The following is a 261,249-nucleotide window of genomic DNA, read 5'->3' on the forward strand; positions in this document are numbered from 1 at the left end:
GTGATTATCCACCATTTTGTTAACTGATGTGATTTTCCTATGTGTTGTAAATCCTATCTCTAAGATTTTAATGAGATGGGATTAGTGGCAGTTATGTTAATGAGGCAGGACTCAATCTACAAGATCAGATTGTGTCTTAAACCACTCTCTTTTGAGACATAAAAGAAAGAAGAGAGCAGAGAGATATAGGTGGGATCTCATACCACCAAGAAAGCAGTGCTGGGAACAGAGTATGTCCTTTGGACCTGAGTTCCTATGAGGAGAAGCTCCTAGACCAAGGGAAGACTGATAACAAGAACTTTCTCCAGAGCTACAGAGAGAGGAAGCCTTCTGTGGGAGCTGGTGTCCTGAATTCAGACTTCTAACCTCCTAGACTATGAGAGAATGAATTTGTTTTTGTTAAAGCCATCCACTTGTGGTATTTCTGTTATAGCAGCACTAGATAACCAAAACAAGGGCCTTTATATCTGCTGTCCCATCTTAATATTCATGTCCTCTTCTTTGAAGTCTTTTTGATTATTCACTTACAGTATTTCCACACCTTCCTCCCTAGACATCCTCTACCTCATTATACTGTTTTATTTTCTTTATAGCACTTACCCTCATCTAAAAGCACATCATTTATTTTTGTCTACTCATTTATTTTTCTCTTTCCCTTAGAAGCATAAGCTTCGTGGAAGCTGGAACTTTGTATTATTTGCTATGGGTTGCCAGCATGCACATAAAAAAGTGCCGATGTACAGTAGATGTTCAATAAATATTTGTTGAATCAATACACGAATAAAAATTACCACAGTGGAGAAGACACCATTTCCTGTTGATGCTTCTTTCTGTTCTATTTATCTATTACTTTATTAAAAAAACACTACAAAACTTAGTACCTTAAAAAAACAATCATTTTATTATGCTCACTCTACTGTGGGTCAGGTAATTTGGCAGGCCATGGTGGGGAAATTTTTCTGCTCAATATGGTGAGGCAGTTGTTTGAACAGAACGAGGGGATACTGCATGGTTTAAAGTCAGGAAAGGTGTGGATCAGGGTTGTATCCTTTCACCGTACTTATTCTATCTGTATGCTGACCAAATAATCCAAGAAACTGGACTATATGAAAAAGAATGGGGCATCAGGATTCCAGGAAGGCTCATTAACAACCTGTGTTCTGCAGATGACACAACCTTGCCTGCTGAAAGTGAAGATGACTTGAAGCTGATGAAGATCAAAGACCACAGCCTTCAATAATAAAATCTATTAAGAAAACATTCTGCATCCCACATTGGTGAGTGGCATCTGGGGGCTTAAACGCTAGCAAGAGGCCATCTAAGATGCATCAATTGGTCTCAACCCACTTGGAGCAAAGGAGAATGAACACCAAAGACACAAGTAATTATAAGCTCAAGATACAGAAAGGGCCACATAAATCAGAGACTACATCAGCCTGAGACCAGAAGAACTAGATGGTGCCCAGCTACAACCGATGACTGCCCTGACAGGGAACACAACAGAAAATCCCACATGGAACAGGAGAGCAGTGAGATGCAGACCTGAAATTCTCATAAAAAGACCAGACTTAATGGTCTGACTGAGACTCCAGACCTTCTGTTAGCCCAAGACTGGAACCATTACCAAAGCCAACTCTTCAGACAGGGATTGGACTGGACTATAAGATAGAAAATGATAGCAGTGAGGACTGAGCTTCTTGGCTCAAGTAGGCACACGAAACTATGTGGGCAGCTCCTGCCTGGAGGGGAGATGAGAAGGCAGAGGAGGACAGAGGTTGGCTGAATGGACACTGGAATACAGGGTGGAGAGAAAGGTGATGCTGTCTCATTAGGGGGAGAGCAACTAGGAGTATAAAGCAAGGTGTATATAAATTTTGTATGAGAGACTGACTTGATTTGTAAACTTTCACTTATAGCACAATTAAAAAAAAAAAAAGACTACAGCCTTCAGTATGGATTACACTTCTACATAAAGAAAACGAAAATCCTCACAAATGGACCAGTAAGCAACATCATGATAAAAGGAGAAAAGATTGAAGTAGTCAAGGATTTCATTTTACTTGGATCCAGAATCAGCACCCATGGCAGCAGCAGTCAAGAAATCAAATCACAGATTGCCCTGGACAGATCAGCTGCAAAAGACCTCTTCAAAGGGTTGAAAAGCTAAGATGTCACTTTAAGGACTAAGGTGCACCTGGCCCAAGCCTTGGTATTTTTAATCGCCTTATATGCATGTGAAAGCTGGATGATGAATAAGGAAGACTGAAAGATTGATGCCTTTGAATTGTGGTGCTGGCAAAGAATGTTGAATATACTGTGGACTACCAAAAAACAAACAAAAAAACAAACACATCTGTCTTGGAAGAAGTACACCCAGAATGCTCCTTAGAAACATGGATGGCAAGATTATATCTCATATATTTTGCAGCTTGACCTGGATTGAATTGGTGTCCCCCTAAAATATCTGTCAACTTGGCTAGGTCATGATTCCCTTGTATGATTGTATTATTGTCTACTATTTAAAAAAAAATTATTTTATTTTATTTTATCTTCTGATGTGATTTCTCTATGTGTTGTAAATTCTATCACTGTGATGTAACAAGATGGATTAGTAGCAATTATACTGATGAGGTCTACAAGATTAGGTAGTGTCTTAAGCCAAACTCTTGAGACATGAAAAAGACAAGTGAGCAGAGAGACATGGGAACCTCATACCACTAAGAATGCAGCATCGGGACCAGAGTATGTCCTTTGGACCTGAGGTTCCTGCTCTGAGATGCTCCCAGACCAAGGGAAGACTGATGACAAGGACCTTCCTCCAGAGTCAACAGAGAGAGAAAGCATTCTCCTGGAGGTGATGCCCTAAATTTGGACTTGTAGCCTACTAGACAGCGAGAGAACAAATTTCTCTTTGTTAATGCCATCCACTTGTGTTATTCCTGTTATAGCAGCACTAGATGACTAAGACAGACATGTTATCGGGAGGAATAAGTCCCTGGAGGAGGACATCATGCTTAGTAGAGGGTCAGCGAAAAAGGAGAACACCCTTAATGATATGGATTGACACAGTGGCTGAAACAATGGGCTCAAGCGTAGCAATGATCATGAGGATGACCAGGACCGAGCAGTGTTTCTGTGTTCTGTTGTACATAGGGGTTGCTATGAGTAGGAATCGACTCGATGGGACCTAACAACAACAATAACAACAACAGTATGGTGTTTACAGTACCTGGGTGGTGCAAATGGTCAACACACTTGGCTGCTAACGGAAGTTGGAGGTTCCGGTCTACCCAGAGGAAAAAAGGCCTGGTGATCTATTTCTAAAAAATCAGCGATTGAAAACCCTACGGAGCACAATTCTACTCTGACACACATGGGGTGGCCCAGGAGTAAAAGTTGACTTGATTGCAACTTTTTTTTTTTTTTAAATATGGTATTGACTGGGGTCACCTAATGGAATTCAGCCAGGTGCTAATCTGGACTGGAGGGTCCAAGATGGCTTCACTTACATGCCTAGCACCTGGAAGGGATGGTTACAAAGCTGGGCTCAGCTGGCCCTCTGCATGTAGTCTCAGGGCCTCTCCAGTTGGTCTCTACAGTAGGGTAATTGGACTGGCTTTCATGGTGGCTCAGGGCTCCAAGGCAGCACGGTGGAAGCTGCTAGTCCTCTTAAAGGTCTGGAACTGGCATAAGTGTCAATTCCACCATATTCTTTGGTCAAATTAATCCCAGCCAGCCCCGGTTCAAGGGAGGAGTATCGAAGCATATGCAGCTATTTAAATCGGCTGCATTTATGAAATTAAAAATTTCCAAGTATATGCTCCTAAGAGAAATAATCCAACAAATTCAGTTATTTTAACTGTCTTTCTGGAAGTTACAGATTTCTGACTTAAATCTCCCCTAAATTCAGGGTTGGGGTCCATGGTCTCAGGAAACATTCTGGTCAACTAGCATAACATAGTTCATAAAGAAAATGTTCTACATCTGACTTTGGTGAGTAGTGTCTGGGGTCTTAAAAGCTTGCGAGCGGCCACCTAACATACATCTTCTGGTCCCATCCAGTCTGGAGCAAAGGAGAATGAAGAAAACCAAAGAAACAGGGGAAAAGTTAGTCCAAAGGATTAATGGACCACAAGTACCGCAGCCTCCACCAGCTTGAACCTAGAACAACTAGCTGGTGCCTGGCTACCCCATCGACCACTTTGACAGCGATCACAACAGAGGGTCCTGGACAGAGTGGGAGGAAAATGTAGAATAAAATTTAAATTCACAAAAGAAGACCAGACTTACTGGTCTGACAGAGACTGGGGGAATCCTGAGACTATGGCTCCCAGACACCCTTTTAACTCAGAACTGAAGTCACTCCCAAAGTTGACCCTTTAGTAAAAGATGACACAGGTTTGTAAAACAAATAACACAGGTGAGGAATGTGCTTTTTAGCCCAATCATGTAAATGAGACCAAATGGGCAACACCTGCCCAAAAGCAAGGAGGAGAAGGTAGGAAAGGACAGGAAAATGGGAGGGAGGAATGGAAATGGGGAACCCGGGGTGGAGAAGGGGAGACCGCTGACACATCGCAGGGATTGCAAAGAGGCCCAGGATGACCTTGTGAAGACCAAGGAGGAGCCATACCTGGTGATGCCCCTGCCCCCTGTGTGCCAGCCGATGAATGACCATGTCCAGGACAAGCTGCAGGAGGAGGACGCTGAGTACACGGGCTAGAGCACCGAACTCCCCAGTGAGGGCATCAGGGACTACTGCAAGGAGAAGCAATGGATCACTGAGGCCAAGAAAAATGACGTACTGGGGCAGCTGCTGACTTTGACCAACAAGTTGTCCCAGGCCAGAGATGAGAATAAGAGGATCCACAACAACATCAGCCACAATGAGAACATGTGGCAAGATAGGAACAAGTGCAAGATGCTGTGGCAGATCCGGCAGGGCAACACCAAGCGGAGGATAGATGAGCTTGAGGCCGTGTAGATGCTCTGCGAGGAGGGCAGGACTGTGGGCGGGCAGGTTGGGTGTGATGGCTTCTGGGAGTCACTGTCAGACACCTAAAACAGTTTTTTTTTTAGTATTCTAAATGTAGAACCCCCCCATCATATTCCAGTTTCTTTAAAAAGTGAGTAGTTATTTCAGTTATTTCCATGTCACAAAACAATTTGTGTATACATTGAGTGAGAAACTAATTTGTTCTGTAAACTTTCACCTCAAGCACAATTAAAAAAAAGAAATCTCACCTAAATTCAAAGAATCTTCAAAATGCTAAAAAAAAGAAACACAAAGTTTAAAAATAATGTAAGAGAAACTAAAACTTATGAGAAAAAAAAATCTAGTTAAATGAAAGAGGAACTGCCCCATAGAGTTTCCAAGGAATGCCTGGTGGATTTGAACTGGCCAGCCTCTTGGGTAGCAGCCATGGCACTTAACCACTACACCACCAGGGCTTCCAAAATGAAAGGAGAGACTCTTTAAGAAAAGGGTATGGAATGGGCCCAATCAAATAAAAGAATGTTGAACGCTATCAGCTGGGCAAGTTCCAAAGCTGTGTGAGCAACCCTGTATATTCGCTCAGCAGTGTCTTACACATAGGTGTTCAATGAGTGTGCAGGGGATAACATAAAGTGCAGGCAACTTTGGGTATGGCAATGTTTGAACATAAGTTTCCAGTTGTTCTCTAATCACCTGCTTAGGATTCCAACTACTTTTCCATCTGGAGCATTTAAGATGAACTGGTTCCCAAATGTCCTGTTTCCTCCTACTCTACAGCTAGTTTATTACGAAGTTCCCAGGTTCCTGCAACCTCCTAGTCTTTAACATTTTCTTCTCTTTTATCATTTATTTATTTACAACTCAGAGAACATTGCTATTTGGTTTAAGTCCTCTGAAATTATAGGCAAAATTTTGTGTGATATTTCTACTATGTATACTTTTCTGGGGGTGGAGGTAGGCTCATGGTTTTTATGGGTTTCTCAAAGGATCTAACAAGGCCTCCCCCAATCAAGTATTTTGTTGAGCAAATTGTGGGCTAGGGAAGTCCATTTTTGGAACTATATCTCCCTCAGTAACACTAGCTAGCCTTGCATATGAACAGCTATAATAATAGCTGACTTAAAAATTATTATTATTATCTGCTTATGTGCCAAGAACAGTTCCATAACAGTCCTATAAGGTATTATTTCATTTTACAGATGAAGAAACTGAGGCACAGCAGTGGTGTCATTAGGGTTGGTGTTACCCAGAGTGGTAACTCATGGTGTCACTCCTCACCCCCATGGATTCCTCCTGTACCAGACCATACACAATCCTCAGTAATGTTTTTTGTACTAATGTTATTCATAAATCATAATTCCTGTAAATCGCTCCTTCTTTTCCTTTAATTACTACTTCATTCTCAAAAAAGTTCTTGATATAGGTTCACGAATACTAATTAGCACAATATTGTAGTTAAAACACCAGAAAATGTGGCAAGATCAGCAACTATAAAAGCGTCGGCAGTAAAGAAAACAACAGCGCATGCTTGATGAAACCACATGATTCCAAGCATCCTTGTGCTTGGGTGATAATGACAGCTCTGCCCAGAGTAGAAGGTTTGAAAAATAAATTAACATAGAGTTTTAGCTTTGTAGGTACATTGATACATGTAAGCTGGGCTTATGAAAAAACCTTTTTGTTTTGTTGTTATAACTACATGGATATTTTCAGTCATTTTGGTGTCATTCCCTCTGATAGTATCACCTGCACCCCCCACATGCCCCTAGTGACGCCGCTGATACACAGTAATTTGCCCATAGTCACACAGCTAGCATGAAAATCCCAGCATACTGGCTTCAGAGGGACCTATACAATGAGGCCCTGTTCATGAGTAAGTTTACTCCTTTGTAAACTGGGAATAATAATAGTAGCCAGTGTCAGTGTGAGGATTAAATGGACTAAGATAGGATAGTCCATAGCTGCATGCCTGGCACACATTACAATACACATTTTAAAAATACAAAATCTCAATTCTCAGCCTCTCTGTATTCCAGGAGGCTTTGCTATCTTTCACTGTAGAGATATCAGTGTCATAAAGTGCATGACTAGACAGGGGGTGGGTGGGAAAGCCTGAGATATTGGTCTCCACACTGTACTCGTTTCTTCAAAAGCTTTTGGGATCATTGTTTTTCTACAGCGATGGCGATGCATCTTTTTTGTGTTGGGGCTCCATACACACCACTGCTCTTCGAGGGGTTTAGACAGTAGTGCTGGGTTGGGAATTAGGAGGCCTAGATTCTGATACTGGTTTAGATTTGGAACAAAGCTGGATCCCTTAACTTGTTTAAGCCTCATGGTTCTCATTTATAAAATGAGGTTGATGGTGGTGACTAAAAGATTTTACCAAAGTTCTTTTGCACTGAATTATACAATATAAAAATTGTCCTTAAACCCTGAGTCTTGCAAGTGGTTAACACGCTTGGCTGCTAACTGAAAGGTTGGTGATTTGATCCACCCAGAGGGGCCTCGGAAGAAAGGCTTGACAAGATACTTTTGAAAAAATTAGCCACTGAAAACCCTGTGCGCCACAGTTCTGTTCTGACGCACATGGGGCTGCCATGCCTCACTGTCAACTTCAGGGCAACTGATACTGGTTTGTTGTTGTTAGCAGCCACGTGCCCACTATGGCTTGTGAGGACCCCATGCACAACGGAATGAACCACTACCTGATTCAGCTGCAGACAGGACCACTGTGATCCATAGGGTTGTCATTGGCTGATTGTCAGAAGTAGATCTCCTGGCCTTTCTTCCTAGTCTTAATCTGGAAGCTCCACTGAAGCCCGTTTAGCATCGTAGCAACACGCAAGTCTCCAGTGACAGATAGGTGGTGACTGCACATGTCCCTGAGTGCACTGGCCGAAATGGAACAGAGTCCCCACACGGAGGGTGAGAACTCTATCAGTGAACCATCAATGCCTCGCGGTACTGGTTTAGCCTGGTGATTCTCAAACTGTGGGTCTCCACTAAGATTACGGTAAATATTGATCGGTGAAATTCTTGTTTCAGGGTAGATATTTATACGTAACATCTGAAATGTACTGTATATCTAAAATGAAAGAAATATGTACCCTATTGCAAGTGGTAGCGTAGGGCAGTGCATCCTCCATACGTGTAAGCGGGAGGAGCCTGGGTACGGCCTTCCGAGGAAAGTAACCAATCTCTGAAACTCAATTTAAGCTCCCCGCCAAAATCCGAAGGCGCAAATCTGAGCTCATACCACGACCTCTTCTCTGCTGGCTGTGGCAGTGGCCCGGGGCCATCCGGGGCGGCACCTAGGCCAACAGCGTACCTCCCCCTCCTGTCCGGGTAGTAGGGTAGCTGCGCGCCTTCTGTCGTCATCACCGGGCGCCGCTGCCTCCGCCTCCTTCCACTTCGCGGGAGAAGTTGTTGGCGCGAATGGACCCCGAGCCCCGGTAACGGATTCCCCAACCTGCCGACCCACCTGCTGCCCGTCCGCGCTTCAGTCGTTGGGCTGCAATGGTGAGCCCTTGGGGGACGTTGTGCAGCTCCGGGGCTTGGACCTTGCAGGCTGGGTGTGGACGGGGCAATGCTGGCATGCAGGATGGGGGTTGGGGGCGGTGGGTGGCTCCGGAGGGGAGGGAAGGCATAGAAGGGGCCACACACCAGGCACCGGTCACACTGTTTTCCTGGTCGCGGACTCCAGCCCTCGGCTGCGGTCAGTGCGCAGGGCTTTTGGTCCTGCGCGAGTGTTTCACTTTTCCCACCCTTGGGGGAAGGGAGGAAGGAAGGAACGTGATTTGGGGGCGCACCGTGAAGTTGTTTTCCTGTTCCGTGTTGCACCGAACCTCAGTTTGAGTCCTGCCTGCAATTTTTATATCAAGTATGGGTCATGAGGGAGAAGAATGTAAAAAAACTTTCCTTTGCTGTGAATAAGTTGTCTCAAGCCTTCAACTTTAATCATTAACAGCTGCGCGAAACGCTCATCACATAGCCATTTTGAGACCGAGGGCATGGAGAGATGCTTTATTTTGTTTAGGTGGGTTCACAGAAGTCAAGGGATAACAAGGTTTACCAGGGGGAAAAGTACAACGGATAGAAATAGATGTAATACATTTGACAGCTGTCATCTCTTATCACCTGACTTTAAAAATAATCTAAAGCAAAATAAAGCAGGAAAAACTCAACGCGTAATTCCGTATAAACCATTTAAGTAAATAAAAAGTGCAATAATTATGCAGCCCGCAAAACAGACATCCATGATGGTATGGCAATGAATACAGGTATTTGTGTGAATTATTTTTAACTTAAAGGACAATTTAAGATGCGTCATTAAACCAGAAGATACTTAATACTCAGACATAATTTTGTTAATCATTCTTCAGCATATTTGTCAGAATGCCACCATTCTGGGGGGAGAAAGTTTTAGGCCAGGTTGGGAAACTTACAGCCTTTTCTGTTTCTCCTCAAAGAGGGTTAAAATAATAATGATGACAGCCATCCTGTACCAAGTGTCTGCTTCAGCCCGGTATGTAAGCTGTTTGTTTTACATACCATTTTTCATTTAAACATAACAGCAATCCAGTTTTACAAATGGTAGAGGAGGCCTTCAGAGTTTAAATGGGTTGTCATGCAACGAATATGATTGAACTAAAATTAGAACTCAAGTTTTTCAGACTACTTTGTTGTACTGCCTCTCCAAGATGGTCACCATTGCATTTTGGAGTTCAGACACCATGGTAGTGTGGAAAGTTGATGAGATTTGGAGTCTTGAAGCTGAGAGTGGGGTGATGTTTTAGTCTCATTCTGCTATTTAATAGTTACTGGTCTCAGGCAAATAAGTAGCTTAACTTTAACCCCTTTAAGCCTCTAATTTCTTACCTGTAAAAGAGGGTGGGGGCAAGGAAATATAATAATAGCTGCCTTATATAATTGTCTTGAGAACCAAACAAGATATATAAAGCTTCCATTCCAGTGTCTGGCTTGTAGTAGGTGTTACACAACTACCAGTGATCTATTTTTCTTTATAGAAAAGTGACATAGTGTTTAAGCGTATGCCTCCGATATTGTTGTAATGCTGAACAGCTGCTGATATAGTTAACTTTTGGTCATTCGAGTACTTTAATTTTGGTTCTTTCCTATTTCTTTGGTACTTCTGCTCACAGTGCAGGTGAAAAATTAAGTCTTTCTCAGGAAAGAAAAAGTCAAATTGGTGAGTTTTATTGTTTGTAATGGGAAAGGTTTTATAGAGTAGGTATATTTTGGATTTTATTGGTGTTTAGCAAAACCCTAGACTAACATTCTGTTCAACAAATGTTAATTGAACACCTGTGCACAAGTTTTATTATAGTTGTTGCTGTTAGTTACAGTAGAGTCGGCCTCTGATTCATGGCAACCCATGCACAGTGGAACAAAATGCTGTCTGATCTTAAACCATCCCCATAATCTCTTGTGGATGGATCATTGTGGTCCATAGGGTTTTGACTGGCAGATTTTGTGAAGTAGATTGCCAGGCCTGTCTTCCCAGTCTTAGTTTGGAAGCTCTGCTGAAATCTGTTCAGCATCGTAGCAACACGTAAGCGTCCATTGACAGATGGGTGGTAGCTGCACATGAGGTACATTGGCTGGGAATCAAACCCAGGTCTCCCACGCATCCCACCAACCAAAACGCATAGAAGGCAAGAATTTTATCACTGAACCACCAATGCCTCTATAGTTCCTAACCTTTGTTAGGGTCACAGTTCCCTTTGATAAATGTGGTGAATGGTATGCAAATTTTCTGCCCAGAGAAATGCACATACACACTATTTTAGAGAATTCACATATCTTCTGATACCCATTCATAGACGCAAGGTAACAGATCTTGCCCTGAGAGCTTCATTTTTCTCAAATATTTTCCAATTAAAAATTATCAGTAAAGGAATAAAATACCATATCCACACAGTGAAATATTATGTTGTTATTAGTTCTTGTTGAGTTGATTCTGACTCATGGTGACCCTACATATGCAGAGTAATGCTGCTCCATAGGGTTTCCAAGGCTGTGACCTTTTGGAAGCAGTCACTAGGCCTGTCTTCCAGGGGACCTGTGGATGGGTTCAAACCAACCTTTCAGTGAGTGGTCATGTTCTTAACTGTTTGACCCACTCAGGGACTCCACTATGCAGCCATTAAAAAATGAAGAAAGTTCATGTCCTGATATGAAAAAATTGCCAAGATGAATTAAATGGAAAAAGTAAGGTGCAGAATAGTGTGTAAAGTATGGTACCACTTAATGTAGTAAAATGGGAGAAAGAATACATACGTATTTGCTTGGAGATGCATAAACTATCTGGAAGGATACACAAGGAACTGAAAACATTTTTTGCCTCCAGGGATGGGAAGTATGGGCCTGAGAGGCAGGGTGCAAGGGAGAGTTTTACCCTTTGGAATTTTGAACCATGTGAATGCGCTATCTGTTAAAGAAATTGAAACAAAATTAAAAATAAAAAGGAATTAGAAAAAAGCCATATGGACTCCTATGAGGATTTAACTGTTTGCTCAAAATGTGAATAAAACTTGAGAGATGCCATTTTTAAGAAGTCAGCATATTTAATTCATTGGCTGATATGTTGTTGTTATAAAGTTGTTAGGTGCCATCAAATTGATTCTGACTCATAGCAATCCTATGTATAATAAAACAAAACACTGCCCGGTCCTGCACCGTCCTCACAATCGTTTTTATACTTGAGCACATTGATGCAGCCACTGTGTCAGTCCATCTTGTTGAGGGTCTTCCTTTTTTTTGCTGACCCTCTGTTTTACCAAGCATGATGTCCTTCTCCAGGGACTGATCCCCTCTGATAACATTCCCAAAGTATGTGAGATGTAGTCTAGTCATCCTTGCTTCCAAGGAACATCCTGGTCTTACTTCTTCCAAGACAGATTTGTTCATTCTTCTGGCAGTCCTTGATATAGTCAATATCATTCTCCAACACCACAATTCAAAGGTGTCAATTCTTCTTTGGTCTTCCTTATTCATCCTCCAGCTTTCACATGCATATGAGGCAATTGAAAACACCACTGCTTGGGTCAGGTGGTTGGGTCAGGCATACCTTAGTCTTCAAGGTGACATCTTTGTTTTTCAATGCTTTAAAGAGGTCTTTTGCAGCAGATTTGCCCAATGCAATGGCCTTTTGATTTCTTGACTTACTGCTTTCATGAGTGGAAATGCTGGTGATGTACTGGTAAAGAGCTACGGCTGCTAACCAAAAGGTCGGCAGTTCGAATCCACCAGGTGCTCCTTGGAAACTCTATGGGGCAGTTCTACTCTCTCCTGTAGGGTTGCTATGAGTTGGAACTGACTTGACGGCAACGGGTTGTTTTTCGGGTTTGCTTCCATGAGTGTTGATTGTGGATCCAAGTAAAATGTAATCCTTGACAGCTTCATTCTTTTCTCTGTTTATCATATGTTGCTTATTGGTCCAGTTATGAGGACTTTTGTTTTCTGCATGTTGAGGTGTAATCCATACTGAAGGCTGTGGTCTTTGATTTTTGTCAGTAAGTGCTTCAAGTCCTCTTCACTTTCAGCAAGCAAGGTTGTGTCATCTGTATGTTGCAGGTTGTTAATGGGTCTTCCACCAATCTAATGCCCCATTCTTCTGCATATAGTCCAGCTTCTCAGATTATTTGCTCATCATACAGATTGAATAGGTGTGGTAAAAATATACAGCCCTGATGCACATCTTTCCTGACTTTAAACCACACAGTATCCCTTGTTCTGTTCGAACGACTACCTCCATCTATGTACAGGTTTCTCATGAGCACGATTAACTGTTCTGGAATTCCCATTCTTTGCAGTATTATCCATAATTTGTTATGACCCGCACAGTCAGTGCCTTTGCGTAGTCAATAAAACACGGGTAAACATGTTTCTGGTATTCTCTGGTATAATTATTTTTTATTGAAAATATGCATAAGGTTGAACTACACATTTATTAATTTTAAGGAATAACCTTTTTGAAGAGCTGTCGAAACCTAAAAAATCAAATCCGTCGGCATCAAGTCGATTCCAACTCATAGTGACCTTCTAGGACAGAGTAGAACTGTCCCATAGCATCTCGAAGGAGCAGCTGGTGGATTTGAACTGCCGATCTTTTAGTTAGCACCCGAGCTCTTAACCACTGCACCACCAGAGCTCCAAGAACTGTCAAGTCAGTCTAAGTACATTGTAATCTGAGCTACTTGATTGCCCTACTCTGGTGTGTGTGAAATAGTCCTATTCCAGCAATGCTGTGACCCTATTACAATGTAGCTTTTGCCTGATGTTATTGTTTGGCCTTTAAGGCCTACATGGTCTGACCCCTACATAACTTTGATCTCATCTCTCTGTCTCTTGAACATGTTAAGCTGATTTTTCTCTTAGGGCTTTTGCTCTTACCATTTCCTCTCCTTGGAATGTTCTTCCTCTAATCCTTGCGTGTCTGCCTTTCCCCATCATTCAAGTCTCAATCATTACCTCCTCAGAGAGCCTTCCCCAGTTCTAGCTAAAGCTGCTGCTCTACTCTACAGTTCACCCTTACACGTTTTGTTCCCTAGCACTTGGCAACACCTGGAAATATATATATATATAAAATTCACCTATTTGAATTGTGTACTTCGGTAGTTTTCAGTATAGTCACCAAGTTCTGCAGCTGTCTCCACAATCAGTTTTAGAATTTTTATCACTCCAAAAAGAAAGCATGTACCCATTAGCAGTCATGCCCCATTTCCCTCTAATTCCTGTCCCCAATTCCTAGGCAACCACCAGTCTACCTTCTGTCTCTATGGGTTTGCTTAGTCTGTACATTTCATATGAATGGAGTAATACAATATGTATGGTCTTTTTTTTTTTTAACTGTGATTTAGGTGAAAGTTTACAGAGCAAGTTAGTTTCTCATTCAAACATTTATGCACAAATTGTTTCATGGCATTGGCTGCAATCCTGCATTGTGTCAGCACTCTCCCCCTTTCCCTTTCCACCCTGGGTTCACCGTGTTCATTCTTCTGGTTTTCCTGTCCCCTCACACCTTCTTGTCTTTGTTCCTGGGCAGGTGTTGCCTATTTGATTTTCTATACTTGATTGATCTAAGAAGCATGTTCCTCACGTGTGCTATTTGTCTTATAGATCTGCCTAATCTTTGGCTGAAAGGTGAACTTCGGGAGTGGTTTCAAGTCTGAGTTAGAAGGGTGTCCAGGGGCCATAGACTTGGGGGTTCTTGCAGTCTCAGTCAGACTAGTGATTCTGGTCTTTTTTTGTGAATTTGATCATTTGTTGTTTATTTTTCTCCCACTGTCTGGAATCCTTTTATTGTGATCCTAGCCAGAGTGGTCAGTACTGGTAGCTGGGCACCATCTAGTTCTTCTGGTCTCGGGGTTGTGTAGGCTGTGGTTCATGCGGTCCATTAGTCCTTTGGACTGATTGCTCCCTTGGGTCTTTAGTATTTTTCCTTCTCTGCTGCTCTGGATTAGAAGAGACCAACAGTTGTATTTTAGATGGCCGCTTGCAAGCTTTTAAGACTTCAGATGCTACTCACCAAAGTAGGATGTAGAAACATTGTGTTTAAGAATTAATTTGTGCCAATTGACGTAGATGTTCCCTGAGTCTGTGGTCCTTTGCCTTTGAGCCTGGGAACTTCATCCCGTGAAGTGTTTAGTTATGTCTAAGAAGTTTCCCTGACCATGCCACTTGTGTGCTCTGTTATGTGTATTAGTGTATGAGGAGCACCTACAGTCATACATTTAGAAATTTCTACCTTCGAACCTGCACCTGCCAGTGGGTGTGTTCCTTTACTTGCTCCTTCACCTCTTCATGTATTTATCTGTGTATCAATTTGTAGATCACTGCTATTTTTGCAGGATTGTCTATGCTATAGTAGTGACCACAGTTGTCCTTTATTCCTGCATTTCTCTCAGTGTGCTCTCTTGCCTTGTCGTGTTGTGCTGACTTCTCCCATATTGTGTATTACCTTTCCTGTCACCAATATTAACTCAAGTCTACTCTCTCTTTGGTAATTTTCCCTCTCTCCCCCTTCCATCCTTGGTAACCATCAAAGAGTCTTTTTTTTTTTTTCTTTCCATGTATGTAAACCTTTTGTTGTTAACCTTATAAAAGTGTTCTTATACAATACTTGTAATTTTTGTGATTGACTTATTTCACTCAGCATAATGCCCTCCAGAGTCATCCATGTTGTGAGAAGTTTCGTGGACTTGTCAGTATTCCATTGTGCATATGTTTCACAGTTTGTTTATTCATTCATCTGTCGATGGGCACTTAGGTTGTTTCCATCTTTTGCTGTTATTCATAATCATAATAATGCTGCAGTGAACGTGGATGTGCATACATCTATTTGTGTGATGACTCTTATTTCTCTAGGATATATTCCTAGGAGTGGGATTGCTGGATCGTATGATATTTCTGTTTCTAGCTTTTTAAGAAGGTACCATATTGTTTTCCATAGTGGTTGTACCATTTTACATTCCCTCCAGCAGTGAATAAGATTTCCAGTCTCTCCACATCCTTGCCAACATTTATTCTTTTCTGTTTTTTTGATTCATGCCGATAATGTCAGAGTGAGATGGTATCTCATTATAGTTTTGATTTGTGTCTCTGTAATTGCTAATGATTGTGAGCATTCATATTTTTGTTAGCAGCCTGAATGTCTTCCTTGGTGAAGTGTCTGTTCATTTCCTTTGCCCATTTTTTAAATTGGATTATTTGCCTTTTTTTTGTTGAGGGGTTGAAGTTTTCTATAAATTTTAGAGACTAGACCCTTGTCAGCCAAAATTTTTTCTCCCAATCTGTAGGTTCTCTTTTTATTCTTTTGGCAAAGTCCTTTGTTGAGCGTAAGTGTTTGATTTTTAGGAGGTCCCATGTATCTAGTTCATTTTCTTCTGTGTGTACATTTTTAGTAATGCTTGGTAATCTATTTATGTCATATATTAACCCTGGTGGCTGTAGTGGTTAAGTGTTATGGCTGCTAACCAAGAGGTTGGCAGTTCGAATCCGCCAGGTGCTCCTTGGAAACTCTGTGGGGCAGTTCTACTCTGTCCTGTAGGGTCGCTATGAGTCGGAATCGACTTGACGGCAGTGGGTTTGGGATCGTTGTCCCTAATTTTTCCTCCATGATCTTTATAGTTTTAGGTGTTATATTTAGGTCTGTGATGAATTTTCAGTTAGTTTTGTGTATGGTGTGAGTTATGAATCCTGTTTTATTTTTCTATAGATAGATATCCAATTTTTCCAGCACTATTCGTTGAAGAGACAGTCTCTTCCCCATTCAATAACCTTTGTTCCATTGTCGAAAATCAGCTGTCTATAGATGGATGGATTTACGTCTGGGTTCTTAATTCTGTTCTGTTGGTCTGTGTGTCTGTTGTTGTACCAGTACCAGGCTGTTTTGTCTACAGTGGCTGTATAGTAGGTTCTGAGATCAGGTAGGGGCAGGCCTCCTGCTTTGTTCTTTTTAAATATGGCTTTGCTTATTCAGAATCGTCTTGTGGTGGCGATTTTGGTTTTTTACTTATTCAGGGCCTCTTACTCTGTCCTACAGGGTTGCTATGAGTTGAAATCAGCTCAGCAGCAATAGGTTTTTTGGTTTTTCCCTTCCGTATAAAGCTAGTGACTAGTTTTTGTATCTCGGTGAAGAATGGTGTTGGGATTTGGATCAGGATTGTATTATATTTATATATCACTTTGGGTAATGTTGACATTTTCACAATGTTAAGTCTTCCTATCCAAGAACATGGTATGTTTTCCATTTATTTAGGTCTCTTTTGATTTCTTGCAGTAGTGTTTAGTAGTTTTTTTTTGTATAAGTCTTTTATATCCCTGGTTAGATTTATTCCTAAGTATTTTACCTTTGTGGGGTTTCTTGTAAATGGTATTGTTTTCTTGATTCCCTTTTCATTGTTCCCTTTGTTGATGTAGAGAAATCCAACTGATTTTTGTATGTTAATCTTGTATCCTGCCACTTTGCTGAAAGCTTCTATTAGTTCCAATAGCTTTCTTGTGGAGTCCTTTGGATTTTCATCGTTTGTGAATAGGGATAGTTTTACTTCTTTACCAGTGTGGATACCCTTTATTTCCTTTTCTTGCCTTTTTGCTCTTGCTAGGACTTAAAATACACTGTTGAATTAAAAAAAAAAAAAAAAAAAAAGCACACTGTTGAATAAGAGTGGTGATAAAGGGCATCCTTAGCTGGTTCCTGTTCTCAGGAGGAATACTTTTAGATTCTCTCCATTGAGGATAATATTGGCTGTTGGTTTTGTATAAATTCTCTTTATTATGTTGAGGAATTTCCCTTCTATTCCTATTTTGCTGAGAATTTTGATCAGGAATGGGGTTTGGACTTTATCACATGCCTTTTCTGCATTGATTGATATGCTCATGAGATCCTTTTCCTTTGTTTTATTTCTGTGATGGATTATGTTGATTAATTTTCTAATATTGAACCAATCTTGCATGCCCGATATGAATCCCACTTGGTCATGAGGTGTTATTTTTTTGATATGCTATTGTATTCTGTTGGCTAGGATTTTGTTGAGAATTTTTGCATCTATATTCATGATGGATATTGGTCTGTAGTTTTGTTTTTTAGTGGTGTCCTTGCCTGGCTTTGGTATTAGGGTTATGCTGGCTGCATAGAATGAGTTTGAGAGTATTCCTTCCTTTTCTATGTTCCAGAATAGTTTGAGTAGAATTGGTGTCAACTCTTTTCTGAATGTTTGGTAGAATTGTCCAGTGAAGCCGTTTGGACCAGGGTTTGTTGTTGTTGTTGTTGTTGGAAGTTGTTTTTATGACCGTTTCAGTTTCTTCTTTTGTTACGGGTTTGTTCAAATTTTCTACGTCAGTTTGTGTTAGGTAGGTGTTGTGTTTCTAGAAATTTGTACGTTTCCTCTAGATTTTCAAAATTATTGGAGCACAATTTTTTGTAATATTCTGTCATAATCCTTATTTCAGTTGCTTCTGTTGTAATGTCACCCATCTCATTTCTTACTCCAGTTATTTGCATTGTCTCCCGTTTTTCTTTTGTCAGTTTATCCAGTGGTTTGTCAATTTTATTAATTCTTTCAAAAGGGCGACTTTGTGTCTTGTTGATTCCTTCTGTTATTTTTCTCTTCTCTTTCATTTTCTGCCCTAATTTTTATTACTTCATTTCTTCTGGTGACTGTGGGCTTCTTTTACTGCTCTCTTTCTAATTGTTTGAATTGTAGGGTTAATGTTTTGTCCTTCCTTCTTTTTTGATGTGTGCATTTATCTCTATAAATAGATCTCCGAGCACAGCGTTTGCTGTGTCCCAAAGGTTTTGGTATGTTGTGTTTTCATTCTCATTTGATTCTAGTTTTTTAATTTCATCTTTGATTTCTTCTATTACCCATAGTTTTTAAACAGGGTGTTATTTAGTTTCCATGTATTAGGTTTTTTTTCTTTGCTCTTGCTGTTATTGATGTCTTGTTTTATAGCATTTTGGTCAGAGAAGATGCTTTGTATTATTTCAACATTTTTGAATTTGTTGAGGCTTGCTTTGTGGCCTGAAATGTGGTCTATTCTGGAGAATGACCTGTGACCATTGGAGAAGAGTGTGTACTTTGCCGCTGTTGGGTGATGTACTTTGCATATGTCTGTGAGGTCAGGTTGGTTGATTGTGGTGTTTAGATCTTCTGTGTCTTTGTTGAGTTCCTTTCTAGTTGTTCTGTCTGTCACCAAGAGTGGTGTGTTAAAATCTCCTAGTATTATTGTCAAAGGGTCTGTTTCTCTTTTCAGTGGTGTTAGAGTTTGTTTTATGTATTTTGGAGGTCTGTTGTTAGGTGTGTATATATTTGTTATAGTTTTGTCCTTTTTGGTGGATTGGCCCTTTAATCATTACATAATATCCTTTCTTGTCTTTTATAGTGAATTTTGCTTTAAAATCTATTTTATTAGAAATTAATGTTGTGACTCTTGTTCTTTTTGGTCATTATTTGCTTGATATATCTTTTCCCACCCTTTAAGTTTTAGTTTATTTATATCTTTGTGCCTAAGGTGTATCTCTTGCAGACAGCATATTAATGGGTCGTGTTTTTTAAAAATTCATTCTGCCTGTCTGTCTCTTTACTGGTGCATTTAGGCCATGTGTATTCAGTGTGATTATCAATAGGTATGAGTTTATTGCCATCATTTTCTTTTTTTTTTTTTGTGGTGTTGACAGTTTTTTCATCCACTTAATTTTTCTGTGCTGAGTTTTTTTTAAATTGTGGCTTGACTTTTTATTTCCTTCACTGTTTTTGGTTTTGTGTGTGCTGAATCTTTATGATTTTCTTCTTTTATATTTTGGTCAGTCTGTTTGTTGGCTTTCTTTGTGGGTACCCTGAATTTTACCTTTGTCTTTCTTGATAACATATTGACTTCCTCTCCGTATGGAAGTTCTAAACCTATTCCCTTTATTCCCCCTTTATGTTTTGAAGTGGTCGTCAGTTATAGGTGAATGTTTCTGGTTCCCTGTTTTCCATCTTTTAGCTTTATTTTATTTTTGAGAGTTCTTTATCTGGGTTGATATGTGTCTGATATTGTCGTGTGTTTTAATCTCAAGTTGTTGTCTGGTGTTTTATTCATTTTCTGTCCATAGGGGCTCCTTGTAATATTTCTTGTCAAGCTGGTCTGGTTTTACAAACTCCTTTAATTTCTGTTTATCTGTAAATGTCTTGATTTCACCATCATATTTGGGGGATAATTTTGCTGGATACGTAATTCTTGGTTGGCAGTTTTTTCTTTCAAGGTTTCATATATATAATCCCATTATCTTTTTGCCAGTGTGCTTTCTGCCAAGTGATCAGAACTTAGTCTTATTGGTGCCCCTTTGTAGGTGAACTTCCATTTTTCTGAGCTGCTTTCAGGATTCTTTCTTTGTCTTTGGTTTTGGGAAGTTTGATTATGATATGTCTTGATGTTCTTCTATTAGGGTATATCCTGTTTGGGGTTCGTTGTGCTTCTTGTATGGTTATCTTCTCATCTTTCATAATATTAAGGAAGATTTCTTATCTGCCACAGTGCTCTCTGTGCTTTTTGTTGACTCTTCCGCTTCCGAGATTCTGATCACAGGTAAGTTATTCCTCTTAATGGTGTCCCACGTAACTCTTAGGCTTTCTTCGTTATTTTTCTTGATTGTTCCTCAAACAGATTAGTGTCAAGGAATTGATCTTCTATTTTGGTAATCCTGTCTTCCATTGTTCCAATTCTACTCCTATGAATTTCCATTGAGTTGTCAATTTTTGCAATTTTATTGTTAAACTTCTGAATTTCTAGTTGCTGCTTCTGTATCGTTTCCAACTGTCTGTTTATTTTGTCATCTTGTTCTTGTATTGTTTTTCTGAATTCTTCTAGTGTTTTGTCTGTGTTCTCCATAGTTTTGTCTGTGTTTTCCTTAATTCCTTTGAGGACCATATAAACCAAAAAAACTAAACCCAGTGCCGTTCAGTTGATTCCGACTCATAGGGACCCTGTAGGACAGAGTAGAACTGCCCCATAGAGTTTTCAAGGAGTGCCTGGTGGATTCAAACTGCTGACCCTTTGGTTAGCAGCCATAGCACTTAACCACAATGCCACCAGGGTTTCCAAGGACCATATACATAAGCCTTTTGAATTCCTTATGAGAAAGCTCCAGTAACTTTTCTTCCTCAGGGAGGATTTCTGGTTCTTTATTATGATTACTTGCTTGGTCAATCTTGCCTTGCTTCTTTAGGTGGTGTCTTAGTTATCTAGTGCCGCCATAACAGAAATACCACAGTGGCTGGCTTTAACAAAGAGAAATTTATTTTCTCACAGTCCAGTAGGTTACAAGTCCAAATTCAGGGTGTTGGCCCCAGGGAAAGGCTTTCTTTCTCTGTTGGCTCTGGAAGAAGGTCCTTGTCCTCAATCTTCCCATGGTTGAGGAGCTTCTCAGGCGCAGGGACCCTGGGCCCAGAGGATGCTCTCTGCTCCTGGTGCTGCTTTCTTGGTGGTATGAGGTCCCCAACTCTCTGCTAGCTTCCCTGTCCTTTTATCTCTTGAGAGATTAAAGATGGTGCAGGCCACACTCCAGGGAAACTCCCTTTACATTGGATCTGAGTAAGGGTGGTGTTACTATCCCACCCTAATCCTCTCAACATACAATTACAATCACAAACTGGAGGACAACCACACAATACCGGGAATCATGGCCTAGCCAGGTTAATACACACATTTTGGGGGGGACATAATTCAGTCATGACAGGTGGTTTGCAATTGTCTCTTGTCTCCAGGACATTAAGGGATTATTGTATTTATTTTTTATTTGTATAATTGTTTGCTTGGTCCTGCTTTTTTTTTTTTCTTTTTGTGATTCCTGGAAGGTGTGGCTGGAGTGGTATTCTAGTCACTGGATTGGCCATGCTGGAGCCCTTCCTACCTGTCTTTGGATGGGTGGAGTGGTAGGTAGATGTGGGAACCTGGGTTTCTTGTTTACTGATCTTGTGGGACAGCTGAGGGTGGGTTGGTTTGACTTTGGCCTCTGTCCATATTCAGTTTGGTGGCTTAGGAGCAGGGATGATGCTCCATTCAGGCGGAGCTGCTGATGTGGCAGGCATGGTGGGCGAGTGGGGTCATGCTTGTATTATGGTCCCCCAGTCAGGCAGGGCAGTTGGGGTATGGGGCCCTCTGCCGCCTCTGATCAAGAGGATGGGTTCTGAGAGAATGTGTTCCTCTGGCTAGGATACACGGGTGCCAGGACACCTTGTGTCTGTTGTAGCCAGTGAGCAGGCCTTTCCTCTCTTGAGTCTGAGGAGCGAGGGCTGCCTGGGGACCAGTTGGGTGGGAGAGCTTTTGCTGACACTCTGAGTCCACTGCCTCATATGCACACTCGCCCTCTGAGGTCAAGAGCCACTGTTCCTGAGTATCTCCGGTTCTGGATCGGGCACCCTCCCTGTCTCTGCTTCTTTCTGTGTGTGTCTGTAGAGGTTCTCTATCCCTTTTGGGAAAGTCGTGAAGTTGCCTTGCTGTTTTCTTTACCCAAAGTTGCTGCTGACTTTGTCCTGAGTAAGCTGTGGTGGACCGGGACGGCTGGCTGAGCTCTGACATTCTGTTACTTCTTTTTCACTGCTTTTCTTATTACTTCCAATTGGTATTCGGTTCAGTCTTTAGACTTTCTTTTTTATATTCAGGGTTCCTGGATTGTTATCTGCTTCTGTTTCACTTGTTTTTTTTGGGTCTTTGGTGCAGGGGGACGTTCTGGTGCATGTGACTAAGCCGCCATCTTGGCTTCACCCTCAATACATGATGTTTTCTGATTGGCTTCTTTCACTTAGCATAATGTTTTCAAGGTTCATCCATGTAGTATGTGTCAGTGCTTCATTTTTTTTTTTTATTGCTGAATAATATTCTATTGTATGGATATACTGCATTTTATTTATCCATTCATCCAGTTGATGGAAATTTTGGTTGTTTCCACTTTATGATAATGCTCCTATGAACATTTGTATATAACTTTTTGTATGGACAAGTTTTCATATGTGGAATTACTGAGTCATGTGGTAACTGTATGTTTAACCTTTTGAGGAACTGCCAGATTGTTTTCCAAAGTGGCTCTACCATTTTACATTCCTACCAGCAATCTTTACCAATGCTTGTTATTTTCTGTTTTTTAAGTATAGCCATCTGAATGGACGTGAAGGGGTATCTCTGTGGTTTTTGTCGAGCTAAGGTCCAAGGTCACCAACAAAATACACAAACCACACACAGGCTGGGCTGGGTGGAACATCTTGCTCACGTAAAGAAGAGGCAAAGCAAGGTCAGCTTCACTAGTGGGCGCCAGTCCCCAGTGGCCAGCCCCCCTCGCTGGGTGGGTTAAGGGATGCAGTCATGCTCCCCATAGCAGATTCAAGGCTGATGTTGTGCATGTATCCTTATTATGCTGCAGCTGAGGGTCTTGTTCCATCCCTGCCAGGAACAGATGTAGAAATGGGGTTAGCCACCAAGGTTAAGAAGGGGAGAGTGTTGACATGTCATGGGGTTGGCAACCAATGTTACGAAACAATGTGTATATTAATTGTTTAATGAGAAAATAATTTGCTCTGTAAACCTTCATTGAAAGCACAATAGAAAAAAAAAAGAAATGGGGTTAGCCAGGTACCATATAATACACCTGTGCAGAATAGAGAGAAAATTTACTGTGTACCCAAAACAGGGAGACAGTTTCCCTGATAGGGAGAAGAAACTGGAAGAGAGAGAGAGAGAGAAGGTCAGTTACCGGCTTTCGTTATCAGGGAATGCTTCAACGCCAAGGCTTCTGATGAGACCGTCAGAAGGCTGTGCTGTCGACTGCTTTCCCATTTTCTCAACAGTTTTGGTTTGCCTTTTCCTGATTGCCAGTGATGTTGAACATCTTTTCATGTGCTTATTGGCCGTTTGTTTATCTTCTTTGGAGAACTGAATGTTCAGATCCTTTGCCCATTTTTCAATTGGGTTATTTGTCTTTTTATTGTTGAATTGTAAGTTATTTATATATTTTATATACAAGTCCCTTATTACATAGAATTGTAAAATTTTTCTCTCATTTTGTGGGCTGTCTGTTCAATTTTAATGGTATCCTTTGAGGCACAAAAGTTTTTAATTTTGATGAAGTCAGATTTATCTAGCTTTTTCTTTTGTTGCTTGTGCTTTTGGTGTCATATCCAAGACACCATTGCCTAATTCGAGGTCACAGAGATTTACTCCTTTGTTAATAGTTTCAGCTCCTGCATTTAGGTCTTTGATATATTTTGAGTTAATTTTTGTATGTGGTGTGAAGTAGATGTCCAGGTTCATTCTTGGAATGTGAAAACCCAGTTGTGGAAACCTAGCTGTGCCAGGAGTATATGTTGAAAAGACTTTTTCTCCCCCATTAAATTGTCTTGGCACCTTTGTCAAAAATCAATTGACTGTAAAAATGAGAGCTTTTTTTCTGGGCTCTCAATTCTATTTCATTGATCGATATGTATTCTTTTGCCAGTAACACACTGTCTTTGGTATTGTAGGTTTGTGGTAAGTTTTGAAATTGGGAAGCATGAGTCCTCCAACTTTGTTCTTGTTTTTTGGTATTATTTTGGCTATACTGGGTCCCTTGAATTACCATATGAATTTTAGAATCAGCAAAGAAGGCACCTGGGGTTTTGATAGGAACTGCTTTAATCTGTAGATCATTTGGCGAGTATTGCTACCTTAACACTAATAAATAGATCACCGGGTCCCTCTGAGTCTGGAAGCTCTGCTGAAATCTGTCCACCATGGGTGACCCTGCTGGTATTTGAAATACTGGTGGTATAGCTTCCATATCACAGCAACATGTAATCCATCATGCTACGACAAACTGATAGACTAGTGATGGAAAAAATTGGCCAGCGAAAACCTTATGAATAGCAGAACATTGTCTGATATAGTGCTGGAAGATCAACCTCTCAGGTTGGAACGCACTCAAAATACGACTGGGATAAAGCTGCTTCCTCAAAGTAGAGTTGACCTTAATGACGTGGGTGGAGTAAAGCTTTCAGGACCTTCACTTGTTGATATGGCAGGATACAAAATGATAAAAACAGCTGCAAACGTCCATTAGTAATCGGAATGTGGAATGTATGAAGTATGACTCAAGGAAAATTGGAAGTCATCAAAAATGAAATGAAATACTTGAAGATCAGTATCCTAGGTGTTAATGAGATGAAATGGATTGGTATTGGCCCTTTTGAATCAGACAATCATATGGTTTACTATGGTGGGAGTGACAAATTAAAGAGGAATGACATCACATTCGTCATCTAAAAGAACATTTTAGGGTCTGTCCTGAAATACGTGCTGTCAGTGATAGGATAATATCCATACGCCCACAATGAAGACCAGTTAATACGACCATTATTCAGATTTACCCACCAACCACTAATGCCAAAGATGAAGAAATTGAAGGTTTTTTACCAACTTCTGCAGTCTGAAATTGATCAGATGTGCAGTCAAGATGCATTGATAATTACTGGTGACTGGAATGCGAAAGTTGGAAAAAAAGAAGGATTGGTAGTTGGAAAATACAGCTTGGTGACAGAAATCATGCTAGATATTGCATGGTAGGATTTTGCAAGTCCAATGACTTGTTCCTTATAAATACCTTATTAAATATGGATGGAATATATAGGAATCAAATGGACTACATCTGTTGAAAGAGACAATGGAGAAGCTCAATATCATGAGTCAGAACAAGACCAGGGCCCAACTGTGGAAAACACCATCAGTTGCTCATGCAAATTCAAGTTGAAGCTGAAGAAAATTAGAACAAGTCCACAAGAGCCAAAGTACAACCTTGGGTATATCCCACCTGAATCTAGAGACCATCTCAAGATTAGATTAGACACATTGAATGCTAATGACTGAAGACCAGATGAGTTGTAGGATGACATCAAGGATGCCATAGATGAAGAAAGCAAAAGATCATTAAAAAGAAAGAAAAGACCAAGATAGATACCAAAAAAGACTCTGAAACCTGCTCTTGAAGGTAGATTAGCTAAAGTGAACAGAAGAAATGATGAAGTAAAAGAGCTGAACAGAAAATTTCAAAGGACGGCTTGAGAAGATAAAGTATTATAATGAAATATGTGAAGACCTGGCATTAGAAAAACAAGGGGGAAGAATACACTCACCATTTCTCAAGCTGAAAGAAATGAAGAAAAAATTGAAGCCTTGAGCCGTAATGTTGAAAGATTCTATGGGCAAAAAATCGAATGAGGCAGGAAGCATCAAAAGAAAATAGAAGGAATACACGGAGTCACCGTACCAAAAACAGTTGGTCCACGTTCAGCCATTTCAGGAGGTAGCATATGATCAGGAACCAACATTACTGAAGGAAGAAGTGCAAGCTGCACTGAAGGAATTGGTGAAAAACAGGGCTCCAGGAATTGACAAAATGCCGGTTGAGATGTTTCACCAAACGGATGCAGCGCTGGAAGTGCTCACTCATATATGCCAAGAAAATTGGAGGAGAACTACTTTGCCAACTGATGGGAGGAGATCCATGTTTGTGCCTACTCCAAAGGAAGGCGATCCAACGGAATGTGGATATAATTGAACGATATCATTAATATCACATGCAGGTAAAATTATGCTGAAGATAATTCAGAAGTGGTTGCAGCAGTACATTGACAGGGAACTTTGAGAAATTTAAGCCGGATTTGGAAAAGAATGTGGAACAAGGAATATCACTGCTGATGACAGGTGGATTTTGGCTGAGAAGAGAGAATACCAGACAGATGTTTACCTGGGTTTTATTGGCTATGCAAAGGCATTCGATTGTGTCGATCATAACAAATTATGGATAATATTGAGAAGAAGGGAATTTCCAGAACACTTAATTGTGCTCATGTGGAACCTGTAAATAGACCAAGAGGCAGTTGTTTGAACAGAACAAGAGGACACCTAGTGGTTTAAAATTAGGAAGGGTGTGCATCAGGATTGTATCCTTTCACCATACTTAGTCTGTATGCTGAGCAAATAATCCGAGAAGCTGGACTGTATGAAGAACTCAGCATCAGGATTGGAGGAAGACTCATTAAGAACCTGTGATATGCAGATGACACAACGTTGCTTGCTGAAAATGAAGAGAACTTGAAGCACTTACTGATGAAGAGCAAAGATTCCAGCCTTCAGTATAGATTACACCTCAACATAAAAAAAAAAATCCTCAAAAATGAAACAAGAAGCAACATCATGACAAAAGGAGAAAAGATTGAAGTTATCAAGGCTTTCGTTTTACTTGGATCCACAGTCGACACCCATGAAAGCAGCAGTTAAGTCAAATGATGTATTGCATTGGGCAAATCTGCTGCAAAAGACGCGTTTACAATGTTAAAAAGCAAAGATGTCGCCTTGAGGACTAAGGTGCGCCTGACTCAAGCCATGGTATTTTCAGTTGCCTCATGTGTGTGCAAAAGCTGGACAGCGAATAAGGAAAATGGTAGAAGAATGATGCCTTTGAATTATGGTGTTGGCGACGAATAATTGAATATACCATGGACTGCCAGAAGAATGAACAAATTTGTATTGGAAGTACAACCAGAATGCTCCTTAGAAGTGAGAATGGTGAGACTTTCTTGCTTACTTTGGATAAGTTATTAGGAGGGACCAGTCCCTGTAGAAGGATATCATGCTTGGTAGAGGGCCAGTGAAAGACAGGAAGACCCTCGACCAGATGGATTGACACAGTGGCTGTAACAATGGACTTAAACACGGCAAAGATTGTGAGAATGGTGCAGGACTGGGCAGTGTTTCATTCTGTTGTCCGTGGGGTCACTATGAGTTGGCACCAACTTGAAGGCATCCAGCAACAACAACGACAGTAAGTCGTCTGATCCATGAACGTGGGTATCTTTCCATTTGTTTAAATCCTCTTTAATTTCTTTAAACAGTGTTTTGTAGTTTTCAGAGTGTGGCTTTTACATTTCTTTTGTTAAAATTATTCCTAAGTATTTTGTTCTTTTTGATAATACTGTAAATGGAATTATTTTCTTAATTTCCTTTTTAAATTGCTCATTGAAATTGTATAAATACAATAGACTTTTGTATAGTGTTCTTGTATCCTGCAACCTTCCTGAACTCATGTTAGTTCCAGTAGTTTTTTAGTGATTTCTGTAGGATTTTTTTATATATATGATCATGTCATCAGGAAATAGGGATAGTTTTACTTATACTTTTCAAATCTAGATGCCTTTTATTTCATTTTCTTCCCTAATTGAGTGTATATCTTGTCTTTTTCCTGATCTTATGTCTTTCTAAGCTTACTCTTTGCTTTCAAAATATAAGACATTAATATAATTTTAAATACATTAAAATTATGTTATAATTTTTCTCTGCTGTCACTAGTTACATCATTGAATATTTTACCCAGACGTAATTTTACATTTTAGTGATTTTCAGGATAAAATATATTTGGATAAATTTTGTGAAATGTGTGGATGATAGTGAATTTCTGCTTGTCGATTTGGTGGACTATTTAAAAATATTAACCAGAAATATTTATATTTCTTTATTATCCTCAAAATAGAGAAGACAGCCAAAATATAACATTTTGGCGCCCACTCTCTATAGCACTGCAGTACTTAAAAAACTTATTTTACATAAAATCCTTTACTCTTCACAGATAAATGAACACAGTGACATAATTTGCTTTCTGTTCATATTTTTGGTAGGCAAATATAACTTGTTCGTTGGTCAAGCCCATCCGTAGAGGAAAAAAGTAGCTAGAGCTGTTTGGTTATACTTCAAGCTAAATATATATCAGCATTTGTACTTTGACCTTCTTAAGCTAAAGGCCATTATGATAGTTCACTACTCTGTGAGTTTCCTGAATAATAATTTTTTTTCTTCTCTAACTGTACTAATAGATTTATAACCAGCCAAATTGGAAACTTCTTGGTGCAGATAAATGACTAAAGAATGCATGATATTTTGAGTACTTGACAAAGTCTGGTACTTTGTCTTGCATGTGTATATTAAAATCACATTCGGGCTACCTGATAGGCAATGTTTCCCTGTGATAGTACTGTAGAAGTATTAGTTATACCTGAAGGTAGGAAATGCAAGGAGTCTTTTTTTTTTTAATTAACTTTTATTGAGCTTCAAGTGAACGTTTACAAATCAAGTCAGACTGTCACATATAAGTTTATATACACCTTACTCCGTTCTGCCACTTGCTTTCCCCCTAATGAGTCAGCCCTTCCAGTCTCTCCTTTCGTGACAATTTTACCAGCTTCCAACTCTCTCTATCCTCCCATCCCCCCTCCAGACAGGAGTGCCAACACAGTCCCAAGTGTCCACCTGCTATCATTAGCTCACTCTTCTTCAGCATCTCTCTCCTACCCACTGTCCAGTCCCTTTCATGTCTGCTGAGTTGTCTTCGGGAATGGTTCCTGTCCTGGGCCAACAGAAGGTTTGGGGACCATGACCTCTGGGATTCCTCTAGTCTTGGTCAGACCATTAAGTCTGGTCTTTTTGTGAGAATTTGGGGTCTGCATCCCACTGATCTGCTCCCTCAGGGGTTCTCTGTTGTGCTCCCTGCCAGGGCAGTCATCGGTTGTAGCCAGGCACCATGTAGTTCTTCTGGTCTCAGGATGATGTAAGTCTCTCGTTCATGTGGCCCTTTCTGTCTCTTGGGCTCTTAGTTATCGTGTAACCTTGGTGTTCTTCATTCTTCTTTGATCCAGGTGGGTTGAGACCCATTGATGCATCTTAGATGGCCGCTTGTTAGCATTTAAGACCCCAGATGCCACATTTCAAGGTATGCAGAATGTTTTCATAATAGAATTATTTTGCCAATTGACTTAGAAGTCCCCTTAAGCCATAGTCCCCAAACCCCCGCCCCTGCTCTGCTGACCTTTGAAGTATTCAGTTTATCCCGGAAACTTCTTTGCTTTTGGTCCAGTCCAGTCCAGTTGAGCTGACCTTCCATGTATTGAGTATTGTCCTTCCCTTCACCTAAAGCAGTTCTTATCTACTAATTAATCAGTAAAAAACCCTCTCCCACCCTCCCTCCCTCCCCACCTCGTAACCACAAAAGTATGTGTTCTTCTCAGTTTATACTATTTCTCAAGATCTTATAATAATAGTGGTCTTATACAATATTTGTCCTTTTGCCTCTGACTAATTTCACTCAGCCTAATGCCTTCCAGGTTCCTCCATGTTATGAAATGTTTCACAGATTCGTCACTGTTCTTTATCGATGCATAGTATTCCATTGTGTGAATATACCACAATTTATTTACCCATTCATCCGTTGATGGACACCTTGGTTGCTTCCAGCTTTTTGCTATTGTAAACAGCGCTGCAATAAACATGGGTGTGCATATATCTGTTTGTGTGAAGGCTTTTATTTCTCTAGAGTATATTCCGAGGAGTGGGATCTCTGGGTTGTATGGTAGTTCTATTTCTAACTGTTTAAGATAACGCCAGATGGATTTCCAAAGTGGTTGTACCATTTTACATTCCCACCAGCAGTGTATAAGAGTTCCAATCTCTCTGCAGCCTCTCCAACATTTATTATTTTGTGTTTTTTGGATTAATGCCAGCCTTGTTGGAGTGAGATGGAATCTCATCATAGTTTTAATTTGCATTTCTCTAATGGCTAATGATCGAGAGCATTTTCTTATGTATCTGTTGGCTGCCTGAATATCTTCTTTAGTGAAGTGTGTGTTCATATCCTTTGCCCACTTCTTGATTGGGTTGTTTGTCTTTTTGTGGTTGAGTTTTGACAGAATCATGTAGATTTTAGAGATCAGGCGCTGGTTGGAGATGTCATAGCTGAAAATTCTTTCCCAATCTGTAGGTGGTCTTTTTACTCTTTTGGTGAAGTCTTTAGATGAGCATAGGTGTTTGATTTTTAGAAGCTCCCAGTTATCTGGTTTCTCTTTGTCATTTTTGGTAATGTTTTGTATTCTGTTTATGCCTTGTATTAGGGCTCCTAAGGTTGTCCCTATTTTTTCTTCCATGATCTTTATCGTTTTAGTCTTTATGTTTAGGTCTTTGATCCCCTTGGAGTTAGTTTTTGTGCATGGCGTGAGGTATGGGTCCTGTTTCATTTTTTTTAAAATGGATATCCAGTTATGCCAGCACCATTTGTTAAAAAGACTATCTTTTCCCCAATTAACTGACACTGGGCCTTTGTCAAATATCAGCTGCTCATGTGTGGATGGATTTATATCTGGGTTCTCAATTCTGTTCCACTGGTCTATGTGTCTGTTGTTGTACCAGTACCAGGCTGTTTTGACTACTGTGGCTGTATAATAGGTTCTGAAATCAGGTAGAGTGAGGCCTCCCACTTTCTTCTTCTTTTTCAGTAATGCTTTGCTTATCTGGGGCTTCTTTCCCTTCCATATGAAGTTGGTGATTTGTTTCTCTATCACCTTAAAAAATGACATTGGAATTTGGAGCGGAAGTGCCTTGTATGTATAGATGGCTTTTGGTAGAATAGACATTTTTACTATGTTAGATCTTCCTATCCATGAGCAAGGTATGTTTTTCTACTTAAGTAGGTCCTTTTTAATTTCTTGTAGTAGTGCTTTGTAGTTTTCTTTGTATAGGTCTTTTACATCTTTGGTAAGATTTATTCCTAAGCATTTTATCTTCTTGGGGGCTACTGTGAATGGTATTGATTTGGTGATTTCCTCTTCGATGTTCTTTTTGTTGATGTAGAGGAATCCAAGTGATTTTTGTATGTTTGTCTTATAACCTGAGACTCTGCCAAACTCTTCTAGTAGTTTTCTGGAGGATTCCTCAGGGTTTTCTGTGTATAAGATCATGTCATCTGCAAATAGAGATAATTTTACTTCCTCCTTGCCAATCCGAATGCCCTTTATTTCTTTGTCTAGCCTAATTGCTCTGGCTAGGACTTCTAGCACAATGTTGAATAAGAGTGGTGATAAAGGGCATGCAAGGAGTCTTTTTTACATTTCAGAATTTTATTAGAGTATGTTTTGTTGGCATTCTCAATTTTTCTCATCTGTGAATTGGGGCTAACAATTTCATAGGCTTGTCATGTGGATTAAATAAATTAGTAATTTTAAAGTGTTTAAGTCAATGCCTGGTACAAGGAAAAAAAAAAAAACTTCTTGCTGTTGAGTCGGTTCCGACTCATAACAACCTTATAGGACAGAGTAGAACTGCCCCATGGGGTTTCCAAGGAGCACCTGGTGGATTTGAACTGCTGACCTTTTGGTTAGTGCCATAGCTCTTAACCACCATGCCACCAGGGTTTCTGCCTGGCACAGAGTAAGTGCTATATAAAGGTTTGTCTAGTAAGTAAATAAATGAAGCCCTGCCTAGGCAATGGCAATGAGAATAGAGGGGAGAGGACAGCAGTATTTTGGAGATAGATTAGCTGGGTTTATTTGGTGGAGGGTCAGAATGAGGACAGAAACAGTACCAGTGTGCACTGAGATACGGAACAGATAGAGAGAAGCAAGCTCTCAGAGGAAGATGAGCTCAGTTTTGGACATTATGAGTTGGAGGCATCTTTAGGGCATTTGGATGGAGATGTATCTGGTGGACTAGACTGTTAGCTACATGAATGTGGATCTCAGAGGAGGTTTGGAGTGAAGACACAAGATTTAGGATGCATCAGTGTATATACAGGTGGTACTGAAGTTGAAATGGGTATCGGTTAGCTCTCAATGTGAGTATGCGGATCAGAAAATTTTAAGTTGAGGCTCATGGGAATCTATTGATAGGCTTCAGGGAAAAATCCCTAAAATTACATTACAGCTTTTGTGTGTATGTGTATTTCTGTGAAAAATATTCATAGCTTTCATTAGATTCACAAAAGCCTTAAAAACTGCTGGTAGAGTTAGTGAAGAGACCACCTACTTTGTTCCCTTGGCACACATTTTGGCATGTTTTAATAAACGGGTAACCTGCAATTGACAGCTTCCTTCACTAGATTTAAACTCTGCAAAGATAGAGGCTACAGGATAGGGAGCTGCTGTATAGTGCCTTGCACATGGTACATTTTCAGTCAATATTTGATAAACGAGTAAGTACAAATGAACTTTGTATTTCTAATAAACGAGAAACCAGGTAAAGTGCAAAACTTACGCTGGTATAAAAACATTCCACTAACCCTTTCTACATGACCTTATTTCTAAGCTATTAAACATTTAATGACAATGAATAATGTAAGCTAGAGAAATACAGTATTTTTTACATTGTGGGTCTGTTTTCAGCTTGAACTTAATTTTCTGTATTCATTCAGGTAGTTTAAGTTAGATATTTTGGATCAGATGTCAGTTGTAAAAAGTTGACTTGTGGGTGAATAAAGATCATTATCAGTACATTAGGCCTAGTGAAAACATGAAAATGCTGAAATAAGCCATTAGATCAGGTACAAGCAGTTTTAAATGCTTCAGTTATCCCAGTTATGTAAGTATAAGGTGAACATTTTTTTTTAACCTAAATTAAATTATTTCTATTTTATGCTGAATGTTGCCAGTGTTTTTTTGTATTTTTGGGTCAGGAGCCTGAAAGCTTTCTGGGAAGTAGTCCAAGGCTCATATGATGTTAAATATTTATGACTTTAGAGTCTTACATATCCTCTTTGACACAACTAAGAATGGAAATGGGGCGGTTCACTGTCAATGGGAGCAGCCTGTCAGGTAGCCTGTGAATAAATTCCAGGGTGAGTAGGGGAAGCTGTATATGTTCCACAGTTCTGTTTCCCTGCTGTGCTTTTTTTTGTCTGCTCTGTTTTATTTTCTAATGACAGAAAGGTTGAGAGCAGAAAGTAGAATGAAAGCTCAGAACAGATTTTTGCCTGTTTATCCCAAGCACCAAGAATAGTTCTTGGCCCATTTAGAAGGCTTTTAGTAAATATTTGTTGAACGATTAAGTGAAGGAAGTTGATGCAGGCTCTTAAAATTCTTCCTATCGGAAACAGAACCCCACGTGCTGTATTCTTTACCTGGCTTCCTCTGCTACAGTGTAGTATTGCAAAATCGTTTCCTTTGCTGGGCTTCTGCCCCTCAGCTTTGCATTTGAATCCTGCTTTTGCTTGGAGGTTGTATGTCAACCCCATTGCGCCTGTATAGTATGATTAAGAACATTGCTGACGTAACTTGTATGAACTCTGTACTTACAATCCACTTTAAAAGTAACCTGCCTGCCTGCCCGCCCTTAGTGAGCAGTCTTGGCAGCAGTGAGCACTGACTGACTCCATTTCTTTCTACGGTGAAATAAAGGTGCCTGGGTCTCTTGTTTGTTGGCCAGTACGAGTCAAGCTGAGTAAGAACCTGGGGTTTCCACCCAGTAACATAGCTAGAGTCTGTTATTGTTCAAAGATTTTTTCAGACTATTTTTCTATTTCACTTGCCAATGCCTTGCTCAGAGAAGTTCTCAAGGCCTGTGCTGGAGACTTTGCTGTGTTAGTAACATTGATTATATGTAGAGGTATTTCTGGCTTCTAAAAAAGGTAATTTGTTTGGCTAAAAAAGAAGAGGAAGTATCCTACTAAAAGTGAAAGTTTTTTTTTGTAACTGCAATACTGAAATATGACGAGAGTACTATATTACAGGGGTCAGTTTCAGAATAATTTATCTCAGAAATAATTCCCACTGTTAATTTAATACCTGTCTTAGTTATCTGGTGTGGCTATAACAGAAATACCTCAAGTGGATGGCTTTAACAAATAGAAGTTTATTCTCTCACTACTTCAAAGGCTGAAAGGCCAAAATTTAGCTCCATGGGAAGTCTTTCTTTTGGCTCTAGGGAAAGGTCCTTGTATCAATCTTCCCCTGGTCTAGGAGCTTCTCAGTTCAGGGACCCCAAGTCCAGAGGACATGCTCCACTGCCAGTACTTCTTTCTTGGTGGCATGAGGTTCCCCTCCTCTCTGCTTGCTTCTCTCTTTTATATCTTAAAAGAGATTGACTCAAGATACAACCTAATCCTGTAGATTGAGTCCTGTCTATTAACATAAAAAAAAAAACATAGCTGCCTGTAATCCTCCCTGATTAACATCATAGAGGTAGGATTTATAACACGTAGAAAACTCATGTCAGATCACAGAATGGTGGACAACCACACAATACTGGGGATCATGGCCTAGCCAAGTTGACACATATTTTGGGGGACACAGTTCAGTCCATAACAATCTCCTCTTAAAATTTCTTAAATCAATAAAAAGCAGTAGGTAAAGTCATAGGAAAAATTAACCTCAAAAGATTCTTTTTATATACAGTCTTTAAAAACAAATCTACCATGAATTTTATTTTACATAATTAAGAACTCTTTCTGAGCCCAGGTGTGAAATCAGTGACCTTAGGAATAATTATTCATGTGTTCAATGAGTATTTATTAAGCACCTACTTTTCTGAGATGCTGGCCCTGCACTGGGGTTGTAGTGGTAAGACAGGCTTGCTTTATGGAGCTTATTCTTTTCAAATTTAAATTTCTGTAACTATAAAATGTATCTCCTACTAGTAATTAAGACCCAGTTCAGGTGTTGGTTCCTCTGGGAAGTCCTGGGACTCTCCGTGTGTTAGGTGTCCCCAGTGCTCTCAGGGCTGTGTGATTAGCTGTCTTAGCACTGTATTGTATTTAATTCTGGACATATTAGCCTGTCTCCCAGATAGCCAAATGAGGGCATTTTCCTCTATGTGTACTAGGTCCCTGGCACAATACCTTGTCTGTAAGCATTACAAGGATCAAATTTGTTAGGAATGATGGGTGAGAAGGGAAAGATTGCACTGCTAGTTGTGGGAGCATGGCTACTATTGATAGAACCTTAGAGTTACAGAAAAACTATGAGGGGGCAGTCACGATCAAGTGGAAAACTACGGAAGAAATTTGGAGTCAGAGGACCTAGTTTCATTCTGGAGGTTTTTGGTAGCCCAGTTCTAATCTCCATAGGAGGCAGCGTGAGGAAACTAAGGGACAGAGAAGTTAAGTAACTCATCTCAGTTACCAGCTAGGAAGTTGCAAAACTGGCGAAAGGCCTGTATTTATGTGACTCATCTGTAAAATGGGGAGGTATTGTTCTAATTATATTTGCCCTATTTTTTTTTATTTATACATTTACTCTATTGTTGTTAGCTGTCGTCAAGTCAGCTCTGACTCAAGGCCACCTTATGAATAACGGAATGAAACTGCCTGGTCCTGCGCCATCTCCACGATTTTTGATACATTTGAGCCCATCTTGTGGCTATTGTATCACTCCATCTCATTGAGGGTTTTTCCTTATTTTTGCTGACCCTATACTTTACCAAGGAAACCCTGGTGGCGTAGTGGTTAAGTGCTACAGCTGCTAACCAAGAGGTCGGCAGTTCAAATCCTCCAGGCACTCCTTGGGAACTCTATGGGGCAGTTCTGCTCTGTCCTCTAGGGTTGCTATGAGTCGGAATCGACTCAACGGCAGTGGGTTGGTTTGGCATACTTTACCAAACATGATGTCTTTTTCTAGCAATCGGTCTTTCCCGATGATGTGTCCAAAGTAAAGAAGACAAAGTCTTGCCATTCTTGCTTCTGAGGAGCCATTCCAGTTCTATTTTTTCTAAGACTGATTTGTTCATTCTTCTGGCAGTCCATGCTATATTCAGTATTCTTCACCAGCACCACAGTTCGTATGCATCAATTCTTTTTCTGTATTCTTTTTTCATTGTTCTGCTTGCACATGCATATGAGGTGATTGAAAAGACTATGGCTTGGGTGAAGCACACGTGACTCATCAAAGTGACGTCTTTACTTTTTAGAACTTTAAAGAGGCCTATTTTGGGGCCCTGGTGGTGCAGTGGTTAAGTGTTTGGCTGCTAACTGAAAAGTTGGCAGTTCGAATACACCAGCCACTCCTTGGAAACGCTATGGGGGCAGTTCTATTCCTTATACGGTCACTATGAGTTGAAAATGACTCTTTAGCAACAGGTTTGTTTTGGGTTTTGGTTATTATAGCACATTGCCCAGTATGTCATTTGGTTTAACTGCTGCTTCCATGGGTATTGATTATTGATCCAGTAGAGTGAAATCCTTGACAACTTTTTTTTTCTTTCACTTATCATGATGTCTGTTGGTCCAGTTGTCAGGATTTTCCTTTTCTATGTACCTTATAGGATCATCAAAAGAGATCAATCTATGTCTAGTAAACCATGAAAAACTCACCATTACTATCTATCTCTGCTAAAATTTGTTTTAACTTTTATGTGATCTTTGCCTTGCTTGAATTGACCTGTTTGTTCAGTTAATAACTGCTGAAGAAGAAAGTAAGAAGAGCTACTTTCTTTTGATTCCCCTGAAATTATTTCTTTTAGAAGTGGAATTACTGGGACAAAGGGTGTGCACATTTAAATTTTTGATATATCTTTTAAAAATAATATTTGAATTTTGGTGGAAATTTAAATAGCAAGTAAAATTTTGGTAAGTATTTTGATAAATATTACCAGATTGTCCTCCAGAAAGGCTGTACCAATTTTTACGTTTATCAGCAGGGTAGTATGTGAGCAACTGTTTCCCCATATCCTTGCCAAATCTATTATTGATCTTTTAAAACTTAGGGAAAGATAATCATGTTTTAGTTGATCTGTTTATTATTTGTGAAGTTGAGCATCTTTTATTATGTTTGTTGGTTATTTGCATTTACTTTATAACTTACCTATTAATAGCTTTTATCTCTTGAGTTATTTTTTATTGATTTGTAGGAAACCTTTTATATATTACATATGTTGTAGATATTTTCAAGTTAGTTGCTTGAGTGTTAACTTTGTTTATGACATCTTTTATTTTATTTTTATGCAGTCAAATCTTGTCTTTTTTATGGATGGTTTCTAGCCTCAGTGTTCTGCTTAGAAGGCCTTCTCCCTGCCAAGACTGCAAAAGTAGAATTTTAAATATGTTCTTTTACTCATAATTATCAGTAATTATTCAGTGCAGGTAAGGGAAGTGTTTGGATCCATTATTTGGGAGCATGATTAGCTGCTAGACTTGTTCTGTGTTTCATGGGATCTTTGAAGAACTGGAATACTAGATGAAGTCATACTCTATAAATTAAGGCCAACCTGGTGACCTGCCTTTTAGATACTTATACCCAAGATGACTGCTCACCCTGGAGATAGTCCTAAAAAGGTATGAGTAGAATGGCTTCTATTCTGATGAAAATTAATTTCCAGAAGTTTAGATTTTTTTTTTTTTTTTTTTTTGAGTTACACCTTAATTAGGATGGATTTGTGACGAATTTCTTTTAATGCTTTTGCTGTCATCAGAGTGTAAGGGCATGGGGAATGTGGGGCATTAGGGTGGAGAAGGAAGAGAAGAATAAAGGGAAAGGAAAAGAAAGGGGATGGGAATAGAAAGAATTACTTAGGAAGGAAAGGATGTAATGATGCTGCAGAGTAGCCTTATGGTACTAACAAAAGAGCTCAGCATTACCAACAAGCGCCATTTCTGGAATTACGTTTTGTCTTCTTTCTTTTTGCAGTTTAAACATTTGTGTTCCTAAAATAGATTGAGAACCACCACTTGTTTGAATCTGATCATTAACCTACAGTTTTGGTATTTCCATGGCCTTCTCTCTTTCTGTATAAACAATCACCACTGTTTGACTGAAGAATCACTTGTAATTTCAAAAGTGAAACACGTATGTGAAACTCTCATTTCCTCCAGAAGCAATAAAATAGTTGTCAGCCTCAAACTTGATTCTTTGCAAGCTATAAAGAAGAATGTGGCTTTCTTAATCGTCCATCTCCAGCACCTGCCACAAATGTCTCGGGTTCACTGCTGAGTGTCTATTTGATCAGTAGTATTTTTTAGACTTAATGAGGATGGATTTGTGATCTTTCTATATTAGGGTATTTACAAAAAAGGGTATAAAACCAGGGAAGTCTTTAATTTTTTTTTAACATGTCTGTTTATTCATTTATCTGCTTTGTTTGTTGGCTTAGTCATAAGCTGTGTGTGTATGTGTTTACACAACACACTTGTTTTGGATTTTTGGCATAGTAGGAGTGAGAATGAAAGTTCTTGCCAGGATCTAGGAAATATTTGGAAACTTTTCTTAATACTTTACAGATTACTTTTACTGGGATTTTCCTCAGTACCATAAAGAGGTAGGTTGGAGCAGGTAGAAAGGATTGAAAACTCAGGATCATAACCATCAAGGATAGGGAGAGGGAAAGTGGTACAGTTGGCTCTTGAATTGAGTTCTTTGGAATTCAGATCCTCAATATTTCTTATTGTTCTGTGCTCTTCATACCCTTTTCTGTGAGCGGAGATAATTGTAAAGAAGATATTTCAGTGATATGAAGGGACAATAGTTCAGAAATGAGGGAAAGGCAAGCCTTACCGACCCAGAATTATGACAGATGCATAATTAGTTCTCATGAGGTGTGGATGTTTTTAGTCCCACTTTACCAGTGAGAAAGGAGATGCAGATGAATTACCTGCCGAAGGTTACACAGGAAACCCTGGTGGCATAGTGGTTAAGAGCTACGGCTGCTAATCAAAAGGTCGGCAGTTCAAATCCACCAGGTGCTCTTTGGAAACCCTATGGGGTAGTTCTGCTCTGTCCTGTAGGGTTGCTATGAGTCAGAATTGACTTCACTGCAGTGGGTTTTAAGGCCACACAGGTGGAAAGCACTAGAGCAGACCTTCAAGCCAAGGCTCTCTTCTCTTAGTTTCTTCCCTTCCCTCTATACCATGGTTTCTTCAAAACCAAGTTCTAAAAGGATAGAGGAGAATATGAAAAGTGACGGTTGTAATTGCAGAGTTACAGTGTAAATGTTTCAGTTTGATTAATTTGAATTCCTAGTTTAACAGGGGGAGAGGTAGAGCAATTGAAGAGAATATTATAATAAGCATAAAATTTTTTTCTTCAGAATTTGGAAAAATTATATAAAGAAAAACAATTTTGAAGTTATTAAGGCCTTAAATGGTTAGGTAGTGAGTTATTCTCTCAAATTTCTCTCATTGGCAAGGATTATATTCTTCAACTCTGCATTCTCCCCCACTGTGCCTCAGATGATAGGGTGTGTATGTGCATGTATGATAAATAAATACCTGTTACTTGTTTCTCTCATTAACAAAATTTCATGTACTTCTGCCCAGAATTTTTGGCCAAATTCTCAGAATTAATATTACTTTTTACTTAGGCAAATTATTTTTAACCCAGGTAATTTTGTCGGTTACCTTTTGTGTATAAAGAGAATACTGCTTTAAAAATGCTGCTGCACACATGGAACTGTTTTGCTGTGGAGAAATTTCTCAGGGTAATGGAGGTAACTTGTGTGGATGTGAACGTTACCCTCTTTGCAGTTTGAAACTAGAATTTTGTGCAGTCAGTGTTTATTTATGGATTTTCTTTTTTGTTTTCAGGACATTCGGAAATTCTTTGGGGTTATACCAAGTGGAAAGAAACTTGTAAATGAAATAGTAAAGAAGAATGAGAAAACAAAGCCCGCTGAAGAGACTTTAAAAGCAAAGAAAGGAGTAAAGGAAATCAAGGTCAGTTTTCCAAACACAATTTTGAATTGTTTGAAAGGTTAAAAAAACTGAATTTCTAAATTTGATGTGTCAGGAGCCTCTAGTTAATACAGATTTCAGCTCACTTAGCACAGGGGGATAAAAAAGTAAAAAGTTACTACTGTTTCTCATTAATACAGCTTGCTACATTCATAGCTTGGTGTTTTCCTTTGTAGAGGTGGAATCCTTTTTAGTTGTTAAAACTTTGTATTTTAAGACTAAGGCTTGTTCATAGAGGCACAAGCTCCTAGCCTCAGGTAAATGGTGCTGGACTTCTTGTAAGGAGAGGGTAGGCTTTGGAAGAAAGCTTTATTCTTTTCCCTGTCCTCTTTGGGCCTCAGAGGGGTTAAGAAGTAATGTTACTATAGAAAGCAAGCAACGGAGACAGTAGTGTGTTTGAGTTAATATTGTTCTACTTCACGTAAACTGTATAGGTCCATATACCACCACCCCATCCTTTATGCTCCAGTTGTATCGCGTCTACATATGTTAATACTCCACACTTCAGTGTAATAGTTTGTGTTTTAAATAGACGTCTGTGTTTTAAAGAAATTAAGAAGAAAATGTAGTCATGTGTCGCTTAATGTCCATGATGTGTTCTGTGAAATAGAATGTTTTGTGATTTGGACTTTGTGTAAACACCTGGGTGTTGGAACACCAGAGTGTGGGGTTCCTGGGCACATGGGCCCAGGAACTGATATGCAATGTGTGACCCAGGCATCTCCTGCTGCGGACGCCGCAGGTGAGTGCGTGGCTGGGCCCTGCCCTGCGTGTGGCCAGGCCCTGCCCTGCGTGTGGCCGGCCCTGCCCTGCGTGTGGCCCTGTGGCCCCATGAAGGTCATGGCAGAGAGGCTTTAGGCACAGGCCGGGGCAGCAGGGGAGCAGTCTTGATGACCCTCTTCCTGGCTGGGCCCTACAATATTTGCCGACCATGGGTGCTCAGGAGAAGGATCAGGTGCCCACTCCTCTCAGTGGCAGGGGTACCAGTTCCTGTGGGTGGGAGGTAGTGGGGTGGGATTGCTACCAGGTTGAGTTGTGGGCATTCTCTGGGGAGTGCATGTGCTGGACCACAGATGTATATGCAGTTGGATGTTTCCTGAACAGACGTTATGAGGCGCATGACTATAGTGTGCTTTTATATTTACCTACATATTTGTCATTTTTGATGCTCTTCATTTCTTACTGAAGATCTGACTCCACCTAATATTTTCTTTCAACCTGAAGAACTTTCTTTAGCATTTCTTATACTGTAGATCTTTTGGTCATGAATATTGTTTATCTGTGGTATTGACGAAGAATATTGACCATACCGTGGACTGCCAAAAGAATGAACAAATCTGTCTTGTTCAGCCAGAACACTCCTTAGAAACAAGGATGGTGAGACTATGTCTTACATACTTTGGACGTGTTGTCAGGAGGGACCAGTCCCTGGAGAAGGACATCATGCTTGGTAAAGTAGAGGGTCAGCAAAAAAGAGGAAGACCCTCAATGAGATGGATTGACACAGTGGCTGCAACAATGTGCTCAAGCATAACAATGATTGTGAGAATGGCACAGGACCCAGCAGTGTTTCATTCTATTGTACATAGGGTCACTGTGAGTTGGAACCAACTTGACGGCACCTAACAACAACAGCAAAAAGTCTTTATTTTGTCTTCATTCTTAAAGGATATTCTTGCTGGATATGGAACTTTGGGTTGAGAGTTTTTATTTCAGCACTTTAAGAACGTTCCACTGTCTTTTGGCTTCCATCTTTCTGATGAGATGTTAGCAGTCATTTTTATTGTTTTCCCTTGTAATGGGTTTTTCTAATGCTGCTTAAAGATTTTCTCTGTATATTTGGTTTTCAGCAGTTTGTCTGTGGTGTGCTTGGGTGTGGTTTTCATTGTGTTCATCCTGTTTAAGGTTTCTGAGCTTATTGAATCTGAATTTACGTCATTCATCAAATTTGGAAATCTTTTGATATTACTTCTTCAAATATTTTTTACTGCCCCATTCTCTCTGTCCTCTCCTTCTGGGATTCCAGTTTACATATATGCTTGAATTTTGATCATGTCTCACAGATCACTGAAGCTCATTCATTTTCATTGATGTTTTTCTTTATACTTCAGATCGAATAATTTCTATTTTTCTATCTTCAAGTTCATTGACTTTTCTGTCATCTCTAGTTTGCTGTTAAGCCTATCTAGTGAATTTCTAAATTTCAGATATTGTATTTTTCAATTCTAAGATTTTCATTTGGTTCTCTTTCGTAATTTGTTTCCTTCATATACTTCAGCATAGCTGTAATAAAAACACACAAACAAATCCGTTGCCGTTGAGTTGATTCTGACTCATAGCGACCCTATAGGAGAGAGCAGAACTGCCCCATAGGGTTTCCGAGGAGCAGCTGGTAGATTGAAACTTGAAACCTTTTGGTTAGCAACCATAGCTCTTAAGCACTGTGCCATCAGGGCTCTGTAGTTAAAACAGCTGCTCTTATAACTATATATTATATGGGTAGTATTTTTTATATATATATATATACACACGCACATATATATAAAACCAAACCCAGTGCCATTGAGTTGATTCAACTCATAGCAGCACTATAGGACAGAGTAGAACTGCCCCGTAGAGTTTCCAAGGAGCGCTTGGTGGATTCAAACTGCCAACCCTTTGGTTAGCAGCCATAACACTTAACCACTATGCCATCAGGGTTTCTATATATATATAAATAGCTGCTTTAAAATTCTTGTGTGTGCTAATTATAATATCTGGGTTATATCAGGGTTCGTTTCCATTGAGTGCCTTTTCTCTTGAGTCTGCAGGCCACATTTTCACTTTGTACGTTTTATTTTGAGTTTATCTTGGACGTTGTGAATGATAAGTGGAGGGACTTTGGATTCTGTTATATACCACCAAAGAGCATTGATTCTTTTGGTTTGGCAGGCAGTTAACGTGGCTGAACTCAAATTCTAAATTCTTGATAGACAGTATTAAGAATTGAATTGTTTCCCAAAAAGATATGTTGAAATCCTAACCGCTGGCACCTGTGAATGTGACTATTTTTGGAAATAAGGTCTTTGATGATGTTCTCACTTAAGCTAACATGAGATCATATTGGACTAGGATGGGTGTAATTCAGTCTGAATGGTGTCCTTATAAAAGAGGAAAAAATACACAGAGACAGAGAAAAACAAAATATGATGCTGGAGTTATGCTGCAGCTCCAATCCAAGGCATACCTGAGGGTACCAGAAGCTAGGAGAGACAAGAAAAGATGTGTCCTAGAGCCTTTGGAGAGAGCATGGCCCTGCTGACAACCTGAATTCAGAATTCTAGCCTTCAGAACTGAGAGACAGTAAATTTCTGTTGTTTAAAGCCACCCATCTTGTGGCTGATTTAAACATAGCAACAATTGTAAGGATGGCTCAGGACTGGGCAGTGTTTTGTTCTGTTGTGCATAGGGTGCTATGAGTCGGAATCAACTCAGTCACACCTAACAATGACAATGCAGCACCTTGTGATACTTTGTTATGGCATTCCTGGAAACTAATACAGGCAGAAATTGAAATTTTGTTCAACTGTTTTAACATTAGTCAAACACTTAGAGTTATTTTGTGCCTACACAGATGTGACCAAAGTTTATACGTATAATTTGGGCCCCCCTGTGGCTCTCTCCCTTCTGGGATATCCTTTTCGCTTTTGAGTTGTTGTGGTTGTTCTAGGTCCCATTTTATTTTATTTTTTAAATAATTTATTTTCGTTTTGTTCAGAATATACACAGCAAAATGTACACCAATGCAACAGTTTTTGCATGTACATTTTAGTGACATTGATTACAGTATTTGAGTTATGTCATCATTTTCACCCTGCTTTTTTGAGTTGTTCTTCCCCTATTAATATAAACTCACTGTCTCCTAAGCTTCATATTTAATCTTTAGTGTTGCTGATCGGTTTGATCCCGTATAGATAGATGTAAAAAGCATAATGCTCAAGGCAGACATTGTTTACTAGTTAAGTTAAACTGTTGTTTGGCTATAAGAAGACTTTAGAGAATATATTTGGTTTAAGTTTTTAAAGATTATCTGAGGGCAGTAGTTTTGGGAGTTCTTGCAGCCTCCATGGCTCCAGAAGGTCAGGATTCCATGAGAATTTGAAATTCTGTTCTGCCCTTTCCCCTTTTTGATCAGGATTCTTTCATAGGATCTTTGATCAAAATATTCAGTAATGGTAGCTGGGTACCATCCAATTCTTCTGGTCTCATGGCAAAGGAAACAGGCTGTTCACGGAGGAGTTAGCCACACATTCCATTTCCTCCTATTCCTGACCTCCTTTCTTGGTTGCTAGAGGTGAATAGAGTTGCCCCATTTTCTTGCAAGCGAGTTGACTCTTATATTTTTAGAGTTTTACTGTAATGGATAGAGATATATTTCTGTATTGTAATTGATTACAATTGCCTTTTGGCTGTTTGATTTCTTGTTGCTTTTTGGGAAAGTTTGAATATGTTAAAAATGTGATGTATAACTAGGAGACATAAACAATACCTTTTTCCTTGGCTTTGTTTAGTTTTCCAATAGGTATGGCTAGTGATGGGCCCAAAACACCTTAGCTTTTATTTTTGTCTCTAATTCTCATTTTCAGGAAGCACTTGCCTTGTAGTATCTGACATTCTTTTACTCTTTGTTATACATAGGTCAGTGTTGAAAGTGGAGCTGAACAATAATATAGCTTTTTCTGTAATTCTTTCTTCTTCATTCTGATGTAATTATTGTCTAGCCTATTCTTAGCCTAATCAAGAAATTACTGACATTTTGGGCTAGATAATTCTTTGTCTTGGAGGACTGTCTTGTGCTTTGTAGGGTGTTTGGTATCATTCCTGGTCCCTAACCATTAGATGCCAGTAATATTTCCTTCCTCCCTGTAATTGTTACAACCAAAAATGTCTCTAGATATCGACAAATGTCTCCTGGGGTTCAAAATTGCCCCTGGTTGGAAACCACTGAGATAAGTCCAGTGAGGAATAATAGGGTAAGTTATATAGGCTTCTTGGTGTCCTAATTACACTGTGATATTTATAGGTAAATAGTTCTTGCAAAGATGATGACTTCAAACAGAAACCACCAAACAAGAAAAAGAGGATCATCTACGATTCAGGTAATATTTCCTCTGAGGAGCTTTAAAGTCGTAAAATTATTTTCTATTCCTTAGAACATTGTTTTCCAAACTATTGTGGATATGATGTTAATATGTGCTTTGAAAAAAAAACTTTATGCTGAAAGTTTAAAAAATTTTTATTTTACTACTGGAAACCCTGATGGTATAGTGGTTAAGTGCTATGGCTGCTAACCAAAGGGATGGCAGTTTGAATCCACCAGGCACTCCTTGGAAACTCTACGGGGCAGTTCTCCACTGTCCTATAGGGTCGCTATGAGTCAGAATCCACTCGACGGCACTGGGTTGGGTAGAACTTATCAGAGCCTAAAATACCTTAATGTATTAAAGATTTGTTTAGAGAGATAATGTAACATGTCTCAAACTTTTGAATATGTCGGATCTGTCTTTTAAAATATTCCTGCTAGGTTCTGTTCCAGCTATGTTTCTGGGAAAGTAAATTGAATAATGCCTTAGAATATTGCTTTTAAAACAGACATCTAAAGTTTTATTTTTGTGCTTGATTGAAAGATTTGGCTTTTTTTTTGTTGCATTTAAAAAGGTATTAACATAATTTAAAGACATTTTTGAATATATCTTTAAGATAGGCAACAACGGTTTTTGTTCATGTCTTTTAGGGCATGTTAAAATAATGGTAGAACTCAAAGTTTGAGTGTTTTTGTAGGGAGGATCCATCCGTTGTGAACTCTATGGATTGTCAAGATTTTGACAGTGATAGCAAAGGTTCTGATTCAATTTAAAAAGTATTTGAGTGTTTACTGTGTGCCTTTTATTGCTCTGTACTGTAAGGAATTTTAAAGAGGTACATGTCCTGCTTCCTAGAGTTTCCATCTTTCGAGAAACTATGGACATTTAATTTAGAACAGTATGAGACAGGATTTGTAAATGCATGTGCAGGGGAAGAGGAAGGGCGCTGAAGTTTATGGAACACCTATCTTGCACCAGGTACTATGCCAGGTGCTTACACTTTGTCCTGATATATATATAAGTGCTCTTGGCAATTAGGCTGTGGTGGGTAGAATAATGGCCCTCAAAGATGCCCCAATTCCTGGAACCAGTGACTATGTTAGGTTACATGGCAAAGAGGGATTAATGTTGCATGTGGAATTAAGGTCACTATGAGTCGGAATAGACTCAATGGCACTGGGTTTTCTGGGTTTAATCAGACCTTAAAATAGGGAAATAATCCTGGATTATCCGGATGGACCCAGTGTAATCACAGGAGTCCTTAAAAGTGAATGAGGGAGGCAGAAGAAAAGAGAATGAAAATGGGAGAAGGTGTGACAAAGCGGAGAGATGGCAGCATGAGAAACACTAGGCCTGATGTTGCTAGCTTTGAAGATGGAGAAAGGGGGCCATGAGCGACGGAATGCTGGCAACCTCTAGAAACTGGAAAAAGCAAGGAAATGGATTCTCCCGTAGAGTATCCAGAAAGGGCAGCCCTGCCGAAACCTTGACTTTAGCCTAGTGAGACCTGTGTCGGGCATCTAAAATAATACATCTGTGTTGTTTTAAGCGACTCAGTTTGAGGTGATTTGTTACAGCAGCAAAAGAAAACTAACACATAGGCTTCATAGTGAGTAGAAGTAACCTGCAAAATTCTTGAAAGAGGTGGGACTTGAAAAGGACCTTGAGGAATTGTTCACAAAGCCTACTTTAAAAACACACTATACTATAGTATTTCTTTTCAAAGTTTTGTCTTATTTTCGTCTCACATACAGATTCAGAATCAGAGGAGAGAGTGCAGGTTAAAAATGCCAAAAAGCAACCAGAAAAAATGACATTGTCTTCTAAACCTGGTAAAATTCTACGAAAGGATCCTGTTTCATACATTTCAGAAACAGGTAAGCATACTGAATATGTTTAGTTTTTTAAAGAGATGCAGTGTGTGTTACATTCTTGAATATCTCATTGTTGTCTACTTCCTTTTCTTTGAATTGAATTTTTATTGCCTTTTTTGCTTTGTTGAATTTGTCAGGGGAAGGCTGTAATCATCTTTGGGATTTTCTGTGGGTTAAACCCAAACCCATTGCCGTCGAGTCAATTCCTACTCATAGCGACCCTATAGGACAGTAGAACTGCCCCATAGAGTTTCTAAGGAGCACCTGGTGGATTCGAACTGCCGACCTTTTGGTTAACAGCTGTAGCTCTTAACCATTATGCCACCAGGTTTCCTTCTGTGGGTTAAGGGCCAGCTAATTACAGGGGAATTGGCCCTTGGAATTTTAAGTGTGGTGGTTCAAACCCGCTAGCTGCTCCATGGGAGAAAGATGTGGAGGTCTGCTTTCGTAAAGATTACAGCCTTGGAAACCCTATGAGGCAGTTCTGTAGTAGTGCTATGAGTTGAAATTGACTCGACAGCAATGAGTTTTTTTTGGTATTGGATCATATAAGTTGAAGTTCTACCTTCAATCATAGATTAAAATATTATTGGGTTGCTTTAGAACTTTAAAAAAAATTAATAGTCTATTTCTTAGAGCAGTTGTAGGTTTACAGGAAAACTGCACAAAGTGTAGAGTTCTGTTTTTACCCCCTCCTCCCATTTCTCCTATTTTACAGTAGTGTGGAAACCCTGGTGGTATAGTTGTTAAGTGCTATGGTTCCTAACCAAAGGGTCGGCAGTTTGAATCCCCCAGGTGCTCCTTGGAAACTCTATGGGGCAGTTCTACTCTGTCCTGTAGGGTCGCTATGAGTCAGAATTGACTCCATAGCACTGGGTTTGTTTTTTTGTTTTTTTATATTAGTGTTGTACATTTGTTATAATTGATGAAGCAATACTGATACATTTTTGTTAAAATTTTTTTTTTTTTTTTTTTTAAAGTCCATAGTTTACATTGGAGTTCATTCTTTGTGCTGTATGGTTCTGTGGACTTTGAGAAATGCGTAACGTCACGTATCTACCATTTCAATATCGTACAGAAGAGTTTAATTGCACTAAAAATCCCTCGTGCTCCCCCTATTCATCTTTCTCTCTCCCTCTGCACATCTGGCAACCACTGATCTTTTTATTGTCTCTCTTGTTTTGCCTTTTCCAGAATGTCATCTAGCTGGAGTCATACAGTATGTAGCTCTTTTAGACTGGTTTGCAGTATTTTTTAATTAGAATTTTTTTTCATGAGTAATCCATCATTGGTCTTATCCAACTTTAAAAATTTTGTCACTCTGGTCATTGTCAACTGCATAGGGCAATTATCCAAAACTTGAATTTCTTTCTTTTTTTTTTTTTTAAGCAAGAGCTTCTTTTGGTTTTTAATCCTGGCTGCTCATTGGAATCACCCAGGGAGCTTTTAAAATTCTAATGCAGCTGGGGTGGAAAACTCCCACACAAAGAGTAGGAAGGGATTTCATTTGTTCACTGAGCTTAAACTGCTGCTTATGCAAGTCTTTTGCTTCTTGTTAGTAATTGTTCCATAAAAATAAATAAATAAATAATAATTTTTTTTTTTTCCTTCTTAAAGTCTGTATTTTTTTTCTCTTGAATTTGATGGCATTCAGATTTTATCTTCTATTTGGTTTTGTTTCATTAAAGGCTTTATTTTTCCTTCCTAAAGTTTTGTTACAATTTGTAATCTTTCCATACAGCATTGATGTTCAATAGCTTTTTTTTTTTTTAATTTTTCTGTGGTGAAATGTATATAGCAAAACATTTGCCATTTCAACCATTTTTACATGTACAATTTAGTGATATTAATTATATAGGACTTTAATATGTAAGTTTTTTTTTTAATCTTGCATGCTAAAGTAATAATCTAAGTATATGATAATTCCTTATGTTTGTCACAGACGTAACCTGATTCTCTGTATTCTCTGGTGACACTGAAGATTTTAGCATTGGCTTTTTTAAAAAGATTTTTTGTTTGTTTGTTTCATTCAGCCATGCTATCTGTGGTCTCATGTATTTATCCATATTATTGTGGATAATTGGAGAGTTGATATTATTAGCATGCTTAAGATTTTTTCTTTTTAAATAATAGCTTTATTGAGATACAGTTCAGCTCTAATGAGGAGCCCTGGTGGTGCAGTGGTTAAAAGCTCAGTTGCTTACCAAAAGGTCGGCAGTTTAAATCCACCAGCCGCACCCTGGAAACCCTATGAGACAGTTCTGCTCTGTCCTATAGGGTTGCTATGAGTCGGAATCGACTCAGAGGGAATCGGTTTGGTTTAATGTTTTAATGTTATTTGCAGGTAAAGGCCAACGTTTCTGGAAATAGGAATAACAATAAAGTTTGCTTGCCTGTATGGGCTTTATTTGATGGTAAGAAGGCACCATGGTAGATAAAGTGGTCAGTCAGTAGGGAATGAAACAGGAAAGAAAGTCCTTGTAGAGGGAACCTGGAACTGGAAGATTCCCTGGCTGGAGGTGCATCATCATTTCTTAGCAGCTGTGTGACTTTGGGCTACAGCTCAGTAAGTCTGTCTCTTTTTCTATAAAGCAGGACTATTAATTGCATAGGCTTATTGGGAAGATGCATATGAAAGGACCAGACCCAGTGCCTAGCACAGAAATTAATAAGATGCTTATGAAAGGACCAGACCCAGTGCCTAGCACAGAAATTAATAGGCAGTCAAAAGGAAAACAAAACAAAACAAAAAAACCAAAAGAATCCCACAGGTGAGCTTTCTAGACGATGTTTATTTAATAAAGTTGTTCAAAATGAGAAGATCCAAAATATAAGTGACATAAACATATTTTCTGTAAAATTTGTGGGAAAGCTGAGATGTTTCTTTATTATGGCAGTTGGGAGGTGATTCTTTTAACCTTTTTGGTCGATTACTGAGTATCTTCTCAGACACATTGTACAAATGAACTTTTTCATTAAGAGGCCTCCCTCTTAGATCTGGGTGCCTTTGCAAAGTTTTGAATATGTGGGAGGGGTAGTAAAAAACAGTATGGTGATAGATTTGTAATATAACGAAAGGTGGTGTAATCAAACTTTCCAATGGAATAGAAAAAACAAACCCTGGAAACGTCCAAGTTAGTGTGCAGTCATATGGCCTTCAGCTGTGGGTCAAGGCCATTGTTATCTTGTGATTTTAGGTACACAGCAGGGTCAGACAGTTTAAGCTGTGGTCACAGATTTTCTTTAACATGGGACTGTTTACTTCAGATGAGGAATTTTTGAATGTTATTTTCTGAAGAGATGTCCAGCTTTTTATCTGAAAATTTTATGAACATTAGGCGGTGTTTGGGTCATGCTGCCGATGGTATGCACATGTGAAAGTGGACATTGTCACCTTGTTTTAGCGAAAAATCTGGAGATACAGTGTGCCCATCTAATACATGTTCAGTATGACACAGTATTCTATTTTTTCTTAGGATTGAATATAGGAAGGAAATGAGCTCTTTTCTTGCCTGTTTTATCTTTTCACATTCCTATAGTCTTTGAAATGATATTTTAAATAAGTTTGAGGAAGATAAATCTTTTTCCTTCCTTCTACAAAAAATAAACTGTTAAAAAAAAGTTTACAATAAAATCAACATAATAAAATCAGAAATAATAAAGAGTTTCAGAAAAAGAAAAGTATAACTTCTTTGAAATTAATACACTCACTGGAAAATACTTGACCTTAAAAATTTTTTTTTTATTACTCTACTTTTTTTTTTAAGCTAAAACTATAATTTTTGTATACAGGGCCATGAGTATTTTCTTTTTACAAATATAAGGTTAAAATATTTGTGGTAATAATACTTAATAAAAATCATAACCTAAAATTGTATCTTTTATTTGGAGATTGGGAGTGTCTTGGTAGAAAAGTATTGTATGACATGATTCAGTTTTAAAAACTTGTTAGTATCAAAAGAAACAATTTTGCTTCATTATTCCATATTTTATCATTTATTTTATGCTTATCTTCTGCATTTTGCTATAGAAAACCAGCCTTTGGTTTCTGTTGGTATTTTTGTTACAGTATAGCATTTATATTTTTAAGAGCCTGAACCTCTTGGGTCAGACTGCCTGAGTTAAATCTTTACTTACGTCTTTTGTGTCTTAATTTTCTCGTATGTAAAATGTGGGACTATTACTGGTATCTTCATTAGAGGGCATTGTGAGGATCAAGTGAGATAATGTTTGAAAAGCACTTAATATCGGGTCTGGCACATAGTAAATGTTCAGTAAGTATTAACTTATTGTATGCTTAGATCTGCTCTTAAAGACTATGCTAAAGACATTTTGCTTTTGCTCAAGTCCTTAGAGCTTTCTGTTGACTACTATGTAATTGTGCTACAGAAATTTAAAAATTGCATTTGACCCACTTATGTTATAGCTGTAAACCCCTGTTGCCAACAAGTTGATTCTGACTTATAGCGACCCTATAGGACAAAGTAGGAGCCCTGGTGGCTTAGTGGTTAACAACTCGGCTGCTAACCAAAAGGTCAGCAGTTCAAATCCACCAGCCACTCCTTGGAAACCCTGTGGGGCAGTTATCCTCTGCGCTATAGGGTTGCTGTGAGTCGGAACTCGACAGCACTTAACAACAACATTACAGCTGTACGCAGTCCAATATGGTAGCGACTAGCCACATGTGGTCATTGAGTGTTTGAAATGTAGATAACTGGAATGTATACTGTTGTAACTATACACAGGAAACCCCGGTGGCGTAGTGGTTAAGTGCCACGGCTGCTAACCAAAAAGTTGGCAGTTCAGATCCACCAGGTGCTCCTTGAAAACTCGATGGGGCAGTTCTACTCTTTCCTATAAGGTTGCTATGAGCCGGAATCAATTCAGTGGTAATGGGTTTGGTTTTTTTGTTTGAACTATATAGACTGAATTCTAATTATTCATACAAAAAAAGAATGTGAGCTATCTCATTAACAATTTTTTAATATTGATTATATGTTGAAATGATAATATTTTGGGTATATTACCTTAGATGAAATATATTGTTAAAATTAATTTAATCTGTTTCATTTTACTTTTTTTAATGTGGCTGCTAGAAAATGTGGCTCACATTTATTCTGTCGCACAGGGCTGTTACAGACAATGGGAAAAGGATTTAGGGAATAACCTAGGTTTCTACTATTTTATTTATATTTTTATATACATCTTTAGCTATATTATTATATAGTTCTTTAGACTTACCATTTAGCTCCATGACAACTATTTTTCATAAACGTTTTGTTTGATTAAATGTTTTATTAGTATTTATTGATTTTTAAGTAATCTAACCACATTAATCTCCCAATTTACAGGACAGGGAAAAAAATTGCTTTTAAATACCTGTATAGCTAACTATTGACTCTAGTAAAATGTTCCTGTAGGTTGGTAAAAACCCAAATACTTGCTGTACTGGGTAAACATATTTACTTTTAGCTGTTTAATGAAATGAGAGACCTTGAGTTTTGTTTGGCAAAGATGACCTTTTATTGTGCTGTTTCATCAGGGGCTGCTGTTTGATTGAAAATGGTGGGTGTTTTCCGTGTTTTGAGGATAGTTTATTGGTAATTTTAATCGAGCATGTAATTCCAGAAGCAGTTAATGCTCTTGAAGCTATGATTATGGGTATTCAATGGGGAAAAAATTGAAGGATGTTGTGTTCTTTAGGTTATCCTGTAATATCAGTGACTTGTGACCGGGGAAAATAGAAGCAAAAACCTTACTGGGAATGTATGTGTAACATTCTCTGTGTTGTGTCTTATAGAGACATAAAGTTTGTGTATCAGACAAATAGGAATGGATTCTGCATAGAGTAAAGAGCTTTTCTTAGACGTCTTTAGGGAAATGATTGAGGCATAAAATTTCTTTCAAGTGAGAGGCAACTAAGAATTGTGTATTATTTCTTTGATTATACTTTTTCAAAAATTTATATTGATTTGTACACTTAGAATGGAACAAATTAAACTTAGAATTTTAGGAGGAAGGGGGCAGTATTTAGATTAACACTATTTTAAATTACCTAAGTAACACATTGGAAACCCTGGTGGCGTAGTGGTTAAGTGCTACGGCTGCTAACCAAAGCTTGGCAGTTCGAATCCTCCCGTGGCTCCTTGGAAACTCTATGGGGCAGTTCTACTCTGTCCTGTAGGGTCGCTATGAGTCGGAATCTACTCGACGGCAGTGGGTTTGGTTTTGGTTTTTGGAAGTAACACATTAATACATTCTCACTGAAAAATAATTAAACAGTTCACATAAAAATGTCCCATTCCGTTATCCAATCCTTTTTTCCTTACGTAACTCTCTCTCTACGTATTTAAATAATATTGTAAATTTCTGCAACTTGCTTTTTAATAACAATGCCTTAGTTCACCCTTCTTTCCTCTTTTTCCTTCCCTCGCTTTCTTGTCACATAGAAATATCTCTAGCTTATCCTTTTAAACTTCTTTAAAAAATTAGTTTAATAATCTGGATTTAATTTTTCTCATTCTCTTTATTTTTAGATGTTGGATATCGGATTGTTTATACTTCATTGCAACATAATATATTTAACTGTCAGTAAATTGGTATTTCCCAATAAAGAATATGATCACATAAAAGGGAATAGTATTTCCTGAGATTAAGTGCCAGTCATTTTAAGAATATAGCTTATCTACTTCAGCTGCTGCCTCACAGCATACAGAAAAAGGAACTTAAGATGGATCACAGACCTAAACAAAAAAACAAACTACAAAGCTTTTAGAAAAATACAGAAACAAAGGTTTCCCTGGACAGCATATAAAATCAATAACCATAAAAAAAAAATTGATAAACTAGATTTCATAAAAAATTTTAAACTTTTGCTCATCAAAAGATGGTTGAGAGACTGAGAGAAAATATTTTTTTTTTTTTTTTTTACTTGTATTATGGAGAATGGAGTCCCTGGGTGGTGTAAACGGTTATTGTGCTTGGCTGTTAACCAAAAGGTTGACCGTTTGAATTTACCCAGAGGTGCCTTGGAATAAAGGCTTGGTGATCTACTTCCAAAAAATCATCGAAAACTCTACAGAGTATAGTTCTACTGTGACATGCGTGAGGTCACCAAGAGTTGGAATCGATGGCAGCTGGTTTGGTTTATTTATTATGGAGAAATAGAACGGGACACCCATCTCCTGCTTCTGGGCACAGTGCTTTTCCGAGGTGGTTTTTTTTTTTTTTTTTTTGGTTCCTTTAGTATTTACCTTTTTTAAGACTTTTTTTTTTTTTTAAAAAACATATGGTACTGTTAAGTCAGCTCTTTCTTTTCCAGTTCTCAGATGTGGAAAAGAGACTTTACCTTTACCCCTATTAAATTTCTTTCTGAAACAAACAACAAATCTCACTATTACGATTTTATCTAGTTAGGTTCCAGGTGGTCAAGATCTTTTGTTTCAGGATTCTGTCATCTGTTTATTTTTTTTTTTTAATTTAAATTTGAATACTTTTATTTAACAATGTTGCTTATTGGTCTAGTTGTGAGAATTATGACTGGAGAAATAACCAATGTCATGATAAATGGAATAAGAAGTGTTGTCAATTATTTCATTCTACTGGGATCATGGAAGCAGCAGACAAGAAACCAAATGATGTATCACATTGGGCAAGTCTGCTGCAAAAGACTTCTTTAAAATTTTAAAAACTAAAATGTTGCTTTGATGACTAAGGTGTGCCTGACCCAAGCCATGGTCTTATCAGTCACTTCATATGCTTGTGAAAGTTGAATAGGAAGGAAGAGAGAAGAAAAATTGATGTGTACAGACTATGGTGTCAGTGAAAAATATTGAAATATGCTCTGGACTGCCAAAAGAATGAATGAACAGTCTTAGAGGAAAAACAGTGAAATCTGTGAGAGCTGGAACTCAATGAGACTGCCTCATTTTTCCAGGTTTGGGAAGTTTTCTGCCTTTGACAAGGTGCAGTCTTACTACTTCTCTGTTCTATTAGTGGAAAATATTTGAGTTTTCCTTCTCTGACAGGTTTTCACCTTATACCAGTTCTAGCTTTTGCAGGTTTTGCTGTATAACTAAAATGTTCCTTAGAAGCAAGGATGGCTTACTTTAGACATGTCATCAGGAAAGACATTATACTTGGTAAAGTAGAAGGCCAATGAAAACAAGGGGATCAGTGAGATGGATTGACACAGTAGCTGAAACAATGGACTCAAACATAGCAACGATTGTGAAGATGGTACAGGCCCGGGCAAAGTTTTGTTCTGTTGTGCGTAAGGTTGCCATGAGTCGGAGTGGATTCCATGGCAACTAACAACAGTTTAAAATATTAAATCTCCACTAATGTATTTATTCAGCAAACATGGCAGTGTGTTTACTGTATTTGCATAACTGTATGGGGGGGATGGGACAATCAATGAAGTAGATAAAAGAATAAAGTTTAGTTCTGCTTTTAAGGGCTTAAATATTTGGAAGATAAGGCTTTTAAATAAAAAGTATAATGCAAGGAAAAAGTTAACATATCTTCTAAAGATAGGCATGGAAGAGGTAACTCTCATTTTGGAAGTTCTGGAAATAATTTCCTGGAGGAGATGGAAATATGAGATAAATGTGAAAAGTTTAGATAAGATTTTTTTTTTAATTATTTTATTATGTTTTAGATGAAAGTTTACACAGCACATTAGGTTCCCATTTAACAATTTTTATACAAGTTGTTCCCTGGTACTGGTTACAGTTCTTACAGTGTGTCACCGTAGCCATACTGTTTATTCTTTTTCCATTGATCTAGCTTCCCTTCCCCTCCTTGCCTTCTCATCTTTGCTTTAGGGTAAATGTTGACTCTCTGGTCTCATACAGTTGATTGTTTAACAGAGCGCACTGTTCACGGGTGATATTGTTTATTTTACAAGCCAATCAGTTATTTGGCTGAAAGGTGACTTACGGGGGTGGCTTCACTTCCACGTTAAAAGGGTATCTTGTCTTGAGGGTTCCTCTAGTCTATCGGTCTAGTAGGTCTGGCGTTTTTTAGGAATTTAAATTTTGTTCTGCATTTTCCTCCCATTTCGTCTGGGACCTTCGATTGTGTCCCTGGTTAGAACGCTTGCTAGCGGTAACCAGGTACCATGTAGTTCTTCTGGTTCTTCTGGTCTCATGTTAGAAGAGGCTGTGGTTTGTGTGGGTAACTTCTTCTTTGAGCGTTTGGTTTTCTTCATTCTCTTTTTATCGATATGAGTAGAGATCAATAGTTGTATCTTAGATGGCTGCCCTCTGGCTTCTAAGACCCCAGATGTTACTCTGTAAACTAAGATGTAGAACACTCTTTTTTTTTGCCTTAATTTATATTGTCGTTGAGGATATACACAGCAAGACATGCACCAAACAACAGTTTCAACATGTAAAGTTCAGTGACATTGACTACATTCTTCGAGTTGTGCAACAATTCTCACCCTCCTTTTCGCAGTTGTTCCTCCCTCATTAACATGAACTCACTACTACCTGAAGTTTAGAACATTATCTTTATGAATTGTGTTATGCTCATTGATTAAGTTCTCCCCCTAGACTATGGTCCTAAGCCATTTAACCCAGTAAACCAATCCTGCATTGTTTGGATATGTCTAGGAAGCCTCCATAACTGTTCCGCCATGTGCTGTCGAGTCAGTTCCGAGTCAGTCCCTATGCAACTTGGCGATGACAGAATGAAACACTGCCCAGCCTTGTGCCTTCCCCACAATTATCCTTATGCTTGAGCCCATTGATGCAGCCACTGTGTCAATCCATTTCATTGAGGATCTTATTCTTTTTCACTGACCCTCTACTTTACCAAGCATGATGTCTTTCTCTAGGGACTGATACGATCACTCTTGATAACATGTCCAAAGTATGTGAGATGTAGTCTCACCATCCTTGCTTCTAAGGAGCATTCTGGTTGTACTTCTTCCAAGACAGATTTATTTGTTCCTTTGGCAGTTCATGGTATATTCAGTATTCTTTGCCAGCACCACAATTCAAAGGTGTCAGTTCTTCTTCAGTCTGACTTATTCATTGCCTAGCTTTTGCATGCAAGTGAGATGGTTGAAAACATCATGACTTGGGTCAGGTGCACCTTAGTCTTCAAGGTGACGTCTTTGCTTTTCAATGCTTTAAAGAGGTCTTTTGCAGCCAATTTGCCCAGTGCAATGTATCTTTTGATTTCTTGCCTGTTGCTTCCATGGGCATTGATGATGGATCCAAGTAAAATGAAATCCTTGACAACCTCAGTCATTTCGCATTTATCATGATGTTGCTTATTGTGTTGTGAGGATTTTTGTTTTCTTAATATTGAGGTGTAATCCATACTGAAGGCTGTAGTCTTTGATCTTCATCAGTAAGTGCTTCAAGTCCTCTTCACTTTCAGCAAGCAAGATTGTGTCATATGTGTAACACAGGTTGTTAATGAATATTCCTCCAATCCTGATGCCACATTCTTCTTCATACAATCCAGCTGCTTGGGCTATTTGCCCAGCATACAGATTGAATAGGTATGGTGAAAGGATACAACCCTGATGCACACCTTTGCTGACTTTAAACCATACAGTGTCCCCTTGTTCTGTTTAAACGGCTGCCTCTTCATCTATGTACAGGTTCCTCATGAGCATAAATAAATATTCTGCAATTCTCATTCTTTGCAGTGTTATCCATAATTTGTTATGGTCCACACAGCTGAATGCCTTTGCATAGTCATTAAAACACAGGTGGACATCTTTCTGGCATTCTCTGCTTTCAACCAGGATCCATCTGACATCAGCAATGATATCCCTTGTTCCACATCCTCTTCTGAATCTGGCTTGAATTTCTGGCAGTTCCCTGTCGATGTACTGCTGCAGCCATTTTTGAATGATTCAGCAAAATTTTATTTGTGTATGATATTAATGATATTGTTCAATAATTTCTGCTTTTGGTTGGATCACCTTTCTTTGGAACAGACATAAATATGGATCCCCTCCAGTCGGTTGGCCAGGTAGCTGTCTGTGCGTGCCAGAGAGAATCAATAGAGAAGTTTGGAAATTGGTACTGTAATTTCATAGCCAATGCTTTATTCATTATTTTCTAACTTATTACAGAAAGAGAAAATCCACTTTAAAAGTTCGAGCTGTACATTTTTACAGATTTGCGTGAAACTCATACTACTTACTCTTTCACAAAGATGAGGGTAAGCAATAGTTTGTATTTTCTTAATAACAATATCTTCTGCATAAGAATCTTTTATTTGAAACTCTTATATCCAGAGAAAAAAGCAGGGAGAATTCTACTGTATTCATGTTAAAATAAATTTTATCATATATACATAATACTGTGTATATTTTTTCAAAATACTAATTACTGGCTTCATAGAATAAAATAGCGTATTTTCTGTCTGTCTGTCTCATTTGATCTTCACAACACCTAATATTAGGGCTGACTTATTTTAAGAAGACTTATTCTCAAAAAAGCAATTTTTTTATCCAGCGTTATACATAGTTTCACTGTGAAAGAATCCAGTGGGTCTTTGGATGTTCCCCTTTCTCTTATTTTTCATATCATCTGTATTTATGTCTCTTACAGATTTGGTAGACTCATCTTTTCTGTTTCTCTCTTAATCAGCAAAATTGTTTAGCATTATTAGCACCCTGAATATAGCAGTTCAATTACTTATAAATAGCTGTTTAATTACTCATGAATCTTACTAGTCACTCTTAGCTTGTGTTTCTCCATCTTGCCATTAAACCAGTGGCTCTCAGTCGAGCAGTTTTGCCTCCTAGTGGACATTTGGCAATATCTGGAATCATTTTTAGTTGTCACAACTGGGGGAGGGGTGTCCCATGGCTAAAGGCTGGGGATGCTGCTAAACATTCTACAGTGCATTGGAGAGCTCCCCACAACGTAGAATTATGTGGCCTAAAATGTCGGTAATGTGAAGGTTGAGAAACCCTGCCACAAGCGTGTCAGAGAAGGATTTGGTAGATATTTTGTTAAAGATTTGCAGTATTCATCTCATCTACCAGCCTGGTAACTCAGAGTAAATGAGGGCGTAGTCCGGCATCATTTATTCTCCATGAATACCTGCCAGCTTCTGTTGAATACCGTACACTCCTTTTGATCTGCTCACGATGTTATTGTACATCAGTGTCACTGAACTCTCCTGTTCTGTAGTTCTGTGGTTGGGGATCTGCCTTTCTCCTTTTGATAGTTAGGACTCTCTATCTCTTTTTTAGTCTTTAGGGACATCTGTTTTCTGTGATGTTTAGCAGTTTTATCTAAAAATCAACTTTGACTAAAACATCTTTATAAGAGTTAAATGCTTTCTTTTTCTTTTATAATTTAGTTTACTTTTTGTCGTTGAGAATATACACAGCAGAACATACATCAATTCAACAATTCCTACATGGACAATTCAGTGACATTGATTACATTCTTCAAGTTGTGCAGCCATTCTTACCCTCTCTTACCAAATTGTTCCTTACCTGTTAGCATAATCTCACTGCCCCCTAAGTTTCCTATCTAATCTTTTGAGTTGCTGTTGTCAATTTGATCCCAGATAGTTCTTAAAAGTGCACAGTCCTCAAGGCAGACATTCTTTACTAGTTAAGCTAAATTATTGTTCGGTTTTAAGGAGACTATAGAGGATATTTTTGGTTTAAGGTTTAAAGATTATCTCAGGGCAGTAGTCTCAGAGGTTCATCCAGCCTCCATGGCTCTAGAAATTATGGATTCCATGGAAATTTGATATTCTATTCTATATTTAATCCCTTTTGATCAGGATTCTTCTACAGAGTCTTTGATCAAAATGTTCACTAATGGTAGCTGGGCACCATCCAGTTCTTGTCTTATGGCAATGGAGGCAGTTGTTCATGGTGGGAATTAGCTACACATTTCTATTTCTTTTTCCTATTCGTGACTCTCCTTCTTCGTCTGTTGATCCAGGAGAATAGAGACCAATTATCATACCTTGGATGGCTGCTTGCAAGCTTTTGATACTCCGAGCACTAGGCAACAAACTAGGAGATACACTAGAGACACTAAACTTGTTACTAGGCCAATTACTAGGATGTCCCATGATACTGTGACCCTAAACTGCCAAACTAAGAAACCAAAACCCGTGAGGTGTTTGGTTGTACCTAAGCAGTTTCAGCAGCTGCTCTTTGGTTAGATGCTTTCGTATAACCTTTATTGTCTAGCTTGTTCCCTTTCATTAGTGCATATTATGAGAACTGAAAAAAATGAAGTGGTATGTGGAGAGGGAGGAGAATTGAAAAGAACACAGCAAATAATGAAGGTCTAATGATTGTTGAGGTTATGCAGCATCTTTGATAACAGACCAGACTGTTTGTTCTGGTGACATACTTTCCTGTGAGGCATTTGTGACCACATTTGAGAAGAATATGAGAATGAGAGACATAGGATTGTATTCCAGAATGTCAAGGAAGCAGGAGTATATTATGAAAATATCATTGAATACTAATAAAATAATATGCAAGTGATTCATAGATGGCTTTAATACTGAGGCCAGGATTGTTCTCTCAAGTATGAGGAAGAGGTATGTAAATAGGGATGGGAAGTTGCATTGCAGAATCACCCCGTTAGCTTTTGAAACCTGAAAACTGGACCATTCAGGCTTCCTTCTATTGCCTGTTTCATGTCTTAGAATTATAAGAAACCCTGGGTGATGTACCTGTGGTCAATTATCCAAGCTTTTTTTTTTTCCTTCTGTATTCTTTTTCTGTGAGATCTAGTGGAGATGGAGGAGGGAGGAGCATGAGTAGTAAAATGCTTAACTCTCTCCTGTGTATCTTTTCCCGGAAGTTGAAGGCAGCTATGACTTCTGACTTTTGTTAGGACTTACCTCCCCTTGAGTATGGACTTGGTACCTTTGATGGATAACATCACATGAGAAGCCAGTACTTTTTCTTTGCCTTTGTTATTATCTACTTCACTACCAAACCAGATGTTGCTGTTGAGTCAATTCCGAATAGACATACAAATTATAAAATAGATTTCTAACTATAACTTACTCCATTTTGATTCTAAGAGGATTCACTGGTACCGAATCTGTAGCCATCTAGTGATCTCTAGTTTCTTGAGTAATCTTGAAAGATGAGCAGTCTCAGAAGCTTTATTTGATTACATCGTGGTATATAGAATATCTGACTTACCACATAAGTGGGGCAAAGATGGTGTGAGTAGTTTCTCCTCCATTCGCTTAATTAACAAATATTTATTGAAGGCTTGGCACATGTGTGAACCTTTCTGTACTTCCAACATCAAAATAACAACTTGAGTTTTTGACCCAAGGTAGTATTGAAAAGGAACTTTATAGAAAAAGTCTATAAGTACCCAGATTCCCTTTTTAGTTTTTCACTTGTTATTGCTAAATACATTTTTTTTAATTTTTAATTTTTTTTATTGTACTTTAGATGAAGGTTTACAGACAAACTAGTTTCTCATCAAACAGTTAGTACGTACATTGTTCTATGACATTGGTTAACAACCCCATGACATGTCAGCACTGTCCATTCTCAACCCTGGGTTCCCTATCACCAGCTTTCCTGTTCCCTCCTGCCTTCCAGTCCCTGCACCAGGGCTGGTAAGCCCCTTTGGTCTTGTTTTGTCCCATGGGCCTGTTCAATCTTTGGCCGAAGGGTGAACCTCAGGAGTGACCTTATTACTGAGCTGAAGAGTGTTGGGGGCTATAGTCTCAGGGTTTCTCCCAGTCTCTATCAGGCCAGCAAGCCTGGTCTTTCTTTTTGAGTTAGAATTTTGTTCTACATTTTCCTCCAACTCTGACTGGGACCCTCTATTGTGATCCCTGTCACAGCAGTCATTGGTAGCTGGGTACCATCTCATTGTACTAGACTTAGTCTGGTGGAAGCCATGATAGATGTGGTCCATTAGTCCTTTAAATACATTGTTTTTAATCTTTGTAACCTGATCTCTCCAGCATATGCTCCACTGATTTGGTTTCTGTTTGTTTTAGACCAAAGGAAACAAAACCACAGAATTAGGATATTCAGTGATCCATTTGGAAAGGCCAAACTCTCAGCAGTATGAACTCCAGAATTAGATTTTTTTTTCTTCTTGGTTTGTAAATAGATTTTTACAGGAACCTGCACATTATTTTGTTTCTCATTTATTTGTTATTCTTCTAAATAAATGAACAAATAAAAATCAGAGTAGAAAAGCAATCTTCTCTCCCAGACAGTTCCTCTGCTGTGTGTTGGATAATGCTAGTTTATTTTGTTTTTACCATGTTTGTGGTTTTGTTGTATATAAATAAAAATAAATGGTATTTTTTATAAGGAGACAGATAACCCGGAGGGAAATTCTGAGTGTTCGGTTGCCCATGATTTTCAACTAGGTCTCAGAAATTTGACTTGGATCTGTTTTTCATTATTTTTATTACAAGTTTCTGGGGAGAAGAGAACACAGTTTGCCTTTGGCTTCTGACAGGGCAGAAACAAATTTAGGCTCAGTAGAAAATAAGAACAAATTTTTTTTTTAAACCACAACTTCATTTAGAATGTTTCATCTCTATGCTCTGTAGGATTGTAAAATATTTATTTTATGTGAGGATGGGCACATCAATACTTGCTAAATGCTTGTGCCTTTTGCATACAGCTAGTTCCATTTTTTTTTTTTTAGTTCCATCATTCCAACCTTTGGTCTTTTTTGTCTTCTTCCTCCATATTGGTACAACATTTGAAATATTAAAGGCTAAAGAGGCTTTAAGACAACTAGTTTGGAAATCATAGAATAGAGATAGTAGGACTTCTTCTGTCTTCAGGTTTTCCGGCAAGATGATGATGATATCGTCAAGGCAAGATGTCTGAATATTTTCAGATATGTCTATGACTTTATCAAATGGTGTCTGTATTTATATTCACCTTAACAAAATCCTCTATATTTATAAGAAATATCGTTATGCTTAGGATTATGAATTTTTTAAATTTTGTGTTAGTTGTTTGTGGTAGGTATTTATGTTAGTTACTCCTGTAGCTATGAGCAGTATGGGGAAAGTGTGTGCATCGGGGGCACCGAATAAATGTCAAAGCAAGTGAACATGAGAATATATCCATTTTTTCTCTTCATAACTGTATTTTACTAGAGTTGATTCTACTTTCTAAAGGGCCTGCGTAGCTGTTTATTTTGTGATCAAGTGAAAAAGGGGTCTTAGTGTGCAATTTTGCTTAGTACAATGAAAACTTCCTTGAAATTTTATCACAACACACGGTGCTTATATATTTCTTCTTTAAAGATGCGTGTGTAATTACATTGTTATTCAGAAATCATGAAAACATTCCAAAAATTATGTCTATGTTTAGGAATAGTAGATTTTTGGGATATATATCGTGAGGACATGGTCTACTATGCTGTACATGACAAAGAGGAATGGCATTGCATTCATTGTCAAAAAGAACATTTCAAGATCTATTCTGAAGTACAGCGCTGTCAGTGATAGGATAATATTTGTACGCCTACAAGGAAGACTGGTGAATACGAAGATTAGTCGAATTTATGCACCAACCACTAATGTCAAAGATGAAGAAATTGAAAATATTTACCAACTTCTGCAGTCCGAAATTGATCAAACATGCAATCGAGATGCATTGATAATTATTGGTGGTGACTGGAGTGCGAAAGTTGGAAACAGAAGGATCACTAGTTGGAAAATATGGCCATGGTGATAGAAATGACTCTAGAGAGCACATGATAGAATTTTGCGAGACCAATGACTTATTCATTGCAAATACTTTTTTTTTTAACAACATAAATGGCAACTATACACATGGGCCTCGGTGGATGGAGTACACAGCAATCAAATGGACTACATCTGTGGGAAGAGATGATGGAGAAGCTCAGTATCATCAGAACAAGGCCAGGGTCTGACTGTGGAAGAGACCATCAATTACTCCTATGCAAGCTCAAGTTGAAGCTGACAAAAATTAAAACAAGGCTCCGAGAACCGAAGAACAATCTTGAGTATATCTCACCTGAATTTAGAGACCATCTCAAGAATAGATTTGATGCCTTGAACACTAACAACTGAAGACTAGGTGAATTGTGGGATGACATCAAGGACATCATACATGAGGAAAGCAAAAGGTCATTAAAAAGTTAGAAAGAAAAAAAGACCAGAATGGATGTCAGAAGAGAGTCTGAAACTTGCTTTTGAGCATACAGCAGCTAAAGTGAACAGAGGAAATGATGACGTAAAAGAGCTGAACAGAAGATTTCAAAGGGCAGCTCGAAAAGCCAAAGTGTTATAATGAAATGTGTAAGACCTGAAGTTAGAAAATCAAAAGGGAAGAACATGCTCGACATTTCTCAAGCTGAAAGAACCGAAGAAAAAATTCAAGCCTCAAGTTGCAGTAGTGAAGGATTCTGTGGGCAAAACACTGAACAACTCAGGAAGCATCAAAAGAAGATGAAAAGAATTCAAAGAGGCACTGTATCAAAAAGAATTGGTCAACGTTCAGGAAGTAGCATATGATGAAGAACGATGGTACTGCAGGAAGAAGTCCTGCACTGAAGGCATTGATGAAAAACAAGGCTCTAGGAATTGATAGAATACCAATTGAGATGTTTTGACAAACGGATGTAGCAGTGGAGGTGCTCATTCATCTTTGCTAAGAAATTTGGAAGACAGCTGCCTGGCCGAATGACTGGGAGAAATCTGTATTTGTGCTCATTCCAAAGAAAGGTGATCCAACAGAATGCAGGAATTATTGAACAATATCATTAATATCACGTGGAAGTAAAATTATGCTGAAGATAATTCAAAAAGCAGTTGCAGCCAATACATTTACAGAATTGCCAGAAATTCCAGCTGGATTCAGAAGAGGATGTGGAACAAGGGATAATCATTGCTGATGTCAGATGGGTCTTGGCTGAGAGCAGAGAATAACAGAACGGTATTTGCCTGTGGTTTACTGACTATGCAGAGGCATTTGACTCTGTGGACCGTAACAAATTGTGGATAACATTACAAAGAATGGGAATTCCAGAACACATAATTGTGCTCTTGAGGAACCTGTTCATACCAAGAGGCCATCTTTTGAACAGGACGAGGGGATACTGTGTGGTTTGAAGTCAGAAAAGGTGTATGTCAGGATTGTATCCTTTCTCCATACTTATTCAATCTGTGTGCTGAGCAAATAATCCGAGCAGCTGGACTATGTGAAGAAGAACGAGGCATCAGGATTGGCAGAAGACTCATTAACAACCTGTGATTATGCTGATGACACAAGCTTGCTTACTGAAAGTGAAGACAACTTGAAGCGCTTACTGATGAAGATCAGAGACCACGGCCTTCAGTGTGGATTACACCTCAACATAAAGAAATAAAAAACCCTCACAACTGGACCAGTAAGCAACATAATGATAAATGGAGAAAAGATTGACATTGTCAAGGATTTCATTTTACTTGGATCCACAATCTATCCATGGAAGTAGCAACAAAGAAATCAAACAGTGTATTACATTGGGCAGATCTGCAAAAGACCTCTTTATAGTGTTAAAAAGCAAAGATGTCACTTTGAGGACTACGGTGTTCCTGACCCAAAGCATAATATTTTCAGTCACCCCATACACATGTGAAAGCTGGACGGTGAATAAGGAAGAAGAAGAATTGATACATTTGAAGTATGATGTTGGGGAAGAATATTGAATGTACCATGTTTTGCCGGTAGACTGAACAAATCTGTCTTGAAAGAAGTACAGCCAGAGTGCTGCTTAGAAGTGAGAATGGCTAGACTTTGTCTCATGTACTTTGGATGTGTTATCATGAGGGACCAGTCCCTGGAGAAGAGCATCATGCTTAGTAAATTAGAGGGCCTGTGAAAGAAGGGAAGACCCTCAGTGAGATCGATTGACATAGTGACTGCAGCAATGGGCTCAAACAGCAATGATTATGAAGATGGTGCAGGACCTGGTAGTGTCTCATTCTGTTGTACACAGAGTTGCTGTGAGTCAAAACCAACTCAATGGTACCTGACAACAAGCCAAAATTCAGAGATGGGCTCTATTCCTTCCTACTAATTATAGAGATAAAGAGATGGCTAGTAGAGAAGGCTCATGAAAAGAAATTCACCTTTTAGGGGTGGCATTTATACCTATATTGTTTGGGCTAGCCTAAAAGAACAAAGTGCTGCATTTGGGGTTTTTTTGCCAGCTTATTTTTGCTGATACCACTTTTTTTTTTTTGGAAAAAAAAAAAATTGCAAAGCTTTGTACTTTGGGATTCATTTTTAGTAGCTGCCTGTGTCCATTACATGACTAGACCACAATTTGTATAGCCTTCCCTTATTTTGAATATTATATACATACATGCATGTTTATACACATATGTATCATTAAACATACTGTATCACCTGCTTTTGTCACTTAATAAAGGTAGGAATATCTTTATGTCAGTAAATATGAATCCATCTACCCCTCACTTACCGACTGCCTCATTATCCGACATTTCACATTTACAACAATAGTGAAAAAATCTGCTGTCCAAGTATTGGGTGCGTTAACCTGGGTTTCTTCCCCGTGTCCAGCTCCCAGCCCACAGAGCCACTCACGTCTGTCAGGCTTGCAGCTGATGCAGCCAGCTCTTCAGAAGGTCTCTTGTGGGTCCCAGCCCACTGCCAGAGCCACCATTGCAGCTCTTCCTGCGAGAGAGGCGACCGAGGTGGATTCTGAGGGAGTCCTTCCTAGAAGGGCCCACGAGTGGCTGGAGGAGCCCATGAGGAGGCGGGACAGTGGGGGTGGGGCTAGGTTGCTTCTGCTGCTTTCCTCTACTCAAGCGCCTTGGAGGGACCAAGTCCTGCAGTGGGAAGGGTACTGGGGTAATTCGGGGCCTAGGGGCTGCAGGAGAAGCTAGCCTCACCCTCCTCCTTTGTGGTCTGGGCTGCTGAGCTCCTCTTCGGAGCAGCTGTTAGTCTCTGGGCTTTTGGCCTTAGATTCTAAGACCTCCAAGACCAGCAGGGTGTTGCTCATTTCCATGGGGTCCTTCCCAGCCTGTGGGCAGCAGCAGGTGGCTGGGGCAGCTTCAGGAGGGCATGGACACAGTCAGCAACCCCCACCAACTGTCTTGACCCCCGGCCCTGCTGGCTGTCCAAGCCCCAGAGCTGCCAACTTTGCCTCTAGTCCAGCCGCTGGGCCCCAGGTCCGCTCAAGCGCCACTCTGATGCAGGGCATTGGGGTCCAGAGTACAGCAGTACCAGGGGCACAGCAGTTCTGAGGGTCCGGGCTCCGTGCTGCCTCCAGGTCCTTTTCCTCCTCACATAATGCTGATTTTGTGTAATGACCTGGTCTTTGGAACCTAATTATGTCCATAAGTGAGTAGGGTGTCTACTTTATAATTTATTTGTACATAAAATTCTATTCCATGGTTCTGTGATGTGAAAAGGCCTTTAGGATTTGGCCCCTAGCTCTCTGACCTTAAATCTTTCAGCTTTCTCCCCTTATTGTGCTCTAGTCACATTGATTTCTAAGCACACTCACTTTAAAGCTTTTGGACTTGTAGTTTTTATGCCTAAGATGTTCTTGACTAAGGTGTCTTCATCTCAGGGCTCTGTTTAAGTGTTATTTATCAAAGAGGCTTTCCTTTGTAGATCACCCTCTCTACAAGAGCACTTTTCATCATACTTTGTTTCATCCTGTTTACTTTTTCTCTGTAGCACTTATAACTTGATTGTATTTATTTGTATGTGTTTTCTTTTATAGACTCTACTCTCTATGAGGGCAGGAATCTTGTCTTTTTTATTCTCTGCTGCATCATCACTGGTTGGATCAGTGCCGGGCATATAATGGGTGCTCAGTAAATATTTGTTGAATACATAAATGAATAAATGTGTACTCTGGATAGTAATTAGAGGGGGGTAGCGTATTACAGGCCTGGTACTGGTAAATGTGGAGCTGATTATTGGATTTGGTAGATAGGAAGAAAAAAATCATTAGAATCCCATGGTTCTTGTATACTTTTTATAAAGCTGGCAGAAGTGGTTCTGTTATATAATTAAAATTGATGTTTTCATTTAAGATGAAGAAGATGACCCTGTGTGTAAGAAGGCAGCCTTTAAATCAAAAGAGAATGGAGGATCTGCAGATAGTTATCTTGGAACATCAGACATGAAAAAGAATGAAAAAAACACTAAGACCAAGAATAAGCCTTTATCTCCGGTAAAACTTACACCCACATCAGTGCTTGACTATTTTGGAACTGGAAGTATCCAAAGATCAGATAAAAAGATGGTGGCAAGTAAAAGAAAAGAGGTGAGTGTTCTAGGTGCAGTAACAATGTTCAGACTTTGTACCTATTTCATTGTTATTAATAAGAGGAGAAATTTGGGCATTATAAATAGGTCAGCATGTTTTATTAATGAAAATAATTTTCCTATGATTATGGAAAAAATGTTTTGCCCTCATTTTAGAGGATGAGGAAGTTAGAATATTATACATATAATTTAAAAAAAATATTAGAGTAGGAAAAGATTATTTAAACCATAAGAAAAAATTCTAATTCTTAGAATTTAAATTAAATACTCAAAAGGCAAACTCATTTTACTATTGACCTCAGTTAGACAAAATTGGACAATAACTTTGTTCCCAAATGAGGTCATAAATACATCCCTTCTAAATAGGGCATACCTATGCTATACTTTTTTATCTTCTCTACTTTGATTAATATTGGAATCATCTTTTTCTGGACATTTAGAAAACAAACAGATAAATCATAGTGAAACTAGTCCCCTGAGTGAAAACTGGCCAAATGGTGTGCCATGTTTGTTGATTTCATTATTGCCTCCACAGGACAGTGTAATCATTCTCACATATTGGCTTGCCAATGTTCTGGACTTCTTAGGCCAAGACATTTGTCTACAAGGTTTTTTGGTACTTCTCTTGAACATGTCAATAGAATTAAGTGAGAACCATCTGTCTGTGGGATATTTACTCATTCGGAAATTGGATATGTTCGGGAAGTGACCATGAGCATGATTTTCAGGCCAATGTAGATTGCAACTATTCTATTACTCGTACACTTATAGGTTTAGTTAATCAGCTACAGTCAAGAAAAAGCACTTTAGTTTTTAACTTAAGGTTTATGCTGATCTCGCTTCATTTTCATTGAAATATAGCCTTCACAAAATACAAAGGATTCCAGATTAAATGATGAAGCTATCGCCAAGCAACTGCAACTTGATGAAGATGCAGAGGTATTGATGTTTTGTTTAGATAGCATTGAAAGCTTGATGTTGTGACTGCTAATTAGTCTAGCCAGGCAAACAACCAAGATTGTTGTGCTCTAGTTTTGGATTGAACCTCATTGGAAGAGTTATGTATAAAATAAGTTAAAATCTAATATATGAAAATCTAAATTTATTTAAAAGATAAATGATGAAAGCAGGGGATAATTGTTTACTTAAAGACTTACTACTAGAATTTTTTGAATGGAAGGCTCCTTTAGCATATTTATAATAATTTGATTTTCCTTTCACTTTTTACATACATTTTGGACTATGTCATCTACTTCTATGTATATGTTGATGACCCCTAAATCTGTCTCCAGTTCAGAGCTCTTTCTTGACCTGTAAGCCCATGTATTTATCTAACAAGTATTTATTGAGGACGTTTTGAGTGTCTGGCACTGTTCTGGGTTAGAGATACTGCAGTTAAAAAAAAAAAGAAATATCAGTTTGTTATAAGTGCCACCTAAAAAAAGTAAAAGAATCTAGAGTTTTGGGGTGATCAGTGGGGTTATGAGTGTTGTATTTTACGTAGAGAGGTTAGGAAAACCCCTCTGAAGAAGTGACATTGGGGCATAAAATACAGCAGCACAGTAAGCATAGGGTTGGCTGTCTGGAGGATTTCCTCTAAGCAGAGTAAACAGAAGGTGTATGTGTCCTGAGGTATGAGTGTGCTTTATGTGTTCAAGGAAACCAGTATGGCCGGAGAAGAGTAACAAAGATAGTGGAATGAGATGAGTTTGGAGAAATGGCCAGCATGAAATCCTGTAGGTCATGATAGGTCTTTGATACTGACCGAAAGACATTTGGATGGTAAGGGCTTTGGATTTAGTCTCAGTGAGATGGGAAGCCATTGGAGTTTTGAATAGAGAAGCGATATGACTTGAGGGATGTTTAAAAAAAAAGTCATTCTGGCTGCTTTGAGGGTAATAGACCAGTTTGGAGACTGTTATAGTTGGGTAGGTGAGAGAAGGTAATTGGCTTATACCAGGGTGGTAATGGAGAGGCAATGAAAAGTCATAATCTGTTTGTGTTTTGAAGGTACAGTCTTCAAGTTTTTGTTGATAGACTGTAAGGTGTGAGGGAAAGAGGATTCAGGGATGACTCTCAGGTGTTTTGGTCTGAGCAACTGGATACATGGGGGTACCATTTACTAAGACTGGAACAGGGGAGGCAGAACAGGTTTGGTATAGAGAAATCAAGAGTTGTGTTTTGGACATGTTAAGTTTGAGATGCCTAATAGACTTCCAAATGAAGGTGCTGAGTAGATGGTTGCATAGAGGAGTTTGGAACTCAGAGGAGAGATCTAGGCTGAAAATGTATATTTGGGAATCATTAGCATTTGATGGTATTTAAAACAAGTATAGATGTTAAGGCGGGGCCAAGATGGCAGACTAGGTGGATGCTACCGCGGATCCCTCTTGCAACAAAGACTCGGAAAAACAAGTGAATCGATCACATACATAACAATCTACGAACTCTGAACAACAAACACAGACTTAGAGATGGAAAACGAACAAATACGGGCAGATAGCGACTGTTTTCAGATCTAGGAGCCAGCGTACCAGGCAGGTGACCTTCGGAGCCCGATCTGGGGCAGAGCCCGGAGGGGCAGACGGCACAGACAAGGGGCCCAGCCCTACCCCCCCGAACCCAACCCGGGAGGAAGTCTAGCTGGTTGGCGCGGGCGGCGTAGCGGCGCAGTCGGTGGGAGAAGCATCCGGGAGGCAGTGACTGATCTTGGAGCGGGGAGAGCAGCGTCCCAGCCGGGGAGCCGTCCTGCCGGGAGTTTGGCGGGAAGTGGGCGTGGCGCGGGGGGGATCAGCTATATTTCCCTAAAGCAACCCCGGGGTGGGGCCCACACGTTCGTGCGGGGGATGCCCACCCAGTTCACACGTGCGGCGCGGCACACCGGAGGGAGAAGTCCCCGGGAGGAAGTGACTGGTCTTGGAGCGGGGAGAGCAGCGTCCCAGCCGGGGAGTCATCCCGCCCGGATTTTGGCTAAAGCGGGTGGGGTGTGAGCACGGGGATCAGTTATATTCCCCTGAATTGACCCAGGGGGCGGGCCCACCTGGTCGTGCGGGTGACGCCCACCCAGTTCGCGCGAGCGGTGCGGCACACTGGAGGGAGAAGTCCCCGGGAGAAAGTAACTGGTCTCGGAGCGGGGAGAGTAGTGTCCCAGCCAGGGAGGCGTCCCGCCGGGATTTTGGCGGACGGGGGCGGAGCGTGAACGCGGGGATCAGCTCTATATTCTGTGGTGCTACACTCCTAGCTCTCTGATCCCTCCCCCACCCTCCCCAGGCGGCTCCATTAACATCCGAATACCCTGAGCCAGAGGGAGAATTCAGATAGGGATGTGACTGCATTTTTTTTTAGCTGATTACCTGGAAAATCTAGTTTCCCAGTGATGGCTCGGAGACAGCAGTCCATATCAAACCACATAGAGAAACAGACCATGACAGCTTCTCCAACCCCCCAAACAAAAGAATCAAAATCTTTCCCAAATGAAGATACAATCCTGGAATTATCAGATACAGAATATAAAAAACTAATTTACAGAATGCTTAAAGATATCACAAATGAAATTAGGATAACTGCAGAAAAAGCCAAGGAGCACACTGATAAAACTGTTGAAGAACTCAAAAAGATTATTCAAGAAAATAGTGGAAAAATTAATAAGTTGCAAGAATCCATAGAGAGACAGCATGTAGAAGTCCAAAAGATTGACAATAAAATTACAGAATTAGACAACGCAATAGAAAGTCAGAGGAGCAGACTCGAGCAATTAGAATGTAGACTGGGACATCTGGAGGACCACGGAATCAACACCAACATAGCTGAAAAAAAATCAGATAAAAGAATTAAAAAAAAATGAAGAAACCCTAAGAATCATGTGGGACTCTATCAAGAAGGATAACTTGCGAGTGGTTGGAGTCCCAGAACAGGGAGGGGGGACAGAAAACACAGAGAAAATAGTTGAAGAACTCCTGACACAAAACTTCCCTGACATCATGAAAGACGAAAGGATATCTATCCAAGATGCTCATCGAACCCCATTTAAGATTGATCCAAAAAGAAAAACACCAAGACATATTATCATCAAACTTGCCAAAACCAAAGACAAAGAGAAAATTTTAAAAGCAGCCAGGGAGAAAAGAAAGGTTTCCTTCAAGGGAGAATCAATAAGAATAAGTTCAGACTACTCAGCAGAAACCATGCAGGCAAGAAGGGAATGGGACGACGTATACAGAGCACTGAAGGAGAAAAACTGCCAACGAAGGATCATATATCCAGCAAAACTCTCTCTGAAATATGAAGGAGAAATTAAGATATTTACAGATAAACACAAGTTTAGAGAATTTGCAAAAACTAAACCAAGACTGCAAGAAATGCTAAAGGAGATTGTTTGGCCTGATGACCAATAATATCAGGTACCAGCACAATACAAGCTCACAAAACAGAACATCCTGATATCAATGCAACTCAAATAGGGAAAGCACAAAAACAAACAAATTAAGATTAATTCTAAAAAATAAATAAATAAACAAAATAATACACATAACAGGAAATCATGGAAATCAATAGATAAACGATCACAATAATCAAAAAGAGGGACTAAATATAGGAGGCTTTGAACTGCCAGATGGAGAGTGATACAAGGCGATATAGAACGATACAAGTTAGGTTTTTACTTAGAGAAATAAGGGTTAATAATAAGGTAACCACAAAAAGGAATATCAACTCCATAACTCAAGAAAAAAGCCAAGAAAAACATAACGATTCAACAAACAAAGTTAAACATTATGAAAATGAGGATCTCACGTGCTACTAAGAAAAACGTCTCAACACAAAAAAGCATGTGGAAAAATGAAATGGCCAACAACACACATGAAAAGGCATCAAAATGACAGCACTAAAAACTTATTTATCTATAATTACGCTGAATGTAAATGGACTAAATGCACCAATAAAGAGACAGAGAGTCACGGACTGGATAAAGAAACACGATCCATCTATATGCTGCCTACAAGAGACACACCTTAGACTTAGAGACACAAACAAACTAAAACTCAAAGGATGGAAAAAAATATATCAAGCAAATAATAAGCAAAAAAGAAGAGTAGCAATATTAATTTCTGACAAAATAGACTTTAGACTTAAATCCGCCACAAAGGATAAAGAAGGACACTGTATAATGATAAAAGGGACAATTGATCAGGAAGACATAACCATATTAAATATTTATGCACCCAATGACAGGGCTGCAAGATACATAAATCAAATTTTAACAGAACTGAAAAGTGAGATAGACACCTCCACATTTATAGTAGGAGACTTCATCACACCACTTTCGGAGAAGGACAGGACATCCAGTAAGAAGCTCAATAGAGACACGGAAGACCTACTTAAAACAATCAACCAACTTGACCTCATTGACTTGTACAGAACTCTCCACCCAACTGCTGCAAAATATACTTTTTTTTCTAGTGCACATGGAACATTCTCTAGAATAGACCACATATTAGGTCATAAAACAAATCTTTGCAGAATCCAAAACATCGAAATATTACAAAACATCTTCTCAGACCACAAGGCAATGAAGCTAGAAATCAATAACAGAAAAACTAGGGAAAAGAAATCAAATACTTGGAAAATGAACAATACCCTCCTGAAAAAGGACTGGGTTATAGAAGACATCAAGGAGGGAATAAGGAAATTCTTAGAAAGCAACGAGAATGAAAATACTTGCTATCAAAACCTCTGGGACACAGCAAAAGCAGTGCTCAGAGGCCAATTTATATCGATAAATGCACACATACAAAAAGAAGAAAGAGCCAAAATCAAAGAACTGTCCCAACAACTTGAACAAATAGAAAGTGAGCAACAAAAGAACCCAGCAGGCACCAGAAGAAAACAAATAATAAAAATTAGAGCTGAACTAAATGAATTAGAGAACAGAAAAACAATTGAAAGAATTAACAAAGCCAAAAGCTGGTTCTTTGAAAAAATTAACAAAATTGATAAACCATTGGCTAGACTGACTAAAGAAATACAGGAAAGGAAACAAATAACCCGAATAAGAAACGAGAAGGGCCACATCACAACAGAACCAAATGAAATTAAAAGAATCATTTCAGATTACTACGTAAAATTGTACTCTAACAAATTTGAAAACCTAGAAGAAATGGATAAATTCTTGGAAAAATACTACCTACCTAAACTAACACATTCAGAAGTAGAACAACTAAATAGACCCATAACAAAAAAAGAGATTGAAACGGTAATCAAAAAACTTCCAACAAAAAAAACTCCTGGCCCAGACGGCTTCACTGCAGAGTTCTACCAAACCTTCAGAGAAGACTTAACACCATTACTACTGAAGGTATTTCAAAGCATAGAAAAAGACGGAATACTACCCAACTCATTCTATGAAGCTACCATCTCCCTGATACCAAAACCAGGTAAAGACATTACAAAAAAAGGAAATTTTAGACCTATATCCCTCATGAACATAGATGCAAAAATCCTCAACAAAATTCTAGCCAATAGAATCCAACAACACATCAAAAAAATAATTCACCCTGATCAAGTGGGATTTATACCAGGTATGCAAGGCTGGTTTAATATCAGAAGAACCATTAATGTAATCCATCACATAAATAAAACAAAAGATAAAAACCACATGATCTTATCAATAGATGCAGAAAAGGCATTTGACAAAGTTCAACACCCATTTATGATAAAAACTCTTACCAAAATAGGAATTGAAGGAAAATTCCTCAACATAATAAAGGGCATCTATGCAAAGCCAACAGCCAATATCACTCTAAATGGAGAGAACCTGAAAGCATTTCCCTTGAGTACAGGAACCAGACAAGGATGCCCTTTATCACCGCTCTTATTCAACATCGTACTTGAAGTCCTAGCCAGGGCAATTAGGCTAGACAAAGAAATAAAGGGTATCCAGATTGGCAAGGAGGAAGTAAAGCTATCACTATTTGCAGATGACATGATCGTATACGTGGAAAACCCTAAGGAATTCTCCAGAAAACTACTGAAACTAATAGAAGAGTTTGGCAGAGTCTCAGGTTATAAAGTAAACATACAAAAATCACTTGGATTCCTCTACATCAACAAAAAGAACACCGAAGAGGAAATAACCAAATCAATACCATTCACAGTAGCCCCCAAGAAGATAAAATACTTAGGAATAAATCTTACCAAGGATGTAAAAGACCTATAGAAAGAAAACTATAAAACTCTGCTACAAGAAATGTAAAAGGACATACTTAAGTGGAAAAACATACCCTGCTCATGGATAGGAAGACATAACATAGTAAAAATGTCTATTCTACCAAAAGCCATCTATACATATAACGCACTTCCAATCCGAATACCAATGTCATATTTTAAGGGGATAGAGAAACAAATCACTAATTTCATATGGAAGGGAAAGAACCCCCGGATAAGCAAAGCATTACTGAAAAAGAAGAAGAAAGTGGGAGGCCTCACTCTACCTGATTTCAGAACCTATTATACAGCTACAGTAGTCAAAACAGCCTGGTACTGGTACAACAACAGGCACATAGACCAATGGAACAGAATTGAGAACCCGGATATAAATCCATCCACGTATGAGCAGCTGATATTTGACAAAGGATCAGTGTCAGTCAATTGGGGAAATGATAGTCTTTTTAACAAATGGTGCTGGCATAACTGGATATCCATTTGCAAAAGAATGAAACAGGACCCATACCTCACACCATGCACAAAAACTAACTCCAAGTGGATCAAAGACCTAAACATAAAGACTAAAACGATAAAGATCATGGAAGAAAAAGTAGGGACAACCCTAGGAGCCCTAATACAAGGCATAAACAGAATACAAAACATTACCAAAAATGACGAAGAGAAACCAGATAACTGGGAGCTCCTAAAAATCAAACACCTATGCTCATCTAAAGACTTCACCAAAAGAGTAAAAAGACCACCTACAGACTGGGAAAGAATATTCAGCTATGACATCTCAGACTAGCGCCTGATCTCTAAAATCTACATGATTCTGTCAAAACTCAACCACAGAAAGACAAACAACCCAATCAAGAAGTGGGCAAAGGATATGAACACACATTTCACTAAAGAAGATATTCAGGCAGCCAACAGATACATGAGAAAATGCTCTCGATCATTAGCCATTAGAGAAATGCAAATTAAAACTACGATGAGATTCCATCTCACACCAACTAGACTGGCATTAATCCAAAAAACACAAAATAATAAATGTTGGAGAGGCTGTGGAGAGATTGGAACTCTTATACACTGCTGGTGGGAATGTAAAATGGTACAACCACTTTGGAAATCCATCTGGCGTTATCTTAAACAGTTAGAAATAGAACTACCATACAACGCAGAAATCCCACTCCTCGGAATATACCCTAGAGATACAAGAGCCTTCACACAAACAGATATATGCACACCCATGTTTATTGCAGCTCTGTTTACAATAGCAAAAAGCTGGAAGCAACCAAGATGTCCGTCAACGGATGAATGGGTAAATAAGTTGTGGTCTATTCACACAATGGAATACTACGCATCGATAAAGAACAGTGATGAATCTCTGAAACATTTCATAACATGGAGGAATCTGGAAGGCATTATGCTGAGCGAAATGAGTCAGAGGCAAAAGGACAAATATTGTATAAGACCACTATTATAAGATCTTGAGAAATAGAAAAAACTGAGAAGAACACATACTTTTGTGGTTACAAAGGGGGGAGGGAGGGAGGGAGGGAGAGGGCTTTTTATTGATCAATCAGTAGATAAGAACTGCTTTGGGTGAAGGGAAAGACAACACTCAATACAAGGAAGGTCAGCCTAATTGGACTGGACTAAAAGCAAAGATGTTTCCGGGATAAAATGAAAGCTTCAAAGGTCAGCAGAGCAGGGGCTGGGGTGTGGGGAACTTGGTTTGAGGGGACTTCTAAGTCAGTGGGCAAAATAATTCTATTATAAAAACATTCTGCATCCCACTTTGAATTGTGGCGCCTGGAGTCCTAAATGCCAACAAGCGGCCATCTAAGATACATCAATTGGTCTCAACCCACCTGGAGCAAAGGCAAAGGAAGAACACTAAGGTCACACGACAACTAAGAACTCAAGAGACAGAAAGGGCCACATGAACCAGAAACCTACATTATCCTGAGACCAGAAGAACTAGTTGGTACCCGGCCACAATCGATGTCTGCCCTGTCAGGGAGCACAACAGACAGCTCCTGAGGGAGCAGGAGACCAATGAGATACAGACCCCAAATTCTCATAAAAAGACCATACGTAATGGTATGACTGCGACTAGAGGAATCCCAGAGACAAGGCTCCCCAGAACTTCTGATGGCACAGGACAGGAACCATCCCCGAAGACAACTCATCAGGCATGAAAAGGACTGGTCAGTGGCGGGGAGAGAGATGCTGATGAAGAGTGAGCTAATTAAATCAGGTGGACACTGGAGAGTGTGTAGGCAACTCTTGACTGGAGGGGGGATGGGAAGATAGAGAGAGAGGGAAGATGGCAAAATTGGCACGAAACGAGAGACTGTAAGGGCTGACTCAATAGGGGGAGAGCAAGTGGGAGAAGGGAGTAAGATGTATGTAAACCTACATGTGACAGACTGATTGGAATGGTAAATGTTCACTTGAAGCTTAATAAAAATCAATTAAAAAAAAAAAGTATAGCTGGATGAGATCATGGGAAGAGAATGTAAACAGAAAAAAAGAGGTCTCAGGATTGAGCTCTGGGGCACTATTAACATTTAGAGGTCAGGAAGTGGAGGAGGATCCAGAAAAAGAAACTTGGAAAGTGTGGATAGTGAAGTAGGAGGAAAATCAGGAGAATTTGATATTTTATGAAAGCCAAGTGAAGCAAGTATTTCGAGGAAGAGTCCTCATCTCTGTCCGAGGCTCCACGCTTTGGTTCCTGCTGTCTGAACCCTTTCCTGCATATTAGTTTAAGTGTCACTTAACCCAGGATCCCCAAACTGTATTAGAAACCCCTCTTACATACTTTGTAGCACCTGATCATAGCTGTTATTACTTACTATAATTGCTATTTAAATGTCTTCCTACGTGTAGGCTCTAAACTCTACTAAAGCAGGGTCATTTATGTTAGTCAACCGTGGTGACCTCAGTGCTCATCTTAGTGCCTCGCACAGAACAGGCTCTTGATAAATACTGTTGTGAGAGAGCTCTATTCCATTATCCTGGAATACATCTGACTGTTCCCATTTTATTAATTTGACAGTTTATGGTGTGTGTTTTCACAATCCTTTTCTATCTTATCTGATCACAGTGAATTACATAATTACAAACAGGTCTCCACACCTTTCAAGGTAGCAGAGGTGATCTAGGTAAAACTGTGAGGTGATTTTTAGGGATCTAACTTTTCCTTTTTTTTTTTCTTAACTTTTCCTTATCTGTCCCAAGTCCTAGCAGTTCACTCAATCCTTTCCAAACCAGGTGTGGTACTTTGTATCAAAATCCTCCGTTTTCTCATTTCCATCACATTCTTTCAGAATCTTGTTTGGTAATTTATTAATCTGATGAAGGAATTTTAGGATATAGATGATTGGTGATGTATTACCTAATTACCCTTCTAGGGGATATTTTTCCCCCTTCTGTTCCCCCTCACTTTCACCTCTTCATTTACTCATTTAGTAAATGTGTGTCTAGTATCTAACGTGTAAGTCAGTATGTTAAACATCATCTGTTGTGCTGAGCAATGTATTAAAATACAGGACTCTTGATCACATGATCTTATAATCACCATAATGATTTTCTAATGGAAGCATCAATTGCTTTTGTTCTATCCTCTAAAACATCTAAAATCTTTTTTACCAGAAACATACTGTATAGCATGATATTTTGGGAAAGTGGTACAGAGCTCAAGCAGAAATCCTTCCATGGCCATTGTTGGTTCAGAGTTTGAAAGACCTTGCTTTGAGCAAGGTTTTTGTATTCTTTTTAGCAATTAGATGTATAGTTCAGTTTTGGTAAAGAAATGTTAGTCAACAGAGAGTGTATTTACTACATTTGTCTGGCTTGCTTGTAGTTCTGCATAGCTTGGGTTAGTTCATCTGACCAACAGGAGAGGTTACCGTGTTCTCAACAGGTTTATGCCAATTTCCAAGCCTTTTCTTTTGGAGTGAGTGTATTTTGAGGCTTTCTTTCTGTATGAATAATATAGGGAGGCTTTTGTTTGGTATTAAATCAGGCCCTTTTACAGAGGGTATAAAACTGTTCATAATGAGAACTGTTTTCACTGCCACGCTTTTTCTTCTGGGAGAACTCCATTTGGTTGAATGTGAAACTATTTGGAATAACAGCAGGGTAACTAGAATGTCTGCTTTGTGTGTTATATTAGCATGTTAGGAAAACTAACATCATCTAAATTTTCAAAAGTCAACAGAGACATTAGAATTAGTAAATGAAAATAGGAGTTTGATGGTTACATTTGTATGTATCTTGCTATCGTAATTTTCTAAACGTCTTAGATTCACTCTCTCTTTTGTGCCGTCCAGATGATTGTTTTCCATCAGATTGAGATTCCTTTCAGAGCTCTTTCTAGAGTTTAAAGTCAACAGAAATAAGGCATCTGTAAGTGTTGCATTAGGACCATTAAGAGAAAACTGTAGGCTTCGAATTTTATAAGAAATGTGGCTTTCAAAACATGCTCAATTTATTTATCATGCCTGGTAAGCTAGAAATAAGTGTTCTGAAATGTAACTTGGCTTAGGGCAACAAACCTGTGTTACTTGATTATTAATGTTAAGTGGAAAAATATCATAGTCGTTTTCTGGAAAATATTCTTCTAGTTTTTTTTGAAGTATATGAATCTAACATCATTTACAAAAAAGAAGAAAAGCAACTCATTTTGTTGATACTTTCCACAGTTGGAGAGGCAACTGCATGAGGATGAAGAGTTTGCCAGAACGTTGGCCATGTTGGATGACGAACCCAAGACCAAAAAGGTTGCTTTGTGTTGGGCTGTTTGCACTCTGAGTATCTGATAGTGTTCCTTTTCATACCTGTGTATTCTAGGCACTGGATATACACCCATGAGTATTTCTTCCGGAACACGACTACATTATTTTAATTTATAAAAATATTTTGGAGAAGCTCATTGAGAAACTTACTCTGTCTAAAAGAAGACTGGCAGAGCCAAAGCAAATCCGGACCTTTCTTCACAAAACAAGAAATTACACCTTTTCCTTATTCTCTATCATAAAGGACTCTTATGTACTTGGTCAGAGAATAATGCTTCTAAAAATTCCTATGGAACACAGGTTTCATGACTTTAGTATTAATTACCTCCTCAGGAAGCACACTTTTGCTGTTTCTAGTTGGCTAACTTCAAGATCTATATTAGGATAATCTCAAATAATAATTAGTATATTCTGGGGGGGGGAATCTTTATTTATTATGATTATTTTTTTATTGTACTTTAGATGAAGGTTTATGGAACAAACTAGTTTCCTGTTAAACAGTTAGTACGCATATTGTTCTCTGACACTGGTTAACAACCCCACGACGTGTTAACACTCTCCCTTCTCAACCTTGGGTTCTCTATTACCAGCTTTTGCGGGAGGGATCTTTGAAAGCGTGAAGATTTTTTTCATCACTTTGTCTCTAATAAACTATCCTTATTTCTAATGAATCACATTCAGTTGATATAATTGTCATTATCAATATCTGATAATTTAAAAAGACTTCACCTATTTTCTTTAAAGCAGGGATTTGCAAACTTAGATACTATCAGGGGCCAAGACTTAAGCAGACCTGTGTAGGACAGTAGGAAGTAGTGGGGACTTTGTCAGTTGAAAAGCCTTAGTCCATCTAAAGGCTTTTAAATTAAAAAAAAAAAAAAAAACTATCATAAATCCTCATTTGTAATAACTTCTTTGAAAAATGAAGTTTTGAGGGAGCGGTGGAGAGAATGGATATATGTATTTTTATTTTGAGAAGATGCTGTCTTCTTTTTCTTTTGGCTTGAGCTTTAGATTGATTTTATTTTAAAAGCCTTTTTGGTTTGGATTTTAGTTACTGGATAATACTAAGAAATTTGAGAGTTGAGATGAAAGAAGCAGAGATAAGGTTCCTGCTTCCCGATTTCCCAGATTGGGATGAACTAGGATAATTTTTCGGTTTCCTCACCCATAAAATGAAGTAATAAAACATGCTTTATTTGCCCCAGAAATTGTGTGGGTGAACGAAAGAAGGTTTATTGTAGTATCCTGCCAAGTTGGAAAGTGGCTTTAAACTTAGAATTAAAACTGTAATCAATTTTAATAACAGATTTTGTGGTAATAGTTTTCCTACTATTTGTCACTTTTTTAATTTGCTTAGACTCGAAAGAACCAAGAAGAGAAAGAAACGTCTTCATCTGTCCAAGCCAGTTTAAGTAAAACAGAAAAACATAAATATCCTCATAAAGGTAATACTAGCAGGAAAAAGTAGCTGGAATATTTGTCTTTATAGAAGAAAATTCATGGTAATCTTGTTTAAACATTCTGTTCAATAATTGCCTTGTGTTTTTACATAGACATTTCATAGGACTGTTGTTGTTGTTGTTAGGTGCCGTGAAGTTGGTTCCGACTCATAGCGACCCTATAGGACAGAGTAGAATTGCCCCATAGGGTTTCCAAGGAGCGGCTGGTGGATTCGAACTGCCAACCTTTTGGTTAGCAGCAGTAGCTCTTAACCATTGTGCCACCAGGGCTCCTTCATAGGACTAAAAATTACTTTCATGATTTTAAAAACTGTTTGAGACCCTTAATGCAATGTGTGTACTTAACTCTAGGAAGACAAAGAATTAGATGTTTAGAGCTTTTCATCTTAGAGATAGCCTCATAGAGCTGACTCATAGTTGTCCAGTCAGTTTCGTTTTTATTCTTTAGAGGCCCGGATAAGGAACATTCTGCTAGTACAGACTGTCTTAATCTTATAAGTAAACCTGTTTATTCAGTACCATTTTGGTCTTGAAAGCTCAGGATTTTGGGCTTTCAGGCTGTATTAAAAACATGGAATTTTTACGTGAAGTATTCTAGTCAGTAAGTTTTCTCTGTAAATTTCAGATAATTAAAGTTTATCTGTGGAGTGAATTCCATGTTCCTAGACGTAGATTACCATATTACTTTAAGAAATGAGTAGTTTACGTTAAAAAAGACAGACAGATCCCTTAACTTGAACTGGTTACATAGTGAAGAAGTAATCTATAAATTTCTAATTCTTAAAAAAATAATTGTGCTGTGTAATCTGTAGTACTGAGATCTTAATGTGGTCATGAAATCACCATATGATAGTGTTTGCTACTAAGATTACTCTGTTGAAAAGTGGAAAAAAAAAAGTTGATAATGGCTATCATTTTCTAAAAACAACAATCATAATTTTTTCTTTCTTCCTAGTAAAAACAGAACAATTTTCAGATGAAAGAAAGAACAGCAGTCCTAAGAAACAACCCAAATGTGAAAGTTCGAAAGAATCTGAGCCACATCCTAAGTCGTCAGCTCACAAAACAGGAGAACCCTCTCCTGGAAAGGCCAGTTCTAAGCTGGCACTTCTGAAAAAAAGAGAAAGGGGTTCCTATCGAGAAGTAGAGCCCATGGGCTCAAAAAGACAAGAAAATGCTGGTGAATTGAAAGGAGAAACAAAAACACCTAAGAAAACCAGAAGTTCTCCAACTAAAAAAGAGGTAGCAACTTTTTAAAATGAATATCATTTTGGAGCTGTGTGTTGATCTGGGTTTGATTGTTTTCTGTTTTATTTCTAACTTGTAGTACTTCTGGGGCCCTGGTGCTGTAGTAATTAAGTATTTGTCTGCTAACCAAAAGGTTGGCGGTTTGAATCCACCAGCTGCTCCTTGGAAACCCTGTGGGGCAGTTCTGCTCTGTCCTGTAGGGTCGATATGGGTTGGAATTGACTCTCGACAGCAGTGGATTTGCTTTTTTTTTTTTGGTAGTACTTCTAAGATGTTGTCTTATTCAGAAGCTGTTGCAGAGTATAGATTATTAATATGACTACATCTTTAATATGGTTTTTTAAATATGAATTATTAATATATCCAAATATTATAAATTAATATATCTGAATTGGCCAATATTTGAGTATTATTGTGTGTCAGATGTTATGCCAATACATTATATATGTAAATCTTCACAACAGCACGGTGGGTTATTGACTATTATTCAGCTTTCAAAGATGAAGAAACAGGCTGAAAGACCTTAAGTAACTTTCCCAAGATCACCCAGCTAGTAAGTAAGTGGCAGAGCCTGGTCCTCTGAGGCAAAAAAAAAACAAACCAAAAACCGGAATAAGACAGCGGCTCTAAGCATGGACCCTGGAGCCAATTTTGAATCATAGCCCTGCCATCGAGTAGATGTATGACTTTGGTCTAATTATTTACCCTCTTTCTGCTTCAGTTTCCTCATTTGTAAAATGGGGATTATAGTACCTAGTGAGTTAATAAATGAAGCCACTTAAAACCATACCTGGTACATAATAGGTGCTATATAAGTTTTGGCACTGGGGTTTGGGTATATAAGCTTTAGCTGTTATTAAAATAATTATTTGGATTTGTTCTGAATTTGCTCCTTTTTGCTTTTGTGTAACAATGTTGAGATACTGAAATCATTTTCAAAGGAAAAAATGGTAAAATACATAATGCCTTTCAAAAGTTTTCTTTGTTTTCAAATGTATTTGAGAAGCAAATGGTCTCTGAATATGGAACCACTTTATCTTCATAATGAAAAACCACTGTCTATTCCTTCATGCCTCTTGGGCACTTAGAATTAAAAGCAAAATGTTGTCTATTTTAGCTGCTCATAACCATGATTTTTTAGCGTAGCACGGTGAAAGGGTGGTGATTTTCAAAATACTTTTGTCTGGTTAATGTTCGTAAATATGCTTAGAGGAGCAATTAACTTTCTGGCCTCAGGTTTATCTTCACTAAATATTTATTTGGTAGATGAATATTTAGGCGCACTAGACATGTTCAGTTTATAGAGGCTTGTCTTTTTTTATTAAAGAAGAAGGAATCTTTACATGACATTGTTCCTCCTCACTGTATTTTTTAAGGTTGGAATAGAAATGACTCAGAGCTTTTGCTTAAGCAGTTTAGGAACATCAAAATCTATTTAATAAATTTAGTTTATCTTGGTCAAGTAACAAGTAATTCTGACCTCATAAATGGTACACTTCAAAAGTTATTTTATAAGTTGTTTAGAATTTTTTTTTCCCCATAGAATTAATGTTCTAAATGAATGGTTTTCTCATTTTGGTGTGCACTGGATTCTCCTGCAAAGCTTGATAAAAATATGGTTTCCCAGGGCATGCAGTCTGGGCAGCTGTGTTTTGTTTTGTTTTTTAATTTATATTTTTCTCCTCTTTTTTTTATATTGTACTTTAGATGAAGGTTTACAGAACAAACTAGTTTCTCATTAAACAGTGCACATGTCATTTTATGACATTGGTTAACAACTGCACGACATGTCACCAGTCTCCCTCTCAACTTTGGGTTCCCTATTACCAGGTTTCCTGTCCCCTCCTGCCTTCTAGTCCTTGCCCCAGAGCTGGTGTGCCCCTTTAGTCTCGTTTTGTTTTATGGGCACGTTCAATCTTTGGCTGAAGGGTGAGCCTCAGGAGTGACTTCGTTACTGAGCTGAAAGGATGTCCAGGGGCCATAGTCTCAGAGTTTCTCCAGTCTTTGTCAGGCCAGCAAGCCTGGTCTTTGTTTTTGAGTTAGAATTTTGTTCTACGTTTTTCTTCAGCTCTGTCCAGGGCCCTCTATTGTGATCTCTGTCAGAGCAGTAAGTGATGGTAGCTGGTCACCACCTAGTTGTACTGGACTTAATCTGGTGGAGGCAGTGGTAGGTGTGGTCCATTAGTCCTTTGGACTAACCTTTCCCTAGTATCTTTAGTTTTCTTCATTCTTCCTTGCTCCTGAAGGGATGAGACCAGTGGACTATCCTTGATTGCCGCTCACAGGCTTATAAGACCCCAGATGCTACTCACCAAAGCAGAACGTTGAACATTTTCTTTATAAATTATGTTATGCCAGTTCAGTTAGATGTTCCCTGAGACCATGGTCTCCACAGCCCTCAGCCCAGCAATTCGGTCCCTTAGGGAGTTGGGATGTGTCTGTGGAGCTTCTATGACCTTGCCTTGTACAGGTTGTGCTAGCTTCCCCAGTATTGTGTACTGTCTTACCCTTCACCTAAGTTACCGCTTATCTATTGTGTATTTAGTGTTTTTCCATCCCCACCCCTCCCATCCCTCATAACCATCAAAGGTTGTTTCTTTTTTGTGTAAACCTTTTCATGAGTTTTTACGTTAGTGGTCTGATGCAATATTTGTGCTTTTATGATTGATCTATTTCACTCAGCATAATCCCCTCCAGATTCATCCATGTTATGAGATGCTTCACAGATTCATTGTTGTTCTTTATCGTTGCACAATATTCCATTGTGTGTATGTACCATAGTTTGTTTACCCATTCATCTGTTGATGGGCATCTAGGTTGTTTCCATCTTTTTGCTATTGTGAACAATGCTGCAGTGAACATGGGTGTGCATATGTGTATTCATGTGATGACTCTTATTTCTCTAGGATATATTCCTAGGAGTGGGATTGCTGGATCACATGGCATTTCTATTTCTAGCTTTCTAAGGAAGCACCGTATTGTTTTCCAAAATGGTTGTGTCATTTTGGGCAGTGGGATATTTTAATAAGCCCCTCAGATAATTTGAATGCAAGCACACCAACCTTTGATAACCACTGTTAAAAATTAAAATTAGGTTCTAGAGCCATCCTAGAGTGGCTTATTTAACTCATATTATAACCAAACTAGAGCCCTGGTGGTGAAGTGGTTAAGAGCTCAGGTTGCTAACCAAAAGGTTGGCAATTCAGATCCACCACCTGCTTCTTAGAAACCCTCTGGGGCAATTCTACTCTGTCCTGTAGGGTCACTATGAGTTGGAGTTGACTCGACAGCACACAACAAGCAACATAACCAAACTAGCTTAGCTATTTTATCAAGTCACTTCTTTATATTACTACTCTCAGAGATTTGGGGTGACTTACAAGTTAAAAATAATGTAAAATAAAAAGATAAAAAACAGCAGCGACCATCTTGTAGTAGTTTTAAAATGAGAATTATCTAGGATGTTTTTCCCTCAAATACACATGTCCTAGCCATACCCTGTATCTCTGAATCAGAAACTGGAGGTAGGTCATGGGATATGTAGTTAAAAATTACCCCAGGATTTTCTGAGATATACCCATGGTAAGATCTCCTGAAAGAAATAGAATGGAAGAGATTAAATGTAGATGAAGAATAGTTGCATATAGAATGTGTCTGTTCTTTGGTGTAAACCTTGCTCCTTGTTTGAGCTGGCTGCTTATGTGAAGGCCTTGAGTCTCAGATTGGGGTGCTCATACCCCCAGGAGTATAGGACAGTGTGTTAAGGGTGTTCCGGCTCATAGGATAAACATAGCATATCTTCTTGGGTGATCAGGTTTACTTGGGGAAAATTTATTTTTACCTTAAAATAGATATGGACATATTATGGAATAGAATTTAAAATTTATGTGAATTTCTAAAATAAAACACATGCTTTCATTTTGTTTGCTTAGAGTTGGCAACTTGGCTAATACCTTTAGAGAAAGTAAAAGGTTTGAGAAGGGCTGATGCAGGGATCTTTCTAAGTTAGGCATCTGTAAGGTGGGGAGTCAGTACTTACATCACTAAAAATGTCACACTGAAGTGACGATATATTTACTTGTAGATATGAATTTTTAATTTTATATGAATTTTGCACGACTGTTCAGTTTCCTTTCCCTCTTCTCAAAGTCTACAAGTCCTGAAGATTCGGAAAAGAAACGCGCTAATTACCAAGCTTATCGAAGCTACCTAAGTCGAGAAGGTCCCAAAGCTCTGGGCTCCAAAGAAATACCAAAGGTAAGAGCACTGAGAGTCCATGCCATTCCGTAAAGGTCCCTGGCCTGTGAGTCCATGTATGTGTTCACTGAGAATTAATAATTGAAAATTAACAACAGAAAAGCCTCAGTCACTATCTTAGGGGGTTAGGGGTGTTTATTTTGAGTCACTGCTGGATACTCATAAGAATTTTCCTTTAAGTAACAAGTAGGCCTAGGAGGCAGTCAAAATATTTGTTTAAATAAAATTAAAAAAATGACATCTCTTCTCAGAAATATTTCTTAATGTGAAATTGCAGCATACTCATGTAGCAACTAAAGATCAGGTGCCAAATTACTATTTTCATAGGTTTAATTTTGTTTTTAAACCTAAAAATTATTTTAAAATGTCCTATTTTCTTAATGTGTATTTAAATTTCTAGTTGTACGTGAGACCAAGTCTCGCTATGCTCACTTCTAAGGAGCATTTTGGCTGTACTTCCTCCAAGACAGATTTGTTTGTTCTGGCTATCCATAGTATATTCAATATTCTTTGCCAACACCATGATTCAAAGGCATCAGTTTTTCTTTGGTCTTCCTTATCCAGTTTTCGCATGCATATGGGGTGATTGAAAATACCATGGATTGGGTCAGGCTCACCTTAGTCCTCAAAGTGACATCTTTGCTTTTTCACACTTTAAAGAGGTCTTCTGCAGGAGATTTGCCCAATGCAATACTTTGTTTGATTTCTTGACTGCTGCTTCTGGTCCAAGTAAGATTAAGTCCTTGACAGCTTCAGTATTTTCTCTATTTATCATGATGCTGCTTATTGGTCCAGTTGTGAGGATTTTTGTTTTCTTTATGTTGAGGTGTAGTCCATACCGAAGGCTGACAGACGGGTGGTGGACAAGGGTTGGATGATAATTAAAAGCGGGAAGTGTGAAAGAATGATTTCCAATTTACTGTCATAAGCAACTGGGTGGATGCTGGTGCCATTGGTGGCAAAGCAGTTTTGGGGAGATGGTGATGACTTTGTTGATGGACATAATATACTTTAGAGTATATGAGACAGACCCATGGAGATGCTGAGTAGACAAGTAGATACGGGAGTCTGGAGCTCAGGACACTCAAGGCTGGATGTAAAAACTTGGACATTATTGACATGTAAAAATATTTGAAGGGGCTGATATCGTCTGGCAAAATAGTGCAGGATGAGAAGAGGGCTTCAGCCCCAACTTCTTAAAGGAGCAGAGGAGAGGGCGAAACTCAAAAGGATACCGAAAAGAAGCAGCACAGTGAAGGAGGGACGCTTGATAAAGGTGGTGTCACAGAAGCGAAGGGAAGAGAGTATTTTTAAAATGAGTGAGTGCTTAAGTCTGTCATGTTGCTAAGATACCATTTAGGAGGAGACTAGAAATTCTTCATTGCATTTACTAACATGAATAGTCATTAGTGCAAGAGCAATTTCAACAGAATAATAGAGGCAGAGCCTCTTGAAAGTGGGTTGAAGGGTGAGTGGGAGTAGATAAAACAAACAGCATAAACAAGTAATATTTTTGAAAAGTTTGGTTATAATAGGGGAGGGGAGAGAGAGGACTTGTAGCTAGAAATGGGAGGCTGGGCTTAGGGAGAGAATGTAAACGTTTTTAAGGAAGGAGATACTTAAAGCTTTTTTTTTTTTTTCCCTGATGGGATAGATCTACCAGAAAGGGAGAGATTGAAGGTATACCAGCAAGAGAAGGGAGAATGATAATCCAATGTCTGAGATTTCTGAGAAGGTGGGAAGGGGAGGGTATCCTGACCACATATACCCAAAAAACCCATTGCCACCGAGTCGATTTCGACTCACAGCGACCCAGTAGAACAGAGTAGAACTGCCCCATAGAGTTTCCAGGGAGCACCTGGTGGATTCAAACTGCTCACCTTTTGGTTAGCAGCTGTAGCTCTTAACCACTATGCCACCAGGGTTTCCTGACCACATACGGAGATTAGTAATTCCCCTAATGAAGAGGGGGAGAGGATGGTATAACTGAGGGAGATGAGCCTCATGGATTCAGTGAGTTGTATAGGAGGCAAGAGGAAGGTGCCGGCTTTGTATCCTGTTCATGATGTATGAGAGACTAAACAAGCCTCTTTTTGAGAGGACTTCATGATTTTGGAGAAGAGGTCGAGGCTACTGGGTAGTTCGTTGGTGCCAGAGTAGGAGTTCTAAAATGAAAGAGTTTGGTAGAGAGGCTAGAATGTTGAGATTGGATAAGGTAAAAGATATACAGAGCCATGTGAGACGATAGTTCAAGAGATGGATAGATGATTAGGGTGTGGGATAGGGACTTGAATGGGTAGTTTTTGAGAGTACTAGATCATTTCAATTCTAGAACGATAGGGCTTGTTAGGGACCTTGAGATGCTGTTAGAGACTTTTTTCTCTAAACAGATTCATAGCTATTTCTTTTTTGCCTACTGAGAAAGATTTTTCATCTGAATAGTGTGGATTGAACTTATATTGGAGCAGTCTTTAAATTTTGTTTGGCTTTTTCAAGTCTTTTTAAAGCCTGTTGATCTCAATTCTCTTTTCAAAGAGTAATAAGTAACTTTGAATATCATAGAGTTTTCATTTTGCTTGGTTGTACCATTTTATTGAACCATTGGGTTGCAAAAATAAAAAGTGCTAAAACAATTTACTGTCTGAAAGTAGAGGGCTCCAATGAAACCCTTTGAAGCTGAAATAGGGTAAAGTGAAGAAGCAATTACCATTAATTTATATAGGAAAAATTTTGGGGCATTCCCAGACCCAAAATATAACCTAGCAGATAAGACATAAGACCTAAAATAACAACAACAACAAGAAAAAACCTAAAATAACACTAACATATAGTAAAAGCAGGAATGATATGGTAAATACACAGCCTATATAAAGGAGAAATAACATATGTACAGTGTAGTTTCATTTACCAGAATTGGGAAGACAGCTAGCACACTGGAGGCTGAGATGTAGTGGTGGTGGTGATGGTAGCCATGGTAGTCTAGCTGGCAATAGCACATAGGGTTGGGTTGAAGGGCTGGGGTTCAAATCCCACAGAAGAGCACGATTTATATTACACTAAGTATAACACCTTTCCAAGCACTCTTAGGTTTTTCTGATACCTTAGGACACATCTTGCTAATGGATGCACAGAGTAAATGGAGATAAGGCACAGATGCTCACAGACATAGTTCAAAACTATGGTGGCTTGGTGCTGAGATGCTTAGTCTCTGGGGAAGGAGCTTGGCAATACCACTGTCGCTGCTCAGGGTGCACACTGCATCTTTAATGGGTTGCCGCAAAACTAACACTTGAAAGCTGTTTTCACTTTTTACCTTTTTTTCATAAAAGTGAAAATCCTCTTCAGATTTCTTTTGGTTAGTGAAAACAGGTATTAACATAGGTCTTCCGTAAAAGCGAAGTGGTGTAAAGTGAACTTTCGAAAAGCAATGGATACCTATACAGTTGTAATTAAGATTAAATGCTTCTTCCATCCAGGTGTCTTTGTCCACGGTCTCTTGTATTATAAGTGTTATCTTTCCAATCAAGGAATGATAAAATGATCTTGCCTATAAGTTACTAGCAGGTTGTTAGATTTGCTATCACAAGGTGATCAGCAGAGAGAAGGGCAGGAGCTCAAACTTGTTAAGGTGATGCGAGCCAGTCTTAGAATTGAAACTTTCCCCTTTTAACAACAGCAAGAGTTGCTATAGGTGGTTTGTATGTGATTATTTACTTAAATTTATACAAGTTAACTAGTAGTTTAAATATAAAGCAAACATAATGGTAAATAGTATGAATGGTTAATTGTAATAGGCTTTGCTAACAGTATTGGATCCTCACAACTGGACCAATAAGCAACACCAAGATAAACGGAGAAAAGATTGAAGTTGTCAAGGATTTCATTTTACTCGGATCCACAATCAACATCCATGGAAGCAGCAGTCGAGAAATCAAATGACACATTGCGTTGGGCAAATCTGCTGCAAAAGACCTCTTTCAAGGGTTAAAAAATAAAGATGTCATCTTGAAGACTAAGGTACGCCTGACCCAAGCCATGGTGTTTTCAGTTGCCTCATATGCATGTGAAAGCTGGGCAGTGAGTAAGAAAGATGGAAGAAGAATTGATGCCTTTGAATTATGGTGTTGGCGAAGGATATTGACTGTACTGTGGACTGCCAAAAGAATAAACAAATCTGTCCTGGAAGAAGTGCGACCAAAACGCTCCTTAGAAGCAAGGATGATAAGACTTCGTCTCACATACTTTGGTCATGGAGAAGGACATCATGCTTGGTAAAGTAGAGGGTCAGTGAAAAAGAGGAAGACCCTTAACGAGATGAATTGATACAGCAGCTGCCACAATGGGCTCAAACATAACAATAATCATGCAGATGGCACAGGACCAGGCAGTGCTTTGTTCTGTTGTATATAGGTTCGCTGTGAGTCAGAACTGACTCACTGGCACCTAACGACAACAACAAACAGTATTGGATGTGTATTTCTCATTGGCGGTTTTATAACTTTATTAAATAGTAGCTTACCTAAGAATTTCTTAGGATTTAATTTGAAGCCCTACTTATTTGCTGTAAATTTTCAGCAAATTTTTCATGCTGTGGTTATTTATGAGGAACAATCAACTTCCTGCAGCTTTGATGTCAAATATTTCTTTGGAAAGCAACCATGTAATTTCCTCTCTGCTTGAACATTTTGGTTTTTAGGGAGCTGAAAATTGCTTGGAAGGCCTTATATTTGTAATCACGGGAGTGCTGGAGTCCATTGAACGAGATGAGGCCAAGTCTCTAATTGAGCGTTATGGGGGAAAAGTAACCGGAAATGTCAGCAAGAAAACAAACTACCTTGTCATGGGTCGGGATAGTGGACAGTGCAAGAGTGATAAGGTGGGTCCTGCTGCGTTCTCAACACAGCAAAACAGCTTGTGAACCTTGGCAGGTTCTGATATAACCTTTATACAGAGTTAAGTGAAGGGGAAAAAGACGGAAAAATAGTTTCTTGCCAGCAGTATTTTTTCTTCACAAAAGTGTTGTTGGCCTTGACCCCAGGATTTTGGCTTTCCAATTGAAGGCAGAGTTCCTGTTTACTTGACTTGCTTAGTTATGCTCAAGTTTAAGTCTTTTTTTGAAGATAGAAGCAAGTGAAATTTTCTTTTTTTTTTTTTTTTCTAGTTATAAGTATTGTATATATGACACTGTATACTCCATTTTAACTTTTTTTTATTGGAAGCTCATAGGGGAAGAATCAGGCCTGTTGGGTAGGTCTGTCAAGTAACAGAGTACCCAAGTAACTATGGTTTTAAAAAAAAACCGTTGCTTATTTTCCTCACGTAACAAGAATCCCTGAGGTAGGAAGTTGCTGGGGATGGTTCAGGAGGTCAGTCATATAATCAGATTATTTTCATCTTCAATGCTATTGTCTTTATTGTGTTAGCCTTAGTCTTTGTGCATGTTACCTTGTGGTTTTGAGGCAGCTACAGTTCTAGGCATTTCAAGTCTGCTTTTAAGACCGGAGAAAGGAAGAAGTGGCAAGGTGTCACAGTAGCCGTGACTATTCTCTTTTATTAGGAAAGCAGAAATTTTCCCAGAAACACCTGTAGATTTCCACTTAGGTCTCATTGGCCAGAGCTGGTCACATGACCAGAACTACAAGAGAGGCTGGAGGGGATCAGGACTCTCCTGACTGACTGCCTTAGACCAATTGTGATCTGTCACTGGGGGATGGGCACATAGGAGCTCTGTCAGCAAGTAGGAAGGTGGGAGAAAGTGTCTGCCATATGAGGCAAACATGAGAGAGAGCGTGAAGAACTGAACTTAGGTCCTAGTAGCTTTGTCCCCTTTTAGGGTAGAGGGAGTAGATAAAGTAATCCATAGAAGTAGTAATGTGACACCTTGAGTGCCAACCCACCACTCTAAGGAATGTGTCTGTCATGTTCTTTCTTGTTAATGGTACTTTTCTGATGAATATATTTTTTGTATTCCAGTGTTATTTAATTTGCAAGTGTTTTTTTTTTTTCACTTACTAATAGGCCCTAGTATCATATTTTTTACAGAAGGGATGCAATTAAAAAAAAATTTTTTTTATTGTGCTTTAAGTGAAAGTTTCCAAATCAAGTCAGACTCTCATACAAAAATTTATAAACACCTGGCTATATACTCCTAATTGCTCTCCCCCTAATGAGACCGCACACTCCTTCCCTCCACTTTCTTTTTTCGTGTCCATTCGGCCAGCTCCTTACCCCCTCTACCTTCTCCTCTACCCTTCAGGCATGAGATGCCAACATAGTCTCATTAGTCTGCTTGATCCAAGAAGCTCATGCTTCACCAGTATCATTATCTATCCCATAGTCCAGTCCAATCCCTGTCTGAAGAGTTGGCTTTGGGAATGGTTCCTGTTTTGGGCTAACAGAAGGTCTGGGGACCATGACCTCTGGGGTCCTTCTAGTCTCAGCCCATTAAGTCTGGTCTTTTTACAAGAATTTGGGGTCTGCATCCCACTGCTCCCCTGCTCCCTCAGGGGTTCTTTGTTGTGTTCCCTGTCAGGACAGTCGTCGGTTATAGCCAGGCACCATTTAGTTCTTCTGGTCTCAGGCTAATGTAGTCTCTCCTCTATGTGGCCCTTTCTGCCTCTTGGGCTCGTAATTACCTTGTGTCTTTGGAGTTCTTCATTCTCCATTGCTCCAGGGGGATTGAGACCAATTGATGAGAAAGGATGCAATTTTAATGACTTGAATTTTTAATCAATAGGCAGCAGCCTTGGGAACAAAAATTATTGATGAAGATGGCTTGTTGAATCTGATTCGAACTATGCCAGGCAAGAAATCCAAGTATGAAATAGCAGTTGAAGCTGAGGTTTGTATATAAAGAACTTGATTTATTTAAGTTGGAGTATTGTTTCATTTCTTGGGTGGATACAGGCCTGTTTACTAAAAGATGAACTTCCGCTTCTACCACAAATGAGGTTACGTTACTGCCTTTTGAGCTGGAGGACTCTGTTTCAGAGTGTCTTCTTTGGTGTATCTTCTTACCTTTCTCAAAGGATCATGAGAATAGAGGACAGTATTACACTTATCAGATCTACTTATTAAACTTTCTATATTTTCTGTTTTTGGGGGTTGACTTTTTGCAAAGATTGTTGCCTGAGAGTTCTTTAAAAGATATGTTATAGGTGTCAGCATGATAAATTCATTTTCAGTTAGAATTATATCAGGACTTTTTGCTGTGACGGACACTTAGCTTATATTAGCTTTAGCAAAAAGTGAGGAACATATTGGTGCATATAACTGAACTATGGCAGAGTGGGTCTGGTTTAAATGCTGCTGGACCAGAGACTATGAATGCTTTCAGGATGCTTTCAATATCTGTGTCTCTGCTTCTCCTAGTTTTAGCCTCATTCATTCCCACTGCACACAGGCCTTTTCCACATACAGGACACAGGGTGCCGGCAGCTCAAAGTTAATGTCTCTAGCTCTGTCACCCCAGAGGGGAGATGGTCTTCCAGTTTACTCCAGTTAGAAAAATCCTGGGGAAGGATTTGGGTTGGCCCTTTACCCAGCATCCTCTAATCTTAACAACTTAAACATAATCATAATACAATTATCAAAACTGGGAAATTAACACTGGCACAATACTGTTAAATGAACTACACACGTTACTAGAACTTCATGTTTTTCGCCTGATGTCCTTTCTCTGTTCCGATATCCAATCCAGGATCCCACACAACATTTAGTTGTTGTGTCTTCTTAGTTTCCTTAACTCTGTGACAGTTCCTCAGCCTTTCCTTGTCTTTTATGATCTTGACACTTTTGATGAGTAGTGGTCAATTTTGTGGAATGTATCTCAGTTTGGATTTGTTTGATATTTTCTCATGATTAGATTGAGGTTGTACATTTTTTTGGAAAAACTACCATGAAAGTGATATTGTATCCTAGAAATATATCATATTGGATGTACATGAAGTCAGTATGTCTTATTACCGGTGATGTTAAGCTTGATTACTTGGTTAAGATGTCTGCTGGCTTTCTCCACTATAAAGTGACTAGTTTTCTCTTTGTAATTGAAAGCAATCATGGGGGAGATACTTAAGACTATGCTACTACCTTTTTTCTCCTCCAGCTTTCACCCACTGATTTTAGCATCCACAGGCAAAGAGACACTAACTTTTTTTAAATTGAAATATTATGCACATTCTATAAATGTCATTCTTTTAAAGTATGTAATTCAGTGGTTTTTTATTATATTCACAAGGTTGTGCAACCATCACCACTGTCTAATTCCAGAACATTTTTATCGCCCCCGCCCCCAAAAAGCCTGTAGTGATTAGCAGTTACTCTTCATGCCCTCTTCTCCTGCTCTAGGCAACCACTAATCTAACTTCTGTCTTTGTGTATTTGCCTATTCTGGACTTTTCATATAAGTGGAATCAATAACAGGTGACATTTTGTGCCTGACTTATTTCACTTGACATAATGTTTCCAGAATTCACCCATGTTGTAGTATGTATCAGTATGTGACTTTTTTATGGCCGAATATTATTCCATTGTGTTGATCACATTTTGTTGGTATCATTTATTTGTCCATTCATCAGTTGATGGACATTTGCATTGTTTCCGCTCTTTAGCTATTATAATGCTGCTATGAACACTCATGTGCAAGTTTTTGTGGCGGCGTCAACTTTTAACCTGCCAGAGAACTTTGAAATAAAAATCTCTTACTTATTACTGCCATTTTTTTCAAACTGAAATTGGAATACTTATTTTTTAAAAAATGAGTAAGAAGCACCACTTCATAAACTAATTTGTTCTCACTTAAAAAATTATACTTGGTTGCATTTTGGTGTGTTTGTTGCTACATTTTTATGAAATTTGGGAGGTGGCAATTTCCACAAACAGTAGGGTCCAAAAGACTAGCTTACTTGGCTATCTCTGCTTGCCCTCTAGAGTAATTTAGCGGGATGGAAATTTTGTATGTCTCATCAGGTTTCTTTTTTCTCACTTTTCCAATTTTTAAGATGAAGAAAGAAAAGTCCAGATTGGAGAGAACACCCTCCAAAAATGACCAAGGAAAAAGAAAACTTAGTCCAAATAAGAAGGACTCAGAATCTAAAAAGAACAAACTGACTCCCAAAAGGGACAGCTCTTTAAACTCAATAAAAAAGGAAACAAGTGCGTTTCAGAAAAGCCTGGACTTTGAGGAGCAGGTGGCTGAGGAGACAAATGTTAACAGCGGGGCTAGGAATTTGGCTGATGACAGCAGTGGACACAAAGTGGAAAGTTTGCTCTGGGTGGATAAATATAAGCCAACCTCGCTCAAGGCCATAATTGGACAGCAGGGTGACCAGAGCTGTGCCAACAAACTCCTACGCTGGCTTCGAAACTGGCACAAGAGTCCATCTGAAGATAAAAAACACGGTGATTTTACAGCTTCACTCGTTTTTGTGTGTGTTTGTCAACATGTAATTGTTTATTTATACATATGCGAGGATGTCTAATAGTTGGTTCATTCACCTACCAGCAAACATTTATTAGAGCCTGCTCTGAGCCCAGGTGCTATACTAGGCTCTGTAGGTGCTGTGGTGAACAAAAGACAGTGTGGCCCCCTCAAGGAGCTCACGGTCACTGGGGGAGACGTGTAGAAACCAGCAGTTAAAATGTGTTGTGCTAAGTAGTGTGATAGGGGTAGGTACAGGGTGCTGTGGGGGTAGGGATGTGGCCAGGGAAATCTCTCTGGAGAAAGGGAGGTCTAAGCTAAGGCTTGAAAACCAAGTAGAAGATACCTAGATGAAGGTGGATGAGGTGGGCATTGAGTGGGAAAGAGTACTTATGCTGAGGTTTGAAGACATGTGAGAGCAAGGCTGCTGAAAGTGCAAGAGGACTGGGGTGAAAGATGCAAATAAAAAGCTGAGGCATGCTTACAGAGTCAAACCAAACCAAACCAACTCTGTTGCCGTGTAGTCGATTCCAACTCATAGCAACCCTACTGGACAGAGTAGAACTACTCCATAGGGTTTCCAAGAAGCAGCTGGTGGATTCGAACTGCCGACCTTTTGGTTAGCAGCTGGACACTTAACTGCTGCACCACCAGGCAGCCTAAAAATCCCAGTACCACGTAGGATTTGCTTCTGATGAGCCCAAGCTTCTGAGTTTCTGTGCTTGTTCACCACTTATTTGTCATGGAAAATGCAAAGCCACAGTATATATTTAATGTCCATAGTGTTATTGGCATCGAGGTCCCAGATCACAGATGTTAGTGGTGTTTCCTTAAGCTCCAGCCGCCTTTGGAGGAAGATCCCTTGGGAGGGGTATTGTGTGAGAAATAAGAAGGCAGAATTTAGTGTCACAATGAATTCCCAAAGCGTTGATGGCTTATTAATATCTAGGTGGTCACTTAGATGTTGGCCAATGATGCAGATTTACTTTAGTTGGATAATGTAATTGTAATGATACAGGGTTAAATACAAGTTGGATTCCTTTACCTTCCCAAAACCACGTAAAGTCTTTACACCTGGGGGATGAGTGCTTCATGTGGCTGGAGAAGACTTTCTGAGGCCACGGGTGAACCATAGCCCCTTTTCTCATGGCTGCTGGCAGTAGGTTTAGCCATCTCTCTCATTCATTGAGTATGTATGGAGCACCCTTTCTGTGCCAGGCACCCAGGTGGTGAGGGGAGAAAGGATGCTCTAGAGTTGAACTGTGCAAGATAATTCCAGGCACATCATCTTTAATTCTTTTTTTTTTGGATCACATAGCTGATTGTGCTTATTAACATTTATTGAGGCATGCCAGACTCTGTGCTCAGCACCTTCATCCTCACAACATCCTCACCAGGTACATCCTATTGTTTTCCTCATTTTACAAAGGAGAAAACAGACACTGGGAGGTTGAGCCACTTCTAAAGTACTCCCATCTGGCTTGTGAGCTTACGGTGGAGTTGGGCTCAGGATTGGGCAGTCTGCTCCATGGCCTGTGATTTGTTGGAAAGGAAACTCTTAAAAGTATTGTTTAAACTCAGAGTTTTAAAGTTAATTTTAGTTGAGTTTTTTTTTTTTCCTGTAGGGGTAAAGTAGGGTGTAGAATTTTACTAAATGCTGTAGAAACTGTTATTTATATTTGGAAAATACTCTGCAAATTTAGAACCAAACTAGAGGATTGTTCTCAATGCTAAGTTTATCACAACTATTCCTGCCATTCTTGAATTTCTATTAGGTAGTACTGGTTAACACTCTGAAACTTCTTTTTTTTCTAGCAGCAAAGTTTGGTAAATCTGCCGGCAAGGATGATGGCTCTAGTTTTAAGGCAGCACTGCTCTCAGGCCCTCCGGGAGTTGGCAAAACAACCACAGCCTCCCTGGTTTGTCAGGTGGGTGCGCTGCTGTAGTGCGCTTGGAAAGATTACCTAGGAGTAGGTGTGTGTGCAAGGTGTGTTTGTGTGTGTGTGTGCACAGGTCTAGTATCTATATTATATTTTAACCTGCTGTGTATATACTGGAAACCCAGGTGGTGTAGTGGTTGAGTGCAATGGCTGCTAACCAAAGGGTCGGCAGTTCAAATCCACCAGGTGCTCCTTGGAAACTCTATGGGGCAGTTTTACTCTGTCCTATAGTGTTGCTGTGAGTTGGAATCGACTTGACGGCACTGGGTTTGGTTTTGGTTTGGTGTATATACTTAAAAAAAAAAAATCAAACCTTTAGAATTTGCTTCAGTTGTGGCAATATTTGTCATTTTTATTGTTTTTTAATAAATAATTTTCAATTTATCTTTTTAAAATAATTTTAAATTAATATTAATTAATTTATAGTTAGCATTTACCTGTGTGCTGGGCAATGTGCTATGCACTTGGAATGTATCACAAATAACATAAATGTCGTAAGATCCTTGTATATAGATACAGATATTTTATAGACCCCTGTAGTATTTCTGGAAACCCTGGTGGTGTAGTGGTTAAGTGCTGGTGGCTGCTGACCAAAAGGTTGGCAGTTTGAATCCACCAGATACTCCTTGGAAACTCTGTTGGGTAGTTCTACTCTGTCCTACAGGGTTGCTCTGACTCGGAATCGACTTGACGGCAGCAGGCTTTTTTTAGTTTTTTGGTAGTATTTCTATGAGGCAAGATACTGTTTTCATCCTCATTTGACAAATGAAGCCGCTTAGGGAGGAGGCTGGAGGCCCAGTGTGAACGCAGGCAACCTGACTCAGCGTTTCTGCACTTTGCCACTGTGTAATACTGCCTCTCTTCTTGTTTCTATCACTTCCTATCTCTAGACAATGAGGGAACTTGATCTGCTTTGGCCCTAGAGCAAGTCAGAGCTCCCGTGTTGGGATCGAAGTGATAAAAGAAGGGATGGTGAATTTATTGCTGGTTTCCCTAACCCTCTGCCCTATGAGCTGGTGGTTTCTTTTGGTCTTTGTTACATGGACCAGAGCTTAAATTTTTAGCTGGTACAGCAAAACTTGTGGAAGCCAAAACCTATGTAAGGCGGAAACCTGTCAGATAAGGAAAACTCAGATATTTTCCATTAAAGCGGGGAATAGAAAAGTGGTAAGACTGCATGCACCCTGTCAAAGGCAGAAAACTTGTGAGACCTGGAAAAAAAGGCAGTCATGGCAAGTTCTGGCTCTCGTAGGTTTCATAGTATAAGACCAATATGTTTTCCATTGTATTTATAAACATTAAAAAAAGGGCAAATATATATATATATTTTCTTCCATAGCCCCTATAGTTGTGGACATGATTCTTTTCTCCCTTTATTTCTTTATTGTTATCATTACTTTTTTAGAAATAGAATTAGACATTTTATAAGCTGGTCAGTTTTGAGTATCAGAATGACTTGATCATGCTTTGTGAGGAAAATTGTGTGTTAAGTAGTTTGACAAAGAATGATTTAACTTTATATCTTAAGGAGGTAAAAATTGCCTTTTGGGATTATACAAAAGATTAATCCTATATCTGATATTGAAATCTTGGTGTGATCATGTTTAATTCTTTCTAGGATTTTTAGAACTAATCTTAATAAAATTGCTTTGTCAAATACACTGTTGTAACTATGGTTTTCAGACCAAACTTGTATGTGTTTATGTGTGTGTGTCGTATGTATGTACATGGTATTTGTTAAATCTGTCATTAGAGGCCTATGCACTTGGGATGTATTTTCTTGTAAATAACACAGATGTCTTCTAGGTCCTTATGTGTAGGTACAGATACTAAGTTAATCTCATTGTTGGTTAGTACCATACTTTCTCTTTAGTCTTTCAGCCCATGACTCTTTACGTGGTTTTTCTACTCCCTTTCTTCCCTAATGGCCTGGCTTTTGGGGGGAATTAATTTGCATTGTGATAGTAATGGTTTCCTGTATTTTGATTAGGAATTGGGGTATAGCTATGTGGAACTGAATGCAAGTGACACCCGGAGTAAGAACAGTTTGAAGGAGATTGTTTCTGAATCACTGAATAATACCAGCATCAAAGGCTTTTATTCAAGTATGTGGTTTTTTTGAACTGTTTTCTTTGGTTATGTCAGAAAAACAAGTTCATTTCAACATTCAGTAACAGATATTGAACACTACTATGTGCCAGGCATCGTGCTACATTCTGTGGCTAAAGAGAGGATAAGAAAGGCCTCTGATGTAACTCTTGCAGGGTAATAGTTCTTATCATGTTTTAGGTCTCACAGATTTCTGAGAATCTGATAGAAGTGCATACGTGCTGATATTTATACATTTTGCAGGTAATTAAAGAGGATTCACGGGTGAGTCAGACAGTGTGGTGAGTGAGATGATAAAGGTCCGTCATTCTGTTTGGGACATCAGGGAAGGCTCCCAGGGAGAGGTGATTTTAAAGAATGAGTCAGAAGAGCTTGAGTGTGAAAGGGGTCATTTCAGGCAGAGGTAGAGGAGAGGAGTAAAGACAGTGTGAATGTGTGCTGTGTTTCAGATTGTAGCTTATGGTTTTGTGTGGCCAGAGTTTATGGGGGAAAAGACAATGCCCAAATTAAGGGTTAAACCCCACATACTCAGAGCCTCCCATGTACACACGGCCTCCTGAATCCTGTCCTTTCAGTGGTAGAGAATCATTGTGAAAAAGAAGCTGCTCAGAAAACGGCACTTTTATACACAGCTGGTTGGAGTGGAAATGGTACAACCCTGTGGAGAGCAATCTGGCAGTATTTGCCAAAGTTAAAAGTACACATAGCCTTTAAGCCAGAAATTCTAACTCCTGGAATTTAGCTATTGTTATACTTGTGTATGTGCGAAATGATGTATGTACAAAGAGATTCATTTAGTATGGTTTATAATAGCAAAAGATTGGAAGCGTCCTAGGATGTCATCCCTAGATAGTGATTAAGAACACTATGGTATATGTGTAAATGGAATATTAAACAGTTTTTTTTAAAAAATGAGATGCTCTATATCCACTAATAAAGAACAGATTGCCAAGATGTATTAAAGGACATAAATCAAAGTGTATATTTTTATGCAGATATGTTTTTAACGTGTATAGAATACCTCTTACAAGAGGCTGATAACCACATTTGCCTCTGAGAAGGAAAAAGGGGCAGGAGTCGAGGGGGAATTTCCTTTCACTGCATACTCTTCTGTACCATGTGAATTTGGTAGCGGAGACCTGTATTTCCAGTTCAAAATGTTCTGTAATTTTATTTAAAGGAGTAGTTTTTGAACGATTATCCTTTTGTTCATTCCATTGCTTCTGTGCATGGCCCAGGTGGCGCCGTCCATTCACCAAGTGCCAAACACGCTCTCATCATGGATGAAGTGGACGGCATGGCAGGCAACGAGGACAGGGGAGGAATTCAGGTACAGGATGGCCGCATGTTTGCAGTTTTCCTGCTGAGTTTTAGATGTTTTTATTTATGTAAGGACATAATTATTGTGCACTGATATGACCGCTAAGGCATGTTGCTGAGGAGCTGTTTTAAATCTAGAATATGTTGTGTGGCATTTCATTGTTTTCTAAATATTTTTGTGTTGCACATTTGACTTTCAGGAGTTAATTGGCCTGATAAAACATACAAAAATTCCCATTATTTGTATGTGCAATGATAGAAGTCATCCCAAGGTTCGCTCTCTGGTTCATTATTGTTTTGATCTTCGTTTTCAAAGACCTCGGGTTGAACAGATTAAGGTAACGATGATTGGACTTTTTTCCCCTCTTCATCACACTATCGTATTTCTGTAAGGGTCAGTTTTTTAAAGTATCTGATAGGTATTTTTAAAGTATCTGGCTATATGAATTTTTAAAAAAATTATTAAAGATTCCTGTCATCATTTTCAGGGTGCTATGATGTCTGTTGCATTTAAAGAGGGTTTAAAGATTCCCCCTCCAGCTATGAATGAAATAATTTTGGGAGCTAATCAAGATATCAGACAGGTAAATTAATTATATCATCTATGACTTTTGGGCTGGGGTGACTTTAGTTGATTCTTTTGAATCGACGGCTTTTGCGGGGGGTGTTTTCCCATGATGACATTGTCTTAACTTATTTGCGATTCTTTCAGGTTTTGCACAATCTGAGTATGTGGTGTGCGCAGAGTAAGGCACTAACCTATGACCAGGCCAAGGTCGATTCTAATAGAGCCAAAAAGGACATCAAGCTGGTAAAATACATTTCCTTTTCTTAATTACTTTACCAAGCCAAAGCACTTCTTGTTTTGAAGGTGTTCATAGAAATGGTCTTTATAGCTCCTTGACACACCTGAGGAACTGATGGATAGTTATTACAAGAGCCATGGACACCTGTTAAAAGTGTTCCCAATTCAAGTTAATTTTTCTTCAAGTACTGTCAATGTATATTGTAAATGATGAGAAAGGTTTAAGTTTTATTTACATTCATGCTTCAGTTATCATAAAATGAATTTTCTAGGGTCTCTTATGGGTAGATTTCATCTTTTAAATGTTTGGAACTATTCAGAATATTATTTCAAATGGTCTAGTTTAATAACCTTTCTGAAACTAGAAGTCTGTATTAATTACCTCTGTGTTCCATTTCACGTAGTCATTAGTCAGAATTTATTACAGCCAGAGCAGTGATTAAGAAGTGTTTTTGTTTGTTTGTTTTACTGTTACTTTTTTAGGGCCCATTTGATGTTGCCCGGAAAGTATTTGCAGCTGGAGAGGAAACTGCCCATATGTCACTTATGGACAAATTGGATCTCTTTTTTCATGATTATTCAATAGCCCCCCTCTTTGTCCAGGAGAACTACGTACATGTGAAGCCTATAGCCGCAGAGTGAGTGTTCAGAGACGGTGAGGGGTAGAATTAGTATCTTTCCCAGCACTTCAAAGGCCAAACACTCAGGGAGGGGACGTCAGGGGTGGAGAGTAATGTAATCCACACTCGTTCTTTCCTGCAGGGGTGACGTGAAGAAGCACTTGATGCTGTTGAGCAGAGCAGCAGATAGCATATGCGACGGTGACCTAGTGGATCGTCAGATCCGGAGTAAGCAAAACTGGAGCCTCCTGCCCACACAGGTTAGCATAGTGCTCACCTTAAAGTGCAGACTCTGCTTTAGTGGAAGGGGAACCAAGTAGCTTTTAGATACTGAAAGCAGTACTGAAATAGCTTTTAGATATTTGAAACCCCAGGTAAACATTGTGGCTCTTGCGGCAAAAATACAATTTGTTATAGATGAAAACAGTGTGACCACTATTGTCTTTTTCTTAATCTACTCTTATTTTTCAATTGTTTCAAAAATATCTTTATGTGAATGAACACATGGAAATAGGAATGTTAGATTTTGGTCATAACTAAGATGTCAGTCAGAAGTTTCATGTGCTCTGTTTTACCTGAAGAATCCACATATTGTTTTTGTTTTGGCTTTCTCAGAGTTACTGTATAGCTTCCCCTTGAAGAAATGCAGGCAGGGCAGGGTGCCAGCTCTTTGTACGATATATGAGTTCTGATTTTCTTCTTTCTTGCTAAAGAGGCAGCTTTAGATCGGATACTGTATTTAGGTTGATATCTTTTACTCAAAACTGAGTTTGGCAAACATTCATATTTAAGAATATTCTTATTTGAGTTTTGAATGTTTATACAGGGGAGCTTTAGTGGTACAGTGGTTAAGAGCTCAGCTGCTAACCAAAAGGTAAGTAGTTGGAGTCTACCAGCCACTCCTTAGAAACCCTATGGGGCAGTTCTACTCTGTCCTATAGGGTTGTTATGAGTTGGAATTGATTCAACAGCAGTGGATTTTGTTGTACAGCATTGCTGGTCTAAATAATAAGCAAGGGACTCTCAGACCACCTACCTTTTTCCTAACTCTACCCACTCATTGTTTGAAAACAAAAAACAGAGATTCTTTCTGGATATAAGTTTTGTTTTAAAAGTATGTATTTTTTCTTTACCTAATAATTATACCTTTGAGAATTTACCCTAAAGAAATAATTTCAAATGAAGGAAAAGCTTAATGTATGAAAGTATTTCCTAAAGCATTAGTTCTGAGAACAAAACATTGGAGAAAATCTCCATGTCCAGTAACATAAGAATGACCAGTTACAGTAAATCCTCATGATGGAACATGATGTAGACTTGGAAATTATTTATAAAGATTATCTAACCTGAAAAAATGCTTGTGACAGAATATTCTTAGAATAAAACTGTATACAAAGTTATATGCATAGCACAATAAAACCTGTGAAAACTAGAACGTGTGTAAGGCAGAAACCTGTTAGAGAAGAAAAACTCCATATTTCCCACTAGAATGAGCGATTGGAAAGTGGTGAGACTGCACCGTGTCAAAGGCAGAAAGCTTTCAAGACCCGGGAAAACAAGGCAGTCGCGTCGAGTTCCTTTAAAAAAATGAAACAGTGGATACAGAAGATATCTAAGGATGCCCTCTTTTACTTTTCTCAAGTGCCAGTTTAATTGATTTTCTAATTGTTAGACCTCCCCTGCTTTGATGTTTACAGACAATTATATTCCTCTTAAACTAATTCTTTCCTGTGACATTGGCATCCCTGAAGTAACTGATGCATTGAGGTCAGTTGGTTGAGGAGGCTGAGGCGGCAGGAGGATCCCCCTGAGGCATTTACTGCAGTCTTCCGGGAGACGTTTCCCATACCCACCCATCAGATGAAGGGAAACGCCTGGCTTTCTGTCATCAGGCACCTGGCAGAATGTTGCTTTGTTTTCCATACGTTGATTGGAAGCTAGCAGCTGCTAAGGAAACAACTTTGTACTGAACATTGAATTCTGGATTTCACTTGCCTTTTTTCAGGCCATTTATGCCAGTGTTCTTCCTGGAGAGTTAATGAGGGGGTACATGACTCAGTTTCCCACCTTTCCAAGCTGGCTGGGGAAGTACTCTTCTATGGGCAGACATGATCGTGTTGTTCAGGACCTTGCATTGCATATGAGTCTCAGGTAAGTGGTGTTACTCCATTTCTGACATTTTATTGGTGTGGTGTTTTTTAGCCTTTATCCAAAAAGGATAGCATCTGTGTTTTAGTTTTGATGTAATGCTAACTAGATTTACTATCCTGGCTAAGTGCCTTTTATTTTTTCAGCCTTTGTTTTATCATCTGGAATCAGGATAATACTTGGGAATCACTTAGATTGTGAGGATGACACAGGACCAGGCACTTCTGTTCTGTGGCACATAGAATCGCTGTGAGTCGGAACTGACTCAGTGGTACTTAACCACAACAGCATCACTTAGCCAGATGGTAAATGTTTCATTACTTAAAAACTATATACATTTGAGGTGGTGTTATTATTTATTGCACTATTACAACACTCGACTGCTGACTGAAAACTGAAAAGTCAGTGGTTTCATCCCACCAATCGATCCATGGAGGAAGATGTGGCAGTCTGCTTCTGTAAAGATTTCGGCCTTGGAAACCCTACTTTGTCCTATAGGGTCGCTATGAGTCAGAATCGATTCGATGGTAACGGGTTTACTACTATGCCTCTTACTAGTAGGAGTAATTTCTCAGCTTCAGAGTGATTTCGTAGGAAAAAATGAACTAGATAAAAAAAGAAGCTAGTTTTTACCTATCCTAGCAGCTTTTTTTTTTTTTTCTTAGCAGCTTACTCATTTGGGATAGTTCATATAATTTAGGATATAACAAGAAGACACACAAAACCAATGTTCTTGTTGAAGTTTAATGAAGTTGAAAATACTTGTATTTGGCACAATATTGTTTAAGTTTAGAAACCTAGAAAATGTGCATGCACATAAATGCACTTTAGGGATTTATTTTTAACCATAAGAACTACTTAAGCTGCCTTCTTATTTCCCTTGTGGCCCATGGAAAGTATGTTAGTATTTGGTCCCCGGGTATACCCTTAGCTTTTGGTTAAAGGTGAACGACTGAGTTCATCTCTTCTGTTCCTGTAAAGTCCTATTTTCCACTATGTCTCCTCTTCCTAGGCTACGGCCTAAGTCTTTTTTGCCAACCTTGTATTAGTTTACTATTGCTGCTGTAACAAATTACCACAAACTTAAGTGGCTTAAAACAATACAGATTCCCAGCACAGCTAGATGGTGCCCAGCTACCACCACCGACTGTTCTGACAAGGGTCACAATAGAGGGTCCCAGACAGAGCTGGAGAAAAATGTAGAACAAATTTTAACTCACACACACACAAAAAAGACCAGACTTATTGGTCTGACAGAGACTGGAGAAGCCAACTCCATGAGTATAGGCCCCGGACACCCTTTTAACCCAGTACTGAAGTCACACCTCAGGTTCACCCTTCAGCCAAAGATTAGACGGGCCCATAAAACAAAATGAGACTAATTGGGCACATCGGCCTAGGGGCAAGGACGAGAAGGCAAGAGGGGGCAGCAAAGTTGGTAATGGGGAACACAAGGTCGAGAAGGAGAGAGTGTTGACATGTTGTGGGGGTGGCAGCCAGTGTCACAAAAAAAATGTGTGTTTGTTTAATGAGAAACTAATTTGCTCTGTAAACCTTCATCTAAAGTATACACACGAAAAAAAGAATTTACAGATTTATTCTCTTATAGCTCTACAGGCCAAAAGAATCACTGGACTAAAATCAAGGTGTTCGCAGGGCTGCATTCCTTCTGGAGGCTTTAGGGGAAAATCTGTTTTCTTTCCTTTTCCAGTTTCTAGAGGCCACCTGCATTCCTTGTTCAGGGCCCTGACGCCCATTTTCAAAGCCAGCAGCATACCATTGTCAAATCTCTCTCTGACTCTGATATACCTGCCCCCTTTCCTCTCTTTTATAAGGACCTTTGTAATTACCTTGGGCCCACCCAGATAATCCGTCAGGGATCATCTTCTCATCTCAAGACTTTTAACTTAATGATGGCTGCAAAGTCCTCTTTGTACTTTACAGTTAAGTTGTATGGAAACAGGGATTAGGATGTGGACATTTGGGGGAGGCTGTTCTGCGTACCACAATCCTCATCCTAGCTTTGCTTTTCCACCTCCTCTGTTAGTCTGTCTGAGCTAGGCCAGCAGCTCCTGACATCCCCTCTCTTGCTACCTAAGCCCACTCTTTTGGTCCTCCTCTGCTGCCCTTTGCTTACCTTTTGCATCCCTTATTTTAATTTACTATTAAATAATTGGAAACCCTGGTGGTGCAGCGGCTAAGAGCTATGGCTGTTAACCAGAAGGTCGGCAGTTTGAATCCACCAGGTGCTCCTTGGAAACTGTATAATTACTTTTATAACATTCAGGCTCTTTGGACTATTTTAATTTACTTGTTCTGTTCCTCACCACTCTTTGCATTGGTCAGGCTGAGGGCCTACCCGCTCGGGTCTTTTCCTGCTTCTTGCTTGCTGCTTTTTGAAGATCTGTCCTAGGCTGTCCCTCCTGATGTTCCCACTGTACTCCGCGGAGATTCCGAGCACTGGATTTCCATGTCGTTTCGTGGCTGTCGTTTGTATTCTGTCACCTTCACCCCTTAGACTGAATGTTTCTGGGGGTAGGAACTGAGGCTTTTTCATCTAGCACATAAAATTGCTCTATAAATGTTACTTGAATAAATCTGTCCAGGATGTTACTATCAGCAAGAACATCTGGTGGTTCTGTTTCACAATTTTTTCAGTAAATTAAGCCTTTCCTGTTTAACTTTCTAACCCTGGTCAAATCACGGGCTTCAGGTTCTCTTCACTTTAATAAATGAAAGTCTGATTTTATTATTGGTTCTTAAATCTTTTCGGGGTCATAGATACCTTTGAGATCTGAAGGCTTTGACCTTTATTCTCAGAAAAATGCACATATGCATAAACGATTTCAAGGAAATTATAGATTCCTGGGGTTAAGAACCCTTTAGATATATTAGGTGTTACCTTTAGGCTTTTCTAGATTTAATGTTCTATAGTAGGTAATAATTATGTAACAAAGTGCAAGGTAATATTTTTAGAAATAGTTTCATGATATTCTGAGCACTATGGCTGAGGAACTCATACCTTGCTTCAAGTATTAATATTTTTGATTATGGAAGACTAAATCTAAAGAAAATGGATGAAGTTGAAATAGGAGAGTTTTTTTTTTTTTTTAACTCTTTGCCTAGGTAGTAAAACGGTTGTGAGGGTAAGGTTATAGACTTCTGATCAGGAGACGAACCTCCTGGCTTCTGTGATTCAGACATTAGTTACATGAAGGCAGGAGCAGGACCCAGTAGGTAATTTTTTTAAAGGATTTTCATGTTTTAATGTATGTTCTGATATAAACAGCTTTTGAGGTCTTTTGTTTAAAGTATGCATACTATAATTGGTTTGAAGATGGAGGCAGCTGGGTTGGAAAGATTTAGAGTGGTGGCATCTGAAATACTGTTTTGTTCAGCTGTTTTCTGTCTTCTTTAAGAAGGAAGTGGCAGCATTTAAGAGAGAAAGAAAAACAGTTGTTTGCATGGTAACAATCTAGTTCTCAGCACGTCTCAGAGACTTAGCACATCCCTAGTCTTCCCCTGGCCAGTGTGGACCACCTTTGGATTTTGCAGGAACAGTCTCTGCAGTTTCATTATATTTGGGGAAGTTCCTGTTCCCAGAATCGAAGGTTTCAGAGTAACAATATTAGAAATGTGGGGGGAAAATTCTCGTAAAAAGACCAGACTTAATGGTCTGACTGAGGCTGGAGGGACCCCGGAGGTCATGGTCCCCAGCAGACCTTCTTTTAGCCCAAGATAGGAACCATTCCCAAAGCCAACTCTTCAGACAGGGATTGGACTGGACTATAAGACAGAAAATGATACTGGTGAGGAGTGAGACTCTTGGCTTAAGTAGACACATGAGACTATGTGGGCAGCTCCTGTCTGGAGGGGAGATGTGAAGTCCAAGGGGGACAGAAGCTGGCTGAATGGACATGGAAACACAGGGTGGCGAGAAGGAGTGTGCTGTCTCATTAGGGGGAGAGCAACTAGGAGTATATAGCAAGGTGTATATAAGGTTTTGTATGAAAGATTGACTTGATGTGTAAACTTTCACTTAAAGCACAATAAAAATATAAAAAGAAAAAGAAGTGTGAGGGGAAATACCCTCATATATACTTCTGTATGCTACAATCAGACACACGTAGCAAGCGGCAGTGGCACTTGAGGTAGAAAGTTTCACTGCCTATAGCTGATGCTTTTAATATTTTCAAATTTGGAATGAGTAATCTTACAGCTAAGTCTGAGCACAGGGACACACTGTTGTTCCCTGGGCTTTAAAAGTAGGAGGGAAGTAGAACCCACATCTGTGTTTTTCATTTGCTGATCCAGGTAAGTAGAAAACTTCCTTCGAGCACGTTGGTGTGTATCCATTGCTCTGACGACATAGCGCCAGGCTTTCGCTTCACAACTTGCTCCACAGTAGCCATTCCTTATAACCTGGCATTCATTGGCCAGTATTAAAATCAGATTGAACTCTGCCTGAGTACTTCAGTGTTGATATTGCATAGATGACTTGAGTTGTGATATTTTGCCGTTGACTGTCTACTTTGTTTTGGTTTAAGAACGTACTCCAGCAAAAGGACCATAAACATGGATTATCTGTCACACATGAGGGATGCACTTGTACAACCCTTGGCCTCACAAGGGGTAGAAGGAGTGCAGGCCGTTGTAGCACTTATGGACACATATTATTTGATGAAAGAAGACTTTGATAATATCATGGAACTTAGCAGCTGGGGAGGCAAACCTAGTCCTTTTTCCAAGCTGGATCCCAAGGTAAATTGTATAACCCTCTGGTTCTCCTTCACCTTGCAATTACCAGGATTCTGCTAGGAATACTTAGAGATGTTTTAGATGCTTTAAAAAGGTCTCATTTTTTTTCCTTACATGCTTGCTTCTTATGATCTGTGCTTTCCAAAGGTAGTCTTTGAATACAGTAATATAATAAGAATAGATTTTTGGATTTGACTTTACAATTTTTTTTTTTTTTAATCTTTGCTTTATGCTCAGTGTAAAAGCAAGAAGTGACATCTGAGGAACAAATATAAGTGTATTCCTCAGAGGGAGGAGGATGAGCCTTGGGAAGTAAAGCAAGCTGTAGTAATGGACTATTAAAATAAAGATGTTATATTAGCTGAGGAATTGTGTAATTTTTCTTTTTTTAGTCTGCCTAATCTGTCGATTCAGTATTTATTCCAGTTGGACAGTTTACTGTAATAACGTATCCCCTGCTTTCTCCTTGTAATAAGCATCAAAAAACTACAGTGATAAGACATGAATATGTAACATCTGATACCTTACTGCCTGTTGATTTGGGGCTGTTTTAGAAGGCATATTCTCCATGGCTTGCCTTCTCTAGAATTTGGCCTGACTTCATGGTTATCAGTAAACTCTCACAGCAGACATCCATTGTCAGAATTCATGAAGTAATTCCTAGGATTATGCTTAGAAGCTTTTATATGTTTGTGAAGCTTGAAGTTAAGGCTTAACAAATATTTAATATTTTGAAGTAACTATTAATTACTGTGGAGCCCTGGTGGCACAGTAGTTAAGAGCTTGGCTGCTAACCAAAATGTCGGCCATTTGAGTCCAGCAGATGCTCCTTGAAAACCCTATAGAGCAGTTCTACTCTGTTCTGTAGGGGTCGCTATGAGTCGGAATCAACTCCACTGCAACAGGTTTGGTTTAGGTGTTAACTACTATGGGAAAGCAATTTGTGTTTTGCGAGCTTTTTTAATTTATTGATTCACCTAACTTTATCACTTTGTAGAAATCTGGACAGCATTGAATAGTTAAAAATGATGACTTACAGTGCAGCCCTCCCTGCCTTTTTTTTGTGTGCCTAAAGTTCCCAAGGAAGCCCTGGTGGTGCAGTGGTTAAGAGCTACTACGTCTGCTAACCAAAAGGTTGGCAGTTTGAATCCACCAGGTGCCCCTTGGAAACTCTATGGGGCAGTTCTCTGTCCTATAGGGTTGCTATGAGTCAGAATCAATTCGATGGCAATCGGTTTGGTTTTTTGGTTTTTAAAGTTCCCAGATACTGATTCTTAACCTTTTTTGAATCATGGACCATACTGAGAATATCATGAAAAATTTGGAACTTTTCCGTATTATCATTACATACACTTAACGTATATATGCATAAATCTTTTGCAAACAGTTCCACAGGGCTTCCAGGCTCTTTCAGAGTCTTTAGGCTTACAGAGTTTAGAAGACTTGTTTGACATTTAGTTGTTTATTTTAATATGTTCCTTTCATGTAGGTCAAAGCAGCCTTCACGAGAGCTTACAATAAGGAAGCCCATCTTACTCCATATTCACTTCAGGCAATAAAGACGTCTAGACGCAGCATAGGTCCAGTGCTGGAGTCTGAATACAATGAAGAGTTAAATGAAGATGACTCTCAGTTTGATGAGAAAGACCAAGATGCAGTGGAAACGGATGCTATGATCAAGGTAGTGTTTTAAGCTATAGGTGGGAGAAGCTGCGGTACTCCCTTCAAAAGAATTTGCCTCCTCTTGCATATAACTTGCCTTCTGAATACTAGTGCTTCTTAGTAAGTAGCAGAGTAAGTTGAAAACACTTACCTTCTTTTTGTTCATTATAGTTTAGGGTGGAAATATATAGAGTTTGTTATTATATAAACAGCTTCTTATAGTAGTAAAAGAGCCAAGTAGCAAGAAAAAAGGTCACTGTATTGATGGTCACAAGCCCTTAGAAAATATATTATTTTTATTTGGCCGCTGAAGGATTCCTTCTTACCCACAGACACACATTTTCACAGCATAATCGAGAAACATTTTTAATGAAACCATTTCACCCTTCTGCTGTTTGTGTTTTGTTACAATCATCAAGATACCTGTAGAAGTTTCTCATAGCAAAACGTCCTTATCTTTTTTGTTAGGAAAGATTAAAATCCATTATGGTATCAGCTCACTGTTTACCACTGGCTGAGGCAAAGGAATCTGAGTCTGTGTCCTCCTCTATGCTGAGCTGTGCGTGTGGATCATTCTTGCCCCTTGTTGCTACTCTGTGTGTGCTGGGGTAGGCACAGTGGATCCCCTGCCAGTGTAGCTCCAGTCTCATGTAGATACAATAGGTTGACCCCTTCTTACCTCATCACAAACAAAGTGCTCAGATCTCTTACCTGAAACTTGAAAGGAAGTTCTTCACGTAAACATTGGCCTATTTTGTAAATCATCTCCTGCTTATTTTGCCTTTCCTAAGTACACCTATGTTCTATATCCAAGGAATTGCTTGCATAGTGAATGTAGTTTTGGTCTGGATTCTAAGTAGCTTTGTAGTTGTTACTGCTATCTTTTAAAGGCTCTAACTAGCCCAGTTAGACAACCACTGCTTGAAAGTAAACTCATCAGGGGTATCGGCAGTACAAGAGCTAGATGCGTGCAGCCTCTCTTTTCATTTAATTAAGGTAGAGGTAAAGATTAGACATACTGTAGAAGAACTTATTTCAATTACTCATAAATACATCTAATTAAGTATTTTTTGTGTATCCTTTTCCCCCTACAGAAAAAGGCAAAACCTTCCAAGCCTTCAAAGTCAGAAAAAGATAAGGAGTCCAAAAAAGGAAAAGGAAAAAGTTCGAAGAAATGAAACTGTTTTTCACTACTGACAGCCACTTTTTACTCACCCTGCTGACCAGTCTAGCTGGTCTTGAGAACACCTGATTATTCCAGAGGAACCATGTTTTGGCAGTAATGGGATGACCGCTGGTCCCATTAGGATATGATACAGCTAGAAGGATTAACCAGTAGGCTAACGTACACCTCTTATAGAGGTTGATAGGACTATCCCTTGTCAATCTAATCAGATTGGTGTGCTTCCAAATTACTGTGTATAATTAAAACTGGAAACTAAATGTGGGTTGTGGAGTTGGATTTTAGTTAACAATAACATGCCTTGGAACAGTGGTACTGAGGTGGGTTTTTTTAGGCTTAACAGTTTATCCTAGTGGACTTTTTAGGACCAAAACTGATTTTTTTTTTTAAAGGTAGTTAGTATTATGTGGTGAAATTTTGTAAATAAATCACAATACAAAACAGTCACCACTTAGAACTGGGTATTTGTACAAATACCTTGCAGAGTATGAATTAGGAATAAAATATGTTCCATACGATAGATACATGTACAAAATCTTAAGATTGTCATCTTGTACAGTAAAATATTATGTTGGTATATTACTTTTCTTGTCAATTTGCAAATGATCGGATAAAAAAAACTTACTATATTCCCTACTAGGCATTGTGTGAGACATAACTTTGGCAGCTGAAGAGTCCAAAAACCCAAAACCAAACCCATTGCCGTCAAGTCGATTCTGACTCATAGCAACGGCGTAGTGGTTAAGTGCTACAGCTGCTAACCAAAGGCTCAGCAGTTCAAACCTGCCAGGTGCTTCTTGGAAACTGTCCTATAGGGTCACTATGAGCTATGAGTTGAAGAGTCAGACTTCTTAATTACTGTTTTTGTTCCCTCTAGGAGTATCATTGCACAGCACAGTGTGCTAACCACATGGCTGCAGTTGAATGGAATGTCATTAGTCTTTGTTATACTACAGGGTGTGGGGGCTGCAAAAGCGTTGCGAGATATTCTTAATGCTTCCAGAGTCTCAGCCTGTCAGATTCAAACCAGTAAGGTGTAGCTGGATCAGATTCTTAGGCTCACTCTGATATGGGACAAGATGAACACTGGTTTTGTTTAGTTCTTCCTTCGGAGATCTGGTTCTGTCCTGTGCTGGATTCCATAGACCCTGCTGGAACTTTAGATTGTACCTATAACTATACTTATTGAGCAGCCCTGAGGCTGTGGAACTGGGCTGCAGTGTGGGGGCCCTGCTGTTTTTTAATCTTGTCAACAAATGTTCAGAGTAGCTCTGTGAAGTATATTCTAAAAGGGGTGTAAAACAAGGATACTGTTCCCTGCCTTTAAAGAACCCATAGTCTTGTTTGGGAGATGATGCATAAAGATTTTGAGACATTTAAAGTATATTTATCAGTGTGAAAAATGTCTTTCATGTAGACTAAATTCATTATGGGAAGAAAACATTGCCTAAGCCTTTGCCTGCTGGGCCATGTCCCTCTCTCAGTTAAAACCCAGCTTGAAAATCTTCTTCAGTAACGGTTTCCTCGACTGATGACTGCTTCACCCCACCAGTGGGGAAAGCATGGCCACCATATGCATATTCTTCCGTTCCTGTTACTTTTGGATATGGAAGTCATGTCTCCTTAGTTGCTCTGTACACCCTGGGAAAGGGGCTGTAATCTTGCAGCCAGGACAATGAATAGTGTCATTTACTAGTTCATTAGAGTGCCTATGGTTCTTATTTCTATTGCCTTATCCTTCCAGTAATAAGATACAGGAATAAGAAAGGAACTTAAGGGTAGGTTTTATGATAATAATTTGTATTGTACCACTTAGTAAGGCCATAGGCCTCTGGCCTATTCTCTGGCCAGCCACTGGAAAAGAAGAATGAGTCATAAAGCTGGAGGCATCATGTATGGGTGGGATACTTGGATGCTGTAAAACATTACTGGCACTTTGGGTCTTAGCCTAGATTTGTAGGTACTACTGTACATTAGGCTACAGGACTCATTTCTGTCAAGTGCTCAGACTTTGGTGACATTGGTCTTGCATGACAAGACAGCATATAGGCTGTAGGCAGCTGTTGCAGGAAAATTATGGGGTCCCTGGGAGGTGTGTGTGTGTGCATGCACTGGTTGAAGTCGGGGGGAGGATGAGGAGAGCCCTCCAACAGCCTTGGAAAAGATTCCAAATAATGTGCGTTTTAAGTAGAGGTCAAATGACTTAATTTTGTGACAGGAATTCTACAGTATGTAGTATACTGACTCACTAGGTAAAAGCTTATGGTTTCATTCATTTTTTCCAATATTGGCTTTATTGATTTTTAGTGTTTTGATTCTAGGACTAATTCTACTAAATAGCCTTGATTTGTATAAACTTACTTCAGACTTTTAATAGTGTTTACATGTGTGCTGCACAAACTTCAAGTGTGCTTCCTTTATCTCTTTTTTGTCTCTAAACCCAGGAAAACATTATAAATATCTAGTCAACAATTTTACTTTAAAGGAGATATTCCAGAATATAAAAGTTATCAAAAAGCTAAATATTTACAATTAGGTCATAGGTTACTATTAACAGTGCAGAGCATAGACTATGTAAGACTGTGAAGAGGAAATATACAAAGTGTAATAAACAAAGATTATGTATCACTAATTTTGCCAGTGTACAGAAGTTGAAAAGTGCTGATCTTGAAAGGTCGCCTTCGTTTATATTTTGGTGCCCAGGAAGGACCACCTCCAAATCCACTAGGGGTGGACACACAGTCATCCATGGAAAAATGCTGGTTTCTCAGAAACTTTATATCTAGAAAGGACAAACAAAAACACATGGTTTTAGAAGGGTCTCGCGTAACAACCAGCATTCAGTTGGCAAGAAAGCATAGTGTACTAAAAATTTTTTTGCTTATCTCCAGAATGTGGAGCAGGGACACTATATTCACGTTAGAAATCTCAAGTCTATAATCAGTGCTGGGTTCCATTCATGGCCGTGCAACTGACTAAAATTGTGTGGACAAGCTGTTGAGCCTTTAATTTTTTCAATTATAGAGGATGATGATAATCACCTCAGTAGGAAGAGTGAGAAAATGGAAGATAAGTGCTCAGCAATCTGTAGAGAAAAGTTTTTCCTGATGTTAAGCACTTGTTAAGAGTTCCCTGTCTAAAGAGAGTCTGTGACAATAGCTGCAGTCATTACCCACTATATAAGAAGACACTTATTGTAGTGATTTTTTAAAAGAGACAGTGCAAAAACGTAACTCTGCAAGGACCTGTGATAACCATGGTCTAGGTACTTAAAGTTTTCTAAGGCTCTATTTTAATGCAGGGGTAGTGTTTGGAGAGATTTTGTGGAGGATTATTAAAAATACAAGGCAAGTTTCCATTTTTGGTAGTGGCAGAGTTATAAATTAACTTTCCCACAGATCATACTTATTAATTCTGGACAAAATAAACTATTCAAAGGCAGTGGAAAGCAAACAAGCAGGCTGAAACCGAAAAGGTGTCAACCCTTGAACGGAGAGAACTCCACCGGGTAAAACTGGTACTTAAATGCTTTTCACCTGAGGGCAAGTTCATGAAGCATGGGATGGCTAGAACTTAAGCACCATTGTTGGAGTCTTCCTGGCTTGAGGAGTCTGAGAAGAGTCAATGGGTGCCACAGTTGCTGGAATGTGAGGGGGGGTTGCTGGAATGTGAGTTGCTGGAGAGGAGTTTGCTTTCAGATCTACATATAAACTCCACCCAAATCCTTAACTTCACATGCTTGTAAAAGACTCCAAGGAGCCAAGTTTAACTGCTTCTCAGAACCAAAATCAATACTTTATAAAGGAAAACAGAGAATCTATAATTTCTACAGCATCTCATCCACAATGTCCAGTATACAATATTACTAAATATGCAGGGAAAAAAGGACAGGTAAGAGAAAAAGCATTCTGTATAAAATGATCCGGAGATGACCCAGATGTTGAAATAACAAAGGACTTCAAGCAGCTATTTTAAATATGTTTAAGGATATAAAGGAAAATATGGTCACAAGGAATGCACAGATGGGGGAATCTCAGAGAAATGGAAACTAATTCTAGAACTGAAAAGTGTGAAATCTGAAATAAAAATTTTACTTAGAAGAAAGTGTCAGTGAACTTGAATATAAAGAAAATTACCCAGTGTGATGAAGAGGAAACATGAAAGTGAAAGAACCTTCATAACCTATGGCTACTGAGCAGTCAAATGTGCATGTAACAGGAGTCTCAGAATGAAAGGACAGAAAAAGTATTTGAAAGAATAATGGTCAAAATTTCCAAAATGAGAGAAAACAAAGATCCAAGAATTCTAGAACATACAAAGCAGAATAAATAAAAGGCCAAACCTAGGCATGGCATAGCCGAGCTGAAAACCAAAGTTCCAAGAGAAAATCCTGAATGCAGCCAGAGGAAAATATTACATACAGAAGAACAATGACATTTGATTGCTGACTTCTCATCACTAACACTAGAGATAGAAGACAATGAAATGATATTTTTAAAATGCTTCAAGAAAAAAGCTGTCAACCCAGAATTCCATATCCAGCGATAAGATCTTTCACAAATGAAGAAAAATAAAGACAGAAAAATCGGTGCAAGCAGTCCTGCACTGTAAGAAATGTTAAAGGACATTCTTCAGGTGGAAAGGAAATGACACCATATGGAAACCTGGAAGGAAACAGGAAAAACACAGGAAATGGTAAATACATGAATAAATGTAAAGCAACATATCTTCTAAGGAAAAATTATCACTGCATATAAGGTTCATAATATGTAGATATATGAATAGCACAGAGGAAAGGACAGGTGGGCTGAGGTAAATGGAACTGAACTTTTGCACAGTTCTTACATTTTATGTAAAGTGATATATTAACTCAGCAAACTGTGGTAAAGATATAAAGAATTATGCAAAGAGGTAAAGTAAAAGTCAATACAGGAATAAAAATGAAATACTAAAAAATATTTGATTGGCCCAAAAGAAAGCAGGACAGGAAGAACAGTATAAAAAGCCAATGAGGCAAATATGAAACAAAAAACAAAATGGTACTCCTAAATCCAACCTGAATAAAAACTTACACGAAAATTATAGAACAATATCCCTCATGAGCATAGAAGAAATTTCCCAATAAAATATTAGCAGATCAAATCCAGCAATACATAAAAAGATAATATATCATGACCCAGTGAGTTTATCCCCAGAATAAAAGTTGATTTTAACATTCAGACAGCAATGTAACTCATCATATTAACAGAATAAAGGAGAAAAATCATATACTCATCTAACTGAAACAGAAAAAGCATCTGACAATATTCAACACCCAGGAGACTTTCTCAATTTGATATTAGGTCTCTTCTGAAAAACCTATAGCTAGACATCGTACTTCATAGTGAAATACTGAAAGCTTTCTCCCAAAACTGGGAATAAGGCAAGGATGTCCACACTTCAACTACACAACGTTGTACTGCAGGGCCTAGCTAGTGCAATATGGTAAGAAAAAGCAGGAGGATTGGAAAGGAACAAGTACATTTGTAGGCATAACTGTCTACATAGAAAATCCTTAGGAATCTGCAAAATAACTCAGAAGTAATGTGAATTTAGCAAGGTTGTAGGATATAAAGTCACTAGTAAAAATTACATTTCTCTATACAAAATTGGAAAAATGAAAAAAGTTTTAATTCCATTTAAAGTACTTGTCAAAACCCAGAGTGACTTGGGAATAAATTTAACAAAAAACATGCAAGATTTCTGTATTGGGAATTAAAAATATCAAGGGGAACTGACCTAAAGAAATGTAGAATACACCATGTTCATGGATTGGCAGATTCTATATTGTCAAAATGCCAAAAGATCTACAGAATCAAAGTAATTATGGTAGGAAAATTCTAGGATGGCCCCCAAGATTCTCAATTTTGGTATTCTTCCCTTGTGTGATCATTTTTCCTTGAGTGGATGGGGTTTGTAAATATGATGGGATTTCACTCATGTGATTAGATTACATTATATAGCAAATATGAAGGGGGTTTTGCAGATGTAATTAAGGTCACTAATCAGTTGACTCTGAATTAAAAGACAGATTATCCTCTGTGGGCCTGGGCTAATCAGGTGAACCCTTTAAAAGAGGGCCCAGACTTTTCCTAAAGAGAGATTTGAAGTGAGAGACATGCTTTCCATGCTGGCCTTGAAGCACACTGCCACGGTGTGGGGAAGGCCTCGTATCAGGAAACTGCAGGCTGCCTGCAGGAGTTAAGGACCTCAGTCCTACAACTGTGAACAACTGAATTCTGCCAACAGTGAGCTTGGAAGGGGACTACAAGCCTCAGATGAGATTCCAGCCACAGGTGACGCCTTATATAGATACAAAAGATTAAGAGTAGTCAAAACAATCTTGGAAAAAAATAAAGATGGAGGATTCACATGACCTAACTTTAAGAATTTGTCGTTGTTGGGTACCACTGAGTCCATTCATAGTGACCCCATGACAGAGTAGAACCGCCCCATAGGCTGTAATCTTTACAGTAGCAGATTGCCAGGTCTTTCTCCTATGGAGCCGCTGGGTGGGTTTGAACCACCAACCTTTCAGTTAGCAGCTGAGCACTTAACTGTCTGTACCACCAGGGCTCCTTCTAAGCTATATAAAAAAAAAAAACCTAGTGCAAAGATATATTAGGCCACAGTAATTGAGACTGCAATATTAAAATAAGGGACAAACACATCAAAGGAACAGAACAGAAGGTCCAGAAATAGACTCATACTTAAACATCCAATTGATTTTCAACAAAGGCACCTAAGCAATTCAACGGGGAAAGGAAAGATATTTCAACAAATGGTGCTAGAAAAACACCATTAGAAAAAAATAGGCTCCTACCCCCACCTCACACTGTAAACAAAAATTATTTTGAGATGTATCACTCTTGGAGCTTCTGGAAGAAAACATAGAAAATATGTTCCTGACTTAGGAGCAGGCAACTTTTTTTTTTTTTTTTAACCAAAGGACACAGAAAGGAAGCAACAACCATAAAACAAAGCAAAATTGATAAATTTCATCAAAATAAAAATTCTGCCCATCAAAAGAAACCATTAAGAAAATCAAGAGGTAAGCCACAGAGAGGGAAAAATATTTGCAAAACATAATCTGACAAAAAACTTGTATCTAGAATATATAAAAAACTGTTGTGACTCACTAAAAGGATGAGAAATTGGTGCCAAGATCATTTAATGTGGGAAAAAATACTTTTTTCAACAAATGGTGCTAAGAAAACTGGATATCCACATTCAAAAGAATGAAGTTGGACCCCTATTCTACCATATACAAAAATTAACTCAAAATGGAACAAAGACCTAAATGTAAGAGCTAAAACTATTAAACTCTTAGAAGGAAACATAAGAGTAAATCTCTGTGACCTTGGATTAAGCAATGTTTTCTTAGATATGACACCAAAAACACAAGCAACCAAAGGGGCAGGAGGGAGGGGATAAGTTGAACGTCAACCAAAATTAACTTCTGTGTGCATCGAAGTACACTATCAAGAAAGTGAAAAGATAATCTACAGAATGGAAGAAACTTTTTGTAAATCATTTTTCTATATAAAGAACTCCTACAACTGAACAATAAAACTCAATTAAAAATTGAGCTGCTGTTGTTGTTACATGCCATCGAGTTGGTTCTGACTCAGCGACCCTATATACAACACCACAAGACACTGCCTGGTCCTGCACCATCTTCACAATCATGCTTGAGCCCACTGTTGCAGTCACTGTGTCAATCCATCTCATTGAGGGTATTCCTCTTTTCACTGACCCTCTACCAAGCATGATATCCTTCTCCAGGGACTGATCCCTCCTGATGATATGTCCAAAGTAGGTGAGATGTAGTAGTCTCGCCATCCTTGCTTGTAAGGAGCATTCTGGTTGTACTTCTTCCAAGACAGATTTGTTCTTTTTTTGGCAGTCCATGGTATATTCGATATTCTTCTCCAGCACCACAACTCAAAGGTGTCAATTCTTTGGTCTTCCTTATTCATTGTCCAGCTTTCGCGTGTTTAAGAGGCGACTGAAAACACCACGGCTTGGGTCAGGCACACCTGTCAGCATACAGACTGAATAAAAAATGGTGAAAAGATACAACCCTGACGCACACCTTTCCTGACTTTAAACCATGCAGTATCCCCTTGTTCTGTTTGAACGACTACCTCTTGATCTATGTACAGGTTTCTCAAGAGCACAATTAAGTGTTCTGGAATTCCCATTCTTCGTGATGTTACCCATAATTTGTTATGATCCACACAGTTGAATGCCTTTGCATAGTCAATAAAACACATGTAAACATCCTTCTGATATTCTCTGCTTTCAGCCAGGACGCATCCGACATCAGCAATCATATCCCTGGTTCCACGTCCTCTTCTGAATCCGGCTTGAATTTCTGGCAGTTCCTGTTGATACACTGCTACGGCTGCTTTTGATTGATTGATCTTCAGCGAAATTTTACTTGTGTGAGATATTAAGGACATTGTTCGATAATTTCCACATTTGGTTGGATCACCTTTCTTGGGACTAGGCATAAGTATGGATCTCTTCCAGTCGGTTGGCCAGGTAGCTCTCCAGCTCTTTGCACATGTCATTGTAATACTTTGTCTTCTCAAAAAACTGAGCAAAGGACTTGAATAGTGCTCTGAAGAAGATACGCAAATAGGCCAATAAGCACATCAGAAAGTGCTCAAATCATGGGCCATAAGGGAAATGCAAATCAGCCACAATGAAATGCCACTTCACACCCACTAGGATGACAACAATCAAAAAGACATGCAACACATTGCTGGTAGGAATGTAAAAAGGTGCAGCTATTGCGGCAGGGCTTTTGCTTCCCAACTAGAGACTGCGTCCCTTGCAGTCCGTGTTGCCACATAACTAAATTTATTTTTGTTGTTTTTGTTGAAAATATACGCAGCAGAACATACACCAATTCACAATTTCTACGTGTACAATTCAGTGACGCTGATTACATTTCTTCAAGTTGTGCAACCATTGTTACCCTCCTTTTTCAATTTGTTCCTCCTCCATTAATAAACTCACTGCCCCCTAAGCTTCCTATCTTTCAAGTTGCTGTTGTCACTTCGATGCCATATAGATAGGTCTTTTGTGTGTGGGTGTGTCCTGCTAAAATGCATGTTTTTTTAAAAAACAATATTGAGTTTTTGGTGAAAGTTTATACAGCAAGTTAGGTTCCCATCTGACAATTTCCACACAAATTTTCTGTGACATTAATTACATTTATCACAGTGTGTCAGCATTCTCTTTAATTGTGTTCTGTTTATTCCTTTTCCAGTACTCTAGTTTCCCTGCCCCCTTATCTTCTCATTTTTGCTTTGGAGTATTGTTGACCTTACATTCTCATACTGATGGCTTTTAAGTAAGGCACCGATCTTATGGGTAATATCCTTTATTTTGTGTGCCACTCTGCTATTTCACTAAAAGGTGACCGACCTCAGGGGATAGGCTCGGTTCTAGGTTTAAAGAATGTCTCAAGGCAGCAGTCTCAGGGAGTCCTCTGTTCTCTACTGTTCCAGTTTATCTTTTTTTTTTTTGGTAAGAATTTGAGTTCTGCTTCACATTTTTCTCTCATTATTGTGACCCTGGTCAGGACGGTCAGTAGTGGTAGCTGGGCACCATCTAGTTCTTCTAGTTTCAGGGTAGCTGAAGTTGTGGCTTGTGTAGGCTTGTTTCTTCTCTGCACTTTTGGTTGCCTTCTTATTGTTTTGCTCCTGGCAAGTAGAGACCTGTAGTTGTGTCTTAGATGGCTGCTCACAAGCTTTTAGGACCCCAGACGGTACTTACTTCACTAGGATGCAGATCATGAATTTTGTGAGCTGTGTTATGCCAATTGACTGAGTTGTCCCGTGAGACCCATATGATCTTAAAAGAGCACGATGCTTAAGGCAGACATTCTTTACTAGTTAAGCTAAACTGCTGTTTGGTTTTAAGAAGACTTCAGGGGGATGTTTTTGGTTTAAAGTTAAGGTTTAAAGATTATCTTAGGACAATAGGTTCAGTGGTTCATCCAGCCTCTATGGTTCCGAAAAGTCTGGATTCCATAAGAATTTGAGATTCTATTCCACACTTCCCCCCTTTTGATCAGTATTCTATAGAATCTTTGATCAGAATGTTCAGGAATGGTAGCTGGATACCAACCAGTTCTTCTGGTCTCATGGCAAAGGAGGTGGTTGTGCATGGTGGCAATTAGCCACACATTCCATTTCCTCTTCCTGTTCTGACCTTCCTTCTTCTGTTGTTCCAGGCGACCAACTGTTGTACACTGAATAGCCGCCTGTAAGCATTTAAGACCCCAGGCTTTACGCAACAAAGTAGGAAGTAGAACAGGAGCTCTGAATATGATATTAGGCCAATTAACTGGGATATCCCATGAAATCATGACCCTAAACCTGCAAACCAAGGAACCAGATTCCATTAGGTGTTTGGTTGTTCATAAGCAGCTGTGATGTGTGTCATCTTGGCTAGGCCATGATTCTCAGTGGTTTGGCAGTCATATGATGATGTGATCACTTCAGTGTTGGGATTTGATATAATGTGATCTCCTCCATGATGGGGGAAACCCTGGTGGTGTAGTGGTTAAGTGCTGTGGCTGCTAACCAAAAGGTCGGCAGTTTGAATCCACCAGTGCTCCTTGGAAACTCTATGGGACAGTTCTACTCTGTCCTAGAGGGTCACTCTGAGTCGGAGTTGACTCGACGGTAATGGGTTTGGTTTTTGGCTTCCCATGATGGGATCTACTGTGAGTAGCCAATCAGTTGAAAGGGAGTTTCCTGGGATGTGTGGCCTACATGGAATATAAGTGGGCATTCTGGCAAAACTTGTGGGCTTTTGCTTGCTCTGGCTCCTGTTCCTCTGACCTCTGGTTCTTGGGACTTGAGCTAGCAGCTTACCTGCTGTCTTGCCTGCCTATCTTGGGATTTGTCAATCTTTACAGCCTGTGAGGAACAGAGCTGTTCTCTGACCTGGCGATCCTGGGTTCGCCAGCCCCTGTGGCTATGTGAATCTGGAGAAGCCTCCAGCCTGATCCATGGAGTTGGGATATTTCAGTCTCTACAACTGCATGAGCCATTTCCTTGATATAAATCTCTCTCTCTATATGACAGCAATTACATTTATCAGCTGTGCAAACCTATACTTAATCAATGCAATTTTTCCATCATTGTAAACCAAAACTCAGTCACATGACCAGATTCTTGCCAATGAAATGAGGGTGGGAGGACTATATGTAGCTTCAATGTGATAAAAATGAGGATTGGAAAGAGAAATGGGGATTTTTCAAATCTCTGGAAGTCAAAATTTTCTCAGAATTACATCAGAGAACCTAAACAAAACTCATTTTTATTAACTGGGCTTTGGTTTTAATGGACTGATTAAACAGAAGTCCCTGTGGTCTGATAAAATATGTTCTAGTTTGGAATCCACGATTCTGCTTGGCCAAATAATCTGTCACTATGGAGAGTGTACTACCTGAATTATATTTTAATACCTCAAAGCTCTGTTGGCAGATTGCTCAGATCTGACAAGTTACATGATATACAAAAGGAGTCAATGCCAATACAAATTTTAAAGTTGCATGTGCTCTCATGTGGACCCTGTGCCCTGGCTTGGTGAGTGGGTGGTGTGGCACTTACCCGCACGTACTACTCATTGCTCCACCTCTGTTCGCAGGTACTGGGTAAAGTCTGACATTTTTTTCAGTTGAGCAAAGTTTAATCTTTCTGAACACATAGGACATGTGTTTTCAGTGTTCAGCATGCTGTTTGGGGGAGGGAAATACAGAGCACATTAAATCTTTACTATTCCATTAGCTTTGGGCTGCTCTACTGTGAAAAACAACTGTTTCCTGTCTGCACTTTTTTAACATGTCATCATGCAATTTAAGAGTCAGTTATATTCAGTCTCATGCAAGATGCCCTTTAAGGATAATGTTCTCAAAGGTCATAGAAGATTCTTTCAAGAAGCTGATTTAGGAATCTTTAGGAATATAAACAAATAGATTTAAAATAAAAGAGCGGCTGAATGCGAAGTCTATGTATTGATAAATCTGTGGGACTGAGTGAGATGATACACACTTACATCTTAAATTCTGAGTACAGAGCAGGGAAGTCACAATGTGGACACACTGTCCAGTCATCTTTCAACATATGTCGACCCTGGAAACAGTACATTTAAGAGTAAAATTCATCTTTATTTGTAAAACTCCCACCATTGTTCAATTATAATAATTAGACTACAGTTAAAAGCTGGACCTTTTAATTACAAAATTATTGATATTTCACATAGGTGGGTAATCAATTAGAGATGACATCAAGAGGGCGAAAGCCAGATTTTATCAGATTCGTCTATAAAGGAAGAATAATCTTATATTTTGTGATATCACTATCTGAATTTGTTTTCCTTTAAAACATATTAACTCATGAACTAACAAATAATCTGATATTTTAAGTTTTCTAATAATCCCACCCACCAACTGCCATCAAGTTGATTCCAATTCATAGTGACCCCATAGGGTTTCCATAGCTGTAAATCTATGGAAGCAGACTGCCACATCTTTCTCCCATGGAGCCACTAGTGGTTTCAAACCCCCAACCTTTTGGTTAGCAGTCAATCGCTTTAACCACTGTGCCGCCAGGGCTCCTTTTTCTAATAATAAGCCTTAATAATAAAATAACTACCACTTATTAAGGGCTACAGCATGCCAAGTACTATACTTGGGTTTCATACTTGTTATCAATCTATGTGTTATTTCAGTAAGATAAGAACTATTCTGCTCATTTTACAGATGAACCCAGGAAGCTAAGGCAAATTTCACCAGGGTATACAGCGAACGAGCGGCACAAAAGGATTTGCGCCCAGGACCATCTGATCCCCAAGCCTGCCCTGCAGTGCCTCCTTGATATTCATGTAGATTATTACCAGTTTTGAAGGTACTTTGCTGACCAAGAAGTTAGATGCTAAATGTTTCAGGAAACGTGAGGGTACGATTACTTCCGAAGTGAAGAAACAAGTATTTAAATGGCTTCTCTATATGCGTACAAAGAAAGGGATAATATCATAAAGGAACTTACTGTTGCAATGCAGTACGGGATGTTATTTTTACATCCAGGGCAGAGGAGTTCACACTCTGGGAGAAGAAACCCACAGAATGGGCACGGGGTGGTGGCCTCTTCTGTCTCGGATGTGTCAGGCCTCCTAGGAGGAGGGATCGCGTATCATTGAAAAACAATGACTTAATTTCATGTAACATGGAGAGCAGAGAGAAGGCGTGCTTTGAAAACCAGTAACATGTAACACACCAACTTCTTTACAACTAGACTCTGAGACTAGAGATACCAGCTTACCTGCAGCCCCTCCCCATCGGCTGCTCCAGCTCCAGGGAGGAGGAAGAGTAACTAGGATTGGGCGCTACATGGTCTGTGCTTGAGAGTTGGTGGAGTTCCAGGACGTTAAACGGCAGAAAACCTGGGTGGGTCTTACTGTCTCCTCTCTTCCTGTGCCACTGAAGTGGTGAGCTTGCCATTTCTGCTCTCTCTCCTTTTGTGTAACTGAAGTGCTAAGGGCTACCCAGTGCTGCTCAATAGGGTTTTCTGTGACAATGGAAACGTTCTCATTCTGTGCTGTCCAGTTCAGTACCTACTAGCCACATGCAGCTTCTGAGCACTTGAGATATGGTTAGTATCGAGGAACTGACTTTTAGTTCTTAAAAACCTTAATTCAAATTTAAATAGCCATGTGTGGCTGGCAGGTACTATATCAAACGGCACAGCTTTAGATCACTCTTGCATGGGGAGAGAATGCCTGACATCTCTTTCATGCCAGAAGCTAGGCCAGTGTGGCACTAAGCCATGGCGGCAAATGTGCTCTCTCATTTGCTAGTTACTTTCTCCCCACCTCCATGCTGGTGGGTGTGCTGAATCAGACTGATTTGGTCTGAAGTTACTTAGTCTTCTACACTTTATAAAAAAAGGGGAATGTTCCACGTAGCTCTGTTTAGCTTAGGGTTCCCCACCATGAGGTTGGCCCTATCCCCAGCTAATAATTCAGTGGTACTTGCTTCCATGTGTTATCACTGCTGGTGCATTCCCCTCCCTTGGTTGAGGTCTGGGTCAAGATTCAGGTTCACCTGGGTCCCCTGGTCATAATGACAGTTAATACTGTTGTTGTTGTTAGGTGCTGTTGAGTTAGTTCCGACTCATAGTGACCCTATGTACAACAGGATGAAACACTGCCCGGTCTTGTACCATCCTCATGTCTACTCTAGGAAGCAGCTCTTCCCCAGTTGTATTTTGAGTGCCTTCCAACCTGTAGAAATCCTGGTGGTATAGTGGTTAAGTGCTACAGCTGCTAACCAAAAGGTCAGCCTTTCGAATCCACCAGGTGCGCCTTGGAAACTCTATGGGGCAGTTCTACTCTGTCCTATACAGGCGCTATGAGTCGGAATCAACTGGACGGCAACGGGTTTTTCCAACCTGAGGGGCTCATGTTCCGACACTATATCAGACAATGTTTTGCTGCTATCCATAAGGTTTTCACTGGCCAATTTTTTTCCAAAGTAGATTGCCAGGTCCTTCTTCTTAGTCTCTCTTAGTCTGGAAGCTCTGCTGAAACCTGTCCACTATGGGTACCCTGCTGGTATTTGAAATACTGGTGGCATAGCTTCCAGCATCACAGCAACACACAAGCCACCAGAGTATGATAAACTGACAGGTAATTGGTAGATAACAATGAATAGGTACCTCAAATGCCATCGCCACTTTGAACAAGTGAGAGTTTAGAATTAATCCATGATGCAATTTTTCCTTTTGTAAACTCAAATGTACCTCTTCTTAATTTTCTTTGATAAAATCAGGTAAATGTAGGCCACTTACTGCTTCTGAAGTGAGGACATGCTTTATGTGCCCTTGGAGCTGCACAGGGTGTGGAAATGAACTCTCCATGTTGACATGACGTTTCTTACACTGAGAAATACTATGTTATTTATCTCTCTGTGGCAGGCCCTGTTTACTGCCTACCATTCTTTTCTTTTTCCTTACCAACAGAACTTTGTTTTTATGCAGCAACGTGCTTTGCAGCTAGAGACAGCCATGTGGCAGAGTACTGGCCAGTGAGGCCTAAGTGGAAGTCCTGGGCCTCGTGTCCTTCCCAAATAAAAAAGGAAAGACTTTTAACCTTTTCTTTTTCTACTTCTTCCTGCTTTGAATGGGGACATGATGCCTGGAGGTGACCAGATTTCTTGTAACCATGAGGAGGAAACCTACATGCTGTGGAAGGCAAAGCTGGAAGACAGAGGAATCTGTCCTGGTGGCATCAGGACACAGCTGCACTGGGCCTGGGCTGCAGTGCTCTGTTGTAGAAGCAAAGACATTCTGACCGTTTAAGCCATCGTTTGTTGGGCTTTCTGCTGCTTGTAGCTGAATACAGTCCTAATTGCTACCCCATATCCATTTTCTTACTGAGCCTGCACATAAGCAGTCACATTCTGCAGACACATTTGTGAAATGTGATTAGGTAGTGGAAACAGCTGTCACCGCCTACCTGACCATGGCCTCAATCTTCTTTTTGTATTTGGCATCTATTTTATTGCGGTACTCAGGCCTCATCAGCATAGCTGCAAAGCTGAAAGCCGAGTTCTTCAGGCCTGCTCTGTGACACTCGATCACAGTAGACGTCAGGATTGGCACAATGTCTGCAATACAAATCAAAGAGCAGAAAGAGCACCATGTCTCCTGTCTTCAGTGGTACTGGCCTGATGCTGTCCCTGGTTCAGTAAGTAAAGGCCAATCTCTCAACTTTGCCTGTTCTGGCAAAGAACCAGAAATGACCTGTTTAATGAGGGAAGGGAACAGTAGTAGAGTCAGGCCAATCATTCATCAAAATGTCTTTCCTTTGGTCATACCAAGTTCTGCCTTGAAGCAACCAAGGCTTGCACACCTTTGAGAGACATTTTGCATCTGACAGGACTGCTGATGCAAAGGGCAAGGGAGATGAGTAACTGCACTAACCTCTTTGCATGCATCCAATTACTTCTTCAGACAGATACCCGGAAGCTGAATTACTAGCTCACAGAACATGACCTTTTCTAAACCACTCTTATTACAAATAGCCAAATTGCTTTCTAGAAGCCATAACAACTTCCATCCCCACCAGTCATCACAAGCATGCTGTCATTGTTGCACCACACAATTATTTTAAAGACATTCTTATGTTAAAAAAAAAAAAAAGTATATTCACAGAACAGGGGTTAGTGAATAATGACCCACAGGTCAAATCCAGTCCTGAGGCTGTTTTTGTATGGCCCATGAGCCAAGAACGGTTTTCATATTTTTTAATGGTTAAAAAAAAAATCAAAACAAGCACAATATTTTATGATATCCAAAGATTATATGAAATTCAAATTTCAGTGTCCATAAATAAAGTTGTACTGGAACACAGCCACACTCATTTGTTTATGCATTGTTCACGCTACAACAGTAGAGTTGAGCAGCTGCGACGGAAACCATACAGCCTGCAAAGCCTGAGACATTTACCATCTGGCCTTTACAGAAGTTTGCTGACCTCTGTCATAAAATGTGGCTAAATCTATTTACTCAAGAATGTTACAATGATATGTTTTTTAAAATAATGGGACCTTTTCAGAGGCAATACCCTGTACTAGTTGAGAACACAGAGTCAGACTTACTAGCTGACTGTGATTTTGGGCAAGTATTACTTCACTTCTCTTGCCCCGTTTGCTTATCTAGAAAATAGGGACAATAAAAACAGTACCCATGTGAGCAGAAAAGAGTTAATATAGTAGGTCTGAGACATCTATCCTTAGAAAGACCTGCATACAAGGCTGGCCCTTGGCTGGTATCTGGGAACTCGGATTTTGGGAGGGTTCCCACCATCCCCAGAACTGATAGGAGTGGCTCACTGTGCCTATACGGTCTGTATTATGCTAAACACCTGCTTTCCTTCTGGGAGTCGGGAAACTTGATAGGTGCCAGGCAGAATGTGCCTACGTGACCAGTCCCCAAGAAAAACCCTGAGTGCTGAGTCTCTAATGAACTTCCCCGGTAGACAACATTTCACACAGGACGCCACAACTTACTGTGGGAGAAATGAAGTGTGTCCTGTGTGACTGCACTGGGAGAGGACCCTTGGAAGCTTGTGCCTGGTTTCTTCTAGACTTCACCCCATGTGCCTTTTCCCTTTACCAATTTTGCTTTGTACGTTTTCACTGTAATAAATCTTAGCCTCGAGTACAACTATATGCTGAGTCCTGTAAGTCCTCCTAGAGAATCACCGAACCTGTGGGTAGTCTTGGGGTCCCCAGACACACCACTTTATGAGGTTGTAAGGATTAGCTGGGTTAATATACGTAGAGAGCTTAGAATGATGGCCGAAAGAGTCAGTGAATACAGAGCTTATAATGTTATACTAATGCAGAAATGTGGATACTGACCTCTTCTCAGGCAGTACTTACGTGATGGAAATTTGCTAATGTTGTTGGCCACCCGAATAAGCATACGTGCCCCCTTCATATGATCTCCATTTTTTACATGAATCTGAAATAAATGATAGATTTTATTCATCTTAGAGACTGATTAACCCCAACTACTCATATATAAAAGAAGAACCCAATTCATGCTTTGCTTCCTCAAATAAATAACTCCTTGACATGACCAGAACTGGGTCATCATGAGACCCTCATAGCCTCTCTTGGCTTCTAACACTTGGAATTTCACCCATATTTTCCCTTCTTCCAGCAGCTGTACCCAGCACCACAGGCTCACTTCTACTCTACCCTTTTGTTTCACTTTTCCTTAGACTATCTGAGAAGTGTTAAAACCCTGGGCCATGTCTTACCAGCCATTACTGGGGGACTAACCATACCAAGTTGACCAAGCTGTCATGGGACCCGAAGGCTGAGTTAATCAGGAGTTATCAGGAAGAAAGAGAGAGAATGAGTGTTAAAGCAGTAGAGTACTGCCTGTTATAAGGCAAAAGAGCAATGGTGGGTGGAGGGGCCTGAGAATTGGCATGTATGACTGGGATCTGTGATGCAAGAAAAAGGCGCACTTTGGAAGAGATGAAGCTGGAGAGTCGGCAGGGGCCAGGCATGAGAGCTACTGCAGTCACCCGGGCGTGAAATGAGGTGGTGGACAAAGGTGGGGCAGTGGGGATGGTGAGAAGCAGACAGGTAAGGAGTTAGACTCAATGATTTGGTGAGTATAGAATAACTCTCAGGTTTCAAGCCTGAGCAGATGGATACTGGTATAATTTACTAGGCATGAAAACATAATTAAAAATATTAACTGAATCTGAAAGATGGGGAAGGCACTGACTCTCTGGGCCTCAGCACTGCCCAGCTCAGCTGTCCACACCCAAAGGTCCTAGGCTGTCCCTCAGCCAAAGTCACTGTCTCAGCTCTGGGGAGGAGGCATCCCCCAAAGCTAAGCCTGGATTTCCCCTGAAATGTGAATGAATCTTCAATCCTTTGTGTCAAAGATGCCCTTGACAGTCGTTCTTACTTGATAGGATCTGACAGTTCCCCTTTTGATATCACATTAAAAATCTTAGACAATCTTGAAAATGCTTGGTGCTTGCTTAAGAAATTACAGCAGAGTAAAACTCACAAGGGTGCTCTTCTGGAAGAGGGGAGAGGAACCTGGTCCAAAGAGAAGTGACAGGCCAGCCCCTGGGGCCAGAGGAAAAGAAAAGGACTCAAGAAGCATCCCTATGGCTTATGGTGGTAGAAAGCCCTGCTCGTTGAGGGCTTGGTACATGAATCTCTATTTTCTCTCCTCATCTTCCACCAACTTGTTTTTATCCCTCCCCCAACCTTAGAGGCTCTACTTTGCTGGGCTCTGGGCCCCAGGGCATTAGCATGACCACTCATATCTGAAGCTGAGAAAGACCTCCTCCCTCTTTCTCCCACTGAGAGGAGTGTAAGAGGAGTCCCCCTGCTGATCTGAAGGGACATGTGCTCCTGGGGATTCAAAGCTGGAATTCTAAGTCTATTTTCCCTTACAGTCAGTGTCGTAGACCCATGTGGCCATTTACATTTAAAAATTAAAATAATACAAAATTAAAATTTTAATTTCTCAGATCCACTAGCTAACTACATTTCAGGTGCTCCCCAGTGTGACTCCCATATTGGGAAGCATGGATATAGAACACTTCTATCATTGCAGAAGGTTCTATCGGACAGTGCTGATGTAGATGATAATTAGGATCTAAATAATTTATAACACGGCTACTCTATCTAGGTACCTTACAAGTTGAATAGGCTCTTATCGACTGGTCAGGGAAACAATTTAGTATCAATATGGGAAGATGTACTTTGACATAAATGAAATTTTGGAAAAATATGTAAGCTGGGTTGCACCTGTATCTTTACATAGATGTATGTGTGCGTGTATACATACACACACACACACATCCACATATATAATAAACCAAAACCAAACCTGTTGCCATCAAGTTGATTCCGACTGATAGCGACCCTATAGGACAGAGCAGAACTGCTCCATAGAGTTTCCAAGGAGTGCCTGGTGGATCTGAACTGCCAACTCTTCACTTAGCAGCCATAGCGCTTAACCACTATGCCACCAGGGTTTCCACATATATAATATGTATGTAAATTATACATACAAGTACTTGATATTTGTATGCTCTATTTTGTTTCTATTAAGAATTACTAATAAAAAAATCAAAGGGTACACACACACATGCATTTATAGACATATAGAAAATATATACACCATGATGTTAACAATTGTTACATCTGAGTGATGGACTTAAAAGATGAATTATTTTTTCATTATACTTTTCTATATTCTCTAAATTTTCTGTGCAAGTGTATTATATTCAGAAGAGAAACAAATAGTATTAAAAAGTGGATAGACTTTAATAAAATCCACTATCTTAGAAGTAACGAATTAACAAGCTTAGATAAGCAAAAATGTTTTAAGTAAATCTATTTTCTTGAACAGGCAGTACACTCATGTGGTTCAGAAATCAAAACCAGTACACGAAGATACACATGGAGATTTGCTCTCCCTCTTATCCGCTTCCACCCTCAGCTGGGGTTGGTCCCCTGCCTCTCCTGCCTGACCCCTTGTTCCCTTTAGGCAACCACTTTTTATTCAATTCTTGAGTATTTTTTCCAATGAATACTCATTCTTTTTGCTTTTGTTGTACACAAAAGGCAGCATATTGTATAATTGGTCCGCATCTTGCTTTTTTCACTTTACATAGAGATCTAGGACGTTTCTCTAATCCAGTGAAGAGGTACCCAGAGGCAATCCCAGCAGGTGACATGCACACCTGGCAGGTTATGTCCCGGGTCACACAGTGCCTCACCTTCACCAGTATGTAACTGTGTAGAATCATGAGGTTGGTGGCCATCTCAGAGGGAATTTTGATTTTCTGGGATTTAAGTTCTGCATACATGCTGAAGAGAACATCATGTGCATTCCGATAGTTTCCTTGGAAAAAAGGTGGTAAGACGACATCATTACAAAGCACAGAACCCAAGGACTTTCTCAGGACTTCCGTTTTACAAGTGGATTTTGTTAAGTACATTATTAGCAATATCTTAATATTTTCTTATTTAAAGTAATTTAGTAGTTTTTCTTATTTTCATTGATGGTCCTATCACCTATTCTCCCCTTGGGGGGGAAAATGTGATGCCAGCTCAGACATCTCACTCCTCAGAACACCCTCCTGGCCCCAAAGTCGTCAAGTTCCCCTGAGTCTACCTGCTGAAGCTATCAAACACAGGCTCTCTTCCCATGCCCCCATTAATGCTTCCCATCATTTCTCTCTGCAGTAGTGTACTGATCGGGATTACCAGTGAGCTTTATCTGCCTCTATTCTGATGCCAGAATATTCTTTTAAAAACCTCAAGCTGTCGATCACACACCCACTTAAAACCCTCCTAAAACCCTCCAAAGGCTTTAAGGATCAAATGTGAATTCCTGAGCAGAGGACTTAAAGCCCTTTGCATCTGCCTTTCTTTACCTTTCCAACCTTATCTTTGCCTCTACACACACTCCAGTCATGCAACATGCTGCAGCATCCCTCCCCTCACGCCTCCCAGCGTTTGTGTTCTCTCTGCTGTTACCCTCACAGCACCCCTTCCCCCTCCTGCTAGCTCAGCCTTTCAGAATGAAGCCCAAGCTTTTGTTGCCTCCTCTGATCTCCGTCCTCCAACTCTTCCTGCCCCAGACTTCAGGATGAGGGATCCCCTTTTCTGTGCTCTTCTACCAGCTGCCATGGAGTTGATATCGACTTATAGCGGCCCCACATGTGTCAGATTAGAACTATGCTCCATAGGGTTTTCAATGGCTGATCTTTGATAAGTAGATTGCCAGGCCTTTCTTCTTGTCTTTTTTTAAATTGTACTTTAGATGAAAGTTTACAGAACAAACTATCTTCTCATTAAACAGTTAGTACACATATTGTTTTATGGGATTGGTTAATAACCCCATAACATGTCAACACTCTCCCTTCTCGACCTTGGGTTCCCTATTACCAGCTTTCCTCTCCCCTCCTGCCTTCTAGTCCTTGCCCCTGAGGTGGTGTGCCCTTTTAGTCTCATTTTGTTTTATGGTCCTGTCTAATCTTTGGCTGAAGGGTCAACCTTAGGAGTGGCTTCATTACTTAGCAAAAAGAGTATCTGGGGGCCATACTCTTGGGGTTTCTCTAGTCTCTATCAGGCCAGTTAGTCTTTTTTTTGTGTGTGTATGAGTTAGAATTTCGTTCTACATTTTTCTCCAGCTGGGTCTGGGACCCTCTATTATGATCCCTATCAGAGCAGTTAGTGGTGGTAGCTGGGCACCATCTAGTTGTTCTGGACTCAGTCTGGTGAAGGTGGTGGTAGTTGTGGTCCGTTAGTCCTTCGGACTAATCTTTCTTTTGTATCTTTAGTTTTCTTCATTCTCACCATGGCTTTCTTCTGAGGCACCTCAGGGTGAACTTGAATCACCAACTTTTCAGTTAGCAGTTGAGCATTTTAACTACTTGCAGCACCCAAGGACTTCAGTGCCCTTTTAGCATATTTCTATTTTAGCACTTATCACCCTGTATTACAACTCTGAATTTTCTTGTCTCTCTATCCCATCAAATCCTGAATGTTTGAGGGCAGAACTGTGGCTCAGTCCTCTCCATACCCTGAGCTCCCAGCACCGTATCTGACAGACATTAGGTGTCAGATAAACATATGGGAATAAAGTTATGACTTATTTAATTCCACCTTGTCCAAAGCTGTGCTCTATATTCATGAATATCTAAGAGAATCAGCTTACAAAAATTAGGGAAGATAACAGAGTAATTAACTGACTTAGTAAATATTTACAGAGCATATAAATGAACGAACCATTCTGGCAAGTCTATAAATAGACCCTATGTATTATAAAGAACTAGATCGATAATAGTATCACATATTTATCTTCCGTCTGCTAACATCTCTTAGATCGCTAAAACCAAATACACGGGTGAGTTTGTAGAAGGGAGGCTGCAGGCTGGAGAGGCCAGGAAAGTCACTGCCCAGGAGACAGATACTGCAAGAGGCCTTGAAGGACCAGAGGAAACTACCTAACAAGAGAAGATCCATGATGCTGAACTGTTTTACTTCTCAGAAACCTAGAAGTAGTCATCCCTCTAGGCTTTTGGATTCACAGCAAACCTAGATCAGAAACCGGCCACTCTCTCCTAGGCAGAGAAGGGTGGGGGGCCTGATTCTACTGCCTGTTTGGGGAGAAAAACACGAACATTAGGGACCTACCTGAAGACTGCTCTTCTCTGGCAATTATAATGGCAGTCCGAGCAGCCTCCCGGTATTGTTTCAGAGCCATGTACAAGCGGAACAGATACTTGGCATCCTGACATATAAACAGAGAAATAATCACTTTCATCATCACTTAGCTAAAGGGAGAAACACTTGACATTTTGTATTTCAGTTAGAATCACATTCACCTGCCAGTAACTGATAGTATTTTTAAAAATACCAATGAAAAAAGAATTAGTTTCTCAAACACTTATTCAGCGTTTAATGTGCGCCAGATTCTAAGTACTGTTCTAAGTACTTGAGAAATAATAACTTATTTAAATCCTCATGACCACCCTAGGAGGAAGGTACTATTATTATCCTCATTTCATAAATGGGGAAGCTCAAACAGAACTACGGAGGGGCAGAGCCAGGATGTGAACCAAGGGATTCTGGTTTCAGGGTCTGTGTTCCTAATGACTACTCCAGACAGCATCTCTTGTGTGCTTAAAAAAGAAATGTATCCTTAACAATGCACCAACTTCACAAATTCTCAAAAGTTTTTACATCTATACAAATTCTTTCTGATCTACAAAGTTTTGATTGGCCTTTGACCATTTTCCATCCCTCTTCCCTCTAACTTTAGACTATTTCACATACTTGATGCTTGTTTCTAGATTATTGAGATAAGTGGACATATTGTGAGGTTATTTAGAACAGTTCAAAGGCCTGTGGCCTTTGGAAGGTTAACTTAGCCTCTCTCCATCTCAGTGACTTCATACATAAGTGAAGGAAATGGACTCTGGGATTGCCAAAACCTTCTCCAGTTGTGACATTCTGTCATCACCATTTCTCCAATCAGTGATTGAAGTTCCTTCACAAGGAGATAATCCTCGAACACCGAAGCAAAAAGGGAGAAAAAACTCCGCAGTGCTCCCAAAGGTGTGTGACCGAGAGAAGACTGGTATCTTTGGGAACCCACAGCGGGTTATGTATTGTGAAAATATGCTCTTAATGATTTATTTCTGCTGTATATTTACAGAGAATTACTTTTATGCTTAATATGATTTCAGGCATCTAATTTTTAAATTTATTTTTGTTCTTGTTGGTTTGTTGTTGATTTGTGACTTGTTGATTTGAGATGCCAGCTGTTACAGAGTAGAACGGCTCCATAGGGCTTTCTTGGCTGTAATCTTTACAGAAGCAGATTGTCAGGCCTGTTTCTTCCATGGTGCTGCTGGGTAGGTTTGAACTGCCAACTTTTTGGTTACCAGCTGAGTACAAACTGTTTGCACTACCCAGGGACCTTGGCATCTAATTTTTTTTGTTAACAAGTATTACTTTGTTAATTACCATAATTTTTGAAATGTGAACAAAATGCACACTGTTGGGAATTAGTACCAACCCTGTTATATAGTTTCAATAGTCATTTTTTATAATCTCTAGAATAAATAAAACTGTTACATCTGAGCAAAATTGTGGTAGACACTGTTTCCTAGAAGGGGCTTGGCTGTTTCACAGGTGGTGATGCCAACTGTAAGGATTAAATGTACCCCAACAGCCCCTAAAACTCAGGGTCTGACTAGATGAATTCTAAGGCTGCTTTCAGAGGTAAAAATGTACAAGGCCATGATGCAAAAGCCAAACAGTTAAGAACAGGGCAGAAAACAGTAAAACCATAACTGAGATACTAAACGTCCAAATGAAGTAAACATGTTTAGTACCTTTGGCATGCCATCACTCTCCCCCATAAGGTAGTCTATCAGTTGGCTGGTCAGCAGTTCATCTTTGGCCTGACCAACCTGTTTAATAAGAAAGAAAACAACAAATCAGCATCTTAAACCTAACAAGAGGAAAAGACAAATAACCTTCTGCTAACGAAAAAAAAAAAAAAATGTATATATGTAAAAGTACCTATAGTAAAGTGCCTGAAACATGATCTAAGGTCAGATCTTTCTTCATTCATTTGTAGAATCTCCACTGATAAAAATTCATCCTCAGAAGCTATAGTTTTTCTCAGTTGTTGTATCAAACTACTGTATTTTTTACACACATAGAAAATTTATTTCTTGGGTGTTTTAATAAAAACTTTTGTAAGATAACTGACAATGAAACCTAGAGAATATAGCCCCTTAAGCACAGGAACTGGGCCTTATACAACAATAAGCTACCGAGTACCCTCATCTCCAGTGGCCTCCTGAGGAGACGCACATGCACACAGCGACACATAATATAAAGCAGAAAGAGATGAATGTTACAGCCACAGGCGCCCAGAAGCGGGGAGGCCTTGGGAAATGGGGGTTGGAGCTCTGGAAAGGGCCATGGCCTGGAGAGCTAGACTTGAGAATCGTCTTCTTAAAGGTGAGCATTTAAGCCATTAGAATGTTGGGTGATATTGATCAGAGAGAGAGAGAGAAAAAAAAAAAAAGGTAGTATATTGCAGAATGGAAATGTACCAGTTTTAGTTAGTAGGAATAAAATGTGTGAGATGAGGAATTCAGGGGAGACAGCAGGGAATTACTGACAAAGTTCAAAGACTTATGTCTAGAATAAATGGCCCCGGAGAAAATGGAACAAAAATGTAGACGCTCAAATTCCTAAAAAAAAGCCAGAATTACTGGACCAGTAGAGACTAGATGATCCCCCGGGACTATTACCCTGAGATACCCTTTGACTTTGGAACTGAACCCACTCCCAGAGGTCACCTTTCAGCCAAATACTAGATTGACTCATAAAATAAATAATAGCACCCGTAAGTAATGTGCTCCTTTTAAATAATGACCTATACGAGACCAAAAGGTCAACATTTACCCTAAGGCAAAGATGAGAAGGTGGGAGTAGGGAGATGGATGGCAGGCTAATGGAAACAGAACATCCAGAATGAAAATGAGAATGCTGACACATTCTAAAACATGTAACCAATAACACTGAACAATATGCACAGAAATTGTTAAATGTGAACCTAATTTGCCGTGTTAACTTTCACCAAAAATATAATTAAAAAAAAGTCTTATGTTTATAAAAAAAGAGGTGAGCCCAGAACACCACTGGAGCTCAAGGGGAGGACACTGAACAGAGCAGTCCTGTCCTTTGTCGTATTGTCATACCAAGGATACAGTCTCCAGTGTGGACTATACCTCAACATAAAGAAAAGGATTACAACTGGACCAATAAGCAACATCATGTAGATGGAGAAAAGACTGAGGTTGTCAAGGATTTCACTTTACTTGGATCCATAATCAACACCCATGGAAGCAGCAGTCAAGAAATCAGAAGACACACTGCATTGCACAAATCTGCTGCAAGAGGTCTCTTTAAAGTGTTAAAAAGCAAAGACGTCACCTTGAGGACTAAGGTGCGCCTGACCCAAGCCATGGTGTTTCCAATCACCTCACGTGCATGTGAAAGCTGGACAATGAATAGGGAAGACCTAAGAAGAATTGATGTCTTTGAATTGTGGTATTGGTGAAGAACATTGAATATACCACGGACTGCCAAAAGAACGAACAAATCTGTCTTGGAAGGAGTATAACCAGAACGCTGCTTAGAAGCAAGGATGGTGAGACTACATCTCACATACTTTGTACACGTTATCAGGAGGGATCGGTCCCTGGACAAGGACATCACACTTTGTAAAGTAGAGGGTCATCAAAAAAGAAGGCCCTCAGTGAGATGGACTGACACAGTGGCTGCAACAATGGGCTCAAGCATAGCAACAATTGTGAGGATGGCGTTGGACTGGGCCATGTTTCATTCTGTCGTGCATAGGGTCACTGTAAGTCAGAACTGACTCGAGAGCACCTAACAACAACAACAGTTGTTGTGTCACGAGGGACAGAGCAACACATGGTCTAGCTTGTTATATCTCAGGAAAGGTATAAGCAGGCGTTTGGGAGGCCTTTGCACAGTAGAGGAAGGATGAGATCAGCAGGAGATAGACTTGAGCGTAGAGGTGATCACGGTGAACCTGTGGTGTGGAGAGGCTTGGGGCTACAGAGTTTCTATACACCTCACTGACTGGGAGGTGCGAGTATAAGAAAGCTAAGGTTGTAGGAATCTGTGTGGCCTCTGCTCTTGCCATTCTATAAGGAAGGGATACTGGGACTGAGAAAGAACAGAGTTCATTATATGGTGGCTTTTGTGGATGAGTTTGGGTGAAGAAGCCAGTGCAGAAAAATGGTTAAAAGCATGGGTTCTAGAGTCAGCCCACCTTAGGTCAAATGTTAGTGACACGGTTTGGCACCTGTGTTATCTTGAGCAGGTTACTCTTGGGGCCTCAATGAGGATAATAACAGTACCTACCCCACAAAATTGTTGTGAGAATTAAATAAGCTAATACACATAAAGGGTTTAGACTGGTGCCAGGCCGATAGGGTTCCCAGATTTAGCAAATAAAAATATAGGACAGCCAGTTAAATTCGAATTTCAGAGAAGCAACAATTAATTTTTAGTGCAAGTATGTCCCATGCAAATGTGGGAAACCTACTGGCAGAGTAAGCACTCAATTAGAGCTCACTATTATTTTTATTGGAAACCCTGGTGGCCTAGTGGTTAAGTGCTACGGCTGCTAACCAAAGGGTGGGCAGTTCGAATCGGCCAGGCACTCCTTGGAAACTCTATGGGACAGTTCTACTCTGTCCTATACGGTCGTTATGAGTCGGAATCGACTTGAGGGCACTGGGTTTGGTTTTTTGGTCACTGGGATTATTTTTATTACTAGCAATAATGGCAGCTGCCACCAGGGAGAGTTGAGCACACCCAGTGTTAAGGTAGGTGGAAAGGAGACTGAGTAGGGAATAGATGTGGCAACTCAAAATTAAAATCACTAGAAGGCTGGGGATACAATGCTGAGGAAACTTACATTTAAGACGGAGAGAAGCCAGTGAAGGAGGCTGAGAAGGGACCATCTGAGCAGTAGTTGGAGAACCAGAAGCAGCAGTGTTCTAAGGGAGTAAAAATTTCAAGAAAGATGTTGTGTAATAGTGTAAAATGCTGCTACAACATGGAGTAGTGTGAAGACTGAGAAAAAGACTTCTGTAGTTAGTAAGTAAGAGCTAACTGGGGACCTTTTAGAGAAAGTTTATGAAGTGGTGTAGGTAAACTTTCTCTAAACGGTCCCCAGTTTCAGAACCTTGAGGTGTGAAGAATGGGACAGGGTGGGTGAAGTGTCAACATTCTGAAGATGTTCTCAATTAATTAAGAGGTATGCCTTCTGGTTGAGAATCATCAGGCTAATGAGTGCACAGACTGTGAGAAAGAGCAAGTCATAAGTAAAAGTGATTTTTTTTTTTAGGGAAGGGGTCTCAAGGTACAACGGAAAAAAAGAAATGGAGGATTGAGAAGGAGACTTGAATCACTTGTATAATGCTTTCATTGAGCTGGGGATGTGTCCAATTCGACAAATATTTTATTGAGTCCCCACAATGTGCTAAATACTAGATACTTCAGTGTATAAAGAGATGGTCCTTTATCTTGAGGAGCTTTTAATCTGAGGGGGTTAACTGTTGTGGTAAGTAAGGTAAAAGTACTTACAGGGGTTCTAAGGAAGATGAATTTCAGGAAAGGCTGCATAAAGAAGTGGCATGTGAAGTGGGTCTTGCATGTTGTGTAGGAGTTTGAAAGGCAGAGATGCAACAGGGAGGAGTGTTCCTTCTAAGGTTTAAGGTAAGCAAGAATGAAGGAATAAAGGAGGGAAAGCCATTAAAGGAGAAGTATGTGGCCAGTTTAGTTGCAGCACAGGATACTGACCTGTTGTTGTTAGGTGCTGTTTCGTCAGTTCCAACTCATAGCTACCCTGTGTACAACAGAACAAAACAACGCCCGGTCTTTCACCATCCTCACAATCACTATTATGCTTAAGCCCATTGTGCAGCCATCACATTGAGGGTTTTCCTCTTTTTCACTGGCCCTCTACTTTATCAAGCCTGATGTCTTTCTCTAGGGACTGATCCCTCCTGATAACATGTCCAAAGTATGTGAGACGCAGTCTCACTATCCTTGCTTCTAAGGAGCATTCTAGTTGTACTTCTTCCAAGTCAGATTTGTTCGTTCTTTTGGCAGTCCATGGTATATTCAATATTCTTCGCCAACACCACAGTTCAAAGGCGTCAATTGTTCTTCGGTCTCCTTTATTCATTGTCTAGCTTTCGCATGCATATGAGGGTGACTAAAAATACCTTGTGGCTTGGGTCAGGCCCACCTTCGTTTTCAAGGTGCTATCTTTGTTTTCAACACTTTAAAGAGGTCTTTTGCAACAGATCTGCCCAATGCAATGTGTTTCTGGATTTCCTGCTGCTGCTTCCATGGGTGTTGACTGTGGATCCAAGTACAATGAAATCCTTGACAACTTCAGTCTTTTCTCTGTTTATCATGATGTTGCTTAGTGGACCAGTTGTGAGGATTTTTGTTTTCTTTATGTTGAGGTGTAATCCATTCTGAAGGCTGTGGACTTTGATCTTCATCAGTAAGTGCTTCAAGTCCTCTTCAGTTTCAGCAAGCAAGGTTGTGTCATCTGCGTATCGCAGGTTGTCGATGAGCCTTCTTCCAATCTTGATGCCCCATTCTTCTTCATGTAGTCCAGCTTCTCAGATTATTTGTTCAGCATACAGGTTGAATAAGTAGTTGAAAAAGTACAACCCTGACACACACATTTCCTGACTTTAAACCACAAAGTATCCTTTTGTTCTGTTTGAATGACATCTTGATCTATGTACAGGTTGTACTTAATTGTACATGAGCACAATTAAGTGTTCTGGAATTCCCATTATGAGCAATGTTATCCATAATTTGTTATGATCCACATAGTCGAATGCCTCTGAATAGTCAATAAAACACAGGTAAACATCTTTTTGGTATTCTCTGTTTGCAGCCAGAATCCATTTGACATCAGCAATGATATCCCTGGTTCTATGCCCTCTCTTCTGAATCCATCTTGAATTTCTGGCTGTTCCCTGACAATATACTGTTGTAGCCACTTTTTTTTTTTTTTTGTAGCCACTTTTGAACGATCTTCAGCAAAATTTTACTTGTGTGTGATAATATGATACTGTTCGATAATTTCTGCTTTCAGTTGGATCATCTTTCTTGGGAATAGGCATAAAATGGATCTCTTCCAGTCGGCTGGCCAGGCAGCTGTCTTTCAAATTTCTTGGCATAGAGGAGTGCGCACTTACGGTGCTGCTTTTGTTTGCTGAAACATCTCAATTGGTATTCCATCAAATCCTGGGGCCTTGTTTGTCACCAATGCCTTCAGTGCAGCTTGGACTTCTTCCTTCAGTACCATCAGTTCCTGATCATATGCTACCTCCTGAAATGCCTGAACATCAACCAATTCTTTTTGGTATAGTGACTCTGTGTATTCCTTCCATCTTCTTTTAATGGTTCCTGGGTCGCTTAATATTTTCCTGGTAGAATCCTTCAATATTGCAACTCAAGGCTTGAATTTTTTCTTCAGTTTTTTCAGCTTGAGAAATGCCCCATGTGTTCTTCCCTTTTGGTTTTCTAACTCCAGGTCTTTGCGTATGTCATCATAATACTTTAGTCTTCTTGAACCACCCTTTGAAATCTTCTATTCAGCTCTTTTGTCATTTCTTCCTTTTACCTTAACTGCTGGATGTTAAAGAGCAAGTTTCAGAGTCTCCTCTGACATCCATTTTGGTCTTTTCTTTCTTTCTTGTCTTTTTAATGGTCTCTTGCTTTCTTTATGTATGATGTCCTTGATGTCATTCCACAACTTGACTGATCTTCGGTCATTGGTGTTCAATGCATCACATCTATTCTTGAGATGGTCTCTAAATTCAGGTGGGATATGCTCAAGGTTGTACTTTGGCTCTCCTGGACTTGTTCCAATTTTCTTCAGTTTCAACTTGAACTTGCATATGAGCAATTGACAGTCTGTTCCACAGTCAGCTCCTGGCCTTGTTCTGACTGATGATATTGAGCTCTTCCATCATCTCTTTCCACAGATGTAGTCGATTTGATTACTGTGTATTCTATTTGGTGAGGTTCACGTGCATGGTAGCCGTTTATGTTGGTGAAAAAAGGTATTTGCAATGAAGAGGTTGTTGTTCTTGCAAAATTCTATCGTGCGATCTCCGGCATCCTTTCTATATCCAAGGCCAGATTTTCCAACCATCAATCCTTCTTCTTTGTCTCCAACTTTCTTTCACATTCCAATCACCAGTAATTATCAATGCAGCCTGACTGCATGTTTGATCAATTTCAGAGTGTAGAAGTTGGTAAAAATATTCCATTTCTTAATTTTTGGCCTTAGTGGTTGGTGCGTAAATTTGAAAGTTATATTAACTGGTCTTCCTTGTAGGCGTATGGATATTATCCTATCACTGACAGCATTGTACTTCAGGATAGATCTTGAAATGTTCTTTTTGACAATGAACGCAACACCATTCTTCTTTAAGTTGTCACTCCTGGCATAGTAGACTATATGATTTCCTGATTCAAAGCAGCCGATACCAGTCCATTTCAGCTCACTAATGCCTAGGATACCAATGTTTATGGATTCCATTTTATTTTTGACAATTTCCAATTTTCCTAGATTCTTACTTTGTACATTCCACTTTCTGATTATTAATGGATGTTTGCAGCTGTTTCTCTCATTTTGAGTTGTGTCACATAAGCAAACAAAGGTCCCAAAAGCTTGACTCCGTCCACTTCATTAATGTCAACTCTACTGAGGAAGCAGCTCTTCTGCAGTCATATTTTGAGTGCCTTCCAACCTGAGGGGCTTGTTTTCCGGCACTATATCAGACAATGTTCACCATGGGTGACCCTGGTGGTTATTTGCATACTGGAAGCAAAGCTTCCAGGATCATGTCAACACACAAGCCCCCACAGTATGAAAAACTGACATAGGGGGGTTGGAGGGTAATTGGCAGCTTGGTTGGAAAAAGACTTAGGTGTTATTCCCAGCTCTATTACTTTCTATTTCTTCAGGTTGGTCATATTATCTTCTGGGAGCTCGATTTCCTCATTAGTCCAATAATGTGGGTTAGACTGGATCACCTCCTGGGAGATCTAAGATTCTGTGATCCACTAATAGTAGCTTGGGAACAAATTGTGGAGGCAGTAGGGAGCCACTAAACACCTTGCAGCTGAAGAATATTAAGTGCTACAGCTGCTAACCAAAAGGTCAGCAGTTCAAATCCACCAGATGCTCCTTGGCAACTTTATGGGGTAGTTCTACCCTGTCCTATAGGGTTGCTATGAGTCGGAATCAATGGCAATAGGTTTGGTTTTTCTGGTTTTAACCGGACTTGAGAAAAATTCATCCAGTAGTCAAGTTCAGAATGGACTTGTCTGAATGAATGAAGTAATCCCAGGAATGAATAATAAATGCAAATATACTGGTTTTGTAGACTACATGTCACTGATCTTAATAAAATGCCACATTATATGGCAAAACAAATAGAAGTAGATTCTGTGGGATTAAAAAACAGCAATAAAAGGAGAAAGCTCTGAGAGCTATAAGTGACATCCATCGTTTTGCCTGATACACATTCAGTTCTTCTGAGAAATGCTCCTACCTCCATTTCAACCATAGGGTCTAGTAGGACTTGCATGTCTTAGATGACCCTATCTCCATGGCCAAAGATTTTGGTCGAGGGATTGAAATAGACCTAGTTCGCCCAGTCATGCTATTCTATCACTGTGGCCACCAGTTGACTGGTCCTGGAATGGACAACCAACAAAATCAGCCCTTATGGACTATAGGAACAGAGTACTAGTCTTTCTTTGGTAGGAAAGATGAGAGATGTAGTCTTGGGAGCTGTTGGCAATCTTAATTTTGGCTTCTTAGAGGAAGTAGTTCTTAGAAAATGTTTTTGATATGCAGAGAAAAGCAAAGAATAAGAGATCATTTTACAATAGTCTTTTGTGAATGGCTGGAAAATAATTTCCATTCCTTAATAATTCTACTGTAGTTTCAACATCCAGATATTTTTAGGAAACTAATTTTTATGTCACAATTGATTTGTTAACATTTTTACCGAAAAGGCCTAAAAACAGTGATCACCTTAGTAGCAGTGAGTTTTCCTAGTACCCAAATTGTGGTCTTAAAATAACATTTCTCACTAAAAAGAGCCAGGACTTCTTAGAGAAACGGCTGATTCCAGGTCTGGGGCAAGGAATGGAACCTGTAATACATTATTGTACCAGAGAGCAAAGAAGCCATCACAGATGAATTGGGTTGTGTCAAAAGGAAATAAGAGTCAATATAAAGGTACAATTTGGGACTCAAAAAGACCATTAACCGCAATGGATTGAAATACACCCAATATGCTAAAAATCTATGAGTTCATAACAATATTAAAAACAAAAGCACCCTAATTCATTAGTCATCTTTGGAGAATGCTAGGGAACTAACCCATTAGTCTGAAAACTGGTAAACAAAGGGAAAGAATCTAGTATTTACCTTATCTTTCCTGTATCTTAGGGTACCCAAATAGCTAATGCGGAAAACATAATTCTACTGTATGTAAGAATCACAGCTAATAAATGCAAAAGGAATGACAGAATACCAGCATTTTTCAAACCCTAATGAAATAATGGATTTAGGTAATAATCATAGATGGCTGCTGAAATCATTATGTGAAAGTTTGATGGGGAATTTTATAACAGCTGGATCAGGCTGACAACACCTGAACCCAATGATCAACCCAATGTTATCAAAGAGAGACAACTGGAAATTATGTGCCTATTGATGTGATGAGTAAGAAGTACACGGCACCATCTATGCATCTGTTTTTTCAAAAAAATCAAACTTAAGTTTGATCAAGCCTCTAGAGTTAACTACTAGTTCGTGGGAAATGCAGGGGATAGAGAAAGAAATGATAACCGCAAGGATGCAATCAGCTAAATCTAAATGTTAGAAATTCCTTGGGATAAAGGATCCAGTTCCTTAATAAATAAATCACAAGCAGAAGGTGGGAGAGAGGGAGGGTGGAGGAAGACGGGCGAGAGAAGATACCCCTCTATATTAAAAGACACTTAAGAGACATACAAATCAAATGTAATGCATGGACCTTCTTTGGATTCTGGTGTGAACTAACTAATATACTATAAAAAGGAATTTATGTGATAATTGGGGATATCTGAACTAGGTATTTGATGACATCAAGAAACCACTAGAAAAACTGGAACCTTATACATAGCTGGTGGGAATATAAAATGGTGCAGCTGCAAGTAAACGTATAGTTACCATATGACCCAGCAATTCTACTCATAGGTATAAAACTAAGAGAAATGAAAACTTATGTCCACACACAAAAACTTGTACACCAATGTTCATAGCAGTATTATTCATAATTGCCAAAAAGTGGAAAAACCCTAAATGTCCATCAATTGATGAATGGATAAATAAAATGGAGTATATCCATACAACAAAACATTATTCAACTACAAAAGGAGTGAAGTATAGATACATGCTACAATATGGATGAACCTTGAAAACATTACGCTAAGTGAAAGAAACCAGATATAAGAGACCACAGATAGTGTGATTCCATTTATATGAAATGTCTAGAATAGACAAATCCCTAGAGAAAGAACAGTGATTGCCAGGGGCTGGGGAGGAAGGGGAATGGGGAGTGACTGGGCACAGGGTTTCTTTTTTGGGTGATGAAAACGTTATGCAATTAGATAGTGTGGATGGGTCACGACTTCGTGAATATAGTAAAAACCACTGAATTGTACACTGTAAAAGGGTGAATTTTATGGCCTATAAATTATATCTCAATAAAAAATTACTGTTAATTTTTTTATGTGTGATAATGGTATCGTAGATGTGTAAAAAACCTAAAAGTCACTGTCTCAATAGATGCAGAAGAAGTATCCTATAACATTCAACTGTTCGTAATAAAAATGCCCAGCAAAGAACAGAAGGCTGTGTCCTTAATCTGATAAAAGGCATCTTAAAAAAAACCTAAAGCTAACATCAAACACTTAATGGTCAAATACTGAATGTTTTCCTGCCAAGTTCGTGAATAAAACAAGAATGTCCACTATCATTGCTTCCATTCAAAATTGTACTGGAGGTCCTAGCCAGTAATTAGGCAAGAAAAAGAAACAAAAGGCAAAATGATTGGAAAGTATGAAATAAGATTATACTTGTAGATACCCACAAATAAATTATTATAAGGTTAGTAAAAGTATAGGATATGAGGTAAATATACAAAAATCAAACGTTTTTCTATACTATAGCAACAAATGTGGAATATGAAATTTAAAAATATCATTTACATTAGCACAAAAAAAACCATCAAAGACCTAACAATAAATCTAACAAAAGATGCACAAGATCTCTTTATACTGAAAACTACAAAATGTTATTATTGGAGACATTAAAGTAGATCCAAACAAATGGAGGGATATACCACGTCCATGATTTGAAAAATACAACATCATTAAGGTGTCGGTTATCTCTAAAATTGATCTACAGATTCAATACAATCCCAATCAAAATCCCAGGAGCTTTGTGTGTATGTGTGCAAATTTACAAGCTGGTTCTAAAATTTATATGTAAAATCAAAGTGCAAAAGACCTAAAAATCAAGTTAATAATGAAGAAAAAGAAAAAACATGACAAATATATACTACTTGACTTCAAGACTTATTGTAAAGCTATAATAATTAAGACAGTTTATTAGCAGAAGGATAGATAAATTAATCAATGGAAGAGAATAAAGAATGTAAAAACAGACTCAAGCATATTCAGTCATTTCATCTATGACAAAAATTCCACATTAAGTCAGCGTGGAAAGGATGGTCTTTTTGATAAATGGTGCTGGGTCAACTGGATAGCCATATGGGAAAGAAAGGTCCTTGACTTAATGCCATACACAAAAATTAATTCAGGATGGGCATAAGCCTAAGTGAGAAAGCCACAACAATCAAACTTCTAGAAGAGAATACAGAATATCTTCATGACCATGGGATAGACTAAGATTTCTTAAACAGGACTAAAAAGCACTAACGATAAAATAAAAGATTCACAAATTGGACTTTTTTAAAACTTAAGAATTTCTGTTCATCAAAACACCACTAAACAATGAAAAGCCAAGCCACAGCTTGATAGATTTTCACAATGCATACATCTAACAAATGATTTGTATCCAGAATATATAATGCAATCCTAAAAATCAGTAAGAATAAGATTGTATGACCCAATTAAACACGGAAAAAAGACTTGAACGGCACTTCACAAAAGAGGACATTCAAGTGGTCAATAGACATATAAAAAGTCTCTCAATATCATTAGTCATTAGAAAAATGCAAATTAAACCATCATGAGATACCATTACACATCTACCAGAATAGTTAGAATGAAATAGACTGATAAGCATTGGCAAAGATGAGAACTAAAACTCTTACATTGCTAAAACAAACAAACAAAATCATTGTCTTTGAGTCGATTCTGACTCATAGTGACCCTACAGGACAGAGTAGAACTGCCCCATCGGATTTCCAAAGGCAGCTGGTGGATTCGAACTGCTGACCTTTTGGTTAACAGGCAAGCTTTTAACCGCTGTACCCCCAGGGCTCCTGACATTGCTAGTGGGAGTATAAATGAAAAAATGTTTGGTGGTACTTACTACTGCTAAATATACATATACTCTAAACCAACAAAAACCAAACCCAGTACCATCAAGTCGATTCCGACTCATAGCAACCCTATAGGACAGAGTAGAACTGCCCCACAGAGTTTCCAAGGAGTGCCTGGCGGATTCGAACTGCCGACCCTTTAGTTAGCAGCCGTAGCACTTAACCACTATGCCACCACGGTTTCCACATATACTCTATGATCTAATAATTCCATGTCTGGGTATATACCTAATAAAATGAGTGCTTATATCCATCAAAAGACATGAACTAGAATGTTCATGACAGTTTTATTCATAATAGGCCCAAACTGGAGACAAATTAAATGTCTATTAACAGAAGAATGGGTAAATAAACTGTGGTATTGTCATACAATGGAATATTACAGAATGAACTGCTGATACACACAGTAATAGATGGATTTGCAGACATAGTGCTGACTGAAGGAAATGAGGCACAAAAGTGTACATACGCATGATTTCACTTATACGAAGTTCATAAAAAGGCAAAATCAATCTATAAAGACAAGTCAGAATTTTGGTTGCTCTTGGTGAGGGGTGCCAACTGGGAAGTAACATGAGGACATGTTCAGGGAAAATGTTCTATGTCTTAATCTGGGTGGTGATTACAACAGTGTATGTATATATGTATGAAAAAATTAATTGAGCTGTATACTTAGGATTGCTTGATGGGTGGCATACATGGTTAAGCATTTGACTATTAACCAAACTTATTTGGCGGTTTGAACACACTCAGAGGCACCTCTGAAGACAGGCCTGGCGATCTGCTTCCAAAAGGTCACAGCCTTGAAAACTCTATGGAGCAGATGTGCTCTGGACACCTGGGTTGCTATGAGTCAAAACTGACTCGATGGCAAATAAAGACAACATACTTAGGATTTATACACTTTATCGTACGTAATTTACACTTCTAAAACAACAACCCAAAGATCCTTATCTTTTAGAGATCAATACTGAATCCACAAATAAAGTGGAATGACACTGTGATCTGTTTTGAAATAGTCCAGGGAAACAGGGAAATAAGGTATGGTATTAATAAAATAAGATTGGCCATGTGTTGTAAAGTGTTGAAGTTCGAAGATGGGCACACGGGAGTCTTACAGTGTCTGCTCCACTTTTGTATATGTTTGGAAACTTCAAAAAGTAAAAAAAAATTTGTATTCTTAAAAGTCCCCCACGTGCCTGTCAGTTTGTTGTACTGTGGGGGCTTGCGTGTTGCTGTGATGCTGGAAGCTATGCCACTGGTATTCAGATACCAGCAGGGTCGCCCATGGAGGACAGGTTTCAGCTGAGCTTCCAGACTAAGACAGACTAGGAAGAAGGACCCAGCAGTCTATTTCTGAAAAGCATTAGCCAGTGAAAACGTTATGAATAGCAGCAGAACATCATCTGATATAGCGCTGGAAGATGAGCCCCCCAGGTTGTAAGGCACTCAAAAGATGACTGGGGAAGAGCTGCCTCCTCAAAGTAGAGTTGACCTTAATGACGTGGATGGAGTAAACCTTTCGGGACCTTCATTCACTGATGTAGCGCGACTCAAAATGAGAAGAAACAGCTGCAAACATCCATTAATAATTGGAACCTGGAATGTACGAAGTATGAATCTAGGAAAATTGGAAATTATCAAAAATGAAATGGAATGCATAAACATTAATATCCTAGGCATCAGTGAGCTGAAATGGACTAGTATTGGCCATTTTGAATCGGACAATCATATAGTCTACTATGCTGGGAATGACAACTTGAGAGGAATGGTGTTGCATTCATCATCAAAAATAACGTTTCAAGATCTATCCTGAAGTATAACGCTGTCAGTGATAGGATAATATCCATACACCTACAAGGAAGACCAGTTAATATGACTATTATTCAAATTTATGCATCAACCACTAGGGCCAAAGATGAAGAAACAGAAGATTTTTATCAGCTGCTACAGTCTGAAATTGATCAAACATGCAATCAAGATGCATTGATAATTACTGGTGATTGAAATACGAAAGTTGGAAACAAAGAAGGATCAGAAGTTGGAAAATATGGCCTTGGTGATAGAAACAATGCCGGAGATCAAATGATAGAATTTTGCAAGACCAATGACTTCTTCATTGCAACTACCTTCTTTCACCAACATAAACTGCAACTATACACATGGACCTTGCCAGATGGAACACAAAGAAATCAAATTGACTACATCTGTGGAAAGGGACAATGGAAAAGCTCGATATCATCAGTCAGAACAAGGCCAGGGGCCGACTGTGGAACAGACCATCAATTGCTCATATGCAAGTTCAAGCTGAAACTGAAGAAAATCAGAGCAAGTCCACGAAAGCCAAAATATGACCTTGAGTACATCCCACCTGAATTTGGAGACCATCTGAAGAACAGATTTTTTTTTTTTATTATTAACTTTTATTAAGCTTTGAAGAACAGATTTGACACACTGAACACTAGTGATCGAAGACCAGATGAGTTGTGGAATGACATCAAGGACATCATGCATAAAGAAAGCAAGAAGTCATTGAAAAGACAGGAAAGAAAGAAAAGACCAAGATGGACGTCAGAGGAGACACTGAAACTTGCTCTCGAACGCTGAGCAGCTGAAGCAAAAGGAAGAATTGATGAAGTAAAAGAACTGAACAGAAGATTTCAAAGGGCGGCTCAAGAAGACAAAGTATTATAATGACACATGCAAAGAGCTGGAGATGGAAAACCAAAAGAGAAGAACACACTCAGCGTTTCTCAAGCTGAAAGAACTGAAGAAAAAATTCAAGCCTCGAGTTGCAATAGTGAAGGATTCTATGGGGAAAATATTAAATGATGCAGGAAGCATCAAAAGAAGATGGAAGGAATACACAGAGTCATTATACCAAAAAGAATTAGTCGATGTTCAACCATTTCAAGAGGTGGCATATGATCAGGAACCAATGGTAGTGTAGGAAGAAGTCCAAGCTGCTCTTAAGGCACTGGTGAAAAACAAAGCTCCAGGAATTGGTGGAATATCAATTAAGATGTTTCAACAAACAGATGCAGCGCTGGAGGTGCTTACTCATCTATGCCAAGAAATACGGAAGACAGCTTCCTGACCAACTGACTGGAAGAGATCCATATTTATGCCTATTCCCAAGAAAGGTGATCCAACCGAATGTGGAAATTATAGAACAATATCATTAATATCACATGCAAGCAAAATTTTGCTGAAGATCATTCAAAAATGGCTACCGCAGTACATTGACAGGGAACTGCCAGAAATTCAGGCTGGTTTCAGAAGAGGACGTGGAACCAGGGATATCATTGCTGATGTCAGATGGATCCCGGCTGAAAGCAGAGAATACCAGAAGGATGTTTACCTGTGTTTTATTGACTATGCAAAGGTATTCGACTGCGTGGATCATAATAAATTATGGATAATATTGCGAAGTATGGGAATTCCAGAACACTTAATTGTGCTCGTGAGGAACCTTTACATAGATCAAGAGGCAGTTGTTCGGGCAGAACAAGGGGATCCTGATTGGTTGAAAGTCAGGAAAGGTGTGCATCAGGGCTGTATTCTTTCACCGCACCTATTCAATCTGTATGCTGAGCTAATCCGAGAAGCTGGACTAGAAGAAGAATGGGGCATCAGGACTGGAGGAAGACTCATTAACAACCTGCGTCATGCAGATGACACAATCTTGCTTGCTGAAAGTGAAGACTTGAAGCATTTACTAACGAAGATCAAAGACCACAGGCTTCAGTACAGATTGCACCTCAACATAAAACAAAAATCCTCACAACTGGACCAATGAGCAACATCATGATAAACGGAGAAAAGATTGAAGTTATCAAGGATTTCATTTTACTTGGATCCACAATCAACAGCCATGGAAGCATCAGCCAAGAAATCAAAAAATGCATTGCATTGGGTAAATCTGCTGGAAAGGACCTCTTTAAAGTGTTGAAGAGCAAAGATGTCACCTTGAAGACTAAGGTGACCCAAGCCATGGTATTTTCAATTGCATCATATGCATGTGAAAGCTGGACAATGAATAAGGAAGACCGAAGAAGAATTGATGCCCTTGAATTGTGTTGGCGAAGAATATTGAATATACCAGGGACTGCCAAAAGAAAGAACAAATCTGTCTTAGAAGAAGTACAACCAAAATGCTCCTTAGAAGCAAGGATGGCGAGACTGCGTCTTACGTACTTTGGACGTGTTGTCAGGAGGGATCAGTCCCTGGAGAAGGACATCATGCTTGGCAGAGTACAGGGTCAGTAGAAAAGAGGAAGATCCTCAACAAGGTGGACTGACACAGTGGCTTCAACAATGAGCTCAATCATAACAACGATTGTAAGGATGGCCCAGGACTGGGCAGTGTTTCGTTCTATTGTGTATAGTGTTGCCATGAGTTGGAACCGACTCGACGGCACCTAACAACAACAACGTTCTTAAAAGTCTCACTAAAGAGTTTACTTACAGTTTCAATTGCCATTTCTATTGCCACATTATCTTCTGAGCTTGGGCATTTCAGGAAGTGCTTAAGTGCCTGCAACGAGAATTGTACAGCAATTTCACACTGGGGAAAAACAATGCTTTCACATATACACAAAGTAATTATAGTTTGTGAAAATGTCTTCATCTCAGCTAGGGCCTTGTTTAGTGCTGGGTACTTAAAATACACACTTAAAAGGGTGGGTGGTTTAAAACTCTCTGAAGAATCTACTTCTGATTTCAGATAAAATGCAAATAGAAAATGTGCCCTCTTTCAGTAGGAAGATTTGATTATTTCCACTCACTTATTCATTCAACAAATATTTACTGATAACTAGCTACTATGTATGTAGGACTGTGCTAGAACTATGGACAATACCAGGAAGGGTAAGATGTGACCCCTCTTCTTGTGTGTGTGTTTTGAAATAATATTTTATTGTGTTTCACGTGAAAAGTTTACACAGCAAATTAGGTTCCCATTTAACAATTTTTATACAAACTGTTTTGTGACACTGGTTACAATTTTCATAATGTGTCAGCATTCTCATTATTTCCATTCTGTTTGTTCTGTTTCCATTGATCTAGCTTCCCTTCCCCTCCTTGCCCTCTCATCTTTGCTTTTGGGTAAATTTTGACTGTTTGGTATTACGTAGTTGATTGTTTAAGGGAGCACATTACTCACAGGTGACAGGTGATAGTATGTATTTAATAAGCCAATCTATTATTGGCTGAAAGGTAACCTCCAGAAATAGCTTCAGTTCCAAGTTCAAAGGTTTTCTTGCAGCAATAGCCTCAGTGGTTCCTCCAGGCTGTACCAGTCCAGTAGGTCTGGCCTTTTTTAGGAATTTGAATTTTGTTCTACATTTTTCTCCCATTGTATCCAGAACCTTCTATTGTGCCCCTGGTCAGAGCCGCTGGTAGTAGTAGCCGGGCACCATGTAGTTCTTCTGGTTTCAGATTAGATGAGGATATGGTTTGTGTGGGCTATTAGTCCTGTGGACTAGTTTCTTCTTTGAACCTTTGATTTCTTTCATTCTCTTTTGCTCCATTCTAGTACAGACCAATAGTTGTACTTAGATTGCTGCTTGCAAGCTTTTAAGATCCCAGATGCTATTCACCAAACTAGGATATAGAACATCTTTTTCTGTTTTATACAATCTAATTGGGAGATCTATATGATTAAAATATGATGAACTAATTATTTTAAATCATAACTGTCTAATTCCTAAACATCTTACCACCACACCTATGAAGAAATGTAAGGTTTTAAAAGATGAAAAGACAAATAGGCAATGCAGCCAGTTGGTTTCCTAAGTGCTCTGAGGAAGAAAAGATTATTATGTATAGGAGTGATGCACGGTGTCGTGGAAGACACAGGACTTGAAGGATAACACGTCTGCGGTGGGTGATGAAGTGAGCAGAGAAGAATCTAGGTCAGAATAAGAATGAGGAAAGGGCTAGCAGGAGTGTTCTTCGATGGAAACAGCTAGATTCCAGGTTGGGAAGTTAGGTTGGTTGGTCCAATTGTGGAAATTCTGAGTGCCAGTTATGGAGCTTAGACTATATCTGAGAGGCCAGTAACAGCAAATTGTTGGCCGGAAGCCTGAATTCACACATAGACATATTTTCTTTGGCTGGTGTGGTACTGTACAAATATCTGGGCCCACATTTTGAAACTGGGAGATCCTTATTTCTGTTTCTCTTGAAACATCACATGATCTAGCAATATTGGGCCACTAATTCCAGAATGGCAACAATCTACTGGAGGTGAGTAGCCGCTGTTCTCTTCAGACCAGGCATGTGCCACCCACTTGTCCCTGCCCTGTCACATCATGGATGCATGCCTTCACCCCACTGCTTCACTTAGTTAGGTCCCTACTTTGGACACTGTAACTCCTGCCTCTGACAAACGGGCTTTTTAGCGATGGACACTTATACTATACTGGGAACTAAGTGAAGGATGAGTAACAGAGAGAGAAACTAAAAACAAGGAAAATAGGACATTATTGCAATAACCTAAATTGAGGTGACTGGGCTTGGATTTGGCTGATGTTCAGTTGAAATGAAAAGGAACAGATTTGAGAGAGATTATGAAGGAAGAAAGTGAAGGGTGTGGTAGGGAGAGGGAGAAGTCAAAGTTGACTCTGAGATTTCAAGTCGGGAGGTCTGGGAGCTGAGGGTATTTTTAAATATTTTACATAACCATTCCTGTGGAGTCCAGTGTATGTTTTCTTAGCAAATACTAACTCGTGAATACTGGCCACACAGCAAGAAGAACTTTCCAGCCTGAAAATGTCTTTTTTCTCCTTCAAAGTGTAAGGCGATGCTCTGATAGTCTTCATTAGTAGTGTCTTCAGAACCTACAACAGAAGTTCATTGAGTAAATGATCTTTGAGTGAAACTTGTTTACTTTTATTGCTAACCTCAAAAGAAGATCTAAAAACAGGTGATTAAAAATTTAAAACTGCAAAAGCCAATGTTATTATCAGTGTCTGTTTTCATCATAAAACACATTCATTATAATAATCTCAAATGTCCACTCTGTGCCATCTTCTTTTCATTCTAAAAAGGAATCAGAAGAGGAAATTATGAGTGTTTTGTGAGAAGCAAGGTTATGGTTTGCCATCACTCTGAGTGACTTTTATTATTCTTTAAGAGTCTCAATCTTATTTCCTAAAACAGCAGCAACAACTATGACTACAACCTCAACCAGGATTTGCTTAGAGTTACACAACAACAGAAGCCAAGTTAACCACGATACAAATGTAATCCAACTTCTTTCCCTCAGCAATGGGTGGTTTAAACAATTTTGTTGTTAGTTGCCATCAATTCCAATTCACGGTGACCCCATGTGCGCAGAGTAGACCTGCTCCGTGGGATTTTCAAGGCTGTGACCTTTTGGAAGCAGATCACTAGCCCTGTCTTCCAAGATGCCTCTGAGTTGGTTCAAACCGTCACCCTTTCAGATAGCAGTTTGAGTGCTTAATTGTTTGTGCCACCCAGGGAAGAGGTTCGAACAACAGTCTATGTATAGTTGTCAGACAAGGAAGATGACTGATGCTCAATTGGCCAACAGATGCTATTTATAGATATTACTGTTTTTCTTTTAAGTTTTTTGGTTTGGGGCTTAAGCATATTAAACACAGAGGAAGAAGGACTCCAAAGCTGCTGGAGTTCCAACTCACTGTTAATATCTACCCTAAGCTGAAGGCCCAGTAGGATACTGAATTCTCGTACCAAGAGCTCTGTGCCTGCAGTCCAAGGCAGCTATGGAGTTTACAAAAGAAGGGAATAAAGCAGGGTAGAGAAAATTGTGTGTGTGTGTGTTTTGCTTGTATCTTTTTTAAAAAGAAGGACAAGTTCTATTCTTATGAACTTAGAAAAACTTAAATGCTTTAGTGCAATGATGTTTTGTGATGTTAGGAAGGCAACATCATTTGTAAAGTTAAATGCAGACAATTCTAATATCATTTTTATCTGCACTTCCTTTTTTCTTTAGCTCTTTTTCTCCAATTATCTTAATGACTTTTCAAAATTTTAGAAGATGCTTTTCCCCATTTCTTCCCGTGAAGACTGAAACAAAAATTTTCTCATGAATCTTATCAATCCCTAGGGTCATTTTGTGAATTTTAAAAAACAACAACACAAATAATGTTATGTATGGCCCATAAGATGAAAATCTGCAAATCATTTCAGTAGTTTCTGAGAATAACAAGCATGGGAAGAAAATCTATAAACAGTTATTCCCAGAATATAAAGTTCTCTTTTGGACCTTCAAAATCTTTTAAAATCACAACCTGTATAAATCACCGTACATCAAAGTGTATATTATAATTTGTAACTCCATTTTTTAAATTCATGAATACATTTACATTTTTTAAAATTACCCTGCATTTCCTATTACCTTCCTTTGGAAACTTGCTTAACCACTGGTTGATAAATAGCAGGATTGGGCAATGTGGCCTCTCTTGGTATTCACCCAAAAAGTCTTAATTTTTGAAAACTGAAAATGGTCTTTTCTTATAATACCATCCTACTTTAAGGTGATAGTAATTAGCTACTAATTAACCAGTTGGCCATCAAGTTGATTCTGACTCATGGCAACCCCAAGTGTGTCAGAGTAGTGCTGTACTCAATAGGATTTTCAATGGCTGATTTTTCAGAAAGTGGTCACCAGGTCTTTCTTCCAGGGTGGATCTGGGTGGACCTGAACTTCCAACCTCTTGGTCAGCAGCCAAGTTAAACATTTACACCACACTGGGACTCCTAAGATATGCTAATAACTGGTGTGGGTGAGTGTGCTTGTGTGTATATCAATCTGATAATTAGATTATAAGGGTCAAAGAGTTTTTATGATAAAAATCTTTCAGAGAAATTAGGGAAAACAATGGTATTTACCAATAATGTCTGCATAGATTTCCATTTTGTTGTGCTGCTGAGCCAGTGTGAAAGCTTCATTATTACATTTGGACAGGACCAGAAACTGGATGGCAGACCCATAGTCACCTAACTGTAGAAAAAACCTATAACAAAGAAAAAACCTAATTAGCTTGAGTATTATTTAAAATTAATTTGTGATTTACAAAACTAAATATTTTTCAATTATGAAAAGCCATTTAAAAATAAATTGTTTTTTGGTTAAACCACAGTTCTACATTATATGCTTACTCTTGAAAACCATAATCTCATATGCTGTCCATAAGAGCCTTTGAATTTAAACATCTAGACCTAGAAAAAACATACAAAAGAATAAATATTCCTTTTGAATTTATTTCTTTGATGAAGGGAAGGTGAAGTTTCTCTTTTTAAGGCTAGTTTTTTTTTGGAAGTCCAAAACTATGAATGTATTCTGTTACCTGGCTACCATCTTGGCTCCGTCCAGAGACTTGGTCTCTCTGACAATGCTGACAGCTTTTTCGGGATTGTTGAGGTGATCCAGGTAGATACGGATGACACTGTTCCACTGTTTGGCATTCTCATAAGCCGCAACAGCTTCTTTGTATCTGCAAGAAACACTTAGTTCAGACAAACTTTCTTATGAACACTGTCATATTGGGGGGGGGGGTGTCAATAAATGTTTGAAATACTTTTCTATTTTATTGATGGTAGTTGCTTATTTTCCTTGAACTTCTTTTTTCCTTCATCAGAAAAAAAATACCAGAAATCATTCCACTAAAAACATGTTCTTTTTTAGGAGTCTGATAAACCAAGAGGAAAATACCAATATTGAATCGTGTTTTCTCATCTGAAGCATATCAGTATAATTTTTTACTTATTCCTGCCTTTTTTTTTTTTTGAGTAGAAGAACTCTGAAAAGTAATATAGACTTATTGTAGAAAGCACAGAATTTTTTACAAGTATAGGTATAGCTTAAACCCAAACCCAGTGCCCTCGAGTCGATTCCGACTCCTAGCGACCCTATAGGACAGAGTAGAACTGTCCCATAGAGATTCCAAGGAGCGCCTGGCGGGTTTGAACTGCCAACCCTTTGGTTAGCAGCCGTAGCACTTAACCCACTACGCCACCAGGGTTTCCAGGTATGGCTTAAAAAAAAAATGAATAAACAGTGATATATAAGAGAGTGAGCTCTAGATGGCGCTCAAGATCTCTCTTCAGTCCCCACTACTACTCCAGCTCTTTCCACTTCAACAAGACTTTTAGTGTAGAGCTCTATTTCCTTAGGTTATTTTTCTAAAAGTGGAGGGTATTAACCTTTAAAAATCTTTTAAAGCATATCATCAAATTACTTCCCAAAAGTTACAGAAATTTACACTCCCATTGGTCATGTATAACAAGTGCACTTTGACACAAATAAATCTTTCCCAGTATGGTCGCTTAAAACGATATACTATTGCTTGAATTTAATTACTTTTAGTAAGGTAGAACTTTTTACATGTTTCTTCAGTAGTTGTATTTCCTTGTCTGGAACTTTTCGTCTTGTCCTTGGACAATTTTCCTGTTAGAGTTTTTGGCTTTCTTGTATTAAGTTGTAGGAGATCTTTGTATACTTAGGATATTAACTATCCACTGCTATATTTCAATACTGCTTTGTGGCTTACATAGTGCAACCATATGTGTGGATCCAAGTTTCTTCACTTTCCTTTCCATCTGCATCCCTAAATTACCCTCCTTAATAAAGTTATTATCACTTTGCTTGCATGCCATATTATACCAAAATTTCAGCTTCCAGTAATTAACCCTCAAAAAAAAGAGACAGTAATCTATATTTAAATACATAAGGTACATAAGGTATAGGAAATTTTACAGGCTGGCATGTCAGACTGGGAAGGGATATAAAAAGATGTTTTCTTTCTTTCTCTGCTTTGCCTTTATTGCTGTTGTTACGTGCCACCGAGTTGATTCCGACTCATAGTGACCCAGTGTGACAGAGTAGGACTGCCTCATAGGATTTTCTAGGCTGTAATCTTTATGGGGCAGCTGGGTGGGTTCAAATAGCCAACCATTCAGTTAGCAGCCGAGCACTTAACCATTGTGCCACCAGGGCTCCTTTTGCCTTGCTTAGAAGGTTGCAAATATCAATGGCTGTTTTCAAAAACTTATACATTCATTTAAATTGGTATAAATTTGTGAAACTGTACAAACCTTCCATCTGCTTCTTTAGCTTTGGCATACTGCAAGTGAATCTTAGGAGAAGAAACATGAGGCAGAAGCTCACCAACTTTTGCCCTACAGAGAGAGGTTCAGGAGAATAATATCAACACTGCATTCGCTCCAAAAGCAGCATTCCCCAACCAAATGTTAATTTTGGGGATTCGAAACCAGTTACTCTGATCTTGGCTCCTATAGGTAAAAGCAGATTGAACTGCTTTTTCACCTGACCCATAGACCCAAGGTAGGAAAAGATGGGTTAGCTCATTAACTCTTTGGGGGCAACAGGGCTTTTTTTTCCCTTAGTAATTAATCTAATCAGGGATTTCCTATACCCAACCAGATGAATGCTCTTGTTCTTTGGAAAAAATCTATTAATATGAACTGATCTAAGAAGATAAAAAGAAGAAGGGAAGAAGGCCCAAACAGGGGGAACAAAATGCACAGGTAGGCAGAGCAGCACTGTAACAAGCAGGGAGTCCACTGAAGACACTGCACAGAAGACTCATGTATTTCCAAAGCTTCCCAGAAACAAATTTTAACAAATTCTTACCAGTTCTTACAGCGGATGTAAACAGATGCTGCTTTGTCATAATAGAGACCTTTTTCATATAGTTGGGCTGCTTCTGAAAATTGCTGAGATAATATAAGGTTATTAAAATATTAAATTTATTATGTATAAAACCATGTGAATATTTACACAGAGAATGGTATACCTTCATATTCTCCAATATGGCTCCACAGTCTCTTTTAAGGACTCTGCTGGGATGTTTGAGGGCTTGGTTAACCCCTCGGCGTATGTCTCCCATTCTAACAGACATCCGGGCTACTCCAGCCAAACACGCTTCATCATGTTCCTGTAATTGTAAGGCAATTAAATGCTAACAAATCAGAGCTTAAAGTGTTTATTTCATAAACAACAAATAATTTAAATCTAAAATGAGTCCAAAGGATGTGATTCACTTTCATGAGTCTTTTCAGGCAAGTCTCAAGATTTTGAAATAATAGTGAGCTTAAAAAAACAAAAAAGGTGTTAAGAGTTTTTTTTTTTTTGTCTTCAGAGATCTAGATCTTTTATGCTTATGACCAAGTGTTTACTAACCTTTGTCATAATACCTTGTATGTCTTAGTATGCCTTCCCAGTATAAAATTTTATGTAAGAAGTAATATACTAGATATATAGCATATATGCTATAAAATTATTAAAAGAAAAACCATTTATCAAATTGAAGATTTCTCTAGTAGGCATAATTAAACTTTTTAAAAAACCCTAGTTGTTAAGAATTGTTTAGTCCATTAAAAATAACAATGATAGCCAAAGAATTTTTCAAATAACTAATACTTAACTAGTAATAAAGTGAAAGAGAGGAAGACCCTCAATGAGATGCATTGACACAGTGGATGCAACGATGGCTCAAACATAGCAATGATTGGGAGGATGGCGCAGGACTGGGCAGTGTTTCGTTCATTGTACGTGGGGTCACTATGAGTTGGAACCTACTCGACAGCACTTAACGACAACTGGTAAAATGTAATATCAGGTTACGTTTTATCTAAAGCAGCATGTCCAGTGGAGGTTTTCTGTGATAATGTAAATATGCTATATCTGCCCTGTCCAATATGGTAGCTAATAATAGCCACATGTGGCTGCTGAGCACTTGAAATACAGTTATTGTAATTTTTAAATTTTTGTTTAATTTTATTTAAAAATTTTAATGAATTATTTTATCTAATTTAAATCACTAAATTAATATAGCCAAATGTGTCTAGAGGTTACTGTATTTGACAGCACAGATAAAGAATGAACGAAAATAGATGTAGCCAAACAAAGAAATGTCAAAAACCCAAGAGGAAAATGAGCAAAAGATATGTTTAGGTAATTCATAAAAATATATATAGACAATTGGCCAATAAATAAAAACATGCCCAACTTCACTAATAATCAAAAAAAAAAAAGGCATGTAAAATAAAATGAAATACTTTTTTGTTTATCAAACCGGTAAGGTTAAAACAGTTGATAACATTCAGTGTTACTGAGAATATGGGAGGAATGAACATTCTCTGTATTACTGATAGGTGGGGGAATTTGTACAGTTCTTTTGGAGAACAATTTAGCAATATCAAATAGTAAAAACACATAATGACCTAGAAATCTGACCAAGATAAGAACATACCCTTCAGAAATACTGTCTTCAGTAATTAATGATACATGTACTAGGGAGAATATTCATTGCAGTGTTGTTGATAAAACAAACCAAAAAACCATAATTCAATGAGAGTAGATGAAAAAATTATGGTCATCTAAACAATGGGATATTAGAAGCTTTTAAAAGATTAAAACAGATGTTTATATACTGACTTGGAAAGGCCATGAAGAAAGTGAAGTGCTGCTTTATAAAGAGGGGATGCTCAACTGGTTTTTGCTGAATGAACGGAAGTGAGTGATTTCATTTTTAGTAAAAATCCATATTACTCACACATTTGTATGCTTGGAAGAGATTCTGAATGGAAATACTATATAAAATCATTAACAGTGGTTACTGTTGGGGGAGTGGATGGAGGAGAGAATGTTGGACTCTCACGTGTCATGTTACACAGTCCTGTGATTTTTTTAATTGGCTATAATGAGATGTATCACTTCCGTAATAAACACGCTAGCTATAAAACAGAAAATACAAATATTTTCAATCCCTATATCACCTGACTTAAAACCCAAGTTTTATTATAATTAGCTTATTGAGCTAAAATTTTGGGCTGGGGGGATGGAGGGACACAGTAGATAAAGTACATACCTTCCAAGTTCATATGACAGACGGCATGGCAGAAGTAGTTCTTATGGACTGGGAACAGTAGTTACTGGAACTTTTTAAGAAGGTAAAAGGAAAAGCCTTATGAAAATCATAGCTGGCCTAGAAGTTGGAAGGGGTAAAAATCTTACTTTCAACCTTGGTAAGACGCTCCTATTTAGAATGTAATGGGAAACACATCTTTTGGAAACTGAAAAAATCTTGTCATCTTCAATTTCTAAGAGTTTAAAGTTACAAATAAACTGAAAAAGGGCTTACCTGCTAAATACTGAATACAATGCAAATAAGATTATGATTTTTTAAAAATGAAAGCAAACCCAAAGATAATTATGTCTTTATTCAAAGTTACCTTATTATCACCTGTTATTCCTTTCTCATAATGAGCCAAAGCATTTACATAATCACCCCTGCAAGAAAAATCAGAGTGAACTTTAATACATAAATATCTTACTTACATATACAAGATTTTAGATAATTTTTGTTACTGAGCTGCTTAAGCTCACAAAAGGTGTGATACACAATATATATCCAAAGTTCTTCTTCTGAAGTGCAGTCCATTATTATTCTGCTACTTAGAAAAAAAATTATTAAACTAGATTATGCTGGACTGTAAGATATTTACTTGGTGGTATGCTAGGTATTTTTTGGAATCTACATTAAATTTTATGGGCCACTTTTGATTAAGTATTTTCTTCAGGGAACTAAATGACAATCGTGACCATAAAAAACAAATCCCTTTTCCAAAGGTCCAATATTTATAAGCAGAATACAGATTGAGGGAATCCGGGTTGCTGTTGCTTTATTAAAGGGTAGAAATGGAGGAACACACTAGATGAGGGCAATACTGAGGACTCTGGCTCTTACTCTGAAAAAAAGTATTATATATAATATAAATAATAATACTATTGCCATGACTGGAGCCCTGGTGGCGCAGTGGTTAAGAGCTCAGGCTGCTAACCAAAAGGCAGGCAGTTCAAATCCATCAGCTGCTCCTTGAAAACCCTATGGGGGTAGTTCTCTGTCCTATGTGGTTACAATGTGTAGGACTTAGATTTTTTTCTTTTTGGTTTTATTGCCATGACTAATGCTAATAAGGTTCTGCATATCTAGAACACATATTTATTATCTCAATTTATTTTCATTATTTGGGACAGATTGGGTCAGTGTTTTGCCTAAGGTCATTTTTGAGATCCTTCTTCCTCTGAGAAACCACCTCCTCCAGAATAAATTAATCAGCTCCGGAAAGTGCAATATTTGAGACTTACCTTGGCTCTACCACTTACAGCTTAGACAAGTTACTTGACCTCTCGAAGCTTCGGTTTTCTTATCTGTTGTTGTACAAGGGCTTTATTGGAGGAGAAGCTGTTCTGATTGATAATTTTGTTTTGGTGAACCGAGGGCTACACAGTCAACAATGCTCCCAGGTGGAAATTTCTAATTTTTGGACTCAATTACGTTAACCCAGTTAGAGATACCTTCTACAACAGGAAAGACAGTACCTCCTTCAGAAGTCTGAGGTTTTTCTTGGGCAAGCTCAATTAGGAGATGGTAAGTTATGATCTTGCAATTCTCACTTTATTTTTAAGGCATTTTGGCACACTTGTTTCATTATTATTTTATTTTGGAACTCACATATGAATCCGGCTCATTAGCCTAATTCCAGACTGGAGAGCTAAATCCCTCCCAGATTTAGTCGACTGGTCCTGCTTCGACCTAATCAAGGTCTTGGATCCATAATGAAACAGACTGTTGGAACTGAGCACAGGCCTAGGGCCTGTGGGGCCCAAATCAGCAGCTGGTAGCTGCTGGGATATTTGATGATGATGAAATATACCTAAGCTGGTTATCATTATAACAAGGGAAACTCTGATTATTGGGGCCGGGATGTGTGTCTAGATCAGGGTCCAGTGGTCAACATACAGAACAGCGAAAAAAACTTTAAAATTGGTGGCTTCATGGTCAAGAGTTGAGCAGAAAGGACAGAAAACAACAAAGCACAGGGCTCTCAACTGGGCTCAGCTCATCTGACTATAATGAGAGAAGGTTTTAGAGTTTGTTACAAAAGCTTCAGTTCCCCTGAAAAAAGTGAAAATCAAAGTCTTTGGGATGGACTGAGGGTGTACTGGGGTATTTGTTTTGTGATGGGATCTGGTGGGTCATCTCCCAATGTAGTGACCTTTGTATCTTCAACACAGGAGTCTTGTCTCTAAGATCTAGTCACCTTCAGGATGGAGATGGAGGGACAAGGCACTGGGGCCTTGTCATTTGTGTTATGTACTAAGACTCCAATTTTCCCTTTTTAATATATGGGTTTACTTTGTAAAGGGCAAAAATGTGGCAAATTTAAATTAAGGTCTACTGAGAAGAAATGAAATCTCCAAAAGTTTTTACTTGTAGAACGGAAAATTTTAAATGAGGTATCCTGGTTAGAAATGAAAGAGTATTTTGATACAATTTGATAGAATATACAACTATAATTTGTGTGTCAATATTCTCAATAAATCCAAAGTTTATATGAAAATACAGTAGGACTACATAAAAGTATGCTTTAAAAAAAGTCAAGTGTTAAAACCATATTATCTTTGTTCAAAAACCAATTTTGCCCACATTTTAGTATTTTTTGAAGTTGGGATGTATTTTACAATAAATGTCAAAAGAAATTTGCCAGTTGTCAGACAAAGAAAGTCATAATGTAGTTGTCATTGCACACACACATGTGAATTTATATTTGTGAGGAAATTATTCATTTATTGTCTCTGCAGGTATTTGCATTGGTAGCACCAACCATGGCCGCATGTTAACTTAAAACTGGGTCCCACATGTCTCTAAAATTACACTGCCATGTGACACTGAAATAAAAATTGACAGTCTGTCATAGCAGAATACCAGGAAATTCTAAATGTCTCAGACTAGATTATGGAATTTTCAAAAGTAAGGGAGATTCTGAAGCCTATTCATGCCATCCTAAAGGATTACTGCTCAAGCAGCAGGTATCATTCTGTGAAAAGATTCTGGCTTGACTTCCAATACTAGATGCAATTCAATTCTTTAAAAAAAAGAAAAAAAACGATACTTTGAAGCAAATAGAAGATGTATACCAAACCCCAATTATTTTCTACTATACCTTGAAATTACACTGCAAGTCCTCAAAGTGTTAACAGAGATCAAGTTCATGAGCACAGGTTATGAAAAGCAGTGTGTCACCCTGATGCTACGCATGCCTGCTGATGGCCAAATGTGATTCAGAACAATATTTAGACTCTAAATGTGGAAAACGATTAGGCTCAAATTTTGATTTTGATACGGAAAACAAAAGTGATTGATAAATGTATAGTTAAGACAACATTAATTAGAAAACTTTTTTGATGTACACTTAATATCATTTTTTTGTCTTTCCTGAAAAGCAATTATTAAATCAACGAACCAAACCAAACTCATTGCTGGCGAGTCAAATCTGACTGACTCACAGCAACCCTACAGAGCAGAGAAGAACTCCCCCCATAAGGTTTCCAAGGCTATAATCCTTACAGGAGCAGACTGCCTTATCTTTCTCCCACAGAGCGGCTGGTGGGTTCGAACTGCTGGCCTTTCAGTTAGCAGCTGAACAAAGGGAATTATAATTAATGGCAGTTCAGAAATGAACATATGCAGAATTTAGCTACTGATTGAAAAATGTAAAGATGACGACTTACGTGAATTCGAGCTGAACGGCATATTCTTTTGATATAAATGGTATTTGGTCTGGGGCCAAACGCTTTGCCAGCTGTAAAGCACTGTCCCAATGCTGTAAATCCCTTCTCATCTGTTAGGAGGAGAGAGGCCTTAATTTCAAATGACCAAATTAGTGTGTAAAGTCACCATATACATCAGTTTTAATAAGAGTGATTACGAAAACTTTTTGTTTAAAGAAAGAAACTTAATATTTGCAAGTATATTACTACAGCATGCATTCTCAAAAGGAGTGATAGAGCCCTCAGGGAAGAGAAAATTGGTTTCCAGGGGACAAATATGTCTTAGTTATTACAGTAGTTTGTGGCCCCCAAAGGTCTATCCTACTCAACAAAATCTTATTTCTTATTATTTAAATTTTCTCAGCTGTTGTTGTTAGGTACCATCGAGTCAGTTCTAACTCATAGCGACCCTACGCACAACAGAACAAAACACTGCTGGGTCCTGTGCCATCCTCACAAACATTATGCTTGAGCCACTTGCAGCCACTGCGTCAATCCATCTCGTTGAGGGTCTTCCTCTTTTTCGCTGACCCTCTAACCTTACCAAGCATGATGTCCTTCTCTAGGGACTGGTCGCTCCTGATGACACATACAAAGTATATGAGACATAGTCTCCCCACCCTTGCTTCTAAGGAGAATTCTGGTTGTACTTCTTCCAAGACAGATTTGTTTGTTCTTCTGGAAGTCCATGGTATATTCAGTGTTCTTCGCCAACACCATAATTCAAAGGCTTCAATTCTTCTTCCTTCTTCCTTCTTCACTGCCCAGTTTTTGGATGCATATGAGGCGATTGAAAACACCATGGCTTGGGTCAGGTATACCTAGTTTTCAAAGTGACATCTTTGCTTTTTAACACTTTAAAATCTTTTGCAGCAGATTTGCCCAATGCAATGCGTTGTTTGATGTCTTGACTGCTACTTTCATGAGTGTTGACTGTGGATCCAAGTAAAATGAAATCCTTGACAACTTCAGTCTTTTCTGTTTATCACGATGTTGGCTTATTGGTCCAGTTGTGAGGATTTTTATTTTCTTTATGTTGAGTTGTAATCCATACTGAAGTCTGTGGTCTTTGATCTTCATTAGTAAGTACTTCAAGTCCTCTTCACTTTCAGCAAGCAAGGGTGTGTCACCTGCATATTGCAGGTTGTTAATGAGTCTTCCTCCAATCCTGATACCCTGTTCTTCTTCACATAATTCAGCTCCTCAGGTTATTTGCTGAGCATACAGATTGAATAAGTATGGTGAAAGGACACAACCCTGCTGTGTATGTTTCCTGATTTTAAAACATGCAGTACCCCGTTGTTCTGTTCGAATGACTGCCTCTTGATATATGTACAGGTTCCTCATGAACACAATTAAGTGTTCTGGAATTTCCATTCTTCACAATGTTATCCATAATTTGTTCTAATCCACAGTCAAATGCCTTTGCATAGTCAATAAAACACAGGTACACATCTTTCTGGTATTCTCTGCTTTCAGCTAAGATCTGTGACATCAGCAATGATATCCCTCATACACGTCCTCCTCTGAATCCAGCTTGGATTTCTGGCAGTTGCCTGTCAATTCACTGCTGTAACCGTTTTTGAATTATCTTCAGCAAAATTTTACTTGTATGTAATATTAATGATATTGTTCAATAATTTCCACATTCTGTTGGATCACCTTTCCTTGCAATGGGCACAAATATGGATCTCTTCCAGTCGGTTGGCCAGGTAGCTGTCTTCCAAATCTCTTGGCATAGATAAGTGAGCACTTTCAGTGTGCAACCATTTATTGAAACATCTCAATTGGTATTGCACCAATTCCTGGAGCCTTGTTTTTTGCCAATGCCTTCAGTGCAGCTTGGACTTCTTCCTTCAACCCCACTGGTTCTTGATCATATGCTACCTCCTGAAACAGTTGAATGCTGCCCACTTCTTTTTGGTACAATGACTTTGTGTATTCCTTCCATCTTCTTTTGATGCTTCCTGCGTCGTTCAATATTTTGCCCATAGAATCCTTCGATATTGCAACTTGAGGCTTGAATTTTTTCTTCAGTTCTTTCAGCTTGAGAAATATAGAGTGTATTCTTCCTTTTAGTTTTCTAACTCCAGGTCTTTGTACATTTCCTTATAATACTTTGTCTTCTTGTGCTACCCTGTGAAATCTTCTGTTCAGCAATTTTACTTCATCATTTCTTCCTTTAGCTTTAGCTACTCTACATTCAAGAGCAAGTTTCAGAGTCTACTCTGACATCCATTTTGGTCTTTTGTTTCTTTTCTAATGATCTCTTACTTTCTTCATGTACTATGTCCTTTGATGTCATCTCACAACTGGTCTCGTCTTTGGTCATTAGTGTTCAGTGCACCAAATCTATTCTTGAGGTGGTTTCTAAATTCAGCTGGGATATAGTCAAGGCTCTCACGGACTTGTCTGCATTTTTTTCAGCTTCAATTTGAACTTGCACATGAGCAATTGATGGTCTGTTCTGCAGTCGGCCCCTAGCCTTGCTCTGATTGATGATATTGAGCTTCTCCATTGTCTCTTTCCACAGATGTAATTTATTTGATTCCTGTGTGTTCCAAGTGGCGAGGTCCACATGTATAGTCACCATTCATGTTGCTGAAAAAAAGTATTTTTTGAATAACACCTTTCAGTGAGTCACTGGTCTTGCAAAATTCTATCATGTGACTTCAGGCATCATTTCTATCACCAAGGCCATATTATTCAACTACCAATCCTTCTTCTTTGTTTCCAATTTTCGCATTCCAATCACACATAATTACCAATGCATCCTGATATCATGTTCGATCAATTTCAGACTGCAGAAGTTGGTAAAAGTCTTCAATTTCCTCATCTTTGGCCTTAGTGATCAGTGGGCAAATCTGAATAGTAGCTGTATTAACTGGTCTTACTCGTAGGTGTATGAATATTATCCTGTCTCTGACAGCATTGTATTTCAGGATAGATCTTCAAATGCTCTTTTTGATGATGAATGGCATGTCATTCCTCTTCAATCTGTCATTTCCGGCATAGTAGATAATAGGGTTGTCTGATTCAAAATGGCCAATACCAGCCCATTTCACTCACTAATGTCTGGTATATCAATCTTTAAGCATTCCATTTCATTTTTGATGATTTCCAATTTTCCTAGGTTCATACTTTGTACGTTCCATGTTCTGATTATTAATGGATGTTTCCAGCTATTTCTTCTCATTTTGAGTGGTGCCACATCAGCAAATGAAGGTTTTGAAGGCTTGACTCCATCCATGTCATTAATGTCAACTCTACTTTGAGGAGGCAGCTCTTCCCCGTCGTCTTTTGAGCACCTTTCAACTTATGGGGCTTATCTTCAGGCACTGTATTAGACAATGTTCTGCTGCTATTCATAAGGTTTTCAGTGGCCTATTTTTCCAGAAGTAGACCACCAGGTTCTTCTTCCTAGTCTGTCGTAGTCTGGAAGCTCTGGTGAAACCTGTCTACTATGGGTGACCCTGATAGTATTTGGAATACCGTTGGCATAGCTGCCAGCATCACAGCAACACGCACGCCACCACAGTATAACAAACTGACAGACAAGTGCTAGTTTTTCTCATTAGAGAAGTGATAATAAAAAAGGTTGAGAAACACTGTACTAAAGGAATTGATGTTATTTTCTTAGACAATCTGAAGCTATCACAATATGAAGACAAAACAAAAAACAAAAAAAAAAACCCGTTGCTGCTGAGTCAATTCTGACTCATAGTGACCCTAACGGACAGAGCAGAACTGCCCCCACAGGGTTTCCAAGGCTGCAAATCTTTACAGAAGCAGACTGCCACATCTTTCTCCCATGGAGTGGCTGGTGGTTCCAAACTACCAACCTTCCGATTAGCAGCTGAGGACTCAGCCACTGTGCCCCAAGGGCTTCTCAATATGAACGACAGGAGATATAAATAAAATGTAAATGTGCCTTTCTTCCTGCTTCCTGTGGCCTTTTATCTGTGTCTAGTATACAATTCCAATATAAACTAATCATTAAAGAATCTTTCAAAGTGCTTTCCTCACTTTAGTCCCACTTCCTAAAAGCTGTTAATAACTAACATTTTTCAAGTGCTTATTCTCCGCTAGCACTGTTCTAGGGCATTGCCTTATTTACTTTTCACAACTACCCTATAGGAGAAGGAAGGAACTTTTCATATCCTCATTTTAGAGATGCAGAAACTGAGGCAAAGAGAGGCTAAGTTTTGTACATGAAGTTACACAGCTTTTATGAAGTAGAGCTGGGTGGTAGGGCTCTGCCTCTGACCTCTTTGGCTGGCTAACTCATCAGCCTTCAAAGTGAGGTTAAAGGAACAACAGGGTGCAATCACCCCTCTCCATTCTGAAGCCCCTAACTCAAATCCTTTACACATCTCATAGTACACGACCAGTGTACACAGCTCAGTGGAGAAGTGCTAAGATGGTACCTTTGCTCTCACTCACTGGAGTCATATTCCTACTTCAGTGAGTACCAATCCAAATTTGAAAATGTCTCAGGTATCCCCAATTGTCTCAAAGAGTACTATAAAATTATCTAAATTTGTCTTAAAGTTAATTCAGTTCATTTAAAATTTACAAATGAAAATTTGCTATAGAACAATTTGAGAAAGGGAAGTTGTGAAATTAGTAGCACATATATTTTTAAAACAATCTCCTATAAACAGCTGTAGAAATGCAGGTTTGAGGGGGAGTAATATTAATAATGACAATAGCTACCTTTTTTCTGTCTTTACTATTGATCAGATACTGTGCTACAAGATTTAATCTCATTTTTAAATCTCTAACAACCTTGTGGGGTAGATATTGTTATCCTCACCGTAAAGAAGTGGGTCTAGCGCTCAGAAGGATTAAATAGCTTGTCTAAGGTTACTCAGAGCTGGGATTTGAACCCAGCTGAGTCCAACTCTAAAGTCCACGTTCTTAATCACTATTCTATATTGCCACATCTCCTTTCTTCCCTGCCCTTGAACTAAATCCTTCACTCGATCCTACAACACCCACCTCTGGGAAAACTAGTGATGATACCCTGGTCCTCAGCCCACCCCTTAAAACACAAGAGAACTTCAGATAATAAGTAAAAGGCAAATGTGCCTGTTTTCTCATCTTGAAAACAGAACTTTCTCATAGGATTGTTGTGAGGGTTCAATGACTTAATATACGTCAAATGCTTAGGATAGCGCCTGGCACACATAAGCATTCAATAATGTTGGCTGTTTTTACACATTTTTCTAAGTTACAAAATCTATTCTCTTTGGACACATCTAGATTTTAATTAATTTGGTTATATTATAATACCACAACTTTTATGCCTCCACAGAATGCAGAATGAAAATAACCTTTTTTTAAAGTTAATGAGTATTAAGGGTATCTTCAAGCTGAAATGTCTTAATTTGGGGGGGTGAGGGGAGTGGGTGGAGAGGCATGAGGTGTCTGGGGCTGAGAAGTTTTAACTATATGAAAGGTGTGATCCCCTTTGAGTGTTCTTCCCATCTTTCTTTGCTGCTATACCTCCAGGGCAGCAACAGGACAGCTGGATGCCAGGTACAGGTCCTGAGCCAGGTTGAAATCATTAGTAAACATGGCAAGATGTCCTGCCAGAAGGTTGTGGTCCTCTATGCCCTAAAAATAAAAGCATTTTTGATGAAAAGAAATATAAGGGTTTAATTTTTTTTAAGACTTTACTCATTAGGAAGTGGTAATGTTCTATCAATTCACTTGTGTATGAGTTAGGTAAGATTAACCACAGAAATTTAAAATATTTGAATAAACAGCATTTAAATCTTATCTAGCAGTTCTCATAAAATGCTGTTTACCTTTATTTCTTCCAAGGACATCACCATTCCAGCATTTCCAATTGTCCGATAAACACGGATTGCAAACTCCACTTCCATGTGATGCAAGCAGGCTCTGGCCAACTCGTTCCAGGCAGTGTTATCATTCAGAATCTGGCACATTTCCCAAGCATCGGAAAACCTAACAAGTACATAAGCTCAATCACAGAGTGCTGCCTGCCACCCACTGGGCAAAATTCAGATTATATATAATTTAATATCATGCCCTAGACAAATTTTGCAAAAACATTTCTTCATTGGTTATTTTCATTTGTATGTTACGAAAAAATAAACTCTTCTTTCTTATTTGTACAGATAAATGCTTTTTCTAGAATTTCCCTTATTAATCTGAATCTACTCCCTGTAACCCCTCTCCCAGAAATCCCATGATTTTATGAGACAACAGAATTAATGAATAATTCAATTATTTTTCTTTTACTTCACACATAGATGAAGATTATTTTTGTTCTCACGTTGCAACAATTTTGTTCTCAAATCAATTTAATCTCAAGCTATTAAATCAGTTGTTATTAGTTGCCGTCAAATAGATTCTGACTCGTGGCGACCTCACGTGCAGAGCAGAACTGCACTCTATAAGGCTTTCAGGGCTGAGTCCTTTCGGAAGCAGTTCACCAGGCCTTATTTCCAAGGTGCCTTGGGGTGGGTTTTAAACGCCAACCTTTTAGTGCTCTATTCCTACTAACTCCAGAGATTTAAAACAGGGGTTAACAAACTAGCACTCACGGGCCAAATCCAGTCAGTTGCCTGTTTTTGTAAATAAAGCTTGAGTGGAACACAGTCAATACATTTATTTATGTATTGTCTGTGGCTACACAGCTGCTAACCAAAGGGTCGGCAGTTCGAATCCTCCAGGCGCTCCTTGGAAACTCTATGGGGCAGTTCTACTCCATCCTATAGGGTCGCTATGAGTCAGAATCGACTCGATGGCACTGGGTTTCTGGGCTGGGACACTACAACAGCAGAGTAAAACAGCTGTAACAGAGACCAAGTGGCCCACAAAGACTGAAATATTTACCATCTGACCTCGTACAGAAAAAGTTTGCTGATCTCTGGTTTAAAACATGAACGTAAAGGCCAATTAACCTTTTTGTGGAACCACTACTTCAGAAAATATATTATACCCATCCATCCATCCACTGATCTATTCATTTATCCATCCAACACACATTTAGTGAGTACCTACTGTGTGCCAGGAACTATGCTTGGGACCAAGACAGAAAGATAAAACATACAGTCACTGTCTTTAAGGAAGTCATAATGGGGGAAGGAAGAAGAAATGGTAAGCAAACAGATGATACAGTATCATGGAGGTAAAATGCAATATTACAATATGCAAATCTTTGTTTTAAGTGCTTTGTATGAATTCACTCATGGAACTACCCAAACAACCTTATCTACTAAGTATTATTATTATTCCTTCTTTGTAAGGGAGGAAACTAAGGCTGAGAGACATCAAAAGACTAGCCCAAGTCACACAACTATAAAAGGTACCATGAATACTGTATTCTGGCCCTGAAGCAACACATCAGTAAGGCCCCCAACTCAGGCTGCCAGTGGTGGTGGTAGAGTCAGGGAACGCTTCCCAGAAGAGCGGAGGCCTCCACCGAATGGTGACAAGGACGGGTTACTATATACAGAAAAAGGGGAAAGGCATTCCAGGAAGAAGAAGTGTGCGCCAAAGCAAACATGAAAAAATACGTAACTCAAGCAGTCAATGGAACAGAGAGGGAGTCACAGATGGGAACAGCTGAGGCTGGCATTAAATCATCAAGTATGCCTGTATGTCATGCTAAGGTCCCTGAAGAGTTTGGAGCTTTCCTAAAGCCACTGAAAAATCTTCAGCAGGGAGATGAGAGGATCAGATTCAAACTTTCAGAAGCGTGTGGAAAATAGATTAGAGGGTCATGAGGCTATGGGAAGAAAGAGCAGTTAGGAGGTAGTTACGTTATTCCAAGTGAGAGATGGTGAGGGTCTGCGCTAAAACAGGGGAAAACAGGAGGAGAAAAGGATGGTGTGTGTGTGACAGGGCATGTGCACATGTGGTTAGGACATGGGAGAAGAGGGGCCTGGGGAAGATGGTGAGTTCAGTTTTAGACATGGCTTGCTTGCAAAGCTCGTGGTAGTAGGCAGTTGTAAATGCAGGTCTAAGTTGCAGACACAGATTTTGGAATCAGCTTCATAGGGATGGTAACTGAGGCCATGGAAGTAGAGATCACTCAGGAAGAACAACCAGAGTAAGAAGAAAGAAGGAGCTCATGGGACCCTGAGGAACTGCAACCTTTAGGAGATGGGCAGAAGAATCAGAACCACAAAGGAATTCAGACTGGCCCTAAGAAAACACAAACCAAACCTGTTTTTGCTGAGTCAATTCTGACTCTTAGCAACCCTACAGGACAAAGTAGAACTGCCCCATAGGGTTTCCAAGGAGTGGCTGGTGGATTTGAACTGCCGACCTTTTGGTTAGCAGCTGTACTGCTTAACCCCTGCAAAGAGAAAAAAGTAGGAAAAGGAATTCTCAAGCAAGGCAAGCTCAAACTTCATTATGATGAAATCAAGATATTGCTGAAACAATGAAGTTTATTAGACTTTCACGAGAACTGAGTATCTGGGTTCTTAGACACCTTTTGATTCTGAAGGACTTTTCTTAAAATGAAGCACCAACAACACCTGAAAACAGTATTTCCTTTAGAATTTATATGCATGTTCATATCCATTATCTTATCTAAGCTTCAGGATGATCCTGAGAAGTAAACAAGGTAAATACTATTATCTCCATTGAGTTGAATGGGATTTGACCTTTAAAACCACAAAGTAAATAAGAAGCTCCAAGAGAGTGGCTTTAAACCCTACCTTTTCAACATTAAAGTCTGTGTCAGCATTTGTCTCAGTTCATTAGGTCCCACATCTTTTAAACCTTCGAGGAAGCTGTGGGTGCTAAGATAGATGTTGTTTATTTTTCCACTCTGCGTCTGGCAGGTCAACTCTCCATTGTACAGCAGCAGAGGCTTATGAGAGAAGGGAACTTTGGTGCCACCAGCCAAAATGACCTTGGATCCTATATTATAAAACACACATCTTAATGCTGAAAGCTAGTACTCAGCACGAACATCAGAAAGGAATGTTTTGATTTCATTGTAACGGAAATTCATTTACCAACAAAAGTACAAAAATGTGATTAAGTACCTTGTATAGTGTCCTTGTGAAAGACGTAAGTGTATACCTTATCATCATCATAAGCAATAAACACGCCTTTATCCATGGGCCAGTTTTCCCAAAGAACACCTTTAATTGTTGGTGAGAAATCTGGAATCTCATAGGTAGCATCATTAACCTACAAGAGAGGATTTAAAGATTTGTCCCAAGCATGTGTTTAAATCATTGTCATTTGCTTTGGTGGAAGCCTGTTTAAAGCCTTAGCTAGCATAGCTTGCCAACCCATATTCCATGTAGAAACAGTCCAGCCACCAATAGGAAGGAAAGCTTCTTTTCCTACTCCTAACCCGTATCTGGCTTTTTGAAAACACTGTAGTTATATGGCATATCAAAGATTTTATCTAATATTTGGCAAGTTTGTAGGGAAAACTACAAGTCTAGACACAAAGTTTCAGGTTAAGGAAAAAAAGTTAAAGATGTTCAAGATGACAGAAATTTAAATCATAAACACAATTGTGTCTAGAAAAATTTCAGTAATATGGAGTATAAAAAAAAAAATAACCCAAACCCACTGCCGTCAATTCTATAAGTGCTCAAATTAGGGGACAGCAAATTAATTTACATATGACTTAATATGAATTGAAATAAATTCTGCTAGATATATTTTATTTCCAAGACTTACCTATAATACATTCTGATAAATATAAAATGTATTGTTATAGCAATATAACCCACTGCCGTCTATAATTGTTACAGCAATATAAGCTATCTTAAAAAAATTAATCCATGTTATTCCTGGGAATTCAGGAAAATAGCTAGGCTTACTGCATATCCTGAATGGATGGCTCAGAAATACCTGCCTCCTCGCTACTCTGGTTTCCCTTTTAAAATAAGAAGGAAATAGAAAAGTACTGAAAATAATAAAGTTATAGAGCTGTGCTGTCCAATTTGAACTGACTTGACGGCACCTAACAACAACAACAAGCCACACTGGCTACTGAGTACTGAAATGGGCCTAGTCCAAACTGAGATATGTGTAAGTGTAAACCTCACGCCTGATTTCAATGACTTAGTACGAAAAAGAGAATGCAAAAATCTCATTAACAAGATCTTTGTATTGATTACGTGTTGAAATAATAATATTGAATTAAATAAAACATTATTAAAATTAATTCTACTTGTTTCTTTTTTTTTATCTCTTTTTAAAATGAAACTAGTCAAAAATTTAAAGTTACATATGTTATATTTCTACCGGACAGTGCTGCTTCCATGTATGGTACTACTTCCTCTTACATATGCTGTTGTTGTTGTTATTAGGTGTCATCGAGTCGAACGTGACTCACAGCAACCCCACACGCCAGAGGAGAACTGCCCCATTGGGTTTTCTCGGCTGTAATTTTACAGAAGCAGATCTCCAGGTCTTTCTCCAGTGGAGCCACTCAGTGGGCTTCAACCACCAGCTTTTTGGTTAGCAGCCAAGCGATTTAATTCTAACCTCACACTCTACAAGACAGATATTGTTATTACAATCCTCATTTTACAGATAAGGAAACTGAGGCACACAGAATTTGCCCAAAGTCACATAGCTAATAAGTAGAATCTGAACCCAGGCAGTCTGGCTTCAGAGTCTATGCTTCTAATCGCTATGCTATAATACTCTTGGTCCGTACAGGTGAACACGCCAAAGCCACCGCACTGGTGGCAGAATAAAAAAAAAAAAAAAAAAGAGTAACAAGGCAGATACTGCACTAAAAGCTTGACATACATTATCTCATTTGATTTTCATACAACAACTCTGCAAGGCAGGTACTAGAGGTATCTCCATTTGTAGATGAGGAAACGAGGAGTTCAATCAAACTGAGAGCTTTGGAGGAAGATGCCCTGGGTTCATACCATTCATGCCACGTGCTAGCTGTGTGACCATAGACAAGTTACTTATCTTCTCTATGCCTTAGTTTCTCCATCTGTAAAATGGAAATAGTATGCGTACTCATCTCTGGGATAGCTGTAAGGATTAAGAGAGCTCACTAATATATAGAAACAGCACTCAGCACAAAAATCTTAGCTGTTATTGTTACTACCCTTAATAAACCTCTGGGCCCCTCCTGGCACAGTGGTTAAGAGCCACAGCTGCTAACCAAAAGCTCAGTGGTTAGAATCTACCAGCCGCTCCTCAGAAACCCTAGTGGCCAGTTCTACTCTGTCCTATAGGGTTGCTATGAGTCGGAATTGATGTGACGGCAATAGGTTGCTGTTTTTGTTGTCTGTCTGTCTTTAAAATCCATGTACATAGCTACTACACTCTATTGCTTCCAGAGGGCCACATGTTTACGAGCTTTCTATAACATATCCCAAGCCATCCTTTACGGGCATACAGGGATTGACGGGGTACAAGATTGTTCAGTTAGGGTATACTCAAGAAAAGAAGTCATTTTTCCCAGTTCCCATCTACAAAATGATTTGCTTCTCTTACCATGTACATAGGAAGGGGAATTACTAGTAAATGTAAGAATTTTCAAAATAGTATTTCGACGAGTTACGTATTTCAATATATGTGAATCACAGGAACAATGTTTCTCTCAGACTTTCTGGAGTAGAAAATTAAGCTACAACAGTGGCACACTATAACCAGGTAGTTGTGAAAAATCAAAGAAAATGCATGGCACTCTGGTCACTGAGGGGCTCAGGGCAGCCCCTCCCTCTGTGCTAGGCTTTGAGGAAGGCCTTGGCACAAGCCCTCTTTTCCTTTCCCTCCCAAGCTGGCCTTACATATAGAAAAGACCAGGTATAATTGAAAGAAGGAATTTACTCCTGTAGGCACCACAGTCGCCTCTGATATATACCTTGCCTACCAAAAAAACCCCAAACCCACTGCCACTGAGTCGATTCTGAGCTGTAGCAACCCTACAGGGCAGAGTAGAACTGCCCCATAGGGTTTCTGAGGCTGAAATTTTTACAGAAGCAGACTGTCACAGCTTTCTCCTGTGGCGTGGCTGACCTTTTGGTTACCAGCTGAATGCTTAACCACTGTGCCACCAGGAATCCTTCAACAAAGTTAAGAATGTTTAAAAATACAAGTAATTGAATTTAAAAATGGATCTGTCTGTTTTTAATCATCTAATATAAAGATAGTTTATCTTTGTTCAGGATCTTCCAAATAAGAGGAAAACCAAGTGAGATGGGCAGAAAGGACCGCGTAATTCCTGACCTCTGGGGCTTACATATCTGGAGAGAAAAGTCATGCATGCAGGTATACTATAATACTGTGCGGTCATAACAAGGCTAGAAAAGTGGAATAACATACAATCGCTATCTTTTCCATTAAAAAAAAATCTCTGGGAATGAAAAAAACTGAAGATAATGGAAAAAAAATTCCTTCATACAGTCTTGAAAATGGATCTATTATGACTAATTCAATCACAAGCATGATAACAAAGTACTAAGTAAAATCCCTTTCACTGTTTAAGAGAAAACAACTTTATGTATTCACTTTAAAAACACTTGTTATATTGCATTAAAAAATATTTTTATTTTCCAAACTTACTGGACAATAGACAAATCCGTCACTTTTTTCATCAATGAAAACCAATCTGGTCCCATTTGGATCAGGAAAAATCTTTTTCACACTGACAGGATGTCGATAGTCATTAACGAATTGCCAGTCTTCAATATAGAAATACTGAATGACACCAGTCTAAAAAATATTCAGTAATGGAAATACAAAAGGTTGTCAAGAAAATACTAACATGTTGCTGTTAAAAAAAAGAAAACTAGCACGGCACCCTTACAAAAATACCTTGTGGAGGGAAGGGAGTGATTGGCAAACAAATGTAGAAGGTGCATGTTATTTGTGTAAAAATACAGTATAGTGAGAGTTGTGAAACATCACTACAATCAATTTTAAAACATTTTAATCACCCCAGAGAGAAACCCGCCCACTTGGCAGTCACTTCTCATTTTCCCCATAGCACCTGGTCCTAGGCTAGTCTACTTTCTTTTCTCTATACATTTGCTCATTCTGCACATTTCATATAAATGGAATCATAAACATGTGGCTTTTGGCGACTGCCTTATTTCACTTAGCATTATGTTTTCAAGTTTTAGCATGTATCGGTACTTCCATTTCTTTTTATCGCCAAATAATTCCACTGAATGGATAAACCACACTTTATTTACCCATTCATTGACTGACGGACAGTTGGATTACTTCTACTTTTTAGCTTTTATGAATAATATTGCTATGAATGTGGGTGCACAAGTTTTTGTGTGGACATATGTTTTTAATTCTCTTGGGTATATTCCTAGGAGTGGAATTACTGGGTCATATGGTAACCTACCAAAATACCCAGTGATTCTGCTAGGAAATCCTGGTGGTGTAGTGGTTAAGAGCTACAGCTGCTAACCAAAAGGCTGGCCCTTTGAATCCACCAGGTGCTCCTTGGAAACTCTGTGGGGCAGTTTTACTCTGTTCTGTAGGGTCGCTACCAGTTGGAGTCAACTGGATGGCAATGGGGTTTTTTTTTTCCTGGTTTATGGTAACCTATATTTAACCCTTTGAGGAACTGCCAAACTGTATGCCCAAGTGGCTGCACCATTTTATGTTCCCACCAGGAGCATATGAGGGTTCCAATTTCTCCACATGCTCGTCAATACCTGTTATTATGCCTTTTTTATTTTAGCCCTTATTGTGGGTGTGAAGGCTTATTTCAGAAAATAAAAACTTGTTTGCACACAAAAACCTATCTATGAATGTTTGTAACAGCTTTCTTTGTAATAGCCCCAAACTGGAAACAATCCAGATGTCCTTCAGTGGGTGAATGGTTAAACAAACTGTGCTATATCCGTCCGTATCACAGAATACTACTCAGCGATAAAATGAAATGAACTATTGATACACACAGCATCTTGGATTACTCTCCAGAGAATTATGCTGAGTGAAAAAAGCCAGACAAAAAGGAGCACACATTGTGTGGTTCCATTTATATAAAACTCAAGAAAATTCAGACTTATAGTGACAAATCACTGGATGGGGGGGCGAGGGAAGAATCAGGGGCATGAGAAAGGGCACGAGAAAACTTTTGGAGGTAATGGATATGTTCACTATCTTGATTGAGATAATGGTGTTTCATGAGTATATACATATGTCAAAACTTACCAAATTGTATACTTTAAACAGTACAGTTTACTGTATATCAATTATACTTCAATAAAGCTATTAAAAAATGTATTATCAGAATCACTGAAGAATGACACTGAGGGAAATGTAGCTTTAATGGTAAACTACTATAAAAAAATTTTTTTTTTTTTTTTTTTACTATACTTTGAGTCCTTATGTCAGAATGCTATGTGGCATAACGAAAAGAGTGGACTTGGAATCAGGAAATCTTGTTCAAATTCTGCAAAAAAATTTACTGTCCTGCTACAAATTCAGCATCCTTTCAAATTTTAGTGTCCTTATTTCTAAAACGGACACCGCGATACCTCCCCTGCTTACCTTATAGAGCAAATGAGAGAAAATAAGTGAGGTCAGGGCTTTATAAACGGATATGTGTCATACAAATGTATTGTGTGTGCTATCATTTACATCCCTTACTGGTTTATCTGATACATGAGACCTGCCCTACTGATGTATATTATTGCAAAGACTGATTATTTTAAGTCAAACTTAAATGTAAGAGGGTTGCTTACATGGTAATAAGTCTAGAAAATACGCATATTTAAAAAAACTGTGAGAAAATGGAAACTTGAAGCCACGAATAACTTTTTCTAATGTGGAAAACAATGCCTATCAATGTTACAGAATTGTGTTAGAGACTAAACAGATATGAAACGCTTTGAAAAATGTTTGAAAACCTTTACAAAGATAAGATGCTATTACTATATCTTTTATGTCCATGTGGCTACAGTAATATTTAGAGGTATAGGGCACTAATGCTTCAAAAAACCAACAGACTGAATGAAGTGGGGTCCTCAACATTCAATTAAATTTACTATTTACTGAGTTGCACATCACCAGGGCTCTGATATTTGTTGAATGCCTGCTAAATGTAGACACTGGGGATCTGAAGGTGAATGAGATGTCTTATGTATATCATTGAATTAAATCCTTAAAATGCCGAGATAAGGAATGTAAGGCTTGGAGGGGTTAAGTAACAGGAAACAATAGAGCTGGCATCTGAGCCCAGATTGGGCTCCAAAGTCTGCTCTTTTCACTATGCCATCAAAATTGCTTAAAATCACAGAAGCACTTGATACAAGCAAATCATCCCACCGATAAGCTCTAGATAAATTTAAAATTAATCACACATGACTTCATTCTTGTATTGGGTTCAACATAGGAAAGAAAAAAAACTGATAGGAAAAGGAATACAATCAAGATTACAAAGTATAGAACAATGAGATGGCACCCGGCTACCACCACCGACTGCTCTGACAGGGATCACAATAGAGGGTCCCGGACAGACCTGGAGAACAATGTAGAACAAAATTCTAACTCAGAAACAAAGTCCAGACTTGCTAGCCTCCCAGAGAGTGGAGAAATCCTGAAAGTATGACCCCTGGACACCCTTTCAGCTCAGTAATGAGGTCACATCTGAGGTTCACCCTTCTGCCAAAGATTGAAGAGGCCCATGGAGCAAAACAAGGCTAAAGGGGCGCAGCAGCCCTGGGGCAGGGACTGGAAGGCAGGAGAGAACAGGAAAGCTGGTAATAGGGAACCCAGGGTTGAGAAGAGATAATGTTGACATGTCATGGGGTTGTTAACCAATGTCATAGAACAAAGTGTGTACTGTTTGATAACAAACTAGTTTGTTCTTCATCTAAAGTACAATAAAAAAAAAAAAAGATGACAAAGTAGAAATTAGAAATTCCCCACACTATATATGAAAGAAGATAATACATACATCTGTACCATAGATGAGGAAATCACCAGTTAAGGCATGACATAAAATACGACACTTATCATCCAGTGCTGGGAAAAGTCGAGTCTCACGTTCTTCTTGGGCATCCAAAAGTTCACTTTCTATCTAAAACATGAAGAATAACATTGGTTCAGAGATTTAAGGTAATTTTAGTCTTATTTGAGTAAACCTGGTTTGCAATACCAACCTGGGCTGGGGCTGGGGGGAGAATGTCTTTTTCTTAAGTTCAACCAAACATTCAGACTCACAAGGCTACCACAGCCAGTCTATTCAGGATATCAGACGGCAACCACAGCTCACCAGCAAAGCAACATCAGGCATTTCTCTCTAGCGGGAATAGTCTTTGCAGTAGGCTATGCCCCTGTTTGGTAGCTAATCTTTTTGTCTTCCCGGGTGCAAAGAACCAAGGAATGAATGTGGGAGATGCCCTGAATTAAAAGCCCCATGCTTCACAATAGCCATTATCTCTTGAACAACTCAATAGGCATGGTTTCTAGGATCCTCACAGGTGACATCCTCAGATACAAGGGTCAATGCACTCAGGGAAGCCCAAAGGTATGGCGAACCCATCACTTAGTTATAGTTCATTCATAGTTCCTTCTAGATGTAATTCTCCTGTCAGCGTCATGTTTACCACAAGCAATGTTGCGAGTAGCACAACTGACACTTTATCAGGTTTTCTTGGGGAAGAGAGCTAGAAAGTTAACTGAACATCTTATTCTCATACAGAAGAGGAATAGTTTTGTTAATCCTTAACCACTTTTGGCTTTCTACTCTGCACATAGTTGGCTCCTGACCAAAGTTCTTGGTAACTAGAAATTAAGATGTTTGTTATCATCACTTAACTTAGCAGGCCCTTGCTGCTGTTGTTCTTAGTTGCTGTAGCGTTGATTCCAACTCATACCGAGCCCACGTGTGCAGAGTAGAATTGCCCCACAAGGTTTTCCATGATGTGACCTTTTGGAAGCAGATCGCCAGGACTATCTTCCGAGGTACCTCTGGGTGGGCTCAAACTGCCAACCTTTCAGCTAGTAGTCAAGCACTTAATTATTTGCACCACCCAACCACCCAGCAATAAAAACCCAGTGCCGTTAAGTTGATTCTGACTCATAAAATTATACTTACCAAATGTAACTGGACTCTGCCCTCAAAAAGTGCAGCAGCATAGTCAGAATGAAGACAAATACTGGTGACTGTTCCCAAATATTCCACATCTTTCAGTTTTTTCACAGCTGTAGTAATTTTTAAAACCAACATATTAAAATGTATATAAAACTACCTTATATAAAGTTTTGCAAATACTTTTTAAATGTGTGCCTTTCCGAGGATATTCTGACCTTTTAATTTTTATTTTAGATACTCTAAAGAAAAATCTTAGTAGCCACATAAATTTGCCTTCAGGAATCTGATAATGATTTATAAAGTAGCAAGAAATAAAATCACATGCAAAAAAAGTAAGAACTAAACCTTTGTGACAAGAAGCTTAACGGTGTTCTCTAATTAACAGAATAATTCTCAGGCTTGCTCTATTCCTGACAGATATTTGACCCCCAACGGGGAAGAGACAGGGTGAGGGGGGAGATGAAAAGAGTGAGGTTCTCTTCACATGCTAATAACCATTATTCAAAGAATAAAAGTAGAGAGGAAACTAAAATTTATTAAGTACCTATCAGACTTAGGGAGCCCTGGTGGTGCAGTGGTTAAAAGCCCACCTGCTAATCAAAAGGCCAGCAGTTTGAATCCACCAGCCACTCCCTGGAAACCTATGGGACAGTCCTACTTTGTCCTATAGGGTCGCTATGTGTCGGAATCAACTCAAAGGCAACAGGTTTTTTTTTTTTTTTACCAGACTTAGGCATACTTAACACAGCCACTGTGCAAAGTGAGATCACGTTTTATTTCATTTAATCTTCCTCATGATCCCTTAAAAGTGGAAGTATCCTCATTTTCCAGATTAGAAAATCAACGCTTAGAGAGAGAAAGTAATCAGCCTATGATTACTTAACTAAAAGAGATAGAGGGGGAGTTTGAACCCAAACCCATAATCACACCCATTGCCACCAAGTCGATTCCAACTCATAGTGACCCTATAGGACAGAGTAGAACTTCCCTCAATAATAATTCAGATTTCCTGGTCTTAAAAAGAAGCTCCATTGCTTCCCAAATAATAACAGAAATCGTATGCTAGGTAGACTTACCATTCTCTCCAAGGACATAAAACCAAGCTCGATTATTCATTCCTACAGCCAGGTGGTAAAGACCTACTGCTACAAAGTTGGGTTCCACGTCTACAGAAACTGTGATTGGTAGCTCCTAGAGTACAGAAAAGTAACAATAGTAAACCAGCTGCTAAAACTGTTTTGATTCATTCATAAAAAAAAAAAAAAACATAATTTCCATACTTCTTCAACATGGTTGGCTACAGTGACTTCAAGGAGGGAGGTGAGATAGGCAATCCGTGTGCTGCAGGCAGCCCCGAGGATGGGAAGCTTGGTCAGGAAAACATGGAGTGAGCCCCTTTGGGTGGACAATGCCAGCAACTGACCATCATCTGTCCAGGACAAGGTACCCAACCCTGAAATAAATGACAAAACAAATGATTATTCAAAAACAAATATACTGTTGTAGGCAAGTAAGCAAGCAAATACTTTCATTTAAGCTACCAGAAGTATAAAAAGCTTCAAATGTGCTCTTTAAAAGATAGTTCTAACAGTATTTATACTAGTAAAGTCATCAGGGATAACCATACGGTCATGAGCACTGACAAATTAAAAACTGGCTCAAAAAGGAAAGTATATAAGAATAATTTACATTTTATAGTTGAAATCAGGATAAAATTCACTACAAATTAATGGATCAAAGTGGATTTATATCATTCTAGTCAAATAGTATGATTCAACATCATTACTAAAATAGGAGGCTATCATAGGTAACTCTAGTGAAGGATATTAATTTTATTCCTTACAATGAATGTAAATCAAACAGTAAACAACAGTATTTTCTGAAATTGGAATGATAAAATATCAATATGCTTCAGATAAAGCAATACCTTTATTTTCATCATCCAGGTTGATTATAGCATACATGTCTTTTAATTCTGCCAGGTCATGGATTTTAATGCTGAAAAATATATATACATGGTGGGTTTTTATATATATATTAAACATTAAATAATATTGTTTTAGTTCACCAAAAAGATAAACTATAGAACAGGTCTGTGGTCTCCAAACAGGGTGTAGGGGATGATCTACTGGGTTACGGTCAGAAAATATTAGAATTTTTCCATATTTATATTTTATCTTTTAAATTACTCTGTTCCAGAGAATCCCTGAAGGAGCAGGAGAGCAGTGGGATGCAAACTCCAAATTCTAGTAAAAAGACCAGACTTAATGGTCTGACTGAGATCAGAGGGATCCCAGAGGTCATGGTCCCCAGACCTTCAGTTAGCCCAAGACAGGAACCATTCTCAAAGCCAACTCTACAGACATGGATTGGACTGGACTACAAGACAGAAAATGATACTGGTAAGGAGTAGGCTTCTTGGATCATGTAGACACATAAGACTATCTGGGCAGCTCCTGTCTGGAGGGGAGATGTGAAGGCTGAGGGGGACAGAAGCTGCCTGGATGAACATGGAAACACAGGGTGGAGGGAAGGAATGTGCTGTCTCATTAAGGGGAGAGCAACTAGGAGTATATAAACAAAAAAACCAAACCCAGTGCCCTCAAGTCAATTCCAACTCATAGCGACCCTGCAGGACAGAGTAGAACTGCCACATAGTTTCCAAGGAGCGCCTGGCGGATTTGAACTGCTCACCCTTTGGTTAGCAGCCGTAGCACTTAACCACTACGCCACCAGGGTTTCCAGGAGTATATAACGAGGTATATATAAGGTTAGTTCTACTCTGTCCTATAGGGTCGCTATGAGTTGGAATTGACTCGACAGTACTGGGTTTTTTTGTTTTTACATAAGGTTTTGCACAAGACTGACTTGATGTGTAAATTTTCACTTAAAAAAAAAAATTACTCTGTTCCTTTGGGGGTTGTGTATGCCCAGTTTAATTTTCTATCTATAGCTTCAGGAACAAGGAGGTCAACGCTGTCCTGAAGAAAAGTTTGAGTAGAAAAACACACTCCTGAGTTGAAGAAATGTTAATAATTAAGAGGATATAGGTTTCTCTTTGCAATGTTTTTTTTCCCCTGTGGAGTTCCTTCATACAAAAAGAAATGAGGCATAATAGAAAAGAGCACTAGCCCTGAAAAATCGGGGCATAACATTACTCCATAGGGTTCTTGGGAAGAATAAGAAGGTTAATACAAATGAAAGCTTGTAGCACGATGTTGGGAACTAATAGTTGTAATACTTCTTTCCTCCTTCCCTTTCTTCCCTCCCTGTGTTTTCCCCTTACATTTTTTTCCTCATCGTTTTTTATTTAATTAAACTTGTAATTTTGAGATAATTGTAGACTCACACGCAGTTTTAAAAATAATACAGAGAGATTCCATGTACCTTTTACCCAATTTCCCTCATTTGTAACATCTTTAAAAATCATAGTACAATATCAAAATCTGGATATTAACATTGATACAATTTACCAAACCTAATCAGATTCTCCATTTTACTTGAGTTTTTTGCCCTGTGTTTTTTGTTGTGTAGGTATTTACTGCTATGCACTTTTAACACACGAGTTTCATGTATCTGCAACCACAGTCAAGATACAGAACAGTTCCATCCTTGCACTGCCCTTATAAACGCACCCACCTCCCTCCTATCACCACACCCCTATCCTCATCTCTAACCCCTTGCCAACACTAATCTGCTTCTCTGTCTCTGTAATCTTGTCATTTCAAGAATGTAATATAAATTGAATCATACAGTATGCAACATTTTGGGATTGGCTTTTTTCACTCAGCATAATTCTTTGGAGATTCATCCAAGTTGTTGTGCGTATCAATAGTCTGTTTTACTTTCAGGTTGTATTCCATAGTATGATGTACCATATATGAAGGACATACAGACTATTTCCAGGTTCTAGCTATTACAAACAAAGCTGCTATAAACATTCTTAGGTTTTTGTGTGAATATCATTTCTCTGGGATAAATGCCCAGGAGTGCAATTGCTGGGTCATATGATAATCACGTTTAGTTTTTTAAGAAACTTCCAAGCTGTTTTCCACAGCAGCTGTGCCATTTAACATTCCTACCAGCCATGCATGAGTGATCCAGTTTCTCCGAATCCTCACCAACATTTTGTTGTTACCAGTATTTTATTTTAGTCATTTTAACAGATGCGCAGTGATATCTCATTGTGATTTTAATCTGCATTACCCTAATGGCCAATGAGGAGTCCCTGGGTGGTGCAAATAGTTAACATGTTTGCTGCTAACAGGAAGGTTGGTGGTTCAAGTCTACCCAGAGGCACCTCAGAAGAAAGGCCTGGAGATCTACTGCCAAAAAAATCAGTCTATGATTTTTGAAAACCCTATGGTGTACAGTTCTACTCTGACACAGATGGGGTTGCAATAGTCAGAACTGACTTGATGGTAAATAGTTTTTGGTTAATGGCTAATGATGTTGAATACTTTTTCATGTGTTTATTTGCTATCTGTATATTCTCTTTGGTGAAATGTATGCTCATCAAAAAATGTCTTTTGCTTATTTTCTAATTGGATTGTTTGCTTTTTTTTTTTTTTTACTGGTGAGTTTTGAGAGTCCTTTGTATATTCTAGGTACTAGTCCATTGTTAGACATGTGGTTTGTAAACATTTCCTCCCAGTCTGTAGCTTGTGTTCTCATCTCCTTAACAGATCCAGGTCTTCAGCAGAGTAAAAGTTTTTAATTTTAACGAAGTCTAATTTATCAGTAATTTTTCCTTTTAAGGATTGTTCTTTTGGTGTCAAGTCTAAGAACTCTTTGCCTAGCTATAGATCCAGAATGCTTTTATCTAAAAGTTTAAAGTTTTACATTTAAGCTCAATGATCCACTTTAAGTTAATTTTTGACTATGGTGTGAGGTTTAGGTTGAGGTTCTTTTTTTTTTTGGCTTATGTATGTCCAATTGCCCAGGCACCATTTGTTGAAAAGGCTATCTTTCATCCACTGAATTGCCTTTACACCTTTTTCAAGAATCAGTTGTGCATATTTGTGTGGGCCTATTTCTGGCTTAGGAGTCCTGGCAGCACAGTGGTTTAAGCGCTCAGCTACTAACCAAAGGGTTGGGGGATTGAAACCACCAGCTACTCCATGGAGAGAAGATGTGGCAATCTGCTTCCATAAAGATTTAAAGCACTGGAAACCCTATGGGGGTCAGTTCTACTCTGTCCTGCCAGGTCACTATGAGTCAGAATTGAGTCGACAGCAGTGGGTTATTTCTGGATCCTCCATTGTTTCATTGATATATGTGTCTATCTCTTTGCCAATACCACAACATCTTGATTACTGCAGCTATATAGTAAGCTTTTATATCAAGCAGAATGATCCCTTTCACTTTATTCTTTTTTTAAGATTATTTTTAATTATTCTAGGGCCTGTGCCTTTCCATATATATTTTAGAAAAAGCTTGTCTTACGTCTTCAAAAAACCTTGCTGAGATTTTGATATGAATTTTATTAAACCTATAGAGCAATTTGAGAATTGGTATCTTTATTATGTTGGGTCTTCCAATCCATGAACATGGTGTACTTCTCTCTTTATTTTGGCCTTTTTTATTTCTTTCACCAGCATTTTGTAATTTTCAGTGTACAGATCCTGTATATGCTTTGTTAAGTACACATTTTCTCTGGAGCAACTGAAAATTGTATTGTTTTTTCAATTTCTGCTTCCACGTTTTTTATTTTTGTGTGTTGATTGATCTTTGTGTGCTGATCTTATATCCTGCAACCTTGGTGAACTCACTCATTTGTTCCAGAAGGTTTTTGTTTGCTTGCTTGCTTTTTTGCAGATTCCTTGGGGTTTTCTACACATACAATCATGTTATCTACAGAGAGTGATTTACATCTTCCTTTCCAATCTGCATGCTGTTTATTTCTTTTTCTTGCCTTATTGCCCATACAATGTCAAACAGGAGTAGTGAGAGTGGGCATCCTTGTTTTCTTCCTAACCTTAGACAGAAAACATTCAGTCTTTCACCATTAGGTATGATGTTCGTCGTTGGTTTTTCATAGGTGTTCTTTGTTAAGTTGAGGTAATTCTCTATTCCTCACTTGCTGAGAGTTTTTAATCATGAATGGGTGTTGGATTTCGTCAAATGCCTTTTTCTGTGTCAACTGATATGACCATATGGTTTTTCTTCTTTAGACTGTTGATATATTATGTTGACTTTTGAATGCTGAACCAACCTTGCACAGTTGGAATAAATCCCATTTGATCATGAGGTGTAATTCTTTTTATATATTGCTGGATTTCAGTTTGCTAAATTTTGTAGATTTTTGTGTCGAAGTTCATGAGAGATACTAGTCTATAGCTTTCTTTCTCTCTTGTTTTCTCTCTTCCTTTTTTTCTTTTAGTACTGTCTTTGTCTCTTTCAAAGAGTTTAGAGATATTTTATGAGGGTAATATCAACATCATAAAATGAGTTAGGAAGTGTTCCCTCCTCTTTTGTTTTCTGAAAGAGGCTGTGTAAATTTGGTGCTGATTCTTTATAATTAGTAAGTTACAAAATTTATAACTAACAAATATTTGGTAGAATTTTCCAGTGAAACCACTCAGGTCTGGAGGCTTATTTTGGGGGAGGTTTTAAACTATGAATTCAACCTCTTTAATGGTTATAGGACTATTCAGATTGTACATATCACCTGGGTTGAGTTTTGGTAGTTTAATGGTTATGGGACTATAGAGGTTGTACATATCATCTGGGCTGAGTTTTTATAGTTTTGTGGTTTTTGAAGAATTGCTCTATTTCTTCTAATGCGTAGAGTTTCTCAGCATAAAGTTGTCTGTAATACTCCCTTATTACCCTTTTAATAGCTTCAGGATCTGCAGTTATACCCATTTTCATTCCTGATATTGGTAACTACTGTCTTCTCTATCTCTCTGTCTTTTTTGTCAATCTTGCTAGAAATTTATCAATTTTATTTTTTTCCTCCAAAGAAGTTACCTTTTTATTTAATTGATTTTTCTCTATATTGTTCTTATTTTCAGTTTCATCCCTTTCTACTCTTCATTATTTCCTCCATTCTGCTTGCTTTGGGTTTATTTTGCTCTTTTTCTAGTTTCTCTAGGTAGGAACTTAGATTATTGATTTTGGAACTTCCTTCTTTTCCAATATAAGCATTTAAAGTTATACATTTCCTTCTCAGCAGTGCTTTAGTTGTTTCTCACATATTTTGATATGCTGCATTTTCATTTAGCTCTATATTTTTTCTTTGAAACTACTCTTTGATCCATTAATTATTTAGATGTTGTTTAATTTACAAATGTTTAGAGATTTTTCTGTTGTCTATTGATTTCTACTTTGAATCCTTTATGATCCAAGAATGTATATATATATATATATATATTTTTTAGATTTCAATTATTTTAAATTTATTGAAGCTTGTTTTAGTGCTCAGGAAAGGTATATCTTGGTGAATATTCCACAGGTGCTTAGAAAAAAATGTGTATTCTGTGATGTTGGGTGGAATGTTCTATAAATGTCTGTTAGCCTAGTTGTAGTACTGTCAGAGTCTTTTATTTCTTTGTTGAGATGTTCTTGAGTTTTTTTTTTAATTGCTTTATACATTATTGAAAGTGGGATATTAAAGACTCCAACTGTTTTTGTTAGTTGCTTTCGAGTTAGCTACAGTGAAATTTTAAATTTTGAAATTTATGTATACCAGAATGAAACATTGCCTGGTCCTGTGCCATCTTCATGATCTTTGACGTGCTTGAGCCCATTTTTGTGGCTACTTTATTAATCCATCTCATTGAGGGTTTCTCTCATTTTTGCTGACCCTTTACTAAACATGATGTCTGTTATGGATTGAATTGCATACCCCCAAAATAGGTGTTGTAAATCCTAACCTCTATGCCTGTGGTTACAGTCCTATTTTGGGAATGGGCTATTTTTGTTATGTTAATGAGGTAAGATTAGTGTAAGGTAAGTCAATCTCTTTTGAGATATAAAAGAGATTAAACAGCAAATTGCAAGCAGAAATGGGGGAAGGCAGATGCCATACCACATGAAGATCACCAAGGAACCAAGGAACAAGGACTTTCCCTCAGAGCCAACAGAGATAGAAAGCCTTCGTCTAGAGCTGGTATCCTAAATTAGAACTTCTAGCTTCCTGAACTGCTAGAAAATAAATTTGTTTGTTAAAGCCACCCATTTGTGGTATTTCTGTTATAGCAGCACTAGAAAACTAAGACAATGTCCTTTTCTAATTACGTGTCTTTCCTGATGATGTGTTCAAAGTAAGCAAGACAAAGTTTTGCCATCCTTGCTTCTAAGGAGCATTCCAGATTTACCTTTTTTAAGATTGATTTGTTCGTTCTTCTGAAACTCCATGGTATGTTCAATATTCTTCATCAACACCACAATTCAAATGCATCAATTTTCTGTCTTCTTTTTCCCTTGTCCAGCTTTTGCATACATATAAGACAACTGAAAAGATCATGGTGTGGGTCAGGCACACCTTGGTAATCAAATTGATATCTTTGCTTTTCAGAACTTTAAAGAGGTCTTTTGCAAGAGATTTGCTTAACGCAATCTGTCATTTTATTTCATAAGTGCTGCTTCCGTGGGTGTTGGCTACTGATTCAAGTAGCATGAAATCCTTGATAACTCCATTTATCATGATGTTTCTTAGTGGTCCAGTTGTGAGGATTTTTATGTTCACGTATAATTCGACTGAAGGCTGTAGTCTTAATCAGTAAGCACTTCAAGTCATCTTCATTTTCAGCAAGCAAGGTTGTGTCATCTGTATTTTGCAGGTTGTTAATGAGTCCTCCTCCAATCTTAATGGCACATTCTTCTGGCTTCTCAGATTATTTGTTCAGCACACAGACTAAGTACGGTGAAAGGGTACAACCCTGCCACACACCTTTACCAATTTTGAACCAGACAGTATCCCCTTGTTCTGTTTGAATAACTGTCTCTTGATCCATGTACAGAATCTGTATGAGCACAATTTAGTGTTGTGGAATCCCATTCTTTGTAATGTTACCTGTAATTTGTTATGATCTGCAGTCAAATGCCTTCACGTAGTTGATAAAACACAGGTAAATATATTTCTGGTATTCTCTACTTTTGGCCAAGATCCATTTGATATCAGCAAAGATGTCCCTTGTTCCACGTCCTCTTTGAATCCAGCCTGAATTTTGGGCAGTTCCCTGTTGATGTAAGGCTGCAGTAGTTTTTGAATTATCTTCAACAAAATTTTGCCAGCATGTGATATTAATATTTTTAGGTAACTCTTGCTTTGCGTTGGATAACCTTTCTTTGGAATGGGATAATATGAGTCTTTTTCCAGTAGGTTGGTCAGGTAGCTGTCTTCCAAATTTCTTGACATAGACAAGTGAGCACTTCCAGCATTGCAACCGTTTGGTGAAACATCTCAATTAGTTTTCTGTCAATTCCTGGAGACTTGTTGTTTGCTAATGCCTTTAGCGCAGCTTGAAATTCTTCCTTCGGTAGCAATGGAACTTGATTATATGCTGCTTCCTGAAATAGCTGAACATCTACCAATTCTTTTTGGTAAGGTGACTCAATATATTCCATCCATCTTCTTTTGGTACTTTCTTCGTCATTCAATTTTTTGCCCATAGAATCCTTCAGTACTGTAACTCAAAGCCTGAATTTTCTCTTCAGTTCTTTCAGCTTGAGAACTGCTGATTGTGCTCTTCCTTTTTAGTTTTCTAACTCCAGGTTTCTGCACATTTCCTTATAATACTTTACCTTGTCTTCTCAAGCTGCCCTTTGAAATCTTCTGTTCAGCTCTTTTACTTTATTTCTTCCTTTCACTTTAGCTACTCTGCACTTAAGAGGAAGTTTCAGAGTCTCTTCTGATATCCATTTTGATCTTTTCTTTCTTTCCTGTCTTTTTAATGACTTTTTATTTTCTTCATGTATGATATCCTGATGTCACGCCACACCTCTTCACTCTTCTGGTCTTTGGTCTTCAGTGTTCAATGTGTCAAATCTATTCTTGAGATGGTCTATAAATTCAGGTCATACTTTGGTTCTCATGGACTTGCTTTAATTTTCTTCAGCTTCATTTTGTACTTGCATATGAGCAAATTGATGGTGTGTTCTGAAGCTGTCCCTTGGCTTTTTCTTCACTGGTGATATTGGGCAACTCCATTGCCTTTTTCCACAGATGTAGTCAATTTGATTCCCGTGCAATTCATCTGGTGAGTTCCACGTGTATAGTTGTTAAAAAAAAGTATTTCCAATGAATAAGTCATTGGTCTTGTAGAATTCTATCATGCAATCTCTGCATTGTTCCCATCACCAAGGCTGTATTTTCCATTCTCAGTAATTACCAATGCATCTTGACTGCATATTCAATTATTATCAGACTGCAATGGTTCATAAAATCTTCAATCTCTTCATCCTTGACATTTGTGGTTGGTATGTAAATTTTTTTTTTCCTTTCAGGTGTACAATTTAGTGATATTAATTACATTAATCATGCTATGTAACCAGCACTCATAATTGTTGCCAAATTTCCCATCACCATAAACACTCAACTACCTCCATCCTCCTTCCCTCCCACCCCAATAACCATTAATAAAATTTAGTCTCTATACATCTATTTTTGTTAGTTCATATATGTGAGATCATACAATATTTGTCTTTTTTTGATTGACTTATTTCACTGAGTATAAGGTTTTCGAGGCTCATCCACATGCATAAATTTGAATAATGGTCATATTAACTGGTCTTCCTTGTAGATATATGGATATTAACCTATCACTGACACTGTTATTTCAGGAAGGATCTTGAAATGTTCTTTTTAACAAAGAATACTGTACCATTCCTCTTCAATTTGTCATCCCCGGCATGGTAGAAAGGAGTCCTTGTGGTGCAGTGGTTAAGCACTTAGCTGCTAACTGGAAGGTCAGCGGTTAGAACTCACCAGCTTCTCTAAGATGTGGCAGCCTGCTGCCATAAAAATTTCAGCCTTGGAAATCCCATGGGGCAGTTCTACTCTGTCCTATAGGGTCACTATGGGTCCAAATTGACTCAATGACAATGGTGTTTTTTTGGGTGGGGGTGAGGCATATACAATACAATACAATTGTATATAACATATACAATTGTTATATTCAAAATGCCAATACCAGTCCATTCATCTCACTAACCTCTGCAATAACAATCTTCAAGTATTTCATTTTTGACAATTTCTAATTTTTCTTGATTCTTAACTTCATACATTCCACGTTCAGATTACTAATGGGTGTTTGTGGCTGTTATTTCTCATTTTGAGTGGTGCCACATCAGCAAATAAAGATCCTAAAGGCTTTACTCCATCCATGTCATTAAGGTCGACTATGTTGAGAAGGCAACTCTTCCCTGGTCATATTTTCAGTGCCTTCTGACCTGAGGGGCTCATCTTCCAGCACTATATCACACAATGCTCTGTTGCTATCCATAGGTTTTCATTGGCTAATCTTTGGAAATGGATTGTCAGGCTTTTCTTCCTAGTCTTAATCTGGAAGCTCTGCTGAAATCTGTTCACCACATATGACCCTGCTGGAATTTGAAATACTTGTGGCATAACTTACAACATCATAGCAACACGCAAGCCACCACATTACAACAAACTGAATCTCCAACTGTTATTGTTAAAGTGTCGATTTCTCCCTTCAATTCTGTCAGGTTTTACTGTGTGTAATTTGGGGTCTGTTGTTAGGTGCATACACATTCAGTATTATTATATCTTCATGGTGAGTTGACACTTTAGTGATATCTCTGTTTATCCTTGGTAATTTCTTTTCTCTGAAGTCTACTTTGTCTGATCTCAATATGGCCACTTTAGCTTTCTTTTGATTAGCATTTGCATGGTCTCTCTTTTACTCTGACCTCAGTATACTGACCTACTTTTATCATTATATTTGAAGTAAGTTTCTTGTAGACAGCATATAATTAAATCACTTAAAAAATTCATTCTAAAAGTCTTTTTCTAACGACTTTGCCATTTACACTGAATATCATTACTGATATTTCGATTTAGGTCTACTGTTTTATTATTTGCTTTCTGTGCGTTCCCTCTGTCTTTGGTTCCTCTGTTTTCTCTTTCTTGCCTTCTTTTTAGGTTATTTGAACTTTTTTTAGTATTCCATTTTATCTACTGTGTTTTTATATAAATCTCTTTGTATAGTTTATTTAGTGGTAGTTCTAGGGATTATAGCACACATATTTAATTTTTCATAGTCTACTTAGAATCAATATTTTACCACTTCAAGTAGAATATAGAAATATTACCACTTTTAACACCTTTTACTTGCTTCCTTTTATATTGTAGTTGTCTTAGGTATTGCATTTTCATACACTGAACACCCTATCAGACAGTGTTATAATTTTTGCTTCAACTATCAATATAAAGATCTTAAAGAAAAAGAATAGTACATTTCATTTACCCAGATATTTATCATTTCTGTTGCTCTTACCTCATCCTTGATATCCCAAATTTCCTTCTGGCATTGGTTCCCTTCTGTATAAAGAACTTCCTTCTGCAATTCTTTTAGAGCAGATCTGCTGGCAATACATTTTCTTCATCTGAGAATATTTTTATTTTACCTCCCTTACTGATGGATATTTTCATTGGATATAGAATTTCGGGTCGACAGTTCTTTTCTTTCAGCACTTGAAGAATGTTGTACCACTTCCTTCTGGCCTTTATGGCTTATAACGAGATATTCACAGTCATCTGAAATGTTCCCTGGCTGCTTTCAAGATTTTTTTCTTTATCATTAGCTTTCAGCAGTTTGAATATGATATGACTGGTCTGGGTTTCTTTGGGTCTATTCTGTTTGGGATTTGCTGAGCTTCTATAATTCACAGGTTTATGTCTTCAGCCAAATGTAATAAGTTTTCAGCCATTATTTCTGGGACTCTGATGACACAAATATTAGGCTTTTTGGTATTTTCTCACAGGTCCCTGAGATTCTGTCAATTATTTTTCTCTGTTGTTTGGGCTGGGTATTCTCCACTGATCTATTTTCATGTTCACAGACTCTTTACTTGGTCACCTTAACTCAGCTATTAAGACCTCTGTATTTATTGTATTTCTTAGTTCTAAAGTTTTGATTTGGTTCCTCTTTATAGCTTCTATTTCTTTGCTGAGACTTCCTACCTTTCCACTGGTTTTCAGAGTGTTAGCCCTTAATTCTCTATTTTTATAATAGCTGCTATCTACATTATCTTGGCATTGGTGTCATTGATTGCCTTTTATCCATGCAAGTTGAGATTATCCTGATTCTTCACATACCAAGTAATTTTGGATTATACTTTGGACAGTTTGACTGTATTACAAGACTGTGTCTTCCTTAAATCTCATGGAGATGGTTGATATTTTGTTCTAGCAGGCAATCAACCCAGCTGGGTTCAGGTCACAAGTTCCAACCAGCCTTCTGTTGGTTATGGTTTCAATGCCAGTTCCATTTCCAAAGACTTTGCACTAATGTTCAGATGTGTCTCACACCTGGCCCACTCAGTGGCCGGTATGGGACCTGGGCTATGATCTATTCCTTAGTTCAGTTCTCAAAATCTTTGGTATGTGCTTAGGATAAGATTCACACCTCCACAGCTCGGGGATGAGCTCAGGAGTTCAAAAATATCACTGTGGGTTTGCTTTCCTGAGCTCCCTCCTCTGTTCGATCTCTCTGGTACTCTGAGGTTTCCTAAGCTCCCAGTATTGGTCCTCCAGCAAGAAAGCTTAAGCTCTAGTTACCCAGCTCTGCCTTACCCTTCTCATGACTGAGGGGCCAAGTAGTAAGAGGACAGAGAGAAAAATAAGCAACAGGGGTCGGCTCCTCCTCTAATCAGACAGGAAGATTACCTTCCCTCAGAGTTTTAGGAGTCTGTGGGTCCTTGCTGCCACTGCTGTTGCTGCCACTGCTGTGGTAAAATTGCTTGGTGGCTGGGACGTGAGAGAACAAAAAAAACTAAAAAGAGGAAATCAGAGGTCTTTTTCCAGTCTTTCTGAATGTTATGATTCCCCTTTCCTCCAATCTGAGCCAGAACTAGAGGGCTTTTCCTAGAGCTCTCTCCGTCTGTGCCCAATGCCAACTTCCAGGTTTTGGGCTGCCTTGAGTGCAGGCTGAGAGAGATTGGAAGACAAACAGGAGACTCACCACTGGTCAACTTCTGGTCTTCTTCTCAATTCTGCCTGCTACTATTTACTTTACAGAGTCCTTACACAGCTGCTCCATGCATTCTGCCAGGTTTTACGGCTGTATTCAGTGGGAGAGACAGAGTGGATCATGCCTGTTTTATTTTTAAGACTGATTTTCAAGCACACTCCGTTTTAGGTTTATATCCTGACTGTTAAAGGCAGGGATAAAGGAGTCTCAGAAATGTTCAACTGCAAACATGTTCTAAGAGTATAAGAAAGTATGGTTGTCAGGCTCACATTAGCGATCAGAGTCTTGTCAAATCTCTCGAGTATTCCCTGTATACACTTTCCCATGAATATGCGACTATAACTTACCAGTTATCTCCACATGTTGCAGTTTTGTTAAGGGTGTATGATATTGCAATACTGGTTAGGTTATCTTTATGATCACGAGCCTGAAATATCTCTTGGCCAATCTCTCGAATATGCGTAGAAATAACCACAAAAATTCCACATGAAAAGCCAATCATGATGTAGCCATCACCATACCTGAGCAACAAAGGCAACAATACAGTGAAAAGGGAGATTAACCATAAATGGCACTAGCGTAAATTAGCAAGTACCTCAAACTAAGGAATTACAGGATATAATTTATTAAGACAATGTTCTAGGTAGTTTTACATACTAAATCATAGACTATCATCCAGAAAACGTTATATACAGGATAGAATGATACAGAAAAAAAAATTATATATTATAATTAGTAAGGGAAAACACATGGATGTCTTTCTATGATGACTTTTTTGTACACACCAATTGTAGCAGACGATGTTGCCATAGCGCTGCTGAAATTCTAGATCAATTGGGTTATCTGGTTCGTTCAGGTTAAAAAGGAACAAAGTTTTCTTGCCAACCACCACACTTATCTGCCAGAGAAGGTTAAAAAATAGTGAAAGAAATTACTCAGTACCTCATGAAAAGACCAATAACAAAATTCAAAACAGATGAATCTAATTTATGTAAATAACGAGCCAAATTTAGATATGCTATCTTCACATCTTTAAAAAAATGCAGTAATTAGTAAGACAACCATGTGCCTCACTCAGTAAATGCATTTCACAAACATATTCCCATAAGGGTCCTTGGAAGGAACCCTGGTGGTGCAATGGTTAACCGCTTGGCTGCTAACCAAAAGGCTGATAGTTCAAACTCACCAGCCGCTCGTAAGAGAAAAGACCTGGCGATCTGCTCCTGTAAAGATTACAGCCTTGGAAACTTAAGGGACAGTTCTACTCTGTACTATAGGGCTGGCAGGAGTCAGAAATAACTCGAGGGCACACAACAACAACAACAACAAGGGTCCTCGACTTTACACATCTCCAATGTATCTTTTGGAATAAACTAAACTAGTTTTGTGGAATTACATTTTATAAATCCTCTAATGCTCTTATCAGAGTACTGTGCAATATAGAAATGTAAGTCTGACACAGGTCTACCGCAACGGAACTCATATTTAGGTTGTTCAGAGTATAAAGTTCTTCCACGCAAAGAGGTCATTCTACTTTTGGTCTAACTTGGCTTTTTATGTCATCACTCTTTCCAAAGGATACACGCAGGTCACTGGTCAGTGTGGCTAAACTAGTGTCCCTCTGCTACTCACGCAAGTCAATTTTCCCTTTCCTTTCAGGTTGCTATAAAGTCAACTCCGACTCAGGGCAACCCCATGTGTCAGAGTAGAACTGTGCTCCATAGGGTTTTCAATGGCTGATTTTTTCAGACGTAGATCACCAGGCCTTTCTTCCAAGGCACCTCTGGGTAGACTCAAACTTCTATCCTTTTGGTTAGCAGCTTAGTGTGTTATCTGTTTACACCACCCAGGGACACGCAAGTCAATGCATAATGGTAATTCTCAGTAGAGGGCATGACTCTGTTGAAGAGAAAAGGAGTATATTAGATATGTGGGCTAATTAAGAGTGATGATTAAAAAAAAAAAAAGATAAACACTTTCATATATTTCCTTGATTCTAAAATGCTATTGATTGTAGGGCATTATAATTTAATAACAGCTTTCTAGGAAATGAAATACTACTTCATTAAATATATTCATGCTAATTGTGAAATTTATATGGATTTCAGAATATTACAATGTGGTAGGGAAAATATATCTAAGTATTAAAATTACATCTAAATATTAAAGACAGAAACAACTTCCAGAGCACTGGTAACCGCATCTGGTAGAGTGAAAATAAAAAATCATCTACAAATTAATACTTCTGCCACCTACTGTTCTTGCTACCACAAGAATGAGACGAGCAACGCCAACTGCAACAGGAAACTGTCCATGTTTGCTGTAATACTAGGTGGTCGGCAGCAGCAAAAACAACTTTTAGAGAGACTGAGAGACTGGGCCCTACCTTGATTTAATAAGTGATGGACCATAATTTATTGATCACTATAGATTCTGAGCCATCCTAGAAAAGGAAATAGTATATTATACACAATTATCAAAATGATTTGGGGATGAATTTGATTTAGAATTCTTACTGTGCTTTCAGCAGAAGCAGTTCGGTCATCAGTCCTCATCATGGAAAACTGCATGTCACTAGGATCTGATCTCACTGACGTCTGCGGGAGTTAAAAATATTATCAGTATGAACCAATCCCACCATCAGATTAACTCTGAATATTAAAAAAATAGCTAACTTGCTTCCATTTCTGACTATACGGTGAAAATCCTACTAGAACAACTATCTAGAAATTCTGGATGAAACAGAACACATATCTTATTAAAGGGATATACGATCTTGAAAAAAAGTAAGGACATTCCCATGGACCATAGCAAAGATTAAACTGAAAACCAGAGTGGCGGGTAGAAACTAATGCTGCAGCTATTCAGTGCAGCTAGTAAAAGGAGACTATGAGGAAGCCCATTTATCTTGGCCAAGGTTTTGTTTTGGAAAAAAACAAAGAAAGCTTTCCATTAAGAGTTTGTAATCGAAGGCCTGCCCTTCTAGCCTCACTCCGGCCTGTGTTCAAAAATGTAGATTTTGAGTGGTCTGGGAATTCCAAAGGTGAGAAATTAATATAAAAAGTGGAAAGACCCAGACTTGTAATACCCTTGCAGTGTTTGACAAAAAAAAAAAAAAAAAAATTGAAAGCCTCCTCCAAAGCTGCAAAAAAATTCCAGAGGTAAGTTCTATTGCAGATGAGCTCATAATCCAAAGTTATAAACTGCCTAAAGAAATAGTGCATCAGCAGCAAGAGTCAAGGAGGAGGAAATGGAACAGGTGTCTAATTGCTTCCATAAATAAATGTCTCCTTTGCCATAAGACCAGAAGAACTGGATGGTGCCCGGCTACCATTACTGAACACTTTGATCAAAGACTCTATAGGAGAATTCTGATCAGAAGCGGGGGCGTGGGGGGGGGCGGAGGATGTAGGACAGAATTCTAAATTTTTATACAGTCCAGGCTTCTTGGAGCCATTGAGGCTAGGTGAAACCTGAAACTGTTGCCCCGAGATCTTTAAATATTAAATCTTAAACCGAAAATATCCCCTCAAGTCTTTTTTAAACCAGACAATAGGTTAGCTTATTTAGTAAAGAATGTTTGCTTTGAACATCATGTTCTTTTGAAGAACTATCTACAAGGGATCAAAATCACAACAGCAACTAGAAAGGTCAAATAGGAAGCTTAGGGGCAGCACGTTCATGTTAATGGAGGAGGAGCAATTCAGAGAAGGTGGCAAGAATGATTGCACAATTTGAAAAAGTAATCAGTGTCACTGAATCATACACGTAGAACCTTTTGAATTGGTGTATATTTTGCTGTGTATACTTCCAACAGTAATAAAAGAAAAAAAGGAATTGAAGCTGTGGAACAGAATTAAAAATATAAAAGGAAAAAAGAGCAAGAGACGGTAGACATAAGAATTAGACCTCAAGATCTAAAAATAACAGAATTATCAGATAGATATTTATTATAAAGTAAATACTTTAAAAATGAATAAAGGCATAAAAGGACTCATGAATACGAGAAAAGACAGCACTTCCAAAAAAAGTTCAAGATTTTTAAAAGAACTACAAAGTACTTTCTAAATTTAAAAGTATGATCATTAAAAAAACAACTCGGTGGGACAGACAAAAGATCACACAGTTGAAGAAAGAATAAGTGAACTGAAGGGCAGACCTTAGGAAACTGTCCAGAAGACAATTTCATAGAGTAACAAAAAGATACATGAAAGAGAGATTAAAAGACATGAGAAGGTTCAACATACATCTAACAGAAGCTCCAGAAGGACAGAGTAGGAAGGGAAAGAGGTAAATTCAAAGAGAAAATGACTATGAATTTTCCACAATTGATGAAAGACAGCAATTTTTAGATTCAGAAAACATGACAAGTCCTGAGCAAGATAAATAAAAAATAAATTCACGCCAAGTAACGTGGTGATCTGCAGAATATCAAAGTCAAAGAAAAGATCTTAAAGGAAATTGAGAGACACACAAGAAGCAATCCTCAGCATGTATACTCTTTTTACCACATGACAACTTAAGCAGTATATCTAATTCTGGAAGTACCGTTCTTAGGCATTAGAAATGGGAAATAGTTATCTTGTATGTAAATAACGGCTGACTGGTAGTAGCTGCCTTAGATGCGTGGTGAAAAAAAATTCTAAGGACCTGTCTTGATTCAGTGGAGGAAAAAAATGCAAAGATTTATTAGTGATATCTGATGTGGAGACAGAAGGGGGGAGCTACAGCATTTGTACTGTGTATTTACCATTCTAATCTAAAGGGCATCCAAAATACAGTAAACAAAATTACACCAAAAAAAAAAAAAAAAAACCAAACCCATTGCTGTTGAGTCAATTCCAACACATATTGACCTTACAAGACAGAGTAGAACTGCCCCCACAGGGTTTCTAAGACTGTAAATCTTTACAGAAGCAAACTGCTACACCTTTCTCCCACAGAGCAGCTGGTGGATTTGAACTGCCAACTTTTCAGTTAGCAGCCAAATGATTTAACTACTGTGCCACCAGGGCTCAGGTTCTAGAAACTATGTCATATCAAACTATTTTGTTCATTAATGTCAGATTAATCTTCCTTAAGAATCATTTTAATCATGTCAGAGAGACAGAGAAAGAAATATCAAAACTATCATCGTCTTAGAGCCCCAGTAATTCTGGGACTCTGTTACGACAGCTTAGCATTTTGGGGTAATTTGTTATGCAGCAATAGATAACTAATACAGGGCCACATTTCATATTCCTTTGCATAATGCCAAGGACCTAGAAGGTATTCAAAGTATGCATTAGTTAACATTGCTCTACCCAACAAACCCTAACATTGCTCTAGCAATACTAAATCATAGTGAAATTCTTACATTGGTGAGGTCACATAGCTATTGGCAACACGAATTCCCTTAAGAAGGGAGCTTCTGAAGATCTGATCAATCTTAGGAAATATAAACAGTAGTAAAATTTAATCCTAAAAGTTAAATTAGGATTACCTTGGGAGCAATTTAACATGTTGGTTAAAGGTATAATCTTAAGAATCGACCAGACCTGACTCTCTGAGTCTAGGGCCCAGTGTTCATTAACATGTATATTATAAATATATATATATGTAAGTTGCTTCACAAATCAACTGTATTACTATAACACAGATCTGATAATCCATGCTAATCCTAGACTAAGAGAAATGTACAAAGCAGGATATTTGGATAAAATATTCATGTTAAAACGTTTTAATAAAGAAGAAAGTTTTTAATGTTTAGAATATGAAGTTATTATGAATCTATCTCAGAGACATTTTTCAATTATATAGCTTAGTTTGACAGATAGACTATTTGGGGAAAAAGTTAATTTGAATGTTTCAGAAGAAAGAGATGTTAGTACAATACCTGTCTTATCGTGTCGCCTTCCTGGTTACTAACTGTAATCATTTTATCTTCACCCCCTAATGCAAGCAGATTTTCTGCATTCCAACATCCACACGTGATTCTCTTAGTATGTTTTCCTGAAAAAGAGATGATTTCTATACAGACACAGGGATTTCTCAAAAAAAAAAAAAAAAAAAAAAACCCATAAAATATCTGTGATATCAATCTCAAAGTGTAGGTAATATACCATGGAATTAAATAGACAAGGAATTTAAGATCTCCTCAAAGCTGTTATTGTCCAAGCTACCTTACTTAAAACAGTTCATTATCAAGTTGTAAATCAAGATAAAGTTATTTAATGGCAATCCTAGTTTTCAACTTTTTATGTGGATATAAACATAGATCCTAAGATTAAAAAAAAAAAAGATATTCCACTCCTGGATAAGTTTTCCTTGTCTACCACATAACCAAATCCTGTAACAATAATGTCTTACAAGAAGTAAAACCCAAGCCTTCACAGTATGGTAGACCCTTCGTATAAACTGAGTTAACACTCACAGTTTTGACTATTCATGTATAACTAAAAGCTACATAATAATTTGTGATAATCCTGGGGGGGCAAATATGAACACCTTTGAGACTCCTCTTAGGAGCTGAGTCACTAGTTAGTAAGTGATACCAGATAACCATTCAGTGCCAGGAAGCTTTTTCATTGAGCAGTCCAGCCAGTGCAAAAGGTGTATATTCTGGGAAGAATGATATGCTTGATTTGTGAAGGTCTTAAGATGAATAAAACCCTCAAGAGTCCCAAAATTAATGCTATCAGTGAGATGTAGAATGGTTAAGTGTACAAATTCTGGAGCCAGACTGCCTAGATTTGAATCTTGGCTCTACCACTTAATGAATAACTTTGGGGAAGTTATTTACATTTCTATTTCTTAGTCACCTCATCCATAAAATGTGAATAGTAGGACCTATCTCATAGAGTTGAGGATCAAATGAGTTAAAAGTACTTAGAAAATGCACAGGAAGTCCTATCTAAGTGTTAGATATTTTAGCTGTTTTTGAGAGCGGAGACCATGTTCATTTTACTCTTTGTAACCCTATAGGACTTAATATAGTACCTACACAGAAAGCCGTTACTTAGTAAGTGGCTATGAAGTAAGCAAACTCAGAGGCAGGAGTGTGACCGGTGTGTCAGAGGATCAGCAAGGAAGACAGTGTGGCTGGAGCAAAGGAAATGAGAAGAGTATGAGATAAAGAGGCCGCAAGGTCCATATTATAGAGGGCTTTGAGGATTTTGGCTTTGACTCTGGGTGAGTCAGAGAGCCAATGGAGAGTTCTGAGCAGAAAAGTGTCACGATCTCACTTTTTAAAAGGCTCGTCTGGCCTCTGAGTTGAGACTATTCTATAGTGGGATAAGAGTTGAGCTGCACAGAGACTAGTTAAGAGATTTCAGAATTCGGGTGGGAGAAGTTTGAGGCCTACACCATGGTGGTAGCAGTAGAAGTGGGGAGAAGAAGCTGGGTTCTGGAGATACTTGAAGGTAGAGCCGACTAGGTTTCTGACAAATGAGATAAAGAGGGTATGAGAAAGAAAGGAGTCAGATGCTGCTAAGGTCTGGGCTGAAGATCTGGAAGGATAGAATGTCATTAATGGAGACAGGGAGCAGTTTTGGACGTTTTAACTTGAGTTGTCTACTAGACATCTGATTGGGGATGCTGGTAAGCAGTTGAATGCGTGAGTCTAAAGTGTGGAAGAGAGGTCTGGACTAGATATACATTAGGGAATTGTCAGGTATAGACAGCATTTCAAATCAGGAGACCAGAGCACATAAGTGAAGGAACACTCAGAGAAGAGACTGGAGACACAGGAGATTTTGGTGATGACAGACTAAGGAACTTAGGTTGTACATCGGAACTGGGTGCCTGAAAAGGTAGGTATTAGGAAATGAAAAGAGTACACAAAGACAAACTTCTTTCTGGATCCAAGAAAGGGAGAAGAAAATCTCCTTTCTCCTTCTTCCTGTACACCTCAAGGCCCTTTTGCTTCCTGTGCTCAGAACTCAGGTTAGGCTTAACATAATAATAGTTAACACCTATGCTTGCTTACACTGTTCTGAGCATTTTACATGTATTAACTTATTTAATTAATATTAACTCACAGTTAAGAAACTTGTTAACGAAATATGAATCATGTTGTTGGGGCACTGGTGCTATATACTTGAATGGTGGTAAACGAAATTTATGTATGTATATCTGAACAGTGCAAAGGGAGAACTGCCTGTATGTAGCCTAGTTCAAGGAAACAAATCAGTGCAACGTAAAACAAGGTAAAAGATAATAAATTATTGTAAAGTGGTGACAGGTCATGCTACCATGTACCTGCTATCAGAAGTGGAATGGCTTGGTTTTAGGAAATTAAGTTATTTAAGAGGCAAAAAAGACGAGCCACAAATCACGACCAACACTGAGAGAGGTGGTTACATATTTAGCTAAAAGATCTAAGATACCTAATTAACCTGAAACTTTTCAGGTCCATTTTACACAGTCAATAAGTAAGGCTGTGATCAGAATCAACATTCATTTTAAATACAAAGATCTTATATAACATCATATATGTATAACAAGGAATCCTTGGGTGGCTCAAAGGGTTAAGCACTTGATTAGTAGCCAAAAGGTTGGTGGCTCAAACCCACCCAGAGGTGCCTTGGAAGACAGCCCTGGTGATCTGCTTCTGAAAGATCACAGCCTTGAAAACCCTAGGGAACAGTTCTACTCTGCACATATGGGGTTGTCATGAGTCAGAATTGACTCAAAAACAGCGACTAAGAACAGTAACATAAGTTAGCTGATCAGATATACCTGTAGATAAAGTGAGATACAGAAAATGCCTACAGAGGTCAAATAGACTAATGATTTCACATGGTGAAAAGGAGATTTATGTAACTCAAAAATTTTTGGTTTAATTTTTCAAATGAGATAATGATGTTACTGTTTAGCTGTAGCACTGAAGATTAATATTAAAAATATACATATGTGTAAAATCAATTGGAAATGATTAAGTGTCCTTAATGTATAGGCACCTTCTCAAGTACTTTGTGGGCACCGTTCTCTCCAGAGTTTAATTCCTTTGTAAGCAGTAAGTTATACTTTTCTGGCTACCTGAATGCACTTAAATCCATTAGCTCAACCATTCACCAGCATGATGTTACAATAATTAAAAGAATCACTCTTTTTCTTCATGGGTATTTACTGACCAAATGACCAGAGGTTGGGGCAATCAGATTGAACCAAGAAGGTCAAACAAGGAACAGAACACAGAGGACCTCTAGCTGTATACCCTGAGGCAAATACAACTCATATTCCACACCGAGATTACATAGGTGTTTGGAGAGTGAGGGGTCAGAGTTAGGAATCTAGATTTACTCTGTCCAAGCAGTCATTAAATGTTTTAGTCCATCTGCTAATGTGTTGATATCCATATGAGCTATTCCGTATCTAGAGGTACAATCTGGGTGAGAAAGGGAGAGATGGAAGCCATGCCATTAATGTACTGGCGCCAAAAGGCATAGGCTAACCTTAGAGCAACCTACTGTACGTACCCAGAGAAATTCTTAGTGAAAAGTATAGAGGGAGCTTCTCATTTAGCCAAATGTAAAGCTGGACTGGGAGGGTCTTTATAGTGCAAAATTTTCCTTGCAAAATCAGGGAAATCTGAGGCATTAAAAACTACATTTCTGTAACGCATCTTTAGCAATGTTTCCAGCTATACCTACCAAGGACAGGAATCTTTCGAGATGTCTGACGATTATAAATAAGCAAATTTCCTTTGACAGTTCCAACAGCCAGGAAACTTCCGACCTTTGACCACAGAAGGAAAGACATCTGATCCCTGTAGCATTAAGATATAAATTACTAAACAACTCACAATCATAACTTCTAAATAGGTCTTTTAAAAAGTACTTTATGAATAATTTTAACACCTACTTAAAAGCCAAAGAACAAAGTTACAAGTTCACACTCTAGGACAAAGACTAAGTGCTGAAGACATTTTGGGGAAGCTTTATACGATGATCTTAAAGTCAGTCAGACTTAAAATACAAATATGACTTCAATTCAGTCACGACAGAACTTCAAATTTCATGAGATGAGCCAATTCCAACTCATGGTGACTCCGTGTGTATCAGCGTAGACCTGCCCTCCACAGGATTTCCAATGGCTGATTTTTCAGTAGATCTCCAGGCCTTCCTTGCAAAGCGCCTATAGGTGGACTCAAACCTTCAACCTTTCGATTAGCAGCCAAGTGTGTTAACTGTTTGTACCACCCAGGGATTCCTCTTGATATATAGTTACTTGCCTACCAGTAATAATTGTAACTCTAAATTTGGTTAAAATCTTAATGGATAATGGAACCTCATGCTCTAAAAATATATCCAATACATGATATATTAAATTGGAAAAATCACTGGGAATTCATGACCTTAAAAAAGACATCTTTTCCAACCCTGTCACTACTAAGAGTAGCCCAAAAGCAGGTAGAAAGCACTTTTGTCGCCACCAGGTCTTATGTGCATTCTAGGACTCAGTTTGAGCTTTAATACGACTGCCTGTCAAAGGGAATCAAGGTTCACTGGTGTGCAGTTCATTCCACATATTGGGAAAAGAAGTCACAATGGATCTAAAACAGTAGTTCTCAAAATGTGATCCCAGGACCAGCAGCATCAACATCACCCTGGAACTTGTCAGAAATGCCAATTCTCAGGCCCACCCATACCTAATGAATCAAAAACTCTGGAGATGAGTCCCAGTAATCTGTTTTAATAAGCTCTCCACGTGATTCTGACACAGTTAAATTTCGAGAACCACTGACGGGTGACGCTATTGTTTTTAAAAAGCAGGCTTGTATTCAAGAATATTTAGGGCAGTGATGAAAGGACAAAAGAATAAGCTTAAAGGGCTTCCTCTGGCTAAATTAGGAGAATCTGGGCATTAAAAATGATATATTTAATTGAAACAAGTTGAGTTTGTGAAAGGCCATAAAACCATGATGATACTTGAAAAGAAAAATTAATATAAAGTATATGAAAAGGCAGTTGTAATTAAAGGTGAATATAAGAAAATGTTTAATTAAAAAATTAATTTTGGCAAGCAAGGGAGAATTAATATACCAGGCTTCTCTGATTAAGTATATGTTTTATAAAAGTATCTGTTTCTCTGTTTAAATAAGTGTGGCAGCCATGAAAATGTACCTCTCAGATCTTTGACCATGAGGAATGTAACTGACCAAGGGCGCCTGGACCCAGCCATGCCCGCAGCCAACCCATTTCCAGATTTTCTTGTATACGTTTTGCTTCCTCTTTGGGCTTTCTAGGTGTTCCACTGAAAGCAACTTTTTTTTTTTTTTTTTAATTGTGCTTTAAGTGAAAGTTTACCAATCAAGTCAGGCTCTCATACAAAAATGTATATATACCTAGCTATGTACTCCTAGTTGCTCACCCCCAGAGACAGCACACTCCTCCTCTTCACTCTACATTCCCCATATCCATTCAGTCAGCTCCTGTCCCCCTCTACCTTCTCATGTCACCTCCAGACCGGAGCTGCCCACATTGTCTCATGTGTCTACTTGAGCCAAGAAGCTCACTCCTCACCAGTATCATTTTCTGTCTTACAGTCCAGTCCAATCCCTGTCTGAAGAGTTGGCTTTGGGAATGGTTCCGATCTTGGGCTAACAGAAGGTCTGGGGACCACAACCTCTGGGGTCCTTCTAGTCTCAGTCAGACCATCAAGTCTGGTCTTTTTATGAGAATTTGAGGTCTGCATCCCACTGTTCTCCTGCTCCATCAGGGATTCACGGCTGTGTTCCCTGTCAGGGCAGTCATCAGTTGTAGCTGGGCACCATCTAGTTCTTCTGCTCTTAGGCTGATATAGTCTCTGATTTATGTGGCCCTTTCTGTCTCTTGGGCTCATAATTACCATGTGTCTTTGGTGTTCTTCATTCTCCTTTGCTGCAGGTGGGTTGAGACCAATTGATGCATCTTAGATGGCCGCTTGCTAGTGTTTAAGATCCCAGATGCCACTCACCAAAGTGCGATGCAGAATGTTTTCTTAATACATTTTCTTATGCCAGTTGACCTAGATGTCCCCTGAAACCAGGGTCCCCAGACCCTCACCCCTGCCACTCTGGCCTTCGAAGTGGAAAGCAACTTTTTTTATAGAAACTACTTACATTTCACAATTTTAACAATTTTATTCTAAATAATTGGGTAGGTTTAGTAGAATGATTATACAGAACAATAAATGAAATAAATTACTTCTTTTATAAGAAAATGACACATCAATGTATCTTTAAAAGGAAAGTAGTAAGTATTGCTAGCATCAAATCTACAACTCATCATGTTTGTGAAGATTTAAAAAATAAAAGAAGTTATCCTTACCTCATGCCACTGTCTAGCTGGCTGGTTTTACTTGTGTTGGCATCCCACAGATAAATGCAACTAGATTTCTCAGCAATCACTGCTAGGATATCTCCATCTTTATCCCAATCCATAGCAACACAGTTACTTTTTTAAAAAGAGAGCAAAACATCACTACGCATTTTTTAAAAGTAGAGAAAAGAAACTTAAATACTCATATACTCGTGATTTTTGTCTATAACATGACCATTGAATCTATTTTGAATAAGTCATAAACTTGTTAAAGTGAGAAATACAACTCACTATTCACCCCTTGGGATAATACTAACTTGAGTTTTTTGTTGTTGTTGAGGGGATGGAAAGAGTTCTATTTTAAATACCATTTTAATATACTGTAGTAAATATAATTATACACGATAAGTTAACAGATTTTCTTTAATCCTATAAAGAACCTGATCCTTTGGTAAGACAAACTCATCAAACACCTGTACAAATGAATCATATCTGGAATCAAGAGATAATTTGTACAATCAAATTTTGAAAGGTTATTTTTGATTTACAGAAAGAGAAGGTACTGATAAGAAATGAAGCGATAGCTAGATAAATTGAGTATAAAACAGGTTAAGGCTAGGTAAATGCAGGATTGCAAAACAGTGAAAACAGTGAATTCTGAAGTAGTGAATAAGAAATGTTATTTTCATTTTATATCTTGGTGGAATAAGAAGTGTGATTCGGTTAAGATGAGAACATAATTATACATAGGAAATGTTCTCTTCAACATGGCTTTGGCGATTTAAAATTATTCCAAAAATTTTATCATACTTTGAAAATTTCCCTGAGGATTGACCTTTTCTTCTCTGATGCTATCTTTCATTTTGAGACTCTTTGTTCTTGGGTGTTTGCTAAATCATGCTTGATTTACCCTTAAGACAGTTGAGAATTACTTCAATTATCTTCTTCTGCAAACTGCAAAAATATGCTTTGGGATCTTAATTTTCTATAATAGTCTCAAATTTTGGGAATATGGAAGAGGGACGCTTTCAAATTATTGACAGAATCATTTTTCAATTAAAGATTGAATATATAACAGCATTTTATTTATCTGGAGATTGTCAGTCAAATTCAATTACTATGAATACAGCAAAGAATTCAGAAGTAAAGAAATTAAGCCATTATGTAACCAAAATAGATGTCACAGAAATCATGCAATAAAACTCATACAATTTACTGGAAGATGTTTTAAGCCTGGTGCCATACTAGTTAAAAGCTACGGCTGCTAACCAAAAGGTCAGCCGTTCAAATCCCCCAGGTACTCCTTGGAAACCCTACGGGGCAGTTCTACTCTGTCCTATAGGGCCCCTATGAGTCAGAATCGACTCGACAGCAGTGGCTTTGGTTTTTGGTTATTTTATTTTAGACATAATCATAACTACCCTGACTTCTGTTTCCCAGAATACAGAAACCAAGTATCAATTAAGACAGCAATGAGAAATGCCAAAATAGTGGCCATAGATGTGTGGAGCACACCGGGAAGTAGAAAAGGCTATAGAGACTGAAAAAGGAAACAAACTGATTTCAGAGATGGTGGCAATATAGAAAGCAGACATGAATTCATAAAGCGTAAGGCCACAATAGGTGAGGGACTTTATACACCTTAATGCCCATTGGTGGTGTGATGGCTAAGAGATACGGCTGCTAACCAAAAGGTCAGCAGTTTGAATCTACCAGGTGCTCCTTGGAAACCCTATGGGACAGTTCTACTCTGTTCTATAGGGTCGCTATGTGTCGGGATTGACTGGACAGCAATGGGTTTGGTTTTTTTTTTTTTTTAATGCCCAATGAAAATATCAGTAGAATAGCAAATACTGGTAATGATTACAATGAATCATCAAAAATAGCTAAATTATGCTTAGTGTAATCCAGAATTATTCCTTGAAGGGGATAAAATATTCACCCTTTAAGAAGTATCTGGAAAGTAATGATTTTCCAACAATTTACTAGAGAGGAAATATTAAAGTAGCTGTAGGCTTAAGTTCCTGCCTATACAAACACTAACGTGTGTTTTTAATTAAATGAGAATTCTTTCATATGTACTCATTTACAGTCTTGCCTTAAAGTTTCCTTGTGAATGTGAGTTTTATCAATATAAATCTCTAACTTAATATGCTATGTATCTGCATACTTCATTAAAACCAAAAAAACCAAATCCATTGCCATCAAGTCGATTCCGACTCATACTGACCCTACAAGATAGAGCAGAACTGCCCCATAGAGTTTCCAAGAAGCGCCTGGTGGATTCGAACGGCTGATCTTTTGGTTACCAGTTGTATCACTTAACCATTACGCCACCAGGGTTTCCAACATATTTCATTAACTACTTAAAAATTCTATTTGATTATAGTTAAAAAACAGTTCTTTCATCTTTTAGGTAACAAAGCTTAAAAACGTCTTTGACTTGCCTCTGTACTTACCCAGGTAAGTTAATTTCACTTCTTTTTTGACCATGGCGATCAAAGATTTTCACAATATGATTAGCTCTAAAAGCAATTAGAACACAAAGATATGATTAAGATGCTTTTTATTTATTTCTTTACACACCTTAATAACTTACATAAAAAAATTAAGCCACCACTCAAGTGATTTCAGTATTTGCTCATAATAGTTTGGTAATTTGTATCTAAACAGTTATTACTTTTTAATAATTACTTTACCAGGGAAAAGGTGCTTTGAGCTGTGACGTCAATGGAAGTGAACATATTCCTTTTCCCACCATACAGCTGTCGCACAAGAACGTCTACTGAATTAAATGGTGTGATCATGTGGGCATACATCTATCTAGAGTCAGGACGAGTTACTTAAAACATTCATTGGTTTCTTACCCTGTTACTGCAAGGTAGTTTCCTGATGTTTTTTGCCAGGTGAATCGTATTGGTGTGCCAAGCAATGTCTTTTCTTGCAGTGAGAAAACACGCTAAAAAAAGAGAGACACAGACTTTTATATTTTCAAAACATATACAGTTTAGGTTGGCCCTGGTGGCACAGTGGTTAAGAATTTGGCTGCTAACCAAAAGGTCAGCAGTTCAAATCTATAGCTGCTCCTTCGAAACCCTATGGGGCAGGTCTACTTTGTCCTATACAATTGCTGTGAGTCCAAATTGACTCGATGGCAATGGGTTTTGGTTTAGATACAATTAAGGGTTGACTAGAAAAGAATGTGAAAACCTGATCATGAAAACAGCAAGATTCGGAATGGCGAAGGCTTGTAAAAGAGCTGATCCAAAAGAGGTTAACAACATAGCAAACAAACAGAACAACCAGTCAACCAACCAACCAACACACCACTATCTAGTTGGTACAGTATGGATCTCAAGACAGAGAAGATCCAGTAACATTTTTCCTTATGAATGTCTTTGAATGTTAATTTTATTTTAAAAAACATAATTTTTTTAATAGATGTTTAGGATTAAAATAATTTAAGCTTGAATTTTATTAATTATCACGTGACTTTTATCAGTGGCACAGCTGTTTTTTTATTAAATTTGATTTAACAATATTGTTGTTTTAAAAATCTTAACCATGATAGAAATACAAAATGTCACTACTTCCTTCAGGAGTCCCATGGTGGTGTAAATTGTTAAGCACTTGGATATTAACTGAGAGGTTGGTGCTTTGAACCTACCCAGAGGTGCCTGGGAAGAAAGGCCTGGTGATCTGCTTAAAAGGTCATAGTCATAAAAAGCCTATGGAGGACAGTTCTACTCTGCAACACATGGGGTCACCATGAGTTGGAATCAGCTCCACTGGAACTGGATACTTCCTTGAAAATTGTTTCTCCTTTTACCCATTGGTTAAAGATTAAGTGTTTAATCTGGCTATTGGGCCAACAGGGTATCAGTTGAAAAACCATTCTTTTCTCCTCACTAGACCATCTAGAACTGTGGTATCCAATATGGTAGCCACAAGCCACATGTAGCTATTGAGCACCTGATTGAAATGTGGGTAGTCCAAATTTTGATACACTGTATGTATAAAATACATATCGGATTTCAAAGACATGACAAAAATAATGTAAACTACCTCACTGATAATATTTATATTCATGACATGTTGAAATGATAATATTTTTGGTATATTGGGTTAAATTAAATATTAAAATTAATTTTACCTGTCTGAAGTTTTTTAACATGGCTACTAAAATTTTTAATTACATTGGCTTTCATTATATTTATGTTAAACAGGAACACAGAGCTCAGTGAGAAAATTTAGATTTAATATTATTAAAGGTATGATGCCTATATCATGTTGTTGTTGTTAGGGGCCGTCGAGTTGGTTCTGACTCATAGCAACCTTATGCGCAACAGAATGAAACACTGCCCAGTCCTGCACCATCCTTACAATCATTGTTAGCCTTGAGCTCATTGTTGCAGCCACTGTGTCAATCCACCTTGTTGAGGGTCTTCCTCTTTTCCGCTGACCCTGTACTCTGCCAAGCATGATGTCCTTCTCCAGGGACAGATCCCTCCTGACAACATGTCCAAAGTATGTAAGATGCAGTCTCGCCATCCTTGCCTCTAAGGAGCATTCTGGCCGCACTTCTTCCAAGACAGGTTTGTTCGTTCTTTTGGCAGTCCATGGTATATTCAATATTCTTCGCCAACACCACAATTCGAAGGCGTCAACTCTTCTTTGATCTTCCTTATTCATTGTCCCCACGTATCTGTCAGTTTGTCATACTGTGGGGGCTTGTGTGTTGCTGTGATGCTGGAAGCTATGCCACCAGTATTCAGATACCAACAGGGTCAGTCACCCATGGAGGACAGGTTTCAGCTGAGCTTCCAGACTAAGACAGGCTAGGAAGAAGGACCCTGCAGTCTGCTTCTGAAAAGCTTTAGCCAGTGAAAACCTTATGAATAGCCTATATCATAGGAATATGAAATTTAGATAGGACTACAGGAGACTTAACAGTTTGAGTTGCAACACAAAACTCTTCCAATACTCAGACACTGATCAATGAACATTTTATATGCCAAAGATGAAATCCATCTCTGTTGAAAATATACACGAGCTATCCAAAACTAAACCCACTGCCGTAGAGTGGATTACTCATAATGACCCTACAGGACACAGTAAAACTGCCCCATATATTTTCCAAGGCTGCAAATCTTTATGGAAGCAGACTGTCACATCTTTCTCCCCTAGAGTGGCCGATGGGTTCCAACTGCAACCTTTCAGTTAGCAGCCCAGCACTTAACCACTGCACCACCAGGGTTTCTTACCTGTGTTACAATCACAGGTACGCCCAGGTTTGTTTTTTTTTTTTTTTTAAGACACTCTTGAAGAAGAATACGAAAACATCTCACTTTTGCAAATTTTACAAAAACATATGACCACATTGCCCTGAAACTTGACCTTCTCTACTTTCACAGCAGACCTGCCTCTGGCTGCGAACTTACATATAATTTTTCTTCAGCGGAGCTATATAGATGCTCCATATACAGTGCAGAGGAGAAAGTGCTAGCATTACAACCAGAAAAACTAAGATTTAAGTTTTAACTCTTCCTGCTACAGAATCCCCAATTATAAAACTGCAATAATAATATCTCACTTAAAGTACCTCATAACTTGCAAAGTGATTTTAAAAATGTGAGTTATGTTTATCAGTCCGTCAATCTCAATTTCCATACTAACAGCCACGCAGAAGCATTAGGATGTATAGAACAATTTTTTTAAATGTGAGCTTTCCATTCCTCGGCCAGATCAAGGCAGGGTGGTGTTGCTGAGGTAAAGTGGAAGGGTAAATGAGCTATAGCCAGTGACCTGGGAGTGGGGTTCACTAGAAGCCCAAGCCTAGAAACCGTGTGTGCAGAGGACGACACACATGAACGTGAGAACTGCGTGTGAAGGTGCAGATGTCTCCGTGAATAATGTACACTCGCCACCAGAGGATCTGTAAATTGGACTATCACAGACAATACAATTTGAAATTATTCTTTAGAGGTTTCTCACTTTTTTTAGGTGGTGTAACTGAGGCGTTGAGCAATTGTGCGGCTTGCAAGGTTTAGCTGCAAGAAATGAGGCAGCTAGTGACACGTGGGAGTGACACCCGATCGAGTCTACTTCACCGAGACCCTCCAAACGCATTCACGACCAGATCTTTCCGCCTTGCGAAGTTCGAGGTCTCTTGAGATCCAGTCTGTCCATTTCCGGCCGTGGCGGAGTTCCCTCTTCCCACACCACCCATTCGCGGTCCCAGAAATGAGGCCTCCCTCTCCGCCCCTGTGTTTTCTTTCTTTTCCTCTTGTTCCTTTAACTTCGTCCCCGCCCTCCCCCATCTCTAGTCACGCAGTTGGGAAGACAGAGGAAGACACACAGCCCTCTCCTCAAATTGATGCTTGGCCGGCTTAGAGAAGGGCCAGTGGTCGCGTTATTCCTGCCCCCGCCCTCCCGGGGTTTTTAAGTTATTTACCTTCATCTCAAAGCTCTAGCAGCCGCGCGATGCAGCGTGTGCGCAAGCGCACTCCGTCTCCTCCAAGAAGGCTACCGCGTTCGTGTCACCCAGGAGACCGCACGACCAGCGACCAATCAACGAGCGCTGTCTGATGGGAGGCGCCTCGCGAAGCAGGATACCGCGCAGGGATGAGCGCTTGACTCTTCGCAAAGGCGGGTGGGAGGTGTGGGCTAGAATCACGTGATGTCAGCGGGGCGCTAGGACGTCTACTTCCTGACTGAGCTCTGATTGGATGAGCCTCAGAGACTCGCCCCCACCGGAGGCGGGCTCTGAGCTCCGAAAAGGCGCCCCGGTAGATTTTGGCCCACCAATACTATTATACCAGCTGTAGTATTTGTGCTTCACTATTTAGAGTATGAAAGTACATCTTTTGCCGAAATAGTGAAACAATCCGTCTTTTTTCAAAATCAGGAAGGACCATGATTTACTTAGAGAAAATTAAATGACTAACTTAAAATAACTAATGATGAATGCGACGTCATGATAACGGACAAGGATTGAAGTTGTCAAGGATTTCATTTTACTTGGATCCACAGTCAGCGCTCATGGAAGCAGCAGTCAAGACATTAAATGACATATTGCACTGGGCAAATCTTCTGCAAAAGACTTCTTCGAGCTGTTAAAAAGCAAACATGTCACCTTGAGGACTAAGGTGCACCTGACCCAATCCATCATGTTTTCAGTGGCCTCATATGCGTGTGAAAGTTCTACAGTGAATAAGGAAGACCAGAGAACTGATGTGTTTGAAGTATGGTGTTGGCAAGGAATACCATGGACTGGCAGAAGAACGAACAAATCTGTCTTGGAAGAAGTACAGCCAGAATGCCCCTTAGAAGTGAGGCTGACAAGACTTTGTCTCACCTACTTGGGACATGTTATTAGGAGGGATCAGTCCTTGGAGAAGGACATCGTGCTTCATAAAGTAGAGAGTTAGTGAAAAAGAGGAAGACCGTTCACAAAATGGATTGACACAGTGTCTGCAACAATGGGCTCAAACATGGCAACAATTGTGAGGATGGTAGAGGACCCAGCAGTGTTTTGTCCTATTGTATGAGTCACTATGAGTCAGAACCGACCTAACGGCACCTAACAACAACAACAATGATGGATATTCCCAGATTCTTATGTAGGATGCTGTTCCCATGCACTGGGGTTTTCAGTTAGGTTAATTTTTAAATTTTTACTTTAATGATTCTGCGGCCATTCAGGGAATACTAAAGCTGAGGACATTTCTCTGCTGCAGGGTATATTTTATGTATCTTTAGATGTCTAAATTTAGGTGTGAAATCTGCACATTAAAATGGAGATGTCTTTACTACGTGATTGGGTGAAGGGGAGGAATGTTAGAGGAGTAAAATTCAGAAATTGTCCACTTACATGGTAATATTTAAAGCAGAAGGAATGGGACCATTAAGGTTCAGGGAGAAATCCATATGTAGAGAAAGAAAATTATGCCGGAAAAATTAAAATTAGGAGAGTATGAAGTCCTGCAAGCCAGGGAGAAGCTATTCAAGAGATTCGAAGTAGATGTACACTTTGAAAAACTATTGGATTTGGCTAGGAAAAAGAAGTTAATATAAGAGTGATAGGGTAAGGATGAATATCACAAGTTAAATGAAGTCAGTTTATTTACAGATATTAGGCAACTAAGCTTCCTGAAAGGAGCCCTGGCAGTGCAATGGTTAAGAGCTTGGCTGCTAATCAAAAAGTTGTCAGTTCGAATCTACCAGCTGCTCCTTGGAAACCCTGTGGAGCAGTTCTACTCTGTCCTATAGGGTCACTATGAGTCAGAATCCACTCAACAGCAATGGATTTGGCTTTTGGTCTTTTGGTTTTAGGCTTCCTGATGGTGAGACCTGAATGGTAATTCTTGAAGAAATTAGCAGCCTGCAAAAGCTTAGATTATTTATTTATTTTAGCCTTAAGCAAAAATGTAGAGTCAAAATAATAGGTCCTCCAAAAATTTAAATTGAGTCATTGTGCTTACCTATAGCAGACAGTACCAGGCAGTGTTTCATTCTGTTGTGCAAAGGGTCACTATGAGTTGGAACCAACTCTACAGCACCTAACAGCAGCGACAACATAGCAGACAGTTACTTATCAAAACTCTAGTTTAAAAATTCATAGACTTTCTTGGCTTTTTAGCTAATTGAGTGCCAAACTCTGCCTGTATTCATATTCAGCCCATTCACCCAGTCCCGCATTTGAGGAATCCAGGGCCACTGGCCCACAATTGAATGTAAAGCATTGTGTATTTGCATATGTGTGTGTTTGGTAAAGTAAACCAGTTTGGTAAAGTAGAAAACCAAAAACCAAACCAAACCCACCACCTCCGAGTCGATTCTGACTCATAGCAACCCTACAGAGGGTCGGCAAAAATAAGGAAAACTCTCAATGTGATTGAGTGATGTAGTAACTGCAATAGTAGAGTCAAACATACCAACGATCATGATCAGGAAGATGGTGCAGGACTGTGCAATGTTTCATTCCGTTATACATAAGGTGACCATAAGTCAGAGCCAACTCAATGGCAGCTAACAACAACTACAACATTTTTTTTGCTGTTGTGTTTATTGTAAATATATGTGTAACAAAGCACTTGCCATTTCAACAGTCTTCGCATGTACAGTTCAGTGACAATAATTATGTCCATCGTGTTGCAACAACAACGTGTTTTACTGGGAGCGTTTCCACCAAATTCTCAAGTGGATCTGTAACCTAAAAAAAGATCAAGACCATAACTGTTATTCCATACCACACTTAGGGGCATGAGTTTCATTCTTTAGGCTTTGGAAAACCACTGCTGGGTTTTCAAGAAGAGTGCTGTGATCTTCAAAAAGATTATTCTGGCAGCAATGTGAAAAATATTTGTTGGAGATGAGATTGGAGGAGGGAAACATAAGGACAATGATATACTCCAAGGGGACAATGGTGGGCCCCAACAAGTCGTCACAAGTAGAGGAAATAAAGTTGGAAGTCCACTGAGGCCAAGGTGGCTGGAGTTTGCATGGCAGAGTACTGGAGAGGAGAGAGTTTCACAAAGAGAAAGCACCAGAGATCTGCAGAGGGTGCCCCTTAAAGTCTTCCCTGAGTACTGATCAGGACATGCTTGTAAGGAAACTAGTCAAGGCAGCAATTCTCAGAGTTCACACAAGACTGAGAACAGTTCCTGTTCCCACCAGCTAGAGTATATCAGTTGTTGTCAAGTCAGCTCTGACTCATGGCTACCCCATGTAGTAGAACTGTGCTCCACGGGATTTTCAATGACTGATTTTTCAGAAGTAGATCACCAGGCCTTTCTTCCGAGGTGTCTCTGGGTGGACTCGAACCTCCAAACTTTTGCTTAGCAGCTGAGCACATTAACAATTTGCACCACCCAGAGACCAGCCAGAGTATAAAACCTCACAATTCATGGGGCGTTGAGTAGAGTATGCAGAAAGGCTTTATTCAATATTAGGGAAAAATTAGTTGTAGACTAATCTTGCCTCTGGTCTTGCCTAGCAAAGCTTTTAAAAAAGACCCAAAAGAATCAAATTGTTACCAAAGTTTAATCCTTTAAAGGGTAATTTTGTGTGTGTGTGTGATGCCTGTTTTTTCACTGATGAAATGGTTGCTGAGTCATTGTTTGCTGGTAATTTTTTATTATTTTAAAAAATGGGCTGCCAGTTGCAAACAGGCCACATCAGTACCATGATCCATGAAGTATATCACAAACGCAGTACGTATCAGTACTATGGCCCAGGAAGAGTATAAAAAAATGTCATCAGGGAAATGAGCACTTTATAAAAGATATCAGGGAGGTGACTAATACAAGCAGGCCATCTTTGTCATGTGTTCCGTGAAGCAGATCACACATGCAGTACATATCGGTACGACGACCCAGGAAGTGCATCACAAACTGTTTTCACCTCCAAAATAATTCACTTGCTTGACTATTTCTGAATGCTGGAGTAGTATCTTCCCCAAAACACAAAGAAAATAGTAAACATCCTTGCAAGACTTATCTGGCTGTACAGAAGCCAAAAGACACAAAAGTTTTGCACAGTCATTCCTCCAGAATCATCACCTCATGCGAATGGCTCTCAACACTCAAATGCAGCGCAAACCAACTTCCTTCTTTTTAGGCAGTTGCACCAGTACCTGCCACAACACCAGAATGTACTAAAGTGGCTCAAATGCCTGCCAATAAACCTCCAGGGGCAGAAAATGTCAGTGGTAGTTTCATCTACCACTATGAATGAGTTAATTGTGTTTCAGTTAAGTTCAAGAAGACTTACAGTAATACAGAAACATACAGTACTAAAAAGGTAAGGAGCCCAGGTGGCACAGTGGTTAAGAGCTTGGCTGCCAACCAAAAGGTAGGCAGTTCAAATCCACCAGCTGCTCCTTAGAAACCCTATGGGACAGTTCTACTCTGTCCTATAACGTTGCTCTGAGTCAGAATTGACAGTTTCAACTTGAACTTGCATGTGAGCAATTGATAGCCTGTTCCACAGTCAGCCCCTGGCCTTGTTCTGACTAATGATATTGAGCTTTTCCATGGTCTCTTTCCACAGATGTAATTGATTTGATTCCTGTGTATTCCATCTGGGGACGTCCATGTGTATAGTCACTGTATATGTTGGTGAAAAAAGGTATTTGCAATAAAGAAGCCGTTGGTCCTGCAAAATTCTAACATGCTGTCTATAGAACAATATCTATCAAAATTTCTATCACCAGGGCCATATTTTCCAACTACTGATCCTTCTTCTCTGTCTCCAACTTTTGCATTCCAGTCACCAGTAATTATTAATGCATCCTGATTGCATGTTCAATCAATTTCAGACTGCAGAAGTTAATAAAAATCTTCATTTTCTTCATCTTTGGCCTTAGTGGTTGGTACATAAGTTTGAATAATAATAGTCGTATTAACTGGTCTTCCTTGTAGTTGTATGGATGCTACCCTGTCGCAGACAGTGTTGTACTTCAGGATAGATCTTGAAATATTCTTTTTGACAATGAATGCAGTGCCATTCCTCTTTAATTTGTCATTCCTGGCATAGTACCCAAAAAACCCAGTGCCGTCGAGTCGGTTCTGACTCATAGCGACCCTATAGGACAGAGTAGAACTGCCCCATAGAGTTTCCAAGGAGCACCTGGCATAGTAGACCACATAATTATCTGGTCCAAAATGGCCAATACCAGTCCATTTCAGCTCACTGATGCCTAGGGTATTGATGTTTGTGTGTTCCATTTCATTTTTGATGATTTCCAATTTTCCTAGAGTCATACTTCATAACATTCCAGGTTCCGATTTTTAATGAATGTTTGCAGTTGTTTTTTCTCATTTTGAGTCGCGCCACATCGGCAAATGAAGGTCCTGAAAGCTTGACTCCATCCACGTCATTAAAGTCAACTCTACTTTGAGAAGGCAGCTCCTCCCCAGTTTTGAGTGCCTTCCAACTGAGGGGCTCATCTTCTCACACTGTATCAGACAGTGATCTGCTGCTATTCATAAGGTTTTCACTGGCTAATTCTTTTCAGAAGTAGACTGCTGGGTCCTGCTTCCAAGTCTGTTTTTGTCTAGAATCTCAGCCGAATGCTGCCCGCCATGGGTGACCCTGCTGATATTTGAATACCAGTGGCATAGCTTCTGGCATCACAGCAACGCTCAAACCCTCACAGTACAACAAACTGACAGATGCATGGGGGTTGAAAACACAATGGTTGAAATTTTCCAAATTCAAACAAAGTATAACCCCACAGATTCAGAAAGCTAAGTGAACACTAAGAAAAAAAAAAAACTGACAGAGTTGGCTGGTAGGCTAAGAAGGGCAGTGACCAGCAGTAGCTACTATTAGGCCCCTCAGTCATGGGGGTGGGCTCAGCAGTGCAGGCTGTGCTGAGCAGTCTGCTCTGCAGTCAGCAGTGGTCCTAGGGAGGCTGCACCGCTACGGACGAGGGTGAGGTGTTGGAGCACAGTAGAAGGATTCCACCAGACCAGGTGAGGCGCAGCAGTCATCGGGTCTGTGGAGATCTTTGTTGACTCCTGGGATGGGGCCGTGGGTGGGGCTTGCACTTCCTTGGGATGCTGGTGGCCTGGGTCACTGCTAGGAGCCACTGCTGGTCACTGGGCTCTGCCACCAGGCAGCTTGGAGAAGTCACTTCAGTGGGGACCCTGCCTGAGGTGAGTGTAGCAGCAGTGGTGGCAGCAAGGCTGCTGGAGGCAACAGAGGATGGAAAAGCAGATGGAGGAGGTCAAGGCTGAGATCCAAGAGCAAAAGCACAGGTGAATCACTGGTTCTCAAAGCGAAAGTGGCAGTGCCTGGCCCAAGGACGAGCAGCTGTCCTCTGAGTTGCTGGAGAAGGTGACGGCTGCTGTGCAGCCCAGGCCCAGGCGGAAGCTGCAGCACCTCTTCCAGGACAGCTCCACAAAGACGAAGTATGTTAGCAGCTCTGACTTTATCCCTGAGTCCCCTTCCAAAATGCAGCCACTGCTGTCACCAACCTCTGTGAAGAAAGCTTGGTCAGCCATAAAGAGAAAGGTAGTCCTGATGCATGTGACAACATGGATGAACCTTGAAAACATTATGCTGAGCAAAGGAAGTCACAAAGGGATGAATACTGTATGATCTCCTTACGTGAAATAAAAAATATATAGAAACTAAAGATTATTGAATTGGAATGTACTCTACAGAAATAAAAAAAAAAAATTTTTTAACCCAGAGTGGGAGGGGAAAAGGGGGAGATTTGCTTAGTGGGTTGTGAGTTTATGTTACTGGTGGTAAAATAATTTGGAAAAGGTTGGTGAGAATGTTTGCATAATTTGAAGAATGGAATCAATGTCACTGAATTACACATGTAGAAGCTGGTGGTGTATGTTTTGTTATATGTATTTTCGCCAAGACACACATACAAAAACTATATATTTTCACAAAAGAAAAGAAAAAGAAAGCTTGGATACCCTCAGCGAAGTTTTTGGTATTGGGATTCAGTTCGGCTACGGGTGATTTTGATGACTAAGATGTATCTGACCCAAGCCATGGTCTTTTCAATTGCCTCCTACGCATGCAAAGGCTGGACAATGAAAAAGGAAGACGGAAGAAGATACGATGTACTTGAATTGTGGTGTTGGTGAAGAATATTGGATATATAGTGAACTGCCAGAGGAATGAACAAACCAATCTTAAAAGAAATATAACCAGAATGCTACTTAGAAGTTAGAATGGCAAAACTTCAGCTTGCTTACTTTGGACATGGCATCAGGAAAGACAACTCACTAGAAAATGATGTTTGGTAAAGTAGAGGGTCAGCAAAAATGAGAGAAATCCTCAGTGAGATAGATAGGCACAATAGCCAAAACAATGTACTCAAACATACCAATGATCATGCAGATGGTGTAGTACCGGGCAACCTTTCCTTCTGTTACACATAAGATAGCCATGAGTCAGAGCTGACTAGACAGCAACCACCACCAACAACAACCAGCAATGCAATAAAGATGTGTTAGCTTGGGTTGAAAAATTCAGAACTGTAAGTATTGAAGATTTCATCAGCATCCTGGGTGGACTGAGAGTAGTGTCCCCTAACTGAGCTGTTGTTGTTAGGTGCCATTGAGGCAGTTCCGACTCATAGAGGCCCTGTGTACAACAGAGTGAAACACAGCCTGGTCCTGCGCCATCCTCACAATCGTTGCTATGTTTGAGCCCATTGTTGCAGCCACAGTGTCAGTCCATCTCGTCAAGGGTCTTCCTCTTTTTCACTGACCCTCTTCTTTACCTAGCATAATGTCCTCCAGGGACTGATTTCCTCCTGATAACATATCTGTAATGGATTGAATTGTGCCCCCCCACCCCGAATATGTGTCAGCTTGGTTAGGTCATGTGTGGTTGTCCTCCATTTTGTGATTTTCCTATGTTATAAATCATAATCTCTGCCTGTGGTTAAAAGGACTGAGGTGGGATGTAACACTCTTGCTAGGGTCACCTCCCTGATCCAGTGTAAAAGGAGTTTCCCTGTGGTGTGACCTGCACCATCTTTTATCTCTCAAGAGATAAAAGTGAAGCAAGCAGAGAGTTGGGGACCTCATACCACCAAGAAAGCAGCACTGGGAGTAGAGTGCGTCCTTTGGACCTGAGGTTTCTGTGCTGAGAGGGAAAGACAGATGCATCGCAAGAAACTTCCTTCAGAGGCAACAGAGAGAGAAAGCCTTCCCCTGGAGCCGGTACCCTGAATTTGGACTTCCAGCCTACTGGACTGTGAGAGAATAAATTTCTCTTTGTTGAAGTGATCTACTTGTGGTATTTCTGTTATAGCAGCACTAGACAACTAAGACAGTGTCCGGAGTATGTGAGATGAAGTCTCACCATCCTTGCTTCTAAGGAGCTTCCTGGCTGTACTTCTTCCAAGACAGATTCGTTCATTCTTCTGGCAGTCCATGGTATATTCAACATTCTTCAACAGCACCATACTTCAAATGCATCAATTCTTCTCCGATGTTCCTTATTCATTGTCCAACTTTCAGATGCATATGAGCTGATTGAAGATACTATGGCTGGGGTCAGGTGCACCTTAGTCCTCAAAGTGACATCTTTGCTTTTTAACATTTTAAAGAGGTCTTTTGCAGTGGATTTTTTTTTTTTTTACCCAGTGCAATATGTCGTTTGATTTCTTGACTGCTCCTTCCATGGGCATTGATTGTGGATCCAAATAAAATGAAATCCTTGACAACTTCAACTTCAATATTTTCTAACTGAGTTACTTCAATGGAAACTAGCTCATCTGTACAGACTGATTTGCAACCCTTCTAGAAATTTGTAATTCTGCATGGGAAAGCTGTTTAAACACATTTCTTTGATAAAATGGTTAAGAGTATGCTTGTGGACCCACTTTTACATTAGGGTTAGGTCCAGATATATTGTCTGTTTTTTTGTCTACACTCACACTAAAAAATCTTCAAATAGAATGTAAGCTAAGAACTTATCCTGGTGATTTTTGGACTATCAAATGCTATCCTAAATATTATGTTTTTAGAAAGTTAGCTTGAGTTTATTGGCATTACAATAAGAAACTCTGCAACATTGATTTAAATTTATTTCTATGCATTTGTATATTGTATATGTTTTCTTACTCTTTTCTGAGTTAAAGAAGAAGTTCTTGAGACTTAAGGATTCTATTGCATTTATAATCACTTGGAGAACCTGATCAGTGACCAGACAAGAAAGAGAGGTAATTGTAGAGTTGAGCTGGTTCTCGTTGGACCTCCCTTTGACACCCTTATTTATCTAGTGTTCCTGTAGAGGGTCGCTGTGTGTTGGAATAGACTTGACAGCAATAAGTTCGGGTTTGCTTTTGGTTTGTAGAAGGTAGGAATTGATGACCCAAATAGAAGTAAGAATTACTGACTTCCCTTGTACCTTATTATTCCTTAGTTTCTTGCTTTGATAAAACTATTAGAGGTGCAGCCAGTAGATGGGTCCATTATCATCTCCTGGGCCAGACCTAAGAGTTTAAGTATAACTGGAGAAGCCTGGAGAACGAAGTCAATGACAAGTCTGTTGTTGCTTGTTGCTCTCTAATAAAGACTTCCAAAGAGAACTGGGAGAGTTAACTTTTTGTAGGACAACATTCAGTGCTGATGTATACATAAAAGAATAACAAAATAAGACTTGGTTGAAACCAAGATGAAAATACGGATGTAACAAGTGACTAAGGCGGTAGAAGTAATCATTGAGTTAGGTCATAAGTCCTGTTATAAATTTCTGCGTCACAGTGTAGGTCATCTAAAACAAAATAACCTGGTAATAAAACTAGTGGGTTATATACAAAGGCCTTGTATACTGTTGAAACTTTAATGTTTGTAGAGATTTTTATTCTCTTTGGCAAACGTTGATTTTTTTCCTAAAACCTCAGTCAAAAAATGATGTTGGAAAAAGTTTTTTTTTTTTCCTGATTTGTGAGTTTCTTTATGACAAGTTAAAAACAAACCAACTTTTATTCTAAGAAAGTCTATAATGTCTGAATGTAGTACTTAAGACAGCGGCACAATTATTTCTGATACAATGAAATGATCCCATCAGAGCTGTTGAAACTCATGCAAAAAACAGGAAAAAGAGACTGATCTGTTCTTACTGGATTACAGTTTCACAATATCTTTCTCCCTTAAATTTGGAAAAACAATTACTAGAATGTACACAGTTTGTCAGATTCATTTTTACTGTGTAAAAAGATTTGAGAACCAAATTTGAACATAAACAGTCTAGAATACGAATTTTCAACATAGAATTAATAAGACCAATGATTTCCTCGTGCATAGTACATTTTTTTTCCCTTTAAGTGTGTAAGAAAACAGGCTTTTAAAATAGAGACTTCATTAGCAATTCCAGATCTAACATTTGTAGTTTTGGCTGTTTGGAAATTACTGTGAAAGGCCATTTTTAATTTTGTGGCAATTTGTAATTTTGCTGAGCTTCGTATTTGGATCAAAACCTTGAGGCTGGTGTGTGGGATGCTCAAATCATGTATCCAGTGGGTGGGCTTAGTTTTCTGTCAGACATCTGTAACTCATTGGAATTAGTTTTATTTTACTTGTTACCAAAGACATTAAAAGTGATTTAAAACTGTTTCTTTGTGAGGAATAGTCTTCAAGTGAAAAAACAAAAACCAAAATCAACTTTATGTGTCAGAGTGGAATTTGTGACTCAGTAGGAAGCCAGAAACTGTACGATTGTTTATACATTCATGGATGTGAAGGCTCATGAAGTCTCTAAATCATCTGTCAATAATGTCAAGAATCTAGTGTACTATGTTTCTGAGTTTGGAATGGGGGTTGTGGAATGCTGTAACTTGATAAGCAGTTTTAAGGATATAATTGAAGTCAACTTGACAATGAGGTGGAATGACTAAATTGAGAACAATTTTTGGAGAATGAATGTTTATTGAGTCAATAAACATTTGTTGAACTTACTTTATATGCCAGATACTGTAGTATGCTAGGTACAGATATTAAAGAACACTATGCCAGTCTTCAAGAAGCTATGGCTTTATACAGATAATAAACAAAAAAAAATTATAAATCAAGAAGGACTCAGGTTTCTGGCTTGTGCACCTGAGGGGGTAGTTACGGCATAGAGATAGAAAAGGAGAGATCAGTTCAGCATGTTGAATCATGAGGACTCATGGACATCAACTTGGAGATATCTAGGTTGGAAATATGCCTTAGGAGAGGTCAGAGCTAGAAATGTTGAGTCATAGGCATATCATTGGCATTTGAAGCCATCAGAATAAATAAAAATTTTCCCAGAGAGCATGAAAAAGGAGAAAAGAGTGTTTCATTGGTTTGATTTTGGAGACAGTTATTTTTTGTCTTTTTTCCTCTTCTTATAGATTTGATGATTGATATGTAATAGAACTGATTAGGATGAGAAATGAGACTCTTACTTTGCTTAAGCTTGGACTAAAAAACAAAACAAAACCCCTTTGCCATCGAGTCAATTCCTCCGACTCATAGGAAATGAAAGAGGCTTAGCCACTGGAAGTTGGGGGGTTACTTAAATTTCACAGGGCTACTTCAAAGAAGCACACACTTTTTGCGTTTAGATTTTTGAGTAGACTGGAGGAATGTGAGGATGGAGGTTTTCTAGTCCACACACACAAAAGAGAACCTCAATTGTTTTGTTTTCTGTAGTGCCCTGAGCAGTGCCTTGCACAGAATAAACACTAGTTTATTGCTCCTGATGTGGACTGATGGTATTTATTACCTAAGAGTTTACCATCAATAAGATGCATAAAGAAGCCCCACCAATGAAAAGAAATTGCTAGTATCAATTAGTTGAAAAAATAAGTGATATGATAGTTTTGCTCTTTAGCATGCATAGTATTTTTAAGATATTTTTTAGAACAGTTTAAGTTTACAGAAAAATTGAACAGGAATTACAGAGAATTACCATATATTCCCTCTCCCCCTGCACTCTGTTCTCCTATTATTAACATCTTGTAATAGTGTGGTACATTTGTTGCAATTGATGAACTACTATTGATGTGTTATGATTACCCATAGTTTACGTTAGGGTTCATTATTTGTGTTGTACGGTTCTATGAGATTTGACAAATGTATAATGTTGCGTAGCCACCATTACAGTATCATACGGAATAGTTTCACTGCACTTAAAATGCCCTGTGCACCGCCTATTCATCCCTTTACTGCTTCCCCCTTAACTTAAAGGAGCCCTGATGGTACAATGGTTAAGTGCTTGGCTGCTAACTGGAAGGCTGGCAGTTTAAACTCACCAGCTCCTCTTGGGGAGAAAAATGTGTCAGTCTGCTTCTGTAAAGATTACAGCCTTAGAAACCCTGTGGGACAGTTCTACTCTGTCCTATAAGGTCACTGTGAGTTGGAATTGACTCAATGGCAATGGTTTTTTTTTGGATGTTGTCGTTGTTAGCAGGCATCAAGTTGGCCTCTGACTCATGGCATCCCCGTATACGATGGAGGAAAACTCTACCTGGTCCTGTGCCATTCCCATAATAGGTTGCAGATCAGACCATTGTGATTCATAGGGTCTTCACTGATTGATTTTTGGAAGTAGCTCACCAGGCCTTTCCTCCTAGTTTATGTTAGTGTAGAAGCTTCGCTGAAACCCATTCGGCATCAAAGCAATACACAAGCCTCCACTGACAGATGGGTGGTGGCTGCACATCAGGTATACTGGTTGGGAATCAAACCTGGGAATCAAACATACAAGGCGTGAATTCTACCCCTGAACCACCAGTGTTCCTTACTGGCTCCATAGCTTTGCCTTTTCCAGAATGTCATAGAGTTGGAACCATACAGTGCGTAGCATTGCAGATTGGCTTCTTTCACGTAACAACATGCAGTTACGGTTCATCCGTATCATTTTGTAGCTTAATAGCTCGTTTCTTTTTATCGCTCCATTATATGGATGTACTACAGTTTGTTTATCCATTTACCTATTGAAAGACATTTTGATTGTTTTTGATTTGGGGCCATTATGAATAAAGCTGCTATAATCATTCATATACAGGTTTTTGTGTGGACATAAGTTTTAAACCCATTTTGGTAAATACCTAGGAGCGTGATTGCTAATCAAAATGATGAGGTTCCAAATGGTTCTTGAAAAAGTTGGCTTAGAATGGCAGAATTCAGTACACAACTAAAAATTATTGTACTGACCATCCCTTGAGAATTGAAAAGTTTGCGTGAAATGACCTTAAAAAACAAGTTAGCTTTAAGTTCCATGTTAGTCTCCCAAGGTGGCATCTGTGCATTGGTTGGTAATCAATCTTGTGTGTATCAATGACACCCAAAGTGAAGTCACTCAAAGACTGGCCATGGCTGAAGCTCATGCTAGGAGAGTGGCTGGGACAACTCACACCGAGTCTTAGGAAGATGCCTTGGGACATTTTCTGTTGGCTTTTGAGCATCCTAGTTGAGAGAAATCTGCCAGTCCCTAATTATAATATTAACTAAATCTGCCAGTCCCTAATTATAATATTAACTAGTATATTTTTGTTCCTTCTATGTTGGTGAATGATAACTCGAGTCTTAAATGCCTATATGCAGCCATCTAGAGTCCAGCTAATGGTCTTGTGCCAGTTTTATCAACAGAAGAAAACTGAAATGCCAATGGCTTAAGGCCTATGTTACAAGTAATAAGACCTAAAGAACTCAGATGGTGCCAAGTTGCAGGAAATCTTTGGTCACATTCTTTCAACAAGTGAACATCCTTTAATAGGTGAATGGATAAACTGTGGTACAAATGAAATTGAAGGACAATGACCAAAAGATAGAAGTTATGCTAAATTTGTATTTTGTCTTCAAGATTTGCTGGAGATAAAAAGTCTGGAAGGTTTCTCTTCAAAGGCCCCCATTTGAAATTCCTATCTCCTTTGACCTCATGGATATGCGCAAACATTTTTGCTTGCATACATATTTTGACCTGCTTACTTGCTTAGATGTTTTAGCTAAGTTTAGATTATTATGTATTCTGCATATGTTGTTCTCCACCTGACCTGACAGTGTGATCAAAAAATATATATATTTTTAAATGCTTTTTTTCTCCTCTCTGCCTTTTGTTTTCTTTATAACCTCTCAAGTTGCCTTAGTTCCGGGGAATACTTCCTAGTTTTACTTCTTTTGAATCTTTCCAAAAACAATAAACTCTTCAAATTTAATTTCAGCTTTGTCAGAATTTTTTTTTATTATTAATCATATGCTAAGCCTGTGTTTAGCTATAGCAGAAATTGCCAGACTGTCTTCCAAAGAAGCTGTACAATTTTTCATTCCAACCAGCAATGAATGAGCCTTCCTTTTGCTCCACATCCTCACCAGCATTTGGTGTTGTGGGTGTTCTGGATTTTAGCCATTCTAATAGGTATGTGAACACCAGAAAGATGCTTACCTGTGTTTTATTGACTATGCAAAGGCATTCAACTGTGTGGATCATACAAAAATTATGGATAACATTGTGATCAATGGGAATTCCAGAATACTTAATTGTGCTCATGAGGAACCTATACGAAGATCAAGAGGCAGTCATTCAAACAGAACAAAGGGATACTATATGGTTTAAAATCAGGAAAGGTGTACATCAGGGTTGTATCCTTTCACCATACTTATTCAATCTATATGCTGAGGAAATAATCTGAGAAGCTGGACTATATGAAGAGGGACGTGGCTTCAGGATTGGAGGAAGTCTCATTAACAACCTGCATTATGCAGATGACACAACCCTGCTCGCTGAAAGTGAAAAAGACTTGAAGCACTTACTGATGAAGATCATGGACTATAGCCTTCAGGTATGGAATACGTCGCAACATAAAGAAAACAAAAATCCTCACAACTGGACCACACAACATCATAATAAAAGGAGAAAATATTGAAGTTGTCAAGGATTTCATTTTACTTGGGTCCACAATCAGCACTCACGGAAGCAGCCAAAGGATGCATTGCATTGGACAAATCTGCTGCAAAAGACCTCTTATAAGTGTTATAAAACAAAGATGTCACCTTGAAGACTAAGGTGTGCCTGACCCAAGTCATGATGTTTTCAATCACCTCATACGGATGCAAATGCTGGACAATGAATAAAGAAGACTGAAGAAAAATTGATGGCTTTGAATTATGGTCCTGGAGAAGAATATTGACTATACCATGGACTGCCAGAAGAATAAATAAATCTGTCTTGGAAGAAGTACAGCCAGAATGCTCCTTAGAAGCTAGGATGGTGAGATTTCATCTCATGTAGATTGGACATGTTATCAGGAGAGACAAGTCCCTGGAAAAGGACATCATGCTTGGCAAAAAAGAAGACCTCAACAAGATGGATTGACACAGTGGTTCCAACAATGGGCTCAAGCAAAGCAATAATTGTGCGGATGGAGCAGGACCAGGCAGTGTTTCATTCTGTGGTACATAAGATCACTAAAAATAGGAACCAACTCAATTGCACATAACAAAATAGGTACGTAGTAGTATCTCATTGTTTTGATTTGCAGTTCCGTAACGACATATGATTTTGAACATCTTTTCACGTGCTTATTTACCATTGTATATGTTTTTTTGAAAAAAAAAAAAACAGAACAAGGGAATACTGATTGGCTTAAAGTCAGTAAAGGTGTGCATCAGGGTTGTATTCTTTCACCATACCTATTTAATCTGTATGGTGAACAAATAATACGAGAAGCTGGACTATATAAAGAAGAAAGGGGCATCAGGATTGGAGGAAGACTCATTAACAGCCTGCTTTATGCAGATGACACAACCTTGCTTGCTGAAAGTGAAGAGGACTTGAAACACTTACTAATGAAGATCAAAGACCACAGCCTTCAGTATGGATTACACCTCAACATAAAGAAAACAAAAATCCTCACAACTGGACCAATGAGCAACATCATGATAAACAGAGAAAAGATTGAAGTTGTTAAGGATTTCGTTTTACTTGGATCCACAATCAACAGCCATGGAAGCGGCAGCCAAGAAATCAAAAAATGCATTGCATTGGGCAAATCTGCTGCAAAGGACCTCTTCAAAGTGTTGAAGAGCAAAGATGTCACCCTGAAGACTAAGGTGCGCCTGACACAGGCCATGGTATTTTCAATCACATCATATGCATGTGAAAGCTGGACAATGAATAAAGAAGACTGAAGAAGAGTTGATGCCTTTGAATTGTGGTGTTGGCGAAGAATATTGAATATACCACGGACTGCCAAAAGAACAAGCAAATCTGTCTTGGAAGAAGTGCTGCCAGAATGCTCCTTAGAGGCAAGGATGGCAAGACTGTGTCTTACATACTTTGGACATGTTGTCAGGAGGGATCCGTCCCTGGAGAAGGACATCATGCTTGGCAGAGTACAGGCTCAGCGGAAAAGAGGAAGACCCTCAACAAGGTGGATTGACACGGTGTCTGCAACAATGAGGTCAAGCATAGCAACGATTGTGGGGATGGCGCAGGACCAGGCAGTGTTTCGTTCTGTTGTGCATAAGGTCGCTATGAGTTGGAACTGACTCGACAGCACCTAACAGCAACAACAACAACATGTTTTTTTGATGAGTAGTCTCTCTAGATCTTTTACTCATTTGGTAACTGGGTTGTGTTTATATTGCTGAGTTTTACAATTTCTTTGTATATCTCGGATTTAAGTCCTTTATCAAATATGTTACCCAAATATTTTCTCCCAATCTGTGGCTTGTCTTTGCATTCTCTTAACATTTTTGTTTTCAGTTGTCTACTGTTTTTGAAACATATATTTTTAATGTTCCAGGTTTCTTGGGAACATGGTTGGGCAGCTTGGGCAATAGAATGGAAGCCAAGAACAGCAGTAAGGTTTATTAAAAACAACACTATACTGGGACTTAGCTTAACCTTCTAACTAGCTGGCTGACCTAACCTCTTTGGACCATGCCTTCTGTACTTTTTAAAAATAGATAATAATACTTATCCTAATTACCTGATTTGGTGGTTGTCAATGCTAGTGTCCTTCATACCGTTGCATGGTCCATCCATAGCGTATCATAGGCTTTAATCATGACACTGTCATGCAAAACTTAAGGCAATATGTTGGCAAAAGCAAAAATACCGGAAAAGCAATCTAATGTCTAGAAAGTTGGCTGTGTCATTTGGCATACAATGGGGATGATAGTAATTGAGAGTTTTAAAGAAAGAATTGCATAAAGTGATTAGAAAAATTCTTTGCATTTAGGAATTACTAAATAAAAGTAAATTTTTTTATTCTGTGCATTTAAAATCACTTGATAAATAGTAAACAAACAATTAGAGTTTTCCCTTCTGTTTAGGCTCCCACTTAAAAGACTTAATTATTTTCACTTTCTTCTGGTGTTTATGCCAATGGATTACTATGTGTTAAAATGGAGATGGCAACACTGGCATTAATTTCTGAGAAATCTACGTTTAATAATCGCATGCTAATAGGAATAAAACAAATCAATTGAATAGTAGCATTATGTTAGAAAAAGCTTTCTTCTATATATATATTCAGTAAGTACTGAGAAATTTCACCATTTCTGGGTGCACAGAGAAAACTCATCGCCGTCGAGTTGGAGTAGAACTACCCCATAGGGTTTCCAAGAACTGGCTGGTGGATTCGAACTGCTGAACTTGGGGTTAGCAGCCAAGCTGTTAACCACTGTGCCACCAGGGTGCGCAGAGAAGGGATATCGGGTTGCCTGAGGGGAGAGCGTTGGCAAACTATGGCATATCAGAAGAGAGTATGTTTAGTTGAACCTTGAAAAGTAAATTTTCCAAGTAGAAAAGAGAAGCATTAGGGAGAGTGATAAGAAAAAAAGGACCACAGAAGTATATCAGAGTGGAGAGTATGCAAAACACTTTGTGGAAGGGAAAATTCGGAGACAAAAAGGAGTTTCTTAAGCTGGGGCCATTGATAATAAAACTGTGTACTAGTTAAGATACGTATTTGAGCGTGACTGATCTCTAGTTTACTGTTTCCTCTATCCCCTTCACTTTTTTCATACGTATAACATCAAAAACAGTCTGTATTCTTTTTAATTGATTAATTTACAAAGCAACACATCTTTTCCTATTATAAGCCTTCTGAACATCACTTTTCAGTTTATTATTTTTAAGTTGCAAGAGATATTTTGTTATTTTATGTAACTTAGAGACTCTAATGTCTATTTTTTTATATTTATTATTCTTTTTGTTCTCATCAGATTGACAGAATAGGTAGGATTTCAGTAGGTAAATAAGAGGTAAATAAGATATTTACAAGTAATGCAGTATAGAGGAAGATGCAAACAAGGTGATAATTACTTACTAGATTGAATAACGGTACCTGATTTTCTCACCTTTGCTTTTCTAATTTATGATGGACCAAACAAGACCAACCTTAGTAGGTTGTTAAAAAGATGTTATAATGTATAAGATGGTCATTAGTCATGCCTGACATATAGTAGGCACTCAGTAAGAAATAGCTAGGATATTGTTGAAGGAGTCCTGGTTACTGTTATTCAGCAATGAAAAGTTAAATTCAGAATTCATTTGTTTTTTTATTTCACCATTATAATTCATGTATGCCATGATAAATCCTGATTATGAAATTAAAAGTATAGTACTTATCAAAGTAATCAAAAACAATTTTTAAATTGAAAGATGATAGATGCAATGTATACAAAAAAGAAAATACACAGAGGAGAATATTCAGAGAGTGATGACATTTATGGAAATAATGGAGATGGGGCAAAATGTTGATAATTTTTTAGAACTGGGGGATGGACACATGGGAATTTATTATATGATTTTGTCTACGAATTGTTATGTGACAGTGGTTACCATTTTTACAATGTGTCAGCATTCTCATTATTTCCATTCTGTTTGTTCTGTTTCTATTGATCTAGCTTCCCTTTCCCTCCTTGCCTTCTCATCTTTGCTTTTGGGTAAATATTGAATGCTTGGTCTCATATAGTTGATTGTTTAAGCAAACACATTTCTCATGGGTGATATTGTTTATTTCGTAAGCCAATCTATTATTTGGCTGACAGGTGGCTTGCAAAAGTAGCTTCAATTCCTAGTTCAAAGATTATCTTAGGGCAATAGTCTCTACAGTTCCTCTCGTTTCTATTAGTCCAGTAGGTCTGGCCTTTTTTAGGAATTTGAATTTTACTGTACATTTTTCTCCCATTCTATCCAGGACCTTCTATTGTGTCCCTGGTCAGAACGGTTGGTATTGGTAGCTGGGCACCATCTATTTCTTCTGGTCTCAAATTGGAAGAGGCCATGGTTCATGTGGGTTAGTAGTCCTGTGGACTATTTTCTTCTTTGAGCCTTTGATTTCCTTCATTCTCTTTTGCTCCATATAAGTACAGACCGATATTTGTATCTTAGATGGCCGCTACAAACTTTTAAGACCCCAGAAGCTACTCACCAAACTAGGTTGTAGAACATTATCTTTGGGAACTATGCTATGTCAATTGACTAAGTTGTCCCAAGAGACTATGTTCCCAATCCTTTTAATGAAGTATACCAATTCTGTAAGTTGTTTGGTTATGTCTAGGAAGCCTTCTTAACTGTGTCCCCTATGTGGTTTGTTACATATGTGGATATATATGCAGCACAAATAAACATGTACATACATACGCCTACAGATACACCTATACATGCACGTGCATTTACTGACATATACCTTTCTATACACGCATATGCATCCATATCTAGCTATGTAACCACACACATATTTTTTGGTTGTTTTTACTGTTGCCCATATGTTTTTTAATGTGAAATTAAACATAAAATTTCAAGCATACAGAACAGTATAAAACCCATTGTGATTCCGACTCATAGCAACTTATAGGACAGAGTAGAACTGCCCCATAGGGTTTCTAAGGAGCAGCTGGTGGATTCAAACTGCAGGCCTTTTGGTTAGCAACCAAACTCTTAACCACTGCACCATCAAGAGCTCCAGAACAGTATAGGAAGTAATACAATACATACTCTTACTCCCCCTACCCAGATTCATTATAATCTTAACATTTTGCCTTATTTCCTTGAGAACTTTAATTATTACTTTTTAAGAAATAAAACATTATAGATATATTTAAGGTCCCTTGCCTATCTTCCCTGATCCTGCTTTCCTCTTTCCCTCTATTCTTCGCAAACCCCCCCAAAAAAAAAAAAACCAAACCCATTACCGTCAAGTCGATTCCAACTCATAGTGACACTATAGGACAGAGTAGAACTGCCACATAGTTTCCAAGGAGCACCTGGTGGATTCGAACTGCTAACCTTTTCATTAGCAGATGTAGCTCTTAACCACTACACCACCGGGGTTTCCAGCCTTCTCAAACGTAGCCTGTCATCAGTGAAGTGAGTAACCTCAACCTATTTAAACCCTACTTACCAGGTGATGTCACATATTGGAGACTATGGCAAGAAATACAATCTAAATTTTCCTTAAAAGTAAGGATAGAGAGACTTCAACTCACGTACTTTGGACACATTATCAGGAAAGATCAGTCACTAGAAAAGGACATCATGTTTGGTAAAGAGCCAAGGAAAATGAAGGAAATCCTCAATGAGATGGATTAACACAACAGCCACAACAACGGACTCAAATATACCAAGTATCGCGAAGATGATACAGGACTGGGCAACCTTTCCTTCTGTTATGCATAAGTCAGAGCCTACTCAATGGTAGGTAACAATAAATAATGGTGAGACACTGAAAGTAAACTGTTGGCTCTGTTTTGATTGGTTTTTTATATTTATTATTATTTAAACACGAACTTTTAATGAAAAGTGTAACAATTTCATTCTTAAATGAGAATTGATCGTTATTTGGGGCTGAAATTTACTGGTAATAAATAGAATTTGTAAAATCAATCATGGTATACTATTCAAGGAGTATTTTAGAAAGATCTTCTAATACAAAAACTATGTCAGGCACAGCACTAACTATAGCTGGCAAAATCCCATTTCATTTTCTGAACAAATTATGTTTTTGTTTCTAGCTACAGATAGTATCTTCAGATTTTGACTGAAAAAAATTGTTAAATTATTTGAAAAATAAGTCATTTGAAATTTAACTAGTAAAAATATTTTAATTTGTGGTGTTCTTTTGGAAATATTTGTATCCTTTGGAAAAGTTCATGTAAGTTATGCAATATAAAACTGCCTTTTAAGTATAAGTAAATACATTTACTAGAACAATTTTCACAAAAATCTTTAATTTATTTGGAAAATGGTGGCACTGTGAAAAAAGTAGTACTTGTCAGAATCTGCTATAAAAACTGGTAAAGATTTCATGAAACTCAACAGAAAGACACTGAAAAATGAATAATATAGTTCCCTGCAATATCAGGAAGGTGTTTTTCCTGAGTAAGAGAGGATTTCCAAGATGATGTAGAATTAAGGTTTTTATAAATAGAGATCTTTTTATTATATGCTACACTTCCAGTGAATACCAATATTGTTTTATCATTTTATATTTTTGCCTCCAATATATCATTTAGAGATATATTTATATATATATTTGGAAAAAATCCTTATTTTGTGCTCATTCCAAAGAAAGATAATCCAACAGAATGCAAAAATTATCAAACAGTGTCATTAATATCACATGCAAATAAAATTTTTTATATATAATTTTTATTGTGTTTAAGTGAAAGTTTACAAATCAAGTCAGTTTCTCACACAAAAACCCATATACACCTTGTTACACACTTCCAGTTACTCTCCCCCTAATGAGACAGTCTGCTCTCTCCCTCCACTCTCTCTTTTTGTGTCCATTTCACCACCTTCTAACCGCCTCTACCCTCTCCTCTCCCCTCCAGGCAGGAGATGCCAACATAGTCTCAAGTGTCCACCTGATCCAAGAAGCTTACTCCTCACCAGCATCCCTCTCCAACCCATTGTCCAGTCCAATCCCTGTCTGAAGAGTTGGCTTCAGGAATGGTTCCTGTCCTGGGCCAACAGAAGGTTTGGGGCCATGACCACTGGGGTCCTTCTAGTCCCAGTCAGACCATTAAGTTTGGTCTTATAAGAATTTGGGGTCTACATGCAAATAAAATTTTCTGAAAATAATTCAAAAGCTGTTGCAGCAGTTCATCAACAGAGAACTGCCAGAAATTCAAGCTGGATTCAGAAGAGGACGTGGAATGAGGGATATTATTGCTGGTGTTAGATGGATCTCGGCTGAAAGCAGAGAATACTAAAAGATGTTTACATGCGTTTTACCGACTATGCAAAGGCATTTGACTGTGTGAATCATAACAAATTATGGGTCATATTTTGAAGAATGGGAATTCCAGAACTTGAGGAACTGTACATAGAACAAGAGGCAGTCATTCAAACAGAACAAGGGCATACGGTGTAGTTTAAAATCAGGGAGATGTGTGTCAGGGTTGTATCCTTTCACCATACTTATTCAATCTGTTTGCTGAGCAAGTAGTCCAAGAAGCTGGACTATATGAAGAAGAAAGAGACATCAGGATTGGAGGAAGACTCGGTAACAACCTTTGATATGCAATGCAGATGACACAACCTTGCTTGCTGAAAGCAAAGAAGATTTGAAGCACTGACTGATGAAGATCAAAGATCACAGCCTTCAGTATGGATTATATCTCAACATAAAGAAAACAAAAATCCTTATAACTGGACCAATAAGCAACATCATGATAAACTGAGAAAAGATTGAAGTTGTCAAGGATTTCATTTTATTTGGATCCACAATCAGCACCCATGGCAGCAGCAGTCAAGAAATCAAAAGACTCATTGCATTGGGTAAATCTGCTGCAAAAGACCTCTTTAAAGTGTTCAACAGCAAAGTTGTCACTTTGAGGACTAAGGTGAGCCTGACCCAAGCCATAATATTTTCAGTTGCCTCATATGCATGCAAAAGCTGGACAAAGAATAAGGAAGGCCGAAGAAGAATTGATGCCTTCGAATTATAGTGTTGGTGGAGAATATTGAACATATGATGAACTGCCAGAAGGACAAACAAATCTGTCTTGGAAGAAGTACAACCAGAATGTTTTTTAGAATCCAGGATATGGAGATTTCACCTCATGTACAAGTCCCTGGAAAAGGACATCGTGCTTGGTAAAGTAGGTCAGAGAAAAAGAAGACCTCAACAAGATGGGTTGACACAGTGGCTGCATCAACGAGCTCAAACAAAGCAATGATTATGAGGATGGCGCAGGACTGGGCAGTGTTTCATTGCGTTGTATGTAGGGTTGCTATAAGCCAGAACTGACTTGACAGCACCTAACAACAACGTATCATTTAGACTTCTAGAGTTTAAAATTATTGTCATTTGATGAAATAAATAATTTCCTACCAATATTATAAAAAAAACCTATTGCTGTTGAATTGATGCTTACTCATAGCAACCCTATAGGACAGAGTATAACTGCCCTTCAAGGTTTCGAAGACTGTAAACCTTTACAGAAGCTGACTGGCACATCTTTCTCCTGTGGAGCGGCTGGTGGGAGCAGCTGGAGAGGATGAACTGCCGACCTTTCGGTTAGCAGCTGAGTGCTTAACCTCTGTGTCACAAAGCCTCCTTTTCAATATTACAAAGGAAGCCTACTAAACATGCCAGTTTATAACTAGGGAGAGATAGTATATTAAAATATAATATCTGACCACAGGACTCTAAAATGATCCTTTAATTTTAAGCTTAAATTAAAAATTGATATTTAACAGTAAACCAGTATGTTTGATCAATTCTATATCAAGCATGATTCTAGGTGCAAATACATGGCTGTGAAACAAATAGCTAAGGAAATTCAGAAATCAAAATTAGTCCTATGTCCATGACAATGAAACAATTCCTATTTTCTAGGGAAAAAGTTGTTGCAATTATTTCCCCTGAGTTCATACAGGATCGTAGTTCTCAGTCCTGGCTGCCATTGGAATTACTTGCATGTCACTTGGGAAGGCTCAAGTTCTACCCAGATGATTTGAAACCAAATCTCTATATCAAAGCTGGCTATCTGTTTTTGTTTTGTCCATGTGTTGTACTATCAGGGTTGTGAGCCACTGATTTATTCTATAATTTACCAAATCCAAAGAAGCAGGTGGAAAGCTTGCTTCATTTCTGGAGGTGAATAGCTTCTCTTAAAAATCCTAGGCACAAGAATGTAATATGGTTCAACTGCCGTGGAAAACAATTTGACGGCTCCTCAAAAAATAAAACATAAAATTACCACATAAGTCAGCAATTCTGCTTCTAGGTATACATACAAAAAAAAAAAACAAACCAAAAAACCCATTGCCGTTGAGTTGATTCTAACTCATAGCGACCCTATAGGACAGAGTAGAACTGCCCTGTAGGGTTTCCAAGGAGCACCTGGTGGATTCCAACTGCCGACCTTTTGGTTAGCAGCTGTAGCTCTTAACCACTATGCTACCAGGGTTTCTAGGTATATATATATATATGTATAACAGGAAATCAAACAAATGCTTGTACACACATGTTCATAACAGCACTACTCAAAATACCAAAATGTAGACACAACAGATGAATGGATAAACAAATTGTGGTATATATACACAACGGACTATTCATCAGCCACAGAAAGGAACGATCCACTGATACATGCTATGGTATGGATGAACCGTGAAACGTTGTGCTAAGTGAAAGAAACCAGACATGTGTTGTATGATGCCATTTACATGAAATGACCAGAATAGGTAAATCCATGGAGATAGAAAGCAGATAGGTAGTTACGTATGGGCGCTTGGGAGAAGGGAGATGGGGGGTAACTGCTTAATGAGTACAGGGTTTTCTTTGGAGTGATGAAAATGTTTTGAAACTAGATAGAGGTGGCAGTTGCAAAAAATTGTGAATGCAATTGTTCAATTTAAAGTAGCTGATTTTATGCTATTTCAATTTCCCTTCAGTTAAAAAAAAAAAACCCCAAGCACAAACACTAAATTATTACATTTAATGAGATTTTCTTGATAAAACAAAAACAACTTTCCTAAAAATTGGATTGAATCTTGTCATAAAACAACTAGTGATGCTACTTAATTATGTAAGCCAGGTTTTTTGTTTGTCTCATAGTCTTAGGTACTTATCTATATTCTGGGTGTACCTAAGAATATACTGTATTTGGAGATTTGAATCTCTTTGAAACCACGCATTTGGGTCTGTACTGGGGAGCACGCGGGGACTGAATGGTACCCTTTGCCCAATTACCAGTGTTAGTGACTACTAACCCACGTGTTTAGGTCTGTACCGGGGAGCGCGCGGGGACTGAATGGTACTCCTTGCCCAATAACTAGTGTTAGTGACTACTAACCCACGTGTTTAGGTCTGTACTGGGGAGCACACGGGAACTGAATGGTACTCCTTGCCCAATAACTAGTGTTAGTGACTACTAAACCACGTGTTTAGGTCTGTGCTGGGGAGCACACGGGGACTGAATGGTACTCCTTGCCCAATAACTAGTGTTAGTGACTACTAAACGTCCAGCTCTGCCCTCTAAGGCTATAAAATAGAAGCTACTGTTTTCTCTAATAGGACAGAGGAGAAGCACGCCAAAGGGAGACGAGGAAATGAAAGAACTAAGAGAATAGGAAAAATCAGGGTTGTGGGTTGAGAGGTGTGAAAACTGTTACAGGTAGCTATGGACTTTGAGTTTTTTCTTGAAAATGTGCCCAAAATGAGGATTTTTTTCTTAAAAAAAAAAAAAAACTTATGGTATTAAAAAATGCCTAGATATGGGATCCATTTGGAGCCTAAAAAAAAATAGCGTTTGAGAAAGTGATGTTCTGAAGGATTGAAAATGGTGGGCAAGTAATATAACAGTTCTACTGCAACATTGTGGCATAAACACACCAGATCAGACTTGCAGGGGAGAAGTGGTCAGAGGCCTCTAACTGATAACTGTACACCCAGGAAGAGGGCAGGCCTAACACAGAGCTGAGCCCCTCACACACTCTGGTTACATCAGGTTTTTCAAACATGAAAGCTATCCCTGCTTACAGAACACATTTTTATTTTCCTGGTTAATGTGTAAAAATGTGCTATTCACAGGAAACACTGCCATACTGCCATGACAATACATAGGGAAGGTGTTGCCGCACATACCTAACGAACAAGTAGCAATTCCCTTCCAGGCTCCCCTGCTGGCTTTTGTATTTTCAAGAAAATCACATTAAATTTAAAGCTTGCATATATACGCTTTTTTTTTTTTAACTTTTTATCTTAAAATATTACAGATTTACAGGTTTCCAAGAAATGTACCAGGAATTCCCATGTACCCTTCCTCATGCCTCATCCAGTGTTAACATTTTACACAAACTATTTTTTTTTATGGTATAAGATTAAAACCAAGAAATTAACATTAGTACAATCCATACAGCTTGTTCAGATTTTACTAGTTATACATGCACTCGTATGTGTGTGTGTATGTATATGTGTATGGCTGTATGCAATTTTGCCATATGTAGCCTTGCATAACCACCACCACAATCAAGACACTCAATCATACCATCACCACAGATTCCCTCGTGATAACCCTTTATAGTCGCACCGATCCCCCTCCCATCTCTAACCTCTGGCACCCACTAATCTGTTCTAGTTCTTTATATGTACGTTATTTCGTGAATGTTACATAAATGGAACCATGCAGTATATTTCTTTTTGGGGCTGGCTTTTTTCACTCAGCATAATTTCCTTCAGGTCCATCCAAGTTTTTGTGTGTATCAGTAGTTTGTTTCTTCCAATGGCTGAGTAGTATTTCAAGGTATAGATGTACTACAGTTTGTTTACCAATTGAAGGTCATTGGGTAATTTCTAGTTTTGAGCTGTCGTGAACAAAGCTGCTATGAACATTCACATACAAGTTCCTGCGTGAAAACAAGTATTTTTCTGGGATAAATGCCCAAGAGTGCTATTGCTGGGTCATACAGTTAGTCCATTTTTAGTTTTGAAAGGAACTGTCAAGCAGTTTTCCAGAGTATTCAGAGACTTTTAAGAGAAAATATATTCATTTTCAGAAATATTGAATTTCTCAAATGAATTTTCCCATATTTCTTCAAATAAATAAAAATCTTAAAGGAGAAAGGAAAGGTAGCTCTTTTTTAAAATGTACAGCGTGTATGTCTGGTGTTTTACATTTTATTTGAGATGCATGCAATTTATTTTTTTAATTCTGTAATGATTCCAGACGTTGCTAGAAAGCAATTGATCCTGCCCAATTTGTGGTCTTACAACACACTAAACGTAACAGAACCATGGGAGGGTGGTCCTGGGTGCTGCTGATGGCTCAGGGAAGAAAATAATTTTTCACGGAGTACTTTGGTGAAAACAATATTTGCAAAGAAAATTGATATGAGAGAAGACAATATACTTTTTTCTATTTGTCCACTGAATTATAAACGACGAATGAATGAATATCTCATGACCGAGTAGTATAAAACTTCTGAGAGTCAAGATCCTGCTAGCCCCGACACCTTTTAAAGATAAGAAATAATGAAGAAGAGGAAAGTGAGGGAGATGGAGGGGTTAATACGGGTCAGGGACGCTGCCGTTTTCAGAACGAGACAAGGTAGGAGATAGAACAAAACTTGGGAAATAGAGCATTCAGCATAAATTAGCTGTTCCCAGTTTGCTTGATCTTTTTTTAAATTTAAACCTAAAAAATTCTGCTCGCCTTCTCACTTCCTTGTTCCCATCTCCTTTGTGCTTTTCCTCTGCCCTGTAGCTATCTGAAAAATAAATTCCCCTCCTCTTCCAACTTGGCTTATCACTTGCAAAATATTTAAATGTATTTTTTATCACCTTAAACTCATAAAAATGGTAATTTCAAAGGTTTCAGAGCTTCTTTCCATGGCTTCATTCACTTTTCCTCATCTTATCCACAGGGAAGAATATTAATTTTCTTCAAAACCTCCTGAAAGGAAGAAATAGAAAATAGAATTTTCTGTGCTTCATTTGTATAGATTTTTCAATATCACAAATATGACTCATTTTCATCAAATCTATCTCATAATCAGTTGCCTGTGCTGCAGGGGTTGGTGGGGTAATATGTGGAGAAGCTGTCATTGGCAGTTCTGAAATTGGATGTTCAGTTGTCAATAATCAATTATTTGTAGCCTGTTTTCAACTCTGGAGCCCAAGGTGATTCAAATTGTTAACACACTTGCCTGCTAACCAAAAGGCTGGAGGTTTGAGTCCACCCAGAGGGGCCTCAGAAGAAAGGCCTGGTGATCTACTTCTAAAATATCAGCAATTGAAAGCCCTGTGGGGCACAGTACTACTCTGACACCCATGGGGTCACCGTGAGTAGGAGTTGACTCAACCGCAACTAGCATTGGTTTCAACTTTATTAATATTTCTTATGCATCTGAGGAAGGCAAGAAATTTGTTCTGTGAAAAGCTGGAAGGAGGAGGCCTAAAACCTGGACACCATGTGCCAAGTCTAAAACTGGGTCTGATTTTTTTTTTTACTATTTAAAAAAATTTCAAAACAATCAAAAAGTTACATAAAAACTGAGAGTATAGTTAAAAGAATCTTTTTTTCCCTTGAACATTTGCAAGTAAGTTGCCATCATGATGGCCCACCACGTGGAATACTTTGCATTTTATATAAAGACACTCATCTACAAAGCCACACTGTTCCCTTTGTTAGGTGCTGTTGAGTGGGTTTCAATTCACTATGTACACTATGTACAACAGAATGAAACACTGCCTGGTCCTGTGCCATCCTCACAGTCATTGTTACGTTTGAGCCCATTGTTGCAGCCACTATCTCAGTCCATCTCTTTGAGGATCTTTTTTTTTGCTGACCCTCTACCAAGCGTGATGTCCTTCTCCAGGTACTGATCCCTCCTGACAACATGTCCAAAATATGTAAGGAAAATCTCACCATCCTTGTTTCTAAGGAGCATTGTAGCCATACTTCCAAAACGAATTTTTTTTGTTCTTCTGGCTGTCCATGGTATATTCAATACTCTTCTCCAACACCATAATTCAAAGGTATCAATTCTTCCAAAAGAAAAAAACCAAAACCATTGCCATCAAGTCAATTCTGACTCATAGTGACCTTACAGGACAGAGTAGAACTGCACCATAGGAGCCGTAGCTCTTAACCACTGGTTAGCAGCCTTAGCTCTTAACTACTATGCCACCACGATTTCCAATTCTTCTTCGGTTTTCCTTAATTGCCCAGTTTTCGCATGCTTCTGAGGCAATTGAAAATACCATGGGTTGGGTCAGGCTCACCTTAGTCCTCAAAGTGACAACTTTGCTTTTTAACACTTAAAAGAGGTCTTTTGCAGCAGATTTGTCCAATGCAATGCATCATTTGATTTCTTGACTGCTGCTTCCATGGGTGTTGATTGTGGATGCAAGTAAAATGAAATCCTTGACAACTTCAATATTTGCTCTGTTTATTATGATGTTGCTTATTGGTCCAGCTGTGAGGATTTTTGTTTTCTTTATGTTGAGGTGTAATCCATCCAGAAGGCTGTGGTCTTTGATCTTCATCAGTAAGTGCTTCAAGTCTTCTTCACTATCAGTAGGCAAGGTTGTGTCATCTGCATAACACAGGTTGTTAAATCCATGCTACAACCATAAAAAATGGAAAATTAACATAGATACATTACTAATAGCACTAATTCACAGACTTATTTGTGTCTTGACAGTTGTTTCTATAATGTCCTTTATAGCAAAAGGATTCAGTCCAAGATCATGTGCTGCATTTAGTTGTCATGTTTCTTTAGCCTTCTGTCTGAAACAGTTTTTCAGTCTTCATTCTCATGACCTTGACACATTTGAAAATTCCAGTCAACTTGGAATTGGAGTTTGTCTGGTATTTTTTCACTATTAGAATCAGGTTATGCACCTTTAAAATTTTTTATTTACTTTGTTTTTGTTGAGAATATACACAGCAAAATGCACACCGATTCAACAGTTTCTACATGTACAATTCAGTGACACTGACTACATTCTTCAAGTTATGTGACCATTCTAACCCTAGTTGTTCCTCCCCCATTAACATAAACTCACTGCTCCCTAAATTTTCTGTCTAATCTTTGGAATTGCTATTGTCACTTTGATCCCACATAGATAGTTCTTAAAAGAGTATAATGCTCAAGGCAGACATTCTTTACCAGTTAAGCTAAACTATTGTTTGGTTTTAAGAAGATTTCAGGGGATATTTTCAGTTTAAGGTTTAAAAGATAATCTCAGGGCAATAGTTTCAGCGGTTCATCCAGCCTCTATGTCTCCAGAAAGTCTAGAGTCCACAGGAATTTGAAATTTTGTTCTGGATTTTCCCCCGGGTTATACACTTTTGGAAACCCTGATGGTGTAGTGGTTAAGAGCTAAGGCTGCCAAACAAAAGGTCAGGAGTTGAAATCCACAGGTGCTCCTTGGAAACCCTATGGAGCAGTTCTACTCTGTCCTATAAGGGCAGGAATAGCACAGCAGTGATGCTATGTTTTTCTCATTGCATCCTACCAGGTGGCACAAGATTTCTATTTGTCTCATTACTGATGGTGATCACTTGATTAGGGTGATGTCTGTCTGTCAGGCTTCTCAACTGTCAAGTTACTCTTTGTAACATTGTAATTAGATATTTTGTGGGGAGGTACTTTGAAACTATGTAGACATCTAGTTCATCAAACTTTGAATTTGTATGTTTATTTGTATCTATATAGGTGGTTTCCTATTTTATTCAGTAGGTTATAATTCCTTACTATCATTTATTTTTATGCTTAAATTGTTTCCAGTTGTCCAATAGAAGCCAATCCAGTTTAGCTCCTACATCTTTTGATATGTCTCTATCATTCTTGGAGCACAATCTTATTTTCTAGCACAATAAGATGTTCCATGCTCACCTTTGGAGCCCTGGTGGCACAGTGGTTAAGAACTTGGCTATTAACCAAAAGGTCAGCACTTCAAATCCACCAGCTGCTCCTTGGAAACTCTATGGGGCAGTTCTACTCTGTCCTATAGGGTCGCTATGAGTCGGAGTCAACTTGACAGCACTTAACAGCAACAACAGTTTCATCTCTATTTTCTCTGCCTCAGCTCTGGAATCAGCCATTTCTCTAAGGAGCCTGGTTCCTTTTAGTGGAAACTGGTAATTAGAAGCCAAGATCTGGGCGCAAGGTGTGATCTTTGTTATTCCCAGGCTTTCTCAGTGGACAGAACTTGGTAATCTATCTATCTATCTACCTATCTGTCTGTCTGTCTGTCTGTCTGTCTGTCTGTCTGTCTATCAATCATCCATCCACCCATCCATTTATACATCTTTCTGTGCATATATATATATACATATATATATGCATGTATACACACACACATATACATCCCCCATGCGTGTGCTAGTTTGTTGTACTGTGGGGCCTTGAATACCAACTAAGATGTTTCAACAAACGGATTCAGGGCTGGAAGTGCTCACTTGTCTATGCCAAGAAATTTGGAAGACAGCTACCTGGCCAACTGACTGGAAAAGATCCATATTTATGCCTGTTCCCAAGAAAGGTGATCCACCCAAATACAGAAATTATCAAACAATATCATTAATATCACACGCAAGTAAAATTTTGCTGAAGATCATTCAAAAGCAACTATGCAGTACATCGACGGGGGATCTGCCAGAAATTCAAGCCAGATTCAGAAAAGGGTGTGGAAACACTACCGAAAATGATGAAGAGAAACCAGATAACTGGGAGCTCCTAAAAATCAAACACCTTTGCTCATCTAAAGACTTCACCAAAAGAGTAAAAAGACCACCTACAGACTGGGAAAGAATTTTCAGCTATGACATCTATGACCAGTGCCTGATCTCTAAAATCTATATGATTCTGTTAAAACTCAACCACAAAAAGACAAACAACCCAATCAAGAAGTAGGCAAAGGATATGAACACACACTTCACTGAAGAAGATATTCAGGCAGCTAACAGATACATGAGAAAATGCTCTCGATCATTAGCCATTAGAGAAATGCAAATTAAAACTATGATGAGATTCCATCTCACTCCAACAAGGCTGGCATTAATCCAAAAAACACAAAATAATAAATGTTGGAGAGGCTGCGGAGAGATTGGAACTCTTACACACTGCTGGCGGGAATGTAAAATGGTACAACTACTTTGGAAATCTATCTGGCATTTTCTTTAAAAGTTAGAAATAGCCTTTCGGCCCTGCGGCCACAGCCATGAGTATGCTCAGGCTTCAGAAGAGGCTTGCCTCCAGTGTCCTCCGCTGTGGCAAGAAGGTCTGGTTGGACCCCAATGAGACCAATGAAATTGCCAATGCCAACTCCCGTCAGCAAATCCGGAAACTGATCAAAGATGGCCTGATCATTCGCAAGCCTATGACCGTCCATTCTCGGGCTAGATGCCGGAAAAATACCTTAGCCCGCCGCAAGGGCAGGCATATGGGCATAGGTAAGTGAAAGGGTACTGCCAACGCTCGAATGCCCGAGAAGGTGACCTGGATGAGGAGGATGAGAATTCTGCGCCGGCTGCTCAGGAGATACCGTGAATCTAAGAAGATTGACCGCCACATGTATCACAGCCTGTACCCGAAGGTGAAGGGGAATGTGTTCAAGAACAAGCGGATTCTCATGGAACACATCCACAAGCTAAAGGCAGACAAGGCCCGCAAGAAGCTTCTGGCTGACCAGGCTGAGGCCCGCAGGTCTAAGACCAAGGAAGCACGCAAGCGCCGTGAGGAGCGCTCCAAGCCAAGAAAGAAGAGATCATCAAGACTCTGTCCGAGGAGGAAACCAAGAAATAAAGCTTCTCCCCATCTCTTGTCTGTACAGAATGGCCTTGGCAGTCACATAGATCAGTTGTTCAATAAAACAAGCCTTTATCTGCCTGCCAAAAAAAAAAAAGTTAGAAATAGAACTACCATACAACCCAGAAATCCCACTCCTCGGAATATACCCTAGAGAAATAAGAGCCTTCACACAAACAGATATATGCACACCCATGTTCATTGCAGCTCTGTTTACAATAGCAAAAAGCTGGAAGCAACCAAGGTGTCCATCAACGGATGAACGGGTAAATAAATTGTGGTATATTCACACAATGGAATACTACGCATCGATAAAGAACAGTGACGAATCTGTGAAACATTTCATAACATGGAGGAACCTGGAAGGCATTGTGCTGAGCGAAATGAGTCAGAGGCAAAAGGACAAATATTGTATAAGACCACTATTATAAGATCTTGAGAAATAGTATAAACTGAGAAGAACACATGCTTTTGTGGTTATGAGGAAGGGAGGGAGTGAGGGTGGGAGAGGGCTATTTACTGATTAGTTAGTAGATAAGAACTAATTTAGGTGAAGGGAAGGACAATACTCAATGCACGGAAGGTCAGCTCAAATGGACTGGACCAAAACCAAAGAAGTTTCCGGGATAAACTGAATGCTTCAAAGGTCAGCGGAGCAAGGGCGGGGGTTTGGGGACTATGGCTTAAGGGGACTTCTAAGTCTATTGGCAAAATAATTCTATTATGAAAACATTCTGCATCCCACTTTGAAATGTGGCGTCTGGGGTCTTAAATGCTAACAAGCGGCCATCTAAGATGCATCAATGGGTCTCAACCCACCTGGATCAAAGGAGAATGAAGAACACCAAGGTCACACGACAACTATAAGCCCAAGAGACAGAAAGGGCCCCATGAACCAGAGACTTACATCATCCTGAGACTGGAAGAACCAGATGGTGCCTGGCCACAACCGATGACTGCCCTGACAGGGAGCACAACAGAGAACCCCTGAGGGAGCAGGAGATCAGTGGGGTGCAGACCTCAAATTCTCATAAAAAGACCAGACTTAATGGTCTGACTGAGACTAGAGGAATCCTGGCAGTCATGGTCCCCAAACCTTCTGTTGGCCCAGGACAGGAACCATTCCCGAAGACAATTCATCAGACAAGGAAGGGACTGAGGGACTGGACAATGGGTTGGAGAGACATGCTGACGAAGAGTGAGCTACTTGTATCAGGTGGACACTTGAGGCTGTGTTGGCAACTCCTGTCTGGAGGGGAGATAGGAGGGTAGAGAGGGTTAGAAACTGGCAAAATTGTCACGAAAGGAGAGAGTGGAAGGGCTGACTCATTAGGGGGAGAGTATGGAGTATGGAGTAAGGTATATATAAGCTTATATGTGACAGACTGACTTGATTTGTAAATGTTCACTTAAAGCTCAATAAAAATTATTAAAAAAAAAAAAAGAAAGGATGTGGAACGAGGGATATCATTGCTGATGTCAAATGGATCCCAGCTGATAGCAGATAATACCAGAAAGATGTTTACTTGTGTGTCTTATTGATTATGCAAAGGCATTTGACTGTGTGCATCATGACAAATGATGAGTAACATTGAGAAGAATGAGAATTCCATAACACATAATTGTGCTCATGAGAAGCCTGCATATAGACCAAAAGGCAATCATTCGAACAAAACAAGGGGATTCTGTGTGGTTTAAAGAGGAAAGGTGTGAGTCAGGGTTGTATCCTCTCACATACTTATTCAATCTGTATGCTGAGGAAATAATTCCAGAAGCAGGACTATATGAAGAATGGGGCATCAGGACTGGAAGAAGATTCATTAACAACCTGCATTAGGCAGATGACACAATTTTGCTTGCAGAAAGTGAAGAGGACTTGAAGTACTTAACGATGAAGATCAGAGACCACAGCCTTCAGTATGGATTACACCTCAACATAAAGCAAACAAAAGTCTTCACAACTGGACCAATAAACAGTATCATGATAAATGGAGAAAAGGTTGAAATCACCAAGGATTTCATTTTACTTGGGTCCACAATCAAGCAGCAGTCAAGAAATCAAATCACACATTGCATTGGACGTATCTATTGCAAAAGACCTCTTTAAAGTGTTAAAAAGCAAAGATGTCACCTTGAAGACTAAGGTGTGCCTGACCCAAGCTGTGGTATTTTCAATCATCTCATGTGCATGCGAAAACTGGACCATGAATAAAGAAGACCAAAGAAAAATGGATGCCTTTGAATTGTGGTGTTGGTGAAGAATATCGAATATCATGGGCTGTCAAAAGAATGAACAAGTCTGTCTTGGAAGTACAGCTAGAATGCTCCTTAGAAGCAAGGATGGCAAGACTTCATCTCACATGCTTTGGACGTTGACTTAGTCATCTAGTGTTGCTATAACAGAAATACCACAAGTGGATGGCTTTAACAAAGAGAAATTTGTTTCCTCACAGTAAAGTAGGCTAAAAGTCTAAATTCAGGGTGTCAGCTCCAGGGAATGGCTTTCTCTCTCTGTCGGCTCTGGAGAAAGATCCTTGTCCTCAATCTTTACATGGTCGAGGAGCTTCTCAGGCACAGGGACCCCGGGTCCAAATGATGTGCTCTGCTCCTGGTGGTATGAGGTCCTCCTGTGTCTCTGCTCGCTTCTATCTTTTATATCTCAAGAGACTGCCTCAAGACACAATCCAACCCTGTAGGTTGTGCCCAGCCTCACTAACACAACTGCTGCCCATCCTCCCTCATTAACATCATATAGGCAGGATTTATAACATATAGGAAAATCACACAATACTGGGAATCATGGTCTAGCCCAATTGATACCCATATTTTTTGGGGGACATAATTCAATCCATGACAGACATGTTATCAGGAGGGACCAATCCCTGGAGACGGACATCATGCTTGGTAAAGTACAGGGTCAGTGAAAAGAGGGAGACCCTCAATGACATGGATTGACACACTGTAACAATGGGCTTAAGCATAACAACAATCATGAGGATGGTGCAGGGCTGGGCAGTGTTTCATTCTATTGTACATAGGGTTCCAATGAGTTGGAACCAAATTGACTGCACCTAAAAACAACAACAACATATACATTGAAAATCATGTTCACACTGATATGTCCAATTCCAATTCAATACCATAGAGCTCATTCTAGTTTTCTCCATTTCTGTATTTGTAATTCCCTTCTCCAACAGTGAGAACCTTGTCTTTCGTTATCCTTAATATCCATGTGAACAATCCTCTTGTATGCAACCAGTCTCCAATCTCTGCTGCCACACCCACCTCTGTCTAGATGCCCTCCTCTCCCTGCTAGGGCTCCTGACTCCTCTTTCCTGTCTGTTCCCCCTTGTGGATGCTTTGTTTTTACCCTGCCTGGGCTCTGACTTCTCGTTCTTGGCTGGGCCCTGTGTAGCTTTTTTCCTCACCCTGCTCAGGCTCTGGCCACTCCAGGATGGATCCTCACACAGGGATGCCCTCCTCTGCCTGCTTGGGCTCTGACTCTCCATTCCAGGCTGCCCCTCTCATGGATACCCTCCTCACTCTACTCAGGCTCTGACGGTCTTACCCTGCTTGGAGTCTGACACCCTATGCCAGACCAGCCCTTCTTGCACCTCTTGGAATCCACAACTCCAGACAGGGCCACCACAGCTTTCTCTGATACCCCTTTCGATGCCTTCCTTGCGGTGCTCTACCTAATGGCCTTACTATTCAGTTATTAGGGAAGGAAAGGATTTTTTTTTAATTAGTGAAAAATTACTTAAACACTAGCCATGTTTTTGTTTAAATAGATTCATTTCTCCAGTTGGGTCATTCTGAATCTCTTATCCAGCTTTAAATTGGCTCAGCAGCAAAATCAGATAAGATTTTGGGCTGATATTATTAGTAAGCAATATAGCTTTTCAGTGGTTGTCGTTCAAAAAAAAAAAAAAAACTTTTATAAGCCATGCTATTTTGTTCCCTAGTGTTTACTTCCCCCCTTTCTGTTCAACTCCATGATTTCTCCTGTACACTACCACTATTTTTTTTTCAATTTTTATTGTGCTTAACTGAAAGTTTACAAATCAAGTCAGTCTATCACATAAAAACTTATATACACCTTGCTACACACTCCCAATTGCTCTCCCCCCAATGAGACAGCCCACTCCCTCCCTCCACTCTCTCTTTTTGTGTCCATTTCGTCAGCTTCTAACCCCCTCTACCCTCTCATCTTCCCTCCAGGCAGGAGATACCAACATAGCCTCAAGTGTCCACCTGATGCAAGAAGCTCACTCCTCACCAGCATCCCTCCCCAACCCATTGTTCAGTACAATCCCTGTCTGAAGAGTTGGCTTTCAGAATGGTTCCTGTCCTGAGCAAACAGTAGGTCTGGGGGCCATGACCACTGGGGTCCTTCTAGTCTCAGTCAGACCATTAAGTCTGGTCTTATGAGAATTTGGGTTCTGCATCCCACTGCTCTCCTGCTCCCTCAGGGGCTCTCTGTTGTGTTCTCTGTCAGGGCAGTCATCAGTTGTAGCCGGGCACCATCTAGCTCTTCTGGTCTCAGGCTGATGTAGTCTCTGGTTCATGTGGCCCTTTCTGTCTCTTGGGCTCGTAATTACCTTGTGTCCTTGGTGTTCTTCATTCTCCTTTGATCCAGGTGAGTTGAGACCAATTGATGCATCTTAGATGGCCACTTGCCAGCATTTAAGAGCCCGGACGCCACTCTCCAAGGTGGGATGCAGAATGTTTTCTTAATAGATTTTACTATGCCAATTGACTTAGGATGTCCCCTGAAACCATGGTCTCCAAACCCCTGCCCCTGCTATGCTGGCCTTCAAAGCATTCCGTTTATCCCAGAAACTTCTTTGCTTTTCATTTAGTCCAGTTGTGCTGACCTTGCCCGTATTGTGTGTTGTCTTTCTTGTCACCTAAAGTAGTTCTTATCTACTATCTAATTAGTGATACTCCTCTCCCACCCTCCCTGCCTCTGCCCTCTTGTAACCATCAAAGAATATTTTCTTCTCTGTTTAAACTATTTCTTGAGTTCTTATAACAGTGGTCTTATACAATATTTGTCCCTTTGCAACTGCCTAATTTCACTCAGCATAATAATGCTTCCAGATTCCTCCATGTTATGGAACGTTTCACAGATTCATCGTTGTTCTTTATTGATGCATAGTATTCCATTGTGTGAATATACCATAATTTATCCATTCATCCATTGATGGGCACCTTGGTTGCTTCCATCTTTTTGCTATTGTAAACAGTGCTGCAATGAACATGGGTGTGCATATATCTGTTCGTGTAAAGGAAGCTCCAAATTGATTTCCAAAGTGGTTGTACCATTTTGCATTCCCACCAGCAGTGTATAAGTGTTCCAATTTCTCCACCACCTCTCCAACATTTATTATTTTGTGTGTTTTGGATTAATGCCAGTCTTGTTGGAGTGAGATGGAATCTCATTGTAGTTTTGATTTGCATTTCTCTAATGGCTAATGATCGTGAGCATTTCCTCATGCATCTGTTGGCTACCTGAATGTCTGCTTTAGTGAAGTGTTCATAGCTTTTGCCCATTTTTTGTTTTTGCAGTATCATGTAGATTTCAGGAATCAGACACTAATTGGAAGTGTCATAGCTAAAAACTTTTTCCCAGTCTGTAGGTGTGGTCTTTTTACTCTTTCGGTGAAGTCTTTGGATGAGCATAGGTGTTTGATTTTTAGGAGCTCCCAGTTATCTAGTTTTTCTTCTGCATTGTTAGTAATGTTTTGTATACTGTTTATGCCATGTATTAGGGCTCCTAATGTCCCTATTTTTTCTTCCATGATCTTTATCATTTTAGATTTTATATTTAGGTCTTTCATCCATTTTGAGCTCATTTTTGTGCATGGAGTGAGGTATGGGTCTTGTTTCATTTTTTTGCAGATGGATATCCAGTTATGCCAGCACCATTTGTTAAAAAGACTGTCTTTTTCCCGTTTAACTATTTTGGGGCCTTTGTCAAATATTAACTGCTCATATGTGGATGGATTTATGTCCGGATTCTCAGTTCTGTTCCATTGGTCTATGTGCCTGTTGTTGTACCAGTACCAGGCTGTTTTGACTACTGTGGCTGTATAACAGGTTCTGAAATCAGGTAGAGTGAGGCCTCCCACTTTGTTCTTCTTTTTCAGTAATGCTTTACTTATCCGGGGCCTCTTTCCCTTCCATATGAAGTTGGTGATTTTTTTCTCCATCTCATTAAAGAAAGTCGTTGGAATTTGGATCAGAATAGCATTAAATGTATAGATGGCTTTTGGTAGAATAGACATTTTTATAATGTTGTCTTCCTATCCATGATCAAAGTATGTTTTCCCAGTTATGTAGGTCTCTTTTGGTTTCTTGCAGAAGTGTACTGTAGTTTTATTTGTATAAGTCTTTTACATCTCTGGTAAGATTTATTCCTAAGTATCTTATTTTCTTGGGGGCTACTATAAATGGCATTGATTTGGTGATTTCCTCTTTGATGTTCTTTTTGTTGGTGTAGAGGAATCCAACAGATTTTTGTGTGTTTATCTTGTGTGCCGATACTCTGCTGAACTCTTCTATTAGTTTCATTACTTTTCTTAAGGATTCCATAGGGTTTTTTATGTATAAGATCATGTTGTCTGCAAATAGAGATAATTTTACTTCTTCCTTGCCAATCTGGACGCCCTTTATTTCTTTGTCTAGCCTAACTGCTCTGGCTAGGAGTTCCAGCACAGTGTTGAATAAGAGTGGTGATAAAGGGCATCCTTGTCTGGTTCCTGATCTCAAGGGGAATGCTTTCAGGCTGTCTCCATGTTGGCTGTTGGATTTGTATAAATGGACTTTATTATGTTGAGGAATTTTCCTTCTATTCCTATTTTGCTGAGAGTTTTTATCATGAATGGGTGTTGAACTTTGTCAAATGCCTTTTCTGCATCTATTGATAAAATCATGTGATTCTTGTCTTTTGTTTTATTTATGTGATGGATTACATTAATTGTTTTTCTAATGTTGAACCATCCCTGCATACCTGGTATGAATCCCACTTGGTCATGGTGAATTATTTTTTTGAGATGTTGTTGAATTCTATTGGCTAGAATTTTGTTGAGGATTTTTGCATTTAGGTTCATGAGGGATATAGGTCTATAATTTTCTTTTTGTGTGATGTCTTTACCTGGTTTTGGTATCAGGCATATGCTGGCTTCATAGAATGAGTTTAATAGTATTCCATCCTTTTCTATGCTCTGAAATACCTTTAGTAGTAGTGGTGTTAACTATTCTTTGAAAGTTTGGTAAAACTCTGCTGTGAAGCCCTCCGGGCCAGGACTGTTTTTTGTTGGGACTTTTTTGATTACCTTTTCCATCTCTTCTTTTGTTACGGGTCTATTTAGTTGTTCTACCTCCATGTTAGTTTAGGTAGGTAGTGTGTTTCTAGGGAATCATCCATTTCTTCTAGGTTTTCGAATTTGTTAGAGTACAATTTTTCATTGTAATCTGATATGATTCTTTTAATTTCAGTTGGGTCTTGTAATATCATCCAGCTTGGGTTATTTGCTTCCTCTCCTGTTTTTCTTTTGTCAGTTTAGCCAGTGGTTTATCAATTTTGTTGATTTTTTCAAAGAACCAGATTTTGGTCTTGTTAATTCTGTTGGTTGTCTGTTTTCTCTTTCATTTAATTCTGCTCTGATTTTTATTATTTGTTTTCTTCTTGTGCCTGAGGGTTCCTTTTGTTGCTCTCTTTCTATTTGTTCAAGTTGTAGTTTGATTTTGGCCCTTTCTTCTTTTTAGATGTGTGCATTTATTGGTATAAATTGACCTCTGAGCACTGCTTTCACTGTGTCCCAAAGATTCTGATAGGAAGTGTTTTCTTTCTCATTGGATTCTATGAATTTCTTTATTCCATCCTTAATGTCTTCTATCATCCAGTCTTTTTTGAGCAGGGTATTATTCAGTTTCCAAGTGTTTGATTTCTTTTCCTTGATTTGTCTGTTATTGATTTCCACTTTTACGGCCTTATGGTCAGAGAAGATGCTTTGTAATATTTCAATGTTTTGGATTCTGCTAAGGCTTGCTTTATGACCTAATATGTGGTCTATTCTAAAGAATATTCCATGTGCACTAGAAAAGAAAGTATAGTTAGTTGCTATTGGGTGGGGTGTTCTGTATATGTCTATGAGGTCAGGTTGGTTGATTGTGGCATTTAGATCTTCTGTGTCTTTATTAAGCTTCTTTCTGGATGTCCTGTCCTTCACTAAAAGTGGTGTTGAAGTCTCCCACTATTATTGTGGAGCTGTCTATCTCACTTTTCAATGCTGATAGAGTTTGTTTTATGTATCTTGCAGCCCTGTCATTGGGTGCATAAATATTTAATATGGTTATATCTTCTTGGTATATTGTCCCTTTAATCATTATATAGTGTCCTTCCTTATCCTTTATGACGGATTTAACTTTAAAGTCTGTTTTGTCAGAAATTAATATTGCCAGTCCTGCTCTTCTGTGATTGTTGTTTGCTTGATACATTTTTTTTCCATCCTTTGAGTTTTAGTTTGTTTGTGTCTCTAGGTCTAAGGTGTGTCTCTTGTAGGCAGCATATAGACAGATCTTGTTTTTTAATCCATTCTGCCACCACCGGTCTCTCTATTGGTGCATTTAGTCCATTTATATGCAGTGTAATTATGGATAGGTATGAATTTAGTGCTATCATTTTGATGTCTTTTTTTGTGTGTTGTTGACAGTTTCTTTTTCCCACTTAAATTTATGGGTTGAGTAGATTATTTTTACATATTGTCCTTTCCTCATATTCATTGTTGTTGACTTTGTTTCTGCTGTGTCTCTATTTTTTTCTTTTCTTTTATTTTGATGAGTAGGATAGTTTGTCTCCTTTGTGGTTACTTTATTATTTACCCCTATTTTTCTAAATGTAAACCTAACTTTTATTTCTTTGTATCGCTGTACCTTCCTCTCTATATGGAAGGTCTATGATTGCATTTCTTAGTCCCTCTTTATTGTTTTGATGTCATCTTCTTTTATATAATGACATCGCTGTTACCCTGCTTTGAGCATTTTTTTTTTTAAATCTTGCTTTTTTTTTTTTTTTTGATTTCCCTGTCTGGGTTGACTTCTGAATGCTTTGCCCAGTGTTCTGGTCTTGGGTTGATACCTGATATTACTGATTTTCTAACCAAAGAACTCCCTTTAGTATTTCTTATAGTTTTGGTTTGGTTTTTATGAATTTACTAAACTTCTGTTTATCTGGAAATGTCCTAATTTCACCTTCATATTTAAGAGACAGTTTTGCTGGATATATGATTCTTGGCTGGCAATTTTTTTCCTTCAAATTTTTAAATAAGTCATCCCATTGCCTTCTTACCTGCATGGTTTCTGCCAAGTAGTCCGAGCTTACTCTTATTGGCTCTCCCTTGTAGGTGACTTTTCATTTATCCCTAGCTGCTCTTAAAATTCTCTCTTTATCTTTGGTTTTGGCAAGTTTGATTATAATATGTCTTGATGACTTTCTTTTAACATCTACCTAATGTGGAATTCAATGAGCATCTTGGATAGATATCTTCTCATCTTTCACGATATCAGGGAAGTTTTCTGCCAACAAATCTTCAACAATTCTTTCTGTATTTCCTGTTATCCCTCCCTATTCTGGTACTCCAATCACTCATAGGTTATTTCTCTTAATAGAGTCCCACATGATTCTTAAGTTTTCTTCACTTTTTAAAATTCTTTTATCTGATTTTTCTTCAAATATATTAGTGCCAAGTGCTTTATCTTCAAGTTCAGAAATTCTGGCTTCTACTTGCTCAATTCTGCTCCTCTGACTTTCTATTGAGTTGTCTACTTCTGTAATTTTATTGTTAATCTTCTGAATTTCTGATTGCTGTCTATGGATTTTTCCAGCTTATTAAAATTTTCCTTATATTCCTGAATAATCTAATTTCTTCAATTGCTTTATCTGTGTGTTTCTTGGCTTGTTCTGTGTATTGCCTGATTTCCTTCCGGATGTCTTGAAGGGTTCTGTATATTAAACTTTTGTATTCTGCCTCTGGTAATTCCAGGAATGCACTTTCATCGACAAGATCCCTGGATTCGTTGTTTTGAGAGCTTGTTGAGGTGATCATGGTCTGTTTCTTTATGTGACTTGATATTGACTGTTGTCTCTGAGCCATCTATAAGTTATTGTATTAGTTTATGTTTGCTTACTGTGTTGTAGCTTCTTGCTTTGTTTTGTTTTGATATGCCTAAATGGGTTGCTTGAGTGAGCTAGCTTATTTTTGCCTTTGGAGCTCTGATGTCCTGTCCGCAGATGGCTAGAGCTGTTATCAGGTATATCAGTCTAGGAGTCCATTCACTTTTCTTGTATGAATTCAGCTTAGGTGTCTAGGTAGCTGATCATCAAGTATGTGGTAAAGGCTCTGTCCTACAGTCTTAGAGGGGCTGGAGTGACTGGTGTAGGTACCAATATATGGTTGTAGCAGTGGGTCACGCCCTGAACAAGGCAGCGGGTTGAGAACCAACCCTGAGTTTCTCTGAGGAAACCATGTCCCTGTTCCATACAGTGTGCAGGTGGGTGGGTTTAGCAGATGGACCATGGGCACCCAAAGTTTTTGGTTGTAAGGACTGGGAGGTACCAGTTATCCTTGGACCATTTTTGTGGGTGGCTGGGTGACCTGAGTGGAGCTACCAGTCCTTAGGCCTCTGATGTGGGTAGGTGAGGACCCTGTTTATTAGGCAAAACAATGTCAAACATCAAACACCCACTTCTCCACTGTGCAGCTGAAATGGTTGGAGTCTGCCAACTAGGGCCTATTCTCCTGAAATAGGCCCACACAGGTCCATGAGGAGGGGAAAAGTGCTCAGAGTCCACAGATCATTTATGCCTGGACAGGAGCTGCTTCTGTTCTGAGCTCCCCTGGTTAGTGGAGCTGGCAAATTATCTTTTCCCCCAAATGGAAACTTTTTCCCTGCTCTAAGGCCAGGAGAATGGCTCTAGGTGCTCAACAGTGCCTATCTCAGGCCCAGAGAATTCAGATGCTGAAGTCGGCTTGGAGGTGGGGGTGGGGTGCATTAAAATATATGCAAGTACTTAGCTTTTGCCGACACCACCATTCTTCTCTGGTTCTGGAGGTGTGAGTAGGCTGTGAGGCTAGCTGCTTCTCCCTGAGGAAACTGTGCCTGAACGCTAGTACCAGCCCACCACCATGGCTCCGTAAATGGTGCCTGAGGTCTCCCCACGGTTCAGGTCCGGTAACTCCTCTCTGCTTCTGAACCATCTCTTCCTCC

The 261,249-nt window shown here is 38.9% G+C and overlaps 2 protein-coding genes and 1 pseudogene across 5 annotated transcripts; 2 read left to right on the forward strand and 1 right to left on the reverse strand.

Moving 5' to 3' along the window:
- Nucleotides 1-8,373: 8,373 nt before the first annotated feature.
- Nucleotides 8,374-113,681, forward strand: RFC1 (replication factor C subunit 1). Of its 3 annotated transcripts, none has more exons than XM_049886343.1 (25): nucleotides 8,374-8,518; nucleotides 39,852-39,980; nucleotides 45,061-45,136; nucleotides 46,876-46,998; nucleotides 68,038-68,270; nucleotides 69,134-69,211; nucleotides 80,185-80,262; nucleotides 81,638-81,725; nucleotides 82,696-82,982; nucleotides 87,138-87,245; nucleotides 91,942-92,121; nucleotides 93,982-94,086; nucleotides 96,245-96,644; nucleotides 98,479-98,591; nucleotides 100,594-100,708; nucleotides 101,951-102,042; nucleotides 102,233-102,370; nucleotides 102,521-102,616; nucleotides 102,745-102,843; nucleotides 103,321-103,475; nucleotides 103,600-103,717; nucleotides 105,463-105,608; nucleotides 110,153-110,366; nucleotides 111,853-112,044; nucleotides 113,120-113,670. In XM_049886343.1, exons 1-25 carry the CDS (start codon nucleotides 8,516-8,518, stop codon nucleotides 113,201-113,203), a joined length of 3,450 nt encoding a protein of 1,149 aa, XP_049742300.1. In that variant the 5' UTR covers nucleotides 8,374-8,515; the 3' UTR covers nucleotides 113,204-113,670. The 3 variants fall into 3 exon arrangements, with proteins under 3 accessions (XP_049742300.1, XP_049742301.1, XP_049742302.1); XM_049886344.1 differs by having other exon boundaries at nucleotides 98,482-98,591; XM_049886345.1 differs by lacking the exons at nucleotides 91,942-92,121; nucleotides 93,982-94,086 and having other exon boundaries at nucleotides 113,120-113,681.
- Nucleotides 113,682-115,728: 2,047 nt separating this feature from the next.
- Nucleotides 115,729-217,368, reverse strand: WDR19 (WD repeat domain 19). Of its 2 annotated transcripts, XM_049886341.1 has the most exons (37): nucleotides 217,196-217,368; nucleotides 213,609-213,700; nucleotides 213,201-213,266; nucleotides 210,751-210,876; nucleotides 208,093-208,208; nucleotides 204,336-204,451; nucleotides 200,977-201,057; nucleotides 199,246-199,358; nucleotides 198,808-198,981; nucleotides 186,226-186,296; nucleotides 185,579-185,751; nucleotides 185,375-185,489; nucleotides 184,302-184,408; nucleotides 183,159-183,281; nucleotides 179,801-179,950; nucleotides 176,287-176,434; nucleotides 175,954-176,158; nucleotides 173,065-173,224; nucleotides 172,760-172,870; nucleotides 167,213-167,322; nucleotides 163,870-163,927; nucleotides 161,430-161,570; nucleotides 161,267-161,349; nucleotides 160,708-160,791; nucleotides 158,961-159,107; nucleotides 158,503-158,627; nucleotides 156,352-156,464; nucleotides 154,091-154,159; nucleotides 137,731-137,808; nucleotides 136,025-136,121; nucleotides 133,600-133,724; nucleotides 130,718-130,799; nucleotides 128,788-128,938; nucleotides 126,321-126,444; nucleotides 125,329-125,405; nucleotides 124,884-125,008; nucleotides 115,731-115,990 (listed from the first exon to the last, which is right to left on the reverse strand). In XM_049886341.1, exons 1-36 carry the CDS (start codon nucleotides 217,199-217,201, stop codon nucleotides 124,897-124,899), a joined length of 4,029 nt encoding a protein of 1,342 aa, XP_049742298.1. In that variant the 5' UTR covers nucleotides 217,202-217,368; the 3' UTR covers nucleotides 115,731-115,990; nucleotides 124,884-124,896. The 2 variants fall into 2 exon arrangements, with proteins under 2 accessions (XP_049742299.1, XP_049742298.1); XM_049886342.1 differs by lacking the exons at nucleotides 200,977-201,057; nucleotides 204,336-204,451; nucleotides 208,093-208,208; ... (2 more) ...; nucleotides 213,609-213,700; nucleotides 217,196-217,368 and adding an exon at nucleotides 200,847-200,898 and having other exon boundaries at nucleotides 115,729-115,990.
- Nucleotides 217,369-249,370: 32,002 nt separating this feature from the next.
- LOC126077589 (60S ribosomal protein L19-like) lies at nucleotides 249,371-250,056 on the forward strand (annotated as a pseudogene).
- Nucleotides 250,057-261,249: the final 11,193 nt, after the last annotated feature.

This window comes from Elephas maximus, chromosome 5 (assembly GCF_024166365.1).
Source record: "Elephas maximus indicus isolate mEleMax1 chromosome 5, mEleMax1 primary haplotype, whole genome shotgun sequence".
In the NCBI taxonomy this organism is placed as follows: domain Eukaryota; kingdom Metazoa; phylum Chordata; class Mammalia; order Proboscidea; family Elephantidae; genus Elephas; species Elephas maximus.

What these genes read in the sequence shown, in the direction of transcription:
- RFC1 (XM_049886343.1), top strand. An exon ending in GCTCCAAAGAAATACCAAAG is followed by an intron (nt 87,246 to 91,941) that starts GTAAGAGCACTG and finishes TTTGGTTTTTAG; the next exon opens with GGAGCTGAAAATTGCTTGGA. An exon ending in CATCAAAGGCTTTTATTCAA is followed by an intron (nt 100,709 to 101,950) that starts GTATGTGGTTTT and finishes TGCATGGCCCAG; the next exon opens with GTGGCGCCGTCCATTCACCA.
- WDR19 (XM_049886341.1), bottom strand. An exon ending in AACATCGTCTGCTACAATTG is followed by an intron (nt 198,982 to 199,245) that starts GTGTGTACAAAA and finishes TTTGTTGCTCAG; the next exon opens with GTATGGTGATGGCTACATCA. An exon ending in GTCCTGTTGCTGCCCTGGAG is followed by an intron (nt 167,323 to 172,759) that starts GTATAGCAGCAA and finishes TCCTCCTAACAG; the next exon opens with ATGAGAAGGGATTTACAGCA.